General features: G+C 29.1%; 6 protein-coding genes, 1 long non-coding RNA gene and 1 other non-coding gene across 13 annotated transcripts in view; 6 read left to right on the top strand and 2 right to left on the bottom strand.

Moving 5' to 3' along the window:
• LOC119687492 (P protein) overlaps positions 1-28,713 on the top strand; it is a 150,893-nt gene extending 122,180 nt beyond the window's left edge. For 3 of the 5 annotated variants that reach the window (XM_038101828.1, XM_038101827.1, XM_038101829.1), the window contains exons 2-12: positions 16,769-16,875; positions 22,265-22,406; positions 22,889-22,946; positions 23,032-23,170; positions 23,244-23,890; positions 24,452-24,706; positions 24,945-25,274; positions 25,344-25,691; positions 26,168-26,315; positions 26,399-26,492; positions 28,437-28,521. In XM_038101828.1, coding sequence (XP_037957756.1) covers positions 16,769-16,875; positions 22,265-22,406; positions 22,889-22,946; positions 23,032-23,170; positions 23,244-23,890; positions 24,452-24,706; positions 24,945-25,274; positions 25,344-25,691; positions 26,168-26,315; positions 26,399-26,492; positions 28,437-28,521 — 2,353 coding nt within the window. Of the gene's footprint in view, positions 1-15,950; positions 16,315-16,768; positions 16,876-22,264; positions 22,407-22,888; positions 22,947-23,031; positions 23,171-23,243; positions 23,891-24,451; positions 24,707-24,944; positions 25,275-25,343; positions 25,692-26,167; positions 26,316-26,398; positions 26,493-28,436 lie in introns of those variants that run through there. The other 2 variants (XM_038101830.1, XM_038101826.1) reach the window with 2 other exon arrangements.
• Positions 28,714-43,443: 14,730 nt separating this feature from the next.
• Positions 43,444-44,516, bottom strand: LOC119661969. Its single transcript, XM_038071495.1, has 2 exons — positions 44,392-44,516; positions 43,444-44,318 (listed from the first exon to the last, which is right to left on the bottom strand). Exons 1-2 carry the CDS (start codon positions 44,430-44,432, stop codon positions 44,033-44,035), a joined length of 327 nt encoding a protein of 108 aa, XP_037927423.1. The 5' UTR covers positions 44,433-44,516; the 3' UTR covers positions 43,444-44,032.
• Positions 44,517-52,126: 7,610 nt separating this feature from the next.
• Positions 52,127-61,864, top strand: LOC119662330 (P protein-like). The gene is made up of 11 exons (XM_038071931.1): positions 52,127-52,239; positions 52,668-52,774; positions 54,915-55,069; positions 55,168-55,306; positions 55,378-56,021; positions 57,123-57,377; positions 58,156-58,485; positions 58,553-58,900; positions 60,101-60,248; positions 60,343-60,436; positions 61,693-61,864. Exons 1-11 carry the CDS (start codon positions 52,196-52,198, stop codon positions 61,775-61,777), a joined length of 2,349 nt encoding a protein of 782 aa, XP_037927859.1. The 5' UTR covers positions 52,127-52,195; the 3' UTR covers positions 61,778-61,864.
• A 13,399-nt stretch (positions 61,865-75,263) lies between these two features.
• Positions 75,264-86,165, top strand: LOC119662590. The gene is made up of 4 exons (XM_038072240.1): positions 75,264-75,294; positions 78,574-78,939; positions 85,161-85,247; positions 85,312-86,165. Exons 2-4 carry the CDS (start codon positions 78,873-78,875, stop codon positions 86,010-86,012), a joined length of 855 nt encoding a protein of 284 aa, XP_037928168.1. The 5' UTR covers positions 75,264-75,294; positions 78,574-78,872; the 3' UTR covers positions 86,013-86,165.
• Positions 86,166-93,111: 6,946 nt separating this feature from the next.
• On the top strand, positions 93,112-210,333 carry LOC119687032. The gene is made up of 2 exons (XR_005253083.1): positions 93,112-93,314; positions 210,262-210,333. It is a non-coding gene; the product is annotated as an uncharacterized LOC119687032 (long non-coding RNA).
• Positions 141,216-160,581, top strand: LOC119687029. Of its 2 annotated transcripts, none has more exons than XM_038101170.1 (19): positions 141,216-141,392; positions 154,179-154,577; positions 154,637-154,678; positions 154,743-154,940; positions 155,025-155,186; positions 155,247-156,551; positions 156,621-156,761; positions 156,824-157,093; positions 157,480-157,569; positions 157,633-157,863; positions 157,935-158,138; positions 158,206-158,436; positions 158,531-158,737; positions 158,822-158,998; positions 159,090-159,230; positions 159,298-159,512; positions 159,589-160,308; positions 160,384-160,443; positions 160,503-160,581. In XM_038101170.1, the coding sequence occupies exons 1-17, from the start codon at positions 141,372-141,374 to the stop codon at positions 160,301-160,303; spliced, it is 4,749 nt and encodes a 1,582-aa protein (XP_037957098.1). In that variant the 5' UTR covers positions 141,216-141,371; the 3' UTR covers positions 160,304-160,308; positions 160,384-160,443; positions 160,503-160,581. The 2 variants fall into 2 exon arrangements, with proteins under 2 accessions (XP_037957098.1, XP_037957097.1); XM_038101169.1 differs by having other exon boundaries at positions 154,737-154,940.
• LOC119687031 (2-oxoglutarate dehydrogenase, mitochondrial-like) lies at positions 143,896-148,465 on the top strand. Its single transcript, XM_038101171.1, has 2 exons — positions 143,896-144,101; positions 145,344-148,465. The coding sequence occupies exon 2, from the start codon at positions 145,471-145,473 to the stop codon at positions 148,426-148,428; it is 2,958 nt and encodes a 985-aa protein (XP_037957099.1). The 5' UTR covers positions 143,896-144,101; positions 145,344-145,470; the 3' UTR covers positions 148,429-148,465.
• An 11,201-nt stretch (positions 210,334-221,534) lies between the features above and the next one.
• On the bottom strand, positions 221,535-221,638 carry LOC119662825. Its single transcript, XR_005250920.1, has one exon. It is a non-coding gene; the product is annotated as a U6 spliceosomal RNA (small nuclear RNA).
• Positions 221,639-288,358: the final 66,720 nt, after the last annotated feature.

Below are 288,358 nucleotides of genomic sequence, written 5' to 3'. Positions count from 1 at the left end.
GCACCACGATGGGTTCTTATTAGGGACCTTAAACACCTTTATCTTAATAAATTGTTCTTGGAACGATTTTTAACAAAAACTGTCATTATAAATGAAATGCTATAGCGATAATCGGCAAAAAGAATCCTCCCACTGCAGAAATGTTACGTGAAGTTATGACTCAAATAAAACGAAATCCGGAAAGCAGTGGAAGACAAATGAGTTCTCTGTTAAATATATCTACAACACGTATGCAACGAATACTCAAAAATGGGCTAAAACTGAAACTATTATTCTATAGAATATAACTTTTCTAAATAGTTATATTATTTATTTATATTATATTATAATTATGTTACGTTTGTAAGTACATTTCATGGATGGTAAAAAAAAACGTTACATAAAAAAATATACAGATATACAGTCAAATACATATGATCAATTGTCGTTTTCGGTCTTTTCTGATATCCCAAATATCCAAAATGAGCAATTCGAGAATTTATAAACTTATCGAGTTTACTTAACTGGGAGGTGCAAGGAAAATTTAGATATTCAACTTGCAATAAGGCAAGCACTACTGATATAAACTAAATCCCGTCGCAGTTAGATTATTTAATAGGTGTTTCGTCTTTACCGATGAATAGTTGGACAAGCTATCAAAAGTACTTCCCTTAAAATCTATTTCTTCTGGATGATAAGCCGGTTATTTACAGAGAAAATGTTTAATGGTTTCTCTTTTCTGCAAGTTTCCACAACTGCTGCAATGAGAATTTTAAAGAATGAGTAATTTCTCTGCGTGGGCGCCTATGAACCAATGATCACAGAGAACTGCAGTAAGCCTTGCAGTATTCACACGATTCTTCTTGTTAAGTTCTCTATATCTAGTTTTATTGTAAGTGGGAGATGGAATTTACACATGATCTTAATGTCTTGTTGCCTGCATTTGGCATAATTGGCAATTGTAATTGAAAGAAAGTAAAGGTGACTGCTTCTAATAATGGTCTGCAGGGTGACTTCCACCGGTACCCTTAGGATACATCTGAGTAAGTACCATGGAGGCTAAACTATCTGCCTTTTTATATTCTTTAATGTTTCTATATGTTATCCAGTAAACCAGATAAGAGTGATGTCAACTTGGTTTTGCACGTCTTGGTTCATTGTCTATTTACATTCTTAAACAAAAACTTCTGTAGTCTAAGTCTCAAATTCTAGAAAATATGAACGACTTACATTAAGACTGAAAAGTTTTCGGAAATTCTCATTTAAAATTCGCGCGCTGTATATTTTTCGATATTTTAAGTTTATGTAGTTTGGCAGCACTGTCCTTAATTCCTATGCCAAAAATGAGCGCGATCTGTCAGACAGTTCGTTTACGGCAGCTGTTGAAACCAGTTCACCTCAGTAGTGCGTTGCGAAATGTCTTCGACGGTCGTACGACCGTCCTGAAAGGCTTTGTACCACTCATAAACTTGAGTTTTCGATAAAACTGATTCCCCATAAGCCTTTTGTAGCATTCGCAACGATTCTGCACACGAAATTTCGTTCGAAACACAAAATTTGATGCAAACTCTTTGTTCAATATTTTTTTCCATTGTTTTTTTCGCAACGCACTACTGAGGTGAACTGGTTTCAACAGCTGCCGTAAACGAACTGTCTGACAGATCGCGCTCATTTTTGGCATAGTAATTAAGGACAGTGCTGCCAAACTACATAAACTTAAAATATCGAAAAATATACAGCGCGCGAATTTTAAATGAGAATTTCCGAAAACTTTTCGGTCTTAATGTATAGCATTTGATGTGTTTAATGCGATTTTATAAAATTTTTTAAGTATATTGATCAAAAAATTCTACGACTAAAAGTGAACTTAATTTAAAAAGAATCTACTTGCAATGTATTTTGTTTTTTATTTATAAATCTTGCTAAATTATTTAATTTACACCAATATTTTTCACCTTTTAAACATCAAAACAACTTCAAATGACGCAACCGAAAATGAGATACCCATAGAGTTTAGTAATACTTTCTTAACTAAAATATAGATATAATTTAGTCACTTTATATTCGCACGTGAGAAAGTAATTTCGTCTTCGACATTCCAACTCCATTTAACGTGATACTTTCATCAATAAAACATATTAATTAAGAAGTTCGGAGAATTTCCTGATTTGTTGGTCCATCAAAAACAATAAACAATAATTGGAGTGACTAATGAAATAGATTTTATATTTTTATATGATCAAGTAAATAACAATTTTTTTGTTTTTATCAAATTCTAATACTTACGTCATGAACCCGGATTTTTTTCTCCATCGTCTATACAGCGAAAATTTAAAAACGTATAGCATATGTTCAGTTATTTAAATTCTCACTAATACTTCATTCATTGTATGAATTCTCATCAAAGGTAGAAGATTGGTAGGTTTTACATCAGCTTCATTTCAATTAAATTCCTATTAATATCAATTAAAAGTTGTTTTCTTGTAGATTGCTGAGTTTTATCACCTCATTTGACGTTTATGTGACGTTTAAAAACACCGAAATAGATGTGTACACGTGTATATCGTTATAATGTTTAGCACTTTGTTGACTGGATCACATGAATCCGATATATTTTATTAGAGAATACAAACAAGAGCTTTCCGAAAATACATATATTTAAATAAAAAATTTTAATGGTTTAATCTATCACTTTTTTTGGCTTTTAAATCAATTGCCTACAGCTTAACTAGTGGTTGACTTAGCTCTCATATAGTAATATAGTGAGTCAAAAGGAATTGTTCCGAATCAACAGTTTGGATTCAGAAAAAAATATTCAACGATTGAGCAAATTCATAGCATTGTTGAAAATACAGACCACTTTCGAGCAAAAAGAATATTTCTCAGTAACGTTTTTGGACATATCTTAAGCATTTGATCGTATATGGGGCATCAAGGAATTCTTTTCAAAACTAAAAAGCTTCTGCTATTAAACTAGTATACGTTCTTATGAACTTATCGTGTATACTGAAAAGACTCTTTTATGTCAACAACGAAAATGAAATGTCTTCTATATATAAATATCTTTTGTATGATATTAAAGCTGGAGTACCACAAGGCAGTGTACTCGGTCTTATTCTTTATGTGTTTTCATATACGATTTACCTGAAATTCTAACTGGTACATTTGCAGATGTACTTGCCAGCTATCCTGGCGAGTACAAGCGATCCCTTTATAGCCTCTTTTAAACAACTAACTGGTCTTGATCATATATCAGAATAGTTGATATCTATTCATGTCACATTCACAATGAGAAGAGATACCTTATAATATAATAATTCCAAATTAAACACATTTGGGCTTACATTTTAATAGCGATTTTTCGTCAATAGATGGAAAACATATATTTTTAACAAAATAAAATCGCTTGGGATTCAATACCGAAAAATGTTTTGGCTACTCAATAAAAAATCTTCAGTAATTCTCAAAAATAAATTTATTCCATACAAAAGGGTGCTAAAACCAGTATGAACCTTTGACATTCAACAATGGTGGACAGTCTCAACATCCAACACTGAAATTTTCTTCAAAGATTTCAGTCTAAAACTCTACGAGAAATGGTGAACGCTTCATAGCATATAACTAACATCAAAATTTATCGGAACCTTAGAATAGTTCCGGTAAAATATGAAGTAAGAAAGGTAGTATGAAAATGTCATGAACGAATATAAATTCACAGCATCGAATATGCTTGCTTCGAATATGAAGTCCCATTCCAAACTTTTTACAAGGCTGAAAAGGAAAACGCCGCTTGAGATTTTATAATAAAATCTTAATTTAAAAATAAGATAAGCTCTCCATATGGAGAACTACTTAAATTGTGAATTATCATGACTTAAATCTTATTTAATCTTATTGTAAAATGTCACAACATTATTGGACAGAATACCTATTAAATTTAAATTAAAAAAAATAAAAATCTACACTTTTTGAATGTCTGGTGGTGTTTACCTATAAGGTGAGGTTCTGCTATTAGACCTGTCATGTACGTTTGGGTTTAAAGCTTTGACATTGATGTTAAGTAAATGTTATGTTCAAATAAGAATCTTGTAATTAATTGTTATGTTAGGTAGTATATATGTGTTGGAGTATATATATGTAGGAGCTGAGTGTTCCCCCAATTATTACATGTTCGTAATAATTCTTTATAGTTCCCATATTCTCTAGAGTGACCAATTACTTATACTTATGTTAAGTAGCATATATTAATGAAAGTCAAATATATTTCCAATTACTATTTGTTCATAATTATTATTTTTTGATTTCAGTTTCCATATCTAATATAAGGTCATTATAAATTAGACTTTAGTCCTTTAGTCATATTGCAAATTATAAGTAATTCAAAAGAGCCTATTTATAAACAAGGCTGTGCATTTCATCTAAACTTGATAATGTTTTTTTTGCAACTAGAGATAGAAGTGGATAAAATCTCCCGGTGTACCAGAATTCATTCCTCTAAAAAGATTTTATTTGATAGTTCTTAAAAGCAATTTCAAATGTCTTTCGTATGATGTGACTTGATGTACTCTGAATTAGAATATTAATTCTAAAAAAAGCGATTTGTCATAGCGATCACAGCACTTATATAGTAGTATAATTTATCATTATTTATAAATATACTAGCAAACAGATAAATCAACAGTAAGTCTTCAATTATGAAAACTTATAGACTCGAAACAATCAGTTCCTCTGTTAAATGAATAGAGAGACCGCCGTTTCGCGTGTTAATCCATACAATTTTTCCACTTGTTGAGTCTCAAAGATTTCGCTGAAATCTTATTCCAAAAATCGTTACCTATTCCACTGGCGGCTATTTGAATGACGGCTCGTTTTTGATTTTTATTTACGAGTATTCATTTGGTTTTTTTTATTTTTTTTTTTTTGTTTTTGATAAAAATTTAGTTTACATAAGCAACTGTTTTATAAACTCAAATAATTTAAAATGAATTATGATTTGTTTCATCTGTGAAATTTTGCTCGTTCGTGGAATGTAATTTAGTTGCGCTGCACAAATGCGAGCATTTCCCATATTTCCTTCATGTCTCTCTGAAGGCTGTTGCAATGGGATGGGGTTCAAGCTTTGAGATTCATTTATATAATTTGACTTTTAGAAATTTTAAATTGAGTGGTTAGTACACTTATCGTGCTTATGACAGTTGTTGATGTTATTAGAAGTTTGCGTACTCTACATCTCTTGATCCATTGTCATCGTTTATCTAAATTAAGATTAGTGGCTTTTGATTAAGTTACTCGGTAAGATCTAGCGGCACTTGTACTTACTTACTTACTTAGAGCATCGCATTGCATGTGATTTGTTCGGCATTTGCGGAAATATGTGACCGAGACCTCAGTTCCAATTTATTGTAGTTTCACTTCGACACTACGTATATGTATACGTATATGTGTATGAGTATCTAAACTGCAAAATCTAAGCCATACAATTCACATTCAAATAAATTTATATTTAACATGGGAAAATATGCACGTGATGTGAGCTCTATTTTTAATATCAGTCATGACTAATGCCTAATTATTGCCTTTAAAAAATTAAAACGTTTTAAAATAGATTTAATAAATTAGTTTTAATTAATATTTCATTAGATGTTACGAGTACTAACTTAAGTTACACACAATGTATTTATATATTTTTTCAAATATTTTTGTATTTAAAATACGAAAAACTGAAAGCGGTTAAATTAAAATAAAGGAATATATACATTAGAATTGTATTAAATTTAACAACAGTTAATGCCATACATCATATAATTTAATAATAAAGAAATTAAAGAACGTGAAGAACAAATTTACCTTTTAAAATAGCTTCTTTATATCTAAAACATTATGAAGTGATCGATACATACCATAATTAAGTACTTCCCTAAATATTATATTATATTATTATAATAAATACTATATATATTTCATTTTATTTATCACATAAAATTATACAAAATTATATTTATTAATTTGTTTTAAATATTAATTAATTTAATTAAAAAGAGCTTCGAACAGTATTAAAGATATAACAACAAAAATTTGATTATTTTATTGAAATTTGGCTGACCATACAACGCTGTTTGGAGTGTTGCCACTTGGTACTCATAATCAGTGATCTTAGGAAATATTTCAATTTCTTTTTATTAGTTTGGACTGCAAGTACTAGGCTTGCAATTATATATTAATTCTTATAAAAAATGTTTATATTGCAAATATTTCGGTCTACTTCGTAAATATAATATAAATATTATATTATAATATTTGATGTTAAATATCAAATATTAAATATAAATTGATAAGAATACTTTGATAAAATATATTTTATATATAGTAAATATTGTATATATAGAAATACATATTTCTATTAAATCGATATAAAACATATTTAATTATATTATGATCGACATGCTTTTGCAAGTACTCGAACTATTTATAAAAGCATTTTTTCTCCATTCCCTCTTCAAGAGATCTCTATAACATGCTTTTTGAAGACGTCAACTGTCTTGTTTAACACATGGAAATTAATGCCCATGTAGTTTCTTTTTAATGTCTAAAGGTCAAAAAACGTACTACACGGCGGATGATCTATTAATACGATGTTTTGAGTATTAAAAAATTACTGATTTGAGCTAAATTTTACATCTGCTATAATTGAATTCCTCTTAGATGTATTATATAGTTTGGAATATCGCTAATTTTCCAGAAAAAATAAGTGAACATTTTTTTTTAAATGTTTCGAACGTACAACTTATATTCCATTAAACTCATCCTAACTCCAATACAGAGTCCATAGTTTTTTAACATGATTAACTCACACGAAGACTGAATAACATAGTGTTTTCAAAACATGTATTAGTATAAAGCAACGATGAATGGCCCCATTAAAATTCCAAGGAATTTCACCGCCTGTAATTAAAGCTATACGCTTTGATATACAGTCGAACTTCCATAACTCGAACTTTTATAAATCGAATTTTCTATAACACGAATACTTTTAATAGAAAAGAATTTTTTCTAAATGTCAGCTATTATTTGAGAGTAATAAAAAGGTTAAAAAAAAATGCTGAACAGACATCTTTAACCATTATCATTTTTAATATATTAATATATTGCAGTCCAAAAAAGTTGTATACGGACTATAAACTAATTAATAGGCTGGAATATTTCCTAAAATAAATTAACTACATTTTTAGTTGTTGTCTTTTCATTTCTATTCGAACCCTTCTAACTTTTAAATAGTTTATTTTCGTCATAACACATTTTCGACGATATAATTAATATTACATATTTTTTTATTAATAATTCGACAAATTGCCTTATAAATATCTGATGTCATAAAATGGTTTTCGAAATTTGGTTTGCTACGTCTTCAAAAAAGATAATACATAGGTATTTCAAAATAATAAATATTGATAAGTCTTAAAGAATGTGGCTTAAGAGGCTTAAGTGGTGTCGTAGATAACTATCATTATGACAAGTAGTTTTAGATATCTATCATCTGCTAATTAATAAAAATTTTCCATTATAATGATTTATTGAAAAATTATTCAAAACATATTTATTTTGAAGTTAGTTTTGTGACGTCCAATTATATTATTAGACTCTACTTAAAAAAAATTTGATATTAACTGTTATTAACTGATATTAACTGCATTTAAAACAAAAACAAAGTCTTCCATTATTGATAAATTTATTGTTGAGAGACGATCCATGTGTTGAAATTTTGTGAGTTGATTCATTAACAAAGACATCCAGTAGTAGAAGAATCTGATTATAAATGTTAAACAGTTTTTTTTTATCAAAAGTTTTCTCTATAAATATTTATGCACCCTGTAATTTACTACAGCTTATCTTGGCAACAATCATCCGTTATGAATTCAATTTTTAAAAGTAACAGATTTCATATATATATTATACTATATATAACACATCTTAAGTTGATCAAGTTATCGTAACGCCATGATGGATAGTTCGGAGATGTGCTTGTGTTATGTCTTCATTGAGATCCACCGATAACGAAGTGTAATGAGCTCAGCTAATGTTTTCTTTCTTGTGGATGCGCATAGGTGACATGCGCCTGCTAAGTGCCTACTAAGTGACTGTCATCGATGCACCCTTAAATCCATAGGTAACAGGTGTAAATAAGGGGTTTTCTATTGAAAATCATTATTGTCATTGCTATGTTATTTGTTTAGAACCTAGCCTTGTTTACTAAATTCTTCGATACTTCTTTTATTCTATACATCTTCTTTTGACTTTTCTCTCCAGTGATTAAGGTTCAACTCCCTGCGATCTTGCTGCAAACAATCAGTCCATCCTTTGATGGTCATCCTCATTTTCTTATACTTCTAAATTCTTATAATGTGCTCCATCTATTTCAAGCGTTGTTTTTATGGTATATGTCTTAGATGTATGGGTAAAATTTTTATCGATGGCTTTTACGAAGAAGAAGTACTAAACTTTTAATGAATAATTTATATAAAAAATTAATTTTATTTTATTTTAAATTGAACCATACTAACTCTCTGCTGTTCTTTATCATGATGTTGAATGTTTTTTTTTATTTAGATATATAATACATTAATATCCACTTATCTGTCTCTACCATATTAGTTAGATATCTTGATAGTTTGGTCTTTACCTGATATCACTTGTTTCTTGAAACTAGTATGTTCGACAGTTTATGAGGTTATCTATTTCACCTAAAGTAGAATTTTTATACAATAGTAGAAACTAAATTCTAACAATGATTTATATATTTGTTTGTTGGTGTTAAAATTCATATAAAACAACTACTATAATTTTTGATAGAATTGTTTTATCTATCATAATCTGCAGTAAAGCATGTTATCAAAATTTTTATTAGGAATTGGTTTTTGTTTGTTAACATTTATTGTGAGTTTATTATACTATTTTGTCATCAATAAAAACAATAAACTATGTTTGCAAATTTTAAAAACGTTTTTATTAGAGCAATCCAGACATTAAGTATATTTTGCCAATTTTATTACCGAAACATTTACCCAGTACAAAAATAGTAGACTAATTGACAAACAAAACACATTAATAGAATAAATAATAGAATAGTCCAAATAATAGATGAAATATTAGAAAATAAAATAAATATTAAAAAAAATGGAATATATAATAGAATAAATAATAGAACAGATTATATAACTTAATGCAAGAAATCAGGAAAAAAGAGAGTAGTACCATAAGTATATTTAATAATCAGGAAAAAAGAGAGTAGTTCCATAAGTATATTTAATAATATAATTACTAAAAGTGTTCGGGCCCTAATTAAAATGAAGTATGCTTTAATATGTTTCATTAGGTTTAAAATTATCTCATGCGATCGGCAGAGAGATACATTAAATTGTTCGGTTTCAACGTAATACTTATAGACCTTTGGGTGTTTACCGTTTATTGTTAACACCAATATACACGTAATTTAGTTGTAGTCATATTATGTAGTATTAGGCACTACGGGCTCGGCCTGTGGTTGGATCCTTTAGCTGTGAATACAGTTTCGTAGTCTATTTGTCTTACCACTATTAGAAGACTATTTTGGTTAGTAAAAAAAAAAATTTTCCACGCTTGCAAATGAAAGAATTTTAACAAGCTCTATGCCTTGACATAGATCAAACTAAAGCCTTGACTATACTAGGTGGCAGTTTCTGTAATTTTTGTTTGAGCCCGAAAAAGAGTTGGTGGGAAAGCTAGCAGAAAATTGATGATTACGATTTGGAGGAAGGAAAGAGACTTTCGTTACCTTACAAGTGATAGACCTTTATGATCTGCTTCTTTGTATTTTTTGGAGGATGTACCAGATCATTAATATATATTAATATATAATATAATATATATGCATGTTTGACAGTCATGTTGATATCAATGTGATTGTTCAGTAGTAATTGTGTGTCAAGCTTAGCGAGCACGTCAGTATCTTACTTCGTTTTATGACACTATCAGGTACTCATCAATGTTACTCATTGATTAAATGGTTTTCTTGTAAAGTACCAATTACTTTTAGTGAGAAATATTCAAAGTTCAAGAGAAGATAATTAAAGTTCTTATTCACATATAAAAAGTGATAATAAAATAAAAATTTTCAATAATCAAATACTTTATTTTAAATAAAAAACTACTACAAATTTTAATTGCAATGAGACATTGCAATACTGATATATATGACAGTTTCGTTAAACATTGAAACTAATTTGTTTTGATATATATCATAATAATAGATTATTTGTGTTGCCAATAATTTATTTACGTTATTAAAAATCAATTTATTATTATCGAAAAGTTAGTTTGACATAACGCCGCGTATCTTGGAAAGTAATTGATCAATTACCTCACAAAATACATTCCGCAATTTACCACTGAGCCATTGTTTATTAATTCAATTAAATTTCCATTATTGAAGTGATGTGATTTAACCGTCCGATGCCAATTGGACTATTGCATTGCACAGCAAAAATAAAGTTTCTTATCATTAAAATATAGCCTGAGTTTTATGAGAGTCTCGTGAGTAATCAAATCTATATCATACGTACTTTAAAAGAATCCAATAACAACTATTTTAATAATATTCCAAACCAAATCTGCGATATCATATATGCCTTGCACTGTTGATTAGAACCAACTAAACAGGAAAAATATCATTATTTCAAGAAACTGTGTATAAGGTTTTGTAAATAATAAAGTTGGAATAAGCCACTCTATTAGTAACGGATTAATCACCCTTAATTCGGGTGTTCCAAAAGACCTGATCAAAAGTTTATATTATAATTTCTTATAAATCAGATATGATAATACTGTTCTATTTTGTGGACATGTATAAAAACACTTGAAGATAAGGTTTTAATATATATCTTTACATAAGTTTTATTGAAATATTTTCCAAAACTATTAATACTAATATATATTACAGTTATAAATTTAGAACACTTTTAATAATAAAATTTCAAATCTATTACTATATCTTACTCTTATTCTTACTATCAGACTGTTAATTCCTGCGATATCTCACTTGTTTGTGTGATCTTAGAACTGTCAATCAGTCTTCACAAAATATGTTCCCATAAGAATAGAAGCAAGATTGTGTTTAATATAGGTATATATAAATTTTCTGAAGTTCTGGTTTTGTTAAAATATAACGGCTTGAAGCTCCAAATGAAGTCTCAAAAAATTAGTTACATTGTTTAAGTAGCATTGTAGACAACCCAATCAGTAATATGTAAGTAGTGCTTTCAATATTCATATGTAAAAGGAACTTGAGTGCCCTAGATGACGGTGTTAAAATTTATTCAAAAGCGCTTGATCTCAACTGCTTTAATAAGTAGAAAACAGTTAAGAAAAAAAAGCCATGAGAACAGAAATGTAGTACCGATGCTATATTTTCTTATAAGAAGAGTAAGAAGATAGAATTTAATCATTCTTAGAAAAGAACGACCACATATGATCTTATCGGATCTTATCCCAGCTATCGGATTATAAAGATTTTCTACTCAGATCGTATCGCAAGGTGTGCAATACAGAAAACTTATTATTTAAATGAACAAATTTATTGAAGCTGATTTAAATCTACTAAAAGCACATTTGAGGAATATGTTGAGAAGATTCCAACTATCGAATTATAAAAACTTTCAGAATTCCAGTATTCACGGTATGACACATAGACAGGCTAATATACTTTCACATTTATTGAGGCTGACTTCTCTTCTTGTTTGACTTAAATCTACTAAAAGCACATTTGAGGAATATATTGAGAAGATTCCAACTATCGAATTATAAAAACTTTCAGAATTCCAGTATTCATGACACATAGACATGCTAATATACTTCCAGATTTATTGAGGCTGACTTTTCTTCTTGTTTGATTTTATTTCTTCTGATTTAGTAGTTTGATTTCTTCGTTTAAATAGCAGTGCTCGGTATATTCCTCAATATTTTTTTATCTTATTTCTGATTAGTAAATAAATTAGTACTCACGCGATAATTATAATATTTGTGTTTCGCGTACGAGTTAGAACAGAAATTAAGAGAGTTCTGGGCTCCTAGTGGATCAGAGCACTACGACCATAGTAGACCTTTTATACTGAAGTTTTAGTCTAGTAATCCTTTGTGAAATTCTTTTCATTCTATTTTAACAATTTTTACCATTTTTTTTTTACTTTCTTTACAAATATAATTGCTCAAATAAATATACTAGAGTATCGTAAAGCATTTAATAGGTCTTATATCTCATCTGTAAAGTATGTATAATTTATTTTTTCACATCTTTTCAAATTAGATCATACCGTCTTCTTCAACGTAAATGTGCCAAACTTTTGTTATTTACTTTCTTGATTTCAAGCAATTCGTCAGCTAGAATGTCTAGAATGTCTACTGTTATAATTTGCTATGTGCTGATAACAATGGCATTTTGTCATTCGTTAAATAATTAAATCGTTAAGTTAAGATTCGTCAAATTGTGACGTTTGCCATATAATATATTATTATTTATATTTATTAGATATTTTATCTCTATGGAGTATATTTCGTTATTTACAACTTTTTATGGTTTGAATTACTTGTCGCTCTGATATTAAGTTCCAAATCAGGCACAAGCTATTAATTTTCATTAATTATGCTTGAATTAATTAATTATTATTATAATTAAATAATGATTATTTTTATTATTCTCAATTTTGCGTTCATTTCAAAATACGATTAATTTCGTTTAAATCAATATAATCGTTTGCTGAATTTTCCAATCAGATCAAATGAACCCAGCAATCATTTGCTTGTTTGTTAACTTGACTTTTTATAGACTTTTTACGGTACCTAGATTACGTCTTCTTGATTATGTCTTGAGTGCTCATAATGCAATAACAATATCTTCGTACATACTTATTTATAATTTTTATTAATGAAATTACTTTACTTCCACGTAAAACCTGATAAAAGTTTCTCTTCATATAAAATGAGAAATTATGAGTAAACACGAAGTGACGTACAATTCTGTGCCCACACAGGGACGTAGTTAAAGAAATATTTCCGAAAAACTTCTCATTCAACTGGAATAGAATTTATGGCTATTTTTTTTTATAAGAAAAAATTTAATAAAAATTAATAGTTGACAAAAAATTCCTACTTATCAAAATAGTTAGGACTTGCAATATTTTTTAAGCGTTTTTCGTATTAAGTCCATTTAAAGGACATTGAATATTCAAAAAGTTTATAGGTAAAAGAAGAAAAATCAATTAATTATTCATTCAATGTTATACCAATAATACTATTACCAACCACCAACAATACTTAGAAGTCAAATATTTCTACAATGGTTGTTTGTGTTAACAGTAACTCGATACATATCCTCCCTAGTGTCCTGATCAAATTTTTACTTCTTCTTAGACTGCACTTCTAAAAGTCTTGAGCCTAATTAAGGTTCAGAATTTTACCAAATCCATGGAGTTTATCATTATTTTAACATATCAGAAATATTTTTTTATGTTTTTTTTCGCGCTTTACGCCCCCTTACATATCATGTAACATAATTGAGACATGATTATCAACATCTTTATCATATATACTTCTATATCTCCAATCAATAAGAAACAATTTCTTCCAGCTGGTAATTTTAGTTTGACTAACAAATAAAAATGGATACATAGAGCCAGGTCATGTTAGTGTTGTTCTTTGTCAATCACAGAACGATGTTTTCGTGCCACCGCAGAACACTCAAAAGTATAATTGTGAAACCTATTGATATAAGCAGATCAAGTAAAACAGATCAAGCACGAATTTTGCATTATAATACAATTCAATACTATTAACACACAGTAAAAAATGTTTGTAGCGATATACATATATATATATATTACAAAAGAATGGCTTTATGCAATCGCAGAACACTCAAAAGTATAATTGTATAAACTATTCATAGAAACAGATCAAGTAAAACAGATCGCTTTCGAATTTTGCATTATATAGTGTACAATTTTGCTAACAACACATAGAGAAAGAGGTTTATAGTGAGATACGTATATACAATTATTTACCTATAATTCATTAAATTGGGGAAAAAATTAAAAAATAACATATATTTCTGTTAAAAGAAACTGTATTCATAAAATTAATATTTATTTCTTTTCCATTTTCGACTATTGCAGCTCCTGTTTTTTTCAATTTATATTGAATATATCAATTTATATTGAACTCTATCTTGAGAATAAGAAACGATGTGGTTTCATGTGTAATTTGCATTCTTCAATTCGCATTTCAATCTTGTTCTCCAAATCATAGAATATTGCGGGTTCAATCTTAGTGCCTGTCGAGCAATATTGCTATTAAGTTTTCCAGAAGTACATACTCTTCAGCTCTACTTGCGTTTCTGAATTCTTTCTGTTACTTTGGTTTAATCTATCTGAGTCTAAAGATGGATATTGATTTATATAACTCTATATTTTGAAATGGATTGTATTAGTACTTTTATATGTTTCATATTCATAAGATAGTACTACATATCGGTTTGGAATATACGATATAGGATAAGTTGAATAAAAGCATACCTATTTATCCTTTGTGTTGTCCAAGTATGACAGTGAGTAAATAACAACTACACTAAATGGAAACAATTAGCTATTACTATTATTGATATAGTTTTCGACTGGTGTAGTGGCTGTTGTTATTTCTATCTTTTTATTGTTGTTGTAATATATGAGTGCAATTTATGAAAGTAGGTAAATGACTACTCACTGTTTTTGTTGCTGTCATTATTATTTTCTTAGTTGTGATTGTTATATATATATTTTTATAGGCGCAAAGAGGTATTAAGTTATCTTAAATGTAAATCTAGTCATTTCATTTCATTTAAATAATATTCAAACAAAAAAAAACAACAAAGACGCAACTTTGCTTTGTAGTGCTAAACTAATTAATTATTACTTAGTTCAGCTAAATATTTGATATGTTTGGTTAATTAAGTTGAAGGAATTTTAGAATCTTACCTAATCACTGTTTTTACTGCTTGACAACCGTTGTTCTCTTTGGCTGCTACTCTCTGGTACAAAGAGTGTCTAGTGTCTTCCTTATAATTTGTTTTAACTGATATTGAGAATCCTTACTTCTAGATTGTTACTCTCCTGAATTGCTACAAAGATATGACTTACTTAAGCATTTTACTATTATGTTGGTGACTTAAATATTTTTGTAAATGAGATTGAGAATATTTTCTCTAAGGTTGATACACTCTGGTACAAGGAGTTGACTTACTCTGGTACAAGGAGTAAATTAGAATAATTTATTCTATTTTACTCATATGTTAGTATCTTTCTTAACTTTTGTTTTAACTGTTATTGAGAATTTTTGCTCCTAGACTGCAACTCTCTCATACAAAGAGATGACTTAACATACCTAAGTATAATATTTGAGGTTGTATTCTTTTGTTGGTCTCTTAATTGTTGTTGTAAATGATATTTAGAATATGTTCTCTAAAGAGGTATCAGCTCTGGTACTAAGAGATGAGTTACTTAAGAATAATATGTTAGATTTTATCTTTGTGTTAGTGTCTTCTTTAATTGTGTTGTAAATTACATTCAGGATCTTTGGCCCTTGGATGCTACTCTCTTGTACAAGGTACGTAAGACGAATAAGTTTAGAACAATATGTTATATTTTACCCAAGTAAATCAGTACCTACGCCTCTGTGCTGTCGGCTTATTTGCCAAAATTTGTTCCAAGCGTATTAAATAGCTATCAGTAATGTCATTTGACGTCTTCTTACACTTTTTTTTTATAAACGAACGAGCATGTAATCGTATTAAGACAAATGAGTACGAATATAACTCATTTAGCCTTAGCCAATGTGGATGGTTAAACCTAAATGTATTTTGCTATATCTTAATTTTTTGACACGAACCTTGATTTGCCACTCAGCCAGCAGTAGAACAACGATTATAACGGACCCGAAGCAACGAATAATTTGATTATTTTGATGTTGATAATTGTCATTTAAACCGATTTATTATCAGATAAATATTTGTATCATAATGTCTGCATGTTAATTAATGAATGAATGAATAATGAACGGGTATTTCGGTTCACACCTAATCAGCATTTTGGACGCAAAAATCTCTAACAATACAACAAAATGAAACGTTTCTGCCAACTCTATTTGTATTCCATTGTTCTGCCTCAAGTAGGCAACATAAAGGGTGCTACGTTATTCTAAAAAAAAGAGTCTATTTATTTAGAATTAATTTATTGAAATGTACAGTGCTTATAAGAAAATCGCAACTCGAAAAATTAACGAGTATGTGACAATTTTAATAGTTTTCCATTAATTGACGAAATTTTTAATTCGAAGTTTTGTTTAAATTAATAATTATAAAATATACAAAATTTATTTTAAATGAGACACAAATAAAATATACAAAATTATATTTGAAAAAAATTTTAAAAAATTATTGAAGACATACATAATTAAATAAATAATTGAAAATATTAAATTATTTTTAAAGTGTGAAGTGAAATTGAAATACTTTTAACAGTGCTTATTATAAAATAAAATAAAATAAATTCAATTGAAATTTTTTTAGTATTATTAAAAAAAAAGACCTTTAATTGCAATTATTATTAAAAAGATTAAAAATTTCCGATACTCTTAAATATCATTAAAACAAAAAAAAAATTAAATAAAATAATGCTTATAATAATTAACGTAAAAATAATAATAACAAAAATTTTTTTTTTTATTTAATTTGCAGTGAAGTGACAGAAGGTGCCCTACAAGTATGGCGTGCCCTGCCGGAACGCATACGACAGGACCCGAGCTTAGCGTCATTTCGCCAAGAGCACGAACGTCTTCATGGAGGTAAGTACACGTACTACTAAAATTGTGAAAAATCATTTAAATGAAATTTGTGCCTAAAAAAATGTAAGACAGTGAAAATTTTGCACCATTTTATGCAACCAAATTTTTTTTACCATTTTTTGGTACAACTTGAAACTTTTTAGTTGTTGTTGTGGTGGCCCACAGAGATTAGCTTATGAAATTCTTTTAAGTTAAGGTGGTGAACGGTATTTGCACATCGTAGTTGATGAATGACTGCAGGACATAGACCTAACCTTTCTTAAAACCTTTTTGAAACTTTTTAGTCGAGCATTGCACTGGTAACAACAAAAATTGGTTAAAAATTGATATGAAATATCTGCTCAGGAGAGTTTTAATTGCATATAGTATGATTATGTCAACCACAATAAGATTTTTGTTTTGACTATAAATATCCATTAGGACTTAGAATAAGGCTTGTCGTCAAATTTCGTTTTAAGTATTTTAATCAGCTTGATTTGAAAATAATAAAAAAAAACCCGGTCTTCGTAGAAGGGGTCTTCGAAATGGACATAAATAGTAATTCGCTGCGTCAGTTTTGGATTTGTAGATCCATTTCTATTTACCCTTTTTCATTTGAACTTCTACACATTATTATTATTGGTAAGGGATGTGGCAATGCGATCGTCGGGTCTATTGTGCCCCTTGCAACTTCTAACTTTTTATAAAAACTGTTGTTAATATTATGCCTATTTTGTGTTCATAATCATAATTCTCTTTTGCAGGTGATATATTAAATTTATATTTTAAAAGCCAATAGAATTTTATAGCTCGATTCTTTATTCTTTAAATAAAATTTTTATCAAATTGCAATTTTATGTTATTTTTATAGGGTAGGACACTAAAAAATTTAGATAATAATTTATTTTCTTCATAATTTAAATTTTAGTTGTGCTTTTCGTTTCTTTTATGATTGATATTAATAAAATTTTATTTCGGATTACGTCCCAAATATTTCTAACAAAATACACTAGATTTATTTATATCAATATATTAATACATAATATATTAATACTTTTTAAAAAGTTTAAGTGTTATAATGGTGAATAAAAATTTACAACATTTTTAGAACTTAGTTCGAAAATACTATCTAAAGTGCTCAACGCTTTAGAATAGAACTGAAGTCAGTCAGCACATTCTATTTGAAAGTTAAAAAATATAAAATATGTCGAATTGTTTTTGACTTGATGTGGATTACTTTCACATTGACCTCATAGAAAGTCAGACTCCATATGTCTAATAAAGGGGACTTGAATCGATTAAGATTTTTCGCTCTTAAATGACATTTACTATACATACGTTTTTTGCTGTGCAGTAATAAATTAATAATATATTACTCACAAAAATATAAATTACTTTCAATAATGTTTTTCGAAAATCTTGGGTCTTCTAGATTATGGACTATATTTACAAAAATTGTGAATAATAAGTAAAATTCTGAATAGGTTTTGAAATTGATATTGTAGCTATTATATAGCACAGTTAGATGCTTCGTTGTGTAAAAGCCTGCTTGGTTGGTCTTCTGTACAAATAGTTGGAATTAGAATTAGAGTTGTGATCAGCATCTGACCATCGATAACAAGTATATGTAGTTATTTTTGCCACTCAAACGAGTATATTATTTATTGATCACGACATCTGCGTAAGAAAAGAGTCTTTAGTGATTTTATAAACTATATACAATTATTCAACTAAGCAAAATAAAGCCCATTTAATATAGTTTGTTTATCTATTTCTAAAATAATTAACTTCTATACAAAGAGGAAATCTTATTAGCTAAGTAAACGAAACGCGAATCATATGGTATCAATCGGCTTTATTTAACACTAATTACTATTTTAGGTAAGTGATTAAAAGCTATCTCGCACAGATCTGGGATTATCTTCGTAACATATCTTGGAACAACTGAAATTGGTCGACCTCTCGTGTATCGTACAAGAGTTTTTGTCTTTCCAGTACTTTCAGTGTATTAATAATTTAAGATATAGACATCTTAATATCTTTCAAAGCCACTATTTTAGATTTTTTGGAACCACGCAACTTTTTTTCGCACCCTACATTTTTCACTCCCTTAATAGTTTTTTATTTAAAACTTTATGGGTTTCTACCATATATGGTTTTGAAATTCAACTCTTGTGATTCTAGAAATATCTTATTCATATATCTTAAAATAACCGAAATTGATTAAAAACATTGTACGCGGATCTTTATTTCTTGGAACTGTCATAATAATAATAATCTAAGATAGAGACACCTTTCAAAACGACTACTTAGAGTTTTTTGGACGAGGCTACATTTTTTGGACACTACATTTTTCCCTCCCTTAATAGTAATTCATTTAAAACTTAATGAATTTGTATATGGTTTTAAAATTTTTTCATATCGTTCTAGATATATTTTCTTTACATTGCTCGAAATAATCGAAGTTGATTAAAAATATCGTACATGCGTTTTATTTATTTTAGGATTGCCATAATAGTAATAATAATTTAATGTAGAATTATCTAAATACCTTTTATGTCACTCTCCAGATTTTTATTATACGACAAAATCCTGTTATAAAATTTAGCTATGAATTTATTTTTGATGAGAGGTCCCTCCAGTTCTAAAGTACTTCTTCAATTATTTGACGAAGATTAATTAGTTCATCAGTTAAAGAATGTTGAATGTCAAACAATAATTTTGAAATCGATAGATAATATAAACTTGATGGCATTTTGAAGAAACTGATTAGTCAACAATACATACATATCTTATTTAGATATATCATATATATTGATCATACATTATATATTACTTGTATCTCCAAGATTTTTTTCTGCTTGTTAGATATTAAATTATTTTTAATATCAACATATCAAATAAATCTATTTTAGTATTGTTAATTTTTTTTTGCTATTTTAAAGTTAGAAGTATCCGAATAGCAAAGAAAAGACAAGAACAAAAATTTAGTTAATTTATTATAGCAAAATTTCAATAAATTAATTAAATTTTTGTTCTTGTCTTTTCTTTGCTATTCGACTCTTTCTATATTTTATTATTATTATTAATTTAAAATAAAAAGTACATGTACAACTTTCTAATATACTTTCAAAAAAAACCCGAAATGATAGATTGTTTTTTATTGAAGTGTAACTGTTAAATCGTATGTATGGCGTGTCAAATTCTTTAAATTTCACAACGATTATATTCTTTATAAATATAATATACTCAGATATTGGCTGATAGGAGCTCTTCAAGTCGAACACTCCAAATGTTGCGCTCAATATCTGGTACGACATCAGAGTTGAGTGCTCAAAACAAAGTGCAATAAATGGCAAATCAATAAAACAAACATTTGCACACCTCCAATTAGGAGCGATAAGTCGGTGACATATCGTGCGATAAAGTCAATTCTGAACATTTTATAAGATTAATGAAATTAATTAGATTCGCATTAATAATGATTTAATATACGTACGAAATGATTTGATGTGTATTATTTACAATTTAAATAACATTTAAAAATTATAGTTATTACGTATTTTGGTAAATGAGATAAATTCCACTGCGGTTTGATATGATATCAATTTTTTTTAAAGTAGTGATTGTCCAACAAAATAATATTAGTTTTAAGTTTTTATTCTTGATTATAATAACATCTATACAAAGTATAATGACGTGGATAGAACTATAGATATAGAAACATTAAAAATTTTTAATATACATATTTTTTTCTATTCTTTTGTTTTTTGTGCAGAACTCTGAACTCCTTTCCATCCCTTTTTTTAGAATATATAGATAGACTTTAAAAATAGTTTAATGGGGTTTTATATTGGGGCTGTCAATCACATAAATTTCGGATGTTGTTCAGTACAGCGGTTTTTTTCAGTGGTTCTTAACAGTGGTTATTTACAGTAGTTCAGTACAGTGTTTTAGTACAGTGGTTCAGTATAGTGGTTCAGTATAGTGGTTCAGTACAGTAGTTCAGTACAGTAGTTCAGTATTCAGTACAGTGGTTCAGTACAGTGGTTCAGTACAGTAGTTCAGTACAGTGGTTCAGTATAGTATAAACCATTCCAACCATAACCGAGATTGTTTCCATTTTTAGCAGAAAATATATTCCAAAAATTTTTTAAATCTATTTTATTTAAACTTTTTCTTAACTTTAGAACTATTCCATCACGTTATGTGAAAAAAAAATTCACTTAAGAAATTGGATGAAAAAAATGGATGGAGCTAGAACAGTTTTGATCAGACGTCTAAAAGTACACTATTTTGGATTCATTAATCAATATTTTTTCATGAAACTAAAATATAATTATTACAATGTTTTCTCTTAAAATCTGCAAAGGCCTCCTTAAATGAAACGGCAAGTCTGAGCCTTTTAAATAAGACTCGGTGAAAACTTCATTTTTCTAGACAATGCTATTTCTTCTGACCATTCTTTTAACGACTGCAAGTTAATAAAAATTCGTGGCTGTCAGATGTGAAACATTTTTTGGGTGAGACAAAAATTGGAAGTGCATTTCTTGTATAGTTTACTAGTTATTTGTTTTCAGTGGAATGTCAGTGTAATCATTTTACATTATTCAGTCTTTGGACTTGGCACCTATCTTTAAATTAACCCAATGTAAAATAATTTTATCCATTTTTCAATTTAAGACTAAGTATGTCAGTGTCATTTTCTAGTACTTCTAGTACTAATATCCAATATTAATAATTTACTAACATAAATTTATCACTTTTAATCTTAATGATGATCTATACTCCGAAGAGAATTCTTTATATCTTCTTCTACTATTTATATATATTATTTTATTTACTAAATCATATTTATTCAGTTTGACTGTGATCTCAATAATTTCATTTCCCATGCAATATAGTCTATAGTTGTATTTACACAATTTCTATAATATATATCTGTTGATATAGTTTTTTTATACTTCTAAACAAAAATCATAATATATGTATATATATATGGTTTTATAAACTGATGTTTGTAGTACATTTGCTTCCTTCTCGTATAATTAAATCCATTTTTGCAGTTATATTTTTTTGTAGACATTCTATCACCATATCTTCAAGTACCGATATGATCAAACTTTAATCACGATTCAATCCATCCTTAAATCTCTTTGTACTAAGTATCCCAAAATGAAATAGTTAATCTACATTAATAAATTAGAAATTAATTTAGTTTAAAGAATGATACCTATATTGTCCTTAAAGCTGTTATCAATAAATCAGTATGTTCTACTAGTTTTGTTTAATATCTTGTCCTAAAAATAATTACTATGAACATTTTTATATAATTTATCTGTTCATTTATCCTTCAGATCCTAAAATATAGCAAGAATTATATTAATAATTATACGTATTATTTTTATAGGTTACGAACCACCAGATGTGGATCCACTACCCTCAGAAGATGTTGATGAGAATGAAGAAAAGGGAAAGAACTCAAACGTATTTTCACAAATTGGCATAAATGTAACCAACGAAATGGGGCAAGTACGAATATTGAATGGAAGGTAAGCAAAGCTCCAGAACAAATGAATACTTAATATATAATATTACATAATAGTATTAAAAAAATAATGTTCTATTTTAAAATTATTAATATTAAATATTTAATTATTTAAAAATAATTTTATTAAATATTATACTATTATATTTAATGATGAATTAAATATAAAATTAATAGTTCATTATCAAACTAAATATTTTATCATAAACTTATTAAATATTATAATTATTAATTAATTAATAAATAGTAATAAAATTATTCAATTATTTATTATTTATAATAACTTTCTTAAATATTACTGATATAATACTTATTAATTGTATAATAAATAATAATAAAATTATTCACTTATGTATGTATAATAAACTTATTAAATATTGTAGATATCATATATATTTATTGAATAATATATAACAATAAAATTATTAACTTATATATATAAATGTACTGTTAATTTTATACTTACTAATGTGCCATTTTTTATAGAGATGTGGAGAACAATGCCGAAGATCAACCTGATGATACGGATGGCCATTCAAGCAAGGTAAACATTAACTTCCTTATTATATCAATTGTTTTTATAAAATCTTTTCTATATATAATATTTTATTAATGTGTTTTATTTAAAGGCAAAAAATTATTTAAAATGGCTTAAGATATCAATTCTATTAGTGGTCTGGTGCGTATTTACTGCATTCCTAATGTCAACCAACGAGCATGTCGACGAATTAAAGCTTATAACTGTACCCAAAAAAGGATCTGATAAAGGTACGTACAAAAATATATACAAGATAATATTCTATTTATTTAAATATTTTATATTTTATTCATATTTACATAGTTTTTCCCATCACAACATCAACATTAAATCGCCTTGGTTTAAAGCTGAAAGGATCATTTCGTTTGCAGGAAGTTGATACGGCCATTGATAAGTTAAACCCACCACAACTACGAGTACATATTGAACGTAGCTACTTCAATGCTAGTGGCTATGAGATACATCGTGAAAATGTCTCCAGCCTTTGGAAACTAGATATAGTGTATCCGAATGAACTTGATAGTACAAAAGAGACAAGTAAAGGTTTTATATATGAAATATTTCCGATAAATGAAGATTGGGCACAACAAAGCAATTTTTCGGAGCTTAATTTACACTTTATAACAACCATAGATTCCGAATTTCCATTGCAAATATCTCTAGATGAATCACCGATATATAAGAAGGAAGGTGTTATCTATGCAGCTTTGGTATTGTGTGGATTGTATGTTATGATCATTTGGGAAATTGTTAATCGTACATTTGCTGCAATAATTGCTTCAACACTGTCTGTGGGTATTTTGGCAGCACTGAATTCTAGACCATCTATGGCTACAATTATGGGTTGGATAGATGTGGAGACGTTGTTATTATTATTTGGAATGATGATTTTAGTTGCGATATTATCGGAAACCGGTATATTTGATTATTTGGCTGTGTATGCTTATAAGGTAATTATAATTTTAAAATAATATTCATTGAATAAGTTCTTGTGTCATTATTTTTATAATATATATAATTTCATCTACCTAAGTTTTGAAAAGAAAAAAAGGCTATGATAAGTTAGTTTAGTTAACAAAACTGACTTGGTCCTGGACGTAGAAACGTAACAGTATCCTAAGCAGTTTGTGTGAAACAGCTTATCTATATGAATAATTATACATTTATACATCTCTTTTAAATTGTTCTACTTTATATTTATACAGTTGTAGTTATTAAAATAATCTTTTAAACTATTAGTTTCTTAAATGTGTTTTTGATTTGTAATTATTTCGAGAGAGAGATTGCTACTATATCTTAATTTCAACTTAAGACTGCTAAGTACGTCATAACTTAGTTTGATAATCATAAATGGACATTATCAGTTCTTTAATCGTTCTGATAATTGGTTGATAATTTATAAATAAATTCAATTTGTTAAAATTTTTGATCAATCAGTCAAATTATTTTTCCGTTAATAAGTGCTATGACTTTTTTAATTACTTTAACATTATTTTTGTTGTTTTTTTTAGATAACGACTGGTCACGTTTGGCCACTTATAAACTGCTTATGTTTGTTTACTGCTATATTATCGTCTTTCTTGGATAATGTGACGACCGTACTACTTATGACGCCAGTAACTATACGCTTATGTGAAGTGATGTCACTGAATCCGGTACCGATATTAATGTGCATGGTCATCTATTCAAATATCGGTGGTGCTTTAACTCCGGTCGGTGATCCACCAAATGTTATAATTGCTTCAAATAACTATGTAAATAAAAATGTAAGTAAAAACAAGATAAACATATAATTTCACAGAATCTTTAAAACTCTTTGAAAAGATCGTAATCTATCTATATAATAGATAGATGGATTCATGTCGCAGTGCTTTTTGGTCTGTCATAATAATATCATCTATAAATTTAATTTATTTATTTCATGTGGACGTTACATGTTAGAGTCCAACTTATTTTACTTATAAAAAATTTAATTGATCTTATCATTCTCTTCCCAACTGATAGGGTGTCAATTTTGCCGTCTTCACACTACACATGTTGCCCGCCATCATATTGGTTATGTTGCAGAGTTATTTGCAATTACGTTTCAAATTTCGTCATATCAGCGATCTACAATTTAAGGACTCACCCGAAGTAGAAGAACTGCGACATGAGATACATGTATGGAAACGTGCTGCTGCTAGCTTATCTGCCTACTCGAAGGACGAGGACTTGGTGCGCGAGACATTAATGAAGAAAGTCAATCGTCTAAAGCGCAGTTTGAAGAAGCGCATGGCTGCCGCTATAGAACCTACCTCAAATTATGAACAAACTTTACAGAATCTTCAAGCAAAAGTAATTATTCCTTAAAAATGAAATTAAATTAAAAATAAATAATAATACTATAATAATTTTTTATTTCAGTATCCAATACGTAATAAGTCATTGTTAATAAAGTGCAGTGCTGCTTTGATTTTTGTTATCGGTTTGTTCTTTTTGCATTCCGTGCCAGAGTTACAACGTCTTTCATTGGGCTGGACCGCATTGTTAGGTGCCATATTTTTGATTATATTGGCTGATATTGAAGATATGGAAGCTATATTGGCACGTGTTGAATGGTCAACATTATTGTTCTTTGCTGCATTATTTATACTTATGGAAGCTCTATCAGAATTGGGTTTGATTGAATGGATTGGTAATATGACCGAAAATGTAATATTGGGCGTTAGTGAGGAATCACGTTTGATGGTTGCCATTTTAATTATATTATGGGTATGTGAAAATGAAGTTTATTATTAATATTAACATATATATGTTATTATTGTTATTATTTTTATTATTAAGAACCATTCCGATAGAAGTCTTAAATGACTAATAGGGACCCTACCTCGAAATAATGCTTACGTAGTCCAGAGGTAGGATAAGGTCTCTAGGAATGAGGAGGTGTTAATTATTATCATATAATTAATAAATAATATTAATTTCAATAGAAATTTGGATAAAATTATGTATTATATGAATTACTGTTTTTGATCTGATATATAAATGACGTGTCTTATAAAAATCTATATCTCCAATTCGAAGTAATAATTATCATACGAAATATCATAAAATATTATAGTAATTTCTGTGAAGATTTAAATGTTATATTATGTTATATTGATACAAACAATTTATTAAATATAATATATATAATTGTATATATAATAATATATTTATATATATGAACATGTTTTATTTTTTTATAGGTTTCAGCAATTGCTTCAGCTTTTGTAGACAATATACCTTTAACTACAATGATGGTAAAAATTACCATTTCTTTGGCTCAAAATAGCACATTGAATTTGCCTTTACAACCACTGGTATGGGCTTTAGCACTCGGTGCTTGCCTTGGCGGTATGATGATTTATATTTTTTTTATATTTTATTTAATTATTGAATATAATTTTATTAAATATAATTATTATTTTTATTTTCAGGCAATGGTACACTTATTGGCGCCTCTGCAAATGTAGTTTGTGCAGGTGTTGCTGAGCAACATGGTTACAAATTTACTTTCCTAGAATTTTTCAAGTAAGTTTACAGAACCTACAGACTTTCTGGTATTACCAATCATAAATTTTTATTGACAAACGTAACTATTTTCTAATCAAAGTGTTAATATATAATAAATATGTGCCATTTGAAGATATATCACCGACCATATTGACAATTTCATAGTTTTTTTTCTTCAAACAACGACAAATAGATTGTTGTTTGAGATTAAAATGTACAATATAGAATATAGAGTATATTTTTAATTTTATTTTTCAATTAGTCATTAAATTGTTTTCTTGCTCATAAGTTTGAAGGCCCGTTTCATTTATTTCACTTCAGCAAAAACACAATGAACTACACATTTTTTTCGAAAGATTTGTGATATCTAATCGATGCACTAAAATATGTTGTTTATTTAATTTAGTGATATGGATTAGATTAGTTTCTTGTGAATAAAAATATTCTATGAGAATTAAAGATTTGTTGGCTTTTTTTAAATATATAAAATGTAAAAAGACTTGTATATAGTCTTCAATAGTGTTAAAAAAATTCTGTATAGTTTTATGATAGAGTCTTCTTCGATATCACTAATTTATATACTGAATTTATGTGACATGTTTCCTTCTAATCTTTTAATTCAATTTATTTTTAACCATGTCATTTTGTTGTTGTAATGTGTTTTTAAAAGGAAGAATGATACTTCGCCATCTCAGAAGACGATATAACCTCATTCGCCGTCAAGACTGCATTCTCGTTTTAACGAGAATTTAAGAATTGTAGCACATATCGTTTTTCGAAACGATCAATGGGTGGTTTTTCGAAATCAACCTTTGCTGACTACTATGTGGTTCTAATTTCCCGAATATTCTTAAGCCTTAAGCTATTAAAATAAATATAAATAAATATTAAAAATATTTTAAAATTCTAATTGTTACTTCATTAAAATCTATATATCTTCAATGATGATTACTATATCATGCAAACACATACCTGCTTGTCGAGTCTCATTAGGGGATGTTGAACGATTCTTGGTCGTCGTTGACGGGCTCCGGGCTCCGAGACGTAGACCCGACCGTTCGTGGAACCCTTCTCCTTCATTACCCACTTAACTTTTATCCTATTTCCCTACGCATGTAATCGTCTTGCGTTTCCTTTCATGTTTATCTGCTTACAGGTCCCGGCGGGTTACAACAACAACAACAACGACTATATCCTTTAAAACATCAATTTATACTCTCATTGGTATAACCTTACATGTGTATTTTTCTAATGTTTTTATTTGAATATTTTGCATATTAAAATTATCTTATAACAAAGTAGTAATAACAAGATTAAAATGTATGTTTTAGTCGGCAGTTAAGATTAATGGGAAGTTCACTTTATTGTGACGTTGCCTCATCATGCAATCCTAGTAAAACCATTATTTCCCACAAAACCATCTCAAAAGTCTATCTATTTTGATACTCTATGTATTTTAAAAACAGATACCCCAAATATTTTTGTCTAACTCGAAAAAAAAAGAATTGTAGAGTGACAAAATATATATCCACAACTGTCCCCATCTCTAAGCTAATAAAAAATTCTAGACATTTCAAAGTATTCAGCTTCTAGTCTGACAACATATCTACCAATTAGTAAGGATTGTATTAAAAATTTAATTCAGTATAGTTAATAGATATAGACAGATAAAGAGAAGTAGTAGATTATAAATATATCGCTACTACAATGTTTTATAATGGTTTTAATATTCCTTTAATTTTACTTGGGTCATATATCTTGCGATCATATACACTTAGCAGAAAAAGTCTACGTTCACCTATAAAATTTTTTTTGAAATTTCGCATAACTTATTTAATTTTTACTCAAATTAGAAGAAGTTAAGGTGCCGATTTTTTTAACTACATAATATTATATATAAATAATAATAAAACATTTTTAGTATTTTTAATATTAATAAACTATTATTCTTTTTAATTACAGAGTTGGTTTTCCTGTCATGATTGGCAGCATCTTTGTATCAACAGCATATCTTATAATTTCTCATGTGGTCTTTTCGTGGCATTGATAAAAGTCCGAAGAATTGGTGTTCTCATTATAGGATGTTCAACCAATTCTTCACTGCACACAGATACCTCGTATACCGCAAAGGGAAGTTACTATGCACGAGCTTGCACACATCCAGAGACACATATATATATATATATTTTAATATAATTCGAATAGTATAAAATTAAATTAATTTATTATAATAAAATAATTAAATTATTTATAAAAACTAAGAAAACAAAGGAAATTAAAAAACAAATTATGTTTTTAATAAACTCTGGAACCAAATTGCAACTAAAACGAAGAATTTCATCAATAGGGAATTACTTAAATCTAGTTGAAATTAGTTTGAATTAAATAAAAATGTGAAGAAGTTATACATATTATAGAGAAAGAGGATATTTTTACACAAGTACTTTAGTCTGATTTGTGCGCAAAATTGAAATTGTGTATAATTGAATAAGGAGAAAATATTTATAAAATGTCTATTAGCAAAAAAAAAAAATCAAAATTTATTCAATTAAAATTGAGTAACAAAATTTAAAAAAAACTATTTATAAAATATTAAAAAATTTTATTAAAAATAAAAAAATAAACTCATGTAATCGTTTTAGTTATAATTTCGGTCTTTCATACATGTGAATTTTTTTTTATATTAAATAAGACAGCCATATATTATTTAAAAACCTGAAAAATATTAAATAAATAAATAAATTTGTACTAGAATTGTTATTATTATTATTATTTGTTATAGCAAAATATTAAGAGATGAGGTGTATGTAAAATAAAGAAATTTTTACTATATAAAAATAAAAACAAAATTATTGAAAAGTAACTAAATTATTATTATAAATGACAAAACAAAGAACACATTAAATCTGATTGATTCAATTATATTTACTTTAGTTTATTACTTTTGTTATAAAATTATTTTTAGGTAAAATGTCTATAGATTATTATATAAATATTATGTTATTTACACATATAATAAAACAAAATAAAAAATTCAAAAAAATATATATATTGTGCTTTGTCAGAACGAATTTTTTAAAAATGAAAAGGCCTATCTTATAGATATAATTAAACAGACTAACAATACTGTATGTAGTGTTGGAGAAAATAAAAATTAAGAAATACGTTTTCCACTCTGCTATAGCAAATGGTCTGCTATACTACCAAACACTCTATTCAGATGCTATATTAGATGCACTATCAGATACTATATCAGATGCTATATCAGATACATCACTGATATATCAGTTGGATCATAGACGTTTAATACATCTGCTATATCAGAAAGTTTTAAATATTATTTAAAAGCTAAGTTACTCAAATTCTATTAGGAACATAAGCTTCTTATACACCACCTTACTATGTTCAATATACGGATTTGCTAAACCACTATCGCTCTACTATCCAAACCCATATAAAAAAACCGAAAAGATACAAACAAATAAAAAGAATGGAAATATAATTATATTTTTTAACAACAATTTCCTTTATCAAATCTAAAATCAATGTTAATAAAATTTATTTACCCATTAAGGGTAAATATTTTTTCGGCTGAGGTCCAGACTATTTTCAGTTTTGTCGCCCTAGGTCTTATCTTTCATGATATTCTTGACTATTAGTTATTGACTATTATAACATACTATAGGTATACGAATGTACTACAAACTCATATACTCAACCGTTTACATTGATTCTATAAAATATTCTAGAGGTTCATGTGCACTTTATTAAGTTATGTCTATTTTGAAACATAAACTATTAATGGGCACTGAAGTCGACATATTTATAGACAAAAATGTTACAACAGTGAACAAAAATGATAACAGTAGTAATCGCAAATATTTATGTCATTTACAGTAAGTCTTTTGAAGCGGGAATAGAAATCAGCATCAAAAAACTAAAGTTATGGTCGGTGACTACCGTACCAACCCTACACCGAGTATTCCTTTAAATTTGAACCAACTGAACATCGAATATGTTAGCATCTTCAACTAACTTGGTATAATGATCACTACTAAGGATGCAGCTGATGAAAACATCTCGACTCACATAAATAAAGGTAAGGCTTCATTTCGCATGCTACGCTGTATCTGGAAATCTCGATATATCTCTGTAGAAACCAAACTACGCATCTATAACGTGAAACGTGGAAACCGTCATCGACACCGTCGTCGTAGATTCTCAACATCTTGTGGTCTAATCGTATTAGCAGTGCTGATCTTTGGGGTGTCATCAACTAAATGCCAACCACTGAAGAAGTATGTATGAGCAAATGGCGTTGTTTTCGTCATACCTTTCGCAGACCATTGCTGTCGATGATCGAGTGTCGTTCGACATCTCCTTATTAGTTTATAATAATTAATAAAAATAATAATTAATAAAAATAATAATTAATAAAAATAATATTTAATAAAAATAATAATTAATAAGAAAATATGTTTGACAGACTATTCAAAGTAGAGGTCTAGCCTAAACATATGGAACGGATTCATTATGTCATTTTCAGCTTTCAGGTTTTTTGAATTTTGAAAAATATGCTATGAAAAATATTAATTTTTTATATTTAACTTGAATTTATCAATCTATAGATTCGTTAAATAAATAAATAATAATAATAAAAATAATATGATATAGAAATGAGGATAAATAATAAACAAAAATCATATATGTATATTTTAAAAATTTCTGTTTTTAAAAATTAATAATTAATATTAGTTCTAATATATAAACAATTTTGACTGTATATTTTTTAAAAAATATTTAATCTATTGTCTTTACAAAGCACAAAGCTTTAAGTCTTTATCTTCCATAGAGCTTGAGATATGGCCATTTAAAAATATAATATATTCAAAAACCAGAAACTTATATCTCAAAGCAATTTTTAATTTAAAAGTTGAGTTCTTATTATTAAAAAGAAAAAAAAATAAATCTTTTATGAAAAATATACAGCTAAAAGAAAAAGTTATATATATCATATATAAACTTTTCGGATAGGTTCAAATTTATTAGGTTCCTTGGTCACTACCGTGTGGTTCAGAAACCAATTATTGAAATTATTGAATTTTTACTACATTGAAATTTCCCGAATGTTTAAGAAACTGCAACAAAACCGTTGAGCTGATAAAAAATACGACTGCCAATAAAAAAAGCTGATATTGAAGAAGCTTTTGTTGGATCGACCAGAGTTGCCAAGTCGACGGTTCTATTAATAGCAAGCACTTATGCGCATAAATGTATGCAATAAATGTTGCTAACAAACGTTTCTGTAGTCAACAAAAGAATACCGCTTCACAAACTCCATGCAGAACTATTTAAAAAAAAAACCATCTGTGAAACCTGAAACCTTTCTCTAGAAACAAATAATGAAAGAACAGCCCAGTCATTGAACAACTAAGATGCATTTGTTAGGAACTCCATTTCAGTAAATAAAGAAAAATTCGTGAGGTCAATAAATGCAGCACAACAATTTAAGTTTACCTAACCCAGAAAGAAAGGACAAAGATCGGGGTTCATGACGTAAGTATTAGAATTTGATAAAAACAAAAAAATTGTTATTTACTTGATCATATAAAAATATAAAATCTATTTCATTAGTCACTCCAATTATTGTTTATTGTTTTTGATGGACCAACAAATCAGGAAATTCTCCGAACTTCTTAATTAATACCTTTATTGAGGAAAGTATCACGTTAAATGGAGTTGGAATGTCGAAGACGAAATTACTTTCTCACGTGCGAATACAAACTGACTAAATTATATCTATATTTTAGTTAAGAAAGTATTACTAAACTCTATGGGTATTTCATTTTCGGTTGCGTCATTTGAAGTTGTTTTGATGTTTGAAAGGTGAAAAATATTGGTGTAAATTAAATAATTTAGCAAGATTTATAAATAAAGAACAAAATATATTACGAGTAGAGTCTTTTCGAAATGGATTTACCTTAAGTCGTAGAGATTTTTTTGAGAAAATTTTATAAAATCGCATTAAACACGTCAAATAATATAAGTCGTTCATATATTCTACAATTTGTGATGCAGGTATGGATCTTAAAAACAGATAACTACACAAATAATTTGCAATAAAAAATTTATTTCGTTTTTTGACGATATAGTATATAGTATAACGTATATACTATTGTTTGTTTGAAATTAAACAATTAAAAATAAAAATATAAATAATTAATTTCATTACTGTACAACTGGTTTATGATTTCGTTCTACTATAAACACAGCAAGTGAATTTGTTAATAAAACTTTCACAGCAAATTAAGAAAACTCCAGAAAAATGTGCGAACATAAAAGTCAAGTACGGCTTTGAGTCAGTTGGTTAAGGAGCGCTGACTTTGAGCTTCAAATTTATCAGGGCACGAGTTTGATTCCTTGCACTTGTAGTCTCAAAAAATTATTTACGAATAATTAAATACAAGAATTAATATATTTACCAGACCACTAACGATGCGTATATGGCCATACTCGAAACAGTTGTTTGATCAGCCAAAAATTAATTAATTAAAATAATATAAAATAAATTTTTGTTGTTGTAGTTTACTACTGTTCGTAAAAAAACAGCAGTAAAAAAGAAAAGAAAATCATGATTTTCAACGTAGTTAACCTATTAGATACCATTTTATAACTTCCAAATAAACTGGCAGACTCTGTATCTCTTTTTTTCTTTAAAACCCGTGTACGATAAGAGTCTATACATCTGCCCCTACTTTTTATTAGTTTTTACTTAATCACGTTTTAAAATTTTTTTTAATTATTAACATGATATTCAACTGCTCTCCATTTTATGTGTTATTTTAAAGAGACGTTTGATTATATACCATGACTTATAAGATCGCTGATAAACAATATTCATCGGTTCTAGTGGTCAGATTTTGTGTCAGTTTTAGATAATAAAAATCTGTAATCTTATATATTTTAAGTTCTTAAAGTAGTACATATTTTAAAAGTCGTTTATAGTTACTGGCACTGAGTCTTTTTTTGCCGACCTTTTTAATAAAAGATGCAAAGCCCCAACGATATGCAGGTATTTATAAGCAATTAAGCCATGCACCAATAAAAGAAAATCAAACTCTCTCATTGAAATGCCGCGTAAAGATATTAGTCTTTTAGTATATTTAACTACAGGTCCTTGTATTTAAGGTAGCCATGCTTGGAAACTAAATCTCGCTTTCAATTATACCTGCCACAGTTGTAGAGAGGGCGATGAAAGTGCCTTCCATCTAATTTCTTTCTGTTCAGCATATGTGCGACGTCGCCCTACGGGCTTTCCTTTTTAAAAATATTTATGAACTGCACGACCTTCCCTGAATAGATTTATAAGCTCTGCTAAAGGTTCTAAGTGGTTCTAATGCTTGAGTTTTTATTTATACTGTAACACAATGGGCCTATAGAACTAAGTGAATCCTTTAAGATTGCCGGTATAACTTACCAATCTACCTACAGTCGTCACCTGGGTACCAGATTTATAATTTTAGATGAACATTTAAAATCAGAATTTCTTCAATCGTTTTTATTATCCTGAGCACACCGATTTGACAACGGATTTTAGTGAAGTTAAATATTTTTAGCATTCTTTTCGATATTTTAAGGTTTAAAGTCGTACAATTTTGACATTAATGGCATTAATAAAAATTTCTCACTAGACTAGTGGTCAACTTGTTTTTAATGGTTTTTATTTAAAAATATTCAACTTTAAAGTCCACATCTTAAAAACGTAAGAATTGTTTAAAAATGGCGTTTCTCGTAAAATCGGAATCATGTCCTTTACCATAATTAGTTTATATTGCTTTCAGGCTAGTTTAAGATGGATTTAATGTTATAGAATCTATAAGAATCTATAAAAATGCAGATGTTTCTTGTATAAAAATCCGATTTCAAATTATAGTTTTGTAAGAGACAAGAAGTTAGTTTTCAAGGATTAATCAACCGCATAAACTCACTACTTGTAGCTTTGTTGGATTTAATCAGGAAGTTCGAAGACTTACGAGACTACACATTTTAGATCCCTTAATCAAAAATTAATTTATTTAGTTATAATAAATTATAACTGCATTTGTTGTAAGTAGATAATAATTATAATTAATAAAGCTAACAATTAAAAACTATAGTCAATGTGAAAACATATTAAGCGGACTTAATAGAGCAAGTTTACTTCAGTTGAGTTAACATTTTATAAAATTTACTTATACTATATTCTTTATGTACAATAGATTGTATACAAAATGTTATTTAAAAAGACATTATTAATTACTTTCTTTAATTAACACTCAGATAAAGTCAAAGTCAAAAAAATTTCATAACAGAGGTCCATAGTTTAATTAATCATAAGTAATTTAATTATTTTCAAAACGTGTGAATTTTTAAAATGACTTTATTTCTTATTTAGTTTCTATTCATTGTAACTGGATTTTTTTGGTGTGAACTGGATTATCTCACGTTTGCTGAAGTGGTGTCTTCAGAGCAATGGTACTATCTGCATATTGCTTGAAGCAAACTAGATTATATCGGATATGTCGTATTTAAAAGATATTAATTAAATCCGCTTGTGCTATTTTATTCACATGCAAAAAAAATAAACTGCATTATAAAACTTTAAGAAAGCACATATACAATAGGATTTAAAACTGATGTATATGTGTGTACTAGAACTACTGATAGTATTTTTTTGGAAATTATTAGGAGCTCTAGAAAATTAAGTTAATATTTAAGGAAAATATATCTATTACCCGTAATTTTTTAAAAGTCAATTTAAGCAATAGAGTCTATTAAAGTACTAAAACGATTTTTTAATGGTGGATTACAGCAACAAAATTATATTATATACGTCCATGGTTAAAAAAAACAAGTAAAAATACGGTGATAATAAAAAAATAAAATTTATGTGATTTATAAAATCAAATATATATAGCAAAAGAAAATTTGTGTAATTGTGGTTAATTAGAAATATATCGTGACCCGAACATAATAATTTAAGGGGCTTCGGACAGCCCCTTCTTAGAAGATAACAACCAAATCAGTCGATGTGATATGGTATGGTGTTATTGTATCCCACATATATGTTCCTAATGCTGCTTAACTGTAGTTATTATTTCAGCAATGTAAATGATTATACCAGAGAACTGCTAAGAGTCATAATTTCAATACTTACTAACTTACTTATTTATTTGACCATAACATCCTGTTACCAAGTTTCGGCCTGACGCAGCATGTCTCTCCAGGCGCCTCTGCTGCGTGCGTCATAATTCGACTTAGAGAATAATTAGATGATTATAATACTTTCTTATGCTGCTATTCATATGCACTCATACTCACTATACAGGTGATTTATATTATGTATAAGTAAGTATAAGTACTTTCAGTTTAATGCTTGAGTCAGGTAGAGTTGACTAAACGAAAAAAATAAAATCAGAGCGAGTATAAATTAAATGCAGCCAATACACGATTATGACTTGAATATTAAATACTCGATTATGACTCGAGTATTGAGTACTAAATTATGACTAGAGTATTAAATATTCGATTACGACTCGAGTATTGAATAATCAATTATGACTCGAGTATTGAATATTCATTGTAGTACTCTGTTTTATACTGAAAATGCTACCCCATATACTATACGTGTAATTGTTCTATATTTGAAATCTAGAATACAGTAAAATTTTTACCAATCATACACTTTGCTAAGTTTATTAAGTCTAGAAGTTAGACCACCGCAATACTAAGGGCGTGTACGAGTTCGTTTAAACTGAGGTAAAGTAAATAGAAATTTATTTATTTATTGCACGCATTTATTATTTTTGGTCAAATTTATTTATTTATTTATTAAATATCTTATAAAATTTTCACAATGGTAACACCTAATTTACCTAATTTTGATCTAATTTATCCTACTCGAAATTCTGAAAAATACCACAATTCGCTGCCATATCGACATAATTTAATATTTCTCTCAATTTACCATCAATTTACTCGAACTCGCACACGGCCTTAATAGCAAAATTCTTAATATTTGTATTTATTTATTATTTAACTCTTATAATATATACATATTATTTGTTTAAATAAAACATAATTAAAAATCACTTAAGTGACAGATGTTTTATCACTTTATCAACAATGCTAATAACCTTACAATAATAAAATCCAAAACAGCCTTCTAATACCAATTACCATCCCTAAGTTATCAACTCATCTGTTTTGGATCTACTTAAACGTGTTCTATCTATTATGTATAGTCTATACGACCAAAATATATTGGAACATTTCACATATTTTTAACATCTGTCCAAACAAATATTTTAGCGTTTTGCATGGTTCATCTAATTTAATGAAGTTAAAATTAAATTATAAGAGATATTTGTGTATCTTTAAAATTAATGAGTAGTATCGGTTGAGATAGAACGAGTTACTGTAATTGAAGCCGCGTTAAAAGTATAAAGAAAAAGAAATAATTTTTAATTAGACGTTAAGTTAAAATTACTTAAATTATTAAATAATTAAAATCGAATTATTAGATTAATCTGTTTCAAATTAAATAAAAGGAAATAAAAACATAATAATAAATTTTAATAATATTATAAATTTATTAGATCTGAAATTTAATCAAATCAGATCAAAAAATTAAGGAACTAAAAAATAAATAAAACAAGATATTGTTTATTATTAAAACATAATAATATAATTGAAATTAAATATTATCAGAATACTGTAAAAGTGTGTTATAATTATTTTTGTTTTTTTTTTGTGCGACAAGGAGGAGTGGAATGCCTACTCACTGACCACAATCCGGCACCCCGACCCGAGTGCCCGACTCGCACGGATTAAGCCACACCCCCTGATTCATAGAGACTCTGTCCTATCCCGGGATTACGTTGGTATTACTTCGAGATAGGATCTCTATTAGACATCAATCGGTGTGATCTGTGTCTAGACATCGCTACTGCTTCAGGTGATAAACTTTCTTACTCCAGCTGTCTTCTGTCAAGATCTACATTTTTAGTCTCGAAATCTTTTCAGCAAACATTTTTACAAAATGTTTTATAGTAACAGCTAATAATTTAAAATAATAAATATGAAATATGATACAATCGTTCAAGATAAAATAATGATAAGCTAATTGATTAAGCAGATTTTAAAAATAATTGGTTAAAAGGTTTTTCGAACAGTAGTCAATCACAACAACAAAAATTTATTTTACACTCATTGTTGAAAAATTGCTTTCTTTCTGGACATTTTAGGTCTGCCCCTGCGTTGAATTCCTTAAGGGTTCCAGGTTAATGTAGTCTCGTAATGTCAGAATAGGGTTTTCGCTTTCGTATTTCATGGTTTATATTTATTTGGACTGTGAACCTCCATAACTTTTCGTTTGTTATCGTTCTGGCCCATACAATTCGAAGCATATTTCGCAAAAAAGGGTTTATAAACGTTTGTAGCTTGGTTTTTGTTTTAACAATCACGAGTTAGGTCTCAGAACCATATCTTTCCACTTAATGAAAAGTTAACATGTTATACTTAAAACAGATATTCTTTTAGATCCTTATGAAGGATTACAAAGATTGGAAAACAAAGTCTAATACTTTAAAACCCGAATTACAAATTTTATTCACATATAGATCCAAATCAATAAAAGTAGATGAAAATAAGTGGGTTAAAATTAAAAAAATCCATTTCCAATAGTTTTTCAGACGAATGGCTGACGCTTGCAATCGAAATATATATGACAAAATACCTTTGAAGGCAAATAAAAGAAACACATTTAAAATTACTAGAAATAAAAATTCTCCAGAACCAGTAAGAATAAGAATAAAGAATAAGTCAGGTGTAGGCGTATTGGATACCAAAGACCTTGAACCTTTTTCCCTATCCATTAAGTTGGAACAAAATTTAATTAAAAAACTTCATTAATGTAAATGTAATTATGTAATTGTAATTATTTTTTATAATAATTTAATATAAATGTATAATTAAATTACTACAATATTTTGGTTTCAATCAATTAGCGCAAATGACGTCACCTAAAAATTCAACATTAATCGTTCTTAAAAATTACAAATAAAATGTCGGTGGGTTTATTTAATTTCTTCGTATATATCGTATTCGTCTGACCGTCCTAAGGTTGGATTATTTCAGACCATTTAATATAATGTATATAAATAGATTAAAATACTATATAATCAAAATAAAGTTAGAAGTCATTAATTTGTATTAATTAATGGACAATGCATTATATATGAGCAGTTCGAATAATATATCTTTATAGATTTCGTGAGGAAATTAAATAATCATCAGTTATTCTATTCTATACTAAACTATATCAGGTTATTAAAATAGTGAATAAAGTGAGACGATAAATACCTGTACAGAACAAACTTGAAAGAACTTTTGCAAAAAAATAGAGAAATGGAAAAGCTTAAAATGATTGATCGACGAATGCCTGACTGCATCGACCACACTTAAAAACATCCAATAGAATGCTATAGTGCTGAGTATGAGTGAAATTAATTGTTGCAGCCAAATATCAGCAAAGAAGCAATCCTAGAAAGGTGTCTCCAACGCAATATCCTTGACCTTGGGTCAACGAAGATACAATAAGCAGTTATGTAAGGATGTAAGTGAAATGAAATTTACAATCATGTCGCATGGGATTATTAAGTCATTTATAATATAGGCAGAAGGCAGACATATACCTCCATTACATTATTGACAGCATTGTATTTTTCTACAATGAAAGACTAATTTTTTCACGCTTAAATAGATGAGAATATATTTAGACATTAACTTTATTGAATTTATCTAGTACGAGTTATATTCTATAGTATGGTCTAGTTCATGAGTTCTCGTGAGATCCTTTTAGAGGTGATCAATTTGCTATGCGTTATTAAAATCCTAAACATTTTTTGGTTGCCAACATATGTTAATATTCTAAATTGCCTTCCTCCAGATTTACGTTTTATTGGAATCAAAAGGTTTAGATTAGCTTAGATTAGATTTTGAAAGGGTTGGGAACTATGTCAGCACATCACTGTATTCTTTGAGGATTGTTGTGACAAACGCCCTTTAGTGCCGTGGGCGCGTAGCAGTTAAAAATGAGAGAAGTGGAGAGAAGTGGCCAAATTCCGTTATTAGCAGTTAGGCATTTTATAAGTACTGAAGTCTGAGTCTGGCGAGACTCTCATATTAGACTAAACGACTCACTATCATCTTTTAGTTGCTTGCTGACTTATTTGGCCATAACAACCCGTTACCGAATTTTGGCCTTACGCTGCATGTCTATCCCGGCGCCTCTGCTGCGTCCGCACCTTCTCCAGTCTCGTACGTCAAGTCCGGTTAGTGCTCCCTTAACTTGATCACTCCATCGAAGACACTGTCTAACTCTATGCCATCTTCCTCCAAATATTGCTTCAAATACCTTTTTCGCTGGAGTATCTTCATCCCTTCTCACGACATAATCAAGCCCGGCACAACTAATTCAGGAAAAACACATGTTTGTTGCCATAAAATTTGAGTGGACTAAACGATAACAAATTTTTATGGCATAAGAAAACATTTTTTTAAGTGCAAAATCACATTAAATTAATCGTCATTTTTCCCTATAAAAATTAAGGCAATGCACATTTAATTTACACAAGAGAGAGAGGCAAACCAAATGTAGAGCAATAGGTGCCATACCAGCTGAATGTCAAGCTTTAAGCCTAAAGCAATACATATTGCAAAAACAAAAGCCTTACGTACGTTAAACACCGAACTAAGCTAATATTTTAGCTTCACAGTCCAAACCAACGGAGAATGAGAGATAGAGAGAGAGAGCTTTGCATTCAATTATGTTTTTGCATCAACGTTAAGCCAAAGCCCACCATAAACTGTAAACTGTGCATGCGCAACGTCATTACGTGATACTCTGACGTTTGTTATTGCTTTTGCTTTTAATATAGTTGTTGCTTTTATATTATTAAATATAGGATTTATATGCACACACACTGATACACTGATACACTGAAACATACAACATACAATATAAAAAAACCAAAATAAAAACAAAATTGAATCATAAAAACGAAGGCGTTTGGGTTTAATGCTGTTAATGCTTTTGTTGTTGCTATTGTTTTTGTTGTAATATTTTGGCTCAAAAATACATTTCTTGCATTCCTACTTCAGTTAACAAAAAGAGGCGAAACGAACAGGTTGTCGGTGCAATACAGGTGCGCGCACTACTGAAAGTAATCAATAATAATAAAAACAAATAAGTCTACTAATTACTAACATTTTGTTTATTAATTAAACAAATACAATATTTTATTGACATTTTAAACATTCGAACATTCCAACATTGTACGGCAAAAGTAAAAACGTTCGTTTTTTTCACTTTGCCGCTTGTTTACATATTTACTTCAATGTGTATTTTTTTTTTTTTATTTTCGTTTTTTTTCTGTGATTGACAATAAATTTTGGCAAAAACAGTGAGTGGCATTTCTATGCAAATGTAAGAATTCGAAATATGTAAAAAGTAAAAATATAAAACGAATTTATTTTTTTAATAAATAAAAATTAAAAATGTGGTGTTAAAATTTTAGCAAAAGCCATGCCCAAAAAAATAAACAAAATTTGCCAATAAAAATTCCAAAAGAAAGAAAAAACGTCAACTTCATACGAAAAAGTGCTATAAACGTTGTGCACTGGACACGCAAAAGAGCTTGAACGATGCGGTGCGGCATGGCGCAAGCAGCGCAGCGCAGCGCAACGCAGCATTACAATAAAAACCAAGCCAAAATCAAACCAAACTTAACTTAACGCAAGAAACCAAAACCGAACGTAAAAATCACAACAACAACGGCAACAGCAACAACAACAACAACAACAAAAATATTAAAATGAAATTATTATTCAGTCACAAAAGTGAGAGTGATTTCAAAATGTTGTAACTTAAAGTTTTTGCTTAATTCAACAAACAGTTTATTTGTTTGTATTTGTTTAATATTTATATGCGTAAATTAGTGTGTATGTGGCTGTGTGCTTATGCGCAAGAGTGTGTATTTCGTTTTTTCCATTTTGTATTTACTGTTTTTATTAAATAAAGCCAACAACAGTTATTCGATGCAGAAGAGCAAAGAGTGTAATTGCGTGATTCATTTAACTGAAATTGTGCGTCTAGTTCAAGAGCAGCGCAGTTGACGTAATTGTCAACGTCAAGTTGTTTGTATGGTTAGAAGAGACCTCAAGCTAAAACCGCAACTGACCAGCCTCACTTCAAAATGTTAGCGCCACTTTTTATTGTTTTGCTTACAATGTGGGTGTGTGTGTGTTTTATGTGTAAAATATTTTTGTGTGAAAAAAGTTCAATGAAATAAAAATCCAAAAATTTCTCCATTAAAAATAAGCCGTGAGCAAAACTTTACGTGGGAGTTTTTTTGAAATTTTGGCTTACAATTTTTGCAGAATGTTTAAGGCTGAATAAATGGGCATAAACGTAGCAAACGTTTATGTAAACTACAGAATGCCAAACAGTCAAAAACTTATGACAAAGTACACACAAAGGAAACCAGCATAAAAATACAAACAACACAAATTTGATACGATCACTAAATACTTCGTACACAATTAAATGCAATGCAATTGCTTAATGTTTGTATCAGCTAATTTAAGATTTTGCTTACGTTCTCGTCGCAAACCATAATTCAATTCGGTTTTTAATTTGGAATGAATAATCAAATGCATTGTTTTTCATAAGTTAGAATGGGTCAGCTGATTTATCACAGCACAACAAATTCATCCCACAGTTTTTTCCATACATAGTTATTTAGTAATAACAGAAATATTGGATATAAATTATCTACTGCTAGAATTTGCAACACAGTCTGCATTTACAAGTGTGAATTCAATTGGCCAATGTTTTTCACCGATAAACCACATAAGTTCTACACCGATGAAAATATGATGCTACACGAAAAATGACAAAGAACATAGTTAAGATTATATAATTCGGTCTATAAAGCACATAATATTGCTTTAGTTAATAGGTTATAGGCGCAGCCAGTCAAAAACGAAATAAGTAGTAAACATTAAATAAATTGAGATATATCTTCTTAATGAAGTAGAGGGATAAGTATATATCCCATCAGAAGTCATGAGCAGCAGTTGAAGTAATGTCCTGCTAAAGATATAAAACCAAGAATTTTAAGCATAGTTAAAAAGATTTTTGATAGAAATTTCTAAAAGATTTTTGAAAGTAAAGTTATATTCATGTTCACCATAATGTAACGAAGTCCACATATTCATATTAATGTTAATATTAATATTCAGTTAAAGTTAAGCTGTTAATGAATCTCTGGAATCAGGCAAAAAGAAACTTGAGTTACCTATAGAACACCAAGCAATAAAATTCTTCCACAAGCATTGGGTTACAGTTAACAATAGTTAAGTACACCAGAAAATATTTGGAGGAGACAGTAGAATGCGAATTAAAAGATATAGATTTTTAACGAAATAATTACTATTTCTATAACAGAGTTAGATTTAAGCTGAGGTTCTAGGCAGACAGAATCATATAATAACAGCATGAAAGATTATATAATTATATATCGAAGATATGGTTATATTATTGAACACCTCTTCCTCAACATATTTTAGACCAAAAATAACTAAGTGACCATATTGACTTCAAGTAACTATATTTTTCACATTAAAATTACTCACTGCTTATAATTTCCAGTATTCTATTTTTATTTTCTTCAGTTATATGATCCTTTATATAAATGTTTAAATTACTTTTTTGTGTAAAAAATAAAAAACAAAAATTTTTATATTAAAGTAAAGGTCGTATGTTAATACCATATTACTATAATACGATAATATGGTATATTTCATTTACTAAATATCATAAAAGTTGCATTAAAATATAATGATTAGATTTTATTGTAGTGTTGAATTGAAATTTACTTTATTCTACAATTTTTATCCGCATGCTAAAATAACCAATGTATTGTATTGTATATTATTGAAGTGTATATTGTCAAATTGTTAGCCTATCATTTAACATCCATCATTTTAGTATATTTACAATTTTATCATCTCTACAAGATATCTTCCGCTTAATTCTAGATCTCACGCATACTTCCAGTCCCTCATAACATTATAAATACAAATACCTGTATGTTGAAAAGAAGCAAAGTTCATCGTCCACAATGTATTGTATTGTATATTGTCAAATTGTCAGCCTATTACTTAACATCCATCATTTTAGTATATTTACAATTTTATCACCTCCACAAGTTATCTTTAAACCATATATTTATGATATATGTCACTTAATTTCAGATCGCGTACACACTTCCAGTCCCTCATAACATTATAAATATAAACACCTGTACATACCATCCACAATGTATGTTCGCCGCCATTCTGTTGTCCAAATTTATAAGATTGTTTTTGCATCAAAAAAAAAAAAAACATTTAACAAAATAAAACATTTTAAGAATAATTAAAAAAATGTCCAACTAATTAAATTGTTCAACGTATTAATATCTCCAACAAATATATACATCAACTTGGCCCATATAGAACCAAACATACAGTCCATTAAATTCTACTTGGTTTTCAAGATGGCTGCCTACTAGAACTCCCCAATCTAAGTCGAACACATTTGTTAGGCTCTCCAAGATACGCATTTCCAACTCATCCGTTTCAAAGATTGCAGCTACTTTACTTACAACGTTGAATAAGAATTCTGTAAGTTGCGGAAGCATATTCGTCTTAATGATGGCACAAATATTGCCTCCTGTGGATGGTGGATTAACCAGTTTGCTAAATATATATTAACATATATATCGATTAAAAGTATAGACGTCTACATTGCATTTTTAATATTTTGACTTACTTTAAGCGTTGCTTTGTAATTTCGTTATTTGGAGACGGCATGTTCAAGATTTTTTTGCTTATTAGATGGAATCCGGTTCAAAGTTTTGTAGACCCAAGTCTATTGATTTATTTAGTTTATGGAAAGAACAGTTTTGAACTATTTTTAAAAATTATGAAATTTTGATAAATTTTAATTTCATATTGCAACTAGATCAAAATGTCATAATTTATTTGAAGCAATTTCTGTATATAGTATTATTATTTACTCTCTATTAACAGCGAGGTTTCTTCATAATCCCTCTCTACGCCTTGACTGGATTATTGTTTTTCACTTCATCATATTAAGCAATAATTGACTTCAGATTTGCATACCTCCCCGAGGAGCCTGTAACCATTCTGAAATTCGATAACACGGTATTGGTAAGCCTGTCAGTTTTGGTAAATAATTTCAGGGCTCTATTCTTTATAGATATTTCCTTTCCTTTCCTTTATATCCTTTCACCGAAAGATTTTATTAGTTGAATCACTACTCCGATATTGTTTGGAATATATGGTATATGGGAGTAAGTTCCACCTGCGGCACCCGACTGGTGGTGTAAGCCTAGTATGAAATTGTCAGGGCACACAGCTTTAGCTGTTCTAAACAATTAAAATTGACCTCATTAATGAGAGTTTTAAGGTGGCTGTGCCTAACGCCGAATGTTACGCTAATAGAATAACTGTATTGATTACCTTCATTTCACAAGAAGTTGTGTTTTTCAACCAACCATGGTGTTCTAAAGAATAACAGTGGTGTTATGTAGGCCTTGTTTCCCCTTAAGGAGAAAACTGTATCTTAACGTAGAGCTATAATTGGTACCGGCAGAGTTCCTTGGAATTCTAATGGAGACGTTTATCGTTACATTATACTGATATATACGTTAACAGCATATTCTTGTTAAGCCCCAAATGGAAGGTAATGACTTTAAAAAAACTTTTTGTAACATGTCACATTATTAATTGTTAGGTATCTAGGAAACTGAACTGTCTTATTCACAAACTTTAAGTTAAAGTAGTGCAAAATTAATTCTTTCAACTTCAAACTAATATTATTAAACTTATAAATTATTGTTTTTTAATTCTGATTGTTTTATTCTTACAAATAGGAAATTTCAAATCATTTTTGAAGAAATCTGAAGTTGCCATGAGTTGTGGGTTGACACATCAAAAATCCAAAATGTCCAACAAATCTAAAAAAAAAAACAAGGAAAACTTGCTGACTATAATTACAAATAACAGCTTTCATAAGACTATATCTATTCGGAATTTTGTGGTTAAAACAGCTTTATATAGTTATAAATGGCGCAAACCACTACAACAACAGAATTACAACAAAGGACAACAACAAAACTGCGGATAAGCAAACAAAAAAAAAAAATTTGGTCACTTTTAAAGTTGTGTTTTAGCTACTATTAAGCTTTTGTGGTGAGTATCCCAAAAACAATTTAAAAAAAATTATATTGATACAGTTTATTAATAAATATTATTCATATCTTACCACATATACCATAGCTTATTAACCACTTTCGGAAAGTGTGAAGTAACTATGGTTAGTATAGCGCTATGCAAATGACAGCTCAGTGTAATCTCACCTCATTCTTACTCTTTCACCAGTAAAACACAATTTCTTTTATAGAGAATAGGTTTTTTATTACATATGGTATTTATTAAATTTTTACTTATCCCACTTTGAAATTGGAAAAAGTTTGGGGACCGCTTTTTGGTGCACTTTTTTGTGGACATGTCTAATTTGTGCTATAAAATTATTTATTTGATTTTTTTGTATGTTTTTTGTTTTTCCTCTGTTTGAGTTTCATGTACGTTTAAGATGCGTTGTTAGCTTGAATAACGAGTAACCGGCTCTGTGTCAAGGTCATCTTGCCTTACTTTTTCATATTGCTTTCAGTCTCAGACAACTGATTTTAACATTCGTATATCTTATATTTTTACAATGATAATTTTATTTATTATTTGTTTCGCCGAAAGTTATATTCACTTTTTCATATGCAAATCTGCTAAGGCAAATAAATTAATTATAATAAAAATAAGTGATAGAAAGAGATAAGCAACTATCACTGTGTTGAAGTAATTGCTTAATACATTTATTCACATGCCAAGGCAACTGACTTTTGTTCAATAATATTTATTTATTCTATATTTTAAAATGTCTTTTATTCTTAACTAAAGTGGTTGTTGGTATAATTATTCACCATGGGATGAAGATGTCTTTTCGAATGTGTAACAGTTTCAATACCACAATTGCTTGCGGGGATATAAATATGAAAAAAAATTGTTATGACAGTGATTTGCTTCGCACATTGCATTTAATAGTTTCGTTTTTATAGAAGATGTTTATACGAATAGAAATACGAAGTATAGACGAATAGGTGATTATGAGAAAGGAATTACAGTTACAGAAGATATTTATATGAATAGAAATACGAAGTATAGCCGAATAGGTGATTATGGGAGAGGAATTACTGTTACAGAAGATGTTTATATGAATAGAAATACGAAGTGCAGCCGAATAAGTAATTGTGAGAGAAATTACAGTTACAGAAGATGTTTATATGAATAGAAATACGAAGTATACCCGAATAGGTGATTATGGGAGAGGAATTACAGTTACAGAAGATGTTTATATGAATAGAAATACGAAGTATAGCCGAATAAGTAATTGTGAGAGAGAAATTACAGTTACAGAAGATGTTTATATGATTAGAAATACGAATTTCACCCGAATAGGTAATTATGAGAGAGGAATTATAGTTACAAAAGATGTTTATCTGATTAGAAATACGAATTTCACCCGAATAGGAAATTATGCGAGAGAAATCACAAATCCTGTCGCATAACAGAAAGAGGAAGAGAATATAAATCTCTACAATTCTCTATCAGCATAACAAAATCAATACGAATTATATGAGAGTATAGTTCATATGATGTATATAAAGATTTTCCTTAAGTTTAGCGGGTGCTTTCTTGTAGCGGAGAACAACCCAAATAGAGCAACAATGTAATTGCAAAAACTATGTACAAAAAAAAAAATAAACAGCAAATTTTAATCAACAACGATATCGACTTACTTGTATGTACACAATTCCTTTAATTAGATAGAAAACTATCCGTAAATTATTAAATATCACAATTTTGTAGAATAATAATTGATTGGCAGTACAACTGTTTTTGTATAACTGTTTTTGCATATCAACAAGAAAATTAATTAAATTAATAACAAAAACGTTGTAAATACTTAATTCCATTATTTCATTAAATGGCTTGAAATGAATATCTTATTTCAGGGTGTACCTGAATTTTCTACTCGTAGTTCACAATTCATATTATATTGGTAACATTAAGCAATTTACTCAGTTGTGCTGACAAGAGAACTTAAATATTATTACAGAAATACTTTAAAAATAAATAAATCTCATTCTGATGTGTCATCGCAAAATTTCACAAACTGTATTAATAATCGTGGCATAGCAAACGTGATGTTATAGCAGTCTTTGTTGCTATCGAAAAGGAATCTACAAGATTGGTCTTAGAAGTGAATGGGGGTAAAACGAAGTATGCCGAGCTAATAGTTGGCGACTATACTTTTGAAACTATCAAAGATTTCATCTACCTTGGCACCGCCGTGACAAACAACAAGTGTGTTGTTTTAGAGAAATGTTCTTCGTAGGACCTTTAGTACTCTACGAATTGGCAATGACTACCGCATACGAATGAATCACGAGCTATATTAGCTTTATCACGACATTAATATAATTCAACAAATTAACATCCAGTGACTTTGCTGGGTTGGTTTCTAAACAGGTCCAAGATTGTAATAAACATTTTCCAGACAAAGCCCTACCATGAGTACACAAATAAAAATGATAATTAGTGAAAAAAACTGGAGACTTTTTAATACAAAAAAAAACATTTAAAATATGTTTAAAAAAATTATAAGGAAGCTAACAATTTTCCTTGATTTTTTTTAGATCTATTTTTTTTTAAAGAGTCGTCAAAGTCATTCACAAATCCAAATACATCGCCACTAAAACTTTCTAAGTAAACAGAGTAAAATCAATTAAATAAATATAAGTGAAAAAAGGTATGAAATAATAATAAAGCATAGCTTAGTACATAATATATTATTTGTTTCGGTTTTCATACTTAAACTGAAGTGAAAGAAATAAGCGAGGCTTTAATTGCTAAGTCAGAGCTGAACAAATCCAACGCGACACGCTTTGGCCATAAAAACATGCCAATTTTTTACAAATGCGAAACTCAGAAATACATGTTTCAATCGCCGACGTCTCTTGACCATGTATGACCGTACGTCAGTAATAATAATCACAACGACAATAACAAACACAGCAGTAACAAAACAACAACACAATAAATAACTAAACAATATACAGTCAAGATGTTAAGATAAAGTCAAAATAGTGGTTAGTATATTCAACTTAGCCCTTTCCCGACCCTGTCGTATTGACTCTTATTCGCGAATTACACAATACAATTATAAACAAAATGTTAACATAAAAGTGCTTTAATGTAGCAATTAAGAGTCGGACGAACTCAACCGGACAGAAGGCTATTAAGAAAAAAAAATTAATTAAATTAAGAAAAAGTATTAAAACGATTAAAAAGCCTACATCTATAAAAATGGAAAAATAAAATTTACCTCTTCAAAAATTCTGGGAACGTTATTTCCTTTAAAAATAAAGGAACAAAGATATATAATAGAGATATATTATTAAAATATTGAAATACAATTGATTAAAATTTGCGAACGATAAGTTTTAATAAAACAAGCAAAAAATATGAATATTTATAAGCCTTCCGTTATATAGAAATCTTTCCCAACTTTTTTAGGTATAACATTTAATGAAACCACTACATATATTTTTATTTATTATCTCCTTTTTTTCTTACCTATTACTTAGTGCTCTACCTTATTTCACACCATCAATTTCTGACTATAACGCAAAAGGCAGTTTAATAGATCATAATCTTTTTGTTGACTTGGTAGTTCCATCACAGATTTCTTTATGGATCTTTTTAATCTGTGTTCTTTAGTAAAACATAAATTGCTGTCGTTGATTGGTTGTAAGAGCTAATCAATAGACACCTTTTCGCCTCTTCGCATTTCTTGTAAAAAATCATGTACATAAACTAGATTCATTTAGTTGAGTTTATGTAGTTCAGCAGTTATGTTTTTTACTGATAAGTAGTTTGGCAGACTGTCACGAAAGTACTTTCCTTAAATTTATTTGTTAACCTAGGCTCGGTTTAGTTTACGGAAAAAGTGCATTAATGTCGTTTCATCATCTTAATTTCCACAAGTTCTTCAATTAATATTGAACGAAAGGAGCAAGTACTCTCCATGGTATTTTATACAATAGAGATTTAAAATATCTACAATGAGGTTCTGTTCCTGAACCTGGTCTTATTATATAAAGGCCAGAACGATCGAATTGTGTTTCTCTTTTATAAAGATTTTGGCTAGTAAATCTTGGCAAGTTTATATACTAACATTATTGCAGGCCTTTCTAATATCGTGGAAGTTTTCAATGAAAATTATTTAAAATATATTTTTCTAAAGCATGGAATAAACTATTTCAAAATTTTTTTTTTAATGTGTTGCATTCAGAAATGTGTGCGAAGTATTGAATTGGTTTCGGAAGTCTATGTTACCCGGGTACAGTAATGTACAGTAATGTTATTTAATGCCAAATATTTTTCCACTTGCTTCGGTGGTACACTTCAAGTTTCTTCCATTTCTATGTATATATCATTCTTAAAATAAAAATGATTTGTTTCATTAAGCGGAATAACAGATTTTTGCCATAATTTTAAAGCACTTTTCTTCCACATATCACGATATCGAACTGCTCTTTACTAGGAACAACAAGAGCACGTAGAAAATGATATTGAAATATGATAAATATAACATATGGGTCATTCTTTCACAAATCGGAAAGATTTTGACAAAAAATAAACTCATCACCTCCGATTTGGCTGAAATTGGATTTGTAAGCTCGTTTCATAAAATAAGTAGACTCTTATCTCAAGAAAAAATTTTGAAATTTTTTTTCCTAGGAGATATTGCCTATGCAGTTTGGTAATTAAAAGTTATAATCATGATAAACTATGCCAAAGGTTCTAAGTGGTATTAACCCTTGAGTTTTTAATTATACAGTAACACAACCAATCGCTGATATAACTCAACTTAATCGATTTCATAGCATATACTTACTACCTTCATAAAATGAGAATCTATTCCGCTATAAAAACTAATTTCTCAAAAAAAACGGCTTCAACATTATTCAAACATACTTGCAAAACCCCTACTCTTCGGAGAAAGTATCTACCACGTGCTTTCTATTAACTTTACGAAGCACTAATCTCAATAAAATTTTAAACTGTCAATAATCTACACTTAATAATATATCGTCTGTCAAACAAGTATTACCAGACATTGTTTATTATTTTAAAATTATCAGACTTCAAAGTCAAGCTAACAGAAAAACGCCGAATACTTTTCTACACAAGTCTAGGTTCCAAATTATCAACAACACCTTAAATACATAAAAAACATCTGTTATTTGCATTAGAGTAAGATTTTAAAACTTATTTTTAGATTTTTAAAAATAAATTTAATAACTAATTAGATGTGATAATAATAAAATATACTATACTTTTTTTACTTTTAGTTCTTCACACATTTTTTTGTGTCTACCGTTCCAGTGTTTTTTTTTTCTCTCTACTCTGTACGTTTCTAAGCATTAAAAACCTTGCATAGAAAGTTTTCTATAGAAAATAATTATTATTTCTTATAATTTTATTTCTTTTCTTTTTCTTTTTTCTCTCAATATTGCTTCCTACTGCTATTTCCTTACCAGTGCTGTTGCAGTTGCAGTTGTTATTATTATTATTATCATTGTTATTTTAATTTATGTATGTGTGCATGCGCCAGTAATAATGTAGGTAAATACCAAGTTCGCTAAGAACTTAATTATATAGGAATTTTAATTTTTATTTTATCGTTTAAGAATTTAAAAAAGTAGTAATAAAAAAATTACTAAAATATCTGACGCAAAATCTTATCCTTAAAATTAATTAATTATTTTTAAATTTAGTATAAATTTAGTATAAATAAAAAGTTTTTTTTTTTGTTTTTTTTTCATAAACTTGAATCTATTTTCAATGTCTAATTTAATTAATTTAGTAAACTAAATTGGGAATTTTTCCTTACTCACTGTCTCTGTTCCTGTCCCTGTCTTGCTCGTACTAGTTAACTTTAGAAGCATAAAGTCTGTTAGGTTAAGTGGTTATTATTAATGTCATGTGACGTCTGCTTATAAATGATCGATTCTGTACCCGTTTTAAGACAAATGAGCATGCATATAACTCATTTACCCCATCTGGATGGCTAAATATATTTTGCTGTACGAGTAGCTTGGCCCTAAAACAATGAATATAACGAAGTCGAAGTAACAAATAATTTGATTATATTAACGTTGATAATTGTCATTTGAGCCGATTTATTACCAGATAAATATTTGTATCATAACATCTGCGTGTTAATTAATGAGTGAATAAATAACGAACGGGTATTTTAGTTCACACCTAATCAACGTTTTGGGCGTACAATCTGTTACAGTATAACAAAATGAAACGTTTCTGCCAACTCTATTTGTATTCCATTGTTCTGCCTCAAGTAGGCAACATAAAGGGTGCTACGTTATTCTAAAACAAATAGTTTATTTTTTTTAGAATTAATTTTTGAAATGTATAGTGCATATAAGAAACTCACAACTCGGAAACCTAACGAGTATGTGACATTTTAAATATATTTCCATACATTTTGGAAACTTTTATTTTCATTATTTAAGTGCAAAATAAATTAAATTTAATTTTAAATAAAACATATGGAAAAAATGTTAAAAGTAATAAGTAATTGAGCAAATAATTGAAAATCTGGAATAATTTTTAGAGTGTGAAGGCAATGTTTCGATGTGAAGAGTTCGAACATTTTTAACAGTGTTTATTGTGAAATTAAATAAAATAAAATTCCAAACGAATTTTAAATGAATGTTGTAATAATGCAATATATTCTTTAGTTATCATTAATATGAAATACTAAAAAATACCAAAGATGTTGATACTTAAATAACATCAAACGAAAAAAATTTATAATAATTATAATTCACGTGAAAATCTTAATTACGTTTATTTTTTTTTTTTTGATTAAATTTGCAGTGAAGTGACAGAAGGTGCCTTAGAAATATGGCGTACATTACCGGAACGTATACGTCAGGACTCGAGTTTAGCGTTATTTCGTCAAGAACACGAACGTCTTCATGGCGGTAAGTGAATAATTCGTGGTTTGAAAATTGTGAAAACACAAGTTATAGTTTGTGACTGAAAACTGTAATACAGTGAAAACCTTTTTTAAGCGCGTATTACACATCAGATTTGGTCGTACAACTTGTCCGTTGAAATGCGAAATTTGTGTCAAATCTGTTGGATGGAAATCAAAATATTTTTATTTTCCGTTAAAATTGCTCGTGTTTTTTCGTATACAATCGGATTTTCGTCGGCTTACACGCAAAATTTCATTCTATTTTAAGAGATGGAAGCGAAAACATCGCTTAAATGCAAGCACGATTTTATTTTGTAGTATATTTGTTGTTGTACGACCAAATCTGATATTTAATACGCGCTTAACACTCTACTCTCTTGAGTAGATAATTTTTCTACAACCTGTATACATTTTTTAACAATCTCATTTTAAAGAACGTCATAGCCCGTTTACACTAGCGCATTTAACTCGGCTAATTTGCAGCAATAAGTGTCATTTTTCATAAGAAATTCATGCAAAATCCATAAAAAAATGTGCTAATAAAGCTCGATAATTTTAAATGTAAATATAGTATTAGATTAATAATATTAATTTCTTACGAAATAATGACAAAAGATGTTGCTTCTTCTTAAGTCACATATCTGTAACAGACCTTACGAATAATTTTTCTAACTAAAGACTAAATAAATAAACCATTGTTGAAAAGTGAATTATACAGGAGTTTTATATATCTTTATGTAACGTAACGTATGTAATGTAGCCATGCTTTAAACTTGTAGCAGCCTGTATCATTTCGCTGTCCTTGGGTAAACTAATTTAGACGATCTTCTTCCCAATGTTTTATCGCCAGCAGTTAGACTGAATTAACAAACTGATTCAGTATGTAAAAACACAGTTTCTAAAACTGGATGGTGGGTTGTAGTGTGAGATCCTATACGATTAGGTTAGAATGGTGTTCACATCAACACATTTCTTTCTTTCGAACAAGTAGAGATTCGAAAGAGCAAGAAATTCGAAGAACACACCACTTTTGTTTGTTTTAGAGGTATCCATATCATCCATAACTTATTTTGAAGAATGCAGAAAATGTTAATTTTCTAAGTGGTGAAATATTGTTACTCCATCTTGCGTCATGTCAGTATAGTAAACACACTATTTAATAAATAGACAGTGTAATTCGTTGCCAAATCGGTAAAAACTTTTTTACACTTTTCTGTTTATATCAGTTATTTTTGAGGATTGAAAATGGTTTACTTATTAAGAAGTATCCTACCAATCTGTTCACGTTAAGCACAACCAAATTATTATACTATAAATAATCCACAAAAGTAGATAGTAGGTGACTGAAATAGTCTCTTTATGAATTCAAAAAGATTAAATCCATGTTACTTGCATATATTAAACGTCAGTATCTAAGGAAAAAACTATTAAAGGATTTTTACATTTAAGAACAGAACTGGAAAAATTAGTAAAGTATTGGAATAATTGTATTAACATACAATAGCAGAAGAATAGTAGTATAGATTGATACATAAAATCAAAATTCTGGCACCTTTTATATATCCTTCTTAGGAGTAGTTTTGAAGTACACTCTGCACATGATTTCTTGTTAATATTACGCTTATCAAGTTGAATACTGTATTTACAATAATGATTTTTCGCCGCCTTGTATATGGGTCCAAGATGCTTCAATTAGTGAATATTTGTTTCTTCTAGGAACAGAAAACATTACCTACTTTAAAGTTGCTGGATAAGAGTTCTACTAATTAAAGTTCTAATATGAATATCTTTTTGATCAAATCTTTCTGATCTCAACAGTATTGGTATTCCTTTATATGTATCTCCAAATAGAACTATAGTTTCAGTACAATCTCTATGTAATTCATCTTACACTTTGGAATATAAATATATAATAGTTGTCTTTTAACATAGACTATATATTTACATATACATTGATGTAAATGATTTATTCTAGCCTAGGCCAGGTCACCTTTAATGTCATCACCAATTTATAAAGTGACCTATTGAGCTTATTCCCAGCTAAGAACTATCTGTTGTTATATTAAATATTTTATTCTTAACACGTTAAAGCATGTATGAATTAGTATAAAAATCAATCAGTAATGTATATCTTAATATTATAGGTTATGAACTAGCAGATGTGGATCCAATACCAACGGAAGATATCGATATAGTTAAAGAAAATAGAAAGAACTCAAATGTCTTTTCACAAATTTATAGAGATGTGGAAAACACAGTCGAAGATCAACCTGATGATGGTGACGCAAACGCAAGCAAGGTATAAAATTTCCTATCAAATGTACAGTTTTTGGTTAACTCATTTTATTTATGTACCGACTAATCCCTTTTTTATGTCTCTTTTTTATTTTGTTATAGTCTAAAGATTACTTGCAATGGCTAAAAATATCAATTTTAATGGTGGTCTGGTGCCTATTCACTGTATTCCTAATGTCAACCCATGATCATGTTGACGAACTAAAACTTATAAATGTACCCAAAAACGGATCTGAAAAAGGTACTTACAAAAATAAATTTGAGAAGAATGAAATTACCCTTTATTCCAAATTTTTTATTATTTTCTTACAGTTTTTCCTATATCACCATCATCTTTAAATCGCCTGAATATACAGTTGAAAGGACCATTCGATTTGGATGTTGATACTGTCAATAATCAGTCAAACTCTCCTCAACTACGAGTACATATTAAACGTAGTTACTTTAATGCTAGTGGGCATGAGATGTATCGTGAAAATGTCTCCAGTCTTTGGAACGTGGTTATAGTGCATCCCAATGAATTTCATACAACAAAAGAGACAAAGAAAGATTTTACATATGAAATCTCTCCAATAAATGCAGAGTGGGCACAACGAAGCAATTCTTCGGAACTAAATTTACACTTTATAACAACCATAGACGCCGATTTGCCTTTAGAAATGTCTCTGGATAAATCACCGATATATAAAAAAGAAGGTATTATCTATGCCACTTTGGTATTGTGTGGACTGTATGTTTTGATAGTTTGGGAAATTGTCAATCGTACATTTGCTGCAATAATTGCTTCGACAATGTCTGTGGGTATTTTGGCTGCACTTAATGCGAAACCATCCACAGTTACAATTATGACTTGGATAGATGTGGAACCATTATTGTTGCTATTCGGAATGATGATTTTAGTAGCGATATTATCGGAAACCGGTATATTTGATTATATGGCTGTTTATGCTTATAAGGTAATTAAAATAGCATTTTTAAAGAAAATGTTTTATAACTTTTTATGATAGTATGTATTAATAATTTGTGTTGTTTATTGTACTTAATATTTGTGAAGTATAATTAAATTACTGTTGAAATCTAGTTGTTAGCCATAGTTTATATTGTAATAATGTTAGAAATGCTGATTCATCACCATTCTTGGAGAAGGACTCAGATTCTTCGAACGGAAATGGTAAAAGACACTTGATTATTGTTATTGATAGATTGTTCTGGGACATACCGTACTTCTGTCTACTTTCACAATCTCAGCTGTTGTATAGAATATTACACCCATATAAACAGTGATAAACAATAAATATACACTGTGTACTTAATTTTGAAATACTAGGACTGTACATGGGCTTATAGCATAAAATTTAGATATCTGTTTCGAGCTTAAAGGCATAAATACAGATGGTTATAAATTTTTGAGATCTCGACATTTTTATTTTATTAAATTGCTTCAAATGCTTTTGCGGAGTGTGAATTCTTTAGGGACAAATTTCGATAACTTATCGGTAGATACCTAGCAACAACTCTGTCATAACCTGGTGGAAATTAATTTTGAAGACATTAACAGTTTAACGTTCATTCGCATAAATTAAATCTTTTCCGTAACATTACAAAAAAAGTCCAGTGTTGATGAACATATAGACTTGGTGGCCAACTCACTTCACCAAAACGTGAAATAATACGTCCATGAACGTTTTTGGGGAATAAAGCCAAATTGGAATGAAACGTATTATGTGGTTTCTAGAACCGTTCTTCTAAGACTACATATATGTCACATCCCTATATTCAATTTTACACTAAAATTGACTTTTTGTATCACACCTTCGTCATATCTAGAATAAATGTCACAACAAATAGAGCAATGGTCTTTTGTTAGCAACTTATTGAAATGAGTTATAGTTAATTGATAGTTACTTTTCACGCGAAAAATGAGAGAATTCATTTCTAAAGGAAATTCTGTACGAAAAATCATCATTCTCTTAGTTTCACTATTCCTGTTAATTTTTTAATGACTTTTTTTGACTTACTATTCATTAAATTGGTTACTTTGTTTTTTTTTTTTGCAGATAACGAATGGTCACCTTTGGCCACTTATAAAGTGCTTATGTTTCTTCACTGCTGTAGTGTCATCTATATTGGATAATGTCACAACTGTATTACTTATGACGCCAGTAACTATACGCTTATGTGAAGTGATGTCACTGAATCCGGTACCGATATTAATGTGCATGGTTATCTATTCAAATATCGGTGGTGCTGCAACTCCTGTTGGTGATCCTCCAAATGTTATAATTGCTTCGAATAATTTCGTGAGCAAGAATGTAAGTTAAAACAGCTTTATTTGAAAAAAAATAAGCTTTGGCTTTGCGTATATATCAAAACTGTTCCCAAAAAACTCTATACAGAATTTCGTTCAAATTTGTAACACAAAACACCTACAGTAGTCACAGTTATCAGTCGCACCGATGACTGATCAGTCACTGTATAATAGGAAGACATACTATCTTATCGATCTGATTGAGTTGTCACCTTGCAAAATTAGGGACTTAGCCAAGTATATAAAATTATCAGATTGGGTCATGTTTATCTAATGGAGGAATCGTACCCCTCGGCGTTGCTGGCCTCTAGTCTATGTATGAGTGGTAATCCTGTGGTACTGTAACATATCTGTAACACAAAAAGCTAGTTGGGTTGGGTTCTAGTCTTAGTTGTTTAATAATTATCTACTTTTAAGTTATCTGATAGACAGCCAGATGGATTTGGCTAAATTAATATGTCCCAACATGCTGATTGGGTGTATAACACCATGTTCGTCTTATGGTTCGCAAAATACACAATAGTATATGAAAATATACTATTTTATATAGTATATTTCCTTCTCCTTTTTACAGAATTAAATGAGATTTTACAAGATTTATAACAAACAAATCTTTCATACCTTTCAAAATTTTGAAGTACAAACTTTCAATATTCTATTTATACAAAAAGTTATATACAGTCCTTAAAATTTTTTATATCACTTAAAAGAATTTTTGCATCTAAATACAAGGTTTCATATGTAGTTAATATACTCGTCTTAACTTCATTCTATCCTCACAGGGAGTCAATTTTGCCGTCTTCACATTGCACATGGCCCCCGCCATTATATTGATTATGTTGCAGAGTTATTTGCAATTACGTTTCAAATATCGTCATATCAGCGATCTACAGTTTAAGGACTCACCCGAAGTAGAAGAACTACGACGTGAGATACATGTATGGAAACGTGCTGCTGCTAGCTTATCTGCCTACTCGAAGGATGAGGACTTGGTGCGCGAGACATTATTGAAGAAAGTCAATCGTCTAAAGCGCAGTTTGAAGAAGCGTATGGCTGCTCCTATTGAACAGACCTTAAATTATGAGCAAACTTTGCAAGACCTTCAAGCAAAAGTAAGGTTATTTTAAATAAAATATTTTCTCAAAAAGAATAATATATTTATATTTATATTTATTTCAGTATGTGATACGTAATAAGCCATTGCTAATAAAATGCTCCGCAGCTTTAGTTTTCGTCATAACATTATTCTTTTTGCATTCCGTGCCAGAATTACAACCTCTTTCGATGGGCTGGACAGCACTCTTAGGTGCCATATTCTTGATTATATTGGCTGATATTGAAGATATGGAAGCTATATTGGCACGTGTTGAATGGTCAACATTATTGTTCTTTGCTGCATTATTTGTTCTCATGGAAGCACTGACGGAATTGGGTTTGATTGAATGCATTGGCAGTATGACAGAAGATGTGATATTGAGCGTTAGTGAGGGATTTCGTTTAATGGTTGCCATTTTAATTATATTATGGGTTAGTGAAATTTCTATATTGAATTAGTTTAATTAATATAATGAATTAATTACATTTTATATGATATGTTTATATAGTTCATTATTTTTCCCTTCAATGAGAGATAGTTTATTGGTGCTGGGTATAAAAAATACCATATCAGAGTACGGGTCAGTTGTTAATACAACCCGAAGCCCAGGATATCAAAAGAAAATGCATCTGCAAAAAAATCTTCAGTAGAAAACTTTCATTATTTTAAATGTTACTAATCTATAATTCAATTATAATGCTTGAATTCTAATAATAATTTATTGTTCTGTATGTATGGACATCAATTTATTTATAGGGCATCAATTTACATATTTATGGTAATTTTGATAAGTTTTTCAGGAAATCTTTTTTAACTGAGTTACTTCATAATTAACATACCTGTTATTTTTATTCTTGCAACATTGTTCAAAGTATGTACTGTATTCCTACAAAAAACAAGTAGAGTTGGTCATAATATTTGGATCAGTTTTCTTTCAATGTACTATATTTCTCTAAAAACCAGATAGGTATGACCAGTCAATACATTTGGATCAGTTTTCTTTCATATTAGTACCATATTTCTCTGAAAAACTGATTCGGATGGTCGGTCATTATATTTGGATCAGTTTTCTTTTATATTAACATTATATTTCTACATAAAAGGGATAGATGTGGTCAATCATAATGTTTGGATCAATTTTCCCTGAAAGTACTGTAATTCTCTTGAAAATGGACAGAAATAGCCAACTATAGTATTCAAATTAGGTTTAAGGCAGTCCAATCGAATGTAATCCATTCTCGCTACGTACCTGTCTTTATTCAATGCGATTATTGCTACGATTTTGAACTTCGAAATATTATAGACAAAATCAGATAAATCACTGACTTTGTCGTATATTTGAAGACTAATTAATGTTAACCAAAATGCTGTTCCAATTTTTTTTAAAACTTTCGACACGAGTTGAAGAATATATATAATAATATATATATATAGTAATCTGGCTGTATTTATAAATATTTATATATTATGCTATAAAATTTTTTAATTTACCTATTAAATTAATATGCAAATTAATTAAATAATTAAATTAAAACACATATACCATATATTCCAAAATTATATATATATCTGTATTTGTAATATCTGTATTGGTAAATATACTTACATGTAACTTATTGGATTTATTCTAGGTTTCAGCAATGGCTTCAGCTTTTGTAGACAATATACCTTTAACCACAATGATGATAAAAATTATTATATCTTTATCCCAGAATAGCGAATTGGATTTACCTTTACAACCACTGGTATGGGCTTTAACACTTGGCGCTGGGTGTGGCAGTAAGTCTTTAATTTTTTCATTTAATTTAATTATTATTTTTTTTTTATTTTTTTATTAATTATTCATTTTATTTAATATAACTTTCTTTCAAAGGTAATGGTACTCTAATTGCTGCCTGTGCAAATGTGGTGTGTGCAGGTGTTGCTGAACAACATGGCTATAAATTCACTTTCCGGGAGTTTTTCAAGTAAGTCTACAGCACTTATTCATTTTTAAAAATGGTTGATTGGTTCAAATGGTGATTCCATCTGTCAATCATATATATATATATCAGACACACTTTCAGAACTGCACGTGATCGAAAATCACTTTTTTTAATAATAAACAAAATATCTAAATGTAAATATAGAAGTTCCACAGAAAAATATATATTTGAATGACTTGAAGAAGTTAAACACAACGATTTGTAATAGTTGAAACGGTTATCGTGAGATTCCATAGTAAGGATCGACTATACTTTTCTTGATCATGCAGTTATGTCATGATGCATTAACAACAAATAGATATATTAAATATATAGCCCCTCAAAAAAAGTTGGGAGCTGCATATCTATCAATGGTTGCACTTCGTTATTGTTTTTAAACTATTGTGTCAAGATTAAATTGTGAATTGCACCGAAAAAGTTTTGGAAGGTTGTATGAAACCGCGGTCAACATCACGCAGAGAATACGTCAATAATATTGAAAGAAAACTTTCTCAATGCAATAACAGCCAAAAAATAGAAGTAATCAAAAAAAACACACTCTACTTCTCGGTATGAGACATCTTGCAAGCTAAAACCGGTACTGAATATTAAAGTGCTTTATATAAGTGAAGCCTTCTTCGTCGTTTACTATTTTTCATCGTCAATTATCATACTAGTTTCTTACATGAGCCTTAGGTCTACTTCGGCTAATCATTTAATTCAGTGGGGTCACTTGATGGGCGGTGTACTCTCCCAACGCCTAATAATATATACATACGCCTTTAAAAACATATTTTCTGGTGTAGTTGGGTCGTCGTGATTTACGACTGACTCCGGAACGTAGGCCGCCATCAATTTTTAGTTTAATGGATTTTTCTATACCGGCTTGTGATTTCCATACGAATTAAAGTTCTCAACAAATCGTTGCTTAACAAAGATATTGAAATTTTCCAAAGATACTGGAAAGATTGTATTGAAGTTGAACAGAATATACGGATTCTATACGATTTAAAGGTCTCCATAAATCGTTGCTTAACAATTATATAGAAATGTTTATGAGATACTGGAAATACTGTTTTGGTCCGAAAGAATATGTAAATGAAGAGAATCAAACCTTTCAAGGGTTTTCAAAGTGTTTCCCTACCTTTAAGAGCTCTAATAGTTCAATAATGCTAAGCTATTATAACCATATCTTAATGATATATATTTTTAATTATTATACTCGTTTTAATGATCCATTATTATTTTTTTAATTTCAGAGTTGGTTTTCCTGTAATGATTGGAAGCATAGTTGTATCAACAGCATATCTGATAGTTTGCCATGTCTTTTTCACGTGGCATTGATGAAAACCTGAAGAATTGATGCTCTATTTCAGGATGTTCAATCAATTATTCACAACCTACCAACTTACAAACATCCAGAGATGCACGCATATTAATACAAATGAAATATTATAAAATAAAATAAATTTGTAATAATAAAATAATTAAATTATTTAAAAAAACTAATTAAACAAATATAAGAACAAAATAATAATATATTTGAAAAACTCTGGAACTAAATTGTTATTAAAACGTCGAATTAAATTGGTAGAGATTTTCTTAAATTTAAATTTGTCAAATCAGAGGATGTTATATATATTATAGAAGGTGGATATTTTTATTATTCATCGCCATGTTGTGCTCTCCTAACGAATATGCTTTGGCGATTTTAAATTCATTAAATATTAGAAGGGTTTGAATAGAGATGAAAAGATAACAACAAAAATTTTAGTTAATTTATTTTTATTAATTTAGTGATTATTATTTAATTTGATATTTAATATTTTTGGCATATAAATGCATTCGAAAATTATAATAATTGGAAGGATTTCTTTAAAAGGATCGAATAAAAGAAAGGATTCTTTAAGAAACCGGTAAAGAAAGAAACAATTGTTTTATTAATGTTTTATTATTATTTATTAATATTTTATTTTTAATTTAACAATAACTAAAAATCCTATGAATTTTTTTTGCAAAGAATTTTTGTATTTATCAGAAACTGACTATCACCTGATTTGATATGTCACCTGGCTGCTCTATATCTGGATTTTCCTTATCATAAACTTTATTCAGATTCATTAAGTCTCATTAACTTTAATTTGGCAATATCCAACTCGTTCCAGAAATTTAAAATGGTTTAACAATATTATAAGAAGTTTGCGCATTGCAATTCTATTAGCGAAGATTGCAATCCAAGGATTCATATCAATAATGATAAATGAATCTTATTTCATTATTCATAAAAGTTATTCATAGAAGAACAATATATAAAATTATATGATTGTAACATCCCTTGCTCAACCATACCGTCCTAATAAAAAATTAAAAAAATTTCGAAGTCCTGGGAACATGATATAGAAATGGATTATAGCCTCAGAAAGAAAGATTATAATGACTATTATTATAGAAAAGGGATAGTACACTGCGACCTAAAAGATCTATTGTGTCTAGGCACTTGTACTTGTACTTGTAATAAAAACAGGTTGACATGAAACTTTATCTGGCATATATAAAATATTACTTTCGACAAATTTTGGCTTTATATATCACAATACACCCCATAAAATTTTTTAAACAATATTTTGAAATTAAAATACCTGCGGAATTAGTTACTATTACTAGGTTTTTAGGTCTAATACCTTTCAATCAAATGTTAGATAGAATACAACAAATAAATTTGTGGGGAAAATAAAGGTTACGATACTTACATGTCTCGTCTATTTAGAAACTTAAAAGATCCATTTTTAAAAGTGTGCATTCTTTAAAAATAAAGGTTACGATACTTACATGTCTCGTCTATTTAGAAACTTAAAAGATCCATTTTTAAAAGTGTGCATTCTTTAAAAATTAAATTCTTTAAAAATTAAGAATGAACTATATTTTCAAATACATAATTTGAGTTATTATTAGCTTATTTATCGATGTATTCTCGCTTACCTCTAATACAATCACACCATTGACTTTTAATTTTACTCGTAAGTCCACATCTTTCTTATAGATATATTTGTTAGGTCTTACTAAAAAGATTTCTATTTCACTGATAATTTTTTATTGAATTTATTATAGTAATATGTGGTGACCTATTTTTCTGAAATATAAATTAAGTATAAAACTTATCTAACCTATTTCTTAGTTTAAACATGAGAAAGACCTCGCTTTACTACACTTACTTACTTTATGCTGTCCTTCTCTCCTAGTGGATCATAAAGCCTCGATGATTCCTCTAAACATTACTCTGTTCCCTGTTTCTCTTATAATTTGGTTCCAGGAGTACTGTGCGTCTTTGAGCTTCTGGTTCACAGTTCTTCGATATGTCTTAGCTGGGGCTCCAGGCCGGTGGCTACCTTATGGATTCCAGTGTATTTATAAGACTCTGTTAGTCAATGACATTTTTTTTTTTTTAAATAAATCATTTTTAATCATCATAAGAAGATCTTCTAATCATTGTTTGAAATATTAAAAGTTGTTTCACAAAAATTACTATTGGAATATCAACAAACTATGGAGTTGATTTGCAATATTAGAAAAAATTCTTTAAGAAAGGCTTAATAGATATAAAAGAACTTAAACCATTCTCTCCACCAATCAAGGTTATTTAATTTTTTAAACATTATTAAATGTCATATATTTATTTTATATATTAATTTAATATAGATAAATTGGAATATAAATATTAAAATTTTGTTTTAAATTAATTAGCACTAGTGACGTCATCATTAAAATTAAACGATCATAAAAAGCATAAAAATAAAATGTCGGTTGGCTTATATAATATCTTCACATATATTATATTTGTCTGACCGTCCTAAGGTTGGAATATTTCTGAGTAGAGTATTTAATATATTATATACTAATTGATTAAAATATTTTATAATCAAATTAAAATTTTCTTGAAAAAATGAATAGCTAATGAACTATGCATTACATATGAGCATTTCGAAGAATATATCTCTTACAAATGCGACTTTCGTGAAAGCATTAAATAATCATCTGTTATTCTATTAAATACTAAACTAGTTCGATTTAGTGAAATAGTGAATAAAGTGAGCCGATGAATTTCGGAAAAATGGAAAAACTATTACAATAAGTTCAACACTTCACAGAACTATTTTTAAAGAATTTGGAAGTCAAAGAATTGGAAATGCTTAAGGAAATCAATTAACGAATGCCTGACTGCATTGAAAAACACCTACTAGTAGTAGTATTTTCTTTATTAATAATTTTAAAAAATAAACAAAATTTATACCTATATTATGTATTATTTACTTAATGCTACTAATACATATACCATATATTTCCAGTGAAATATTTCCGGTGTGACCAGAATCCAGTTAGGATTCGAAGAATCCACTTAGGCCTATTGGCTCATTGTGTTAACATATAATCTATGGCAAAGCTTAAAATACTATTTAATGGGAGATCTTGCATTGATCAAGATCCTTAACAAAGGAAGACTTTAGAGTAATAAGGCGGTGGCGCGAGTATGCTGGGCAGAATCCATGATATTGTGTATTATGTTGTATGATCTTAAAAATTAAATTGCGCGAGATAGCAGATAGCTAAGATGCCAAACATATCACATAAACCTGTATCGCATATTTTATATAAATCTTTGTGTATGAAAAACTTTCGGGAAGATGGGTTTTGCGTTTGGTCAGAATTGCTCAAAATGGACCAAAAATGACAACGACTTTGTCATTCAAAGCATTGTATCGGAATATTTATGCACAATGTAGCTGACTGTGAACGTCAATTGTCGAGTAGTGACAATTAATAAAACATGGGTCCATCACTTCATACTTGAGGGACAACAATAAGCCCGAGAATGAGTACAGCCTTTCTCGGATCCATCACTTCATACTTGAGGGAAAACAATAAGCCCGAGAATGAGTACAGCCTGGGGGTAGTGCTCCCAAACGACTATGAACTCAACAATCGGATGGAAAAGTTTTGCATTGCGTATTTTGAGATTCAAGTCGAATTATTTTAATAAACTATTTGGAAAAAAGTTAAACAATAACTTCAGACTGTTATTGCATATTCGAGTTAATCGAGTGAATGAGGAAATCAAGAAAAAAACAATCATATTTGTCGAAGAAAAAGATTTTGTTTTTGCAAGTTAACGCATTCGCTCATACATCAATGAAAACGAATTTTTTCCTCGTCGACTATATTCTCCAGATTTGGCTCTCAGTGACTATTACTTGTTTTCAAACTTGAAAAGATGGCTTCAGGTAAAGAGATTAGCATCAAATGATAAATTGATGAATGGAAAACTGAGGTATATTTTGGAGAATTTGTTAAATTTTGTAATTTAAAAGGTATCCAAATGTTGAAAGATTGTTGGACTCAGTGTGTCGAGCTAAAAGGGGACTATATTGAAGCATAAAGTATAAGGTTATAAAAAAATGCCTTTTTATTACTTAGACCGGCTATTTATCAGTCCACATAGTATAAAGCTTTATTCCATTGACAAGATTTTCCTATGTTAGCAAGCCAAGCTTTCCATCAAATCGTTTATATATTTTGGTCTACTTTTCATTTTAAGAAGCCGGGTATTTCCCGTAACTACAGATAAAATTCTTTGGCTACTGGTCTATCACAGTGTCTTAGTGATTGGAAGTTACTGTAGTTGTTTGAACTATATTCTTTAAATGCATAAGAAGAATACTGAAAATATGGTGGCCGATGTGCATATCCAATACTGATCTCTGGAAAAGCACGAAACAAATATAAGCTGTCACTGAAATCAAAAGAAGAAAGTGGCTGTGAATTGGCCACATGCTGAGGAAAACAGCATCTTGCATAACAAAGCAAGTCCTACGCTAGAATCCACAAAGTAGCTGTCTAGAGTCCTACGCTAGAATCCACAAAGTAGCTGTCTAGAGTCCCAGCTTAAACAATGCGAAAAACCGTGGACCAAAAGCCTTAAGGACGCACAGTACTCCTGTAACAAAGTTACAAGAGAAAGAGGCAACAGAGTAAGATGTAGAGGTATCGTTGAGGTATGTGCACCACTAGGAGAGAAGGACAGCAGTAAGTAAGTAAGTAGTTGTTTTAACTACAGACAATAACATTGTTACTGGACATTATAGTTCTTCACTGAATTAGCTTAGTTTCTCCTTGTTAGTTAGCTAAGCACTTCGTCAAACCGTTCTAACGTGTAATACCACCTCAATTACTTTTCGTTAATGGAAACTAATTAGTCCTTCCAACTCCAAACAAACTACTTTAGCTACTGGGCTATCATAGAGCCTAATTGCATTACTTGAGCTTCGTTTTTAATGTAATAATCCGTATGGATCTTTTGTTTGATTTACTGCCGTTTGATGAGTTGCATTCACTAAAATTATTATTTGGTGAAATACTTAAACTTTGTTATTTTTTTTTCACTTTTTAGGTTCATAAAAATCTAAATATGTTTTTAATGAAGTTAAAAACAGCCAACTATTTATTTATTATTTTTTTGAATGGTTGAGCCATTCAAGCGAAACTGTTGGCAAAATGCAATTTTATGAGCAAAGCAAATATGAAGCTTAAGAGTTTGTTGTACAAACTTTAAGACAAGTCTTGACAAAGTACTAATTAGCGTTGTCTTAGGATGAAAGCTGTTAAAGTATCGAATTGAATCATTTGAAATAAAGTTTCTGCAATTAGCTGACTACAATATCTTTGCAAACATATGTACATCATCGAACGCTAGACAACTTAATTTCATTCGAAATTAAGTTTGCGCTACAAAGATACTTCAAATCACTTAAAAACAATCTTTTATCTAAACAAGCTAAAAATTGTTACGAGGTGAACCATAAAATCATTGCAAAACTCTATCAACAACTTTTCATTTGTTTCTTGTTTTGCCAGTGCTTCGATTTTAGTTACTTTTAATATAATATGTAGATTATTTAATTATATTGCCGATAATAATTAAAAAATATCTTCAGAGTTAGTTTTTACATCTGAGGCTATTCGTCATCTCTGACTGCTGATCTTAGACAAGCGCTCGGTGGTGCAATATTTGGACTGCTGTTACGATTGAATGGGTGAGACGCACTTTCGTGACGGTGCTAATTGTCGTTGCTATTTAGTACTGTGGGTGGAACTCAACTCTATAAAAATTTCTTTAAATTTCTATTGAAAATAAGTTATAAAATTTACATAACTTAAACTTTGGGACATGGTACTTGCAGTCTCAAAAAATTATTTACTAATAATTATATATAGGAGAAAATTCCAAGACCACTAATGCTGGGCATTTAGCAATACTCGAAACAACTGTATGATCAGCCAAATATTGAATTAATTAAAAATAAATAAAAATGTTTGTTGTTGCAATTCACTACTGTTCGAAACTTCTCTATTAAATACAATAGTTTCTATTAAGTTAAATAGACACTGCCGTCTGTCTCATTGATTATGAAATCAAGATAATTAAATTGAGATAATTAAATTAAGAGAAGATATTAAACTTAATATCATGATTTGTAATAATAATATAAGTAAAATAAATTTAAGTTTAATGAGTCTACGAGTCTATTTTGTATATAATTATAATTTAAAAAAAAATTTTTTCAGTATCTTTAAAACAGATAATTATATTACATATCAATTATACACGAATTACTTACTTAATTATTTTCAGTAATTGTAATAAATTTTTTTAGTTTTTTAATAAAAACTTCAAAGTATCCACATATATACCATATCTCTAAGCTTATTTACGCCAGTTATTGTGTATTAGTGCAACTTAATATATTGAACTAATTACATTTGACTCGCTTAAGTTCACAATAAGTGCAAAGTTTCGTGTAATTAACTCCAAACTGTCAGATTGATTTGAAGGTAAACGCACTAACCAACAGATCAAGAGACAGATAGATACACATATACTAAGATAGATACACAGAAAGGCAAATAGATAAATACGCAAAAATGTGATCATGTAGATTTGCAGACAGACAGAGAGTGATTAATAATATCGTAGTGATAAATGCTTCTAATAATAAATATTTGCACGATATGTAGAGACATCAAACTTCCCCTATACTCGATAAAGTTTATATATAAGAGTTTTCCATTATCTCTTATTATGTTTTGATGTTCTGGAGATCACAAATACCGCTTATTGAAAGTTATACTACCAATCAACCATTCGTTTTTAGGTATTTATTCTAAGTAATTCAAGAGCTATTTTATCGCTTATTGCTTGGAAAATTACAATGTTATACCAAGTTAGCAATAGATTAGGTTAGATTGAAATCTCCCGGCCTTGTACCCAAAACCTACTTGAGCTCAAATAATGGCCCGCTGTAATATCAAAGGATTAGTACAAAGATAAAATTCTGACATCTAATCTGCGTATCTTTCTACTAGCTTGACAAAAAGACACGACTCCTCCATTGGATAGAAATGACCCACCCTAACAATTCTATAAACTTGGCTAAGTCCCTAATTTTGCAGTATGATAGATCGGTCAGATCAGTAAAAAAAAAAATCTTGAACATTTTGAATCTTCTCATAGCTAATAATAAACACTGATGCTTGAGGTGAAGTACAAATTTCGCCTCATCCGCAGAGCCATAACTTTGACAAAAGCCATTATAGGGTTGATCCAGTTTTATACCATAATGCTGAGCACATTGCGCATTAGTTAAAGTAGGTGATTGATTTTTTGTTCAGTTTAGACCAGGTCAATCAAGAGAACTAAAAGCTACCAATGAGATTATCTGGCATATTATATTATGTCAGCTTATCACTCACTGTACGCAAGGTTTAAAGTTAGATAAATAATATTAGTATTATATTTGCTATATAATATGTTATTGTCTATTAAACCTGATGAATATTTAGACTCTTGCCTCTTCATTCTATTCTATGTTTACAATCGACTTTAAAATTTTTCCTATATATTGGAACCCAAATATTTTTGTTATTGGTAATTGATTCAGCTTTAAGCTCCGGATTTGATGTTGTGTTTATTCCCATTTCGTTTTGTTTTGAAAATATTTATTACGAGCAAAACTTTAAACGATTTATTTAGTTAATATTAGTTCTCTTAACTTACTTATATGTACTTTTATAACCAAGTTCGCATTTACTAACTCATTATCGAGTGACTCAAACATCTATATGTAGAGTTCCCATGATCCCCTTTAGTTTATTTCTCATTATGTACCTCTATTCTACATTAATCTATGGATTAAAGAAAAATTAGACAGTTGGCAAGCTTGTTTTACTTCAAACAAAAACAGCAGAAAAATTCGACAAGATTTTCTTTTGGAGTATAGAATATATGAAACTATCATTTAAACAATAGGGGCACAATAGACCCGATAGTCGCAATGCCACATCCCTTAACCATAATAATCATTTAAAGATTAAAGCAATGACAAACAAAGAAATCAAGAATGACCTCTCTGTTTCATTCTATTTTACATAATTATACTATATAATAATAATTCTAATTCTTCGAACTCCATCAGAACTTTCAAATCGAAATGTATGTTTTCATTGCTGATATACCATGATGCACCAGTTATTATTCTAAGAATCTTAACTTGAGCTCTTTGCAGTGTTTCTACGTTTGACGCACAGCCATTGCCATACAGCTGTAAGCTGAACATCCAGATTGACTTGATGATTTTATATTCTAAACATACTGATACTCTGATACTCGACTAACCAGTCCGGTTTTGACTATCAAACGCTTCCCCAACTACGTCTTTGCTCCATTCTCTTATTGACTTTCTCTTTCTCTATACTCCAATTTCATTCTGCATTAAATCGTACAATAATATATCAATCCATCTTTCTTGCGCATCATCTTTTTCTCTACTAGGCACACAAAAGCAACGTTGTCAGACGGGGCCTAACCACGTTATGCGCTGAGATTTAATTTTATCTTATGATGTACTAGATCTTCATTGGTCTCCTCAACACCACCTCAACGTTTTTTTATATATTCTTAAATGATATAAGTCTCTAAACAGCTTTTGGGCATTTGGTTAGATATTTTCATAACCATTCATTGCCTTAAAACCACAGAAATAAATAATATTTTTCATATTTTATGATAAACATTAAATTTGAAATTTCAATTTAAGCTAATTAGTAATTTTTTCTTGCTTAATTATATTTAATAATTAAATATTTTTTATACGAATATTTAATAACATTTGTCCAGTGGCGTAACTATATTTTTTAGGCCTGTAAGCAAACTCTAACTAAGGGGCCCCTACCAACATACTAAGGGGCCCCCCTTTTTATACTCTTTACACGAAAAAATGTAAAAAGGGTATATAAGGTTTGTCAAGATTTTCGTAACGCATTAAAGGAAACTTCGGAAATACCATTAAGTTATATATCAGTATACTTTTACAGTTCAAACTACTCTCTCAGCTTTGAACTCTTCGAATAAAACTTATACACATACTTTCGGGAGGCGCACCCTGTTCACCATTTGATTTGATTGAAATTGGACATCTATTTCTTGTAGCTGTGATATAAACTTAACAATCGGATATGAGGTTTCTCCGTTTTTAATAAAGGTATTCAAATGGAATATGGTGTATACAGTACTGATATTTGCAAAAGACAACGTACAAAATTATTTTCAAATGGGTTTAAATTTAGATATAGCTTCCATATAAACTCTCGATCAAGACACATATTTTTCTTAGAAAAACTTTTTTATTTCATAAATAGGTTTAATATTTTATTTGAAGTACATACATATTATGTACTTTAAATTTAAAATTTACGTATCTTTTATAAAATGCAATATGATGTTATTCCAACAAAAAACGTTTCGTCCCACTTTTGAGAATTTATTAAAAAGAAATACAATGAATACAAAAATTTATAGTGGGGCCCCCTAAATTCGGGGGCCCGAAAGCGTTGCTTCCAGTTGCTTCCCTGTAGTTACGCCACTGCATTTGTCCTTCATTGCGCACTAAATTCTTAAGAGGCAATTATGAATTCATTTCAAACATATTAGACGGCTTCAAATATTTAAGTGTAAATTGAGATATATCACGTTACTTTTCGAATTACCGTCCATTACAGAAAAAAAAATCTATTAAATGAAAAAAACAAAAAAATTAAAAAAAATAATTTTATGAACACATTAAACATATTATCTCTTAACTCACAAATAATTGTAAAAAATTTTAAAAAATTAATTAATAAGAAACGTACAAAATATTAATCAGTTTTAGTAAAAAAATTGATATACACTGAAAAAAACTAATATATAATATGAAGAATACACTTGAAAAAAAATCAGTAGTGAAGGAAACCCCGTATTTGAAATTTGAAAGAAGAGATAAGTCAACTTAATAAAGAGGTGAGGAGATTGTTTTATAATATTGTGTGGTGACGACCATGCTGGCGTTTATAATGGAGAGGGATATGATGCGGATGCTTGTAAGCTACTACCAGAAGAAAAGATGCCATTTCAAGTATTATTAAGATTTATGTCGCATAACTTCAAAGATATTACACGAAGAGAGTGAAAAAAATGGCTTTGCTTCCGCCGGATGTGAATAGTTTATAAAAAACAATGCCGCTCTGGTCCCATCAGAAACAAAACATGGACTTCTTGCCAAAGCAATTCAGCTTTAATCATAAAAAATCGGCTGTTACAGATAAAAACGTCGATTTGTTCCACTTCGGGTTGTCAAAATAAATCTCCGTCACTCGTTACAATACGCCATATAAAAAATAAACAAATAAAACTATTTTCTTTCACAAGAGACTGCGATTTTTCATTTGAGGTTCATTCAAACCATATGGAAACCATTTACCAAGTTTATCGATATGTTATTTTAATATATGTTATATCATTCATTAGGCATGAAATGTATATATAATGAATGTAGCTAGAAAGCCGGAGAGTAGATGGGTGTTGAGCGTGGTGGACCAAAAATTTTAATTTTTTAACACTGATTGTCGCATAAAACCGTCTATACATACACATGACTATGGCTGGTTGATTTATGTAAGAATTCAATTTTATATACTATTATATATAAAACATCTCCTGACCTACCACTACAGCCAATCAATAGCTTTTTCGCACTATGCTACATACTCGTTATCAACTGTTTAATTATTCGGTTGTGTTTACAGCACATGGCCATAATACCACCATCGAGCTATTACATTTAAGGGTCATGGTTTTTTTTTATATTGTGGATATTAATTTAGCTCTTATGCTCCGTCGCCCTATGTTTTCATTTTTAATAATAGTCATAATTACTAAAAGTAGGGTAATAATAATTTTTATGCAAATCTATAGTAACCATATCTTTATAGTCAAAGTAAAAGTTGAAGGTAGACCTAAACTTCTTCTTTGCTTTTCATTGAACTAAAATATTTGTTCAGACGATCACCTATTGGTATTGATTGGGTTTACATAAATACGTTATATTTTACCGGTGATTATAGCATTTTTAGTTCTTCTTTTGGCTATTAGATAGATAGTTCTTAAAAAGTTCTATGACTTATCAGCTTCATGTGTGCGTTTCATATAAAATCACTTTTAGGAATTTTAATTTGAAAAGAATATTTTTTCAGAAATAGTGCTTGACTTATAGTATATTTATGCTACGCAATGCATCAAAATAAGTTTAATATTTAAACCATATAAATGCTATATGTTTGAGTTAGATTTCGAAGAATACATTTGTTTAATATAAAACTTTATATACAGTCAGCATTTTTTTTTCTTTATTTGTACTTCATTTTGAGTTGCTTATTTGATACAACTTATATTGTATTTATTATCGTTATCTGAGCATTATTTTGTGAAATACAAATTAACAAGAATAAAATATAAAACACAATGATCGTTCAACAAATGCTAATGTTCTGAACATGGAAATTAATGTCAGAAATATGTAGACCTTATAGTTGATATGTAAAGAAAATATTTACTAACATCTTATATAACAACCTCAACCTAAAGAGATGGCGACAAAATTAAAAGCACAAAGCTATGTCACTAGATAGACCATTTTAATACAATAAGTATGATGTTCCTTAATTAGGTTTTCGTAAATCAGATCCGTTTTAGAAAAAGAATTGTTTTCTTTTTTCGTAAAATAAATGATTTTTATTTCATTTAGTTTCACAATTTTTATTTTTTTTAAGACTATATAGATTATAATAAATTTCTGAGAAAACATATATTACTGTATACTTGTAAAAAATTGTTTTGCACATAGACTTTATGTCTATGTCTATATAATTATATAATATAATGTCTATATAATTAAATATGAACGTAGGTTAAAACATGAATTTTTCTAATACAGTATGGAGTAATTTATATTTTAATTTAGGCTATCATTTTTCGGATTACTATGGCCAAATAAAATTTCAAATAAATGTATAAATTTAAAAAAAAATCTCTAACATTATTCACACAAGGCACTAAATCAGATATTAAATATGTTTTGTTTTTAAGTGGACTTAATTTCTGTTTACTATACTTTTCACACAAATAATAATGTTGCTAACCAATAATCAACTTAATATAATTAAATTTTCAGTCATTTATTATTAATGGATAGCTTATTTTATCTCAATATCTTGGTTAATTCATTTTATTATAAATACCATATACCAAAGAGAACTCCTATAGTTGAGAAGACAACATCATTATTGTTGTAAATTTGTAGCTTTCGTACATTATTTTTGCATTTGCATGAGATAATGAGCTTGTGCTGTTGTACTAAATCTCACAAATTACTCGAGAATATAAAAGCACAAAAGAGTATGAAGAGAATAAATCAGGCAATTACTACAATTACAACGTGAGCAAAGCAAAAATATGTGAGGAACTGAAGTCCTCTTATTTTCATAAATTTTAAAAGAAAATCTGTTAAAGGAATTGTTTTATAGTTTCATTTTTTAAGTCAAGCGAACTGATCGTCATGGTTAGAAAGCTTTCTACTGTCCATCAATGGAATTCGAAATATTTCGCTCGTTACTCAATTGACAGCGACTGATGACAAAACATTAAAAAATGCTTTAAATAAATGCTTCCGATATAGGAATTATGTGACGTACATATATCATCTGCCATAAATGGAGGGAAACAGTTTTTTTGTCATAAAGTATGAGTGGACTAAACGATAACAAATTTTTATGGCATAATAAAACATTTTTTTAAGTGCAAAATCACATTAAATTAATCGTCATTTTTCCCTATAAAAATTAAGGCAATGCATATTTAATTTACACAAGAGAGAGAGGCAAACCAAATGTAGAGCAATAGGTGCCATACCAGCTGAATGTCAAGCTTTAAGCCTAAAGCAATACATATTGCAAAAACAAAAGCCTTACGTACCTTAAACACCGAACTAAGCTAAAATTTAGCTTTACAGTCAAAACCAACGGAGAATGAGAGAGAGAGAGAGAGAGCTTTGCATTCAATTATGTTTTTGCATCAACGTTAAGCCAAAGACCACCATAAACTGTAAACTGTGCATGCGCAACGTCATTACGTGATACTCTGACGTTTGTTATTGCTTTTGCTTTTAATATAGTTGTTGCTTTTATATTATTAAATATAGGATTTATATGCACACACACTGATACACTGATACACTGAAACATACAACATACAATATAAAAAAACCAAAATAAAAACAAAATTGAATCATAAAAACGAAGGCGTTTGGGTTTAATGCTGTTAATGCTTTTGTTGTTGCTATTGTTTTTGTTGTAATATTTTGGCTCAAAAATACATTTCTTGCATTCCTACTTCAGTTAACAAAAAGAGGCGAAACGAACAGGTTGTCGGTGCAATACAGGTGCGCGCACTACTGAAAGTAATCAATAATAATAAAAACAAATAAGTCTACTAATTACTAACATTTTGTTTATTAATTAAACAAATACAATATTTTATTGACATTTTAAACATTCGAACATTCCAACATTGTACGGCAAAAGTAAAAACGTTCGTTTTTTTCACTTTGCCGCTTGTTTACATATTTACTTCAATGTGTATTTTTTTTTTTTTATTTTCGTTTTTTTTCTGTGATTGACAATAAATTTTGGCAAAAACAGTGAGTGGCATTTCTATGCAAATGTAAGAATTCGAAATATGTAAAAAGTAAAAATATAAAACGAATTTATTTTTTTAATAAATAAAAATTAAAAATGTGGTGTTAAAATTTTAGCAAAAGCCATGCCCAAAAAAATAAACAAAATTTGCCAATAAAAATTCCAAAAGAAAGAAAAAACGTCAACTTCATACGAAAAAGTGCTATAAACGTTGTGCACTGGACACGCAAAAGAGCTTGAACGATGCGGTGCGGCATGGCGCAAGCAGCGCAGCGCACCGCAACGCAGCATTACAATAAAAACCAAGCCAAAATCAAACCAAACTTAACTTAACGCAAGAAAACAAAACCGAACGTAAAAATCACAACAACAACAACAACGGCAACAGCAACAACAACAACAACAACAAAAATATTAAAATGAAATTATTATTCAGTCACAAAAGTGAGAGTGATTTCAAAATGTTGTAACTTAAAGTTTTTACTTAATTCAACAAACAGTTTATTTGTTTGTATTTGTTTAATATTTATATGCGTAGATTACTGTGTGTGTGTGTGTGCTTATGCGAATGAGTGTGTAATTCGTTTTTTCCATTTTATATTTACTGTTTTTATTAAATAAACCAACAACAGTTATTCGATGCAGAAGAGCAAGAGTGTGATTGCGTGATTCATTTAACTGAAATTGTGCGTCTAGTTCAAGAGCAGCGCAGTTGACGTAATTGTCAACGTCAAGTTGTTTGTATGGTTAGAAGAGACCTCAAGCTAAAACCGCAACTGACCAGCCTCACTTCAAAATGTTAGCGCCACTTTTTATTGTTTTGCTTACAATATTGTTTCCCGTAGGCATATGTATGAGGGTGTGTGTGTGTGTGTGTGTGTGTTATGTGTGAAGAGTTAAATGAGATAAAAACTTACAAATTTCTCCATTAAAGTTAAGCCGGGCGATATGTTGTAAGAGAGAGAGTTTCCTAAAAATTGGCATAGCATTTTTATGCACTACTGCCTATAATAATAATAATTGCACTGCCTACTAAAAAGCTTGCGACTCACTTAGACCAGGAACTAACTGACCTAACTTCTACCCGAGATGTGCATTTAATTCCAACAATGGATTTAGGTCACCTAAAAGTGTTTCATATAGTCAAATATAAGTGTTTTATATATTACGTAAAAATCTGTTTAAATAAGATTGGGAAAACTTTTGCAAATACTAGAATTTGCGACTTGAGATCTTGTATATATAAAACATCTGATTGTCAGCTACATACATAAAAAATATCCCAACATAATTAGATCGATTCTATTTTCTATATATTATATATATATACCAGTTCTTACATATATGTCTATATCACCAGGAGCACAGCCAGATGTGATATGAAGGGATAGACCAATGTTTGCTTACATGGAGTATGTAGAACGCACCTATTGGGTTAGCCAGTTGTGGATTAAAATGACAGAGCAACGTTTACTAACATCTTATGGAAGGGTGATTTAATGCTTTTGGAAGCAAGTCGATAAAAGACTTATAACAATATAAGCACATACTTTCCTAACAGTAATATTTACGCCATTAGTTCCTAACTACAATTGCAAAATAAAAAATAACTTCTATAAAACAGCAGAGGTCTGTCATTTTAAGTCGTATTTTCGTTAGATAGACTAGAAAACTAGATAAACTGTTAGGCAAAGGTTTCAACGAAAATAGTTGGGAAAGACAATCAATTAAAGTGAAGAACTGTTAGAAGTTCCTAAATATTTTATACACATTCTCTGAATAATGAAATATGATAATTCTACTATTATTCTTGAGTTACTTATTCACTTACTTAAAGCAGCATAACACTCCTCTTTTGCGCACAATCTTTAGTCTAACACATCAAGTGCGGTTAGTGCTGTCATCCAAGCGAATATTTATCAATTCACAAAGGTGGGATCTTATCTCCTTTGTCGACCAGATTAACAACTTTCCCAGTGTTCTCTCAATTCAAAAAAAATCTATTTCAAATGAGTACTTTCCAGGATTTCTTTCATTGATTCAATAAAAACCTATTTTATATGTGTACTTTCCACGTTTTCTTTCATTGATTCATAACAATCTATTTCAAATGAGTTCTTTCCAGGATTTCTTTCATTGACTCAATAAAAATTTATTTCAAATTAGTAAATGTAGTGCGATAAAATTTGACAATTTAGTTGGGCTAGGTTGTATTATACGTCTATGTACCAAGTTCTGCTTACAATTATGGTCATACCAAATATTGTTTTCTATGTAAATTGAAAATTTGACACTAAAAGTAAGAAAGCAATTCGAGTAAAATTGTGTCAAGTTGATGAGGGTTTCAGGACCTCAATACGTTAGTCAAAACAGCATTGTTAACTATTAAATATCAAAATTTGGGTCTTTTTGGAGCAAATATGTATATTTTTGTATGGATATGTAAGTATGTCCACACAAAAAATACTATCATTTAAGTTTTAGTTTCATTTAAGTGATAATATAAAATTGATAATTGAGATTTGACTGTCGACATGACATATGTCGTGGTTATGTGAGCATATCTACATTAAAAACATTGTTGTTAAGATTTAAACACAACTAAAAATAAGGAAAGAGTTGTAATAGCATAAAATTGACTACTGAGATTTGTTCGACGAGACGACATACCTTCATAGTCATGACCAGAACAAAAGTAAATCTGGCATAACCATTCTCTATAACATCTGTCTGCATAACATCGTTCTTATAAGAAATCATGTTTATATATTCAATGCTATATTGCCGTCATTATCTAACGATCTTTGCAAAGTATCCAAACTATAATCTTATGATAATGATATTATATTAATAAAATAGCGTATTATTTGATTTGATTACTTGGTCAATATTGTAACACTACATAATGTGCATAGAATATATAATGTAATAAATATTTAAAAATTTTTAACTTGCTCAATAGTCCATTCAAAAGTTGCGTGTTAAAACTAAAGCAATGCAAAATTTTTTTTTTTAAATTTTAGGCTAATATTTCGTTAGTCTAATTGATTGGTATTATTTTGTGGATACAAGATCTTTAAGCATTTTTGCATATATGTGAAGGTGCTGCAAGTTGTGAGTTGCGACATCAATAATACAATATATAGAAAAAAAAAAAAGAAAGAGATAGATAGAAATAAGTGCAAACTACAATCACTTGACAACTTTTTAAAAGACCACACCTATTCCGATTTTTTTTTTCTAAACGGCTTTAAATTGCTATAAATGCCGCAAACCAACTACAACAACAACAACAACACCAGAACTAAGGACAACAACAAAAATGCTGATTTGCAGAAAAAATTTGGTCACTTTTAAAATTTTGTTGCTGCTACTGCTAAGCATTTGTGGTGAGTATCTCTAAAACTGTGCAAAAAAAAAAAAAATAATAATAATGTTATAGTTCATGTAATATTTATCACACAATAGATACTTCCTACTATTTCAGTGAATTCATTTAATTTTTTTTTTTTTGGTGTATGATTAAGCAAATTTAATTTAAAAAAAATTGTATTTCTTTTTATCTATATTATCACATACGCCATATTTTATTAAACACAGTCGAAAAGTCTGAAGTAATTGTGGTTATAGTGCAGCGTTACACAAATGACAGCTAACTATAATCCCACCTCATTCTTACTCTTTAATTATCAAAGTACAATTTTTTTATTGAGAATGGGCTCTTTATTATATTTATTAAATTTTTAATAAAGAGGTTTCGAACAGTACTGAATTGCAACAACAAACATTTTTACTCACTTTCAAATAATTTTATATTTGGCTGATCGTACAGCTGTTTCGAATGTTGCCAAATACCAAGTGATTTTGGAATTATTTCTTATATTTATTTATTTGTGAATAATTTTTAGAGACTGTAAATACCAAGTGTTGGACTCATGCCCTGCCAAATTTGAGGCACAGAGTCAGCGTTCATTAGTCAACTGTCTGGAGTTTTGTGAAAATTCATTATTAAACTCACTTGCTGTGTTATATTACAAGGAAATCATAAACTAGCTGTAGAATAATTGAATTAATTAATTATAGTAATTTTTAATTGTTAAATTTCCATAAAATGCAATGCCACTCTGAAGTTGTAAAAAGTTTGGGAACCGCTTCTTGGTGTACTTTTTGCGCTTACGTCTAATATTTTTATTGTTAATATTTTTTGTTTTTTGTTTTTTGTTTTTGATCTTTGTTTGGTTCAAAGTCTCATGTGCGCTCAAGATGTGTTGTTAGCTCAGATCGGTAGTAGCCGGCTTTGTGTCAAGGTCGTCTTGGCATACATTTTTATTATGCTTTCTGTCCATCTCAGACAAACCAAAGATTAGACTTTTGCGCTGGTCTTGACTTCCCTCGTATGTCTTATGTTTTTACAATTTTTTTTTATTGTTTGTTTTGTCGCTTGATATAATTTTTTAATATGCAAAACTGGCAATGTAAATAATTTAATTATAATAAACAGAAGCGATGGAAAGAGATAAACGACTATTATTGTGTTAAAGCAATTGCTTAATTCATTTATAGGCATGCCAAGGCAACTGAACTTTGTATATTAGTATTTTGTTTTATATATAATTCCTATCCAAATCATTCTTTACTTAATTGAATTGAGTATTGTTATAACTGCCTGTCACGTATATTGTGGTGACCTTAAAGTATATGGTAAGGTCCGTAATCCATTCTAAGCAATCAGTATTTCTTGTCTAAACAATAGCTTAGATTTTATATAACATAATCAAATAAGTGCTATATAATTTTGAAAGTCAGAATCGCCATTTTATTCTCTAACTCCTACCGAGATTGAGATTTATTTCCAAATATATTTGATACAATATATTAATGGAAATTTACAGCAATGTTGTTAAAACTAATTACAAAAATAATGATTGCATATCTCCAACAACCAGCAGAACAAGGGTTAGTATGGTTGAATCGGTTATACTATACATAAGTCCTATGCTGGTATTCCGCATGTAGGATTGACTAGGGATCGGAAATGGTGCAAGTAACTATGTTAGATGACTAACTCCTAAAAACGTGGAGTAGGATAATCATATAATAGCAAAATCCTTTAACGAGCTGTGATTGATAACACGCACGATGGAGAACTGTTAAAAGAATGTTATTGTTCATAGAAATACATTTAACATATGTGATGAATATGGTTCATAGAAATATTGATTGTTATATTTTTATATTCCTAAAGGAAGTAATCCTTCTTTACTACCGAATATGTAATGCGTGCTTTTACTCCTTATTATTATTATTAAAAGAGTAGACGTGAAAATTGCCCAACAGCCGGTACTGCGACCAGAAGAGACCTATTGTACCAGTCTAATAATAATACTCCTTATTACTCAACAATTATTTTGTAACAAGAATAAATTAGAAATCTTTTGCAGAATCTTCTCATACACCTACTCTCTTATCTTAGAGTAATTAAGATGTTCAATCAAGAACATTCTCAATTATCTAATAACAATTCTATGGTTTCCTATGGTTATTATCTCATTGAAAATTAGTGTTTATTAAAACACTTAAAATACCATGACGAAATGTATATAAACCAAACAATAGACTAAACAAATCAGTAGCTTACAACCACTCAATTTTTATAATATCTTTATATACAGAATCCTTATGCTTCTTTCAAAGAAGTATGGAAATATCACTAATAATTCTTGTCAAGATCTTTTAATTTTTGCTATGATGCACAAAGCACGATTCATCTTGTTCAATTAAGGCAATTATAAGATATTTTTTTATTACTAACTTAAACTGTATAATAATCGGTGATACTAAAAACTTGAACCAATCATTTGGCGAAGTGAAAGTAAAAGAGGCTCCACTTAAACTCCACTTAGGAACATAGAATCAAAAGAAGTTGTTAGTATTTTTATTAGCACCCAAACGGAACTGCCACTCAAGTAAATATCTTAAGCATACCTAGCCGTTTGTATTTTTCTCTGTATGATTAGGTTTCATATAAATTTTAATACTGTTTTGGATTAGTTATGTCTGAGTTTATATGGAGATATACGAACTAACATGAGCTAGATCTCCGCTTTGACTGATTAGTACACAATGGACTAATAGCTTTTGTTTAACACTACTATAACAGCAGAATTATAAATGAATAGTACTCTAGAACAGAGTTTCTTAACCCTAAACGTACTGCGGAAAAAGCATACAATATGTTTTATAAGGATAAAATATCTATCCAACTAATATCTACTAATAGCACAAATCGACTGTTAACAAACCCTACATTAAAAAACGATCAACTTATATTTTTAATAACTTTTTTCGGGGATTGTACATCATGTCCTTATTTTCTTCTTATAGTTGGTAATTTTTTACCAATAAAGATTTGATAATGTAAATAAAATAATTTCTACTAACGACAAACTTATATAAGGCTTAAGACAGCATTATGAACCACAATTTTCAAGTATTATAGATCCAAAATTTTTGATTTCCAAAAAGTAGTACATACTTATCCAAATTTTTTTGCAGCAGATACGGGCTTTGAGCTAACTGGTACTTGTTAAATCTGTTTGCTTAATAATCAAGTACTGGACACGATTATATAGTTCAGATCAGATTACTTGATTATTTCGGGACAAGTAATATACAAATATTTCATATTTTATAGCTTATTTCTGTTTTAGTTTAAACTTTTACGATCATTTCCGATAATTTTTTCAGGTAGATGGGCACTAATCATATTATATGTTCTTAATACGGGAACTTATGTGCAATGCATTACTTTATAAACGAAGTATTAAATTGTTAAAGGAGTTTCAATCTCTGTAGTTTGATTTTTTAATTATGCGTTCATAATCAATTTTTCTAGGGGTTAGTGCCTTCTTCCTTTTTTAAGAAAGAATATTATTCTACAAGTAACTTAATCTTACGATTATAAAATCTCCTTAGGACTTTCGGTGTCATCGTAGAATTAATTCAGCTCAATTTTTTGCTATATGACATTTAGAAATAGTATTTACTAACGTGTTTTTTTCTAAAAATAAGTTACGCATCCTGTATATTATAACATCCTCTTGGTCCATAATATTTGTGTATAGGCAGTTCAAATATATTTCCAGCATAAGTCGAGGTCGTTGTCTTTCGAGAGAAAATATCGATTACTTATTAGTCAAAGGTTTAATTGATATTAACCAGTCAAAGCCCTCTTATGATTATACAAATAAAAATGATAATTACTATAGTTAAAAAAACTGCAGACTTTTTAATACAAAAAAAAAAAACACTTGACGTATGTTTAAAAAATTATAAGGAAACTCACAATTTTCCTTGATTTTTTTTAAAATTTTTTTTTTAAAGAGTCGTCAAAGTCATTCACAAATCCAAATACATCGCCACTAAAACTTTCTAAGTAAACAGAGTAAAATCAATTAAATAAATAGAAGTGAAAAAAGGTATGAAATAATAATAAAACATAGCTTAGTACACAATATATTATTTGTTTCGGTTTTCATACTTAAACTGAAGTGAAAGAAATAAGCGAGGCTTTAATTGCTAAGTCAGAGCTGAACAAATCCAACGCGACACGCTTTGGCCATAAAAACATGCCAATTTTTTACAAATGCGAAACTCAGAAATACATGTTTCATTCGCCGACGTCTCTTGACCATATACGACCGTACGTCAGTAATAATAATCACAACAACAACAACAAAGACAACAACAACAACAAACACAACAACACCACAACAACAACATAATAAACAAATGAACAATATACAAGTCAAGATGTTAAGGTAAAGTCAAAATAATCGTTAGTATAATCAAGTTGGCCCTTTCCCGACCCTGTCGTATTGCCTCCACAATCACAAATAAAATGTTTACTTAAAAGTGCTTTAATGTAGCAATTAAGTGTCGAACGAACTCAACCGGACAGGTGGATACAGGTTGACAAACGAAAGAAGGAGACTATTAAAAAATTAAGAAAAAGATGTCAAAATGATCAGAGCCTACACATTCATGTTGTATATTGTGAAGTAAAGTGAAGATGAAATGATTGCTTTTCTCACTTTTTAGAGACCTGTAAAAATGGAGAAATTAAATTTATTTCTTCACGAACTGTGGGAAAATTATTTCCTTTAACAGTTACTCATAATATACTTACAAAGTTTTACCGGGCGCTTAAAATGATTAATGACTACCGCAAAAAATTTTATTCAGATATATGAAGACATTAAAGTTTTATGCACAAGAGTTATGCTCTTCACATAAAATATGGGGAAGATATTTTTAGATATGTTAGACTGTAAAAAAACCAAATATTTCATAATAGCAAAAGCTGTTCAATAAACCATAAGCTTCTCGCTTTCTCGGTTGTTCAGTTTTTTATACTTCTGTATTCATTATTATCGATGTTGTTCTTTTAAACGATCTTACTCTCAGTTCTTCAAGGAATTGAAGTCATTTTCCGAATTTCAAAGAATTGATTTACTTTGTCCTGACCTAAAAACAAGTACGTAAAAGGTTGATGAGTTACTGCTCAATAAGTTGGGATGTGAAAAGTAATATAAGGTTTAGAACGAGTAAGAAAAACGGTTCAGATAGATATATTGAACTTAACCATAGTAGTATTACTTCAGAGCAGAAAGATGGTTCAGATAGATACGTTGAACTTAACCATAGTAGTATTTCTTCAGAGTTCCAACTGAACCAGGTGGCGCCATAAATTAATAGGGTTCAAATCTGTGAATGCACATGTATGCACATGGAGAAGAAAATAGATGGACGACGTCATGTGACGTAGACGTTTGCAGTTAGGGCAGATATTAGATATGGACGTATTTATGCGTGATAACCAACTATATGACACGCGGCTTTGTTTTAATGAGGAGGGAGAGCTCTATTCATTGTGGCCTAATTCCGATGTCCATCTGTATGGAAAAAAAGGAGAATTTGTTGGCTCTGAGGCTTGACAGAGAGAATAAACAATATGCGATAACAGCCGGTTGCAGTAAAAAGATTTTTTCAGTGAATCTAGTAGAGTTGTGGAGTCAATACTGATGCCGCATAGGTCGAAATATTTTGCCATATTGTTTTGTAGAGGTTCTGTGGAATTTTTTCCACATGCAAATACCCTCAGCACGTTGTTATAACTTTTCAACTGATCATAGATAGTAGCAATTTGTGTGGAACAAGTAAGTATACTGTTATACTGTTTTGTTGAATTTGAAAGGGGTGAAGTCAGGGAAAACTATTTAATCGAGCAAATAGAGAGGATTTGAAGGAGGTAAAGTCAATGACAACTCTTTAGTCCAGCAAATAAAGAGGGTGGGTTAGAGGATATGCGGAAAATTATATTCTATTTTGTAGTCTATTTTATTTTGTAGAATATTTTATTACTAATAATTTCCGTTTTTGTTTATAGTTCAACTATATCTTATGAGTCCGGCTTTTTCTCAAAGTGCTAGACATCCATTTTTTTATTTAATAAAGTGTTTTTTTTTAATTTCATATTTTTTATTAATCTTAATTAACTTTGTCCATTGCATAAATAAAAACTAATCATGCTCGTTTAATGTCGTTTCAGCTAAACTTTCAGAATCTCTTATTGTGCCACAAGAACTACCATCAATACTATCACTAGTCTATTCAAACATACCTCCAATCAAGAAAGGTAGGTAGTGTTGTCTAGGAATAACATTTCAATCTCTTCAAATTTCTTACTTTTCGGTTCCTAGGCACCGATTCACGTCTTGGATTTGGTTTTCGTCTGGGTGAGCATGCAGATTTTCAAATACTAGTCGAATTAGGACCACAAAAAGAAACACGTCCCATCGGTGAAAAAGATGGAAGTGAATCATCTTTTAATAAACGTCATGTAAGCAAAAGCGATCAGAGAAATGCTTTGCGCCAATACTACAGACAACAGCAACGGCAACAGGAATTGACATCGACAGAACGCAGTGCTGCCAATTGGTTAGAAAATTGGTCAAAAGATATGAATGCTAATAGCAAAAAGTCAACAAAAGAAAAACGCCAACAAATCATATCAGCTAAACAACAGTTCCCGAAGGTTGCTGGCCTGCCAGCAGTGCCAGTTGTACCAGAAAACTCACTAAAGCAATTGCAGATGTTATACAAAATGGCAGGAACAACAGCTACAATGACAATGACAGTTGAAACAACAACAACGCAAGCAACGACAACACAACAAACTAGCACAACTCCTGTGCCTTTTAGAGGAGGTCCTCTAAATTTAGGAGGTCCAGCAGGCTTCACATTATCACCATTATTACCCATTAAATCGCAAAACCCATTAAGACATATACCAACTCTTTTAGATCCAAGAACCAACACTTTAAAAGAATCTCAGCAAGAGAAGTCTAAAGAACAAATTACCAAGGAACTCATGGATGTCTCGCTTGAAGCTGAGGAGTGATGTGCAGACGGTTTTGTTCCAATAATAGTTGTTGTAAAATAGTTAAGGCGAATTGTGTTCTGAGTGTTGCATTTTTGAGGTTGCATTAGTTACTCGTAATTGAAGTGCTGCACAAAACTCTGGTGGTGATATATTTTATTTTTTTTTTTTGTAATGTACACTGAAAAAAACTATTTAAGTTATGTTATTTTTATATTAGTGAAAAATATAGACAAAACTTAATAAATCTGTAAATAATTAAAAATTATCTGGTTTTCTCTTACTGACCTTTGTGAACTGCAGTTATTAGGTACCTGACGTACTATTAACAAGAATTTAAAAACATTTCTAAGCGGGAAATTGTTACTGCAGAATATATATAGTACAAGAAAACAAAAAAAAAGGGATGCAGTAATAATACCATGTTTCCGCTATAACTCAAACTACTTATGGTAATGATATACAGATTTAGTTTTTTCTATTATTTCAAGCTGATTTATGCATATGAAATAGCTTGTTTGTTTACATTTTACACATAATACATGTGTACATATTTCCCACATACAGTAAGACATTTATTTTTAAAGTTTAAAGTAAAGTAAAGCATTATGTCGATATTACGCCTTAAATATGTTGATTTATTTATAATGAGCTCATTTATATGAAAGCTCTTTGTATGTTAAATTATTCTCATTAGCGACCTTAATGAGCAAAACAACCTTAATGAGTTAAGTGAAAACATGGCATAAGTTTTTTTATATTCTTCCAAGTCAAATAAGCGAAAATACTAGTTTCCTTTATAATACTCGTACTTCAGATATTAGTCTGAAGAGTTACGTACAACGATTCACTTTTCAAAGAAGCCGTTAAAGAAAAAAAGAATCAAAATTATTTATTATCATACATTAAGACTGAAAAGTTTTCGGAAATTCTCATTTAAAATTCGCGCGCTGTATATTTTTCGATATTTTAAGTTTATGTAGTTTGGCAGCACTGTCCTTAATTTCTATGCCAAAAATGAGCGCGATCTGTCAGACAGTTCGTTTACGGCAGCTGTTGAAACCAGTTCACCTCAGTAGTGCGTTGCGAAATGTCTTCGACGGTCGTACGACCGTCCTGAAAGGCTTTGTACCACTCATAAACTTGAGTTTTCGATAAAACTGATTCCCCATAAGCCTTTTGTAGCATTCGCAACGATTCTGCACACGAAATTCTCGTTCGAAACACAAAATTTGATGCAAACTCTTTGTTCAATATTTTTTTCCATTGTTTTTTTCGCAACGCACTACTGAGGTGAACTGGTTTCAACAGCTGCCGTAAACGAACTGTCTGACAGATCGCGCTCATTTTTTGCATAGTAATTTTCCTTAATTGCTGCCAAACTACATAAACTTAAAATATCGAAAAATATACAGCGCGCGAATTTTAAATGAGAATTTCCGAAAACTTTTCGGTCTTAATGTAAATTATTTTTCTCTCATTTTCAAGTATTGTCCTTATATCTGATTAGATTACTTTCTTTTATGTAAAAATTAGATAGTAAGTATAATACTTACATACTTATATATAACGGATTATGTTTTCGATCTTCAAGCAAAAAAAAATAATTTCTTAATAATTTACATCACTTAAAAGATATTTTCGCTTTTTCTCAAAAGAGAGTAGACGATATATATTAATTATTTAATTGGCCCTAATAACTTGTTTTCGGGTTTTCCCCTGACGTTGTACCACTTAGAGAGGACCGCAAGATATATTCAACTTACTATTACGTCAAATAGTATTGACAAGGTCCTTGCAAAGACCGTATAATTACAAAGACCGTATTACAAAGATGGCGTGGAAGTTCGTTATGAAGTTTCAAAAAGCTTCAAAGTTTTTGTAGAAGACCGTATATAAAAAAGCATTACATTTTGAAAGTTATAAAAAACTTTATAGCTCTCGACAAAGACCGTAACATTATCAGCAGCTTTATTATGCTCAAAAACCGTATTATTACGGACACATATGGACTTTGGTTTTGACTGCCAAAGACTGTCTTTTATAACATTATCAGCTAAAGACATATACAAAAATATCCATAATGTTATTAATATTAGTAATATTGGTATTATTACAGTCATTAATTTTACCAAACAATATAATTTAAACAGATATATTGAACTCATAACTAAATTGTATTATTTAATTTAATATAACTTAGAGTACGGAACAAGCAGGGTAAGTAAGCTTGTAATTTTTAAAAGTTTTGGGATTTAATATTGTATAAAAAGCTTATAAATAAATAATAAGCAAATTGCATATTTTTCAGTTGCATATATAAACGAATCAAAACAAAAACAAAACTATTCTTGAAAGCGTTTAATATATGCCAAAGACCGTAATATTGTATTACGGTCTTTATATAAGCAGCATATATGACCAACTTGCAAAGACCGTAATATTACGGTGTTTGGCCACAAAAGCTGTTAAGCTTTTTCAGCTTTCTAACGTATTTCAATGCCTTTAAAATAATACGGTCTATAATACGGTAAATACCAGATATAAATAGTATGGATGATATATTCCTAAATACTTCTTTAAATTCCAATGATCATTTGATTGTTAGTTTAGGGATCAGATATTCCATGAGATTATGCTTGGGGAGATTTACAGAGACACCAACAATTAATTTTGTTTACTTTTTTTAATTAAAAGAATAATTAATTAAGAATATCATCTTTACAATTAAAAATTAAACCCTAAATCTCTAGAGGATAGTAGCTTTAAATGAATACTAATTATAATGCTCACTTAATGCAATTGCCCATGGACTATTTAATCTTACAATATGTCACATTCAGAATTATAAAATCGAGTACTTTATCAATTTTATCAATTATAATATCCAACTAAAATCTATATTTCATAAAAAAGTATAAATACTATACATATTTTGTATATTTATCTACATTACTTGATCCATTCTCTAGATGCATTACACTAGTGTTTGTAATATAATAGTTGTTAGTTCATATCACTAGATATGAACTAGATTTTTGATCTAGTTCATATCATGCAGGAATTCTTATCATCACTCATTATATGTAATGCACAATGTAACCCATTTGACCAAATGGTCTTGTCTTTTATGCGAGAGCTGTGTAGATATAACCGTTAACTTTTTATAGCTGTAGGTTCACTACACACCAGTGGATAATTCCTTAGGAGTAGTTACTGAACTAGTGTTTAGTTTACATCGTGGTTATGTAGGACAGATATAATCAAGTGTAGTATGTGTTAAAAATATAGTAGAGAGTGATGGAGAATTTATTATTGTGATAAGAGAGCGATGTCATTACATTGTGAATACCTTGTTAAGAGGGATTAAAAGTTCACTGAAGAGAACTCAAAATGTAGACATAACAATCAAGGAATAGCATAAAAATTAAGATCCAAATACAACAATAAGGCTGTGAGTTTATTAAGAACTTTTAGTAAAATAACAAGTAACTGAAGTAAACTGTCAATAAATTCTTAGCATAACAATAAAAATAAGAAGATAACAATTCTTATAGTGTTCAACAATTCTTATATGGATCAATCCAATGTTTTGAAAAAGGCTATCAAATTATTACCAATTATATTGTGCGTTGAATATAATTGGATTTTAGGTGATATTTTTCCCTCACTTATATATATATATATATATATATATATATATATATATATATATATATTGAAAGCGGTTTAATGAGATTAGTTTTAAAATATGTGTAACTATTTAAATCATTTTTTATATTGTTTATACCGTAATAGAATGATTTCCACCAATGCCAGGCAGTTTCATTAGGATTCATTGAGGTTGAAAAATACCGGTTAAGTTTTTTCGTGCTTAAGAGTTCATTCAGTTGCTTTAAAAGTCTTGTTGGTTCAAAGTTTTCGAATAATAACTTTTTGAATAAAAAGAGCTTTTACTGCACAAAGTTTAGAGTTGCCAACATATTCATTTGTCGTTAAATGGCAGGAGCGGAATTTCTTGAGTTAATTTTAGTGCATGTATTTCAGCATAGAACCAAGCTATTCTGTGATGTGAATGCACCTGGGATATGGCACTTTAATTTTATTTTATTCCGCTATATATTTAACTTTATATTACTTTATATAATTTCGATTTTTGGTTTGGATAATTTTAATTCAATTTTATTTTAAATTTGATAGTTTTATTTTATTTAAATAATTACTTAAATAATTTCATTCCTTTTAGATAATTGTAATATATACTCGTTTTGATAATTTTATTGTATTTGAATAATTTATTTTTATTGTTCAAATAAGTACTTCCCTAAAAAAATAATTACCATGAAGACTAGAGCCTAGCATTTACAGAGAAAATGCTAAATGGTTTCTTTTTCCTGTATATATTAAGTACTTCCAATAAATGTTAAAAGGAATGCGTAGTTTCTCTGTATGAGTTCCTATACATCAGTGACTAGAGAGCACTGCAGTAAGTCTTGCAGCATACACGTGGTTCATTCTAACGAGTTCTTAAGATCTAGTCTCGTTATAAGAGGACAATGTTCCACATGACCTAAGTGTATTCCATTTATTATTGACAAAAAAAAAATAGAGACAAGTACTCATCTTATTGGAATAATTCTCGTCATTACCAATTAAACCCATTTCGAGAACGGTGATATGACATGTCATATTTTAGATAGAGAACAGATTATTTGTATAATGACTCTCATTTGTGGAAGCTGAAAAATATATAATTAATGTATCAAAATGAAGTAATTCGTTTTAATATCAATATTAAGTATTATTTTCAATATATATTAAATATGTAGATATTATTTTGTTTGTTGTTTTTTCTATGTACGCATATATTAATAAAAATTTTTTTTTAAAATGTTTTAAATATAACTTTATATATGAAGTACATTACAGTAAATGCAAATACAATAAATGCGATAAATCTGCGGTAATCCGCATCGGCAATTCGGTTTCTAATAATCCTACCCTGTCAGACCTAAACACTGGCACCTACATTACACAGAGACATATGAGGTTACTAATTTTAATGGATTTTGATTATAGGAGCATTATTTTATTAGAAAAAATCGTTAAGTTGCGCTCTCGTATTCTCATACAAATATTTTTATAAAAAAATTTTTCTTAACCTGTCAGAACCGAACACTGGCACCTATATTACACAGAGACATATGAGATTTTCCTCATATTTTCAATATGACTCTCGCAATCCAAATGTCTCAGTACTTCGGATTGTTCCTATTTTTAATGGACTTAGATGATTGGAGTTTTATTTTATTGGAAAAAAATCGTTAAGTTGCCCTCTCGTATTCTCATTTATATATTATTAAGAAAATTTCTTTTCTAATCTGTTAGAACCGAACACTGGCACCTACATTACACAGAGACATATGAGGTTTTCCTCATATTTTCAATATGACTCTCGCAATCCAAATGTTTTAGTAATTCGGATTGTTCCTAATTTTAAGGGATTAAGATATTTCGAGTCTAATTTTATTGGAAAAAAATTGTTAAGTTGCGCTCTCGTATTCTCATACATATATTTTTATAAAAAAATTTTTCTTAACCTGTCAGAACCGAGCACTGGCACCTACATTACACAGACAAAGCACAAGAAAAGTTCAATATTTGAAAAGATTGCACGCAACGCACATGAAAACAACCACCAACAGTTTTCATGACTGCCACATAAAGTTGTTGAATTTTAAACAGAAGCAAACGAAGAAGAAGTTTGCTAATGCTCTTTAGCTCAACAATTGCTGTTTTCAGTATGTTTACAAGTTACCACAGTTGTGGACGTGTGTTGTGTATATGTGTAATTGCTACGGTCTCAGCACGTCGGTGCTGCAAACAAAAAACGAGTAGTTTTTTAGCTGCCTTGTCGGTTGAACATTGCGTCGAATAACGGGTGAATAAAGAATGCCGCCGCAAAACTAACAACAAAATAAATATTTTAATAGTACCGCTATATGTTGAAAATTAAATAATAAATAAAATTATTACTATTTATTATATTAATAAATAAAGAAATTAGTAATAAAATTCTTTAAATGTTTTCTGTTTGTGAAAAATAATAAATTGAAACGTGCAACTAAATAGAGCAGTGTTAAAACGCTGGGAAACGTATACGAACGAGTAAGCAAAAAGTAAATGCAAAAATTTTGTTATAAAAGTCAAATAAGAGAAGCAAATAAGAAGCTGCGCTGCCGGCGTTGTAAATAAACCTTGCTCGTATTATTTCTTTTTTTTTTTTTGTTTTGTTAGTGCTTATTTTGTTGTTAGTGTCTACTGCTACTATACTGAGTATTTTTGACCAGTTTTATTGTTGGTCGTTAGGTACGCTGCGTCCTTGCAACGTACGTTATTTGTTTGTTTCTGGCTGTTTGTCGCAAAAATGTCTGCAAGAATGTTTCTTTGTATTTTTAAAAAATTGTTTCTATAAAAATATTAACACTAAATTATGTTACTAATTAGAAAATGAAGCAAAATTAAATATGAATGAATAATGTTTAAAAATATATAAAAATAATAATTCATTTATCAAGATAAGATAACACCAATACAAAAAAAAAGAAAAAAAAAAACCTTACAATTAAATATTTTACCGTATTTGTTAAAAAATTTAATAACAAATAAGAAAAAGCAATAAATATATCGCCAAAAATTTTAACTATTTTAGAAGAAAATGTTTTTAGTTAATTAAATTTAAACAACCAAAATTCTTTGGTATATTTGTCTTTAAGTCTAACATTAAACAACAAATCTACAATCAACAAAAAACAAACAATTTAAAAATCTGCAAAACAAGGCACCAACTTCATGTTCCCAATAAAAGCAGCAGCAGCAGCAGCAACAACAACAACAACAACAACAACAACAACAAATAAAAAAGTCAGAATGTGCTTTGTACTGTACAATGTACACAATTCAAAGCCGGACTTTATTTTGCATGTTCAACGTATGAAAATATAAAAATAAAATTTATTTAAAATTAAAAATTAAAAATTATTCTAAACAAACAAAAGAGCAATTAATAAAAAAATCAAAAAAAGTTATTGTGTGAAATTGTTATTAAGAAATACATATTTGCAAGTTTTAAGAAAAATTAGAAAAAATTTATAAGTTAATAAATAAATTTTAAAAAAATATAGTGTTTTGTGCTGTGTTGTTGTTCATAATTTAATGATTGTGTCCGTCCGCTTTACTTTTCATCAAAGCACTAAACATTGCACGTACGTGAATGTGAATGAGGAAAGGCCGCCTAGCATTTAAGAAATATTTACGCTTAAGGTGAGTGAGTACTTTGACACACTTTTTAACAATTTGCACCCTTCATCCTTTTATCTACTCCTTTGCCTACAGTCTGTTCACATTTCTATAAGTACATATTTTTGTTTTTGTTTTTGTTTTTGTTTTTGTTTTTGTATTTTCATTGAAAATTTGTTTAATGCTTAGGGAATATTGTTACCACATTTTTTTTTTATTTCCTTTTTTAGTTAAATCTTTTAAAATTTATCTTTTTTTTTTTGTTGATTTCGTTTTCTTTATTTTGTTTTGCCGCGCTCTCTCCCATTGTTAAAGGTTGTTTCTCTTTTGGGGTGGCAAACAGAGTTCTCTGTTAATTCGGCGGTTAGGTCAAATGAATGGAATAAATTCCTACACTTCCACAGATGCTGTAAAGCCTATTTTCTACGGTTTTCTACGGTTTTCTACTGTTTTCTGTAGCATCAGCGCCACAACGTGGTTGATGCGGCATTTCTGAATGACCTAGGGTGGTGGTGGTGGGTGTTGTTGGTACACATTGTATTGATGATTGTGCTGTGCACTTGTGAAGGACGAAATCGTCATTATGGCTTCATGCCCTCTTATTAATACAACTGATTTATAAATGAATTATTATTTTCCCTTTTATTAATCATAAATAAATGTAAAGAAATATTAAATCATGTCAACATAAGATTTTCTATCTCTAAAATAATTTTTCTTTGTCATTTGCCAATTACAAAAAATCTTAATAAATGCAAAAAATAAATGGTACAATAATCCCCACGGACTTATTCAACAGAAACTAATGACAATTATGTTTTTTTTTTATAAATATTATTTAATAAATTATCTTTAATAATTTTAATAATACAACATACAGGGTGAACCAGTTGAGCTGCAAGTTTTCAAAGTGCTAGTTTTTCCTCGATTTGAAAATAAGTTTGATTAGAGCTCCAAATATAATTCGAAATATTCGAAAATTTATTTGACATCTACACTCGCAAGAATTACTAGGATAATATACCAGAATTAACACAATCCATATCACTTATTGGTACCTATAACAATAAGAAATACTAAAATTGTATGAACTTGTCAAAAGAAAAACTTAGAATCATCACAGGAATCCTAACAGGGCACTGTAAACTACGAATGCAAAATGTAGATTCTATGAAGAGAACGAGTAGTCGGCCACACATGTATTATTAGAATGCCCTGCGCTAATACACATACGGAATAGGCTCCTGGGAATGTGTAGAGGCAATAAAGTTGGTTCTATACTACTTTTTAATGACACAACAGGACAATAAACCCGACGTTCGCAGTGCCACATCCGCTAACAATAATAATAATAATACACTCCCAAGACCATAGTAAGATTTATATGTTCGGATTCAAATTTGTATTATTCACGAACAAAAATTGTGTGTGATTGTAAAAATCTGAAAGGGGATACAAAAATTTTAAAAAAGCCTAGCCAGTGTAGAGTCTACACTGTAGACGTAGTATAAAAGTGTTCAATTTAAATGTTTGAATTCAAGTAACATTTGTTGACAATACTGATTTTTCGTTGAATATCTAGGCTGACGTCATATTTGGTGTTTACACTGGCTCCCAAATAAACAAATTATTTTAAAACTTTGAACTTATAATTTGTCAACAGTGACGTGGGTTCCTAGATGCTTAGGAAATTTATCTATTGACAGGAAATATTTTGTTTTTCGTTATAAACCATAATACAACTTTGCTGGGTTTGTTGTTTTTTTTGGATTTGGAAAAAGCCACACTGAGGGCTCAGGTATTTAAGTCAACAAAATCTATATCGTCAGCATATGTAAGCAGCATCATGCTTCTGTAAAATTTTATGCAAGTATGTTTGCAATCTGCTGCTGGGATTATAGTTTCCAACAGTCATCACTGGGTTTTTTATGTGCGATTACGCAAAGGATCTTGTTTATTCGAACATTGTTCAAACAAAAAACGAATATCCTTCGTTTTGAATGCGTTATTGTCAGCCTGTACGGATTAGTCATCCAAGATCACCTCTAAAGAAGATGATTCGTTGGTTAGTTGTAAAGACAGGTCAGCAGATATTCTTTCACTGTCTATAATTAAAGGTTTTTTATGGTCTTATTATCACATTCTTTACAATAAACCTGAAGAGATAAAGAAAACAAAAACTAAATCCATTTCGTTAAATTTATATCATTTAGGAGATATTTTGTTTATGACCTATGAACAGTCTGAGAAATTGTCAGTAAAGTAATTTTCTAAAAAACTGTATCTTTTAGAAGTCCAAGCTGGACAGCCATGTGGAAAATGATTAATAGCTTCTACAGGAATTAGAGTTGAAAATCGGGTGGACATTCAAATCAGAAAGGTAATACAGAAAATATTTAATATTTTATGAAATCATTTTAATATCGAAGCTTAAACAGTAGATAAATTATAATGTATCTATCTGGCAATATATCGAGTGGTTCTTTTATTGCAATTATCTTCAAAACATATTCTTTTACTCTTTTTATTTTATTTTCTTTCGCTTTAAGTATACATATAAAAGTTTTTTAAAATTTGTACTCGTGTTCTGGATTCAATTTTTCACTAGAAATTGAAGACAATGACTGTTCTCTCAGTTTTAAGTCCGACTTATAGTATCAGTAAAATGATAACTACGAAATTGAGACTTTAGACTTGAACCCATTAAAACCACCTCTTAGGAATCAATGGAGAAGATCTCCACAGAATTGAGGAAACTCATTCCAGTAATTAAGGGAGAGATGTGAACATACTTATAGGCGTAAGGCACTATTCTTTTAAATAAATATGAATATAAATGTAGTAAATGATAAACATATGTAAATTTTTTTATTTTTTTTGTTAAAATTTTTGTGCTCTACCATCTGAGATTGACTTATTGACAAAGTCCTACTGATAAAAAAAAAGTATTTCTAAATAAATAAAGCAATAAATAAATTAACAGTATTCTTTTAGAAATAAAATTAATTTCTGTGTTAATGCTAATGAAAGCTTTGTTAATAATAAATTATTAATAAATTTTTATGGTTTTATTTGTTTTTTCTATGAAACAGATTGAAATGTAATATTTTAATGCTAAAATATTTCATTTTCTTTGTGGCAAGCACAGAGGGAGGTAAAATACTTTAAGAGCGGTATTTATCGATTCATTTCGATAGCAAGCAACCACTGATACGACTACTGCCACCACCGATACTTTTACATCCATCGCCACGGCTGACATCATCAGCGTAATTGACTTATCTAATAAGTTTCCACCGGTAACCTACGAGTATTGCCAATTCTACAAGCTGTTCGTTCACCCCCACTGATTACAGCACCTTTGATGACATTTCTACCATAAAAAATGAAAACAAACAAAAAATTATTGAACAAAACACAAAATGCTACCAATAATTTTCCAATGAGTTTCGATTTGTTATGAAGACGGCACGGTTTTTTTATTTATTTATAAATACATAAATCCTTTAATTTAATAAATGTGCCACGAAACTATTTCCATTTTGTTAATATATTGTATTTAGTGTAAACTTTAGTGTAAAGTTGTTTAGTTGCTTTTTTAGATTATTAAATGGAATTAACATTTAAATTTTGATTAAGTTAAAATGTTACATATAGTCTTTTAAAAAAAGTATCGGGAATTAGTAAATAATATAAACAATTTTTTTTTAATTTATTCACATATTTTCTGTCGCCTCCAATTAGAAATACCGTTTTTAATAATCCTTAAATTATCATCTAGTACAGTCTTTAATACCATGATTTCTTCCCTTACTTAGTAAGTTACTTAAGTAACTTTAAGATTTTTTAAGATCGTTTTTGTTCAAGTCATCTAGGTCTCCGGTATTACTTTGTTAAGATTCAAGTATTAAATGTTTATTTTAGTTAATTTTGTTTAGTTAATAATTTTATTTAGTTTTAAGAGAAACGAATTTTTTGTCATCAGGAAAATTGTACAAGAATATAATAAATAGTTATTTATGTCTTAAATATCCTTCTACATATTCCTCAATTTTCCTGTCAAAAATTGTGATTTTGAACTATTTCTTGAAACATTTTTTTGTTTTTATAGGATAATCTCTTTTCTTTTGAAAAAAGATAAGGAAATGTATGCTAGGATATTTAAGATAAAAATGTTTATCCATTCATTGAAACAAATTTACAAAAACAAAAATTTATTAACACTTAAAAATGTCAAAGTTCGAAGCTTAACCCACAAGTTCCAGCAAATCATATGTCTAAGAGAACAATAGGTCTCAGCAACACTAAACGTAAGACGAAACTTAACGTAAAACCATCGAAAAAAAAGACAGGGAAAGACTCCATTTTTGTAGGAAAGTATAACAGTTTTTTCAGGGAGCTGTACCATAAGCTGTCCTATTAAATTATGTTTCTTTTAAAGACTATTCGGCTTAATAGATCATAGATTAATTAAAATGATAAATAAATAGATTATGTTTCTTGAATTTTGCTTTACTAAAAAATTATTCTTTGTACATACATTTGAAGTAGTTCCAGTTAAGTTTCATTGTAATATGTTCGTGATAGTAATCGGAGCATATTTCGGAACACACTTATCTTTGCTACATAACTTTTTCATTATCAATGTTTATTGGTATTGCTTTCGAATTGAGAGCAGTACCCCATTGGCCCCATTGTTCTTCCTTTCGCTTACGTAATTAGTTGAACTTAACTATAGTTATTAGTATAATAAAGGAGCTTAGCTAATCCAATCATCGCACTTAACCTCAATTTGTATATTTTGCATCAGGTTCTAGCATGTTTCCATCCCTTTTGTCTACACCTATGTGTCTGTGAGTGTTAAATATTCACAAGAATATGTTTCGGATTTACTTTTGTGACTTCCTGATATATTATATACTTGATACTGTACATTTAATATTAATGAATTTCAGTTAATTTATTGGATGCATCTCTCCATATATTACACATTAACGAAATAGTTTGAGGAATGTAAGTTCTATCTAAACGCCGTTTACTTCTCGTTAGTAACATTTCCAAGCAAAGAATACGAACCTGCCTAAATAGTTTTCACACTTATTTCTTCGTTTTATGCTCCACTGTCCATTCGTTTGATTTCTTTATTTCCATGTGAACACGATCAGATGACGGCTTAGCTACCTCAGCGTCACAAGCTTCTCAACTGACGTTCAGTCAGAAAGCAAAGTCAGCATTAACTCATATAAAGCTACATATAAAATATTGTATAAAATACAACTCCAACAACAACGTACGCACACAGCAAGTGACAAGAAGAAAACACAATACCCCCCTAAACAGAGCAAAAAAAGAAAGAAAGCAAAGAAAAAAAAAACAAACCAACCTTCTGCTTAGAATGACAGGTGGATTGTATATTTTTACTTTTTTCCTTTTGTGCTTTTGTTTCTGTTTTATTTTTTTCAGTGATGTTTGCCTTTGTGAGTGTTTTCTGCCAGTCTTGTTGTTTTTGTTTTTATTGTAATACCTTTGTATTTTTTTTATTTTTTATTTTTTGTTATATTTTTTTTTTGTTCTTTAGTTTTTGTAAATTCAGTTTGCGTTTATCATTTCCTTTTATTGTGTCTGTTATTCATGTTTATAATCTTTTTAGAATTTCGCTTTGGTCATTCTTTTCTGTTTTGTTTGTTTGGGTTTTGTTCATTTTCCATGTTTAGCGACACTCAGAAAATTTTTCTTCTATTTATGTTGGATTTTATCGCCGGCATAGTTTTTAACTTAATTCAATATTTGCTCTCTTCTTTTTTTGAATTTTGTTGAAATAATTTTTTTTCTTAATGCATTTTTTTTAATTATAAAATTATGACTTGTTCCCAGGCTTATCTTCAGAAACGTAATATTGGTCATTAAATTACTGGTGTTAGCAGTAATAGTAAAAAAAAGAATGCAAGGTCTTCAAAAGTTAAACCAGGTGCTTCCCAAATAAATGGCATAGATGCAGTTTACTGGTTTACTAGTTCAAGAAGTGAAAAATACTGTATAAGACATAGGGCTAATGTTCACTGAGATTATGGATGTTAAATAAAAATCTATAAGAAGAAGATTCTTAATATTTCAAAAGTGAATTATACTAGTAGGTTTATTACTTTCAATATAAGAGTACACAAACAACTTGTCTAAAATTTATTATATACCTTACTTCCTTATGTGGCCATAATAACCCGTTACCGAGTTTCGGCCTGACGCAGCATTTTTCTCCAGACGCCTCTGCTGCGTGCGCGTCTTGTCCAGTCTCGTACATCAAGTTTGGTTAGTGCTCCCTCAACTTAATCACTCCACCGGAGACACATCTTCCTTTAACTACCGCTTCAAATAACTTTACCGCTATTGCATCTTCATCATGACCAAATAATTAAAGCCAATGGATGTTAATACGCTGAATTATATCAATGTCGTCATAAAGCTCGTACAAGTCGTGGTTCAATCGTATTCGGTTGGCGGTATTCGCCGCCAACTCATAGAGGATTAAAGGTCTTACAAAAAACTTTTCTTTCGAGCGCTTCCAGTGCTGCTTCATCATTTTGTGATAACGTCCATATTTCTTCGCTATACAGAATCACAGGAGGGCCGAGCGACCTATAAAGCGTAACTTGTGTTTGTCAAGAAAGAACTCAAAGGTGCCCAAAGTAGCACCTATTAGCAATGGTATTTCTTCGTCTGATTTCCAGGCAGATATTTTTTTGTTTGTCATGACGGTGCCAATGTAGGTGACATCTTTGACAGATTCAAAAGTATAGTCGTCAACCACTAGGTCGGCATCTGAGCCGACATATACTTCGTTTTGCTCTCATTCACCACCAAGCCCATTCTTGCAGATTTCTATTCGATAGCAACAAAGGCAGCTATGACATCACGTATTTATCAAATACCATCATTCTTTTTTTTTATTAAGTTCGATTTAAATGGTGTAATGATCTTATCTTGAGCGCAGGCATTAGCGATATTGGAATACTTATCGCCACCTGTTAATTATTGTTTAAGCTTAGTGTTGTTCAGAAAACTACACCTAAACACAAGACCTGTTGGGTAAATAGGTACACTTGTGTTAGATTAAGAATAATATAATCGACACTTGATAGAAAAAAAATAATGGGACTTACTAAAAGGTGATATCTTTAAGGTCGCGTCGCTTCCATGATAAATCATAGGTCATATTAGAATCATACTCTTAGACTGAAACTTCTCCCATATGAAATTTGTAACATTTAGAACAATATGATTAATAAGAATAATATGATTGATAAGACACTTGATAAGAAAATAATAAAGGTACTTAACAAGAGGTGATATCATTAAGATCGTGGCTTACATAACCGGTTACTACAATATCATCGAAACTATAAGAGAGACGTCATAAAAGGTCTTGGCATTTTATTAGGTGTAGTGAGAATTTTTTTTTTAAGGTTTATTGTTTCGAAGAATTTTGTACGAAAATATTGTGTTCAATATGAATGAACAAATCTTCGCCTACCACCTCATTGTTCTTTGGTGGATTTATAAAAACACGCTAAATGGTGGAGTTTCAACACCATTACTCCAATTAGCGACTCCGAAAACATTTCTTCATAAGCGGAATAGGTGTTTTCATCGCCAGATAATAGTGTGCGGAAATGTTTGGTCTATATTATCAGTGCACGCTGTGGATCTGTGACCAAATTACCATTTTCGTACTTACAGTTTGATGTTCCAGACTTAAATTCTTTAGTCAGATCGTTGACTTTTTGGTTAAACTTACAGGGATCATTTGTGTTTCTACACACCTCGATTTCCGCTCAGTTGAGCATTTAGAGTATATCAAAAAAGATAGCAAGAGTTTTAAGAGTCATTTTAAGAGTCGGGTTACCACTATTATTTTAAATCAAAAAATGAGATTAAGAACTGGTCCAAACCTTACTGTTTGGTGTTGTTTAGATTTTTTAACTTATTAACAATAATTTAGCGCTAGCTAAATAAATAGCGATAAAAGTGCTCTAAGATTTATTTATTCCTAAAATTTTTTTATGCTTAGAAAATTGCACTTCTTTTGTTGAAGTAAATTTATCAGTAAATGTTACGAGTTTGTCCTTAAATTTTATACTCGAATTTGTGTTGTGGATATTTTTCAGGCTATATTTCATTGTCATTGATAATCCAATTTAGTGGAGAAAAATGTCAATAATGCACATAAAGTAAAGATATGCCGGATATTTATACTTGTACTTGAATCCGTATATACATTTGAGTAGAGAAGGAAATATATATTTTGATACTAACTAATTTGGAACTCGTATATCGTATATTGTATATCGTTTATGTATATTTCTTAAATATGATGCATGCATGCATGGTTCGTTGGGCATAGAAGGCGGCTTCATTTGTCAGTATATACACGTACCTTGCATCTTATACTTATGGACTAAAAAATTTCGTTTTCATTTGGCATCTGAACATTTCGTATTTGGTATTCGGTATTTGGCCTTTGCATTCACGTATTTCATTAAATCCCACAAGCACACAACTTCTTATTTGAATGCAAGAAATGAAAAATAAAAATAATAAAAATTTGGTTACCGAGGTGCATCGCAGTACTGTAGTCTCGGTCCGATTCAATCAATGATATGGCATCTTTTATTCATGTCTTCAACATTAAAAATTATATTATTTGATTTTTATTTTCCAGTGAATTCTTGGATGCATTGTTGACATCGCTGATATGAGAGTCATTTGTTTTTTTTATGCATTCCCGACCATATGACGCACCTTTTTACAGGTAAAATATTCTTCGTTCCCCATAAACAATATAAAAGGATAAAACGAAGTCAGTTAGTTTTTATTTGCTACGTGGTATGTGTTGTAAAAATGATTTCTTTTTGATTGTTTTTCAATAGGATGCCGCGGAAGGAATGCTGCTTGCATTACTTAACCCTAGTACTGCTGGCAAAATTTGTTTTTAAAGCATTCAATGGTATTATTGTTTATTAAATTATATGTTATTATTCTCTCTTAAACATAAATATCGAAATACTTAACGTTTTTAATATTATTTCATATCTTTATTTCATTGTGTGTATCTGAATCTGACTCTATTCTTAATATGGCATTAATACCATTCTATACTTAAGTCACACTTACTAAGTAAGCAATGGAAACATACTATAAGTTTTCAATTTAACATTGTGTGAATATCCGCAGATCTTCTAGTATCAATATAGGTTATTTTCACCAAAGAGAGATAAGTGTTTGATTGTGAGTCTATGATCTTGCGTAAGTTTGTCAAATCAAAGGACCAAGGTGCTTTTACGATCCTATGAAGCGCTTCGAATTCGCATGATTGAATGCTTGTTAGTTTAGAACGTTTTTAGTTTAGAGCGTTGGCATAAACCACATAGCTATAGAACAAGACTGAGTAAAGTTAGTTTATTTATATGTGAACAGTTTATTTTTGACAGTTCATTAAGCTTATGACTATTCATAAACTGACCGGCCTTAGTATTTGTTTATAGTTGCATGGTGCTTGGAATTTGCATAACTTAAGCTGTTCGAATTTAGTTCTGTGTACATTTCTATAAGTTAGACAACCCCAGAACAAAGACTGTTCACTGTATACAGCATTATTTAATGTAAAAACTTATGACTGTCGTCACTTTTTAGTTAAAAATGAACCTTGCTTGGAATTAACAAAACTAAAACCTTTCCAACATAGTTTTGGAAGCGTCATGAGCTACACGGGGTACACTATTTGTATATAAATAGAATGTTCCTAGAATTTAACCTGTCTTAGAACATATAAATAAACGGACGTTTTTGTTTAGTGTTTCGCTTTTGAATAATGTTTATAAGTGGAGCGTTTAGTTTTTTAACTTTTGTGATTATTTTTAAACGAGCGGATATGCTAAGTCTCTAATTAGCCATTTAATTTAAAGATTTATTTTTTAAAACTATTACATATTCATGAGGGCTTTATTAAAAATTGTGCATTCGTGTTCTCAAATAAAAAAAAATTGAATCTGATTGATTTTTTAAATTTAAATTCATTCCAAAAAGTGAAACTAAAACAAACAAACAGGTAGTGCTAGGGTTAAGAGCAAACTTTAACAACTTTAGTACATACACTCACAGTTAAAATCTATAAAAAGTTATTATTCAGTAAAACACACTTACTCTGATTTTTATTACAACTTTTATATCTCTTTGAAATACACAAAAAATAAAGATAAATATATCAAATGTAAATCAATCAATTTAATAGTTTTGTTCTCAGTAAAATCCTATAAAGGTTTATATCATTACGTCTTCCATTAAAATTTTTCTGTATTCCGAATATAACAGCAAATTTATATCAATAATAAGAAACACAGTATTTATTTTACAAAAAGAATTTAATAAGAATTATGATTCAATACATATAAAAGCAAATCAATATGATGAGTTAGAACACCAACATATCTAAGGGGATTACAGTGACTCTATTAATTAATTAAGGCTTAATAGCAGCCCATTGTGTTGCTTATACGACAAAGGTTTAAACTCAAAAGGATGAAAACTAATTTCAGTTGTTAATGGATCTTGAAATACTTTCTGAAGACAGGGTTTGCAACTGACTATAAGACTTTGTAAAATCTAAACCCAGTGTTCATCCGAAAATGGACTAAGAAAAGAAACACACTCAAAAAAAACAAAAATGTAATACAGACCATAGTGTTATTTATTACTTCTGTATTGTTTTTATCGGTTAAAGAGATCGAATTTAATTTAGATCGAATTGTGATATATTTTTAAAGACAATTTCAAAAAATTGGTTAATGGATGATGCTTTCAGTTGGCACAATAGTTAGGTACATTATAATTACTTGACGCAAGATTTTTGTAATATAATTATTGTAACCCGAGAAGATTTGCTGGTATAGGCTCTTTTGTGAGTGATGTGCAGCACTTGGTCTTTATAGTTGACAACTGCCGTCAGGATGTAGACCTGGGTGCTCTCGAAGCCTTGTAATATTTATCATTATTATTATTAAAGAGTAGATGCGAAAATTGCCCAACAGCCTGTACTGCGGCCAGAAGAGACCTATTGTACCAGTTTCACTATTGATTAAACAAAGCCCCTTAAAGCTTTGTGAATAAAGTCTAGAACTAAATCTAGAGAAGAGTTCTTAATCTGTTCTGGTGACAGAAATTCTTCTGTTTCTTCTGTGCGTTATTAAAGCTGGACAGTTACAAAGAATATGCATGGTCGTTTCCTCATCTTCGAGGCATAATCTGCATTCCGAGTTAACAGATAATTGTAGTTTATGAAGGTGATATTTCAGACCATAATGACCTGTAATGAAACCCGTTATCAACCTTAAATTACATTTTGAGAATTTAAGAATTTCTTTGTAGGAGTACGGTGTTATCAGTGCTAAGGCTTGTAATATAGTTTGCGAGTTGTACTTTTTTACGAATTAGAAGTTTTAGTTACTAAGCTGTTAATTATCCAAGAGTAATTCTATCGAAAGCATCCAATATAGTGAAAGTGTTCTTTAAAGGAAAGTATCGTATCCTATATAGCAGAAAAGAAAGGTATGTCTTAAAAAGAAAAGATGTGTTTATTTAATGATTACCAAAATACTTAAAGACTAAATATAATTTTTGTAGTACAGGAGTAGCTCATAAAAACTATAAAGTAAAAATTATCATACCAAACAGTGAATAAAAATACTGTCTTGAAGAATTTTTTCTAAATTTTTTCATCGACTTCTTTATGAGTATTTATTCTTCAGATTTTCACCGACATGGAATGTTTGTGAGTTCATGTTGCTTCTATTGACAAATCAGTCAATTATTTATTTCTCTGCTGTGTCTACACATTAAACAATCAAACAAAACCATTTTTAATATTCCGAGAAAGGAAATGCTTTATATTTCAATACAAGTTCACTGGAGTATGTTGATATTGGGAATCTTCTTCAACATTATTTACTTTTTCCATTATTTTATTTGGCAAGTACCATAATATTCAACATTCCCAAAGCTGCCAGCCATGGCGTCTGGTGGCATTGTTGTTTTTGTTTTTTTGGCTCAATTTGTGAGTATTGCAAGGAGGCGCTGTTGTGTCTTCTGTTTTCATAAAATATTTCAGTTCCAAATGGCAAATGCAGCCAGTGCATTTTTTGCAGTAGTACGTTTAGTTTTTATATAGAATTTTGGGTAGAAAAAAGTGTGAGAGTGGCAAATGCGATTACTTCGTGTTGTGCTCAGCTCTTCAGGTGTGCGTCTGTTGAACACCGTTCCAGCAACTGTTGCTACAAAACTTTCAGTGCTTATTTGTATGTCCATTGACATGCACATTGGCTGGAGAGTTCAGTTTATGAGGTATCTGCACTTTCTTGTTGAAACTCAAGTGCGACGAAGGATCCACTTGTGCTTCTTCAGCAGCTGCCACCGCTATTTTCATCTCCTTTCATCCGCGACTATTACATTACATTTCCAAGCAGTTTATAGTTTGTTTTTTTTTTTTTTTTTTGCCTTTTAATTATTTTGATGCTTCTAGTTTTATGTTTGTGTATTTATCTCTGCTTAAGTTTGTATTTAATGGAATCCACGTTTGTAGTTTCAGTTCAAGTTTTAAGTAAAGTTTTTAATGTCTTCGCATGAAAAATAAGAAGAAAAGAAACCGATTTTAGATTCTCGATTCCCGGCGGCTGGTTGCTGGTTGCTGGTGCAGTGTTGTAGGTTTACAGACGATGAGACAATATCAATTTTAATTTGCTTTAGCTTCGTTGGTTAATGGATTTGCATTGCACTTGGCTGGCATGCAGTTTTCAAGGATTTGTGGTAGTGTCTGTTGGTCCAATGTTGTTCTTTGTTTTAGATTAAACTTTTTGATTAAACCGAAATAATGTGATCATAAAATTAATTACACTTAGTATAATATTAAACTGAAAATAGGCAATTAATTGCTGTTGCTTTTTCATCGATTTCACATGTGAAACAAGGTTCTAGAGATTTCATTGAGAGATTTGAAGTATGAAACTAAATATTACAAAAATAAAAAAAAATGCATTAAATTAGTTTTTTCAGTGTAAATAGTGATCGCTTTTTAAAATAGAAGAACATGTTCCATTTATTATTAATATGTGAACTAATTTTTCAAATAATACATAAATAAGGTATGTCTATTTTAAGTGTACAGATATATCTTGCATTAATAAGAAAATAAAATTTAGCAGGGCACGAGTTCAATCCCTAGTACTTGCAGTTTTAAAAAAATTATTTACGAATAATAATATATAGTAAATAATTCCAAGACCACTGGAATACTTGAAACAGTTGTATGTCAGCCAAAAATTCATTTATTATTTGTTATTTGATTATTTTTATAATATGAAATTAATTTTTGTTGTTGTAGCTCACTATTTTCCGAAACCTCTGTATTAAGTACTGTTGCACTGTTGTTTCTATTAAAGTAAAAATAGTCACTACTGTTATATTGACGTCAAAATCAAAATTTAATTTATAAACGGAGGTGGAAGGTGAGACCCATCTTATATATTTTTCCCAAATAAAAAATATTAAACAAAACGTCAAATACTTGATTCGATAATAACAAATATCTGAGAAACGTATTGTACGTTTAAGTCATACAATAAATTATTCTCCATTAAACACATTTTACCTTGTGGCCTTACATGTCTCTGTATTTCAATGGGTTTGAAAATGACATTAGTTCCAGTAAAGTAGAATCAAATTTCTTCGAGCCGCTTGATATCATTTGAAACACCAGAAAAGTTTATCCCTTTTACTGTGATACCAGTAATTTGTCATCTTAGCGACTATACACATGATATGTTGTACTCATTATGATTACACAGTGTCGTCCATGGTCATTCATGAATGCATATTTGCTTCATTTCTCAGTTAGGTAGAGACATTTTAAAGTTCAATATAAAAATATAACAGAGTGCTGATGTGCTCCAAAAAGCCTCTTTTCGCGAATGTGCGAAGACCTAAGACCATTGTTTGATAGTCATTGGATGTATTTTACGAAGATGCATCCAGATATTCAACCAATTACAAAAGTTGATTATTTTATTGAACATCAAATCAGTTATTTCTCAGATTTAATGAAATGTTAAGTCCTCGTATTCTAGTTCAGTGTTAACGTATATTGAAGATTGCACTTCGAAAAATAAGTATCATACATCCTATTGTTCATAATTCCATCTGGTATTATCAACTTTTGAATAGATAACATTCTGATCTTCATTTTACAGGGTATATGTCTTCCATGCGTATAGGGTAGCACAAGACTCTTAAAATGGTTAAGACGCCTGTTCTATTGGTCGTCTTTATTTCTGTTTATTTTATAATTTATTTATATAAAAATCAATATACCTAAAATGCATTTATTAAGATTGTATCTTATCTGTTTTGAATTTTTTTTTTTTTTTGCTAACAAATTTTATTTTGTTGTTATGTGAGAAACCAAAGTTAATTTTTCAACTGGTAAAATCTAAATATAAATAAGTACCAACATTAATGTTGGAATACAGTAGCTCTAAACTGACTTTTTATAATAGCAGTAAATATAAAAATAATTTTTATAGCAACAATTCGTACTGTTCGCATGTACCGCCGTACAAATATTTCTGCACGAATGTGTAGTAAAGTAAGTAGGTAAAGTCATTAGCTGCCGCTGAGCATCTTACAACTTTAATTTGTGAAATTTTTATAGCATTTGCTCATATCTACTAATACTGCAAACTATTTATGGCATTTCATCTCGGTTGGTTGCAGTATTGTTTCCATGGCGAATGCGTCGTGCCACTAATGCTAATGCTCACCATTCACCCACTACTTTAAACCTTTGCTCATGCCTTCCAGTTAGTACAGCCGTACAACGTGCTAGTTCCTTCCTGTTTTGTACATGTCGATAAGACATGCTCTTTGCACTATGCTCCATTGTTTTTTTCGCAATTAGTTGCCGCCATCGCTGTCGCCGTCGCCATCTCATCATCTTCATCAGCATTTCTTCTAAAATGCTTGGCATATATGTGTGATGCGCTTCTGTACATATTTAGTGCATATAGTTAATATTTAAGTGAGAGATTCCCATGCTATGGAGCACATGTTTCTATTGCTTTCACAACTTTTTTTATTTTTTTTTTATTTTTTTTTTTATTTTTGTGACTTGCCACGTCTTTCATTGTCATTAATGCCACTGCATTTTTTGAACTCCTCGTCTGATGACGATGAGATGATGCTGGTGTTGCCCATATGGTTGATGTTAGTTGGTTTCAAAGCTTTCGTTCCCATTGGCACGACTACGTTAGGTATTTACTATAACTGCTTTTAGTAACAATATGTTGTATATACCATATTATGTCTTGCAGGTACTAAAGTCGTTGTGCTACTGTTCTCTTTCTAGGATAATAATTCTTTACTTGGCATCATTGTTTGTTTCCTCTTTTTTCACACTTTGAGGTCGTTTGTAATTGCTCTTCTTATTTAACTATTTTTTATCTTTGTTAAATAAACTTTTTATACTTGTTATATTAATTAGAATTTCTGTTATTATTTGTTTCTCTGCTAATTTATGTGGGAGCATTTTAATTAATTTCTTTCATTATTTAATTTAACTACCACAAAATTACTATTTTATTTAAAACTTAATGCCAGGTTAGGTGAATTGCATTTTACTGTAGATATAATCATATATATATAAACATATTATATGTCACTGCAGAAATCCGTCACTAAATTTTATTGCTATCCATAATAAATTAGTATTTACTAAGTAAGAAATCAGTGTGAAAATATGTTACTAGAGCTTTAATTTATTCTTTATTTAAAAGAGCAACAATTGCTCTTTAGGCTTTCGTGGTATTGTTTGGCTATATGGCACCTTGTCTCTCCGTCCATACACATCTATAATGAGATCTACACATCTTGAAATCGACTTAAAAAAATATTTAAAGTGGTTTTAATCTATAATTGAAATATTAAATATTATTTATTCCCAAATTTTAATACTTATTTTAAGACATTTTTATTAAGAACAAATTAGATTAGAAATTACTTACAACGACACCTGAGATAATGATCAATCTCGGTTGGTTATAACAACCGTATTCTAAAGTTAAATTTGGTTTGCTATGTACGCACATACAATATGGAATCTTATACAGTCACATCTATATGACCACATATCAGTTATCAGTTATTTACGGCTTACAGTCGTAACAGGCAATGTCTGTTCGTAAAATGTAGAAATCATGCAAAGAGCTCCAGCAAATATTCTAAGAATAATAACTGGTACACCCTTATATATCAGAAATGAAAACATACATTTCGATTTGGAATTTCCGATGCTTAAAGACGAGTTGGAGAGAATAAGACAGAAACATGTTTTAAATCTTGAAAATCATGTAAATCCGCTGATTAAACAGATCTCTTGCTAATATGATAAATTCCTCTAGCCCGAAACGGAATGATGGACCTGCTATCGTGTTTAATTCAACTTATACGCCGTGATATTTGTTGTATAATTCCTGGCTATCTAATCAGAAGCCCCTTAAAATAATTTACAATTGATTTTATAATTCATTGTAGTATGTATATATAAAATAATTTGTAATGTAATGTAACTAGTTTTTAAGATTCTAAAATTTATTGTTAGCCTTTAAGTAAAAGCGATTCAATGCAGATAAAAAAAACTCTTCTCTTTGGAGCATTTAATTATTGTCTAAATCAATTACTCGTCCTTCGATAGAAGGGTAAATGCGGAGTATACAAAATAAGTAATAATAATGAAATACAATATTTAAGTAATCTTTCCAATTGAAGTTTCTGTCGTACCTCATATCCTGCAATAGCTAATATCTATAGTATTATGAATTAATAATATATATTTGCGTTGTCAGTTGGCTAATGAGTACTGACTCTGAGCTACAAATGTGCCAGGTACAATTTGAACCCTTGGTTCAAATAATAATAAAAAAAATATTAAAAAAAAAGAATCCAAAAATATAACATTAATGGGTATTTTGCAATATTTAAAATAGCTATATGGTTAGCTAAAAATTTAATTAAATAAAAAAACTAAAATTTTGAGATCTGTTATTGGACTACGTGATTTTATCTCGTAATCGGTCTTGGATACCAAAGAAATACATTGTTGCGTATTAAATACATATGAATAGTAAATATTTATTTAATTTACTAAAATTCAGTTTATTAAAAGATAAAAGATAAAAGAATTCAATAATTGTTTAAGCAGCGTATCGATCTGTCCGCAGCCTGAATTTGTGTCTGGATTGTTCTTTCAATTAATAAATACTATATTAGTATGATATTATACATAACACTAGGGATTTAGTGTATTAAAGTAATAAATATCGGAAAGAATGACAAGTTGTGAGTAGCAAAAAGTAAAAGGTATGGTAGGATTGCATGTGACGTACACTAAGTTTGGGGAATATTGCTACCAATAATTATATCTGATTCATGATTATTGTTACAGTTACAGTGCGTACTAAAAGTAATATTTTTATTCTCTAAAAGTATTGTTAATATGGTAGATAATGTACTCTCAGTATGTAATCTCTAGCAACAGACTGACAGCAGTGAAGGTTTTTCGCTACTAGCGTGCACCGGGTCTTGTTGTTGCTATGTAAATATATTTTCGAATTCCTTTGTATTAGATAGGAAACGCAATGCTCTACTGTATATCTGATAATCTATTTTAAGTTCTAGACTGAAAATAACAATAAAAAATGGCTAGAATTATAGCGAAAGGATCGTTTGTTAAAAAATTTATTATACAAGATGGTATTTTTTACAATAGAGAGAACAAATTTTTTCATATGCCAATACCGATTTTGTTCTCGATTTAAAAGTATTTTCTTGAAACCACATTTTTAGTTATTTAAAGCTATACATTTTCATGATTATTTTAAATAGCTTTCAATTGTTCAAGACGATTTTTATATGAACCTCTCTTCTATCATCAGTTTTTTTTTTGTTTTGAAAATATTGAATATACAAATGTGATGGTACCATTTTCTCTTTTTTCATTTTTTATATAATTTTTTATCTTTAATTTAATCATTTAATAATGAAATTAATATTAAATGTTAATAATTATAATTTTTCTTTTTCGTTCCAGGTAAGCTTCACTGGCATCACTGAAATGCAAAATAAATGCAAGTTCCCGATCGAATAAAGAGAAAATTAAATATAAAAATATTCGCTTATGTATACCAATGTGCACCTCTAACTATTGTATAAATTACTTTTATTTAATAATAAAAAAATTAATTACTCGTATATTATACTATTTATGTATTTATGTATATATTTATATATTTATGTATTGAACCAAAAGTGATGGTATAAATGTTTGTAATGTTTTTATTATTATAAGATTTATGAATGTATGCCGCGGTATATTATTGATATTAAATTGTGAATAATAATAAGCAAAAAAAAAAAACAAAAATTTAAATAAAATAATATTGGCTTATTAATTCAATATTTGTAAACAAAATGATTAAATCAAAATAATTTTCTCGACATAAAAAATTTTTTAATTTTTTTAATTTGAAATGAAATCTTACTAACTTTAAACAACTTCAAACCTTTTTCGCTGTTTTATAATCTAGGATAGCATCTAGAATCTAGAACAAGATATTCAGGGCTTGCGGATACAAGTAGAAGAGTACAAAAAAAAAATAGCCAATGCCTTTTCAACGATACTAAAAACAATCATTAAACGAGGGAATTATCTTACTGAATTAGTCTTTCATTTTAAGAAACGTGGATTTTGAGTTTCGTGGTTTTGGAAAAGATATTTGTTTTAACCTCTAGAGAAAAACGAGGAGTAATATTTTATATATATTTTTTAGATAGTATTATTACTTAAAAATCCAAAGATTAATGGGCTCCAAAATTAATTTTATGAGTAATTTGGAAGTAAATTCTACAATTTCAGTTCATTATTATATGTTACTGTAAAATTTAAATGAAATAAAACCCCAGCCTTCTTTTTAATTAATAATGATCCAAACCTTTAAACGTATATGCCCATCTTAATATCGTTGACATCAGTAGTAATGATTTTGTTATCGCAAAATATAGTTTTGTCAACTCAAGTAAGCGGTCAAGGTGTACTATCAGATATACTAGAATACGCTCGAATCTGAACATTTAAACCAAACATTCCAAATGATACATATAAAGATTTATGAACTTTTCAAATTTTTTATTTTTAATTTTATTTTCGTTTTGTTGTACGTAAATTCGTAGAACAGCAAACTCTCAAACACATTATAGTATTCGAACATATTCGTTTGAAGATAAAAGTGGACTAAATCTGCAACAGCTCGAATAATATTTGTAGCACCTATTTTTAAGCTCATGCGAATATATTGACTTTGTGCGGCCCGCTACATGTTTCTAATCTACCACAAATGTTTCTTTGATATATTTTAGCAACATTGCTTGGTACATCAGTCTTAAAAATATTTATAACGAATAATTAAATATAAGAAATAATTCCAGGACCGCTGATGATGGGTATTTAGCAATACTCGAAACAGTTGCATTGTCAGCCAAAAATTCAAATAATTAAAATAATATAAGAATAATTTTTGTTGTTGTAGTTTTATTTTTCTCTGCGGTTCTCTAACCTATTGAGTGATTTGTATAGCCCTGCTGTACATCTATATCTATTTAAAGTTTTAATCTGTACTTTGACTTGAAATTGTCGACAATATTTTAACGATTAGTCTCATTTTCTTGGCTACAATTATTTTTCTACTTATTTTTAAATTAATTTAATCAATAATCTGATTTCCAATTTGTAAAAAATTTCTTTAGACGAATTCAACAGAAACAATATTTATGGCGAAGATGGAAGACAAGGAAAAACTTTCCTTAAAAAGAGCAAGTATTTTTGTTAATTCTTTGCAGCAACATCACAAGTAGCCCCTTTGATGTGTTTAATGAGATTTCTGTCAATCTTGTTAGTACCTCAAACGTGTCCCTTCCAAATGAGATGCTCTCACTTAAAATTTCCAATCTTTTTTCTTCGATTGCATATCTTTTCAAAGTTCATCTGCTTGGTATCTGCTTGGTTTTTTTGCTGTTCGATAAAAACTGTTGATAATAAGATTTGCTTGAAGTGCGGCGAGGTTTTTGGTTTTTGGTTTTTGATTTTTGTATCTTTCCTTAAAATATTTTGAACTTTTGCCAAATTTAATTTTTTCTTTTGCACTTCAGTTTTTTTTTTCACCTAAAAACTTCATGTTCTCGTCGCTGGTATTTTTATTTGTTTTAGTCTTGCTTTGTCATATTTTGCCACAATTTAAACACAAAAACTGCAACAATTTGTGGAGTGTGCTGCAGTTCTATCTGCAAACTTTCTCAAATTCACTTCAATTGCATTTTTTCATTTTGTCATTTGGTTATTTGATTAAAGCAGCAACAGCACCAAGAAAACGTACAACCAATTGAGTTTCTATTCCCAAATTAAATTTTATGTTTAATTCGAGTTACAGTTCCACTTTGCTTAAAAAATTGCTTATGGAGATCAAATATACGTGAAAACATCTTTTTTTAATTTAACCTTTTAAGGTGAAAAAAATATTCTATTTGTAGTTAAAAAATTGTCTGTATTTTACTGTAATATGAAATATTATTTTTTTTTAATTAAAAATATTAATACCATAATATGTATATCATCATCATCGTCATCATCATGATCAGCGTTACAGCACGGGGTGAGCTTTGGCTGTATCAACCAGTTTTCTCCATTCTGCTCTGCATATTGTTTTGGACCTCAAATTTTGGATACTCATTTTTCTGCTGTCGTCGGTCACGTTGTCGAGCCATCTTATACGTGTCATACCTCTGCTGCGGTTGTTATGAATTGCCTGATTAAAGGATTACTTTGATAGAGTAAATCATGTGGTTTACCATATTCATTCATTTAATTATATTTAATAGAATTAAACTATTCCTAAAACAATCAAAATCTTTTGTGCTTCTTACATTAAAATATATTTAACAAAACTAATAAAAAGATAAGCTAATTAAGCTAATGGGTTCATATCCCATTTATAAAGGTTATAATCCTTTTTTTTTAATTTTTTTTCAATTCATCCAAAAACTTATTTTTTTTCGCTATGAAATGAAGTATTCGCTTTTTTGTTCTATTATCCTGCATAATAGATCGGACACGTTATCTCATAACGTGTCCAATCCATCTTACACGCTGCGACTTTGCGAACTTTACAGAATCTTCAATGTTATAAAGTTGCTGTAGCTCTGCTACTCGTCGACGAAATTGTTCGTGGTTTAGGCGGATGGGACCATAAATCTTTAACAACATCCTTCCGTTTGAAAGCTGGAATAATATGAATATATTTTATAAAAAATTAATAACTTTTCGAGACCCTGAACAGGGTTGTCGTTTTCAATCTGTTTGTACACAATATTTAACTATATTTTTGTACTTCAGCACTCCAACACTCAGATTTTTAACTTTAATACTAAATAATTAATACTACAAACTATGTTTTGTATTCCCTGCTAAGTAAAAATTTAGATCACTATCAGCATTTAATTGTGGTTCTTTTTATAAATTTGTTGCTTATAAATAAAAAAATATTATTAATAAAGTACGTTTATCATATATTTTCGCAAGTTTTTCTTATCTATATGGTATTAATACTAATTTTAAAATGATCTTAAGCAACATGTTCAGTAATAAGTAATGGAATCTCATTTTAGATATACTCTAGAGATGGCTGTGCAATTCCGTATCTAACTCACATACTGTATAAAAATCGCCTTTAAATAGTGTCTTTCAACTTGTGCGTCGTGATAACTGGTAAATTAGCCTTTGCTACTTACTCAGAGGCCCCTTAAAATAACTTGCGATTCATTTTATATTTCCTTGTAGTATTTATATACCTTCTGCTCAAAAAGTATCCTTAAGTAATAGATCTTTTTCAAAAAATTGTTTAATATTATGCCTTTCTTGACATATGGTACAAATTTGAGCGCCATCTGTCAATTAGTTTGTTTACAGCAGCTGTTAAGGTGGGACTACCTCAAGTGCATTTAGCGATTTTTACAATGGAGAATTCTTGTTGTACGCGATTTTTTGACCAAACACGGCACCACTGTCGTCGCTCAGCCACCATATTCGCCAGATCTGGGTCCGTGCGACTTTTTCCTGTTCCCGAAACTCAAATTGCTCCTTCGTGGTAAGCGTTTTGAGTCAATTGAATCGGTAAAAGCGAATTCACGGAAGGAACTAAAAGCCATACCTTCACGGGCCTACGAAAAGTGTGTTAAGCGTTGGCATATGTGTATCGCTTCAGAAGGAACATATTTTGAAGGAGATAAAATAAATTTGGAATAAAATTTAAATTTGTGTGTTTTATTTACAAAATCCCGGTACTTTTTGAGCTGAAGGTATAAAATAATTTGTGATGTAATGTTATTAGTTTTTAAGATTCTAAAACTTATTGTTAGGCTTCAAATAAACACGATTCAATAAAAATATATTGTTAAATAAAACAACAGAAAAAAAAAACAAATTAATCAGAGATAAATCGCTGTATGCTATGTTTAAATAGTAGAGTGATTATAGTGTCTTTTTTTAATTTAACAGAGGAGCGTTGCATTATGATATGTCTAAAAATTTAGTTGGTTTCACTATAAGAGTAATATTATGCTTTACCAAGTACTGCTGAAGAACAAAGTGAAAGCGAAACAAATTGCTTTGTTTCATGGCTTAAATATTTGTATAATATTAGCCGAATGATATTCCTATTTCTCCAGCACTCTCTTTCATGGTAATATCTCCATTGGCAAGCATAAACTGTGTATTTAGAACTCACAGAACTCGTATCACTTTCAACAACTTTTTGATATTTTTTCTATGTGTTTGTACTATTCATAAACTCTGGGCTGTGACATAGTAACATAGTATATAGTTTCTCTCATATATGGATATAATTGCTCCTACAATTCTGAGCTATTTTTTTCGAATAAAAAGCGACTCGTCTAATTCAGAGGTCTATTAAAGAATAATGATTTCTATTAGATTTAAAGTTCTTTCGTAAATAATAATTATTTAAATAATAAATAATAATGTGAGAAGATATTGATGTTCGTATAGGTAAAATATTTTTATTTTAATTATGAAATAAATAAGGTTTTCTGAAAAGTTTAGCGAATATATTTCATATAAACTTTTAGGTTTAACTTATTAGACAACAAATCAAATAATACTTAGGGCCATGTTATGTAGAGTCTCATGGGCTCGTGATAATCAAAATTGCTGTTGTTTTCAATGCAAATTATAAAACTCAGAGTGAGAGAAAAAACAATATATGCCGATTTAAATTTGATCATGCGAGCCGAGGCGATCTGGGCCTCGTTACTTAGGCAAAACAGTGTTGTTTAGTATTAAATGTTAACATTTGTGTCTTCTAGTAGCAAATTATTACAATTTCTGTGGCATACTGCATTTCATGCATTTTTGTCATAGCTCAAAAGAGCCAATTTTGAGGAGCCTATGACACTCTACATAACATGGCCTTTGTTAAATATTAAATATTTTACAGGACTTATGTTATTTGATGGCTTCTACGCCTACGATTTCTTTTTCATTTGGTCTTGAGCTAAAAAATTATTTTTGGGATTTATTTCGTTCAAATCAAAAATACTCCGAGCAACTGTTTTAAGATTAAATTTATAGAGTTAACCTTTAGTTTTCTTATAACAAAAATTTAAATTTTTTGTCCCGCATGTTTGTACATGAAAGTGCCAAAATTATTGCCTGCAAAGCAGCAATAAAATTCGTCTTATGTGAACATTTATATAAGACTTAATGTTGTGTCCTGCTGGTTTCAAGGACTCATTTCTAAAACAGTCACCAACTTTGTATTAACTTTTGTTTGTCAAGAGATAAAAATTATATCGTTTTTCTTTAGTGAACTTTGCTTTCATTCCACTTCTGACTAAGTATCATCTTAACAAGTTCATTAGTTTATCTGCAGGACTGAAACTAATATTTTATAGGATTTTTCCTTCAATTACATGCTTTATCTTTTTGAAAACAATTCCGAAGTATAAATTTTACTTTCCTCTATGCTGTTACGCTGTTGGATATCTGTGAGATTGAAAAGAGTATAAATATTATTGTTGAAATTTATTGCTTGCAATAATAAAACTGTACTTACACTGGGAAAAAAGCAAAAAGATACAATTCATATATTGTACGGAATAAATACTTTTATCCTAGGAAGCTTATGTATAGCACTTTTCGAGTTGTGGTAAAATGCTACCCACTGCATATAAATCTATCTATTAGAAATTTTTAAATAAACTAAAAATACATGACGTTGTATTTGATTTACAGTATCTGAAATAGTTTAATTTATTAGTTTTAAAATTTGACGATGGGTACTTTGTGGGTGCAAGAGTCTTTTTAGTGTTACTTCTCTATTAACTCTGCTAACTATTGCATGCGCTTGGAAAAGCATTTAAAAGTTTTAAAACAATATAGGATATAATCTAAAACTTATCGTCTTTAGAGCAATCAAATGACAAAGATGATAGCAGAAGAAAACATTTTCAGAGGCCAATGATTTGCCAACACGAATAAGATTAGTTAAGTCTTATAGTGCATTTAAAACATAATATACCTGGTGTAGATAATGTTCCTCTGGTACTTTTTAAACATAGTAGCGTTTCATAACCACTAGGTCATAAACGCTCTAAAAAAGCACAAAGTTCAGGAAGCCCAATTAGTGCTCAATATATAGAAAATCAATGGTCTATATCTAAGTCTCCAGAAGGTTAATCCATAGCTGCGCTGTAATTATAAAGGTATATTATTTTTATGCATCGCGTTTGAACATTTTATTTATATGTTGAAAAGAAAGACTGCAATCTGACACAGCAGAAGTATATTTCCAACACTTTTGGTATAAAAAGCTAGACAAGAAAAAAATTTTGTAAGAGTTGCTCAAATAAAATATTTGTTATCTATAAATAAAGGATAGAACCCCGAAATTATTTACGAAAACTGACAGACTTACCAACACCGCGTTATCAAATATCAAAATGGTTACAGGCTCCTCGCTGAGGTATGCAGATCTGAAGTCAATTATTGTTTAGTGTGATGAAGTGATAAACAATATTCTACCCAAGGTCTAAAGAGGGGTTTTAAAAATATCTCGAGTTAAAAAAGAGTATAAATGCTTAAGTGCACTAGCTCAAAACAGTTTCAACATAATAATATAAATACTAACAATATTATTGAAAGGATTGAAGTAAATTCTAAGCTAACGTAACAAAAAGATTTTATTTTCTTATATATTTCTTATATAATATATTTTCTTATTTCTTATATAAAGATACTTATTATTTTATGACCAAGCGCTATGTATCGTTTTGCAGTTTGATCAGGAATGAAAGGAAGCGATAAACTCTATGAATTCAATGCATAACTATAACTCCATTTTCTTATAACTTAAACCGTTTAATCAATAAAATTCCACTTATAGCTTAAATTAATACTTATTAAAAGCTTCATATAATATTGTCAAAAATACTGTAATGCTTTCTAACATCAGATCCTAAAGTGAGACCCCAAGAAATAAAGTCGTGTTGATGATGAGAAAGGGTGACGTCTAAGTCTTTTGGTTTTGTGCGCTATTGAAGAAGAAAACAAATTTTTTTTGAGTAAAGTCAATTTTTATAATCAGTATCGTTAATATATAGTTAGCAAGTACACTTCTCTGATACTCTTTCTAGTTCCTCCTCTATGTCACAAAATATGTTTTTGTCGTGGTACGTTTTAAGAAAGAATCTCTTTTCCATTAGGTATAGTTTACAAATTTTTCTCTCCTTTATGGTTTTTTCTTGCTAAAAGCTTGGTCTGTTTTTAATATATTACAAATATTCGTGTATCCTTATATATGAGCAAAACCCTTTAGAGCCCAATTACTTTTTTCTATTAATAGTAAAAATTAAGCGCGTATCTAAAAAATTATGAACTATTAGAAACGCATCATATACAATTTCAATAAAGTTATACTGAAATGGGAGTTTAGAAAATTTTAAAAATAATAAAAAAAGGTTAAATTGTGTAATTTAACCTTTTCTATTATAGTCTATTATAATCTATTACATATTTTTCAATATTTAATAGACGAGGGTCATTTTTATGCCTGTTGACCATGAGTAGTTTTTCACAAAATGTCAAAGTCAATAAATAAATGAATGTTTAAAATTGTTAGTGTAAGTAAAAGATAATGAACCTGCTTGCTTTGTCAGTAATTAGCTGATAAGATAAATAAGTAATATAATTAATTCGAAAATTGTTTATTTTGAAAATTTTTTATCAAATTATAATTTTAAAAATAAAATAAGCACTACAAAGGTCGTTGACTAAACAGCGGAATAATAACATTTTATTAAACTTAAAGTACATATGGGACAAACGCAATAATTCCATTTAAAAAAGTGAACTAATGGCTATATAGTATTTTTAGAATATTATATCTATAACAAAATTTCGAGTTAAAAAAATTTAACATATCTCTTAAAAACAGATAAATGACTTAGAATTAAGTTTAAAATTTTTAGTTAAATAATGACCTTAAATACTTATTAGTACTATATATTTGATTAGCAGATGTGTTTAAATAAATCCATTGTATCTGTCAAGAAAGATTGTAAGACACATTAGTAAGTATCATGCGAATAAACTATCAACAAAATTAACTTAAATTTTAAATATCCAATTAAATCTTGATACATCATACAAATGGATAAAAAAAGTAATAATAAAAAAAGTTAATTAAAAATAATGAATGTCCAGAACAATCATATTAGGAATAAAAATAAAGATATATGCATTGAACCCTTTTTATTATGTTGGAGCTAGTTGAGTCAATGCAATTGAGCACTTTTACTCTTTACTAACTACAAGGTTTCTTCATAACCTACGCCTTGACTGGATTATTGTTTATCATTTCATCAGACTAAGAAATAACTGACGTCAGATCTACATATCTCCCTGAGTATCCCGTAACCATTTTGAGGTTCGATAACGCTATGTTGGTAAACAGTCAACCTTTCCTCAGCACTGAAAGATATTTATGAAATCAAGAAAAAATCTTAGGTCTCCCACTTAAAAAAAAACTATGAAATTTGAAAAAATGCACGAATCCAATAAGTTTTTCAAAATCTTTAAATAACTCTTACTTGCATTCAAACTTTACTTGCAAATAATTACTGAAGACCAAGCACAACAGAATGGTTTCAAAGAGCATTACATTGGTCTCTTTAAAAACGACCATAACAATCCAACCAATGTAAATTACAAATATTATATGTGGTGACCAACACATTAACATCAAAAATGAAGAAATCAATTTGATAATATTACTAAAAACTTGGAAAGTGATAAGAATTGATAGATTATATACAAAAATAATGAAACAAATTATATTAAATATATTCTGAATTAATTTGGTAATAATAGGTACAATTAAATTTGATACACACCAAGATAATCAAACGAGTGATTTTTATTAAACCGTTTACAATCTAAGATTTTGAACTAAGAGAACTATGAGAGAAGTTTAAGAGAACTTCTTTAAATATGTCATAATGGAACTCATATGTCGCAATTTCTACTAGTTATAATAATAATAATAATAATAATAATAATAAAATTGTAATAATAAGTAAAACAGTCATAGAAAATTTGACTGAAAGTCTCGTCTGCATCACAATCTATTTCTTCGAACAGACTCATTTTGTTAAGGTAATCACGCAGTCCGTGGCAGTCCGTTAAATATCCCACCAGTAACCTGAACTCTGTTCTGATGAGGAAAGGTTACCTTACCGTAACTGTAGGGAGGAACCAGCTCTTTAGCCTGACGGAAAACCATTTTAAAATCAGAGACCTAATTGTAGACCAATTTAATCCACAATATGGCTCTGGTCGGGCTGAATGGCAGATCCTGTTCCCGTAAGATTGTCCGCAGACTCATTGGGTGTGACTAAGTACCCAGCAAAGCAACACTTTGTTTTTACTTGCCAGCTGCTGTAACGAATAAACATATAATATATGTTAATAATATAAATTATATTATTAGATATGTACTATAATATAAAATTACTATCAATTAAACATATATAATAGATAGTTTAACGTCTTTGTTTAACTTTGTTTTGTCGATTTATACTATATTCAAGTCAAATAGCAAAATGGGTATCTATTTGAAAAAAATTGGATCTGTAAAGTATAAATTCCGCACATTCGGCAAATAATAGAAAAAACGACAAATTTAAAGGTTACAGTCGACTTATATCTTGTTAATTATATCTTGTTAGGTAGATACTTTTACGAACATTTTTGAAAGAGTTCAGGGAGTCAAATTATGTTTTTTTTGTACGCTTTATTACTGTAATTGTGTATTAAAGAACAATAAATAATAAATTACTATTATTATATTTATAAATAGTCATGGTGACGTATGAAATCTTTCGTGCTATATCTGGAGAGAGCCTTCTACGCTAAGCTGGACATTTTAGGCTATTGACAAACTCAACAATATCTCTTGGTTTTAGTTCACAGACCAGAATTAGTTTAATAAAAACTGAATAAAGTTATTAGACTCTTTTTTTGGAAACTCGTGAGGATTGACCTGTGGAGATTAGCGGAAGTTTTACTCAACCTTTCGCAGAAACTGTAGATTTTGGTGTTCTTAAATCTTATCTTTGGTAGGTTTTAGTCAACAGAAGTATGGTTATTTAAGTAACTAGTGATTATTGTAAGTTCAGGTTTATTTGTCTTAGAAATTTGTGATTTTACTTTTTGACTCAAATGCTTTAGATTGTTCTCGACATTTAGAATGAGCCCAACCAATTGATCAGGGCAAAAGCTTAAATGATGTATACAATAATAAAAATAAAAATATAAAAAAAATAAATTTTTGTCAATTGCTTTTACTTTTAGATTATTTCTAAAATAATCACAAGCTCGTATCCTTTAAAGAAAGTTAATCAACCTCATATTCCATAGAGAAATCAAACTAGCTCTTCTTGCAATTTAAGGTCATTCTATACATTTGTACTGCAAATGCCAATTAGTATCGAAATAAAAGCAAATAAAAATTTCTATAGCAAATATCTAGGCAATTTCGACTTTTTTTTTAATTATCTACAAAAACACAAATGAGTACCTCAAATAAATGTTTACTTGTGGTTTCTGGTTTGTTTGACTTTATAAATGTTTTATGAAACCGAAAACCGGGTTTCTTCAACTTAAATTACAATGAGTTTTTTTATTTCAAAAATTAAATTATTAATGCAAGGCTCAAGTTCAATGTCAAAAGTTGTACATTATTTTTAATGTTAATATATTTTTTGCTACTTTAAATTTTAGCTTGAAAAATGTTTCATAATCATTGGTGCATGAAACTCTGTTTACACTCATAATAATGTAAATATCAGTTCATAAGTCCCCATATACTCGTACATACATATATGCATTTTTTTTTTCTAAATAAACTTTTAATTACTTTCTGGAACTTAATTTACATTGGTTCGTAAGAATAAATCAACAAACGGTTTTTATCTTAAATAAATAAAATCTCATTAAAATATTATAACAAATTTTTATTACAAAATTTATAAACTTCTTTCGCTATAAATAATATATTCTATAGAGCTGAGCTGAGCGAGAAAATACAAAGCTCTTAAAATGTGATTATTTCTTCTTCATAAAAATCAATAAAATAATAAATAGAAAATAAATTTATACATTTGTCAATATACAGTACATATATACTACTTAATACTTTTAATTTCAAGATAAAAAAAAAGAAAAGAAAATTATCTTCAATATGACGGAATGGCCTAATATTATAATGGGCGAAAACCATTCTGCAGTCTTTCATAGAGTTTTTTCAAACTTAAAATAAATGAATGGCTGGAAAAAACAGCTCAGACTGATAATGTAATTGTCTGCACAGAACTCATGCCAAACCGATCAAAAGTCAGAACTAAGTACTACTAATGCTGAACAGAAAAGGTATCCAACTTGTCACAGGGTTTCTCAGTGAACATTGCGGAATCAACAAACATCTATCGCACCTAGATATTATAAGAGACAAGATAGTTGCAGACTTTGTCACGAAGAAGAACAAACAGCAGAACACATTCTGTGTCACTGTGATAGTCTTGATAGACTCAGACTTCGATACTTATCAACTGCTTTTTCACTTATAACGGAAATAGGCAATATATCTTCAATATCTTCAATATATCTTCAAAGAGCATGATGGTATTTTTAACTGCTACGCGCCTATGGAACTAAAATGGATTTGTTATAATAATCCTGAAAGGATCCAGTGACATAATTTCAAACCTTTCAATATCTATCTAGCTATTTATCTATAGCTTATTAAAACCGGTAATGATTTGTTAGTTGCCGACCTGGTCACACTGGACTTGCTGATGATTAAATTGAGATTAGAGTCACAATAATCAATTTTGATGATCTATGCTTTATTTTTACTAATTGGTTTGCAAATAATAATCAGATTATATCTATCTCCGTAGGACAGCGCAGATATTGTCAGTTGGTTAGAGAACCGCTTCCGGTTCAACAAGTTAGCGCTCCACTGAGGGGAATAATACTTTTAGCTATATTCAATGTAATTGCTTAAATGATACTAAAGTGATCAGATTATATCTATCTCCGTAGGACAGCGCAGATATTGTCTGTTCGTTAGAGAACCGTTTCCGGTTCAACAAGTTAGCGCTCCGCTGAGGGGAATAATACTTTGAACTATATTCAATGTAATTGCTTAAATGATACTAAAGTGCAATTCTGTTTTTATTGTTTATATACACATTTTACAAAAAGATATTCTAGTTTTTATTTCAAAAAGTAATTCATTTAAATCAAATTTATTTATTATTGAAATTAAGTTTTTTATTTTGATGCAAAATTCACCTCTTATGTATGCTTTTTAATAAACATATTTTAGTATTTTATATTACTACAGTTTCTATTATATATTTACTGTCTCAACATTATTACCTCGTATGAAACGGTCTACGTGACGTCGTTATTAAAATATATTATGTTTCGATTGCAGAAACATTGCAGCCAAGTGTGAGTACAGAATTCCTATATAAATATGCGCTGTTAGCATTTTAAATCCATATTAGTATATATATATAAATATATACATACTACATGCACACCTTCTGCTTGGTTAGAGTCTGTTATTGAAGTGTTACCAACTACACACAGGTATATCTGTGCAACTGATATTGCCAACTACGTGAAATCCATATAATTGACAGCTATTTATGATATTGTTTACAAGCTACCACAAGCATTTACGTCTAAGTTTAATAGAACAAAAGTTATTCAAAATGTCTAGAAACTTACAACCAACTATTGTTCATAAGCTTCATAATAATAACTTTTATTTCGAACGTTTATTTTTTTTTGTATATTTCTATAAGTATTTCGATAAATTCACTTTTGGCTTCTTCATGAGAGTTCCTAATATTAGGAAATAGAAATGTACAAGAAATTAACGTTCGAAATAAAAGTTAATCGGTAGCTAATTGATTGCGTTTGGGTCTTTCTGCAATAATGGCAGAAACATAATTTCTTCATTTTTCAGGAGATACGATTCAATCATGCCACTAGTCAATATGGGAGCAGATATAGTGCATTTTTTAGGACGCATCGATAGCTGATTGATAGCGTTAAGTTCTTTCTTCCAATAATGGTAGAAACCCAATGTCTCAATGTCTTAGACATTAGTCAATAGGAAACAGATATAGCGCATTTTTTAGTGCATATCGGTAGCTGATTGATTGCGTTTGGGTCTTTCTTCCAATAATGGTAGAAACCCAATGTCTCAATGTCTTAGACATTAGTCAATAGGAAGCAGATATAGTGCATTTTTTTTTGGGCATATCGGTAGTTGATGGATTGCGTTTTTAAATCATGCCACTAAATTATAAGGAGCAGATATAGTGCATTTTTTAGTGCATATCGGTAGCTGATTGATTGCGTTTGGGTCTTTCTTCCAATAATGACAGAAACATAATTTCTTCATTTTTCTGATAGTACGATTTAATCATGTCACTTATTGATTAGTGATAAGCATATATAGTGCATTTTTGAGGGCACATCTGTAAATGATGGATTGCATTTGACTATTTGTTTTAGAGAAAAAATTACTGGGACAAAAGTCATATAGCCTAACATATAGTACTTATTAAATATTTTTTATTAAACAAGTATTTTGTTTATAAATATTCCTGCATAATTAACTTATAAACATTGCTTAGAAATAAATGTTTATATAAATATTTTCCAAAAATTGTTTAATCAAACGATAGTGTTAGTTAAGAGAATAATTATTAACAGTTCAAGTGATGTTATGATATATTGAAAATTGCACTATCTTAAAGAAGACATTGTACATTAATTTGAATAAATCGTTTTATTTGCTATTTGCTTGATCTCAATAGATTTTTGAGATCTTTTGTCAAAATTAAAGAATCTTTTCCATTTCTTCCAATTTAGTTTTTACTTTTTTAAATAAATTATTTATCAGGAATTATTATTAGCCATGATAATGAGTCATTGTTTTTTAAACGTAAAACGTTCTGTTTGAATTTTTTTTTTTTAATAAGCAGCAATCCCATTTCGACCACTTGTACCGCGTATCTTTATCTGTAAACACTAAACACTTAAAGATATTGATAAAAATAACGTGAAATTAGATTGGAAAAGGTAAATATAAATAAAAATAAAAATAAATAAATAAAACAAAAACATTTAAATAGAAATAAAATTGGAACTGTAAATAACAATTAGCACAGCTTGTAGTGAACCGCAAGTAAATAGAGCAGAATAACCAAATGCCAAGTCGGTCTGCTGCTGGCAAATTTTGAACCATTTGCTCGAATTTTTTTTCACAGACGTTTCCAGCAAACTACCCACAACACAGTCAAAGTTTTCAGAAACTGTTCAAATAAAAACAAGAAATATTGATATGTACACTACGAGAACTACCAGAACTACCAGAATTACCAGAACTAGCAGAAAAATAATTTAGAAATATTTTTCTTTTATATTTCGGGTTTTGAAACGTTTCACTGAACAGCATTTGGGAGTGGTCGCAATTAATGAGCACTATGACCATAGTAAGGGCATTAACTGCCAAAGGGTGGCTCTACGACATGCACGTTTCCCTGTCAATGCAATATATTTTCCCTTTAAAACTATTGTATAATATTTTTACTTCAATAAATTTACTATACTTCATTAAAGCTAACTATTTAAAATTCATTATAATTGAAGGGTTACGCTGTGCACGTAAATGATCTGTAACGTTCAAGATATTTTTCAATATTTATTTTGATTATATTTTCACCTTATCATTTCTCTTAGAACAATAAATATATTTTATAGTAAAAATTTTTTATTTAAAAAAAAAAAATTTTTTTTTTTAAAAAAATCTGATGATGACTTAGTATGTCGCAGTATATAAACCACGTACTGTTGTTACGTTTACTCCATCAAAACACCGAACGCTTCGCTCAGTCCTATTGCAGTCTGAGAAATCACTGTGCTATTCCGCACCACAATCGAAAAACTGAGGCAATTGTAGTAATGGATTATTACGTTGCCATCGCGTATATAGTTTTGGCAATGACAGTTCAGTTTTTCTTTTCTATACATGCTACGTATATAATCATATTGAAATAAAAAAATTTTTTTTTAATTTTTTTTTTAATTTTTTATGCCTTGTTAGTACTATGGCGCATCAATTTGAGATATTTTTTACGCTATAATGAAGGTTACTGAACTACTAAATTATTTTTGCCCTCATTAAAAGTTGTAATAATTCATTTGTTGCGGTCGCGCTGCTAAAAGAGTAATCAAGGCCTCGTCTCTGTTGTTCTTTTCACCAATTTTTAATTTGGCTTAAATTATATTTCTACCCATATTTATCTATTTTTATCTTTATTCTTTACATTTTAGTTTTTTTTTTTTCTTTATTCAAATATTATTTTATGCTAATTTGTTTGGTTTTCATATTTAGACTTTATCTATACATTACACATCAATTTTGAAAACTTTAGAATATTTATATATATATAGTATATATATTTTATGCAAGATAGAGATAGAGATCGGAACTTTTATACATTTTGGAAATGTTAAAAATTTTATTAGTTTTATTTCTAATCATATTTTGTTACCAAAACTTCTTTTTGAAAACAACTTGTTTATTTTTAATGGTTGTCATAGTAGTCAACTAGATGGATTGATAAATATCCGGTCTTAGTAAAAAAAACGATTTTTTCTCTTTGGAAATTATACGATCTTTAAAAATTTGAATATCTTTTAAATAATACGATTTAACAAATTCTCCAAAATATACCTCAATTTCCCCTTCCACTTCATTATTTGATGCAAATCTCTTTCCCTGGCGTCACCTTTTCAAGTTTGAAAACAAGTAAAAGTCACTGGGAGCCAATCCGTAGAATATGGTAGATGACGAGGCAATTCGTACCGTAATTTATTTAATTTTGCTATGGCTTTCATAAATGTGTGAGCGGCGGGTGCGTTATAAATTATTTTCTTTGACAAATGTAATTATTTTTTCTTGATTTCCTCATTCAATCGATCTAATTAGTAGACTGATGTTATTGTCTTTTTTTTTCCAAATAGACTATTAAAATTATTACACTTTAATCCCAAAATACGGAAGCTAAAACTGTTTCAGTCGATTGTTGAGTTCGCTGTCGTTTGGGAACACTACACCCGCACTCTACCCATTCTTTCTAATCCGAGCAGCTTGTTGTTTTCCCTCAGGTATTAGGTAATGGATTCATATTTCATCAATTGTCACTATTCGACTCTACTCGCTTAAAGTCAGCTAGATTTTACATACACATTTCCAAGCAATGTTTTGAATGACGAAGTCGTTGTTGTTTTTGATCAATTGTGAGCAAACAAGGCACCCATCTTGCCGAAAGCTTTATATGAAAACTCTGCTATAACAAGTAATTTAATTTTTGGATCATCTACCAAAATTTTATTAATTTTTTCAATATTTTTTTTCAGTTATGATCTCTTTTAGACAACCCGGACGCTTTTCATCACAAATACTCGTATGACCACGTTTAAGTTTTTTATTACTGAACGATGTTTAATTATTTCCATTTTATAAAAAATCATCAAAGAGCATTATTTCAATTATTAAATGATTTTGTTCTGACGTTGCCACCTGTTATGAAGTCAGGTAATTATCAATCCACCTACTACACTTTGGTTGTGTGATAAAATAATTCTTTAACAACTTCGTAACTATCTTAAATTAAAACAGTTTGTTCAGTCGTATTTTTGAATGCCTAACCGGCATTTTCAACAAAGTTTGATATAGCTGTTTAACTGCGAAAACTATCTTCCTAGCTGAGTATTACGACATGAATTCTTCCAATTTATCTGTTCAAGTTAAACATGGGGATATCTATACTAATTTTCAAACAATTTAAAAATTAAAATTTAAAAAAAATTTAAATAATAAAAATACAAGTCGTAGTCGTACAATCTCTCCTCTTCTTCTTGTTATACATATATGATTTCCCAAAGACATCAAGAACTCTTTTGGCGACATTCTCTGATGATACAAATGTCCTTGCGACAAATGATTGCACTAGCAGCCAATTATATACTTGTTGATATTATATCTGAACTGCTTAGATATGGAAGTGGCAAATTAAGCATTAAAAATATGTCTCTATGTTGGTGAAAATCAAATCCGTTTCGCAAACATATACCATACTTAATCTTACATATAATCAAATTACTTAAGTATAAAACTAGATATATAATAAATAAGATACATTTCAAAAAGAACAAACCAAACTGAAATTAAAGTAAAAATCGACAAAAATCCTGATAATCGACCGTCGAACCTATAGCTACTAATAAACTTGTGATAAACAGATGAGTGTTACAGCTAATCAAGATAGATATCAAATATGGTAACCTCTTATACAGCACCACTATTAGTAACTTATTTGGATCAGTTCCTAATGATTCAGTGCGGCCAACTAATTTCGGATTATTAATCATTTTCAATAGTGTCTTCAACAACTAAACAATTCATATTTTGCTTTATAGAGTATATTTTCGAATTTTGAAATTTATATTGATCATATTTATATACAGTTAAGCATCCATAACTCTATGTACCATTTTGCAAAGAAAAGGTTCGACTAATGGACACTTTGAATAAGAGAACTTGTTTGTAATTGTACGTAATTTGCTCTCTAAACTCTGTTGCACTCTATTTAGTTCGAGTTATAGAAGTTTGAGTTATGGACTGTATATCCGAGCTGTTTCGGATATCGCCAAATATCCATCATTAGTGATCTTTCAAAATATTTATATTATTTCTCTCTTTTATTCGGAATAGGTTTCCTGTTAGAGGACATAAACTATTTAATTGAAAATAATTATTTTATTTCCACATAAAATTCAAGTTATACCTCCATCGATATGTCTTTATATTAACTTTACACAAGAGCATGTTAAAAAAAAAAAATTTGAAAAAAAATGAAAGTTTTATTATTGAAAACAAATATTTTATTAAATGCATATATTAACATAGGTATTAATTGGTAACCCATTCGGTAGATAGGGTACCGCTAACCAATTTTCAAATTATTAATATTTTTAAATAATGTCAACTAAATAATTTACTAGTTTGCTTTATATAGTAAGTGATAGAATTTTTAAAATTATAGTAAATGAGAATTATAATTATTTTATATGTATGAAATAATTTGTAAAACACTATTTAAAACTTGATAGCATTATTATTTATACAATCCATTCATTTAATAACATAGGTCTTTAAGTCAATATTGTTTCTGTTCTTAAGAGTTTTTGAAAAATATTGCACCCTATATATCAAGAAAAATTTTAAATTCCTTGTAGTTTTCCCAACTTCTTCAACCTCTCTGAATCGTGTTTTTAATAAGGTCTTCAAAGCATTCACCTCTTCATTTGATGAAATTTTCGTTCTTTTAGCTTGGGATTTTTTTTTATTACTTAAGAAACCCTACTGGGGAGTAGCTGTTACTGAAAATATATTTTTAATAAATTATGGTCTATATTTATCTCTCTACTATAAAAAATTTTTCAACTATTTAAATAAATTATATATAAAATAAAAAATTTTTCTTATAATTTTTATTATTTTTCTTTTCAGGTAAGACTTATCAGCTTATTACCAGACTTACCAGGTTATTTTCTTCATGAAAAGTACTATAAAATTTTGGTTACTAATGGTTTCGAGTGATTAAGGTTAAAATAAAGTATCTATATATATTCTAAGTTATATATTTAACAAAATTTATTAAATTATTAAATTTAATATACAGAGCAACTTAAAGCATAGGAGATTTGAAGATATGCGAAACCAGCATTTTAGAAAAAATTTCATTGATTTATTGTAAACACTTATTGTTTTGTATTTTTAATATTTACTATAATATATATAATAACTATAAATATAACTATGAGTATATCATGTTTTTTTTTTGAATTATTGATGAGATGTAACCTTATATTAGCCATAATTTTTTCTATCAGAGTTGTAAAAAAACAGCATTAAATATGGTCGAAACGAATTGGCATCACTTTTAAAATGTGTTAAATGTTTATTTTTAACATATGTTTTTTTGCATTTTTATCTTATACTATATATTTAAATTAATTTATTTATTTTAGTATTTGAATTTATAAGTAAAAAAATGCTCACATGATTTTAATGGATGAATGGAATTTTGCAACATAATTCCAGTGAACATTCACGGTGAACTGATTTTTGAAATTGGCTGTACTGCAACTTAAAACTTACTATTTTTTGCGAGTAAAGCCTAACTCTGAAGATTTTAAGAGTATTGTTGTTGCATTACTTGTTTTCTTTCGTAAGTTATGAATATTTTTTTGCTACTCTGAAAGAGAAAATTACCGCTTTTGTAACCTTAAATTTTTACATACTATATATGAGTATATTAATTTTATTAATATAGTAAAAATTTCATTGCTGTGGTTCTCCGAAGTTACTTTAGAATATATTTTTACAAATAATTGATTTACAAGTATTATATAAAGACATTTTTTTTTAGTTAAAAAAATGATAAATAAAAGGTGAAAATTTATAAACATTTTTTAATTTGATTAATAAGCTTTTGTAGTGATTACACAGCAAAAAGCGGTAGGTTCGTAGATGGCAGGGTTCCTGATATCAGAGGTGGGCATAAACTCCCGCTACAAAATTATCTTTCTGGAACAGAACACTACTATAAATTTACAAATATTTATTGTTCCCTGTGAAAGGAATGTTAGTGTTAAGTTACAGGTTTAATTGTATACACTGTTTAATGATAATAGAAGTTATTCACAATATAATACTCATGTTGTTGTTGTTGATCTTCTTCTGGTTGTTCTCCTTCTTTTTCTTCGTTTAGTTGTTCTTCATCTTCATGTTCTTCTTCTTCTTGTTCTTGTTCTTTTTGTTGTTCTTCTTGTTATTGTTCTTCTTGTTATTGTTCTTCTTGTTGTTGTTCTTCTTCTTGTTCTTGTTCTTGTTGTTCTTCTTCCTGTTGTTCTTCTTCTTTTTGTTCTTCTTCTTGTTGTTCTTCTTCTTGTTGTTCTTCTTGTTGTTCTTCTTCTTGTTGTTCTTCTTGTTCTTGTTCTTCTTCTTGTTGTTCTTCTTCTTGTTGTTCTTCTTCTTGTTGTTCTTCTTCTTGTTGTTCTTCTTCTTATTGTTCTTCTTCTTGTTGTTCTTCTTCTTGTTGTTCTTCTTCTTGTTCTTTTTCTTCTGGTTCTTCTTCTTCTTGTTCTTCTTCTTCTTGTTCTTGTTCTTCTTCTTCTTGTTCTTCTTGTTGTTGTTCTACTTCTTTTTCTTGTTGTTCTTCTTGGTGTTCTTCTTCTTGTTGTTGTTGTTCTTATTCTTGTTGTTCTTCCTCTTTTTCTTGTTGTTCTCATTCTTGTTCTTCTTGTTACTATTCATTTCCTTCTTGTTTTTCTTCTTCTTGTTCTTGTTCTTCTTGTTGTTGTTCTACTTCTTTTTCTTGTTGTTCTTCTTGGTGTTGTTCTTCTTCTTGTTCTTCTTTTTACTATTCTTTGCCTTCTTGTTCTTGTTCTTCCTTTTCTTATTGTTGTTGTTCTTCTTCTTCTTGTTGTGATTGTGGTACTTTGCAAGGATCTCTAAAACAGATAATATGAAAGGAATGATACGTCGAATACATGGGTTAGTATGTGGATGCGTGATGATTGAGTGAAAGTGGAGGAGATGACATTAGGAGGTGGAGAGGAGGTGGATTGGAAATTAGTGAAATTTATATTGATATTAATCTTGGTGAAGACGGAGAAACCATAATACTCAACATTTGTGTAAGCAAACCAAATGTGTTTCTTCGTATAACAATTTGCAACATAGTTACTAAGCTTAGATTAACTTTTATTTACGTGATTTAATTTGTCATCCTATTACTGCAATAACTGCTTCAATCAAACCATAAAATCTCATCAAATTTTTACTGCAATAGTTGTAAAATACGAGTATTATGCAGCAATTGTTTCGGATGGAAACTGTTGTCCATATAATTTGATTTGATGGGTACTTAAAAGACATCCTTCATTCGGTTTTCCTATTAACATTGAATTTTTAAAATCGTATTAAATATTTATTGCTACAAATGATTGAATTGGTTTGCCATATCGGAATTACTTTTCACTTTCATTGACTATAATAATTGATTGATTCATGGGTTCTTCAGACATTTTTTAGCACAATAAAAATCTCTGCAGATATTTGGAGAATTTACTGTGTATGTAAATTTATTTGATACTTATGAAATAAAAACTCTTGAGATACTTCATTGTATTTTCATAGAAATGTGTGATTTTTTTTTTTTTGAATCTTCATGGGCTTGTCGGCCTGTAAAACAATGAAATAAAAGTTATGAAAATGGAAAATTTTTATCATTTATTTTCTTTGTTTGTCTTGGCTTGTGTGCACTGGTAGTCCCAAGAAATACTAAGAAATAATCATAAATTCAAATAGTCCAACAAAAATAGTTGGAAAATCGTTCTGCAGATATACGCGTAAATACGAAATATCAACAAAACGAGTGCTCATAAAATGTGTAAATTTCCGTTTAAATGTTGAGTTTTATGAGCGTTCATTCATTCCAATTTGGGTTGTAATTTGCTGAAGTAGTTTTCGTTTGCTTTTCTGATCTGCGAGTTGCGGGTTATTATGCAACCCAATTATACGTTATGGCATTGTATAATCTCTCCCAGCCACAATTAAATGAACTCATAAATTAAGTAATTGATTGTTGATGCCTTATTTTTGTTTGCTTCGCTTTAAGATTTATTTGCTTACTTCTGTTTATTTAAGATAAATTTCTATGCCCATTTAAAAATTTTGAAAACAGTTTTTTCTCTCTTTGTATTGGTTTCAGTTTATTTTTCAAATAGTTAATAAATATTTGCAAAATATTCAATAACTAATAGCATAGCAAGTTTTAAACTAAAACAAAAAATTTAATTTACAAATATTTAATAAGTCAGTGTAAGTCAACTCAAATTGTATGTCGTCAATTAAACTATAATTGACGACATAATATTGACTTAGTCTGTAACTAGATAAAACTATATGTATTTTAAACATTACGCAGAAAAAGTTTAAAAACTACTTGCAGACTGTATTGATATTAGCTTAATGCCTTATTTACTGGCGCCTTTCTGTCTCTAAACGATGCAATTAATTTCTTTTTTCATCTACAAAAAAAATGTAACTTTTTATCTATGTAACTTATTTAAGTCGTTACTTCTAAATGTTACATACATATTACATATTTACATATATTTGTGCGGACGGATGGTTTGATATAAGGAACTCCTCGACGTTGGGTTGCAGAATCCAAGTTTTTATGCCGCTGAGAAAACGTCATTTTTAGTTTATTACGTTGGCGTTTCAAAGACAAATTAAAAAAAAATTTTTATCTTTTAATTCAAAAGAAAATTAGCTTTATACAACCCAAATTATTATTAATTAAGAATTTGTTAAGAATGCAATAGTCTGAAAGTCATTATTATAAATTATTTATTAACACCAATAGTAATATTTTGCGTTTTATTTGGCCCCAACTGCATACTTGCGACAAAAAAAAACGCGCGTTTTTTTTTTTATACAATATGATCTAAGGTAAATAAGCGCTGGCTACTTATGCAGAAACCCTTAAAATAATTTACGATTCATTTTATAATTCAATGTAATATTTATATATAAAATAATTTGTAATGTTTTTAAGATCCTAAAAAACTCATTGTTCGACTTTAAATAAAAGCGATTCAATAAAGACATATTGTTAAATAAAATTTAAATAAAGAAATATAATCTAAAATAACGATTGTAGTGATTGTAAGAGACATAGAACACACTAGCTTGCGTGAGCGCTCATAATCATAAGATATCATAAGATCGCATTAGCTCATATTGAATATAGCGTGCACGTACTTATTTACAAGTGTGTACCAGGCGTTAAACTAACCAATTATGCCGCATGGACATAACACAAATCTTTTTAACTTGAGAACCTGAATTTGATTTGTAGCTACGAGTAGTTCCAAAATAATAAAGTATGGGAATGTAGGAATTGAGATTTCTAAAATCAAGATTCTAAAAAGTACTATCGAAAAAATTTTTTGTACCAAGTTTTGTGATATGACTCTATACGCCACATCTTATAACTATAAGCGCTTTAATCTTATTTCCATCAAGTTGTCACTTGATATTTACTTGAAATCTGAATAATTTCGTAATTATACTTCTTGTTTTTACTTTACTTCTTGGTATAAGACTGTTACAGATCCTATGCTCTAGGTATTAACATTAACCCATATCTGAAATCTTGTAATGTTGAGCTTGAGTTCTTCTATTGTAGAAGGAAGTACATACTTTCACAATATATCGCGCTGTGACCTATAATTAAATTAAATAAATTTAGTGTAACTTTTAATCAAGTCATCGTTAAATGTGACTCAATGAGTCAATATTATTTTTGTCAATCAATCCATTTAAACCTTAAATCCTTACATAAGGATATGTGTAAATTATTCCTCTTGTCAGATTATCAATACTTGAAGTGGTTCTGTATCCATTATTAAGACATTAGAAATTAATTTTTAAATAGTATCTTAAAAATGCACATACTTTTAACTTTAGATTAGTTAATAAGTGAATTAGAAATATTTCTTATATGTAAATATATACGAGTACTGTACAAATTGCTTTTAGAAATAAAACGGGCAAATATGAATTTCCTCACCATCTATCTGACCGTAAAGTAAAGATCTGAGCTATGCGATAAAAAAAACCTCGCATGCCATTACAAAATATAAGGGCAAGCAAAACTTACTGACCAACCCAATAAAAAATACCCATGAGCTTTGGAGTCACAAGTTTTTGTTCTTATTCTCGTTAACTGTTAGCCGGCAAAAGTAGTCGTTTGGGAAATGCAAATGCAAAGAAAAGTTATTCTCTCATAAAAATGAAAAAGCGCTTTGGGATTATTTCACAAAATATTCCATATTTTATTCTGTTTTACTTATTTTTTTTTTGTTTTTTTTTATTCGTTTATGTACCCTTCATATAGATAGAGAGATTAGTATATGTGTTAAGTTTGTAAGTAAGTTTATAATGTAGTGCTGAGATAAACTATATAAGGACACAACTGAGAAACTATATTAAGAGCATAATTAGTTTGATATAGTAAAACTTGTGAGTAGCAAATAAATAAATATATTTCGAATAAGTGAATGCTTGCATCATTGAAAATCGCAAACAAGGAAATATGCTCTAAAAGTTGTCTGATGAAAAATATTCACTCGACTTAAAAAAAATATATATAACTCAATATATGTTCCATACTTTTTTTCTTTTTTTGAATGTTTTAAGTTTTATAAATTTATTATAATAATTATTCAAAAAGTTTTCTTCGTTCTTGATTTTCACTACTACTTCATTAAAACTAACTTTAACATTCAGTCTTCATTCAGTAATAATTTAACTTTTGATTTTCTTTATTTCGTAGTAAGTTTCCATTTAAATTGAATGGAGAAAAATTTGATATTTTTGTTGTTGTTTTTGTATTCTTCACATATTTTAAATCTATCTTAAGTTATGTTTTACCATCTCAACGTGTGGCCTGTGAAAACTGGTTGGAGTTTATACCTTGTACTTGCATTTTTATGATCTTGAACTGTAAACTGCTAGTACGTGACTTATTATTTTAATGTGGATTTTATGTTTAACTGATAAATTCTTCCAAACAATGGGTGTTTCAGTTAGAAGTGATATTTTATTATATACTTCTGTTAAGATCTGGTCAGTTTAACATTGCGAAAGTCAATAAAATTATGTGTAAATAATTAAGTTTAATAATTAATTTCATAATTAATTAATAAGTTATTTTTTTTTGTTTATAAAGCCGCAATCCATCAGGAACATAAACTATTAACATAGAATCGCCAGGTACTTCTGTTTAATGCTAAATGTCTCAATTCGTTAAATGATTTATTAGTTTCCTGTCGGATTGTTCTTCCCCATGTATTGCGAGGCCTGCCGGGTATTCTATTGCCTTGTGGATTTCATTGTAAAATCTCTATTCCCATTCCATTTCATCTCACTGATTCTAATGATTGAGACATTGAGGCGTTTAGCTTCAGCGGCAAGTTGGGTAAGTTTACCCACTTGGAAGAGAGAATTAACATTCCATGCGGCAAATCGTATCCGTGGGCATGCAGGTGTCATCAACAAAAGATCAGTCCGGTTAACATTTTTGTTAAAACTGTTAATATTTTGAATATACGGCTGCATTAGGTGATTGGCCTAAAATAGCTTAGGTTGGTGACAGGGCTGCTGTCTTAAGCATTGAGATTGAAATTTTTTTGGATCGCGAAATAGGCCTTCAACCTAGCCCTTTGCTGCTCAGTTGCTTTAAACATTTTGTATTAGAGAAAGATGATAAAAACGGTTATTCCGTCGTATACTCGGACGCCAGAGCCTCGTCTGTGAAAACAGGAGGTGTTACGAAAAGGTGAGGTTGACATTTGAGCCAAAAAAGCTTTGTATTTCGCTGCTTCGACCCCTTACCGACCCCCAATAAGTAATTAAGGCACAATAATATTAAGTATAACAAGTAATTATTGATCTGGATGAAGATTATTAGAACTATTATTAAAAAAATGAATTGTTCTATTTCTGTGCGAGTAGTGCATATATGTTATATTTCTATCGCGCACTCAGATATGAGAATCTAAATTATGAAAACAAACTGTACAGTTTAAAAAGCAATTTTTTTTGAAAATTATATATATTTAGGTAGAGCATACATTGTGACCGAAAAGCTTCCGGAAATTTTAAATAAAACGCAAAATTCTTAATCTTCATCAATATTTATTTTATCTCCTTCAAAATATGCTCCATTAGAAGCGATACACAAATGCCAACGTTTCTTCCAATCATCAAAACATTTTATAGGCGCTTTCCGGTATGGCTTTGAGTTCCCTCTGCGAATTCTGTTTTACGTCTTCTATGGATTCAAAACGCGTTCCTCTGAGTGGTAATTTGAGGTTGGGAAACAGGAAAAAGTCACACGGTGCAAGATCAGGTGAATACGGTGGCTGTTCGATGGTATTTATTGAATGTTTGGCCTTAAAATCGTTGATAATGTTGAACAAATTGAGGTGAATCGGAACAAGCCGGGCGTTGACACGTCGCATACACAAATTGTCCACCAAAATCAAACGAGCCATCTCACGACCGATGCCTAGCTCTCGTGCTATCTCTCTAACACTCACATGAGGATTTTTGAACACGATTTCCTTTGCCTTTTCAATGTTTTCGTCGGTGGTAGAGGTCGAAGGTCGTCCAGAACGCGGCATGTCTTCGACGGTCGTACGACAGTCCTGAAAGGCTTTGTACCACTCATAAACTTGAGTTTTCGATAAAACTGATTCCCCATAAGCCTTTTGTAGCATTCGCAACGATTCTGCACACGAAATTTCGTTCGAAAAACAAAATTTGATGCAAACTCTTTGTTCAATATTTTTTTCCATTGTTTTTTTCGCAACGCACTACTGAGGTGAACTGGTTTCAACAGCTGCCGTAAACGAACTGTTGACAGATCGCGCTCATTTTTGGCATAGTAATTAAGGGACAGTGCTGCCAAACTACATAAACTTAAAATATCGAAAAATATACAGCGCGCGAATTTTAAATGAGAACCTCCGAAAACTTTTCGGTCACAATGTATATTGTCTCCGTATTATAACGTTGTAGTTACTGTTGTGGTTACAAGACTTTAAATAATTTTTTAATTTAACAAACCTAAATTATAACAGCTTAATATATTTATATATTATTTATATATTATTATTGCTAAGGGATCTGGTACTGCGATCGTCGGGTCCATTGTGCTCTCTTCTGGGGTTGCATCAATGAAAATTAATATAGAACCTATTTTACAGAGTCTTATTGCCTTTATATTGATGTAATATATATTCGCTTAAATAAACTTTTTTTTTCTACGTATATATAAATTATATTTTAAATAGATCAACGTAAACAGATAAAGTTTTAAAAATTTAGACTCGATATTACTATTTACTATATATAATAGTGTAGATACTTTCCAGATTTTTTACAGTAATATTTAAATATCAACCGAATCACTCTGTATATCTTATTAGTTTTACAATTTTACATTTTAAGTTCAAATATTACTAATAAAATATTTTTATTATAATCATACATAACGTTAAAATAATTTTATTATATATTCGTGATATTTTAGAAACTTAAAAAATTTAATTATTTTTTTACGTGAAAAACTTAGCATCACAGCTTAGTTTTAAAAACTTTTTCGAAAATAGTTTTATATACCTTTATTCTAAGTGTATTTTACTAAATTTGCATATCAGATTTATGATAATAGTGATACGTATATTTTCATATTTACGAATTACGTGTATTCGACATAATTTGATAAGCTAAAATATGCTGTCATGAATAAAATCTACAAAATTATTTTTTTTTTTGGGAAAAATAAATTTTAAACACATATTGTATATAAAAAAATATGAAAACAAAATGAAAAAATAATAAAATATTGTGTTGTTATATCTGCACATTTTTTCTAGTTTTGAAATTTGCATTAATCGTGATTTAACACGATTCACACTTTAGTTCCTTTGTTACTTCAAACGGCTTCTTAGTTAATTTTCTCATTGTTAAGTATATTCCCTTGGTTTAATGGCTACACATGAAATTGTAAAAATTCTATAACTATAAGTTCTTACTTCTAATAAGTCTGTTCCTTAATTAAACCCTGTTCCTTTCAGCAAAATCTTTGAGAAGATAAAGGCCACACTAGTTTTGAAGTCACTCGAGATGAGCTTAGTGCGAGGAGTGCTTATTTGCTGTCAGAGACAATATATATGTTTTTCCCCGTGGTGGGTTTCTCTTTATATTTCCTTAGACATATTTAAATTGCGTGTACTTGCGCTTCAAAAACCAAGTTTTCTGAACTCACACTCGCAAATATTTCCTCTTATAATTTAACTCCATGGGCGCCGCCCCCACTCATTCCATCATTTTGGAGCCTTTCGTATACCACAGATGGTAATATCCAACGGATCAAGATATGTGCAGTTTCCAGTCATTTTTGTCTGGTATTAGTATACGGAACTATTATGTTCACCAATTTTTTTTTAGGGTAGGTCGAAAGCATCACATTCTACAGTGTGAGACTTGTAGTCTTCAATTCTTAGTGAAAACTACCTCTTCGGAATGAGTTGAGAAGATCTCAACTCTTTTTTTTTGAGTTTTTTTTTTTTTTTGTGTTTATTTTAAATATTATTTTTATCCAAATGTTGCCATTTCTGCTTGTGTTTGCAATTGAGTATTTAATTCGATTATTTTGTTCCAATACATTTTTTTTTTAATAAAAGACAGTGATCTCACAATGTTTGGATTTTTAATTAAGATTGTAAATGTGGTTTGAGATTTCAATTAAGAAATATATGCTTCACTTTCTACTGACACTTCAATTAAGACACTTAAAAGCTTAATTGAAAGTGAGCTTAATGCATTATTAAATTTTTATTTCATTAAGATTTATTACAAATAGATATTTCCACAACAAATTTAATTAAGAAGTATTTATTTGCAAGCTGATATATACTTTTAAGATACAAAATCATTAAATTAATTATGTAGCAAATAGTGACAAATAACTACAGATGCAACATAAACGAGTACGTATTCATATATATTATTTTATATATATTTACTAGTTAAAAGATTAGATTGTTCGTTTGTAAATATTAATTTACTTAATTTAAACATAATTAAATAATTTAAGACTCAGCATAAAATATCTGTGGATCACCATTGCATTTTGTATTTGAAGTCAGTCTTCTGGGTGTTACTGGGTGTTAACACTGTCAAAGCTTTGACAATAATTATTTTCAAATTTTGGCTGCCAATAAAAATTTTTATACGTAAGTTTAAAGTTCTTAAAACAATCTTTCCAAAGTATAGCCAGTGTAAACACTGGGTTAAGAAAAGTGTAAGCAAGGTATGCTATGACATTTGTTTTCACTTTTAAAGAAAGGTATGATATATTGACGTGTGTAATGTCAAAAAAATAATTAGTTTGATTTTTCTTGGCTTTGATATTTTTCCAGTTTTTGTGTTCGTGATTATTTCAGAAACATTTACGTAAAATATATAATTATTTTGTGAAAATCACATATATTTTTATTTTTAATAATCCCTTTCGAATTATAAATATTTGAAAAACCAACTTTAGATAAATATCTACAAGATGTCATTTTCGGAAAAAAATGTAAGTATTAACTATATGAAATATATTCTGTTCAAAAGTCTAATAAAATTTTAATATATTATATCACATAGATCAATAAGTAATAAGCTTTGTAATTATTTATACATCTAAGTATATATACTCTTCCGGATTGATTGTTTGGGAAGATTGTATGGTTAGGTTACGGTTACGATACACTGAAAGACAGTGGTACATTGGTTGCTCCGCGGTATTTTGCTACTGCGTTTAGCATTCTACGCTCATTATACTTATGATGTGATATCTGACCTCAGTCAACTTTTTTGTATGAAGTTTATTTAGTACAATACATAATATGCTCAACTTATAAGTGGTTTTCTTATTGCTTGATAATACCATTTTTACGTTTCATATGACTTTTAAATCTTACTCCTCGACCTAACCTATTGGCAAAAGTGCAATTGTGCAGTGCATTTGAACCAAATCGAAAATTATGGTGGTCTATAAATATTGTATTTCTTTTAAACAGTTGTTTGCTCTAAAAGTTCGTTTAGTATCAGAAAGTTTAGTGCGGTTTTACACAATTTCAACGAACCTAAGGCTATGTTATGCAAACAGTCATGATTGTATCAAATGTGAAATTTGTTGTGATGTTCAATATACCTAAAATATTAAAATTGAGTTGTAGTATTACTATGTCTCGCAACACAAGTCTAAACAGTGTTCATTATCATCATCAATTACTGTATATCTCATTGGAGCATAGGGCCTCAATATTCCACTTTCAACTGGTTGTATTTTTCTCCAATATCTTTAGCTCGTTACACGTTTTTCCGGACTCTATGATTTTCTTTTGTAATGTTCTCCATATGTTTTATAGACGTCCTCTCTTACGGTTGTCTTGAGGGGTTTATCAATATATTTTTTTTCTATTCAAGTAAAGTATGCCGTGGTTTTTTTTTTAATTTAAAGCAAGTTATGCTTATGATATGATATAAGCATAACATGACTTCAAGATGTCACGACTGGAAAAGGCTGTAAGTATGAGTTATATCCTTTATGCTTTAATGAAAACCAGGAAATTTCTATACAAAAAATTTTATAGATATATTTTAATTCTGCAAAATAGGTTTTTCGTTTTTGTATTAACGATATTTAAATAGTTTGAAAGTAGTTCTGTGAATAATAGAATAAAGAAAATAATCATTGTAGTGTTATATTGTAGTGTCCGGTACTAATTAATCGGAGTGGGAGAATATAATGCTGTCTTGTTAACATTATAAGCTAAGTCACCCACCTAGTCGATACGAGGTTTTATTATAAATCTTGAAAGAAACTATTTTTTAGTGCCAATTATTTTAAAGATTATTTACTTGAGCATATCTTTTTTATCAATCATATTCGCCATATTACTGTACAAAACGAAGGTTGCCATATCTTTGAAAATATGAAGTATTTCAAAACTTTGTTTCCTAAAAAATCATGCCCATGGTTTTATGAAACTATACTCCCTTAATTTCGTTATTTAGATGACAGTTTTTTGTTTTGGAAAACAAACTATCATGAGCGTATCGCATGTTAACATCGTATACCGGTTTATGAACTTCTTATATTATATACATCGTATACCGGTTTATGAATTTCTTATATTTAAAGATTTCATTTTCAAGGCGTTTAACTATCTTACATATTTGTGATGTACTTTTCTGGAGGAAAATTAAAGTTTCTTTTTTTTTCTCTTCCAAAATAATATGTTTTGACCATATAGTGTTATTGACACATTTTAGTAAAAACAAGTGGTAATCATTGATAAATGTTTACTTTAACGAAAGGCAATCTATGCCAATTTTATGGTCTAAATATGAAAAAATTGTTATCGCCAACTTTGTGGTGGATTTTGCAGTGTTCGCCCTCTTTAGACCTAGTTTTATCTATTCAAATCTATGTTTATACTTCTATTGTACTAATCAATTGATATAGAAACGTAGTTCTGTACACAGTTCTATTTATAGCTGACATTGAAGACACATTACGCTTATTTGTTGATAACTTTTCTATAGTCCATTTTGTATGTAAATTGTGATAGGTATATGATATACTTAGGACTTCAACTAGCATCTACACTTTTACTCGTTGATTAGTTAATACAACTATTACCTGATAAGAAAGTATTGTGATATAATAACGCAATTCCCCTTTCGGGATTTTGTTTTGTGAAAATTTATTGCCCTTATATAAGATATGGCTCCGTAGAATACAATCAGAAATATATATTGGGTGTTCAACATAGCTGTTCGAATTTCTAAGACACAGGGCATAACTTTTTACTAAACATTCTCTCTTCTTTTTTACTAAAGAAATTACTCAAAAACATTTAATAAGGAAATAATTCTGGAAATGTTAATATCTGAATTCTGTCTTCAGAAAAAAAAATAGGGTGGCATTTCTTTATTAAAACTCAAGTGCAGTATGCTTTGATTTTTATTTTTGAAAATTAATCGAAATATATTTCGGTCTAAAAAATATTTGACAGATATCATTTAGTTTTTTTTTATTGTATGTGTTGTTGCCCAGTTTTGTGTGCTCGTAAAGGTTCTCCGAAATATATTTTAAGATAATTTTTTCTTTAAAATATATTCGCGAGTGATTAATTTTAATACATCACACATATTTTTGGCTTAAATTTAATTACAATAAATAATTTGTCTATCATTTTCTGAGAACGAGTACCGTAAGATGTCAGGAAAAGAAGTAAGTACAGACTTATATGTAATATAATAGTTTCCAATTTTTTTCCAATATTTCTTGAACTCTTGATAGTTAGTATATCTATTTCTCGTGTGTTATTAGTCTTAATTATTTTACATTCAAATCTAGAATTCTGTCTTGCTGCATATTTTGATAATGATAATATTAAACGCTTTACAATATTTAATAAGAATTATCTAACTATTTGTTCATTCGTTTTGGTTGTCTGAAGAAAATAAGTTCCTTTGCTATTCTGTAGGTTATCTTCTTGAGCCTATCGATTTTGACAAATTTTTCCAAATGTACATTTACATTTATATTGTTGTATGAGTGAGCACTCATACCAGTGCAATATTACACTTTATCTTTATTAAAATTTTTCTTTAATTGAGTAAATAAAAAATTCCAATTCAAGCTTGCGATAGATATAGATCCATACGCATTTTCATACAGAAAAACCCACACACATATCAGGTATAGAAAATAATTAAGAATTTTGAAATACTGCTTTTATATACGGGTTGTCCAAAGAGTTTCAAGAACGTCCAAAAAACATAAATCGCATAGCAGCGTGCTCCGGTTTTAATAAATACCGAAATGAAGGGTGTCAAACAAAACTTAACTCGAAAAAAGCAATTAGTTGTAACATTTGCCGTTTTTTAATAATTGATTTTCGAAATACCTTATGTCCAATTTATTATCTACTACCTTTATTTAATAAAGTGGGTTCAGAAGTTAACGCGGTTTAATATTAAAATAGAGAGTTTATTTCCCTGCTAACTTTTTTTCTCAAAAATTTTCAACATACTAATTCTAGTCCTTACATTCGCGCGCTTAAACTTTATATAAAACTCCAAATAAGTTTAATGTGGAACAATGTCCAAAAGTTTCACACAATTTGGGCATTGTAGAAAATTTTTTCATAGAGTTTTATACCAATTTTTGGTGCGCAATAGATGTTAGTACTAAGCACTCTTTACTTGCCATCGCTTGCTTATCGAAAAAAAGAAACAAAAAGAAAAACAATAGGTAAAATAATATCGTATATCCGGTTACTCATAACAGTGTGCTATAGCCAGTACCAGCACTAACATAAATAAACAGTTTTCTGAATCCGTAATCTTGATATGAATCGCCGTACCTGTAGACCTCTTTGCAAAATTATAAAACAATTGAAATAACTTCACAAAATCAATATGTCTGTAGACTGGTGCTCTACCGAATGATTTTTTTCTCTCACTACAGGTATGAAAAGGATAAGAAAGTCAATTTTAACATTTATTGTCACTGTTAGTGCTTGGTTTACGTTCTCAGTGAGTTTCTAATCAAAATATTTTTATCGTCGCTGTTCATTTGAAATTATAAAACCAATATGTATCGAGCAAACGGTACCATCAATATGACTTTAAAATGGATAAGAAATTGCAGCAAGAGAAATTTTATTCGAAATTTAGGATCTGCTATTTATGTTCGTAAATATAGTACAGATGCAACTGAACAATTTGCAAATGGCGCAACTGCTGCCTATATTGAGGAAATGTACAAGTCTTGGTTGAATGATCCAAAATCAGTACATGAGTCTTGGGATGCCTACTTTCGTTCCAATTCATATACAGCGGTAAATAAAAACTTAAAGCCATTGTCAGCAATACTTCATCGTAGAGAACCTGATGAAAAAACAATTGACGATAATTTGGCAGTGCAGGCAATTATCAGAAGTTATCAAATTCGGGGACATAACATTGCTCGCGTCGATCCACTTGAAATTAATGATACTGATGTTCCTGATAAAAGAACCACAAAAGCTATTTATGCTAGTTTCAATTTTGATGAAAGTGACATGGAACGTGAATTTAAATTGCCTAGTACAACGTTTATTGGCGGTGATCAGTCCTCCCTATCATTGAAGGATATTTTAAGTCGCTTAGAGAATGTGTACTGCAATAAAATTGGTGTGGAGTTTATGTACATAAATTCATTGGAACAACGTAACTGGATCAAAAAACGCTTCGAGTACCCAGGTGTGATTGATTTTACACCTGTGAAGAAGCGTTTAATTTTATCGCGCTTGATACGTGCTACTGGATTTGAAGATTTTCTAGCAAAAAAATACTCTTCGGAAAAACGTTTTGGTTTAGAAGGTTGCGAAATAATGATTGCTGCATTAAAAGAGATTATTGATGTTTCAACTGATTTAGGTGTGGAATCTATTATAATGGGTATGCCACATCGTGGTCGTTTAAATACTTTAGCTAATGTCTGCAGAAAACCATTAGAAAAAATATTTAATCAATTTGCTGGCTTAGAAGCTGCTGATGATAGTTCCGGTGATGTGAAATACCATTTGGGCACATATATTAATCGTTTAAATCGTGTTACGAATAAAAATATACGTTTGGCAGTTGTTGCTAATCCATCTCATTTAGAAGCTGTAGATCCTATTGTACAAGGCAAAACACGCGCTGAGCAATTCTATTGTGGTGATCAGGAAGGCAAAAAAGTGATGTCAATACTTTTGCATGGTGATGCAGCCTTTTGTGGTCAAGGTGTAGTTTACGAAACAATGCACTTGTCTGATTTGCCAGATTACTCAACGCATGGTACCATACACTTAGTTGTGAATAATCAAGTTGGTTTCACCACCGATGCAAGTTCCGCTCGCTCTTCGCCATCTTGTACTGATGTCGCACGTATTGTCAATGCACCTATTTTTCATGTCAACGCAAATGAACCAGAAGCAGTTATGCATGTCTCCAAAGTTGCTGCTGAATGGCGCGCTGCATTCCACAAAGATGTTGTCATAGATCTGGTTTGTTATCGTCGTAATGGACACAATGAAATTGATGAACCAATGTTTACTCAACCATATATGTACCGGAAGATCGAAAAAATGAAGAATTGCTTAGATTTGTATGCTGAAAAACTTATCGGTGAAGATGTTGTCACACCTGACGAGGTTAATACTATTTCTGCTGAATACCAAAAAATTTGCGAAGAAGCTTTCGAAAATGCAAAAAAGGAAACATACATTAAATATAAAGACTGGCTTGATTCGCCTTGGTCTGGCTTCTTCGAAGGTAAAGATCCATTGTTAGTTTTACCAACTGGCGTCAAAGAAGAAACGTTGGTATACATTGGTAATAGATTTTCTCAAATACCGGCTGATTTCGTTATTCATAAAGGTTTATTCCGTATATTGACTGCACGCAAAGCAATGGTTGATGAAAAAGAAGTTGATTGGGCGCTTGGTGAAGCAATGGCTTTTGGTTCTTTACTTAAAGAGGGCATACATGTCCGCTTATCTGGTCAAGATGTAGAACGTGGAACATTTTCACATCGGCATCATGTGCTGCATCATCAGCTTATTGATAAAGTTACTTATAACAGCTTACAGCACTTGTATCCCAATCAAGCACCTTACTCAATAACAAACAGCTCTCTGTCAGAATATGCTGTATTAGGTTTTGAACATGGCTACTCAATGACAAATCCAAATGCTTTAGTTCTCTGGGAGAGTCAATTTGGTGATTTTGCGAATACCGCGCAGTGTATTATTGATCAGTTTATATCTAGTGGGCAAGCCAAATGGGCTCGTCAGTCTGGTTTAGTTATGCTGTTACCTCATGGTATGGAGGGTATGGGCCCAGAACATTCATCGGGCCGCATCGAACGTTTCTTGCAAATGTCATCTGATGATCCCGATTATTTCCCACATCCAAGTGATGAATTTTCTATACGTCAATTACACGATATTAACTGGATTGTAGCTAATTGTACAACACCTGCAAACTATTTTCATATATTACGACGTCAGATTGCTTTACCTTTTCGCAAACCTTTAATCTTAATGACACCAAAATCGTTGCTAAGAAATCCAGAAGCAAAAAGTTCATTTAGTGAGATGATTGATGGCACTAAATTTCAACGTGTTATTCCAGATAGAAAATTACCTGTTCAAAATCCCGATTTAATTAAAAAAATTGTTTTTTGTTCGGGTAAGATATATTATGATTTAACACGAGCACGTGCTGAAAGAAAACTTGAAATGGAAATAGCGCTCGTTCGTGTGGAACAGATTTCACCATTTCCGTTCGATTTAATTAAAGAACAAGGATATATCTATAAATTTGCTAACCTTATTTGGGCTCAAGAAGAACATAAAAATCAAGGTCCTTGGAATTATGTGAAACAACGCTTTTTAACAACATTCAAACACTTAAGAGATATCCAGTATGTTGGTCGCCCTTGTAGTGCTTCAACAGCAACTGGTTCCAAAGTTCAACATGTTCGTGAATTAAATGATTTATTGAATGATGCCTTATCCATTTAAGTCATCAAATACCACAAATAAATAAAAACATTTTAAAGATTTTTACTATTATTTAATGTATTAAATAACTAAGTAGTTCACAAATTCTTTTTTTTTAATTACTGGAAAGAGGATTGCCTTTTTTTTATATCAAACTGCTCCACTTAGTCTCTATAACTGTACTTATATCTATACTTTTTTGGCGATGGATTTTTTTTTGAAATAACATATCTTTCATAACTTATGTGGAAAAAAAATAGATCTGTATGTAATTGATTATCAATAAAAATCTGCTAAAACGAAGCGTGTGGTTAAGACGCCTATCGCTGCCAGAAGATGGTCTCACTAAAAGCAGATATTCTTCAGCTCTTTAAATTAATATATGTAATTTGTATATAATGGCATACATCATAGGGGTATTCACTCTCTCTTGCAAACTCATTGCAAGGTGCACGAAATGCACAGATTGTACGAGAATGCAAATAACAACAAAATACACGCACAAAATTTCGTGCAATTGCGTGCAATCTTCCAATGCTGAAACCTATGTATATTTGCTTGCAACAAACCAGAAATGGCGGAAATCAGTTGTTTTGTCATTTGTTGCTTCTCATTTTTAAATTTGAATTGACTGTTAGTAAAATTTCGAGATATGTTAATCTATGGCTATGCTATATACATGTGTTTCGTTCAATAATTTAAATCGATGTGACCATTAATTAAGTTTTCACAAATATAATATTATATACATATACATTTGTGAATTAATTTATCTATTTATCAATTTCAGCGAAACTTACGAAAATTTGTTCACATTTTGAACTATTGAATGAAGTGTTTGGACGCATGTCTAATTTTGTACGGAAACATTGCCATAGCCACCAACTAGTTCTGCGCTAGGCAACGAAGTTTTTTTTATTGAATCGTCTGCAGACAACACATCATCCAGCTCTGCACCGAAAGTCGTGCGTTCTGCTGTGCAAAGCCCCACTACCCCCCTCGATAAAAAATATAACAAATAACAATAATAAATTGAGAATTAGTTATATTTTTATTATAACAATTATTTTTATATTATATTATTATTACATATATCTCCAACAACAAATAATGTAGCGACTTTACGAATAGCCGCATTTTCGCCTGATGAACCCAAACGATATAAAACAATAGCAATCCTTAATAGTTTATTAGTGAGACTATTAAGGAAAATACGTTCCAATTTACTCTAAGCATCTGACAAAAACGGCCTTCATCAAATTCTTGAAGAATGGTAGATCTCCATTGAATAGATTTTGGTACGGGTTGGTGATTTCTGTGATGGTTTACTAAAGTAAACAAAAGGTCTTCATTTAATTGCTCCATCACTTCCCAGTAATTTGCATCATCTAACAAATAGAAACTATATAGTAGTGAAAACTACATTAACAACATGTTAATACCTTCAATCAGAATATTAAAAGCACTATTTTCAATAAAAAAATCTATACATTTTTGTATTTCACTTGTTCGCGGCATTGTTATACTTTTATTTTTCTTTGCTCAATTTGATACGGCTGCAAAACAGCTGATTCATTTTGATGATGCAATTCTGCAACAGAGGTGTTCTCGCAGTCTTGCAGTTTTTGTATAGCATTCTTGCATTTCGTGCTCCTTGCAATGAGTTTACAAGAGAGAGTGAATACCCCTCATGTTTTATAATTTTGTTTGCACTTTTGTTTTTTCACTTTAAACGGTTAGCATCTTATCTTGAATATATCGCCTTCACTATTTTTTACCAGCGGTGAACATATAATGACTTGATTCACTTGCTTGTAGAGTCTGTTATTCGATATCTGTTAAAAACTCACTACCTAAACGATTGTAAGTTATATTAGATCTTGTTGGGTAGTGTAACATGTAAGCGCATTACTCATCGACAAGCACTAAGTAAACTACATAAACAATGTACTATTTGATTAATTTAATTAATTTTTCGTGTTGATAAATTTCATTTTGATGAATTGGATTTACGTGTGATTATGTGTTTGTTGTTGATACTTTGCTTTTTTAATAAATTTTTGTGCCCATCACTGATTTATAATATAGAAACTTTGATAATTTTGTTTTAAATTTTTTGAGTTGTTGCGTCGAATATAAAAGTTCAAGTTCAGAAAAAACAAAACCGACTTTAGAAAAGACTAGTCGTAGAGTAGTGCTTAAAAACACAATGTTTTAATTTACCATTAATTCACACAAATTTCACAATCGATTAATTTTGAAGTTATCTTCAATTTATTTAATTTCTATTAAGTTTCATGATATCTTGACCAATAATTAATACAAAACTACTTCATGGTGGTGTTAATTATGGCAATGCTGCTCCATTCACCATTAGAAAACTTTAAACTTATCAGAATATTGACATTTGTACCTAATGTATTATATAATATGATTATTAGCATTGATTACTAGTATTGGGGCTTTCTTGGTAAACAAGGCCGCCACTCCAACCTACCTACCTACCTAGTATTGGCAGCACACCTATAAGTGTACAGATATGTATACTGAAAGCTCCATGCTACATCAGTAATGAAGATATATACAAAGGCTTGAGAGTTGAGAGTGTGCAAAAGTATTATATATTATATATGAAAGATAATTGTATTAATGTTTACACTAACTCGGAATTGCACTTTTTTTAAATCGTATGCACAGAGCTAAGCTCTGAGAAAACTTTTCGAGGTACTATGGTACATTAAAACGAATGACATCCTCAAGGACCTCAACATTGATCCGATCAAAAAATACATAAAGGATAGAGCCCTGAAATTATTTACGAAAACTGTCAGGCTTACCAACAGCGCGTTATCAAATCTCAGAATGGTTACAGGCTCTTTGGGGAGATCAATTATTACTTACTTTCATGAAATGATAAACAATAATCCAATTAAGGCGTAGAGAGGGGTTATTAGGAAACCTCGCAGTTAATAGAGAGTAAAAGTGCTCAAGTACACTGACTTAACTAGCCTCAACATAATATTATATATCTTTAGGGAGATATGCTGTATTTTGAATTGTATTTCTCTAAATTTATTTGAATAACTCATCAGAATTCAACGAAGTTCATGTTAAGTGGATCATCCAAGTGCCAAAAAAAAAAAATGAAAAATCTTAAGCGGTAGTTTCCTCTATTGACGAGTTTTTAATTACTGATAATGTGGCTAAAAGATATATATCTGCGCACAATTTAGTGTGAAGTGAATTGCAGTCTATTGTATATATTGTATATATATTTGGAATTGTGTAAGAAAGCATAAAGTTTTGTAATGCCATGCCTATACAATCATGCCATTCGGAAGTTATTTAACCAACTAACCAACCGCACTATAAAATTAAATTAAAACTTACGAAAAATACTGACTAAATTGGTTAGTTGGCCTTTCTTTTCAAACCATCCTCTATCGTGTACGAATAATAAATTAAAATTTGCTAAAAATAAAATTAAAAATAAATTTGTTTTAAGAAATGTTCAACATCAAAGTGCATTCAGCGCCGCGCCAACTGCACATAGGTGTCAAAAGTACTATATATTGCCAATCCTTATGCGGTCGTGCGGTTTATATTAACGAAAGAATTCGGTGGAACACACCTCGAGAAGGAATAGGAGACGTACTTTTCGTTTGTGAAAAACTTCCAAATGACATGCAAAGTTCAAGTAGCGCCGTTTGCACGCTAACACAAAATCGCTACTTTGTTGCCACTACCTGAGTCCCGCATTTGTCTTGTCGTACAAGTGTGTGGAACGCCTTGGAGCAGTACATCGAGTAGACACACTTCCACCAAATCTAATAACTCTAATAGCAAATCTTTTAATTGTCTTCGATTTGAGTTAATTAAGCTGTGCTCCGTGTGCGAATCTCCTTTTTTTTCTCTTCTTTTTTCTTCGTTGGAGTTTTAGCTAATTGCTTTTAGACAATTTTTTCTGATATCATAAATTTTTATTTAATTTTATTGAATTTATCTTTCCAACCAATTATTGATAATTAACCTAAATTGTTTTGCAATTCTCTAAACAGCCAGACTTAAATGTTTTGCTTACGTTTGCATTTTTTTGTATTTGCCGTATTTTTCAGATACTTTTTTTAACTATGTTAGTAAGAGTTTTGCTTGCTGTTGCCTTTGTTGGCATACTTTAAGTCCGCAAATATAGGTAAGCCAGTAACTTTAACGATGCAAACTTTGTATCTAGCCATTATAGTTCAGACTCGACTAAAAAACTTCAACGTATTTTTAATTTTTCATTAAAAGCCTATAAAATAAAAAGAAATCCATTAAGTTCCGTATTTCAGTGGAAAGTCTCGGCCCGACGTCACATATTTTTTTCAGCCAACATAAATATTTCAATTTGTTTATAATTTTTCTTTTTTTTTAAAAATTTTTTAATATTTTTTCTGTTTATTTTTATTGTTTTTTAAATTTTAATTTGTTTAATTTTGTGTAAAAGAATTTTTTAAATAAAAACTTATGTCAACTGAAGTACTGAATTAATACCGTGGCACTTGATATGAATTTAATATTTTAATGAAATTAATGTAAATATGCAAATAATGATTTATATCTAGATCTCCTTTTACTTATGTTATTTATTACATAGAGAGGTTTCGAGATAGTAAGAAATCTACAACAACAAAAATTGATTTGTTTCGAGTAGTGCCAAATACCCATCATCAATGTTCTTGGAATTGCTTCCCATATTTAATTATTTACAAATAATTTTTTGAAATTGCAAGTACCACGAATTGCACTCGTGCCCTGCCAAATTTGAAGCTAAGAGTCAGCATTCATTAGCCAACGGACTTGTATGTATGCACTTTTTTTCTGGAGTTTTGTTAATTCGCTGCTGTTTGTTTATTAACAAATTCACTTGCTGTTTCATTTTAGTACGAAATCCTAAACCAGCAGTAGAATAATTGAATTAATTAATTATATTTATTTTTAATTGTTAAATTTCAATACTGTTCTAATATACGTTATTTATTGTATATCAACATGATATATTATTATCATAATATATGTTCTATCATATCTGTTATTAAAGAAAGATAGAGGAAGTTGAACATAAAGAAAGATATAGACCATTTTTATGTGGAACAATTATGTGAACCTTTTTTAATATCGAATACATGAAATTTTTCCTATTACTCCACATTATATATCTATGTTGAATTCAAACGTACCATATATCCCTCAATATATTTTGGACATTCATCGAATTAATTGTGTAATTCAGGACTGTTCAAAACATGAGCCGCAGGTTTCATACGACCCGCGGTTAATATTTGTGCTAATATATTTCTAATCCACCACAATTTGGCAAAATTTTTTTTGAAGGACTACTAAGCTTAAGTTGACATTTAACAAACAATACTCGTTATTTTTTGTTTTCTTTGTACATAGATTTTGCATATATATTGTTGCTCTTTCTACTCTTGCATTTGAGCCCGTTAAAAATATATAGTGATGTGTACGTTATGTTCAATAAAATCATTATAAAGATTATATTTAATTCAGATATGTTGATATATTTTTTTTATATAAAATCAGCTACTTTTACTATTCACTGATATAATATGTATTGTTTTGTATCTGATTTTGTCATAGATATGTTTATCTTCTAAAAATAAAGTTCTACAAAATTCAAATGCTGAATTATTTATTTATGATAAAATATAATTTAATTAAAAATGTTAAACATACTATTACTTTTAATTAAACAAAATAATTTTAAGCAATCTGATAAGGATTATGTTTCACCACGTGATGAGAACAACTGTGATAATGATACCACTAACCATGCTTCTAACTACTTCTCGTGCAATACAAATAATATATCCGACGATTCTGAATCAGAGTACTATTCCACTGAACCACAAACGGAAAATGAGCAATTTTCTTCCACGTATGACTCTAAGAAATCAAAAAATAGTGGTTTATATGATTCAGATATGGATTATAACTCAGCTGAATCACAATCTGAATTTGAATCGTCTGAAACGGAGTGTGATTCAGCTGAATTCTCTTTCCATTCAGCTGAAGAACTGACCGAATATGAAATTATTCCATCTAATTCCTGCTATGAGATTGCCAGCCTACACCCATCTCCAAGTGGTATGGAGTGTGGAGATGCTGTAAATATTTTCTTGTTTCTATAAACTTGATATTTTATTTTTCTTTAAAAACTTTTCAGTTCAGTAAAGTATGCTGTGATGATCTTTTTATGCAAGCTAATGTAAGTAAAAAAATTAATAGTGCTTAACCAAAGTAATTGCTCTAAATCTCAATTAAAGCTGCAGACCGGCTTCGAAGTTGTATTTGGAGATATATGGGTTAGTTGGGCAACTAATGGTCTGTTTAATGTAGTTGCAAAAGTTATGATGGGCACCTGGGAGGAGGACAATCAGTTTAGTTATTCAATGTATGAGTTTTACGAGAACGGTTTCTTTGCTGAGGAATTTGTGGCACAAATTATTCATTATAGGATTGCAATTTTTGTGAGTACAAAAATATTGTTTGAAAAATTGTTAAAAGGATACGTAAGAAATGGCATCACTTATAATTTTTCGTTTTGTGTTTAGATTACTCCTTTCTCTTATTCTGAATATGTGTACACAGAATATTATCCTGATGACGACATTTATATGACTTCCGTCGGAAATTCAATAAGTGTTAGCATTAAACGTAGGATAGGCACAACTCAATCAAATCCTCGTATATGCAGTTCAATGAGTGACATGAGTGTAAGTAATATGATAATACAATTGATAAAAAATTGGAAAAAAAATTATTTTTTGATTTAGAAATTCGAATATTCTTCATATGTAAATCTTGACTGTGATGCACATGCCACAAATGATATTGCTTTTGAAGTATTGGGGAATTTTCAGAATAGTACGCTATGTACTGATGTTGTAATGGAAGAAGTGGACGTGGAAGAAACTACACTATCTGATATCCACATTCAAACAGTTTCTGATATAGATGCAGAGACACATGATAACGCACGAACAGACTTTATTGATTTAGAAAGTGGTGGTAACGTAGAACCTACAGCAATGACAGAGGTCACAGACGCGACAAAATCTTGCGTTAGATTAGCGTCTTATGTTAATCTAAGCACAAATGTTAAGTTTACTGAAGATAATGCTAGTAATAATGATAATATTCTTTATGATTCTGAAATACAAAATGGCATAGAGTTCCCAGAAGAGATTGAAGTAGTTCCATCAGTAAAATTTAATATTACCAACTATCAACCACATAAAGAACTTGAAGAACGTATTGTCTTGCAGTCAATTGAGAAATTAGAGCCAAGACACTCACACACATGTATTGAAAACACTGATATGTTTAATGATTTTGGTAAACAAAATGTCCCAGAGTTGATTGAAAATCTCGCCATCAATCATCGTGATAAATATCGTGTGGACCCATCTATACATAAAGAATTTGCCGATAAAATTGCCTTCGAGACAGGTAGAAATCTCGAAATGAAACCAAGTGTCAGTAAATATTATATTGATCCATCTATACCTAAAGAATTTGTTGATCAAATTGCCTTCGAGCCAGATAGAAATCTCGAAATGAAACCTCCAAGTGTCAATAAATATTATATTGACCCATATATACCTAAAAAATTTGCTGATCAAATTGCCTTCGAGCCAGATAGAAATCTCGAAATGAAACCTCCAAGTGTCAGTAAATATTATATTGATCCCTCTATACCTAAAGAATTTGCTGATCAAATTGCCTTCGAGCCAGATAGAAATCTCGATACGAAACCTTCAAGTGTCAATAAATATCATATTGACAAGCAAGGTGTACCTAAAGAATTTGCCGATCAAATTGCCTTGGAGGCCGGTAGAAATCTCGAGATGAAACCTCCAGATGACTGTAGTTTTCACAACAAGCATATTCGATTGGAGAAAACTTCTACTGATGTATATAGTGTTAATGGAAATCATACAAGTGATGAATGTGAGGGACAAAATGTTCTTAAAGCATATGGACGGCTCGATCCAACCGTTACAGATAATAATAATTTTGATCAGAACGACTTGAGCAACAAATGTAAAAATCAAGATATCTTAATATCAAAACCACAGGTAAATAGATTTAAATATTTTTATTTATGCAATTTTAATTTTAAAACGCAACCTATCAATAATACATAGACTGCACCTAATACACCCCGTCCATTTGTAAAGAGCAAAGCGATTTGGCCCCAAAAATGTCTTTATATTTATAAAGATGATAATGAATTAGGTAATGAAAATTTTGAAAAGGTTGAGAATAAAAAGTTTATGCATGAACAGGTAAGCAAAATATATATTATTTGTGTATTGAGTACTTTTTCTATTTCATATAAAACTTATAGAATTGCTGGGAAGAAGTTAATAATATACAATATAATAAAAACGATGTAAGGCTTAACTCTCAATCCTTTAAAGACCAGGATATATCATCAAATTTTGAACGTATGGAAATGTGCTCCGAAAGAGCCTGTCCCGTAAATTCATATCAGTTTAATAAAATGAATAGATATGTAAACTCTGTAGATCCAACTAATTTTCAATATCAAGCATATCCAATAACAACAGAGACACATTACAAAGATTGCAAAAGTGCTGTTTCTAATTGTACTAAGGTGATTATTAACTAAAAATGAATTTTAAATAAACATTTTTTGGTTTATTCGATGTATATATCGGTTGAAAATTTATTCAGTGCACCCATTATAAAATATGCTATTGTATCTCGTAAGATATTTAATGCTACTTTTAAATAAAATGAATTCTCATGATCAAACTGAAAGTATAGTATACACGGTACTCAGAAACCTATTTGACCGCATTGCCTGATCAGAACACAATTTTTAATACGATTATCCGAATACTATCCGGATATTGTATACTGAATAAATTTCCAATCGGTGTTTTTTTGTGATCATCACATCACTTACATTGTAGTGGATTTCAATTTAAATGGTTTTTTTTACCAATATATTGTAACTGTTGTATTTGTTTGAATTAGTTACATGATAGGAGTAAAGTACCAGAAGAACAAAGTGATCTTCCATACGAAGAAAAACCATATTGGCATTCTCCACGCTATAATTATAAGGTATAGAATATATTGTACATTAAAAGCATTTAAGGTGATATTAAAAAATTTTCCAATTTAAAGAGTATTTCACAGTGTCAGCTATATTCAGCGGACTCAGAAACAATGTATATATTACCTGGCATATACGATCCTAGTATAGAAAAAGAGGACTTACCATTGCTATATCCACATTACGACGAAATAGAAAATGCATACGCAGATCAAACATTTACTGCTGCTGAAAATGATTACTATTATTCTCAGAATGACAAGGTGACCGCACATAATCGATTTACTGATAGGAATAATGAGGTAACTAAAAAAAAATAATAAAATAATAATACTGTCTGTACTCATATACCATGTATTTTTGAAATACTAAGCAATATTTACAACCAAGTCCTCAACGTAATAATCGTCTACAAAACGAAAATTTTACACGAAACCTAAATGATACAAAGAGTATATGCACTATATATAGAAGGAAGGAAGAAGAACATAATGATTATGATACACAAGTACTTCCCACAGTTCAGCAGACTGACTGTATAGATGAAAACAAAAATAATGAATGTTATAGTAAACCGGTAGTTATTAAATATATAAGAAGTTATGTATTCTTTTTAAGGTATAAAGAAATAATAATCTCCATAGGGTACAGGTCATGCAAATAATGTGCATTCTACTGCATGTGTTGAACGCCAAGCATCTCATAAGTCATATGCAGCCTCATTAGAGCAAAGGGAATATTCACAGAAACATATATCTGCCACGTTACCTTCAGACCAAAGAACTGCTTGTAAAAATCTGTCGCAGCCATCGTTTTCCACTGAAAAAAGATGCCCCAAATCGTATAAATCCTATAAATCAATAAATAATAACAGTGTTAGTATTTTAGTCTAAAAACTATATTTTTTTATATATAAAAAGTAGTCGTTTTAATATTAAAAATTTTTAATATTAAATAACTTAATCACAGCCACCAATGGATAAACATCCAAATTATGGACAGTGCCCTGTCAATGTACAGTCAAAGTCACATGCTTGTGGTTATAATAAATCTGATATCTTCCCCTCATCTGAGAAATTGAAGTGTGCTACTAATCATACCTCGAGCATATTGCCATCCTATAAACAGATTGAGTGTGTGTATGAGGAACAGGACTTAAATGTGCAGCAGAAAATGGTGGGTAGATATAAGTACAACATATTAAAGAATTAAAAATATAATTCATACAATTATAAACATAATTCACCTTGTCGTATGCAGTCTTTTGTAAAACAATCAGAATCCAAATGTGAAGACAATGTAGCTCAGAATAGTCTCTTTAAAGTTTTGTCAGATTCAAGACATTTGCAAAATGATAGTTTCTCGGCTACCAGTTCATTGGAAGAAGACACGGATTCTGAGTGTGAGCAATCGTCCGAAAGCAATCATAAAAAAAAGGTGACTACAAAAAAAAAGAAAAATACATATATACTCATATATATAAAAAATAAATATATAATATATTAATAATAAACATTAAAATATCAAGCGTCAAGCAAAGAAGCGCACTCGCTATAATAAAAAGTTTAGCAAGAGGATGAAAGCAAAATTTGATAAGAATAAGCATATGGATCAGCAATCCACTTCTGGAATGGAATCTCCAATTTCAGATTTACTACGGAATTTAAATGTACTGTTTTGTTAATGTCTTTGTATCTAATAACTTCTAATAGATATATTGTTTCAAAAATATTTAGTTATCAGAATGTGATGATTCAAAAGATGAAAGCAATGAAAAGAACCTGAAAAATAAGGAATATTATAATCAGTATCGAGAAGAATCATGCTCTAAACTTGTTAGCGGTATGCCATGTGTTAACCCATCCTTTGCGCGCATCATAACTCCCTGGATAAATAAATCAAATCAAGTTAGGACGAATATAGAACATTCTGACAAAAAAGCCCTAAAAAGGTCACATTTATATATATATCTAAAATCATATACATATATGTTAACATATGTATGTTTTTATATTATTTATTTTTAGCAAGCAAGAAAAACGTAAAAGTAATAAACCACCTCCGAAGAATAAAGAGAAGAAACCGAAAATGAGCCCCCAATTAATTATTTGTACTGTAAATGAATGTAGAGAAAAATTGACTGATAATATGTTCTTATCGCATTGCATTGAGGATCATATTTGGGAGAATCGAAAATTCCTTAAAGAGGTTTTCCTTGATGAAGAAAGTCATTTTAAATTAAACATGTCTAAGATGTGTTTTGGTGCGCAAAAAACTATTCGAATTTTATTGTATGGTGGACGTGCTGGTGAAGAAAATACTTTACCAGGAAAGCGTTCGTGCTCCATACCAAATTTAGGATTAAAGGATCAATATTGCTGCTTTAAATATCATCTACCTATAGTGTTGACAGTCGCTGTTACTTCTAGAAACAAACTGTTAAGTGAACTTTGCTTTGTGGGAGCTAGGGGACCAATATATGTTACAGATCAATTGGTAGCTATTTGGCTCGCAAGCGCTCCAACTGCCATACCTCTGCGTTACACCCTGACTATATATGATAAATACGATGCTGTAAGGTATGAAAAGTTTTTGGCTGTACAATCAATTGTAGAAGGGTTCGACGTAAATCGACATATACAACGTGTTTCTTCAATTGATCGTCAAGAGTTTAACAAATTAATCGGTAAATCCAATGGTGTGAAAATTGGAATTACTATTCATGAACAAATTCATGAATAACATTTGTAAGCAAAACTTTTTTTTTTTTCATTTTTTTATAATTTGTAATAATTTTGAGTAATTTTGAATATTATTTTTAGTTCACCTCAAAATTTCTACGCTAAAAATCAAATGTACAAAATTATTAAGTTTTTGTTTATGTATGTATTTATTAACTCTTAATTTAAATTAGTTTAAATTATTTTTTTTTTTAATTTAGCAAGCAATTCAGAGCACTCTTCTCGTGGGGCAAACATCCAAAGCATTTATAATCCTTTTAATTAATTCAAAATTATATATAAAAATTTCGAAATATAAATTTATTTTTTATATATTTAGAGTTCTATAAAAAAAAATTTTGGTGATTATTTTTATAGAAACTCATCAATTTTAATAAAAAAAAATCGTTTGGCACAAAATAAATATTTTTTCCATTCTTATCATATGCATGAAGACTATAACTTCAAAAACAATCAAATACATGTATATACATAAATTATATATATATATATATATATATATATATCCCTTAACGTGATCACTCCACTCCACTAAAAACCGCAATATTTTATTATTTAGTTCAATATTTACCTACATAAGCCAATGTGTTTTAAGGACGTCCCCATTTGCGACTGAATTGGGGTTTCCAAACTAGAGCTTGTCGACAAATTTCTGTGGCGTTCTTTTGTAATGTGTGACATAGCCAACGCCATTTTCGTAGTTTTATATATTTGGCCATTGATTCCAATTTACATTACATTTCATATAACCCGGAATTACTAATGATATGTGACCACCACACCTTGAGAATAAATCGAAGACATCTATTGATGAAACTTTGAATTTTTTTCTGTACAAAATTCATTACAAGCCAAATCTCACATCCATAGAGCAATACTGAGATGATGTTTGACTTATTTAAGTTTTGTGACGTAACTACGAGTATGCGCCCGTTGCCTTGGTAATTCTGGTTAGGATATCCTTACTTGCGCTATCGTCTGCGGATGTTATACTACCCTAGGTAGTTAGGACCTGCTCGTTGCTCAGCTCAAATATGAATGCACGTAAATATAAAATTTTTTGGGATCTAAAAGAAACTACTATTTCTAGTGAGATGCTACTAACACTTTTTTGTTGTTGTTGTAATGTATGCATAAGTGCTTGTGGTAATATGAAATGAAATAAATATTAAGTGCGTTAGGAAATAACTTTATTTTTAAAGGAGTTTTTTTTTCTTATAACTTAAAAGACAACAACAAAGTGCAGTATCAAAGTGCAGGAATTTTTACACTTTATTTTTTTTTTTTAATTTATATTAGCTTTTGTGAAATTTGATTTTTATTATAGGTAAATAATAAATAAATTTATTATAATAAATAAACTTATTATAATAAATAGTAAAAACAGATTGTCTACAACGTATTTATTTTATACATAAAATTCTAGATTTTATCTAGATATCTAGATATAATCAATGAAGTATACGTTAATTAATTAATTAATTTTTTATGCACTTTTTTTTTGTTATTTTATTCATTGCACTTATTAGACCAAACATTTATGGTTCTATAAATTCAACAAACGCCTAAATGGTTGGACATTTTATAAATTCTAATTTACGCTTTTTATAATAATTAATAATAATTATCCAAAAACAAAAAAGTTGAAAGTGTTAAAATAACGACAACGCATATAATGTTGGTTTATGCTTTTATTTATTTATTTTTAATTTTTGAAAAATGTTAATTTTTTTACAAAGTTAAAACAATGAATAAGTAAAAACCTAAAACCTTTTTGGGTCACCGAACCTTAATGAACACATTTCTTTAACAGTTTTACTGTCTCTGCGAAAAATGTTCATACGAAAAACTCTGGTTCAGTCAACAGTAAATGCTTTCAGTACGCGCATTTTGCATAATTTTGTGCAATTATTTGTCTACATTTGCAATTTAAAATTTTTCACAGATTATTTGTGCGCTATAATTTGCATTTTAGTTTTACATACCCAGATACACGTAAAAAGTATCTATTAGGCAACTGATTGGTACACTACCATTAACGTTTTAGTATATTACTGCTTCCATATTCTGTATATCATATGTGTCTTGACTTTTTGTCAGGTTGAACTGATTGACTTTACTTAGAATTAATTCTTGTAGATCACAAAGGCTTTGACACCTAATGTCCTTCCCTATATAGAAGATCCCTCTCTATATAGATTGTTAATTACTAGCTTAAACAGAGGGAGTTAGTTTCTTGTTTCGAAAAATGAAGAAAATCGTGTGGCATAAGTTTATTTTTCAGATTAACTAGATATCACAGCGCATAAGTTGAATTAAACACGATAATCCGTTCCAGGCTAGAAGAATTTATTATATTAGCAAGAGGTCTAACCAGTGGATTCACATGGTTTTCAAGTTTTGAAACATGTTTCTGCCTTATGCTCTCGAATTCGATTTTAATCATCGGAGCTTCCAAATAGAAGAAATTTTAAATGAATAAAATAAATTCCGAAACCAAAGGAAAAATAAATAATAAAAATAGAGTGGATCTTATATTGTCTGCAACATTTACTTGAACACTGGAGAGCACAAACAGGCATGCGACAGTCAAAAAGATTCATTGACCTTATCACATCAAAGTTGATGCTATCCTTGGCTTTAGCAGAAACGATATTTCAGGACACTGTGGACTTAATTACCACATGAAGATTATAAGTGTGGTAGAAACTGACTCCTGTCGACTCTGTCATGAGGAGTAGGAAACATCAGAACATGTTCTATGCAACTGCCCAGCGGTGGCAAAACGTAGACTCGATTATCTTGAATGCGGGATCTTAGTCCCAAATCAAATAGGTAAAATTAAGCCCACAGCAATTATAAGATTTATTAATAGTCTAAAATTGTCCTAGTTAGGCTTTTAGGCGCACAATAGATCTTTTAGGTCGGGGTGCTTTAATAGCCTATTACTTAAATAATAATATATTGTCTGCATAGATATACCATTTATATATATTATAGGTATGTATGTTTAAAATTAATATTGAAACTACTAGATCAATCACTGAATAATCGTGAAGCTTATACGCAATACATAAATTAGTCAATGAAATGGGTGGGACCCTGTAGTACCCCAGCTATTAAAGAGTAAAAGTGCCCAGTTGCGCTGACTCGAAAAAAGGATTAACATACATACTAGATGAAAAAATGTTAACTTTATAGAGTCTGTGTATTAAATGTCTATAAAGTTCTCATAATATGTTTTAATATTTTTAACTTAATTGATTTACTTAATTTACTTAACTTAATTTACATAAATTTACTTAATTGACGAAGACTTTAGTATGTATTTCTTTGTACAACATAATTTTAACATTAAATTAAAAAAAAAATATTTTTGGTATGGCAACAATTATAATTTATTAATATTATAATGTTAATAATACTGACAGTGATAAAATTGTGAAAAAAATTAATGAAGAATTAATAAAACTGAATTCATTACTGTCGCCCTTGTAGTATAATCGAAAATTATTTTACAAAGGAGAATAGCAGTATTTATATTTAATAAGATACTCTTTGATGTGAATATACCATATATACCATATATGGTATATCTTTATAGTTATTCTTTTTTATGTAGTATTACATATTCTGATTTTACAATAAACTTGTTCAGTATGGCTGCTGTAATTTGCATACGTTCATTTGATAATGGATTTTAGCCAAGCCTAATGTTTTGAGCAACTTTTTCGACTGGGCTATCTATATATTAATATATATAAGTCAGTTTTCGAGATATCCTACTTTAAAATTATAAATTTTTACATAAATATCGTTTGTGACGTGAATGCTAAATGTCGAATATAGTATTTAATAGTGTGATCAATGTAAAAAATTTATAATTGTAAACATTGATATCTTGAAAAGTGTTCTATATCGTCATACACCGTAAAGGGAGAGGTTGCTCAAAATGGCTGACTCTACTAAAACCCAATGTGTTCGAGAAATCGGAATCGGAATGGTGTATAAGTTTTATAGCTAAAATTATCATAAATTGTAATCAAAAAATCAGTAGAGGTAAACATATATTTACAGACGTTAATAGAGCTTGTTAATTCAAGTTAACATATTATAAAATTTGCTTATTATTTATACTAACATACTGTAAATCAAATATCAAAACAATGTTTTATTTAAACGCTGGGATATTTACATTTTTTGTTACTTTCAGGCCATCTTAATTATAATACCATAACCGATCGCTTTTCAACCATCTTGAGTGGTTTAAATGGTAAAAATCATTTTCTTTTTATTTTTTCAATAAGTTTTCAATAAGTTTGTTTATCACTCAACATCAAGAACAATATTCTATATTTTATATTATTATATTATAATATTATTTAATTGCTCGAAGGTGTTTTCTCTTGAAAGCTAAAGAATCAGGTCTTCTACTTTTTTTTGTGCAGTAGGTGAAAAGCATCAACAGATATTGTGATACTTTAACCAACGGTTCATTCCTCTTAGGAATGATAGTGGAAGATAGTGGATGTTCAGCGACTGCAACCTCATTCCAGTAATCAGGGAAAGACGGCAATAGGGGCTTTGTATTTGTGTTCACAAATTCATCTAAGCTAGGAGTGAGGATGCATTAGAGCTGATGGGTAATTGCCTAGAAAAATACCTAGGAGAGGAGACTACTAACGATATACTTTATGGTGAGGGTTAAGTTATCCGCGATTGTACAGTGGGATGAAGTGGGGGGTGCGAGCCATTTCGTGGAAGTAGAATCAGGTCTTCTGTGTAGTAAAGTTCAGACAACATTAAGCTTAGAACACATTTTTATTTGACATGTGGACTTACATTAACTTGGATATATTATATACGTCCGGCAGTTCAGTTATATTGTTATCATATATAAAACTCCGAATCATATACATGTACTATCTTCGTTGACATTCTATAATTAATAAGCTTGTAGATAAGAGTAATTTAATGTATTGTATCACTAATTATGTATATATATATAAACATATAAGATTTGTTTTTTTAAATAATATTTTAATATATATTACTTGAAAATTATATATACTCCAAATCATATAAAGTATCTTCGTCGACGTCTACAATTGCTAGATTTGCAGAAGTGAGAGCCTCATTGTATCGTATCCCTACATTTTTTATATGTATATAAAAAGTGTATTTATATATAATAAATTAATATATAATATTTATAGATGTTAAAAGCTTTTGTGTGGTTTGAACAGCAACTTAAGTATGGATGTGTGTACTACCAGATAGATTTCTTATGTTAAAATAATTAAAAAATTTATACTGTGTTTTGCCTCTGCCTCCGTCACAGTGTCATTGGGCGCATTTTTCAATGTGTGGGCTTAGGGAAACTGTGTGAATAAATGCGGCCCTGCATTGAAACTATTTTTTTATTCTTGCAGCTGCTTTTAATATCCATAAATTGCAAGAAAATTATCATTTATGCGATGAGAAAATGCATTTTTTATTTTTCCACTATTTTAAGTCCAATGGCACTAACGGAAATATAATCTTTTTTATATTCTGTTATTTTTTTTTTGGATGTGCAATGTCTTATTTTTGTACAATTAAAAGGTTTTTTGTTTTACTTTTTGAAGAACACACTACGTGCATTGTTTTCAGTTTTACAAATTTTACACATAATAATTTTAAATTTTTTGTACTTCATTGTACTATGAAAATGTAATCTCTTTTTATTACAAATTATAAATATTTAATGGCTTATGAAGCAGCATTCACCTTTGTAGGAGTGATGTGAGTACATAGCGTACTTATGTATATCTTTTGAAACATGTATAAGGGAAAAATACGTACCGGAAAGTAAGTACTCAAGGAAGCGATATACTACTCGTATAAAGAATATACAGAATATGAAAGTTGTGTTATGTACAAGAAAAGGAAAAGTGTTGGTAAATTCGTACTATACTTATAGCTGCGAAAAGGTCTTTTTTTCACTATTTAAAAAATTTCATGCAGTTGATTAAAATTTGTAGATATCTATAACAAATTTAAGGCATCGAAACTTATATATTGTATGTATATAAATTATAATCATAATAGCATCACTAACTTACTTATTTATTGGGCCATTACAGTCGTCAATCGTTCTTGGCAACGTCGAATAGCCCCTGCCAGTCAGCCCGGTCAGTTGGTCGTTAGCGACGATTAAGTGCCGTTCAACACCTCCCAAAGGGACTTCACAAGCAGGTCCTAGCGTATTACAACAACAACAACATTAGTTGCTTTCTGTCGATAGTTGGTAGTACTGAGTACCCATAAATAATTTATTTACCTGTTCTTCCACCGAAGCTACTGACGTTCTATATCACGTTTTCATCTAAGATTACCAAATCAAACACCTTTAAAGCCGGAGCACTTTCTTCGATTCGCACGACGTGACTAAGCCAACGAAGCGGCTGAATTTTTATGCGCTTAACTATGTTATTGTCGCCGTGTAGCTCATATAGCTTATCGTTCTATCTAATTCAATACTCTTTTCCAACGTGTCAGCGAGTATAGAACTTCCCAATAAGGTTTTGGGTATTCTATGAATTTTTTGTAGTTGATAGTTCATGTTTCTATGTTTTCTATGGATGCTATCAAACATATATGGTATATTTTTATTTTATTCGTAGTATTGTGCAAAAATTTGCTACATACTTAAGTATTGTTGGATTGTAGACCATTACATTCTGAAGCTATATAGATGATCTTTGAATATTGATCATATAAAACATGATGTATGCCTATATGTATATCTAATGATTAAGTAAATAACAGTGCAGTTTAACCATTAAACCTATTTTAGCACAAATAATGCAATAAAATTTCATTATAAAATGAAATTTTTTTTTTTCCTTTACTATATAATCCACTTTAAGAAATTAGTAGAGTTCTGGGCTTTTAGTGGAGCGAAGTACTGCGATCATAGTAGATCTTTAGCGGTATTCTATTATTATAACTTAGTTTAAGTTTCCCAAAATGTTTGTTTTAACCAAAAAAATAAAATAAATAAATAATTAAGAAACGCACCTTCTGTTTTATATAATTTTTACCTAATTATTTTATTACTTAATTGTGTTATATTACGTATAATTATTTTTATTGCTATCATGTGGCTGCTATATTTTGCAAATTTTTAACAACAACAGTGAGTATCTTTTTTATTTCGAAATCTGTCCCAATGGAAATAAAAAATTAAAATTAACGATGTCTCTTTTATACTCGTATATTTACTTAACGATTTTGGTTGATTGCCAATTAAAATTTTATCAAATCTCCACAAAACCGACACTTTAAACCACGATAAACTCAAAAAATCAAAAGTTTTTATCATTTTAGTATAAAAATTATACAGAAACCAGTGCCAATACAGTAAAAGAGAGTATTTATTATAGGCTTGAGGGTATTTTGAACTTTCGGATGTGTTTTAAGTTACTTTTAATTTGATATTTATATGCATTGATGACATCGAAAACGCTGTTACTGCTCTAGGCAAAAATATAGAAAAAATTACCTATTTATCTATCTATAAGTTAAGTCTGGTATACTCTATTAAAATATATTTTATAGCCTATTGTTATATGTTTTCTATTTGCACTTTTCTCTACTATTATTACTATCATTATTTGTGTAAGTTATTATCGATACGATATATATTTATATATGCTTGACAAGAAATAAAAATAATAAAATAATTTTACTTTCATTTTTCAGGTATGTTTTTCGATTTCAAATGGCAATTTCCCAACATTAATGAGTAAGTTTACGCGCGACTCTTTCCCTCATTCATTCATTCATTTTAAATTGGCACTTATGTACATTTCATCATTCAAATTTAAAAAAATAAACAAATCAAATATATTATATTTATACACAATATGTTATTTTTTTTCTTTTATATAAATTTTTATTTATTTAATGTGGTCTTATGCCAACACTATTTTGTTAAACCTTATATGTCAAAAAACAGAATTGAATTAAAAAACCAAAAAAAAGTATATATATATATATATATATATATAACTAAAAAAGAAAACTTAAAAAATAGACTTTACTCTCTTAGAAATATTAGATAACCAAAGGTTACGTTAGATCCAAGCATGAATCTACGATCAACTCCACTAGAATGTACACGAGTAAACGTCCTATTAAAGAATGTCCCCGTCTTAGTACAGAGTGTATATTTCTGTGTATGGAGAATGCATATAAATATTGTAGGGATACCCGTATCATTTTAACCAACTTATTTCATTACAGAATTTCGTTAGTCTTAAGATGTGTGTATCCATTTCTAATAGTTCTTTGAGATCTATAAATACAAATTATCCAAAAATTATAGTCGTACTCTTTGCTATGGCTGTGCAACTATGCAAGAGGGGATAGGTTGACAATTCACTCTCTTCCACTTGGAGTTGCTGTTAAAATGACTACTTGATAATTCAAGTCACTAAGCGTAGTCATCTATTAGAGACTGATTGACTACAAAGGAGATATTTCGAACTTAATCCAAGTCAATCATTCTCTAGACGGTTATAAACCTGAATATTAATGTTAGTTGCCTACTTTTACAGTGATCCTGTTATTTAAAAAAAAAATGATGTACAGTACATCCAAGATTTACTGACATTATTATTACAATAGACAATTATTTACCTCAATCTTTTAAATCTAGAGTGTGTCTTTACGCTAAACAAGATAAATTGAAGTTATTGATAACTCAACAATGGTATCTATTGGTTTCAGATCCCAGATCTCATTTCATGCAATGAAAATCGAATCAAAATACTCGGCTTATTTTTCAAGTGTGAAGAAGATGGGCGGAAGTAATATTGAAATATAGTAGTTTATGGCAGCTATGCTGCATACTAGTTATTAACATTAATTTAATGTTATGTATAAAATTTATTTTCAATATTATTATCCCAAATTCCATTCCTAATGATCGTAAATGTAGATTGCAATTTTTTTACAAATAAGTTATATTTGCCTGAAAAGTTTTTTTGTCGAACTGATAGCTGAAGAGAAAACAGCGATTCGTATACATGGGAATGTGTCTCCGTCACTTTTGACAATAAGGTGTTTAACTCGATTTTTCAAGATGTTGAAATTGATTCCCGTTTTATTCAAAGAAAATTGTTAACTCGTAAAAAGAAAACTTGAAGATTTTCGATCTAAGGTATATTTTTTTTCGTTTAAATTTTTCTTGTTAAAGAGGTTCTCGGCATATACTTATCATATCGGATACCAAACGAACTCAAAATCTCGGCTAACGTACTGAGTACTTAATAACATATGCTAATAATATCCTAATAACATAGTAATAAATAGTAATGCGAAAAAAAATATTTTGAGTAAATATATTTACCGCTTAGCACTGTTACTATGGAATTTGGTTACAGAGCTCGTTACTCAATACCATGTATACCGTTCGGTAAATCAACAGCTAACTTTTTTTAATAGTAGTTTTAAAGTAAACAATAAAAAAATCAATTTTTAGAACAAAAAGAAATTGATTCAATGCATTTAGAATTTTGTCATTTGCTCAAAAATCGGAGTAGTAAGTGTAGTCTAAAAACCTCTTTAGTTTAAATCGAACTGCTTGCGATGTTAACTCCTTAAATAATTGAACCCCGTAACCTCTTAAAGTATTCAAAAAATTAAATAAAAAATATTTTATCAATTAAAACTATTTAAAGAAACTAAAAAAAGTTATTTATACTCTTTATATTTCTAATAAACATATAACCAATGATCCACAGAATCATAGAACTACATAAACCAAAATGAACTAAAGCAACTAAGATAAACCACTCCAATCAAAATGATATTAAGTTCTATTGAATTTTATTTGTTTTCCAATGCTTGGAAGCATTTTTAATATGGAAAATAATGTTTTTATTTTAAATGGCATATATTGACCATAAACTCTGTTTATCTAAGCAACTAAATTTTATTATCGTAAATGGTAAAGCGTTATACTTTCAAATTACTTTTTTAGTTTCCATCTATTGTATAAACCAGGCATTTCGCATTTCAGTGTAGCAAATATGAGATCAATAAAAGGAGAAACCACACCTACTCACCCTGCGTTTTATTATTATAATTAATATCAAATAAAACATCAATAAAAATGTGAGCAGAAATCTAAATAACTGAATTATTCTCGGATGTGTTGAGTAGAGTATCTCAAACTAACACCAAAGAAGAACTGTATAGGTGGGCGCACCTTACGGGCATCCATGTACGTGTTTACTAATAGTTTGTTTATCTACCGTTCTGAGTATAATCTTTTCCTCCTGTTGGCTGTTAGCTGTTGGCAGTTGGTTGTCACACAGTTTCGAGCACAATAACGCATTCTAATCCATTTACCACTTGCAGTTTCATACTCTTTTGTCACATTTGCAGGCACACGACTTTTTCTTTTTACCATACACCCACTTGGACCCGTTCGATGGTGGTATAAGCTGCATTTTTTGAATTACATACACCACAAGTGCAGATACTCACGTATACGAGTATAGTGTTAAGATATACTTATTGTAGCATATAATAGTTGTTATTTAGAGAACTGGAGAAGTGGAGAAGTGAAGAAGTGGAGAGGTGGAGAGGTTGCGGTAAATATATATTTAAATTTCTGTTCATGCATTGCATTTCGAGCAACTAAAATCTCTTTCCTCTTTCCCCTTTACCCTTTAGCATTGTCAAGACCGCGACTGTTTTGCTACATTTTGTAACGCGTAAACACAGTACCATGCCGACGTACTTGTAGAAGTACATCATGTGCATATTAGTATATACAATATTTACATGTGCAAGTATTTCAGCAATAAATTTCAACCTCCACCAACTTTATAAATTCCAAAATTATAAAGGCAATTTTTTTTAATATTTTCCTCTTTACCACATAAGAGTAAAATGCATTTGTTCAAGCCGAGTTGAGCATTAAAAATTTAGTTCAGTTTGTCTGCATAAAATCGCAGACGGAAATTTTGTATTTGGCGTTGTTGAATGGCTCGACTCGACTCGACTGTCTGCTAGTTTTGCCATTGCAGTAGTCATTGTTGTGGTTTTCTTTTTCAATTACATATTTCGCTTTTAGCCACTCTATTACCCACTATCACCATGGGTATTATAAACATTTTCACACACTACCAGCCGGCATTATTATTAATGAAGTCTTTGATGGCGAGCAATATTTTGATTTCAGTGTCTGAAGTGTGATAATGGATATAGCACGTTCTTGGCACATACTAAAAATGTTTGAGACTTCACATTAGCTTCAAATATTCTAAAATTAGTATATATTTGGTCTGTGGAACAATATTATTAGTTACCGAAATATTTCAAATTATTTATTTTATTTTCACAACATAAAAATATTTTATTTTACTTAAGAACCTCAGACATTTTTATAATTTTCTTTAAAAATATGAATATAATTTGAAATGCTCGTTTCTGGATATCATAGAGTCTTGTGCCAGGCAGAAAATATATAAAATTTAGTGGAATAAACATTTTAATTTTCTTCAGGACCTCGAACTTTTTCACAATTTTCATTAAAAAAAAAAACGTATATAATTTGAAATGCTTGAAATATATCTTAATATATATTTTGTCTTGCAGCATAAAAGATCAATCATGGTCGCAGTGCTCCGCTCCGTTGGGAGCTAGTACCCCGTTTATTCCTATTCCTATATGTTTTAACTACTTCCAGTCTTAATATATAAAATCTTATCGAAATTAACACATAAATACAATACAATACAATCGTCATAATATATATTATATATTTTATAGAGACATAATTAAGCAATAAAATCGAGAAGCTACTATTCAATTGAAGATTTCATATGTTTACATTCTATTACTGACATTTCGTTTAGTTCAAATCAAACCACAAAAAAATTTTTCAAATGAAAGAGATTATCCTATAGATTATTTATGAAGTAAAGAAGAATTCTTTGGTGAGATCTTCAAAATTTATGAAATAATTTATTAATTTAAGAAACGAAATATCAGACAGAAAACTATCAAAAAATCAGTTTATAAAATTTTCATTTTTTTAAAAATAGTTTATCCAAATAGTCTGAATCGTTCACTAATTTTTGGTTCATCAAATTATTTGATAATTCTTCTTTAAGTGTTCTTTGCTCTACAAATATATACAACAACAATTAGAGCAATTTGGATAATGTATCTTTAGCCTTTCTGTTTTCTTAACTCCACTACTCCATAAACAACAACAAATAGTGCTTTTTGCAGAGTACACCTTTAATTGAGGCATCTTCTTGGATCTTCTTTACTGCATTAATCCACAAACGTTGATAATCAGTGCAATTATGAGGATGCACCGTTAAATGAATGGATCATCTTTGGATCTGCTTTTTTTCTATAATTTATTGAGCACTGTATTTTGAAAGATACATATTTGGTTAATCAATCGCCTTTCCGTTTTTGGGTTTCCACTAGTCTATAAGTAGCAAGAAATAATATGTTTCTATGCTTGCACATTTAGTTGATGGATCACATTTATTTATTTTTTTTTTTGTATAAAAATCCAATTTGATAGTCTATTTTTTAAACAAAACTAATAAGACAAAAGTGAACTTTATAGCCTAATGATATAGTACTGTGTCCTTTTTATTTTTTATATACGCACAATATGTAGACACGGCTTGGACGATAATTTGGACGATAAAAATGGATGTGTCTGTGCATTTATGTAGTGCAAATACCTTAAGAAATGTGTACCAATCAGTGCTATTTTTCAAACAATATCCATATAAAATCCATACAAAAATTAGTTAATAAAGTACAATAATTTACAGTGTAAACACAGTATTAGTTGACTAAATGTATATATTGAAAAAGTTTTAATAATTTTAATAATATTAAATAATAATATTAATTATTTTGTTTTTGAAACGTCCTAATTGATTAATTCTTAATTAACACACTTTATTTTAAAAAATTAGTTTTTAAAAAAATTTTACCCCAAACTTCGATTATGTTCTATAGTCATCTTCAGGGTATAAGTGCTACATAAAAAAGACCCTGTATATATTAGCATTACATTTTAATTAAACTTTCTTCTTATGATAACTTATATGTCGGTTGGATAATAATTTCTTTAATTTTAGTAAGTGAAATGCATTTATGCTGTTCGGCATAATCACACACCTTAGCATTCCTTCGGGTATTATCCCAACTCCAATCTAATTTTTATAAACTTTTATTAATGTATTTAACAGTTGAAAGTGTTAAACGGCGCCTTATTAAATATCATAAATAATCTAGCCACTGAACCACCCCAAAGCAATATCTGCCTTTGGTAAAAATTAAGAGCTCATGAGAGATATTGGTATGCGTAGAAAGTGTTTTAGGGCGCGTTCTAAGTAAGCTACTTCTTCCTTGTCAAAGCAAAAAATAAAAATTAAATACATAAATGCAATTAATATATGCACGCTCAACTTATGCTCATGTTTATATCCTTAATAGTAAAACTGTTTTTTATAATATTTATTCTTTTATTTATATCTGTAATATACTCCCAGTGTTTTTTTTTGATGGTATGGCTATGATAGTAACTGTCTTGCATGCATCCACTCCTTGTTGGAGCACAAACGTACATACATACTCTGGCATGTACAAGAGTGTTTAGGAAAAAAAGCACCAACGCCTGACTAGCGCTGTATCTCATGGGTATATTTTGCTTTTGTATGATTTACGATCTCCAAGTAATATAACTGGTAAGTGCTCTGTGCATGGACTATCCTTCATTAATTGCATGCATGTTGGCTGGCACGACAATTTCAAAACAATAACAAATAACAAAACAAAACTTTCCATTGAAGTGGATAAAGTTGTGCGGTTGCCTTGTAACCGTGAAATATGCAGTTCGCTTTGAAGAGGCACGTGAAATTACCGGTGAAATGGGCAAAGTGGGCAAAGTGGGCAGAGTGGGCAAACCAGGCAAAGTAGGAGTTGTTTGCTTACATTGCATTTTATGAATGAATTTTTCACGTCACAAAGAGCATTGGCATTACTATACACACATACGATATTTTGGTTTGGTTTCGTTACTGTTATTTATACAATATATATATATATATTTCAAACTTCCTTTATTTTTCTCTTTTTCCCTGCAAAAGTTTTTCTGTGGTTTGATAATTTGTTTGCCCATTTCCGCCTCCTTTTGTTGCTCTATTACCGAGACATGCTTTAAATGCAAACAAATAATATAGATACTGTTGTTCATGCTTCAAGGTGGATGAACTCTTCGATGAATTATTGCAAGTAATTATAAATCACACAAACTCTATTTTTGTCAACATATCGAATGGTAAATCTGCTTTTCGCAATATATTATTGACTTACATTTTGGTTATTAAATAAAAATAAATTTTAATAATTTATCTTTACTTTCTGTCAACTAATAAATAACTTTTAATTAGACACTATGGGTTTAAGATACTAACATATTTAGTAAAAATTAATCAGAATAACAGATATTTAAAGTTCATAAAAAATTTCCTCAAGAAAAGATACTGGTCTTAGTATTTATTTAAGATATATTCTGCTTATTAAACAGGAATGAATGGAAAGAATATGTGAAAACAATTTTGTTAATGAACTAAGTTTGTGATGCACTCTATATGTTATAATAATAATAGTAATATATTGCGCTTATAAAAACTTTAGCTTTATTAAGATTGTTACGAACACAGGTCTGACGACACTGTAACTTTGAAAAGACAGGTGAGAATGACTAATGACAGTAAAAGTTTGAAATGTTAATCTTAAAAAATTTTTGCTATGGAACAGTACACAACAGTAGAACGCGCTGAATTACCCCTGAAGAATTTTAGGGTAACTATCTTTATGAGTGATAATGACAAACGAAATTGTGAGTTCTATATCATAGAAAACCCTCAAAAAAGCACCTCCACACAGTCAAAAAATGACAGTGTGGTGCAGAATTTTTGCTGACATGTTCATCGGACTATACCTTTTCAAAGACGTTAGTGCTAAAGCAAGAATAGTCAATCAAGTGCATCACAAAGATATCAAACTGATTTTTTGATGCGAAGTTCTTGATAATAAAAAGCAGTACTTCTGGTTTCAATAAAATGGCGCACCACCATACATTCTTGTTTTGAAACCATTTTTCCTATGTATATTTGGAAGTTTTTTTTATTAGGATATGAATCTATAATAGACCTGGGTTACGTAATGGTACGAAATCGCTAAAAAGTTGTATCGATGAATGTCTAAGATACTGTCTAAGATATCTATTTATAGTTATTTAATAATTTAATGGAATAATTGCGAACTGTGTAGAGATTTGGAAAAACTTGTTACCTTTATGTACGAAAATAATATTTTATATATATATTTAAATTTTTTATATTTTATTTAAATCAATGAAATCAATCAGGGACGAAATTAACAGTTACTTCAAAACTTTTTAAGAAAAAATGCAGCAACAAAAAGTTGTCTTAACTCTAATTTAAGTATATAGTTAACATTCTGACAATTATATATACCTAAATATGAGTTTTAAAATACAACTCAAAAAAAAAAATTAAATTTGTTTTATATAATATTTATCGAAAATAATTATTATTATGTGCCTTTTATCTTTTCACGCAAAAATAACACTTATACTCTGCTGTTTTATTCTTTCACGCACAAATAACTGACATTTTTTCTTAAAAATATTAAAATCAGGAATAACTTTTATTTTTGAAAACAAAATATAACTCACACGGTATTTTGTGGGTTTTTTGGGTACTACCTGGTTTAATGATCTTCACTACCTTTGTTTGGGGTGCACTGAAATGTACGATACTTTGTATCTTAAATACTTATATTAAGCATTTCTGTGCTTTTACAATTTTGTTGATGTTAAGCAATTTCACTTCAGATCGATTATCATGTTAAATTATACAAAGTACCTCCATTTTTGAAGGCCCGGTTTTTAAACAGAAATAAATAAACAAACAAATAAATATAAATAAGAAATAAATAAACAAATATAACATATATATAAATGTAATCCTTCGATTCTTTGGGAGTGTTACGTACCTGATATCAGGTTGAGGTTATGATGTGTTTAGACCCCCAATTATAAGTTAGTTAGTTGCAAGACTCTACAGTATCTTGTGCAAGTAGCTATAGCTTCTATAAATTTAAGTTAGATGTAATTTATAATTACATTTTAACTTTGTTAATAAATAAATATTTTTTTATATAATATGTAATATATCCAATATAATATACCATTGGATATATCAAATAATATATATATACATATATATATTATATATATATATATATATATATATATTATATAATATATATATATATATTATACATATATAATATATATATATTATATATATTATATAATATATATATATTATATATATCATATATATATATATATTATATATATTATATGATGTATATATTATTATATATCAATGGTAGTGTATATATATTAGATATATATATATATATATATATATATATACCAATATAATATACCATATGTCACACATGCGGAAAGGCTGGGGAGAGTTGAAGCTATTGGCCACCAATCGTACCGAGTTGAAGTTATTTGTTACGGCCCTATGCTCCTCCTAGGAGTTAAAGGTTTAAATATATATATATAATATACCATATAAGTATCACATTGTTACTTATATATATTCTTAAGTGAGGCTTGATTACTAGTAATTCCGTAAAGATTAAACGTTTATATATTCTATGAAGGTTTTTTTTTTTTAATTATTTTTGGTTTTTATATTTTTTGCCCTTATTGTACTATTACATTAAAATGTCGTTTATTTAAATAATTATTTTTTTATCTTTGCATTTCAATTTTCTCTTCTTTAGTTACGGCTTGATTATTTTTGATAGTGCTCATATAGTTAACGTATAAAATAGCTAATAAAAGTTTTTATTTAAAATTTTACTTGTACTTACCTGTTTGTTACGTATTTAAATGAATCTTGATAAAAACATGATATCTATAAAGAAATGTTGCCCCTGGTTTCTATGGTCTATTGCGTCAGTAATGAGAACACTTTTAAGTGTACTTTCATTAGAAATTATATGATTTTGAATGGTATGAAGTAGTTTTTGCTTTTATAGTACATAGAAAATTCAATTACAAATTTTTTTTATTTCACATAAGCAAAATACGTGAATATTAAATTAAAATGTAAATTTTTTATATAGAAAATATGAAGTTGTATAATTTCAAATTTTAATTACATATATGCCTTCTCATATAAAAAAGAAAATAAAATCTTAATTGTTCTTAAGAGCAAAGTATCCAGGCCATTAATAAATTATTTTTTGTTATTTTATTTAATTTCTTATAATAAGCATTTAAAGTAAAATAAATTAAAAATATGTGATTAAACAAAATCATAGTTTAACATTTTTACATTTTCTATACCATCGCTAAGTTTGTTGAAATTTCATTTAGTATACAATAAATAAAACTTATTTGTCTTATGTCTTAACTAACACATCTAAAAAAGAATCAATCAATTAAAATTTATTTTTTGTGAACCCCATCGAGCGCTGGACCCAATCCTCTACATATTATTCGTATACTCTGATCGAAGTATAGCCTTCAACCCACCAGTAGCAATTGGTTTTAAATATCTTTTTCGAAGTGGTGACTTTCGTTTCAGGAATATTTTCAAGTTAGGAAAATATTGAAGGTAGTTTCTAACCTCATAGGTATATGTATTTTAATTATGTTTAAATCAGTTCAACACAAAATTAATCACTTCACGTAAAAATGCATATTTTTTTTTTAAATTTATAATTGCGTTAATTAGGTAAATTAAGTTCAGTTATTTATGCTCTTCACTAAGGTCTGTTGATTTACTGAGTTACAGCTTCAAACCCGAATTATGCAAGATAATTTTAAGCCTTAATAAACTTTAAGATCTCTGTAGAAAATAAGTTCCTGGCGTATTTAATTTACGTTGCCCATTAACTGAAAACGGCCAAACGTAATGTGTAGAAGATCCTTTAGATCTGAACTGTCCAGACCAGATAAGTTCGCGGGCCAATACAAAACACTAAATAGGTTGGAGAAGCGCAGAAACAAATAATTTTTCATAATTTTTCCGGAGAAAAATAAAAATACAGCGATAATGACAAATTTAGTTTAGTTAAATCTTTATTAATTAACTTTTACAATTCTAACACTATCAGTATTAATAATACTAAAGTCTTTGTCAATTAGGCAAATTAACGTGATGTTTAATAAATTAGCACTAGATATGAAAAGACAACAACAAAAATATTAGTTAATTTATTGAAGTTTTCCTGACCATACAACGCTGTTTAGAGTGTTGCCAAGTTGTTGACTTTTCATTTATATTCGAACCCTTCTGACTTTAAAATAGTTTCTTTTCATCATTAGACACATCACTTTCGACGAAAAAAACATTAACAACAATTTTTTATGATTTATTTAATAAAATAATAACAAACAGTATGTATTTAGTAAAATTAAAATATTTAATATAAATTATATTCATTTCTTTTTCATTTTGAACCGGGCTTAGATCGTTTATTTAACACATAAAAATGATAAAAGAATTGCAATTATTAATTTTAATTAATTTTTTGTTAATATCTATAACTATACAGATATGTCCTATATGTTATTAAAAACACTACTGTTAAATATATGTATACAAAAAATTATTAGAAAATTTTAATCACAATAATTGATGCCATTTAATATCTATTAGAATATATTAATATGAGATTTTTTGTAATTTTTGGTCATAATAATTAAGTTACCATAGCAATTTATTTCTCTAGGTTTGAAATAATTGTGAATTCATTGCAAAAATTCTTAATATAATTCTCTCATTTTTAAGTATCTAGATATTTTTCGGTATTTTACTTATAATTTTACTTCAACCATATTTATGAAATTAGTTCAATAGTTCAAAATTTTTCAAATTTCATTAAAATTGTAAATTTTCTTCAATGATTTATACAACCGCAAATTTTGATTTCTTTTTTCATATATTATTAAGCGAATTTCCTCAAATTATTAACATTGAAAATCCATTTTTAGCATATTTAACATTTGTTTGCTACAACACGCAATACAATTAATCATTCAAGCGTCTAAACAATTAAATTGCTATTACAATAAATTTTCTGCTTTTTTTAAGTGCCCTACACTAACGTGATTGGCATATCTGAAATGATTATCACTTCAAGAACACGAAGATACGAAAATACTTCGAAGTATTTGGACAGAACATCACAATTCCACACCGAAATTGAAACGAGAGAAATATTCAAAATTCCTATGTCGCTACAACTTAAGATCCAAAACTTAAACCCTACATGCTATTATGGGTTTTTTTTTTGATTGAATTTAAAATTTTTAATTATTAATATTAATAAAAAAAAATTTTAATTAACTATATATTTGCTTGATGCTAAAAATAAAAAACATTTACTATAGTTATATTTCGATAAATAAAAATTTCCCTTTTTGAGACTCTATGTTATGTTGAAATAAAGACTGATAGATAAGTTTAGAACTTAATAACTAAACTAAAAATTTTTTAATATAATCCGATAACAGATTTCGGGTTTTTTGTTCTTGAGTTTCATTGAAGAGCGACTGAAGTTTGTACTGAAGATATTTTGTGCTACTAACTCTCAGACGTCAATCGATAGCGTAGAAATTAAACTTAAGAAGTGTTTTTAAAAGTACAGACAGTATTATATTCACTGATGATAAGGCTTTTTTAGCTTTTGTAAACATTTAGACCCATAAAAAGTTCAAAACAATGAAATCATATAGTAGACAACTGAGTAACCAATTTTTATTTGCATAATAATAGTTCTGATATTATTTATTCAAAACTATTTATTAATAATTAATATGATAATAAAATTAAACATATAAAATGTTAAACCATGTTTCCACTGCTTACTTAGTAAGATACTTAAGTAACTTAAAGATTTTGTCGTTTTCATTGACATAAGTTACTTATTGCAGAGCTTTTAGGTACAAAAAAGTTCTTTGATAGTTCTAAGAGAGTTACTATTTGTTTTAAAAAATTTAATTTGAAAATATATCACACAAAAAACTAAATACATAATTGATATATTAAATCATTTATATAAATTTACATAAATCATTTATATATTTTTTTTAATGTATTACATATTCAATAAATAAAAGCAAAGATTTCATTAAATAATTTCTCCGTGCGTTTGTTTACAACTCATCTACTGTTTGTTTATATTTTATATATAAAACATAAGATAAATATTTCAAGTTTTTGTAATTTCCCTTTTTGGAAAATTTATTTTTAAGGGTTGCATTCGACATTTTCGCTCTAATTTTCCTTGCTTTATTTTTAAGTATGGTAAGTTAAAAAGTCTGGAAGCTGTTTTTATGGTTAATGCAATTTACTTAATAAATTAAGCTTACTAAGTATGCAGTAGAAACATACAGAATATTAAATTAAAATAATAATTAATAATTTTCTATTTTGAAAAATAAAAGATTAGGATCTAACACAATTTTTATACATATATGATTTCTTTCTGAAATATTTAAAGTATGTTGATAAAACAGTACTAGATGTTGCTAATAAACACTTTCGAGGCAACAAAATATATCAGATAATAGAATGACATTATCCGTAATATTTTAAATTGTAGTGTAGATTTGTAATATTAATGGTAATAAAAGTTTTAGAGATATCAGTTGATTGCAGTGGTAAGTCGAGAGTTACTTTTCTACTTTTCATAATACTCGTTCATTCGCCATTTTACTAAAACATATTTCACAAGAAACATAAAAATAATAAAACTAGAATTATTGCTTTAAATTGAGGTGATTTAACTGATCTTTCATGCTTACCGATAAATAGTCCTACAAACTATTCTACATTATAGGAATTTTGAGGTCTAAAGTTGGAAATTGTTATACGCAAACTATCATCTGTCTTATGGTCAGTATAATCAATGTTAGAATTATGAAGATTAGCTAGCGCTAGATGGAATATGTAGTTTTTGTTAGTATAATCAATTACTATTCTAAATGTGGCAGATTTTAAAAAAAGAATCAGGAGATTTACTCAACCTACTAAATTCGGACGTTTCGTATAAAAATATCGTATAAAAGATCACTGAAGCATTAACTATTTGGTTATTGAGCTCTCAGACTCTGAGTTTTCTTTCATGAATATTATGAAATCGTTAAGATGAACAGGAGTAAGAATTAGTAGAATTTTTGGTTAGCTATAGCCAGAAGCAAAATTAGATAGAGCCTGTAGTTTTTGTTAAATAATCAATATAAAAAGTTTACATCTTTGAGTCTTGATATCTAGAATAGTTGGTTATGTACACATATAGCTTAGTTGAGCATAATAGCTAATTCTACCACAATCTGTTGTAAAACAGATATGTCCTACTTGTTGGGACGTATGTCTATAAGTATTAAGAAATGAATTTGAAAAAAGCTTTTAGTTATAGTCACTTTAGGAAACGATTACATATAAAATGTAATCGTATATGTACGATATACGAAAAATGTGTAAAAACAAAAATTTGTCAAACTAGAAAAATGAGATTTTCTACAAATCATCAAAAGTTTTTCCAAAAAACCTATTTTATTAGTAATACCTTTTCGGTATCATATTAAAAGGCAATAGATACTATTGTCTCATTGCTGAAGGCTTTCTTCTAATATCGTTGCCTTGATACCATCAATCATCTCAATCTCAATAAATATTGAAAGTGATCCGACATAACATCAAATTTGTTCTACAAAATATATTTTTCTGGCCATTGTTGACCGACTATAGCGTGTAACTTTACTATCTGCGGTTTATTTACTGTTGCTTTGTTGCATTCTCCATTATTTTCAGATACATTTTCGCACAACTTCATTACTTTATATTTGTATGAACACAATTTTTTTTTCAAAGTCGTTTTTTATTTTTGGTGAGTTGTTCTTTTTTCTATTTAACTTTTTTTTTGCAGTAAAAACACAAACCAAGTGTTTTTTTTTTGTTTTTTTATTTTTGTTATTAATGATATAATTTTTTATTTTGTACACATTTTATAGTCATTCATTAAAGATTCGTAAATACAATTTTATTTATCTCTACACAGCCAAACAACGAAATAAAATTGAAGATAAATGTTAACACACTCGTATGAGCCAGAAGACACCTAAAATGCTGCATTGAGCGAATTGTGTTTAGTCATATGGCACATGATGACACAAAATGTGCGTGCGTGATAAATCATGTTGATAACTGTGAGAATTAATAAATCAATTAAGAATCGGTTTAACGTCTGAAACGAAAATATACGTAATCCTAGAAGAATTAGTTACATAAACTCAAAAAAAAAATAATTATAAAGTCTTTGTACTTAATCTGGTCGTAGTACTCGGGGATCGTAGGGTTGCCAAAACTTCTTTGTTGAAAATACTGAATAAGTAATTCTTTTCAATCTTATACTATCTTTTCACCTAGACTTATCGAAGTCTATAAAATTGTATATATATAAATATATATATACGTATATGAAAAATGAGACACTTTACTGCATATTTGTCGAGTTAAGTACAAAATAGTCTAGGGCAGGGATGTCCAAAGCATGGCCCACGAGTCTCATGTGAGCCGCGACATGTTTTTAATCTACTACAATTACACATATTTTCTCTTGATGTACTGGTAAAACTATATTATTTTTTTATAGTATACCAAATAAATTAATTTAAATTAATAAATTAATAACAATAAAATTAACTTTAAAATCGTATTTTTATTTTGCTCCAAAACAACTAATGTATGTTTGCATTTGTTTCTGCGACCCTTCAATTTGTACAGTGAGTTTTAATGGCCCGCGATCGCATCTAGTCTGGACAACCCTGGTCTTGAGTTAACAGAGCAGGCACGCTCTATTCAAAATTACTATAAATGTATTTGCGGATAGTTAAGCGATTCTAATCAGTGGAATCGGTTGTGTAAAGATCGAAACTTGCTCGAAGTTGCCTTTCAGGTTTGTTGTTAGCGCAATTTTTAGGGTATGCCTAATTTGGATTTCAATGAAAAACAATATTGAGGGTATTTGTTGAGATGATGAATTAATTAGATGGAGTACTAAAATTCCCTAAGTTTAAATAGATAAATTTCTTTTGTGAATTATATGTCATTGTAAGTTAAAATCTTTCCAGAAACTAATTGGCGCATTTTTTTCAAATAATCAAATGTTCTACTTGTCGTTTTTAAGGACTTTGGTTGTATAAATAATCACTTGATCACTGGTTATGTAGTTTATACGCCTTCAGCCTGTGAATTCTATTTCATGAATATTATAGAAATTGTGAAGATTGCTCTCAGGTGGGTCTTTAAGTGAATTCCTATTCTTGTTAGCGGGAATGATATACTATAACTTATCCCTGTCATGTCAGTAGAGCATATACCGAGAGCTGCTACATTTTTTCGATGAAATCTTCACTTTTTAGAATTTGTAAGGCCTCAACTTAAAGCATTTTAGTTATGTTTAGCTTGGTATAGTGAATTTCCTCTTGTAGGTATTTTAATTTTCAAACGTGTCTCAGTTTCAAATAGAGTTAATTTTGGAACAGTTTCCTTATACTAAAAATTAAATCAAATTAAGGTGTTCAAAACTTGTAACAATTAATAAAATCTTTTCCGTGTTTAGAACTTCTTAGACTCTATGAGGCTCTATGCTCCACTAGCAGCAAGTAAGTAAGTAAGACTTTGGCTCAAATATGTTTTCGAATATTTGTTTCATGGTATATAGGTATGTATGTTTTGATATGTTTAACTAGGTAGACATATCTTTTTCGATTTAGTGTGAGATTCTTTTAATACAAGCCTTAATTTTCCGGTTCAACAGTTTCTAATGCAATTCGTTTCCGAACATTATCACAGCACTTTACAACACTGTTTCATTTTCTTTGGGACACCAAAGACTAATTCGTACTGAAGTGTTTCGGGACTGTAATAATGGTCACTTCTAAGTTTCCGCAGAGGATCTAATAACACTTTTGCCATTAAATTCCATAATGGGGAATATATTTTATAAAAACTGTAAAGCAAATACTTTTGGTAGGTTGTGAAGTATAAAATCAGTTGCGGTGATGTATGTAGGCAGCGTTTTTTGTTCCAGTTCGAAACTTATATCAGCTTGAAGTTGGCTGCAGTACAGTTGGGCAACCCTGTTCATGGAAGACATTTTTATAGAAATGTCGTCCATGGAAATGTTTACAAGAATAGCTCAACGGTACATTTTTGAACGTTACTAACAGCTTTTGTTTGCTGGTTTTTTTCGCGTTTTGGGTAATGATGCATTCAAAAATGTTCACAGCCAATTATTGTTGGCGTTGCAATGTTTCTATTTTTTTTTTTTTTTGTTTTGTTGCTGGTTTTATCGAAGCACGTAGGCAACAATATTACTACTTCACAGTATTCACTACTAGTTATGATAATTTGTAAACAAAATATTTTACATTTATGTCTGAACTTAACGCGAACTAATTTAACGCCACAATAAAAACTTAAACAGCAAATTATTTCAGAAATTTGCATGAAGGTGATAATTTACTACTGAACTGCGATTTCCTGTTGCAAGTTTATATGGCTTATTTGGTAGTTTGTGTTACAAATGTTATCTAGAGTTAACTACTTCAAAATAGAATTGTTTTCCACTTGAATATTTACATAAAATAACATTTTAAAAAGTTTTAATTGTCTTTCAATTATAAATATATTCAAAAACTATAATAAACATAATCAAATGATCTCTTTCTTTTTGCTAATAAAAATCATCTTATTGCTGAATTATATACTCACATTGCTTAGGTTAGAAAAATTAATTAAATTACAAAACATAATAACATGCTTCCAATGATTAAATGTCTGCAAAAAGAAAAAGTTATGCATTAATTTTTTTTCAGTATAAAATATTTCATTATTTTCTTATGTCGCCTTATCACACATTGAACCTTTCTCTTTTCGTAGTGCTATCTGCTCATTTGCATGTACTTAGTCATTAGGACGGTTTTCATGATATGCCCACAGAGTTTGCCTGCACTTCTATTGGATACCATATTAAATTACGATTTTTTGACATATGCAAATGAGTCTCATGTGTGAATAAATTACCATTTTGTGATAGAACCTAAGGGACAACCATCTTTTGCAAATAGAATACAACTACCTTAGACTTTTATCAATTCTTAGTTTAGTTGTAAAGTGGTAAAAGTGTCTCTATAAGCTACTTAAAAAGAATCATGAAGTCTGTCGTATTATGGTAGCATATAAAACGTTTATTAAGAATTTCATATATTTTTCATAGGGATCTAATACTGGTTTAAATGATAGGTTTAAATTTTAGCTCTACAACTTCACTTCCACTTCAATCGTATAGATCTTCAAACACTTAAAAATCTTTCTTAATATTTTTTTTAAGAAGTGACAATCTATAGATCAAGAGCTAAATACCAGTGGCAAAGATAAGCCACACCTAGATTAGTTGAACTCCATTTTGATATCAAAAACATTACAATAGCACCTTAAATAAATTCTCAAAAATGAAAGAAATTTATTTGTTAGAAAACATAATATAATCCACTTAATCTGGAGAATAAAACTAACTTATTGGTCTAATAACCCAGGCAATGTTGCTAAACTTTTAAGAAAATACATCTACAGAAGTACTATCTTTTGTCGGAAACTAGGCGGTGATAGAATGTCACTGATATTTCGCTTTTCCGCTCTGACCCACAATATCAACGGTTATTATAAGACGAAACTTTTGACATATCCATTGCTTTTAATAAAGCTACTTTCTTACACAAAATAACAATTAAATATTCCTTAAAACCATGTAATGAAGTAATTTATCGAGAACTTGAAAATGTCTTCTTACTTTTAAATATACTTTACACATATTGTGTAGAAATGCTGCGACTGAATCAGAGACCATATCTTTGGAACCCATATATGATACATTTATGTTAAGTCATACAATAAGAATTGCATTATCAATGTCTGACTGTCTATTCGTCTTTATCTTTGTTCTTAAGCTTATCGTATAAAAAGTTATACAAGGAAATTTAGTAAATTCAGGCAGATAACGTCCATATCGGAATAAAACTGTTTTGTTGCTTGTGGTCGCACCCATATTAAATTATTACTAAAAATATGCAAATACACAATTTGTCGTAGATCTAACTCAACTAGTCTCAAAATTTTTTATTATTTTAATTTTTTATTCTTGAATTTTCTTGTATTTTTTTTAAATAATCCTCTTCCGAGTCAACCTATCAACTTTTAATGAGTTATTTGAAATCTTTTTATACATTTTGACCAGAATTGCCACTGGAATGTCGTTGAGAGTTTTTTAATTAATCGGACTAGTATCAAAACGTCTTCTTTTTCAAAATTAATTTCAGTTTGTGGAATAACCAAAACCTGTCAGGTGTACCTGTTGTGAATGATCTCTTAAAATTATGCCTGTTTTGGTCAAGAATTCACATACCATCATGACTTTGAGCAAAGGTGCATTATTTTTCAACAAAAATCAATCGCATAGCTTTCTATATCAAGTCGAACCCATCAAATTATTGCAGAGCTCCTAAACAATTTTCTATATTCACCATGTGACCTTTTGGGATGAGTTGTGAATTAGAGAGTTTGCGGTACGGAGCGAGCAACTAACCATTCGTGTGCCCAAATTTCTGATTAAATACCCTGAGCATAGTATTTCTGTTCGATGTGTTTCTCATATCGCATCAAAGCATTTTTCTTTTCACAGTACGAACGATAAAGTTTGTGAGGCACAATACAAAACATAGACAGATCTTCCTTTTGTCCAAATCTTTTGTCTAAAATTGAAAGGCTGAGTTTTTCCGTATTCTAGTTTCTCTTCGATGATTTTCGTAGATTTCAATGTTTTCTCATTTTCTTTTCTATTTTGAAAAGAAAATACTCGATTTTTTGCAAAAAATACTCGATTATCGGTTTTAAAGTCCTCACGACCGTTATGGAAACGGTCAAATCAACAGTAAACCTATGTACAGGGGTTTACATATTTATTCCTGTACATATTTGTTGACATTTCGTTAGCTCCTACGCCGTGTTCAATCAATTTAAAGCAGAATTTAATATTCGTTCTTAGTTCCATGTTGGTGACATTAAATAAAATATCAAGTCAGAGTGATATTTTGACAGTAAGTAGATAAGTTGTACACGATCTATCATAGGAGCTGGTATAGACTATTTAGTTATTCATTATATTGTTGGGCTCACTAAGTATTTAACTAGTTTTATAAATTCATAGAATATATTTAAATAAATAAAGAAAAATAAATGCATTTCAAGTTGTTATATTATTCACACGTTTGCACTTAAAGTATAAATATTTGTGGTTTTCATAGCAACAAACTGCTGATCACTTCCAACCAGAATGTTGAGATAAATTGAAATTCTATCGCTGAACTGAGGCTCAACTTACCGTTATGGCTTAATGCAAATAAATCATTTCTCAGAAGTTCTGCTCGTTTGTCATTCATTCCTTCACATTACTTTAAAATGTATCTTTCTCTATTAAATCTTTTTGTTTAATTTTTTACGTATTATTTTACACAAAACAACAATAATTACGTGTTAATAAAAAAATTCTAAAACAGCTGATTTTGTTCTATGAAGTTGGCAATTACATTGAAACAGAAATGAAATGTTCATTTTTTATATAAGCTTCTATAGAAAAGGCAAACTCCGTATCAGCACGTCATTCAGTGAAATATAATGAAAAGAAATAAATGCAATAAAAAGATACGTTCAAGTCTCATTGATGTCTTTGAAACGTGAATGTAATATTTTTATAGGGAAAAAGTGCGACTGGCGTCAGAAGTTTGTTGTGTCATTATTACTTCAGCTTTTACACACTTCACTTGTTCCAGACTCCAGACTCCAGTCAAGGTTTTGCCACACATTTTTATTTCAAATTTACTATTGTTAAAATGTGGACTTATCATTAAAGGCTTTTATTATAAAAATTATCTTTCTTAACTCAAAACTAATAAACAAAATTAAGTCTACAAAAACTGTAATTCCGTTGCCTCTAACATTTCTTTTAGAAAAAAAGATATTTAATAGAGAGGTTTCGAACAGTATTGAATTGCAACAACAAAAATTTTTTATCATTTTTATTTAATTGAATTTTTGACTGACCATACAGCTGTTTCCAGTATTGCCAAATACTTATTAACAGTGGTCTTGGTATTATTTCTTATATTAAATTATTTGTAATTTATTTTATTTTAAGTATAGTAACAAATTTAGAAATCAAGTCCTCTTTCGACAAAAAAATTACTTTTCTCAAACTCTCTTAACATACCTGTTTTACTATATAAAGCAAATAGATGGACTAATGCAAAAACGTTTGAGAGAGAAACTCTTTGAAAGACCTATGATTAGATATGTGTTGGTAATAAATATCAACTTAGGTGGAACGAATAAGCCGAATATTGTTAAACTAACATTGTTAGAGGTAAAAAAACCATCCGTTTTTTGTATGTTTTGGTTATATGTGGTTATATAGTGTGAATATTTGAAAATGTTTATGAAGGAAAGCTGTTTCATTAATCGCACGAAAAAGCGCGATAAATAATGGTCAAGTTAGTTGTGGTGGAGAGAGGACGAATCCTCCTCAAATAGCTAAGGATGAAAGCCGTTTTGAATCCACAAAAACCTTGTAATAATGGGTAGTAGATAGAGGGTCAAACTAGAACCAACCAGAGGCATCAACAAATGCAAGAATCTGGCTAATGCTGATACTGGAGATATCGCTTAGTGAGTTGAAGAAAGGGGCCCCTAGAAACTTAAACAATGGTCATAGCAGAAGTAAATTGTTTGAGTTTTAATGGCTATCAAGTAATTATTTTAGCTACTGGTTCAGATGGCAAACCTATAGCCCTATAGGACCTGCGAAAACTGAAATTGAAATTGAGTGACCGCAATATAAAAAACAATCATCTCAAATTACTAAGGAGCAAAGAACTGGTAATGCAGTAGAATGTCCGTCTGAATTACTATTTATACACGGTGGTCATATTGTAGAAAAAACAAATTTTTCTAAGAGTCCAAATAAATCATGGATTATTTGCTCGGTATCAGAAAAAACCTTAACCCTTTAGGATCTGCGAAATTTAAAATTAAAACTACATTTCTTTGAACATAAACACAAAGGAATGATCTCTGAAATTGAGTGGTTGCATTATAAAAAAACAATCATAGCTTTATATGACACTGATCGACGTCTTCATGTTCAGGACTTTATCTCAAATTTCTAAAGAACAAAAATTTAGGATGCAGAAGATCGTTCATCTGAATTATTATTTATAGACGGTGGCCACACTCCAAAAAAAGAGACCATGGATTATTTGCTCGGTATCAGAAAATAATATCGTTGCAAGGATCAAGCGATGAATGACATACCGGCACCAAATCGCCGATCAAAGTTGTTGGTGGAGTTATGGCAAGCAACTATAAGGGAAAGCTATTTACTTAATTTAGATGTTGTGATGTTTATTGATTTTTCTTATTATTATTGTGTGTGAACATGCAAAATTAACAATAATAATACTTTTTTAAGTGAGTTATCTATAAAATATAATGGAAACCAAAATCTTTGTGATCGTAAATTATTAGTGTTATTGGAAATTAATGGTTCTGTATTTTATATAAATCAACGATTGTAGTAGTCGCACTTGTGAGAGCTGATAAAATCTCCGTTTTAATTGTGAAGTTTCGAAAATGTATATTTATTTCTGTTGTCTGTTATAATCTAATCAAAATTTCTTAAAAAATAATTACAAAGATAACTTAACTTACATAGATTGGAAGAACGCAATAATCACGTAGTCTGTAGTGTTTTGCCCTTTGGTTTAGTGATGTCCATTGAATATCATAATAATTAAATACTATTATTATAAATGAGCAAAGAGTTTTAACTATTATATTATATTCTTTATGATCAAACACTGTTTAAAAGGAAATTTACAGTTCTCTTTCTTTTTTTTTCTCTCAGGACCCCACAATAGAACCCTTTATTTCATGCGTGCTGATATGTTTCTACCTTTTATTTTGCTTATATTTTCCAGAAATATAATTCATTGTCTCCGTCTTTTTTTCTTTTATTTTCTTTCTTTTGAGAACAGCTTTTAAATTTCTTTTATTTTATTATTTTATTTTTCTTTGACTAAAGACTTTTGTGTATAAAAAATGACATAAAGGAAAGAAATTGAGTCATTCTTTTTTATAAGTTTTGCTCTTACGATTTCATAATTTTTTGAGTAAAGTATCTTTGAGGTTGTCGTACGTTTATATTTTATTTATTTTTTTTTTTTGTTTTTTTTTTGTTTTTAGCAAAATTTTTCTCTTATGGAGTTCATTGACGTGTGGGAAATATGCTGCATTAGTCTTAAATAATCACATTTTCATTTTTAACTTTGTTTATTTTAAAACTACATACTAAATTCTGTGTCTTCATTATGCCATTAGTAAATTTTTGGGGTAGAACCGCTAAAACAAGTTGTCAAATATTTACTTCCACACTCGTACATACTTAGTAACTTTATTAAATTTTGTAATACCGTACCTTTTCTTATTTGTCGATGATATACGTTAATGAAATGCTTTATATAATATTAGATATATATATATATATATATATATATAATATATATATATATATATATATATATATATATGTATAACAACAATTTTGTTTGCAAATACTTTCAAGAAGTACACCCTTAATTTTATTCTTTGATGAAATGCAAGTACTTAAGCAAACTTTCTTAATTTAAATAAAAATAGAAGGGAAGAAATTTATATATACGTTCTCGAGTACACAAGGTAACAAAACTGTGTTAAGCAAATATAACATAATATAACATCCAGAAGAGTTATTTATTTTGAGGTTTTTCAAACAGTAGTGAACTACAACAACAAAAATTAATTTTAATATTATTTTAATTAATTGAATTTTTGGCTGACCATACAACTGTTTCGAGTATTGCCAAATACCCATCATCAGTGGTCTTAGAAATAATTCTTTTATTTAATTATTCGTAAATAATTATTTTTGAGACTGCAAGTACCAGAAATCGAACTTGTGCCCTGCCAAATTTGAAGCTCAGAGTCAGCGCTCCCAAACCAACTGATCCAAAGCCGTACCTGACTTTTATGTTCACACTTTTTTTTGGAGTTTTATTAATTTGCTGTTAAAGATTTATTAACAAATTCACTTGCTGTGTTTATATTGGCACGAAATCATAAACCAGCTGTAGTATAATTAAATTTATTAATTATATTTTTATTTTTAATTGTTAAATTTCAATACTATTCTGTTATATATTTTGATTGATAAAAAAAACAATGTATTTAGGGCATTCTAAACATAAGTATAAAAAACAAAAGCAATCCTGGCTTAATTGTGTATTGTGTTTATATTATCATATTAATTTTTTTTTAATAACCATAATTTTATTTTCTTTCTTAATTTGTGATCAACAGATTTTATACCCAGCGCTCTAGGTTTAACTAAGCCAGAAAGCATAGACATGACGCAGGTTGAGGAAGAATAGGAAGAGGGAGCGGTGTTATTGTGCAATCGTGAAGGGTTAGTTAGTGGTACACTCTGTGAGCATGGTTATGAGAGCTACGGTTGTAGAGTGGGAAAATGTAGGTGTCGGAATGCCTCTCATCGAAGTATAGCATTAGGTGTTGAGAGGTTTGAAACGCATGACTTGCAAGGGGTCAACCTAATCTTAAAGAAATTTATGTACCTTGTTTGGTAAAGAAAACCTTGTTTGGTTCGAAAAATGCTTTCTCAAACTATTTATAAAACTTTGTGTTATGTTGAAGCTATTTGAATCAGTGCACTTGAGCACTTTTACTCTTTCTTAACTGGAGGTATATTCAAAACTCCTCTTTACGCCTTGACTGGATTATTGTTTATCACTTCATCAGACTAAGAAATAATTGATCTCAGATCTGCATACCTCACCGTGGAGTCTGTAACCATTCTAAGATTTGATAATGCGGTCTTGATGAATCTGTCAGTTTTCGAAAAAAATTTTAGGGCTCTATCCTTTAATAATTTTGTTTTTCAATTTTATGTTCCATTATTTAATTTAAGGATTTTTCTTAAACGATTACTACTACAATCCCAATGATGAATGAGTATTTAATTTTCATAAATTTTCGTAAAAAGTTTGTACACAAATCGGATTTTTTCTTCATCTCCAGCGATTGTTAGTGCAAGTATCTCACTTTGTAAAAATGAAGTTGAAAATCTTGAAAAAAATCCACAAAATGCACAATAAAAAATCTTACAAAGTTTTTAAATGAAGCAGTAAATATTTTTTGACGGTTACGCTTTTGCAACTTCCCCAGAGTTTTGGTATGTGTAGGTATGTAAGAAATTTTCCCTCCACTGGGATGTATATCCAAGACTCATGCCATCTACTGCATCTAGTGTTGAGCTATGCAAATCCAATGAAACTTGCTTGGCTTCGCGATGCTAACGTTGTTGATGCTTAGGACGGATCGTATCCAGCATATCATGTGTTTAGATTGCATGTCGCCGGAATTAGCAGTCAGCAGTCAGTCAGTAATCAGCAGACTCGAGTGTATCTGTGTTTGGATTTCTGAACTTAAATAAAAGTGATTATCTATTGTTATGTTTGCTGATTATGTGTTTTCCACATTTTTAGCTTCTGTTTTTTTCCGCTTTGTTTTCGGCTGAACATTGAAGATATCTGAATGATGTGTGAATGCAGGCTAAGTGCGTGGTGTGGTGTGAAAATTTTGTTGCTTAACAACATTTCACCGGTTGATTATGTTGTTGCTGCTGCTGGTATTGCTGTTGCTGTTGCTGTTGCTGTTGCTGTTGCTGGTTGCACAACATAAAAACATTTTTTTTTTGTATTTTATTTAACTTCACTGTGTGTTTACCAAATCTTGGTCTGTTTGTTGGTGGCTTCTTCTTCACATTGTGAAATGTCAATTTTGTGTACTGGAACATGTGTTCAGCACTACAGCTACCGCAGCCAATTTAACTGTGAAAAATATTTTCCATGCCTGAGGGCAAAATTTCATGCAAATTTTCTTTGTTGCTACTGTCGACTTTGTTGCTTACATTCTTCTTCTTGTTGTTGTTTTAGCAGCAATTTTAGTTGTAACAAAATCGCAACAATTGCTGCAATAAATATGTTTTAAATGAAAAGTTGATAATAAAATTTCTTTTCTTTAAATTTATGCTTTTTGTAAATATTTTCACCAATTAATATTGCCGTAGTCCGTAAATAGCTAATTTGCATTCTTATTAACGCAGGCGTGGCTCAACAAGCACTACTCCAAGATCAATTACTGATAAATAGTGCAGTGTAATGCATCTGTCCAAATGCATGTTTAGCAAGTTTACATCAACATTGATTAACTTTTATTTTCACTTTTTTTTGTTTTTGTTTTTTACTTATATATTCACTTTACTACTTGTTTTATTACCGATCAAAATATTTTATTTGATTTATGAATTTATTATTAATATGCCTCATAAATCTTTGAAAACAATTTGTTAATTAATAATATGAATTTAATGTTACTCGTAATGTATGTGCCTCAGAAATAAAAAATATCTGTAACAGAGAAAGTTTACTATACTCGCAATAGATAAATGTTGTATATATCAAAAACTAATAAACCAGTAATTTCAATATATTGTAATCCTTTGAAATTGTTTTTCATCAACTAGATCATGAAAAGGTTTCGAATAGAACCGGATTGCAATAACCTTACCTTTAGCTGACCTTATAGTTGTTTTGAGTATTGTCAAATACCTATCATCTGAACTTAAAATTATTTCTTATATATCCTTACTTCTCAATCTTTTGCTCTTGACAAAGTGTGTTGGCGTATTATAAATGCACATTTTTTGTTTCGGAGCGCCATGTTGTTCGATCTTGCGCAGTGTATATCACTTCACTTATCATTTTTCCAAAAAGCGGTTGCAATTAATATACTTAACGTGTAAGCGACCGTACTTGTCGTCTGCTACCGCTTGGAACCAGTTGTTCCAGAGGCCCTGATTGCCTCACTACGTTGGAAAACATTTTCATAAGCCTAGTCTTTACATTCAATTATTCGAGTACAGAGACGTTGGTTCGGTGTGCGGTCCATGACCCACAGTTCGAAGACTGCAATCTTCTGTCTGTTTAATTTTTTTACGTTTCAAGTTTCGACTGCATTAGTAGCTACAGAAAACACCAAGGCGTTTACAAAACAAAACTTTGTAGATTTTCCTATAGTTCTTCAAAAAATCACTCGAAACAAATAAATAATCTGGACATATCATTGACATCATGCAAACTGATATGGAGTTCAGAAGTTTTTATAAAAACTGAGGAGACTCAACGATATGTAAATCTAAATCTAATAGTCTCATTGAAATACCCCGTAGAGATATCAGTCTTTTGGTAGATATACTCATAGGTCATTGAAAATCAAATAACCATGTTAGAAATTGAATCTCCCTTTTAATTATAAATGTCATAGTTTTGAGGAGGACAATATCTGCTTTGTTCTAATCCAGCACATCTGCAGTGCCGTTTTATCACTTTAGAGCCTTTGTTTTTTGTGGATCTTGATTAACTGTAAGATCTCCCTTTAAGTAGCATTATAAGCTTTTCCAAAGGTTCAAGGTGGTTTTTTGAGGTTCTTCTGAAGTTTTTTTTTGTACGATAACACAATGACTCAATAGACCTCATTGGATCGCCAGTACAACCTAACCTAACCTAAAGGCGGTTTAAAAACATGCATACTCGTAATATTTGAGTTTTTAAAATTATTTTAGAAAGATCAAAAAAGTCGATAAGTTTTGGGTTAATTTGATTAAAAAAAAATGTTAATTAATTATTAAAATATTTATTATAAAAATTTGTTTTTTAATAGTATATTACTTGATATCTCGAATGAGTTATAAAGTAACAGTAGCAAAAATTATTCCTTCAAAATAAAAATTTTGTTAGATAGTACTTATAATTCACAACAATATCCTCCATTCAATCTATTAATTTTAATGATATTTGTCATTAAGTAGCTTACAATATATATATTTAAATTTTTTTATTAATTTAACATTTACTTTTTTAGTCATATGAAATAATTTGGTTGGATTTTTTATCCACTCGTTATGGAATATTATTTTTTCTCCTTTTTTGTTAATTATTTTTTCTTTAAGTCGACAGAATTGGAAATGGTGATTTATTGCTGTGTACTGTCACATACTGTCACAGATATATGTACTTCGATTTTACTAAACTTTACGTTCTGCAACATTTGTTTTAAATGAGTTTTTTTGCATATCGCACCCAGTTTTCATCCGATTCATTTGTTCTCCTCCATCAGATGCTGTTCTTGGCGTTCTTAAGCTTCAATGATTTTATGCATTTTAGTGATTCAATCTTAGTGCCTCCTGGTTTCGTTGGAAACATATGCTATTAAGAATTTCTCCGATTTATTGTTCAATGCCTTTTTCGAAATTATTATGAATCAGCAATTTCCTCCAAATCAACACAAGAACGTTAAACTTACAATTAACTGAATTATCGCTAATTAAATCATTTATGTCAATCAATCAAGTGTGTAAATTGGCTGCAATTTGAAAATAATATTAAGAATATAATTGTTGCAATTTTATACTTAATTGACTAAAATATTAAAATAATAGCTTTATGACTATATATTCATGTCTATCTTTTTTCTGCTTTATAATTAAAAATTAAAATTTTTATTTTAATATACCATAAAATAATTATTAAAATTAATAAAATGATATTAATATTAATTACATGAAATTAATATTAATTTAATGATATTAATATTAATTAAATAGTATTAATCTCATCATAAAAATATACTTTAATATACATAAATATACCCATTAGACTTATAATTTACCAGACTAAAAACATATTTTATATTATTCGACCAGAATTTTTTGTAGTATGTTGGCCGAATTTTCCAGACTTTCTGAAGTCACATTGAGGCAATTTCCATTCATCGTAAGGAGCTAAATCAATTGAAATCTGTGAATAATCGATTGAAGACATCATCCTTATTGTCTTTGTTAGTCATGATGCATTACCATGAAATGAAAACCATTTGTCTAGCTAGCTCTATATTCCGATCAAAACTTGTCGAATTCTGATCTATAAACGTTGTAAAGCTACCATACACAATTTTGCGTGCATTATCTGAAATAATAATCTAGGATAAATTCAGAACTATCTGCTAGCAATTCCCTTTAAATAAACTGGAAACACTACGTTTCATCATTAGACACATAACAGATATATAAGTAATGATACATATCTAGATAGAAATACAGCTTATAGACCTATATGCAACTAGATTCCTTTAGGACATTTTTGACGTATTTTTGCCTTATTGAGCTATTCAGCCTTTTTGTTTGTCCATTAGAATGTTTGGCTCGAAAAATGCACAGACTTTCTCTTTACCTATAATCTTCAATCAAAATCAGAATAAATGCATATTCATTCCGATTTTTCAATGTCTTCTTCGATGAGCATCGGTTTCCCCAAGAGATCTCTGTGACTTGAGCAACTTAATTGACCTAATTGACATTCTTGCAAAAAATGCTGTTCTTCATTGCAGGTCGTTTTTAATAACAATGCTTGATCATCTTCTGCTAGATCCGTATAGCTCTCGTAATAAACGGAGAAGCTGTGCAGGGGCTGGGCATCCTTTTCCATACACAATTTTCGGCATTTTGTACGTTTCTATGCCTTTATTATTCAATTTTAAACACAGTTTAATATTCGATTTATGTTTTATATTATATTTTTAAACTACGTATACAAAGCATTATCAAATACATGAAGTCACAGTGAAATATCATTCTTAAATTGAATTCTTTTAATTTTCCTTAACATCTACACCATTCACCTATCTGGGATCTGGGACTTAGTGCATTTTATATATAATTATTAAGAATATGAATTGAATAATGTTATAATATTTTATATTTCTTATGCCTATATGATATATATGATCATTATTAATAAATTTCAATTTCTTTTCTTTTAGGTAAACTAATATTAATATCGCTATTAAGCATTTGAGGTACCAATTGTTAAGGTATTTATAACATTCTGTAAATGTGAATGTTTTCACCAAATAAACAAACTTAAACTCATGACTGATTATCTTCGGAATCGACTTAATAAAAATGTAAATAAAACTCCTTAATATTTAAAATCATATGTTTTTTTTTAATTGCATTAATAATTTATATACATTATTTTATTAAAGTCAAAACATCATTTTGAATACATTTTTGTACTGAAGGAACCAAGTATTCTCAGTGAGCGGGCATACTAACATTATGCCCTATCAGTTTTCTTCTAATATTCCAATGATATGTGATGGCACTTTTCTTAAAAAAGTTAAATCATTTTTAAAGACGACTAACATTTTAAAACTAAAAATTCACTTCCGTTATTTTTGGCGTCAATTTTAAATATACTCGGACATATACATTCCTCCTACTTAATGAAGGGAATGTCTATTTAAATCTATATATTTAAAATGTAGATGCTTATACATGGCTTAAAGAATCATCTTCAACGTTAAAATTATGAAAAAATGGTTTAATAATCGTATTAAATATACTTAGTTGTTCAAAAATGGAACCTCAAACTATAAATTATCGATGCTAAGTTGAGTACTAACTACGTGCTTAAGTGATTTAAAGGGGTTTATTTCGTGATTGATATGAATTAATTATTAATCGAAATAGAAATCACTTATTTGTATCTATAACAATAAGAGATACCAGGATTGTATGAACCTATCAAAAGAAAAACTTAGAATCATCATAGGAATCCTAACAGGGCACTGTAAACTAGAATACTGCCTTACAAGACTGAGTATACTTACGGATGTAAACTGTCGGTTCTGTGAAGAAAATGACGAGTCGACCACACATGTACTGTTAGAATACCCTGCGCTAATGCACATACGGAATAGACTCCCGGAAGGGGCACTCTGTAAAGTAGGTTCTATACTACTTTTTATGGACGCAACATGGCTAAGAGACCTACTCTAAACCCAGAAGGGGGCACAATAGACCCGACGGTCGCAGTGCCACATCCCCTAATAAAAATAATAAATGACGTTGAGGGTTTTATTATAATTTTGTTTTTATTCTATAGTGCTATTTTTGTTAAATTAAATATTTTTTGTTTTTTAAAAAAAAAAATATGTTATTTTCCCCATAATTGATTTAAGTTAAAATTTCCTTTAATAATTATTCAATTTCAACATACAGTATACTTTATTATTTATAATTTTGTCTAGTGGGTTTATAGTGGGATCTAGCTAAAAAAAAACATTTTAATGTCATACATAACTTTTTCTTATTTTAATATTTTATTTTCTACAGGTCATTGCAGTGTGAATGCACAAATTGATTAAATTCACATTACAACCCACTCAACTCCTTTGTATTTGTGGCCTTTGCCACATGTGCCACAAATGCCAGAATATCGTCATGGCAACTCTGGTCAGTAGAATTATTCAACGGTGTTGCAATGCAAGGCTTTTCAAAAATATTTATGTTCGCATTTAATTCCTTTTTAAATATAATAAATGTGATTTGTAATTTAATAATCTAAACGATGTCGAGTATGAGTACATTTATGACTTCAATAAATATATATTCTATAGAGAATAGCAGCAATTGCTAGTACATAAGCAACAGCTGCTGCAGTTTAGTCTGAATGTCGTTTAATGTGAATTAATTAATTGCTTAGTGAACTCGCTTTGTTGTTGGCTGCTTGCTGCTGAGTGCATTGTGGAATTATTAGCTTGATTTTACGTAATTCTCTTTCCGGAATTATTAATGCAATGAACATGTCTTAAAAGGAATAAAATATTCTGTTTTTTATTATAATACTTAATAGAATCAAAAATGGGTGTTTCAAAACTTAAGTTGTATAACTTAGGTAAATAGATAGGTGAACATGGCCATCGACTTCCCAAGTAAGTAGTCGACAAACACACTTAGATCAAATTCAGTCTAAGTGATTTTGATATCATATGTGAATAAAACCCCTAAACCATTCAACCCTCAATAAACCACAGATAAATAAAATAATAAATAAATAAATAAAAATGAAAATGAATAATATTAAATAAATGAAAATGGACTTCTTCAGGATAGCTTTCAAATTTTACAAATAAAGATCTATTAATTTTTACTAGTCCAACAAGAATGTGTGCATGATCTTACATTGTTATGTTAAAATAAAATATGGGTTCTTCAGCCACAATTTCTGCTAACAATAGATTTTATAGATAATACGCTCTCAATCTTAGAATATATATTTTTTTAAAAAATATCAATTCGTTAGAGAAACTTGAGTCGTTGGTTCGATTACTATTACTGGTCAAGCTTTGAATTATGTTAAAACCAAACAGAAATGTCCACAAATCAATACAACGTGAACTCAATCAATATAAGAAAGTTGTATATATTACTTACTTACTTATGTGGCCATAACAACCCGTTACCGAGTTTCGGCCTGACGCAGCATGTCTCCCCAGGCGCCTCTGCTGCGTGCGCGCCTTCTCCAGTCTCGTATATCAAGTCCAGTTAGTGCTAGTTGTATATATAGAAATATAAATAATTATTTTAATTTAAATATTTTTGTATGAATTTAACTTTAACTGTAATTGATCAAGAATAAGATTTTTACGAATTAGTTGTATAAAAGTGCTATCTCCAAGCATTTAAAATAACAAAAACTTCTACATTCATTTATAAATAGATAAAAAAGGTCAATTGACAGGAGTGAGACTATTTCATTGCTTTGAAATTGTTTTAATATATATTATTAAAGTTATGTTGATGATAAAAGCTACATCTTCACAAAAATATTATACAATTATTGCAAATCTAATGTGATACTGTGAATGAAGTGATTAAAATATCATTTTGAAAAATTTATATGTGAACTCTTACTAACCATTGAAATCACATGTTTCAATACATCCTATATGTTTTACCAAATACGACAAAATTTTAGTAATGCACAACACTCGAAAAACAATACAATACAATATTATCAGAATTTTTAATCCAAAAAAATATGATTGTCCTTTAGATTGCTACATCCGTTAAAAATTGCTTAAAAATGATCTACATAAAACTTAAATCAAGAGATGTTAAATTAACTTTTTTTACCTTAAACTGGTAGATTCTAACACACTAACTAGAAGAATTTTAGACCAATCAACCCAGAGGTTTTACTCTTAGTAATAGTGCAAGATCTGGTGGGTGTACGTATATAATAAGAAAAAAAAATACCTACGAATAAAATTTGCTTAGAGAAAGGACAAATCTAGAAAGTCAATGTTACACCTGTTCGTTGAGCTCGTTGAGCAGTCTTTAGGAACGTGAATAGCTCTTATATCAAAATCTCTAATAATACGACTAGTGCGACTAAAAACACGACTTAATATACTTCAAAAATGTTTGATTGGGTTACAAAATCCGAAAGATCGAGAGTAAATCTAGATTGGATACAGTTTTACCAACTGAAAACGCCATTAGAGTCTCATCACTTTTCAAATAGAGTCATAGTTCCGTCAAATAAAACTATTCCACCTTATTGAGAAGATATCAGACGCTCGGTTGTCTATTAGGTAACTCGTCAACAATTCTAGTTCTGTTTTGTACCGAAAATGTGTTTCTTTATGTTTTTAAAGAATTGATGACATCATTGGCATCTTCAAATTAAAAATTTTATTGTTAGAATTGTGGAATCATTGTTCAATCAAATTTATATTAACCCAAAACTATACTATAACTCTCTCTCATTTGTTATAAGATAATTCTTTTCTTAATTGAAACTTTAAGTATTTAATTAAAAATGTATATCACGTCGCAATGCTGGCTCAAAGTCTAAAATATATTAAAAAAAGAAGAAGAAAACCAAACGATTGAATGTTGTAACGCGTAACTGACGTAGTGACAAATTGGTAAATTTGTGAGACGTCGCATTGTGCATAGCAATTAAATGCACCCGGCGTTCACTGGGTTCTAATGACAGTAGGATAGAATGCGCCGGAGACCAGGTTAATTGCCAAATAAGCAGGTTTTGGTGGCAGAGAAGTGAGAAGTAAGAAGAATAAGAGCTGCCTAAATGACTATTTCACATGCAATATCTTTTTTTTTTTTCGTTGACTTTACTTCAGAAACTTCAACCGTTTTATAAGTTTCTGTTTTTAAGTTTTATTCAGGTAAAGAAAATTTTAAGAGAAAAGGATTATGTATAGATAAAAATATAAATATGCATTCAAACTTACATGTATGGATGTAGTTACTTACATGCATACTACTGTATACATGCATACGTGAAAAATATAAAATAAAACTTCTAAAGTCAAGGGTTGAATTTTAATTAAAAGGTAAGGCAGTTACATTTTCTCTTCATATTATATATATACAATTTTTTTTATTTTTTGTTTATTTTTGTAATTTTAATACGCTTTGTATGCAATTTATTGAGTGAACACTACACCTGAGTTGGCCAACACTGAAGCTCATGCAAGTTTTTAACACTTGAACTTGCAATTTGCAAATCGACTGCCGCCGAATTGCATGTGGCAATAAAAAAAAAATAAAATTGCATATTCAAGAAGGAAATAAAAATTGGTATCAGCAAGTCCACATGGGACGACGACGACTGAGTTCGAGTACAACTAGCCGTAGTTACTCACTAGTGAACGAACTTACTCACACGTTGGATGCAGTGCCGTAGTTTAGTATTTTGCCGCAGGTATAAATAGCTTTGTTGGTTGTTGCAATCCATGGAGTTCTTATTAAAAATTTTAAAATATTTTTTTTTTTATTTCTTGTTTTTTTTTTGGTTAATTTTGCTTGTCAGAGTTGAATTTTTTTACACTTTTCACAGTTTTCCCTCCTCTAGAGACTGCATTTTTCACACAACAATGTCTGCCAGTTTGAGTGGAAAATAGTTTTCTGCAGGCTAAATTATTGCAGTGAAAACTTTTCTAGTGGCAATCTCATGTATATAAACAATGTCAAGTATTTTGCTAAGTGTTTTACAATTGGAAAACAGAAGTACTAGACCAAGAAAAGGTTATAAAAAAATCAAAAAAAAAGTATCTGAAAACTATCACAAAACAGAAAACTTTGTGCACGTGAAGTCTTAACTGCTAGTTAAGTCCTGCTAGTTGGGAACAGTAGTAAACTATCTGAAGCTGCTAGCTGCTAGTCAGAACCAGTGGCTTTATTGGCACGTAATTTATGGCAAAGCAACAATTTTGAAATCATGATGAAGACAAACTAATGCCTCTGTTATTTGGCATTGAAGAGAATTTGCTTAAGTAGCAAATGAGCTATGCTAATTAGAATTGCTTTTTGCTTTAGTTTCTTTAAAATTAAAAGTAATTAAAAAACAAAAAAAAAAGAGAAAAGAACGCTTGTACAGAGACGTTGTCTGAAGACAGTTTAACGAGTTTCATAGAAAAGAAAAAACCACACACCGACTAAACAAGTTGCTTGCTTACCTAGTAACTAACAGTGCGCGTATTTTCCATTAGTCAAATTATGAATAGCCTTCATTTAGTGACCTTAAAACCGAAGTTTAAAATTATGCCAAAGTTTAAAATTGCTTAGAAATTGTTTAGATAGTTTTCCTTGTACGTTACTCTAGACTTCAGCGTTGGTTGCATGCTCCAAGTAACATGCTACATGCCTCAAAAAATACAAAAAAAAAAAATACACTACAATGCCTCCACTCAGAATACAAAGCAAAAGTTGCGGAAGAAATAAGTTTTTTGCATATACAATTGAGTAATTGTGAAAAATTTCACAATTCTTCACTAAACAAAGAAGAAGAAAAATAAAAGTTGAAATATACCACAAAAAATTAAAAAAAAAAATCTACACATTTGCTGCAGACTCTTAACTGCAGCAATTTAGCAAGTACAGATACTGACAAAAAAAAAACCCATTCACAGGCTGAAATTCTTAGAAGTGAGTCAGTAATTCAAAAATTTGTAAGCATCTTTAACTTATTTATGAAAAATTATATATTCTCACAGCATCTCTTCAAAATTGAAGATTTGCCTTTAATGAGGTCACTCTACAAATGTTTGCTGTAGAGAAACAAACTGTAAAACTGAACAGACAACAGACAACAAGTTTTATTGGATGTTAAGTTAATACAAATAAACATATTAAGTTGATATTACAAACTGAAGAAGAATAAAATACTAAAGTACTTGCTACACGATCTTCTGCGTCATACATTTACAATAGGATATAAAGTCACGCTCCCAATATAGCCTAAAGTATACTGTTACCCCCATAGATCTTTGTACACTGCCGGTCCTAAATAACATACGCCTGAAATGTATTTCGATCTTCATAGGTCATAGGTTTGTATGTAGTGGACTATAACTAACGTAACTATACAGTGCACTCAGTTCATCGTAAATCCTTGTATACTGCCGATCCTAATTAACGTTAGCCAGAAATGTATTTTGACCTTCATAGATCTTTGTGTACATTAGACTATAACTAGTGTAAGCCTAAAGTGCGCTCAGTTCATTGTAGATTCTTGTATACTGCCGATCCTGATTAACGCAAGCCTTTGACCTTCATAGGTCTTTGTATACAGTGAACTATAACTAACGTAAGCCTGTAGTGTACTCAGAGCATTGTAAATCGTTGTATACTTATAATCTTATAATCTTTGATAATCGCTTTAATTTTTTAAAGAAAGCTTTAAATCTTCCTTAAAAATTTTATTTTTACTTTAATACAACAAATACAGTATCTAACCAACCAATATTGTTGAAATGATGTCAAGCTTCATCCAAACCACATAAACAGGCTTTTTGATTTCTTGAGTCTTCTATATAATTTCAAGAACACTTTAGATAGTAAAAAATTCAAGACCATAGCTGTAGCACTAGATAACGTGGCTAACAACATCACAAATACAAATACAAATAATGGGTCAGAGTACCCATTAATTGCATTAGAATAAAAAAAAATACAGGAAACTTTATTTGGCCTATACTATAGCCGAAATTAAATTCCCAATAGCTTTCTCTTGTAAAGAAAAACGATACTAAGATTTTAATTAGAATTAAACTTAAAGCTTAGGCGAAAAAATATGCTTTGATTACGGATGTAAGAATAGATGTAAAATTTGTATTAAAATTGAAATGATATTTAACATAACACTATATCATATATATTGTGAAACAAGTTTAAAGTAAATGAAAATTATAAATATTTTACACATAGAATTTAGTATATGTACGGAAGCAATTAGGTTTAAAGTACATGAGAATTATAAATTAATAAGACCAATGTACATACGAAAACATATTGGAAAATTGTAAACACCTTGAGCTAAACCCAAAACTATTTTACACATACCGAAGAAGTGAAAGGGGAAGGATACCAATTTTCGTTTGAAAATCAGAAAACACCTCTGCTTACTGTTACTGTATTCAGTTATCAGGAAGTGATCAGGAAGTAATAAATAATAATTATTAATTTTCAATAAAATCATAATTTCGAGCAATTCAGTGTCAGTGCATGCAAAATTGTTTAATATCTAAAATAAAATAGTGTTTGTGGATAGCATTTAAATAATATAAAATAATGTCAACATAACATTAAATGACTTACAGGTTCTCATTTTTACAATCCATTTGTTTTGAATTTATTTCACATCTAATGTGGCCATGTGTACTGCTTTTATGGAATACTTGATCTGACTAATTGTAAAATATAGAATTATTTATAATTTTCTAACCTTAAGAGTTATAAAAAAAAAACAATTAAAGTTGAAGTAAAATTTATTAAATTAATAATCTTCCTTATCAGGCTATAATTTTTATATTTATCGTATAATATTATTAGAATTTTAGAGTTAGAAATTGTTGAGGTAAGTGAACCCATTGTTAGGTATTAGTGGTTCCAAAAACTTTTTAACTTTTTTTAACATTTTCTAACAAAAATTTCTATAGCAAGTTTAAAGCCTAACGAGGTTTTTTTTACCTTACATCTTATTTACTTCTCTATTTTTATTTGTCTACTGCATAGCACATATAGAATAGAGTGCATTATTCTATTTGATGCTATTTTCACCTTTGGCGACCACAAACTAAACGAGGCTTACAAGTACTGAATCGCATGTTTACATATAAATTTGTAACTGCACAACTGTGTATGAGTTCAGAGTTGATTCAATAATGGCTCGTTAACATTCCACCACACCTCGAATTCTGTATAGGATTCACTGACTCACTGACTCGATAGCATAGAGGTTAGATGTCATATGAAACCTTGATTTGTCCGTACATTAGCACTTCCTTTTTGTCTTTCCTTGATGTTAGTAACATTGAGTGGGCATTTCATCTGATATTGACTGTTTGGCAAGCTTAAATCACTTACTATTACAAATTGATCGGACAGTAGTGGCTTCCCTTCCTTCCTGATGTAATTTCAAGTGTATCGACAACTGTAGCAAATTTTCATTGAAATATCGTTTCCAAAAACAATTTTTGAAATTTCACAAAGTTTTCTATTGTGTATACAAGCATACATACGAGTATATTTTTTTCATATTTCCATTTTTCGTGCCATTTGAGTTGAATAAAAAAATCCGAATTGAAAATAGTGTAGATTTAGTGGTTTTCAGTAAAACATTGTTGAATGTATTTTTAGTCAACTGACTGGTAATAATCTCTACTTCTATCAATTCAATAGAGAAATTTTCTGTGCGTGGTGTCGTTTTCTTTGATACTCGACTAGATGTCTACTAGATGGCCCAACGTTTATTAACTAACGAATTAGTTTAGTAGTTAAAGATAGACTTTATATTAAATTGGTATATTATACCTAATCGATTTACATCTTAATTTAGGAACCTTTTGGGAATCTTAAACTTCAATTCTACTGTTATGAAGTTTGTACTGTGGTAGCTGCATTGAAGGTCTATCAACTACGATTGATGAAATCTTTTATGTTTAAAATATAAACTAATATGTTGTTGCAACTGTCGCAGCTTCTGGATGTGCTTATAGCTCGTGATATAAGACATAAGGCACTTCTCATGACAGTTTTGAACTGTAATTGCAAATAAGTCACAATAATTTATATTGGTACTTGTGTGTGTGTGTAATTAGTTAAACATTAACTATTAGATACCCAAATAAAACTTGACACATTAAGCACACAGCTGTTTTTAACTCATGATGTCGTACACTAAATGGACACTTATTTTGAACTAAATTTAGTAAGTAAGAAATTAGAATATAGTATACAATATCACTATTTATCACTAATTATGCTATTGCTGATTGTTTCGATGATAATGAGTTATAAGCGGTAGAGCAATGTTAGATAGTAGAATCTCCAGATATTATTCACAGTCAGACAATCAATGGAGTATATAAATGTTTTCATTAATGCGCAATATTCTATGATGTTCCATTATTATGTTACCTAAATAAATTGGTTAACCTAAAGGATACTTCGTAGGTTGCTGAAGGTAGTTATAACTGTAAATTACGTTAGAATTTATCTTCATCAATTTGTCTTCATGTAGCTATTAAAAAATTTAGTATTAGTTATAGATTTCTTTGAAGAATTAGTGTTATCGTTTACATCTTGAAATAGTGAACATTATAGAGTAACTTAGAGGTACAACAAAGCAAGTGAAAGAACTCGAAAAGAAGAAAATTGATAGGTCAGAGTGATTGAATATCTTGCGAAGATATTTTTTAGATTGTTAAAGAGTTTTGTAGGCATATCTTACCTTCTATAATATCGGACAAGTTTTTGATAATGAAGAAAGAAAAAACTAAAATAAAACTTGTTAAGTAATAAAGTTTAATAAATAATTTCGATTAAATTTTAACATGACAATGTATCAATTTTGCGAATTTCTTACTTTAACTGACTGCATAATGCTACTCTCAATTTAAATCTCGGTTTACTAAATTAATTACTTTCAGTTTATTTTTTATTTTAACTAAAAGCATTTAAAAGCAAACTGTGGTTTGAGATATTTTTGATCAAATCGCGAACAAGAAAAACATTTGTTTTTCCTTTCCGCGTATTTTCATGTTGTTTCCGTCTTTCACCGCAAACCAATTTCCATTTCATTCTTTATGCCAAAAACAGCATTGAAATGCTTTTAATTACAAAACCTTGAATTTTTAATTTCCTTCGTCTTCATAATTCATCCTTTGCCGAATTTGTACAATTCCAAAATTGTAACTTCCATCCGTATCTGAAAATAGTGCTGAACCGCATAAATACAACACCACAACCAAGAGAGGAGGAACGAAGCATTCAAATATTCAACAACATTTAATGAAATTTTTATGTTTTTAGGGATTTTATCGTCCCTCACATTTTCTTATTGGTTTTTGCAATTTGAAATAGTGCAGACTATATTAATCGCACTTAAATCTAAATATATATATATATATATATAAATAATAAAAACATCTAAGGTCCGATCCTTTTTATGATTTTCATTTCAATTTATAAATTCTATTTGTATAAAATGATATAAGTTGACTAGTTTGAATTCATTCATTTTTTCAATTAAATTTTATGTGCCTAAATACACACTAATTTATAATAAGCTGATAACCATAACAAGACATTTGTTGCGGCATATGTGTCTAAATAAGCACTAATTTACCATTTACCATTAAGTAACCATAAGGAAACATTTGTTGCGGTTTATCTCCCTAAATAAATAACGTAAGGTTATTAAGTATATTCCTGTTTGAACATATTAATTACACTAAAATAAATTAGTGGGTGCATGTTCATACTTAAACACTACTAGATCCAAGATGTGAAATAACTGGAAAAACAAACCCTATTTTATTATCTTTCTTATCTGTATCGAATATTCTAAATAAAAATTTTATATACCATATTATATATTCAATTCACTAGATAGATATGCAATTTCTTGAAGTCATTAACGTGTATAACCTAAAAAAGATGCACATTTCTAGATCATTAAATAAATGTTAGAAATTTAACAGATTTTTTTTTGTCCTGTTAGAAGGATAGAAAGTTAGCAGATCTCGTTTTCTCCTGTTATAACGCAAAAATTAACTAAAAAGTATATTTCAACTGCGTATTCGGTTCTAATATTTTGTATTTTACTGTACAGCCAGTGCATGAATGTGTAAGAGAATTCTTCCACATAATGTCTGCGTTTCGTATTTGCGTATGGGAGACAACACCCATTTTGCCTTAGATAATGGAAGAGAAAAGAGTGAACATAGTGTGAAGCACAAAGAATCATATCGAGAGTATTTTTCAGGTGTTAACCTACCATTTTATAAAAGCAAATTTCGATTTAAGTAAAAAGGAGTTTATTTACTGCAGATTACACTCTAGAGCATCTGCTGTGTAATTGCCCGGCTCTATCGAGAACTCGACAAAAATATTTGGGAGCTGACTGGAAATATTTTTCCGGACTGGAGCACATACCTAAGGTTTCTATTGAAATCCTAAAAAAATTCGCTAATAAAATGCGGATACTAAGTGATGCACACATTCGCTAAAATATGACTCTGATCTGGTATCGTTATGGACCTTAATGGTCTACGCGTGGGCTTTTTGGTCTGTCAGCATAGTCTAATCTAATCTACTGCAGATCACAAGAAATCATATTGGGAGTAGTTTTTTTTTTTGGCTACTCAAAAAAATGAAAAAAAATCTTAAGGAAGAGATAATGTAAGGTAAAGCTAGAAGATAATAGCCAATAGCACAATAATTTCGGTGGAAAACAACTTCTAGAAATTAGTAATATCTATATTTTTGTGATATTTAAACTCATTTATTATTGACTCTGCTTCATATGTTATAACTATGTTCTCCAAACAATTGAAAAAATAGATAATAGGGATTTCTGTTTTTAGTGAAGCAGATTCCTGTGATCTTCAACCATATTATTATATATTAATAGATTAATTTTCAAACTGTTTTGGAAACACAACTTGATATGTTATGTCAAAGATGAGATTAGATTTTAAAACCAACCAATTTATTCCAAATTTACTAAAACGTTTTCTGCTATAGCTTTTTAGTTCCAGTTTAAGAGCTACTGGATCTAGTATTATATGGCTACTAGAAGAGTAGAGTTTCACTCTTCTGATATTACTGTAGTACTGTAGCAAATACCATTATCTTATCGTTCTAATATTCCTAAGTTCATATCTTCTACGTTTACACTTTTAAATATTTTCCGCTTCACAATACAGGGTGAGGCGAATAAAGTGTTACCAACTAAACACAAGTATATCTATCAAACTGTATATGTCAGCGACCTGAATTGGATTCTATTTCAGGTGCGATTTATATATGGTTCTGTTACTTGGTAATGTCGTGCCTTCTTCTGTTTCTCTGATTTAGGAGACACCGTGACTCTACAATTTTAACGAATATTTTCGTAAGCTCAAATTGTAAACAGATAGGCATTTTTATTGACTTCCCGACTTGACGAAAGCTTTTGAATGGATAAAGTCTTATAATGTTGCCATAAACAAATTTCAACTACTAAGGCTTGTAATTTTTTTCGATTATTTTAATTAAGAAATACTATATAATTAAAAGCCTGAATTAAGTTAATGAAATATAAATTAATAATTTATAATATCACATCTAATTTATTTTTGTTTATCTTTACAGATTCTTGTTCCAATTATTGCTTCCAAATAAAAAAAAATAATCAATACCACTTCATTTGCGTATAATCAAAAAAAAAAAAAAAAATATAAAATTTAAAAAATTTGTCGATCAACTGCCAAATAATTAAAATTAATGAGCAATTGCAACGAAATTATTTAATAATTAATTATACTAATTAAATGCTAATATTAAATTAAAAAAAGCTAAAGCAAAAAAGAAAAAAAGTATATATCGATACACATAATCCACACTTACGTTCCATTCAGCGCCTTTCTACTCGCTTACCTCATGAGGATCGTTTGGTTATGACATAAACTCAACGAACACAAGAGTCTACACAAATGTTTTGCTTCGTTCAGCAGTGACACAAACCGTATACGTTATTGCAATTCTACACGCTTATGTCTTTGATAAATTTGTGGAGTGAAGAATTGGATTTGGTTGTGTGTGTGTGTGGATAAAAAATTACAAGATTATGGATGCTACCGATGGCAGAATTCTACGCGCTCCAACGCGTCGAAGACGAAATGACGAACAATTATGTGATCGGGTAAGTTATCTATAATCTATGGTGAATAATATATATTTATTTATGGTTAAATAAGATTTTTATTATTATATTATTATAAGACCAAACTTTATCGCAAAGACTAGAATCGACTTCGGTTCTCAATAGCACTAATCTGAATGCTAATTACAAGATTAATAAGGCTACCCAGCAACTTTACATGTATTTATACCTTTTTTTAGTGACTTAACTATGTTCAAGCTATGTGATATCTTGAAGAAACTTCTTTTTTGAGTCTTATTTGTGTATACATAGTTTTTTCACTGCTAGTATTCTTTTCGAACTTACATTTATTAACGAAAAGAGTGACCATGCGATAATAGCCCTTTTCTAATTATAATGGAACCCAGAGCGAAGGTGTATCTTTATGTGTCTATTCAGACATTTTTATGTAGCAGTAAAAAATGATTGATCCTCAAGTAATATATCATAATAAACGGAGCATATAGATAATTTTTTTAATTTCACATCTCCTCAACCACAATGAGGAGATGAAATTCTTTATGCATCGTCAAACCTACCGTCGATAGAATGGTATGGTTACTCCTACTGTTTACTATACGAATAAAACACCTCCTCATCCTTATCTATATGACTACCGCCGGAATCATTTTCGCATTACTTCTGCGAGAATTTCTTACTCTTCGGTTATCCGTGTCGTATGCTATTTATAGAACCTGCATCGAAGCCCTCACTTCTGTTCTTATTGGGTAGATTTCCAAATTACTCTTTGCTTTAGCTTACGACCAGGTCTATCTTCTTTTCCAGTAGCACGTTTTTGATGAATTTTGTGATTACTCCGTCGAGCGCTCATTTTTCACATTTTTCATATAGGTTATATTGATGTGGCATGTATTCTCTTCAAGTAAGTTTATTTTGTCATGGACTCACTCCATTTTCAGCCATAGATAATAATCCTAATGATCGTATTTTGTAACACAAACATCCTTTGTTATTTTAAAAAAGTTTGAACTTTTAAATGATAGCATAGAAATTAATACTGATAGAAGATTAATAGAAATCATTATCAGTTCCTGTATCTCCCACTGGAGCATAGTACTTCAGTAAAGCAGTTCCATCTGATTTTGTTTTTCGCCAAAATCTTCAACTCGTTCCACTTTTTTTCAGACTCCTCGATTTCCTTTTGCAAACTTCTTTTCTTTGTGTTTTAACGACGTCCCCTGTTACGGCTGCCTTTGGGGTTTCAATAATAGAAGAAGTAACGCACTTTTTTGTGTGTTCTGCTATATTTACATATGTATGTATATAAAAGAATTTAAAACAATAACTTTCAATTACAAAAATTGTTCCTTGGCCGTCCTTCTTCATCCTTTTCCTGCTTCATGCAGTTTTGAATTTTTGAAATGTGAATATAATTACTTATAGCCTTAAATATATCTCCAACATAAATATATTGAAAAGATGTTGTGAAATTATTGTTATCATTCTTTTTTTATTTATTTATTGTGCTGTTTGTTTTTTGTATCCAATAAAATTTTCTATTGCGAACCAGCCAACCACATAGACAGACGGACAAAATGTTTATATATTGATCAAAAAGTGATCGTATCGTACATAATGAGCAGTAACTCATACGCACTAAAAACTTTTATTTTATGACTGAATAATTTAGAAAATACTAGGTTTTAGTATAGTATAGTCAATAACAATAACAGTTTTAAAATGTTTATTTTCTTCATATTAATATACATAATGTAGACTGAGTACATTAAGTTATATCATCGTCTTAAAGCATATCATCGCTGGGTAAAGATTTTATAGTCTATATACTTAAATATACTACGTTGTTAGCACATGTATTTGCTTTTTAATACATAAACAATATACATATTTATATATATATTTTTTTGTATATATATATACACTTCTACTAGTTATTATTATATATTCAATATATCCATATATATTTATATATATATATATATATTTTATATATATATAATATATATTATTATATATTATATATATATAATATATATATATTTATATATATATATATTATATATATATATATGTAAAGTAAATAAAGTAGTCTCTAAATTTATGGACTAATTGTAAGGGTTTTTCCATAGAGGATTTATGTTAGTCCAAACAAATCCGGTCTACAAATGTATGCAATTAGTTGTCTTTCAAATGTAATATCTATAAATCCTAACTGCCGAAAATGCGCTTATGTTTTTATATAAACGGGGTGTTCCAACCTATATGATTTCAAGATAATGATTGAGAGAAATATTAATCAAGATGATCAAACAAAAATATAATAAAAATCAAAATATAAGATCCTTATTCGAAAAACTTTGAATATCTCAAGAGCAGTTAATCTGAGTTACTCAAGTCATGTACCAATTTTTCTCCTTAAACGTTCTTTTTTTTATAATACCTAAGAGTTCCTGATCGTATTTAAGTTTTTATACTTAAATGGGAACGAGAATTGTTCAAATTAAATTTTTTTTTTTTACAATATGAGATTTTTTCAAAAAATTACGGGTTGCAGATATTCTTGTTTTTTTTTTATAGAAATCAATCTTAAACTATAAACGAACCAAAGAATTTTTAATTATGCTCTCTTTGAGTTATTGTATTAAGTTGTACTTATCAGGTTGGCGCCATTCTATTTGAATTGGGAGAAATGATGGCTTCACAAAGTAATGCTGTTCGCGCTTTAGATATTTGGAAATTCTACCTTTAAGATGGTTTTATAGGTTTAATGTAGGTATAGGCTTTCATACGTGGTATTACAAAAGGCTAAAAATTTACTTACAAAAGTTACTATTTGTGCTTAAGTGAGTTTTGGTGCACAAGGCTGTCACTTCAACCTAACCTAACCTGATTTTGATTTATGAATTTCACATAAAATTTAAAATTGCTTAAAAGAATCTATCAAATCTGAATTATATTTAATTAGAATCAACTTTGGTATTATGCTTAGACATAAGTTAATACTTTGTAGCGGCTCTATCTATAACACCTTTTATTTAAGCGGACGAAAACATGAATTCTATTAAGACTGGATTGAGATTTCGTTATATTACAGATAATATGTTTTTTCGATAATCAGATCAAAATTACGCATTGTAGGCATGTTCTTTTTATCTGTATTTCGTTATATAACAGTGGCTGAACTGGAATGAATATAAATCTATCACCAAAAGTCCATATATATTTTTTGAAAAATCAACAATTTGATATATAACAATTGAAAATTGTTTGTGTGGACTTTTAACACTCAACACTCTAACTCTAACAAGACACAGAGTGATGTTAAATAATAAAAACATCTTCCGCTGAAAAATACTCTTCGATTGCATTATTTGAAATTTTTATTTAGTTCTACCGAACAGTCCCATTAAATAATGGTAGATTTCCAATTCTGTGATTGATAATGCAACTCCATTCAGCAGTCTATGTCTGACAATTCCTTTAATACTATTCTGTTTGTCCGCCCTTGGTCTATTTCCGCACATGTGCGTATTTTCTTCCGAACCAACTACTCTGAATTTAGACTTATATTAAGTAATCAGTTACTATTCGGATTGTTGAAACCACTTCAGACATTTGTAATGCATTTTTGTAGCGAAAAGTGGTTTCTTAACAGGTCGAAAACCACGTAAGTTACCTTTGTGACTTAAAGATCACATGGTAATAAGGGTTAAAGTCTTGTTTCATTGGATAGAGATGATACCATTTTCAATTCCAATGTTTTCCATTCCACTGTCTACCACAAATTTGAATGCGCTTAAGTTGATAATCTTAGGGGGAGTAACTTTTCTGACTGGTCAAGCTCTATTTTTTCTATGAATTGAGCCAGTGATAGAATTAGTAGCGTTGCAAAATATCATAAACAGATGATTTGCTAAATAGAATAATAATAATTTATTTAAATTAAATCCATTACCAACTGTGTATTATTTTAAAATTGTTAAACAATTTAGTACGAATTTAGTGTAGCTTCGTCTTTATTGGCTGTAGAGTGTAATGAGAAATTAGATCATAATCAGAAATGTATAGTGGGTGTGCATTTTTTAAACGTCATGAATATTTTAAACGATATTAGTAAATGTAACACACTAACTAGCCAACTTAGTGAAGAAAAAAGCCGCCACACCAGATAGATTGTACTTTCAATGTAACTTTTATCTCTTAATTTAGACTTCACCTGGTGGGCGTTAAACATTTCACACAAGAGTAAACTTTCGTTTGCTATGGAATAACAATGAAGGCATGCGGCAGACAGGCAGAGAACCCAATAATATGAATTGCTTGTTTAAAGAAAATGCAGTCCAAATAAAAAGTATAGAAAAAAAAAAAAGAAAAATAATAAAAAAAAATCTTTAACTATTGCACGCAAATCTGCGAAACGCTTTTAACACACTACGGCTGCCCATTCCAATGGCAAAACTGGCAACCAAACCACGTCACACTACACAAGAGTAGTGAGCATTTTGTTATCCAAATGAAATGATTTTTATGAGATTTTCACTTTTCATCAAAGTCAACAATAGAAAGCAACTACTTCAGGACGAATCCAACCCGTTGAGTTGCACTGCCGTTAAACTGCAAAAGTAGTAAATGTGTCACGATCGCTTTGAAATGTTAACGCCAACTCAATAACCTTGGATTTATGGTTCAAGTACTGCACTAGTTCAACAAGAAAGATACCATACAAACATTTATTTTAACGACAAGAAAGTAAATAAATCAATGTGAAGGATGTTAGTTGAGTGGTGGACTCTTGTCGGTACTTTTACTTCCACTCGAAACAACATTTATTATTTCACTTAATTGGAAAATAGACATTAATATAAAATCAAACCGCAGTTAAAACTGCTAATGGTTATTATATATATATAACTATAAATATATATACATATATGTATAACTTGCAAGTTAATCCCTTCTGGGTATCTTCCGTAAGTTAATCCTATATGTACCCCTATATAATTAATCGCTATAATACGATCTTATATCTATAAGTTGCAAGTTAATCCCTTATCTGTACCCTTTAGGTTAGGAAAGGTTTGAATAATAAAATTTGTATACACCACTCTATCTTGCGCCATATAAGTTCCCCAATTGTTCTTAGACCAGTCTTTTCAAAGATATTTTTACCCTTGCTTACGTCGTATATTGCGTCGTTTTTGTTCTAATCTGCCTTGTAGTTTCGGTTGTAATAACTTATATTTAGTATTTACATATATTTTAATATCCGTGAAATGTCTTTGTCGCTATTGTATACGATTGTATACGAATGTTAAGTGGGGTGACTTCTATGGGGATTTCGAAAGGTGCCGTCAGACAAGTTCGCATGGCATCCGTAATACAAATGTCAATCTTTGTATCGCGTTATGCGTGGTTTTATTGTTGTTGTTGTAATCCGTAGAGATCTAGCAAGCTAATAACAGCTAAATAAGTCACAAAGGCTTAAACATGGGTTTGGATGTGGTTTGGCTGTTGGTAGTGTGAGAGAGAAAGGGTAAGAAAGAGAGTAAGAAATATGGGCGAATGGGTAAGAAGTTGTATGTGTTGATAACATTTCTTGCTATTTATACTAGACTAACATACTGTTTCTTAAGTAACTATGGATGTGACATTTGCTGACACCACAGTAATTTTAATGAATAACAATAAGAATTTCACTAAAACTTTAAAAGAAGATAATATATATCGAATAATAAAAAGGATAATCAGATAAATAAAAGAACTCTAACACTAATGTATACCGACTCTGAGCTTCAAATTTGGTAGGGTACGAGCTCAACCCTTGGTACTTGCAGTTTAAAAAAAAAAATTATTTACGAAAAATTAAATATAAAAAATAATTTGAAAAAGACTATTGATGTTGGGTATTTGGCAAAATTCGAAATAGCTGTATGGTCAGCTAAAAATTCAATTAGTTGAAAATAATAAAATTTTGCTGTAGTCTTTCACTACTGTTCAAAATACTTCTTTATTAAAATAATAGTTTCTATTAAGAAACATTATTTCTGTCGTCATAATTGAGTTTGAAAATCAAATTTAATAAAGAGAATAGTTTAATAAATGAATCCAAAATCCTAAATCAGTTAGACAACTAAACACTCAATATCAAATAACGTTTCGAAAGGTTTTCCAATATAATCGGGAATCAGCCGATTATATTTCAACCTCTTTCGAAAATATCAAAAAACACACAATATAAAATAACGTTTCAAAAGGTCTTCCAATATAACCAGAGGTCAGATGAGGTTATATAGGTATGGTACTAGCTCTCACTATTTACAAGTTCTTTTAGAAGTTATCAAAACAGGTCTTTTACTCGTACTGAATAGAAATTAGTATCAATTTGAGTAGGCGAATAAAACAACCACATGCAATGTGCGAAGAAATGCTTATCGATAAGCACGAAGAAATTGCACAAACAACTTTTGTTTAAATTTTGGCAAAAAATCAAGATTAGTTTAAGCATTAATAGCAAATGTTAGTTTCTTTTTTGTTGATCTTGTTGATCTCAATCTGCTTACTTTAAGAATTTAAAGAAGAATATCTAAAACTCTTTTAATATAAAAAAAAAATTGACTTCTTTAATGAGCATTACTTGTCCTATTACTCTTCATATACTCGTGTAAGTATAATAGTCTAGGCTCAAACCTCAATAGCGGTTTTAAGTGGTAAGCAAATCAAATTTCAAATCTTAACCACCAACTGATGAACTTGATTTAATCTAGTATGAGTATTGAAATCCATATAACACCAAAACTTAACATGCACCTATGACAAAAGCAAAAGTAAAAGACACGGCTTTGTTGTCAGAAGTAAAACTTCTACCCATTTTCCTCGTCTGTCATTTTAAATTAGAAACAAACACTGCCTATTAATACAAAAATTTATGTTGTTCCATTTTAGCAGTTGTACATTCGAACAGAATCTTTTCAACTTGCACTCAATTTATCTTACAGATACATAGATTGCATTTTCAAGTATTTTATTGTTCACGTCTCCACACTCTGCTATGCTAGAAAGACACTTTTAGACACACTAGACACTGTAGACCGCATCTCTGCTCGGCTAATAAGCCGATTCGTTATGAAAAAGACTGCATTAAGCGGTTTTCATATGGAAAATTATAGCATTGGAAATGAACTAACCGCAAGAGAGTGTTACAGATATGATACTTACTTACTGCAGATACTTACTTGGTAGCATTGGTGGATACAGACAGTCCAAACGATATATGCGAGGCAGCAAAATTTATTGTCGAAAGAAAGCATTTGCGGTTTGCTCGCTAATATCTTTTGCAATAACACAATATATTTTCCGATTGGAAATGTTTATTGTCTACAAAATGCTTGGATTGTTTTCTTTTAATGATCCAAAAGAAAATATCTGCTTTTCATAACCCAGTTTCGAGATTGCAATTGCAATCCGTCGCAGAATTGCAGCAGCGTATCTTTGCAATTATTGGCTGGCTGTGCTTTTGCTTTTGTTATCTAGCGGGTAAAGAGTATCTCGTTTTATCATAAATTCTCTTTGTATCTTTTTGTTTTTTTGCTTCGTATAATTTAAGAGAAAATCTAGCAAAAGTTTCAAAACAGTTTTTATTATTTCCTGCTCGAAAGCTGCAATAAAAAAAGAAATTAAATCGTTTGTGTATCTTTTTGTATACGTGTAGATACTTTTTTCTTTTACACAATTGCTTAATTGTGACATAATTTTTTTAATAAACCATAAAATATTTAATAACATTTGAAATACTTAATTTTATAATTCCTAGTCTAGTTTTCATTTAAACACAAAATAGGTAACTGTGCCAACAATTAAAAAATTGTTTCCAATTCCAGATGATTTCATAAAGCATTTAATTTTAGATAAAAACTAATCAGTTTTATTTAGTTTTATGTACGTTGTCATTTATATCTATATAGTATGAAATATATACATATATATTCATTTTCATATAACACATATTAAACCAGGACTACTCTATGGCAGTATAGCGTTTTGCCAAGCGCCAAGCTCAACTTTAAAAACTCTTCAAAAAGGGCAAAATATTGCCTTAAGAAAACTGGTTAACGCCCCATGGTATGTAAGAGGAGCCGATATCCACAGAGATCTGAGAGTGGATTCAGTTGAAAAATACATTAAAGATCGTGTTCTGAAACTGTTCAATACAATTGACAGTCACAATAATCCAACACTCAGTATCCTAAAAATACAGCGAAATTTAATAAACACAGGCAGATACAAAGACATTAGATCCATCATATTATAAAGCCCCGTAAAGCCCCGTATTTAGTGTGACTTAAAACTGTCCACAGATAAAATAGGGTAAAGGTGCTGATTCACCAACTCAGACATCTGAATATCAATCATAAATTCTATATATATAATTCCTTAGTTAGCCATTACAGACGTGGGTCGACTTGACCGCGTCGAGTTGCCTCCGCCAGCCACCCTGATAAGTGGATTGCTGTCGTTAATTGGATAGTACTGAGCGCTTTTATATTGTTAGTCATCTGTTCCTTCCCCCGAAGATGTGGACATCCTGTACCGCGTTTTCCACCTGCGGGTACCGCATAAAACACCTTTCTAGTCGAAGCACTTTCTTCCATTCGCACGACATGACCAAGCCAGCGAGACTGCTAAATTTCATGCGGCTTTTTTTTTATTTTTTATTCCATGTATATTCCGGACTACCTAGCTTTTACTTTATATATATTACTATATAGACCACTTCATAGAAAGAGTGACGGGCACTGATCCTACATGATAACATATAATACTACTTCCGATTATAAAAACTAACTAGAAGTGAGTTTTATAATTAAATGACGAAATTTCTTTATACCGTAGACTATTTATACTGTGTCTAATATATTCGAGTTAAACTTAGACCATAAGCAATATATGTACTCATAAATATTTATTTTATTTATTTTATTAACAAAGTTATAACATAATTAAAAGAAATTATATCTAACTTAAATTTGCAGAAGCTATAGCTACTTGGCCTTAAGCTTGCTTGTTTTATTAGTTGACTTTTTTTTATATGATGGGTATAACGGGGTTTGTGGATAGGAGAGGGTATAGTATTAAGACTAAATTACCTATATTTTTTTTTTTATGTACCTATATTTCTTACATATATTTCTTTTTTTTTTAAATTTGGGTATATAAGCCCACAGATTGGAGGTACTTGATTGTAAGCAGAATGTTAGATTTAGTAGGGTCACCTAATAAGGTGATTGGGTTTGTGTTACCAAATATGGAGTTGGAATATGGAAATATGGAATACTCATAAATATAACTGAAAACATCTAAGGAAAATGCGCTTTGAAATCTTCTGGGCCATACAAAAAATACAAATAGATGACAGCAGTATAGTCAACAAATAGAAAGATTGCATACACTCTCCTACACATGAAGAACCGAAAAATAATATTCAATCAATCTTAGTAAGATTCCTGATTAAAACTGATGTAATCTATTATCCGAAACGCAACATGTTTGGAGACCGAAACAGAAATCGTCCAAAACTAAGATAAAGTAGGAATAGAGAGCTGCAGAAATATTAGAAGACCGAAAATTGAGATCTTATTAAATGGCGACGAAAACTGCAGCTGTTAAGATCCATACAGGTTGTCGCTTCAATGATGATTATGCATAATCGATAAAAAAAGAACACGTAAAATTAACGAATTTGAATTTTCATTTGTTTCTTAGTTGTATCTATTATCTATTAAATTTACAAGGTTGTAGTTCATTGTACTTTCACACTTTAATTTTATTTACAATACAAAAGATGAGTAGCTCTTCTATTGTTTTATATATTACATGTGTGAAATACTTTCGCTATTTATTCAAAGGTAAAAGTACTTTTTTATTAAAATGCAGTAGATGATTTTCTATTGCAAATATATTTTACAATGTAACAAAATTAATTAGCAGATACAATGGCACAGTAATAAAGTTTTGGAAATCAACCTATGCAAATGCGACGTTCATTGGCGTTCATTACAGTTAGCGAAGATTTATTTTAAAATATAATTCAATCATCTGTATTAATCTGGATTATGTAGTTCACTAAGGTAGTTCATTGAAATGAATTAAACTGTACAATTATGATATGAAATTGTGAGATCTATAGCTCGATCATTCATAAACCCAAAAGTTTTCCATTTTATAGAAAAATTTCAAATGGGGTAGTTTTTAAATATTTACCGGACTCAATTCATATTACACAATACCCTTGTCAAGTTTTCATCAAGCTCACTTTAAGGTCTTCAATCAGTAATCCTTCCAGATACAGTTTTTTTGATCCATAATTTGGTATGTCTTTCATCTTTAGAGTGTAGTAATAAATTCATATTTAAACAATTCACGAAAACACGTAGAAAATACACTCGATTTTGCTTAGATTATTCTAATGCAATGTTAGAAATGTTTTATATTTTGAATACCTTATTTTAGTCAGCGAGATATTTATTTTTCTTCACTTTTCCAGACATTTCATTTAAGTCGGTCGATGAAAAAAATTATTAAAAATATTTTTGATAGTGATATAAACTGATATTTTTTGCATTAATTTTTAAAGAATTTTATATATTATTATTATTTATTGATTTAAAGAAATTCGTACAGCACTTACAAAAAATTATAGAATTTTACTTAAAATCTAAATTGATAATTACATACATATGTACATATTTGTTGTGTATCGGTCTTGACTTTATGTGTCATCCTTGCGCAGGGGCCATGCCAATCTGCTCTTCATCGTTTCAATTTTAGTATATCTGTGTTCTGCCAAAGCAGTAAAGTATTATAAATTATAAATATTATAAATTGAAAAAAAAATTCACACTGAGACACACTGCTACATATATATGCCATAAACTTTCGGAATACCCTACGTAAACTGAATTCCTTATTTTAACTAATTATTCTTTCATTTTTCTTTCCTTTTTAAAAAAAAAAAAGAAAATCTCCAACAAAAAAAAATATGTGCAATTTCCTTTACACTCAAGTTTTATTAAATTAATTAATTTATAAGAATTTTTTTTTATTATTAAATTAAACTTTCGGAATACCCTACGTAAACTGAACTCCTTATTTTTATTAATCATTCTTCATACAATTTTCTTTCCTTTTTTTTAGAAAAAGAAAATCTCTTACAAAAAAATACAATTTCCTTTACACGCAGGTTTTGTTAAATTAATTAATTTATAATAATTTTTTTTTTATTATAAAATTAATAGAAACATAATATGTCATGTAATAAACTATATAGCTATGTATTAGACTAAAAAAAAAATGTGTTATTTCCATTTACTATTAAATGCCTAATGTTGTTGTTGGTGCTTTAATTACTTTTAATTCTGAAAAGCATTTAAAGAGAAAGAATAAAAGCAATAAGGCTTTTAAAGAGTGTTCAACACTTTGACACCATTCGACTCGACCATAAGCAACAACAACAACAGCAACAACAGGAAAAAATTTTAATGCGAAATGGTAACAAGTTTTCATACACAATTATATCACATACATACATATGTATATGTATATGTATATTTATATATACTCAGCACAGCTGATTGCAATAACTTTCATAATAAATGCTGTCACCAACACTTTACCGCTATTTTATAAACTAGCTATCCCCCCGTTTCATAGAAAAATGAAAAGACAAAAACATAAACATTAAAAGAGCATCATAAAAAGAAGTAAAAATAAAAAAACTATTGTTTAGTTCATTGTTTTATGTTCTCAGCTGTTTGTGCTGTAAGAGCAAAGAAAGTTTTTGTTGGTTTAGTTTAGTGTAGTTTTTAGTTAGTTAGTTAAAAATTTTTTTTTTTTTCTAATTGGAGTTTAAAATTCTCTGCTGTATATAATATGGAAATGATCGAACTCATATTAAACAGCCAGAAAGGCAGACAATTAGCCCCACGTTTTACTTGCTCTCACAATTTTTCCGCATACATTTGCTGCTGCTGCTGTTGCTGCTGCTGCTGCTGTTGTTGTGTAGTGGTTGTAGTTGTTGTGTTTAGTTTGCTTGTTGTTTGGTTTGATTTTTGTTTATAGCGCATTCTATAATATCGTTTTAAACCCTCCTTATTGTTTTTAAACTTATACTTTTAGTATTGCTGTTATTGCCATTATTGTTGTTGCTGTTCTTGTTCACGTTGTTGTTATTGTTGGTATTTTAAAAGAGATGTTAAACTTTTTGCGCATATGAAAAGCTTATGAAAAATGTGCGCCCGTATAAGGTCTTTTTTTTTGTATTTGTGTTTGTTGCTGTTTTCTAGTCGTTTTGTTTTTGTGACTATTTTGTGTGTTTGTTGTATTTCTTCACGTTTAAAGCATTGTATTTTGCTTTTTGAGCACAATATGTTTTACGCTCTTTTATAGAAAAGAAAAAGTGTTTTTTTTGTTTTTCTGTGTTTTGGTTTTGTTTGTTTTGTCATTATGTTGTTTTTGCTTGTTTTGTTATTTAAAAATTTTCAATTTCCATCATTTGCAACAGGCGCTGTTGGATTAGTTGTGCCGCTTGGTCGCTGCTGTTAGTTTGATGAGTTCCAAATGCCGCTTAGTAGTTTATTTTGTACGTCAGTCAGTTCGGTTTGGTTAGTTTTTCGTTATCAATTTTCGTTTTTATTGAAATTTTTTTACGAATTTTTTTTGTTATAATTTTAAATGTTGCTAATATTTTGCATTCGATTTTGTTTTTGTTTTTAACGTTTTACCAATTTTAATTTGGCGGTTGCGTCGCGAAATATTTTGTGTTTTCCTAACTGTGTTTCTCAACAAATGAAAATTTTGCAAATTTATTATTTTTTACCAAATAAAGTTTAGAAATGTGCTAAATAAGAAAAAAATTGCATTAAAAATTTTTAAATAAAAATATATACCAATAAAAATGTTAAAATAAAAAAAAAAATTGTAATTTCTGTTGCCAGTTTTAGTTCTTTTTTTTTTTTTAATCACCAGAAAAGTAAAGTATTAATTAAAATAACGAAAAAGAAATTGATTTATTTTTAAGCAGCCAAAAACAAAAAAATTCTAATCAGAAAAGTGTTTACATATTGTCTGTTATATCACTGCAAATTTTTATCAATTAAATTTGTTTTTATTCTAACAGGAATTTATTTTCTTTATTTTTTTAAATTATTTTTTTTATATTATTATTTTGATTTTGTTATTTTCTCGTTTCGTTTTTTTTTTCTTTTTTGTTTTTTATACTTTGTTTTGTTTTTTGTATTTTGTTTTGTTTTTTATATTCTGAGTTGATCAAAGTTGTCACTGCATTTGATTTTTCGCAAATTTTTTTATATTTGCTTATAAAGGGTGTTTCAGTTTACTGTGTCGTAGTGCCATATGTGTGACTGCTTAGTTCAAAAAATGAAAAAACCGTATGCAAGGGGTGTTTAAAAAGTTCTATCTATGTCGATATAAATGATACCAAAGAAAATTCATTAACAAAAAAAATTTTTTTTTGTTGTAAATAAGTATTGATTATAGTCAATAGTATACTCTTTGCACAAATAAAACTAAAAAAATTCTGAGGTGAATGAGTATATAAAAAATTTTTCATTTTAATACTTTAGAAACATAAAGATTCAAGACTAGGAAAGATAGGCCCGTTACTGTCGTTTATTAAAGAAATCGGACTTGGAGAAACACTCTAATCCGACTAATAGGCAGAGTAGATCTTTTAGGTCACAGTACACTATCCCTTATTCCATAATAATAATAATATTTTAGGTCATATATTAAAAATTTATTTTAGTAACTCTATACTATTTAATATATAATATATTTTTGCATTTAAATATTTATCAAAATTCCAATTTTAATGATTTTCTAAAATTTTTCATTTATTTAGAAAACCTCAAATATTTATAGGTTCACCAATTTTAACAATTTTCAACAAACCCTACTTATCCTCAAATATTTATAGATTCCTTATCTTTTTTTTCGTATCTTACAACACTAAGAATTTATTTTAATTAAATTTGAAGAGAATGAAATCTCAAGAAACATGCTGAGAATTTTCTTTCCCGGAAGTCGATACAGTTTGATCTGCAATTAATTCTTAAAATAAGATATCCACTGGTCTTTTCATTAAAAAAGTTTCTTTAATTTCATAGTCTAAATAATTATTTCCAGATAGTATAATGCTTAAATATCAAACACTTTGCTTAAGAGTGATATTTGTTTAACTTTTAAATGGTTTAAAATTAAATTATGTAAGAAATGTGAATGTTTGTGTTCAGCAAAGACATTTCTGCAACATTAGCTTGTTTGATACCTATATCTACACTCCCCAATAAAAGCGATAGAAAAGCCCTCACGCCTCCAAACAGGTACACTATAAGATACATTATTTTTATAGAGTACAATAACTGCAAAAATAATTTACTTACGTATTTAACCGCATCGACAAGCCGTAAAACTTTTTTTTTCATTATTCTTATTGTTATTGTTGTTATTGTTCTTATTGTTTATTGTAAAAGGAATTTTACCGACCTATAGATCTATTGCGCTTCCTTCATTAATTCGTAAAATATTTCCTCAAGTTCGATTTCTTCGATAAATTGGTGTCTTGAAAATACTTTACCAAGTATTACCAGTATTATTTTGTACTGATATCTATAGATCTATTGTGCTGTTTTCATGTATTCAAAATATTTCCTCAAGTTCAATTTCCTTAATAAACTGTAGTATTGAATCTACTTTACCCAGACTTGTTTCTGCCAATATAAGTTTTCCATCTATGTATTTCTTTCATTGGTGCGGCAGTTTTGGGAAAATTTCCAATACAACTTTTAAGGTTTCATTCTCTGCCCTGTCAGAATTTTTATTTTTATTGGCCGGTTGAGTTTTAGGGTTGACTCATAACCAACGGGGTTAGCTTTTCTCACAGTTTAGTGCACTATGCACATATGATTGTAACTATCCAAAGAAGGTCAACAACTTAAAGGCTATGTTTCAATTTAGTGTAGGCACTCAATATCAATATAAATGAATTAAAACAACATGGCAATACCAAATAAGACTGATCTGTACACAATAATCATCTTCTACGTGTATAACAAATCAAATCTGAACAAAGTTTATTGAAGAAAGCAATGAATAAAAATCATTTTTTGTACTGGACACGAAGTTTAACAGAAAAATAGCAGTACTTAAAGTTTATTATAGTAATATGAGATTCTACGACTAACCTATCATAAAAAAAAAATATTTTTTTATTATAAATTGCACATGAAGCAAAAACTGTAAGACTTACGGACTCCTGTGCTCGCCCTTTTTACAATACTCGAACAGTAAAACTAATATATCTAATTTGTAGAGTATTTAATGTCTACTATACTGCATCACAAAAATCTTAACCAAAAAAAATATGAGTTTTATTTATAGTAAGTAGTGTTGTGGATTTAAAGACATGTTCAAAAATATTGAACAGAAGTTAGCTTTGACTTTACGCGAGTTCTGACACCTTTTATATAGACATTTTATGTTATTTTACTGATATGACCTTCCATAATAAATAAAGTCTACATATAAAGTCCAAACACCCGCTGTGATATATCACTTCCTCAACATAATCTAGTTTCAATAATAAAATTTATGGGTCTTATTCAGTCGGTCATGTGCCAATCTGTTTCAATTTCACAGTAGAACATATCCAAGGAGTTAACTATTTGTATAAAGTGATTAAAATAATAACATAATATATGTTTAATTCATTTTTTTTAAAATTCTTATTTAATAAATTTTTGCAGAATTATCTGCCGGGATAATTTATCAAACATTGGCCTATAGAGACGAATACAAGCAGATTAACATTTAAGAAAGCTTATATATTTTTCTTTCTAAAAATATAGCAGATAATAATAACATGGAACATAATATATATCAACTTGTACTGTTCTAGTTACCACTTACGGTATGCCTTTGCAGTTGCTCTATGTTTGATAAACTTTTTTAGGGAATGAAGTGTAAGGCGGTGTATAGCTAGCTCAACAGCTATAGAATCTTTCATGTTATTAATATGACCTTGAACCCAAATTGAAAGAAAATTTCATGTGCTTCAATTTTCTGATTCAAGACGTGTGTCACAAGTGTACAGCAAATCTTGATCTTGTCTTAAGATTTGTTAGGGATTTGGCTTAATTTTTTAAACTGTAGGCTTCAGTTTTTTCCTGAATTCATCACAATATATGGAAATGTTCAAACACCATCTAATGTTCGAAAATTTTTCCGAAGCACGTTGCTCGAGAGCTCCAGAGTATAATTAATTAATATAATTGTTATCATACCCTTCTTTTTGGCTGCTATTCTTTGTAAATTCATCAGAAAATAAGAAAATGTTTTCCGAAATACGTTACTTTCGAGCATTTCGCTCAAGCATACTCGAGCAGCAATCTTCCCGAAATTCTGAATATTCCAAATACTGTTTGAAGCACTTCTATACACCTTCTAAGTGTTCTATTTAAAATTGTGTGGTGTACTTGACCATTATTGACTTGACAGAAGAGAGGTGGCAAGGTTTTTTCATCACAACCCCGTTTGGTTTTAATATCGCACTCACACTACAACTCTCTGATCTCCCTATCACTCTAATGTATAACATATCTTGTATTACTATGCTAAATTGTTATAATATAATTCATCTATATGGGTTGCAAGATTACAACAACTAAAGCGTAATGACTTGCCGTATAGATCTGTAAATCTGTGAGTCAAGTTTATTGTAAAAATTATACCTCCTAGTAATTCTCAAGACCTGATTAACTGTAGTTTGCATCTACATATATTATAGTCCATGAAGAGCTCAACCTTCATAACAAAAAAATTTTTTTTTCTTTCTTTTATTAAATTTTTTAACGAAAGTAAAAGTGAACTGAACGCGTAGCTTTGTTGCTTTGGCATTGGAAATATTGTTTGTTTATTGGAAAGTAATTATTTTGGGAAAGGTCGAAGACCGACCGACCCATTCACAATAATACAAAGTCTATTTGTGTGTGTGTCGAGCTACGTAATTTCGTTTCGTTTATTGACTCTCAAGATCAAAGTTAGTGCAAAAAAATAACCTTCACTTATGCTATCTTCAGTTCTTTTGTTTTTTTTTATCTAAATTATAGAAAAGTAATAAATTAAAAAAGACTAAAATTATAAACTTTATGCGTGTGCTTATCAGTTAAAAAAAAAATGACTGATAAAATATAAAAAAATTTTTTTTTTTTTGTGACTAGTAAAAAACGACATTTCTATAGACAAAAAAAAAATGTTAGTAATAGTTCTTTAAATAAATTAGAAATGCATTAGTATCTGCTCTTAATTTGTTATTGCCGTTAAGTACCCTGTAAATCTCTAAAACGTGCCCTAAAGGAATGTATGTAAATGCATATGTAGGTACATATATGTAAATGTAATTATATGTATTGTTCTATTAGTGAAATGAAACCACACGTCCAATGTAAAACACATACATACATGTATGGAATACGTATGTATAATTCAATTATAGGTTTTAAAATTTTCTGATAAGAATTTTTTCCAATTGGACACTGTCAAGTTCGCTTTCTCACAGCTGTGCACTTTTCGTTTATTTACATTTTATCTCCGCTGTAATTTACCTTTCCTATTTAAATATTAATTTGCTTATTCATTTATTACAATAGTAATAATTTACAAATGCATTTAAATTACAAAAAAGAAAAATGAACAAAACAACAAAAAAACAAACGAAATTTTAAATTTAGACTGCAACATTTCCGATCATTTCACTGTCATCATCGCCATTATTACACGTATTTACCTATTAAGAATAATTCACCACTACAATTACAATGATCGCACCGCTACTCGTTTCACCGCTACTGTTGTTGATTGTCATTAATGGTTTTGTTTTGTTTTTGTTTTTGTTTTTTTGTTTCTCATTTTGTTTTTTTAATTCTATTGACTTTGTCGTTGTTGACACACTAATAACAATAAAAGCAATAGCAGCAGCAACAGCAGCAACAACACCAACAGCAGTAGAGCAGTAACGATCGGTATCATTATCGTTGTTTTTGCAAATTTACTAACTAAACTTATTGTTTTACCTTTATAAGCATTTGAGTTTAATTATACAGGGTACGTTTCTATTCTACTTAAGTTTAGTTTATTTAAGAAACTGAAAATATTATTTTATAAGACAAATATAAAAAATATATTTATTATAAAAATAAATAAATTCTTTAATAATATCATAATATTATTAAAGAAAAAAATAAATTCTTTAATAATATCATGTAATATTTAAATGTTATATAAAAATAAAATATAGATATATATGTGTATATATATTTATTTATTTAATATAAAATAATATATTAATATTAGTATTAATATTAATGTTAATAATATTATTAATATAAAAATAAATATTAAAGTAAAAATAAATATAAAAAATATATTTATTATAAAAATAAATATAACAAATTATTTAATTATATTATATGATATTTAAATATTATATAAAAATAAAATGCAGATGTATATCTACATACATTTATTTTATTTAAAATAAAATATTATATTAATATTAATATTAATTATATATTTGTTTATATATATAAAATAAAGATGATCAGTTTAATATAAATTTGCTAAATATTACTAAAACTAATTAAAAAAATAATTTTCTTATTAAAAAAACATGTTTGCAAAGTTTCATTGGATTGGCTCTTATATTATTTTATTATTGAAAAGAAGGGATAGTGTACTGCGACCTAATCTTCCGATCTTCGTCGGATTAGAGTGTTTCGACAAGTAAGATTTCTTTAATGAAAAACAGCATAGAGCCTATCGGTCCTAGTCTTGAATCCTTATGATCCATGAAATACGCTCCTAGGTGTTTCTTCCGCTTGTGCATCAGTGCCGGTATGCAGTTTCTCTCTCTCCTCTACAGTATCTGCAATCTGAGTTGGATTGAGTTTCTAACTTCGTTAGGTGATTATTCAATTTACAGTGACCGGTTAATAATCCCGCATTATTAGCTTTATTATTTGATCAATTTATTAAATTTTATTAATAAAAAAAAGCATAAATTTTCTTAATGAGAAAACATTTATGCAAAATTTCATTCCATTTGTTAGATAATGATTAAATTATCGCTCTCCAAGCAAATAAACTTTAAAGTTGGTTATAGAAACTAGTAGACAGACATGAGTAAATTAATTCCGTGAGGTACGTTATTCTCCAGCATTTCACTCAAGCATGATTCAATATCAAATTTTCTTATGTTCGGAGTATTATATATACCTTTTATGTGTTCTATTTAAAATAGTGTAAAGAATTTAACACGAATTGACTTGTCAGATTAGAGATGGTAAGGCGTTTCCGTCTTGACCCAGGTTGGTTTCAATAACGCATCCACACTCCTGCTCTCTGATTTCTCTAACACTCTAATAAATCTCTAATTTTTTCTTTCTTTTCTTATTATGCCAAGAGTTTGTTATATAATCCATTAATAGTTCTGCATTCGGAACATATATGTGGGTTGCACATATATGTTTCTTCTTAAGAAAATATATTTGGAAATTTTTATTTAATTTGTTAGATAAGTTACCTCCTAAGCAAATGAATTTTAAATAATCTATATCTCTCTCTATGCACAGACATTAGTAAATCGATCCAGCCATCTCTTTATCGTCTATAACATTTTGTTCGACAATTCATTTTCTGCTTTGCAAACATTTGAATAAATATTATATTGTCGAAAGTCAATGGCGTTAATAGCGAAATCGGGATCTAGATTAAGTCGGAATTCATATGATATTTTTACTGGCTTAGACTTAAGTGTGACATCATAACTCTAGATAACTCGAAATAAAAAGCACATATTTTCATATGTTTGTTCTTATAAATTCTTACAAGAAATTTCAAAAGTGCTTCTTTTTCGTGTCGTGTCAGACCACAATCCGGTAAGATATTATTAAGTAAGTTAGTTAGCCTTATTGTGAGCATAAAACATAAGAAAAGGAAATATTAAAATTAAACCATTATTTAGAAAAACAAAATGAAACTATTGCTTTGGAAGCTTTTATGCTTAATGAAAAGCAACTTAACATACTATCTTCTCTCATTTGGCACTGCATTTTAGAATAACATAAAGTAAGATAGGGAATGTATTTGTCCAACTTTTATAGATTCTGCTCATCTATTTCGGAAAAGCGACACAGAAACACAACTGTTCGATGCGATGGTCCAAGCTTATCTACATGTACATTGAAAAATCTTAGCATTCACTTCACAATATCACCTATTTATTGATATACCCAACTAGTACCCAAGAGACTTACAATCTATCTTATTCAAACGAAGGCAGTAGCTGAGTGTATTAAGCATTAAAACATGCAATCTCAGTGAACTTTTTAAAAACTATCGCAGTTATTCTCTTGCTTGCTTAAAAAAGCAAAGATCTTGACTATTATACATTATATGTTTGCACCCTGTATATAATTAAACCGTATATTTTATTGTATTTTTTACTTAAAAATAAATGAAAAAAAAATTATGATGAGATATTCTAATGTTATTTATACTGACATTACCTCACAATACACCGGTTGCGGTAAATTTGTTTATATATATTTTTATATTATTGTTGTCTACAAACAAAATCATAAAGTATACTTCTTTACTTTTTACTCTATTATTAATAATTTTTTTTTAACAAATAGTATTTTTTAAACGGTGGCAATTCAACCGCTTCAAAAGTTTAGGTGAAATTATCTACAGCTGTGAGACACATCATGTATAATTTGACATTTGTTTTAAAATTTACATTATTTTAAAAATTAAAATATATTATTCTATTAATAATATGAAGTTTTTTTTTTTATTTGATAAAAGTTTTAATAAATGTACCCATAGTCCAAGTACATCTTCTTAATTTGTATTTTCATTAAGGTTCATTTATTTGCTTACATTCAATTTATTGTTACTGTCTTTGGTATATTTTTGTTTATATTTTATTTTTGTGAAAATAAAAAATTAACATTGATTGATTGCAGTGTAAAAATTTAATTGATTTTTTTTTTTGAGTGTGGCAACTCACAGTATACAAAATTACTTAAGCCACAGAAAGCAAATTCAAGTAATCGCGAATGAATGCATAAAAAAGTTATGCTGAATGTTTTTAAGAAAATATAAATTTAATAAATAAATTTAAAAATACACATGGAAATAATTAACACGAGAAGTGCATCATACATTGTGGCCCATGCATATGAATATAATATGGCACCACCGCCACTAACACCCACCACACCGTTAACACCAATTTCACCATTCTTCTCGTTTGGCTCACCAAAATTCCCAGCAAATTATGTCAGAAGCGAAAAAGTAAGTTGCTATTGTTATTGTTGTTTTTGTTAATCAATTATTAATTATTATTTCTATATTTTTTTTTTGTGCTTAGTTTTAGTTGTCTTATATGATAATTAATTTTTGAGTAATTGTTTATTAATTTTTTTTATTCAATTGAAGAAATTTTTTAAACCTCAATTTTTTATGAGTTATTTCTCTTCGCTTGAGTGGGTAGTTGGATTCAAGTTGGTCCGTCTTTTATAGTTGTATTATTTTTTTTTTAATTACATATTCATTTTAAATTAAGAAGAGATTTAAAAATTTATTTTGAATACAATAGGTTACCAGGAGCTAGATATTTGTGGACATGTTTATATGTATGAGAAAATAGTTAAGTTTTCAAATAAATAAAATAAATATTTATTTTTCGAATTTTTAATCTTTATAATAATTATTTATTATTGTTATAATATTGTATTAGTTAAGTAATTTGATTAATAATTTTTTAAGTTTTACTCATTCAAAAACAATCATGAGCTTCAACGCATTGCATAAAAATAAAAATGGTGCTGGGATATAGCATATCACACCCAAATAAATCACTTTTTATATAAACGTTGCGGTTTGAAACATTAAAATTGAAATTAGTTTAATAAAAATGGTTCAATTAATAATATAAGTTTCTATTTTAGTTTCTGTATTGTTTAGTTTAATATTGCAAATAATGTGATCATCTCGAAGAGCGATAGTCGCTCCGTAGGTCATGTTTTATTGTCATATGCTTTGTAAATACTTTTTAAGGATTCTTTTATTTACAAATCATTTTTCTTGATAATTAAATGTAAATTCTTTAATATTTTTTTATTTTGTTTCAGGTAAGTTTGGCACATTTTATCACATAAACAAATGGTGTAAGTTTTTGAACTTTATTCAAATGAATTAATTGTGCTTTTTGAAGACACTAATAACTATAATATGACTTACACTTGTCAAAATTGACTGCTGTAAAGGTTTTGGTATTCTGTGACATAAATAAAAAGCTCTTTTCCTTGTTAGTTGTCAATACTACAAATGCTGTTGACAACTATAAAATAATGCTCTTTTTAAGCATTTTTTATTTTTTGCATGCATGACAAATATTCTTAACTAAAATATACGGTCTTTACAAGCATATTTTTTATTGTTATTTGAATGCATGAAAAATGCTTTTGGCAACTTAAAATATGTGCTCTTTACAAGCATTTTTTACGAACAGTTACGAACAGTCACGAACAATTACGAATAGTTTTCTATACAAAACACTTTACACCATAGTGTGGTAAGAAGCACTAAGTACTTGAGCTTTGAAATTTGTCAAGATGTGTCCAGAATACCAAAAAGCTTTCTGTTTTATAAAAATCAAAAATTTTATTAAAGAATTTAACAAATCTGTCAAGTGCACAGAATAGCTCCGTTAGACTATGTTAGAAGTCTATGTATATCAGAGTAAATATGATTTCTTTAAAAATGATTTTTTTACTGAATCCTTTTATTGGCTTGTCAATAACATATATATGAGGATTCTTTACTAACGCAACTTCGAAATTGTATGACATTTGAGCTTAAAGTTTATGTACTTAAGCGTCTGAAAGTACAGTTCTTTAGAATGCAAATACAACCTTTTAAGCGATTTCTATATTACCAAACCCCTATCTTTTCATCAGCAAATATATTGGAAGTGAAGTATTTATTATATATAACGCATGAAATTGTCAATAGATGACCTCACAACAAATACCTATTTTTAGGTCTTATTTACTATATACTTACGATAAGATATAGTGTCGTAATTTTTAAAATTTTTGTGTAAAGATCGGTAAAAATAATAAACAAAAGGTGCTGATCTGGAGCATAAAATAAGTCTAGAAGTATTTAATAACCAAGCTGTAAAGACTTTTGGTGAGATACCAAACCAGAACAGGTTCTTCGACGTATTAGTAGAACACTACGTCCTTTATATTGACCAATACTAGTCTTTTCTATTAAAGTATATTATTTAAAATTAAAAAGGGTTCGAATAGAATTGAAAACACAACAATGAAAATTGTAGTTAATTTATTGAAATTTGGCTGACCATACAACGCTGTTTTGAATATTGCCAAGTACTCATCATCAGTGGTCTTAGAAAATATTAAAATGTTTTTGTTTCTAATTAATTTATAGTCCGTATAGAACTTGTTTGGACTGTAAGTACCAGGTTTAGAACTTAGAAGAGCATTTTTTACTACCGAAAAGTTAAAAGTTCCGTTGAAGCAACAGAAAGATTATAGGATGTGTATGGAGAAGTTGTGTTGACAGAAGATCAGGAATCACCTATTAGGAATGAGGAATCACCTATTTATATTTATTTATAATTATATCTGTCTTACAGAAAATGGCAATAAGTAATTAGAAGAATATTAGTATATAAGGATTATACGTAATATTTAGTCAGTATTTAACAAATACAATTTTTTCAATGAGTAAGTCAAGAACATATGTAAACATTTTCACATTAGAATATAATATTTAGTAAGTCTGTTGGAAATGAGCGTTTGAGTCTTCTGGTGTGAGCTGATTCTTTCATCGGTAATATCTGGAGTTCCAAGTTTTCATGAGTAAGTAGTCGAGTAATATGCTTTGCACTAGCCGCATTTATCACTTCGGTTAGTGTGGTGATCATACTATTAATCAGGGGGAAAAGATAAAAGAAGCATAGTATTTGTGTTTAAAGATTTCTTGTTCTTGTTGTTTAGAGAAAATTATTATATACCCTTCAATATTCGAAGCTATCAGTAGTTTTATCAGTGTTTGATGCATTTTGTACTTGCATCATCCACTTTCCATTTCAATTGCCGAAAAAGTCGTCGTTGTTTGATTTGTGAGTACTTGAACTTTCTCATGGGATATGCTTTTTGGTAGGCTCTATCAATTTAACTATCTAAACATTTAAGTCGTTATTTATACAGTTGTGGTTCACATCAGCTTTAAAGTCTCTTTTTTTTTTTAATAAACTCCGCAATTCATATGTGCATTATCTTTATCGTTGTGTATGATTGTACGTGAGTTATATGGTTGGTACAAAAGTATATGTATCTGGAAGTACGGGTATATAAAGTGTTGGATTTACGCATTTCTCTCCGCCTCACCTAATGGACTTAAATAAATTGCTTCGGGTATCACAAAGTTTGCTGTGGTTGTGGTTGTAGTTGTAGTTGTAGTCATTAAAACTTTACATTGAGGCTCTTGGTACACGGCAAAAATGAATTAATCAAGTCGTTAAAAACTAACAAAACTAACTTGGCTGTTGGCTGTTGGTTGTTGGTTGTTGGCTTCGTGCTTTCGTAGCTGCTCGTAACTGTCTTCATACACTCGCACCAACAAACCGAAATGTCAAAGTATCTGCCAATCAATTTGGTTGGGTTAAAAACCGAGTAATTTCCCACAAATTTGCTTTTTCGTTTGTTTAAGTAAATTTTGTTTGTTTGTTTGTTGTTTTTGTTGTTTTTGTTGTAAGAAAACATTTTCAAAAACTATTAATCAACACAATTGCGTTTGTTTACCATTTTAAAATTGTTTTTTTTTTTTTTCTATTATTTCTTTTTATTTTTCTGTTTTTGTTTTTACTTTTGTTTTTATAACTTCTTCAGACGTAAAAGTTCAAGGTAAAATCGTTAAATTAAAACTGCATTTTCACACGCAATTTTCATAATTTTCCATTAACAATTGCCGGTCGAGACGCGGCGTGCAAAATAAAACGCCGCGTGCACTTGCAATAATTGCAGTGCAGAGGCAGCTCAAAAAGTCAACTTGCAGCGAGCAACTTTTTTTTTTTTGATTTTTTTTTAATTTTTTTTTTTTACCAAAATTTACAAAATATCTTAGAAGAAAGTTTTAATTATTTTGGTTTTGAATAAAATTCTTTTTAATATATTTCTGTTGAATAATTTTTAATCTAATGATCATCGAAATTTTTCCTGGATTTCATTTTTCAAAGTAAAAACCGCAAAATGAAGTATTTCACGAGAAATAATTAAAAAAAAATTAATATATTTTAAACATTATACTATGATTCAAAAAAAGATTTTAAAAAATATCATAAAAAAAATTTAACCAAAAAATATTCTTTAAACATTTTTCTTATAATAAAATATATTCTAAACCAGGGCTGTCTAAAACACGGGCCAAGGGTCTCATGCGACTCGCGGCTAATATTTGTGCGGCCCGCGGCTAAATTTGTGCGGCCGGCGAAATTTTTCTAATCTACCACAATTAGGCAAATTTTTCTTCCTTAAAAAAAATTATATTCAAATAATTAAATATAAGGATTATTTCCAAAACCACTAATGATAAAATTAAAATAATATATAAATTATTTTTGTTGTTGTAATACATAACTTTTCGAAACCTCTCTATTAGTAACATTGCATTATTTTGTTGTTATGGTATCCCAAATAAATTAATTGAAATCTTTTAAATAATTTATTACACTTCATGTTAATTTACTTAATTGACAAAAACTTAAGTATATATTTCTTTGTACAACATTATTTCAACATCATATTAAAAATAAAATACTTTTCGTATAGCAACAACTAATATTAATAATAATTAATTAAAATTTAATAACGCTAATAGTAATAGAATTGTAAAAGAAAAATTTAATGAAGAATTAATAAAATTAAATTTATCATTATCGCCGTATTTTTTTTTCTCCGACCTTTTCTTTTTTCTCCGGTCCTTCAAACTTGTTTTTCTCTGCAGTTCTATAACCTATTCAGTGACTTGTATTGTCCTACAATCTTATATTGTCTCAACAGTCCTGTTCTAAATCATTAGAATGTTAAAATAATTAAAAAAGTTCTGTTATTTTAATAATCAATATATTATATTAAACAAATTTCCAGACTATGACCATCGAAGGTAATTGATATATTTATTGAACGAGGTACAAAAATGAATAAATTATATTTATATTTCATTTATATTATATTTATATAAATTCATATTAATTTTGAATTAAAAAGAGATTTAAAATATAACTTCGTATACAATAGTTACTAATTTTGCATACAGATACATAGATATGAGAAAGTAGTCAAGTTTTCATATAAATAATATAAACTGTTTTTTTTTCGAATTTTTAACCTTTATAATAATTATTTATTATTGTTATAATTTTATATTAGTTTCGGAATTCGATTAATAATGTTTTAAGTTTTACTCATTTAAAAATAATCATGTGCTGCAACGTATTGCATAAAAATAAAAATAGTGCTTGAATATATCACAATAATGCTACATATCACACCAAAATAAATTACTTACTATATAAACTGCTGTTTGAAACATCATGATTGATATTAGTTTAATAAAGATGGTTCATTTAATAATATAAGTTTTAGTTAAAATATTTCTGTCTTGGAATATTTATAAGTTTAGTTTAATATTGCAAATAGTGCGATTATGACGTAGAGCGATAATCGGTTCTTATGTTTTAAAACAATACGTTTTGTAAATGGTTTTTAAGGATTCTTTAGTTTACAATTTTTTTTTTTCGTTTTTTTTTGTTTTTTTTATTTTTTTTTGTTTTTTTTTCCTGTTTTTTTTTCGTTTTTTTGTTTTTTTTTTTTTTTTTTTTTTTTTTTTTTTTGTTTTTCTTTGCTTTTTTTTGTTTTTTTTGTTTTTTTTTTGTTTTGTTTTTTGTTTTGAAAAATAAAAATGAAAAATGATTTTTCTGTAGTAAATAAATATATTATTGAACTATATATATTGTCAATTGAAATCCGCTAACTTCTGACATCTTTCTGACCGTAGCATGAATCCACCATTATAAAACTGTTCTTCATCATCATCAGTAATATTTGTACTTTATATTTATATTTTTTAAATTTAATTTGTCATGTATAATACTGTAGGTAGCAAGAATTTAACTCAAATCCTTCCAAATTTCAAGTACAGACACATGCTTTGGACTTATAGACCAATGCCGGGCTTAACTTGTGTTGTTCGAACTTTTACTTTTGTCAATTTATTATTGTTTTTTCATTGATAATTTAATTTCCTATGTTGACGCAAAAACCATTAAAACATATGAGTCCAAATTACTATTATAGTTGCTAATAGTCTTAAAAACTATTTGGTTTATTAGAATAATATTGATTTTAAAGACGGCAGTAAATAAAACTTCATATGAATTGCAGACACGTTTATTTTATTCACACAAATAATATTAAATAATGTATTATCCTTTTTAATTAAATATCCTTTATCATATTTTTAGCACTACAATGGTTCCACACTTATAAAACTATTGTTTCACTATAATGCTGTTGTGAAATACAAAGAAATATTATTTTTTAATTCTTCTACTTTCGTTACCATTTCACCCAGCTTATAAAGTCTATTGCCATAATAGGCTTTATAAATTCAAATTTTCAGCTGGGTTTGTTTTTCTCAGTTTTTCATCAGTCGTTTTCTTCTAATACTGACTTTCATGAATACTTAAGGTATTGCAAGACGTGAGGACATGACGGCCATACTATCCCAGGTACAATATTATTGCCCTATAAAGTCACTGAAAGAAACATGAGCCTCACCACTATTTCGTAGTCAGTACTCACTATTGTCATATGTTCTCCGTTTGTTAAAGGATCCATTTTTTTAAAATGGCAAAACTCTTAAAAAGTATGTGATACTTGGGATGACAGTTAAAACACACGAAATGGAGTAAAATTTTTGCTGGACACATTGGCATATAGTCCTAAACGCATTTATATATATATATATAAGTTAATATATATTTCGGAAAAAGTGTCTTGAAGTGTATAATCCTCTATACTTGTACAAATATACTTTGTTTTTGTCATATTAATTTCATTGACTGAAATTCATAACTAAGCTTAATGCAATTGAAAGTTGTCGATAAAAATTTTGTTATTTGTATATAATGTCCTCAAATAATGTAAACTTTTTCCGTTTAAATATCATGTCTTCCTCAAAGGATAGTTGAACAAAGTCAGCATTTTATATCCATACATCGGAAACTTAATATTTTGACTTTTGCAATTATTCTCAATGGTTGATTTCTACTGCTTGTCTTGTCGGTCTGTCTGTCCGTCTTTATATTCAGTTGTCTGCATATCTCTCTGCTTGTTCGTCGGGTTGTCTATTTAACTGTCTACTACCTGTCCTTCAAGCGAAATGGTGAGCTTTGAAGTAAATATATTATTACTTTTTTAATAACAATTTGTTTGGTGCCACTTGTTACTCAAGTGTTTTAATATATAAGTTTTTGCTTTTAAGAGCGAAAACTTTAAGGAAAAGACAACGATGCGTTTGATATTTATTTCGTTTTTTTTTCGTATTAAATTTTTTATTAATTTTACTACACAAAAATTTAAAAAGTGCAATTACTCTGTTTCCATTTCACTTCCAAGTGAAAGATGTATCTTTCATTTTCAAATTTTCATGAACGAAAACTGCTAGGAAGAAAGGCAAACCTACCAAATTGCAAAACCAGCCGCGTTCAAGTATTTTTGCATAAATTTCGCTACCGTTGTTGCTTGAGCTTTATGCTAATATAAAATTCATTATAGTATCTTGATTAAAGATTTAAATTAATTTTATTAATCTAATTTTATAAAATTGTGTAATTAAATTAAATTAAAACTGTGGCTACTGCACACTTCAGTTGCTGACAGTTTTCCATTCCGTATTTGAACACGTAAATCTCGTTATTTCTTGCAATTAATGTGAAAACTAACTCATTGATGCAATTGCACAGTTTATCCAATTTGGAGTGGTAACTATAAAATATTATTTCAAATACATATATATTTTTTTTTCCAATTTAATTGTTGTTTTCTATTCAAATTGCTTAATTGTTACTCGTGTTTAGATAACGTTGACATCATGTAATATAATTTGGGTAATGCCACTTCACTCTGTAAATGTAGTGACACTCATAAATTCACATGAACGTTCAACTACTACCTATTCACTCTTCAACACTTCACAATCCTACATATCTGCTTTGTTTTGTACAATACGATCTATGAGATCTATGAGATCTATGAGATCTATTTGATCACTTTCAGTTTTCCCAATAGTTTTCACTGCATTATGTTAAAGCTCAAACCGATAAATCTCAAGCGACGACCAGAGTCAACAGACATTCACTTTTTCGTTTAACGTTTAACGTTTACTCGTCTCAACGTTTCAACGTTTCTTATTTTATTGATTTATTTGTTAATAATTTTTGTTTTGTTTTTGTTTTCAGTAATTAAAGTTTTTAAATATTTAGTTTTGTAATAAACAGTTTTCATTTATTTTATGCAAATTACATTATTGTAAATAATGTTGTAATGCCCACAAAGTTATTTCCATTTTTGTTAACTATTAAAAATTATTACTTTTTATTTAATAATTCGTCTTTGAATTTTTAACACTAACTCGTCACTATAGATTTTAATAAAATAACATCTCTAAATCAATATTTATATACATATTTTACATATTACGTCATTTTTAAACTTGTTAGTTCCAAAAAACAATATCTGATATTTATTGTTACTATATATTCGTTATCCTCTTACCTTTGCACTTTTTTCATCATCATTTCATTTGGAATACCCACAGCAAATGGTTGAAAAAAAGTAACGTATTACTTATGCCATGTTCCCACTACAGCTTAATTAATTTATGTTAATCAAATTAAGATTTGTACGTTTCTATTGCCATTAGTTGATTTATGCATGTGAAAGAGCTTTTATATATAAGAAAGTTCTGTGAAAGTTCTATGAGTGCTTAAGTTTGTGTAAATTTCAGTTAATATTCAATGTATAATGATATCAAATATATATTAGACACATAAACTTATTTATATATTTTTAAAAATTATTTATATATTTTTTAATTTTTAAAAAACAAATAATTTTTAAAAATTCATTTTATCTCATGCGTTAAGTATGTCAAATATCGATCATTAAGTATATCATATATACTTAACTAAGTTTAAAAGCACGAAAGCTACTCGTATTTATAAGGTTAATCAAACTCATTAACGATTTAAATCAAGTAACTGCTTTAACGAATGCAGTGTAAACATATTTTTATATTACTAAGCATCTAAACTTATTAAAATACTGATTAATCTCCGTAAGAAACCTCAATAGCTTCGTACATTATATTTTATCACAATATATATTGAAATCCAGTAATAGGGATGTGCACCCCGAAATCAACCATTCAAATCATCCAAAATTTTTAAATAAAAATTCTAAGAAATGTAATCAACGCGCCGTGGTTCGTTAGAAATATTGACCTCCATCAGGACTTGAAGATCGAATCTGTAAATGCAGTAATATAAAAGTTTGCAGTGAAGCAACAAAAACGGTTACAACAACACCCAAACGAGACAGACCATTATCTGTCTAATACCTCTGGCCTGCTGAAGAGACTTAAACGAATTAGGTCTTCAGTTCTACTCCCGAATTAGTAGTTCGGATAGAATTAGTAATAGTAGTTAACATAATAATAATTAAGACTACGACTAAATTAGCACTAAGTTTTTGACAACATGACAATTGTAAAACGTATTGTAAAATATAGCAAAACTGCTTGATAGTTCTCTGCACTTGAACTAGTCGTAGTTCAATTTTTTTTTTTGTTATATATATGGTATATTATATATATTATATTATATATTATATTATATATTATATTATATATTATATTATATATTATATTATATATTATATTATATATTATATTATATATTTATTATATGTTATATTATATATAAAAAAAACTTAATATATACACAGTGCATTTCATTTTAAATTGCTTTCACTGTAGATCCAAAAAACAGAAAAAATCTAAAGAAAAAAATAGAAGTTAATTTTTCTATTCCCATACTTATCCTCAATAGCCTCAATAGCATTTCATGAAATGTCTAAAACATTTCATTATACTAGGTTTCTAAACAAACTGAAATTTCATATAAATTAGTTATTCAAGTAAAAGAAATATTTGCATTATATGTAGTTATTAGTAAGATAATATACCAGGATTTATACAATTCAAATAACTTATTGGTACCTATAACAATTGAAGATACTAGGATTGTATAGACCTATCAAAAGAAAAATCTAAAATATCTCAGGAAACCTAACAGAGCACTGTAAACTAAAATACCATTTTACGAGACTGAATATATATACGAATGCAAAGTGTAGATTCTGCGAAGAGAGTGGGGAGTCAGCCACATAAGTGCTGTTAGTATGTGCTAATGCATATATCGAGACAAAATAGGTTCTATACTACTTTTTATTGACACAACAGGGCTTAGAGATCTACTCTAAACCCAGAAGGGGGCACAATAGACCCAATGTTCGCAGTGCAACATTCCATATCAATAATAATATATGTAGTTATTGTGCACTAATAAAATGCAAATAAATTACTTTAGTTTTAATTCATTTAAGTGAACATTAATCGTCACTGATTTTTTGTTTATTCAATAGAGTTGTCCGGTCACAAAAGGGTGAAGTTGTTCCAAGTAATGATAAAAAATATTTGGTTTAAATTGTTCATCCAAGTGGAGTTATCCGGTTAAAAGAATTGAAGTAGTTCTAAATAATGATAAGATATATTTGGTTTAAAAAAAATTCTATCATTTTTAAGATAGAGTTTTCACTGTGATATCTTTGTTGTATCTACCATATTATATTTTTAAAATTATAATATAAAAAAAAATAGTCATTTTATGTATCCATTTTTAACATGGGCGTTCCTTTGCAGAGTTTTCACTGTAATGTTAATTGAAGAAAAAAAGCTTAAAAAACATTCAGTATAAATGAGCTTTAACATCTTATAGCACATTTTAATCCTTTTAAATGGTGCGATTAAAATAATAAACGCTTCGCTACTAAAACTAATGTGCAAAGATTAAATGGAAGTATTAAAAAATAAAAATAAATAGGTTTGAAAAAGAAGAAAAACAAAAATAATAAATGAAAACCATTCAACTTAAATTCACTCAATTTCATTACAAATGAAAAAGTGTTTGTGCATCTGTCGTTGGCACTTTCTTCTTCGTCGTTATCTGTTCGCAGCACTTCAAAATGAATGGCGGCGGCGGCGGCATCAATGCCTGCAATATACTCTCCATGTTGCAAGCAAGAGTTGTCCATTAAATGGTTTACATTGTACACTGTAAAGTCAAAAACAACAGCAACAGCAACAAGCAACTACAACAGAAGTTGCTATAGAAATAACAACATCACTACTCACTACATACTATCTTTTCATCATCATAGGCTTCGCCTCATCATCATCGTCAACGGCAACTGCTATGTCTACGTCATCATCATCATCATCATCATCATCATCGACAACATCGACGTCATTATGATAAACGCCATACCATCACCATCACCATCACCACCGAAAGAGACTCTTATAAGTTTTATTTTGTATCTTTCAGTATGGAAAAGTGTCGCGAGCTAAGATTTGAAAGGAAGTTTTACGCCATGCACCGCTGTGCGCTCTTAAGTGCTTCGAAAGGAAACTAGCAACTTTCATTTATCCGATGTTTTTACTAGAAATATATAGACGAAACTATAAAAATGTTATAGAAAAATCAAACAAATTAAAAAAAAGTTGCAAAAAAAAAAATCTACTTCACACTGAGAAAATCTGTGATTGCATTGAAACAAATTCAAAGAAAAAATAAATAAATAAAATAAATATTTTACCCAATTGACAATAAATCTGTTTAGTATCTCCAATTTACCGATAATAGGAAGGAAGAGTGCGAAAAAGACTCAGAAAAACTAAAGAAAAACTATTTTGTAATTTAATAGTTGGATTTGTAAATACTAAATTAGATACTTATTGTCAGTGATAATATATCACTTGAATTGCAAGTCAAGTTAATTGCCGTGAAAACAGACGATTTGTTGTACAATCCGTTATCAGTTTTAATTGAAACACTTGAGTGAGTATTAATTAATAAATTACGATTCCTGTTCACTGATAAGCAGTTACACAACTGATGGGGATTATCTTTGTCTATAAGACGTGCTTAATGGAGCGTAGTCTTCACTTCCATACCCAAGTTTTTTTTTTTTGCCTAATGAGAATGTTTTGTTGATGATAATTGCTATGCGACTTTCTGGAATGATGTTAAACATGAGATCATAAGATTGTTCATAAATTATTATTTTTATGATGAATATTTTGTCAAAGGCATGTGACAATACTTTGTTAAAGTATTTTATGTTTAATATTTTTTTTTTTTGTAACCAGTAAAAAACGAACAATAAACATTAACATAAGGTGAAGTCAAAAATAAACAAATTTAAAAAAAAGAAAAACATTTTTTTGAAGTGAGACTATCTATTGACGATCACATATGCCGCTGAGATTGATCGTTCACTGAATTGTTATATCTAATGTCAGAGTCCTTCACATTGTCAGTAGAAGCAATATAACAATATTTTTTGTAACCGGTAAATATAATGACAATAAACATAAATTTAAGGTGAAGTCAAATAAATAAATAAACAAAATTTTTTCAAAAAAATATTTGTAGTGAGGCCATCTATTGACAATTATATTTAAAGCTAAGATTGATACTTGATTGATGTACTAATAAAATTTCATATTTGCCCAAACAGTTGTGGAGTTATTGCGTCTGAGGTTACAGTCCTTCACACAGTCGATAGTAACCATTTTTTTTTTGTTCACAGACTGTGGGTTACCTACGCTTTACTCTATTAGAGCAATTGTTGGTCATCTGTGATTGAGATTTTGAAACGATATAAATATACATATATACACTATCGGAACTATTTTGCGCACTTGACAGATTTGTCAAATTCTTTAATAAAATTTTTGATTTTTATAAAGCAGAAAGCTTTTTGGTATTCTGGACACATCTTGACAAATTTCAAAGCTCAAGTACTTAGTGCTTCTTACCACACTATGGTGTAAACTGTTTTGTATAGAAAACTATTCGTAATTGTTCGTGACTGTTCGTAACTGTTCGTAAAAAATGCTTGTAAAGAGCACATATGTTAAGTTGCCAAAAGCATTTTTCATGCATTCAAATAACAATAAAAAATATGCTTCTAAAGAGCGTATATTTTAGTTAAAAATATTTGTCATGCATGCAAAAAATAAAAAATGCTTAAAAAGAGCATATTTTTATAGTTGTCAACAGCATTTGTAGTATTGACAACTAACAAGAAAAAGAGCTTTTTATTTATGTCACAGAATACCAAAACCTTTACAGCAGTCAATTTTGACAAGTGTCAATGTTTGACAAGTTTATAAATTGCACAGAATAGGTTCGTATATATAGTTTACTATATATTATATGCACTTTTTCTTTGAGCTTGCAACAAGTACAGTTCTATTCTAATCACTCAAACGAAATTATAACATACGCTGGCTGACTTGTTCGAAGTTGAATTGCTGAGACTTTCCACTTTCTGAAAACTAGTCCTTTCATTTTTTTTTTACCCTTCTGAAATTTTAACAGTTTCCTAATCCTGTTTTCATATATATGTAGTATTTCATTGATAATGATTTATATTAGATCATTATCAATGATATGCTCACGAGTCAGATCACTGATTAACTGAGAGCAATTAAGTAGATAGTTTACACATTTTACTTACAATTGTAAGAATTATTTCACATTAACCTGGTTTTCTCAAAAAGTTATAAATGCAATAGTTGACGTTTAGATTGCATTGCTTTATCGCTATGAAAATTACATATGTGTAACTCAATAAATGTGAATCAATATAAGAGACTAAAGAGTGGCACTAACCTAACTATTAAGCTCAAAATCAGTTTCATCTAAAAATTTTTCACAGTTTAACAATGCAACAAAAATGCATTTAAATGCAACTTCGAATGTATCTTACAAAAGTTCAACGTGCATTAGAGATTTTTTTTGTTACAGCCCTTATGATACTAAGTCTCTAACAATAACATTTTGGAATGCAACTTTGTCAGTAATATTTGGATCATTTAAAATATGACAAAACATATACTATACATTGTTTCATTATTACGGGAGATACTTAGGTGTGTCTCCTTGATTCTGAGTCAACACAAGAGACTAACCTAGTGGTATTAACTTAATTATTAGGCGTAGAATCAGGTTAATGCAAAAACTGGTCAAAAAGGTGTAAAAGTTTGTTTTTTAAGTTACGTTTAGAACTTTTTTTGATGATTAAGATATAAACTGGTAAAAAAAAGTTAACTCAAATTGTGGCTATTTTTTGGATCATATAAATTCAATATTTAAAAAAATAATCGTGGTCTACACAAAAAATCTTAGTTTATCAAGACAAAGTTCAAGACCAGTTCACACAGCGTAAATAATAAATCTGAAAAACAAAGTACGAACAGTTACAGCAATTACTTGGAAAGGTTTTTCTTCAATTTATCAGGTAATATTTGTTATCAGGTAATACCATATCTCTCTGCCAGAGAGATGGGATCCAAAAATTGCAGCATCGCTAAAATAACTACTTTGATGAAGTTATGTGGCATTATACTTAAAAATTAATTAAATTAATTAATAATCATATCTACATACTTTAATATTGTTCGTCTATATATTTTTGGGTTCTCTTACTAAACCCTGTTAAAATTTTAAACTTCAGTTTAGCTTAAAATTTGCTATAATAAAATTTAAATTTTTTTTTCAGAATTTTTGATTTGTTTTTTATGTAAATTTGTTTTTTTTGTTTGGCAAAAAATCAAAAATAAATTTAATAATATTTTTGCTTACCGTAAATTTCAACAAATAAATGAATGCCAACGAGCCTCAACGAGAATCAACTACTTACCTGCCACAAATAAAAGTGGGTAGAAATCTAAAAGTTGATATGAAAAACTTTTATCTACTTTCGTTTCACTATCACAGGAAAGTTTTACAATAATCTGAAGATAATGGTTAAGCCTTAAATTGGCAACAAAAATTGTCAGCACCGCCGTGGAAAGCCAAAATGGCAAACTTTAATAAATTTCCGTGGCTGCTGTGGGCATAATTCATCATTTCATAAAATCATTCACACAGAAATTTATTACAGTTCAACTGGAAAGTGCAAAAAGTTATCGTATTTTCCTGAGAGCGCTACGTACGAGTACTCACAGCGGATATCTGAAGCACTCGTACATGAATATGCATTTAGCTGGCAGTGTACTACGGGCACATGGACATGCATGCATGCGTATCTGCTTGCATATATCATGCGCATATCATGTGCATATCGTACACTTCAATATCACATCACATCATATCACATCACATCGGTTTTACATTAAAACGTGGCGTCAACGAATTCAAATTGAAAGCTTCAGAAGTTAGTATGAAATTAAAATATGAAGCGGTACCACAAAAAAATGAGAGTCAACAAAAACCGAATAAAAATTATTTATGAAATATCGAAAACAGCAAATAAAAACGTGCATCGTACTTAGGCCTTTGGCATTTATAAGCAATATTTCAGTTGATTTTTCCCTCTATTTCGGATTTGTTGCTCTTTTTTTTTTATAAATTACTAGTATTTTCTTTAATTTTCGATGTCAGCAACAGATTTGCAGTTTGTTGTTTGATTCGTTGACTTATTGAAATATTGGGTTAAAACAGCTACACACAAATGCTAGGAAAATTAAATTCTCAATCACCCTCTGTCACCTTTAACGACAGCATTAATTTATGGGTTCAAGTCGTGATGTTGTTTTAGTTCACATTTTCTACAAAAAAAAACAAAAAAACAAAAATAGATAAAAAATTATATTTAAAATAGTGACAAAATGACTGCCAAACCCATACACATAGTTCATGTCCAACAAGCGACGGGGTAGCTTTCATAAGTTTCTTATAAAAAAAAACTGCGTATTGTGCGAGCGTTATGGCATTACCAAAAACATAGAAACATCGAATATTTCTATGTTTTTGGACATTACCTTGCATTAGATGGATAGTATGATTTCTCTTACTCTTCGATACTACTAAACAATTTAGCCAGAAAGAAAGAAGAAATAGTCATTTCCACAACTAAAGTATATTTAAAATAGTATATTTGTATAAGTATATTTGTTTAAACAATTTCATAAAAGTTCAATCAATTATCTTTGAAACGCTGTAAATTTCAAGTTTCTACCTTTTATAGAATTTAAGATATAGCCATTTGAAAATGTGTCTACTAAGCGAATTCTCAAAACCCCATGGGTCCATATCTCCTAGGAAAAAAATCACAAAATTTTTTCCTGAGATAAGGGTCTTCTTATTTTATGAAAGGAGCTCATAAAAAAATTTCAGCCAAATCGGAGATCATGAGGTGTCCGAGTTGTAAAAGAATGACCCATATGCACAATACTGCTCACTCACATTTTTTGTTCTTAATAAGAATTTAGGACCGATGCACACTTACGATAATATTACGGTAACACTATTCAATATGATCTAATGTAGTCCTATGATATGATCAAATGTATTCTACAACAGCTGTGTGTGTACACGAATTTAACAAACCTGATGGTACCAACTTTGCCCTACACATCTTAATACATACATTAAGACCGAAAAGTTTTCGGAAATTCTCATTTAAAATTCGCGCGCTGTATATTTTTCGATACTTTAAGTTTATGTAGTTTGGCAGCACTGTCCTTAATTACTATGCCAAAAATGAGCGCGATCTGTCAGACAGTTCGTTTACGGCAGCTGTTGAAACCAGTTCACCTCAGTAGTGCGTTGCGAAAAAAACAATGGAAAAAAATATTGAACAAAGAGTTTGCATCAAATTTTGTGTTTCGAACGAAATTTCGTGTGCAGAATCGTTGCGAATGCTACAAAAGGCTTATGGGGAATCAGTTTTATCGAAAACTCAAGTTTATGAGTGGTACAAAGCCTTTCAGGACGGTCGTACGACCGTCGAAGACATTTCGCAACGCACTACTGAGGTGAACTGGTTTCAACAGCTGCCGTAAACGAACTGTCTGACAGATCGCGCTCATTTTTGGCATAGTAATTAAGGACAGGGCTGCCAAACTACATAAACTTAAAATATCGAAAAATATACAGCGCGCGAATTTTAAATGAGAATTTCCGAAAACTTTTCAGTCTTAATGTATCTTTCTTTAATAATATACAATTTTCATAGTGAGTGGAAAAATAATTCATTCTTACCACCTTTTTTTTTTAGTATTATATTTAATAAATATGTAAAAGAGAGATTGAATGTATTGCTGTTATTATTAATTTCAACATAGGTTTTGCTACACTCGAATGTCGTTGTTCTTTCGGAACAATATCAGGCGAAAACTTACTGGTTACTATATATAAGAGATATTTAAGAATGTACTGTATCCATTAAAAGGCGAATATGTATGTTCTTATAAGAATCTTGATTATACAGGTTTAAGCTTTAAGACTAGGCACAGTAGATAAATTCAGATTGTGGTGGATTGCTAGCCTCTAATAATAATAATATTAATTTCATGCAGAATATTATGCAACGCAACACAGTTAGTGAGGTTATTATAGTAACCTTAGTTGTGTGAAACAGGTCTTAGGCTTTTAAAAAATATGTCCATTTCCATCGCTTTATGTAGATTGATAAACTTATCTTAAAAATGAAAATTTCTACTCAGTTTAAGACATTCATAGAGGATATGTTTAGACGTTTCAACACTCGTCTTACAAAAGTAGTAAATATTGTTCTTTGAGACAGATTGTACCTCAGCCTGCAGTGTTCTGTTAAAAACCAATTGAAAATTTTAATATGCTCTCTGCTCATTGCAGAAAAACTGTTTGAGGCTATTTCAAATAGATTTATAAGTCTTATTCAGTATCTCTGAATTTTGCAACAACGTACCAATTGACATATATTATATTATTATTATTTTAACTAATATACTATATATATGTATACTATTGTAATTATTTTTATTATTATGTTATATATGCATTATTATTCTTTTAATTATTATTTAAATATGTTATTACTTATGCGCTTTAGCAAATTTGTGTGTCTTTATCAAAGAAAAGTACCAGACAGTTCGCTTATAAAAAATCGGTTATAGAAAACCGGTGCATTAATCTATTTTAATAAATTGTTTGAAAATATTGTTTCTGTATTAAAATTGAAAAACTTAAGTAACTACCCTCGCTTGTACTGATTTCTGCTTTTAACTGTTAACTCATTTACATTGCTTGGTCGCTTGGTTCAAAACCATATAACACACACTTAATTTAAATTGAAACAAAATCAGGTCAAAGTGTAAGCTAGATTAATACTGCTGATTCATGCACGATATATGCAGCATGATAAAAATAAAATTAGTAAAACATTTTTAATTTTTTAATTTTGTATAAAATTGCAGTCTATTCGAATAAAAAAAAAAATACTTTACAAATTTAAATAAACATATACAATTATATTTTTAATAGAATTTAATAAACATAATGCAATAAATTATAAGTATCTTTAGGTTCTACTGAAACTACTTTATATGCGAATTTTAAACCGAAGTCATATATATATATCTATGTGTACTTACATATTCTTATATGTATGTCTAAATCGCAAATAACTTTCCTTATTTATTATACAAACTATAAACGTTTTCAGTAGTTTATAATATTTTTATTTTATTACTACCCGCCTTGAACACTTATTTTTCTTAACAACCTTCTTCTTCTATGACACTACACTCCATTATTCACCTTGGTTTCTTTCATGATTTGCGTTAATATTGTTGGATCTGTTTAGATCTGTTCAAGATTAGATGTCCTTTCAAACAATATCTTTTCATTTTTTTTTGATATCTTTCGATCTCACTAATTTCTAATAATAACTAATAAATAAAAAATGTTAAAACTTCTTTCCGGTTTAATTCTTAAAATATTAGCTGCCCATTGAAATCTCTGTTTTGACCTGTGCTGTGTATAACAGTACAAACATTTTACTTACTAACTTACTCACCATTACCCAGTAGCCTTCGCCAGCTAACTACTAATCGGTAGAACTGGGCGCCCACATATCGTTGGTCTTTCCACCGAAGATGTGGACACCCTATACCGCGTATTTCACATGCGGGTGCCAAATCAAGCACCTTTCTACCCGAAGCATTTTGTTCTATTTGTTTGACCAAGCCATCGAAGTCGCCGTATTTTTATGCGATTAATTATGTCAATGTCGCCGTATAGTTCATATAGCTTATCATTCCATTTTATTCGATACTCGTTGTCAACGCTTAAAGAACCATAGATTTTCCGGAAAATTTTTCACTTGAATACTTCTAACGTCTTCTCATTACTGTTGGTAATGATTTTATGACTTTTATTTGTCGAGAAAGGGCTTTATTTCTAAATTGACTACTAAGCCCGAAGTAACATCTATTGGCAATATTGATTCTTATTGATTGTCTAGGCTGGTATTTAATATTAATTAATTTGTTTCTATTTGTTTAGATCTGGTAGGGTCTTTGAACAGTAAACTTCATACTAATTGTTTTACATTTTGTTGTTTAAAAAAGTACTTGCGAAATTTTTTCCTTGGTCTAAGGTCTAAAATGTGGAACAATCTTTGGATAAATTTCTGGGTGTTAATTGATTTTTGGTCCGCTACTTCTTGCCATAATTGCAAGATTATCTTTATATGCTCAGATCTGAAATTTAGTAGAATCTTTAGATAATAATGTTGATATTAATTGATTTATATTTCTCTGCTTTCTGTCATAATTACAAGTTGATTTCAATCTGTATTATAATATATCATACTTTATAGCTAAAATAAACAGAAGAAGTTGGAACTACTCAAAATAAAAATGCTATTCCTAAACTTCTCTGACTTTGTGCCATGACTACAAAATAACTTCGATCTGTAGATATTATACTACAGATTGTGCTTTATATCTAGAAAGAATTAGCGAAACCGGAACTGCTAAGAATGAAAATGCTACTGCAAATCATCTTTATAGAAGATTTTTTCCTGTTAAATTATTAAAAACTTATAGGAAATAACTTATAGGAGATCATCGGCAATGTAAACGCTTTAAGAATTTTCGACCCCTTGAGGGTTTCAAATGCTTGTTTGTTGAAGTCCATAAAGAGTATATGTAGCGTGATATCAAGAAATAACTTATTTTTTTTATATATATATAGCAAAATAAAAAATTGTTGATCTATAATAGTTCTATAGATTTTAAAGTAGCTTTGGTATTTATCGATAAATTCAATTGAAGTAGTTGATTTTATAATGTTGAAAATTGAAAATATCTGAATAGTTTCTTGATTACTTTTTAATTTTAAAGTTAACTAAAAATAAGGAAGTGGACTACTAAGTTCTTCGGCCCAGCTTTCAAATTATTTTAGATTTCATTATATATATAATTTACTTTAAGTCACTCGAAATGCCAACTAACCATCGAAGTATATAGCTATCTCTTTATTCTTTCCTCTCATTTATTGTTTTTATTCTGTATGTCTATAAACTTTTAATTACTTGTGTTCAAACTAATGGCATTGAATGGAGAATTACTGGAGCATTTTTTTATCCACAACATTTATAACCTATAAATCCTCATATCAATTGAGTTCATTTTCTGCACATAAATAAAATCTGCAGTTTTTATCTGAATTTTTCAATTAAATTGTACTTTCCGTTGTGTGTGTTTACCTTAGGAGAAAAATAGTCCACAAAACAATTTAAGCTACTTTAAACTGCTACCGTCTCAAGTATTGGTGGCCGGCCGTCGGTCTTTTGAAAAGTTAAGTTAAGTAGAGTCAATTCACTTCATGCAAAATCTATTTTCGCTTGGGAAAGTTGTCGGTATCTGCATCTGTGTGTCTGTGTCTGTGGCCGTGCTCGTGTCTGCAAAAGGTATTTTTCCTTTTACTTTCAGCTTTTCAATGGGTTGTCTTATATTTTGTGCTATTAAATTCAACATTTTGCATACGCTGCGCCCACGACGCCTGCACAACTGAAGAACAGCAACACGCTACCGCTACCTTACCAAGTCGGAAAAATTTTAAAAAATTTAAAAAAAAAAAAAAAAATAAAAATAGTTTATATGAAAATTAAGTTTAAAACAAAAACAAAAAAAAATGTTATGCTTTTTTTGTTTTTGCCGCATACCAAATTTGCATTTTACGCTCATTCGTGCATTTCGAGATATTTTACATTTTGTTAGTGTAGTTGCAGATACTTCATATTTTTGTCGGTTAGATCGGGCCATTAGATAAACTCTTATCGCAAAAAGAACGCTAAAAGCTAATAAATGACTCTCCATAATAATAATTTCTAATATATTCCCAACATAGACTCAAGTCTGTGGTCAAACCCAGGCAGAAATCTACATAGATGATGTAGATGACGTCCAGGTATTCATATAAAAAATTTTAAGTATTTTAGTTTGTACCGCATCTCATGCTGGCGCATAACATTTTTGTATCTAAAACTGCATAAATTATTTTTAAGTTTTTTTTTTTTCTTTTCTTTTATGTCTGTGCTAAAAAAATCTAAATTGTTGTAGCTTTTCATATTTTTTTGTAGTCGCGACTGCAATTGTTGAATACAATTTGTCTTCTATGCTTTCAGAAAATTTGTGGCAATAATTTTCACTATTTTCCATGCCTGCTTCTCAGTCAGCAGTTTCCAGTTAAAAACTCTTCATGCTACTACCCATTTGCCGTGCTCTTGTTTTTGTCAATTTTCCTTAATTTTCCACTTTTAACTGCTAATTGGAAAATAAAACTTCAAGTGCTTAGAGTTTATGCATCTAATTTTATTGCCATTATAAAAATATTGGTTAATTATGACAATGAAAACTGTTTTGCGGCCTTTCAGCCAACATTTTACGGATTTAGTTAATTAAAAATATCTTTATATTTAATTTCTTTTGTTTTTTATTAGTTTCTAACACAAAAAAAAAACAAAAAAAAACATAGATCAAGAATATTTATATTTAGATAAATGTGTTTTACGGAAGAATACCCAAAGGACCTAACAATTATCTAAACACTTTTTTGAATTAATTCTATATTAATTAGAATTTTTCAATTTAATAGTTTCTGTAATACGAAGATATACATAGTTAGGAAATTTACTGAAGTATCTGAGGTAATTTATTAAATAAGCTAAACACTATTTTTTGTTATGCAGTAGTAGTAAAAAATCCAACCGCACCTTCCTTCGAATTTTTGTACAGACTTAATTATTCTAATTGTTGAAGTAGGAAGTCAGCATACGTAATCATTATTATTATAATAAATTTCAACGTTATAAGTACCTTCTTCTTTGCAGCTAAAACAAGATATCAAACCAATTGCAAATCTCAAAAATTAGGTGATATTAGGTTTTAAATTTAAAATTAATTTTTAATAAATTATACACGTCCACTTTAAAGTATTAATTAAACCCAAGTTCTAGCAACTTAACTAAAATTTTAGTGTTTAGTTATATATCTATATATATATAATATGTATTATATATATACATAATAATAATAATAACAATAATAATAATAATAATATATATATATATATTGTGGGATAGCGTACCGGTCTCTCAAGTGGCCACACTGAAATGAAGGACTAGCCGAAGTGGATCACAATCCACTGGATTCCTTATTCGTTCTTTGATTCTCGGGTGTGTCGTTATTGAGTTAAAACTAAAGTGACTTCCGTTCGCATAACTACATCGCTTGTTAATGCAAGCAGCTCATTTAGCTTGAAGTTCGCTGCCAAGGCATCACCAACCAAATGGTATTCCACGACAGTCATCCACTGAACATTAGCACAATATATGCACCGCTGTCTCCTTTTCTTTTAAACGGAGTCTGCAAGTGTCTTTCTCAATAAGGTCAGTTATCTTTTTGAGATGATACTTAAAGTTTCAATGTCCAGTAACCAATAAGGTCAGCCAACTTAGGGTGTTTCGCTGATAGCTAAACACTTTTATCGCTTCACTGGTCAACAGTTAGTTAATTAAAACTAAAATTTTACCTAACTAAAATTTAACTAAAAATAATATAAATAACATTATAATAAAATTTAATAATAATAAAAATAACTAAAGAGTTGACTCATGCCGGCATAAGTCAAGTAGGTTTAGCAGTTTTTGGTCTGACTGCAAAGAAGTAGCCATTTCAAAATTTCAGAACACGTAGCAAATTTTTTAAGGTAATATGTAAAAATAAAAAAGTTTCATAGATTTATTGAACATTGGTTTTAGGTAATGCTTTTTGACTTTCATATTATTCTGAAGAATTCGTTCCATAAAAATCAGTCTTTATTTATTATTAAATAAAATTCAAATGCTAATATATTGTAGACATACCGATAACACCTAGCGTTCGGGTATTCCAGTTGAGACTATAACTTTGGATATAATATTTTCAAATTTCAGACCAAGATACGGTTTTCAAAGTTATTAAGTCTATATCTTGCTGCCGTTTGGCTGTAGCATATGATGTTTCGTTCTCCTCATGACGGAGTCCACAAAGAACCACTTTCTACTGCGTTTATATTTTTCATTTGGTAATTGAGTCTGCAGTGTGGTGTAAGTAGTTCAGTTCGTTTATCCCGTTTATATATTAAAATATTTATAAAGGTATTTGTAACCCCACAGAAAGGCTCTGAACTAATGAAAGAAGTACATGCACCATTTTTTACTAGGGAGTCTGCCATTTTATTGCCATTTTATTACTAAGTAACCAACATAAGAGTTACTTAGTTCCCCGGAAGCACTTCTAGACCAACTTTGATTGTAATGAACAGTTTGCTAAGGATTTAAGAGTTGTTTGAGTGTCCGAAGTGTTCATGGTCTAGTGATGAGTCTAATAATACTATACTACGATACTTAAAGGTTATTTATAGCAACTGAAAAGATTTGTTTTAATATAGTTACCAACAGATTATATGACTTTAATTGGGTTTGTTCCTGATAAATTTAAAGCATGTATTTAAATAAAAATAAACGGGGTACTAGCTCCCAACGGATAGAAGACATTCCGCTTTTCGAATGAAAGCCAGAATGTTGTCCGTTGCGGACCTCCCAATGTCAGAAGGAAAGAGCAAGTCTCCTCCCAGTGACCTCCTCCTTCCCCAGATCAAGTCTGGGCAGTCACAGAGAATGTGACTGGTATTTTCGTCTGCTTCTAAGCAGAGTCGACACTCAGTCTCCTCGGACAGGCCCATTTTATTAAGGTGATAACACAGTCCATGGTGACCCGTTAAATATCCCACCAGCAAACTCAAGTCTGATCTGCTAAGGAGGGATGCCTTGCCATAACTATATGGCTGAACCAGCTGTTTAGCCTGACGGTTATCTCGATTATCGCGCCAGTAACGACCTCTCTCGGCCAATTTATGAGGCATTTTGATTCCTACTTTTATATATCAAATTTAGCCATGAAACCCTGATTTGAACATATTTTGCTATGCGCTGTGAAGCGTTGCTTTTCCATAAATCATGAATAATTCAGTTCAGCACTTTTTTCATCAATTTTTCGCATTCTCTTCTTTTTTGAAATAAACTTCAAAGGCAATAATTAAGAAACTATTACTACAGCACTTAACTACAATTTGTCACATTAGCGAAAATGAAAAAAATTAAATAAGAATTTTGACTTTTTGTGCATATGGCAGACATAGTTATGTCTAACTAAGTATCTATATAGATACTTATCTGGTTTATTTGTAATGAAATAACAATGTAAACTGAAATCAACTTAAGTCTGACATTTGGCTCAGCCCGTTGCGTGAATGAAAACACCAAATAAACGTGTACAAAACACTTTGCGACTGCGCAATGGTGTGATGAATTGTGGCTGTGACCCTCATTAAATGACAATTGTTGCTTGTTGCCATTGCTGGTTGCTCATTGCTCGTTGCAGTTGACAACAAAACAGTATATTTTTTATACTTCACCGCTTTACTACTTTACCGTATTTATTAACACGGGTAGGTAAGTAATGCTGGTTCCCATACGCAATCTACAAATTCATTCGTTTGGTCGTGTTCTTCATAAAAATGTTAAAAAAACAATACAAACAGTTAGATCAGGCCGCACACCGCCAATAAAAAATAAATAAACTGGAAAAATTCCAACAACGAAAAAAAAAAAAATGTTTATAATAAAATAAAAATAACCATTAAACTTACTAACTTTAAAGAAGTCATTGAACCCCAGTACTTTTTGGTATGGAAGCACATATTTTTGGTGGTTTGATAATTTATTTATTATGTTCAGTTTTTCATATTATTTCTTTATATGGATTACAATGAGTCAAATGTTGAACTTTTCAATAAATTTCAATTTCAACTTTTCAATTTGTAAGTTTATATATTTAAAAATTAATATTAAAAGAAATATATACAATATATTTCCAATATATATATATACATATATATATTAAAAAACAAAAAAAAAAATGAGGGTTGAGTTTGCCAAAGTTTCAACACCCTACATAGACATAGTTTTGGTACAAATTAGCTCATTCAAAGAGTTATAGCTTTTTTTTTTATAATACACGTACACAAGTTTTTCTCCTATACGCCAATTCCATATAATTTCCAACACTCGTCGGCTCTAGACAATCTTCTACATATTAATCCACTTTCTTTCTAATCTATCTTTTTTCTTTTGACAGCTTAAATCTCTATTTTGCAGAATTTCGTACTGAGATATCATCAACTACATTGTGACCGAAAGGTTTTCGGAGGTTCTCATTTAAAATTCGCGCGCTGTATATTTTTCGATATTTTAAGTTTATGTAGTTTGGCAGCACTGTCCTTAATTACTATGCCAAAAATGAGCGCGATCTGTCGGACAGTTCGTTTACGGCAGCTGTTGAAACCAGTTCACCTCAGTAGTGCGTTGCGAAAAAAACAATGGAAAAAAATATTGAACAAAGAGTTTGCATCAAATTTTGTTTTTCGAACGAAATTTCGTGTGCAGAATCGTTGCGAATGCTACAAAAGGCTTATGGGGAATCAGTTTTATCGAAAACTCAAGTTTATGAGTGGTACAAAGCCTTTCAGGACTGTCGTACGACCGTCGAAGACATGCCGCGTTCTGGACGACCTTCGACCTCTACCACCGACGAAAACATTGAAAAGGCAAAGGAAATCGTGTTCAAAAATCCTCATGTGAGTGTTAGAGAGATAGCACGAGAGCTAGGCATCGGTCGTGAGATGGCTCGTTTGATTTTGGTGGACAATTTGTGTATGCGACGTGTCAACGCCCGGCTTGTTCCGATTCACCTCAATTTGTTCAACATTATCAACGATTTTAAGGCCAAACATTCAATAAATACCATCGAACAGCCACCGTATTCACCTGATCTTGCACCGTGTGACTTTTTCCTGTTTCCCAACCTCAAATTACCACTCAGAGGAACGCGTTTTGAATCCATAGAAGACGTAAAACAGAATTCGCAGAGGGAACTCAAAGCCATACCGGAAAGCGCCTATAAAAAATGTTTTGATGATTGGAAGAAACGTTTGCATTTGTGTATCGCTTCTAATGGAGCATATTTTGAAGGAGATAAAATAAATATTGATGAAGATTAAGAATTTTGCGTTTTATTTATTTATGACCGGAAACTTTTCGGTCACAATGTATATGTTTCAAACAATTTATTTTCTAAGATTTTATTAAAATGTTATTTTTTTCTTAATTTCCTCATTCAATCGATCTAATAATATGCAATAATAATCTGATATTATTGTTTTTACAAAATGTCTATGAAAATTATTCCACTTGAATCTCAAAATATATAAGCCAAAACTTTTCTAGCCAATGGTTAAGTTAGTGGTTGTTGGGAACACTATCTCAGCGCTCTACCTATTCTCTGGCTTATTGTTTTCCTCTGGTGTGAAGTAATCCATATATCCATGTTTAATCAATTGTCACTACCCGACAATTGACGCTTGCAGTCAGCTAGGTTGTTAGATTGTGCATAAAGATTGCACATCTTGCCATAGCTTTTCCGTACCCAAATATTTATGTAAAATATTCGATACACGTTCACATGATATGTTTGTCATCTCTGATGTCTGCTACTCAATCAATTTAATTTTTGGATCAAGCATCCAATACAATGTCGTAGATTTTTTAATTTCTTTTCAGTTATGACGTTTTTTGGACGACCCGGACCCGTTCTTCATCAAAAACACTTATGAGACCACGTTTAAATTTAGCTTTCCAATATTTTATTGTTGTTAACAATGGTGCAAGGTTGTCATAAACAGAATCCATTTCCAATTTGATTGCATCATTGTTCATTCCTTTCAAATGGAGGAATTTTATTACTGAACAATATTCAATATTTTCCATTTTATAAAAAATCACCAAGGTGCACTATTTTAATTATTGGGAAAAAACGAATCAAATATCTGATGAAGTCGAAACTTTTATAGCTGTCGTTTGAACTCCCCAGATATACAAAATATAATTGATTTTGTTCTGGCGTTTGCCGCTGTTGTGAAGTCAGGTAATTATCAATCCAGCTATCATAATTGAGAATTTGCTATAAGACTTAACCTATTCAGATTAACCATTTTTAAGATAAAGTGATTAATATGGCTATATATATAAATATTATATATATAAAATATATTATATATATACATATTATATATAGAGTTTTATATACGACTTAAGTTATTCAGATAACCATTTTCGAGATATAGTGATTTATGTAGCTGTGTATATAAATATTATATATATAACTATTGTATATATTATATTATATATTATATATATACATATTATATATGAAGTTAAATATTCGACTCAAGCTATACAGATAACCATTATATATATAAACATTATATATATGTATTATGAACTATATATTTGCATATTATATATGCAATTTGATATACGACATATGCTATTCAGATAACAGTTTTTGAGATATAGGGACATATATTGCTCCATATTTTTTTAGATAGAGTATCCTTCGAAATTCTTTATTTCTTTGAACATTTAGAATGGACCTCGAAGTGTTGAAAATAGTCAATATGTCAATATAGTGTTCAAACTTCTACTTGACACGCTTCTTCTGTTTCTTCTGACGATGACATTTCATGATATCTCCTTTCATCGAGCCTGAAGCAACGTGTTCTCTAATTTCAAACCAAAATTATAGACAACTCAATTTTTAACGCTAATTTTTTGACTAAAAACGTAATTACCGGAAAAACGTGACAAATTTTAAATAACAAATTTATCAATTCTATTTTTTCTTATTTTTACATCTTTTTCGTAAATTTTGGGTAAGCGGTTTATATTTAAAGGCTTGCCTTTGCCTGGCTGCTAGCCTGCTTAGCTGACGGTTTGCCAAAAATCTGCCATGAAGGCCAAAATTAGTGTTTGACAAGTATTTTGCTTAAATAATGCTAATGTGCATTTAATTAAGCACTTAAAATTTAAATTCGTTTGCTTTAAGCTCTTTGGGCTTATTTATCTTCGGCTTTAACATAAATGTGTATCGTTTTAATAAATAAATAAAAATATAATTAGTTTCATTTTGGAACAAGATTCGAACTCAGTTCACTTAAAAGTTTACTAGAGTACACATCTACTGAGGGTCATACTCGTATTTGCTAGACTTGAGTGTGTCTCATAGTGTTTTGTTTGTTATTTCTGAAGCTAGACTATGTGATTGGCTTTCATGCAAATTTGTCATTTTTAATTGCCAAATTGCGTAGACCATAAACGACTTTGTAAAAAATTTGAATAAAGTCTTACGTAGTTATAAGTTTTGTATTCTATAACAGTAGATAAATATTGTTGTACTAATTAAATGATTAATTTTTGAATAATAACGTCGTTCTATGAGTTTATCATATTGATTTATAATGTTGTACCTGAGTTCCAGTTAGCCTTATTTATGCGCCTTTCATGCGTGAAGCTGTTAGGAAGTGACGCAAAGAGTTTTCGAGCAGTTCTTATACTTCTCTAAATTTGTCAAAATGAAACATAGCACGCTTTGGGTGGTTTAGTTAACCCGACGGACTGTAAACCACTCATATAACTATTGAATCTTTGTGGTATCAGATGACGTTAGGCTTCATGTGTGTTGCCATCGATTTCAACAGATCAAAAAAATACGTACTACTTATTTTCTTTTCCTCTTTTAACTTCTATTTCTATATACATTCTATATATACATTGTATACACATACTCTGCTTATACTCATGCTTCCTTCTATAACCTAATTATTGCAACAATACTGTATCCATTAGCTATATCTAAAGGCTTTAGAAGACTTTAGAAGTAGAATTCCGATTTAAGACTAACTATAATGACCGTATTTCATATTTATGAATACTAAAATAGAAAAGTATTGAATTTTTCTAATTTTCTAAAAAAACACTGGAACTTAAGAAAATTGTTGTGTATAATAAAATTAAAAAATGTTTTTAATAAAATTACCCTCACTTATAATAAAGCAAATTCAGAAAGATTTAATATGGTATATTAGTAACTCGGATTATATCAGTTGTTCGTTTGCTATTGCTCTATCATAATTCTTTTAACCTCTTAATACTTTTTAAGTTTATTTCTCTTTGTTTTTTTAGTATCTTATTTAGTATCGTATTCACACTGCAAGCTTAAGCTTTCTTACTAAAGGTGTAAAAAACTTGTACATTGTGTTCCCTTATACGTATCCTTTATATGGTAACGCAATGAGCCAATAGGCCTAAGTGGATCCACGGTACAACCTAAGTTAGGTTATAATTCTATGGAAGGAGTATAAAGTGTGCAAGCAGATTCTATTTTTATTCTCAGAGCAGCTGATTACAGTTCATTTTAGCTAAACCACGAAAATAATGAAAGATATATCAATAATTTCTACTATAAGGCGAACATTTCTACAATAATTCAGCTATAATACAGTACAAGTGAGCAGAAAGAAAAGAAACGAAAACTTTTTATATAAAAACATTATAGCCCTTTTTCTTACTCTCTTTTAAAGGATACCTGGAATAGACTAATTTTAGAATTTGGCTGCACTGAAAATTAAGATTTTTTTTTGCGAATTAAACCTAACTCTGAAGATTTGAAGGGCATTGTTTTTGTTTCACATATTTTTTTTCGTAAGTTACGAGTATTTTTTTTTTTGCTAGTCTGAAAGAAAAAATTAAGGCTATTATCTCTATTTATACCTTTTACCTATGGTTACCATTTCTAACTGTTTTGTCCCTCCTCATCTCTGTATGTGTTGGTGTACATATATTAAATCAACCATTCTTTTCGTTTTCTGCATTACCACTTACCTTTTCATAATACTTGCAATACTTCTTGAAACGGCGGCTTTATTTTTTCTCTTAAAGTCTACCTACTCGTCATAATATAATCTACATTAATTACTAATCTGAATTCAGTGATTGCAATTGTCTATATGCTTATTGCATTCGAACCGATTTTTAAAAGTAGGTTTCAGAAAATGATTAGACAGTACTTTTAAAATTTCTTAAGCAGTTGGTGCTCTGATATCAATTTGTTACTATAATATTATGTGCTTTTTGTTTTTAAATTACAGATTACCGATTTTAATCAACAAAAAAATCATGAAAATGCTTATTTGATATATAACCTGAGACCGTGATACTTGTTATTAGTATTAATGAATTGTTTATATGAACAAAAAACTTGCATATATATATGTATATTAATTTTTATATATATTTTTTTTAAGTACTGACTATCTTAGTCACTTAAAAGCTCTAAAACTCGTCATATTTAAAGCATATCATCGCATTGCGTTGAAAATATATTTCCAACCACTTCAAATGTTAACATTTTAGAGTCTCAAAAAAATATTATGTAGGCTCTAATCCCTCATTATTTTTCTTAACTTTTCATCACTTTAACTAATACTGGTTTTCATTGCAACATCATCAAAATCTTCTTAAACTGTCACGACTAGGCGGAGTCGTTGCATTTAATCTGTCATAAATTCCACAAGAGCTTATAATGTATTAAGTGGATTGCGTAAAATATTTTTAAAAAATATTGCTTAAAATTTTTTACTTTTTATTGGTACAAATTGCTTTAAATATTTCTAATATTGTATAATTATTGAACTTAATGGATATAATTGTATTTTTGAAATTTCACAAATCGTTTTCACTCAAAAGTAATTTAAGTGATTTTTTATCGTGGATTTATTTTAATTTTACTTGGTTTATCTTACAAATTTATTACCTGATGACTTCTTATACTTTCGTGTTGATTTAAGGTTCACTTTTGATATGAATGACATGACATATTGTTTCTGTTTATGCACCTTTAATACTGTTAAGAGCTTTGACTCTAAAAGCCATTCTTTAACTCTTCGATAAAATTAATCTCAATGAATTCATTTTCTTAAAAAATTTGTGGAGTTTTTTTGTGAAGTATGTGGGCGTTATTCACTTTTTATGTTAAAATAGTAGATATTTTGTCCAGATTGTCACAGTAATTTAAAGTGATATATTATATTACCATAGAGCATCTCCTATAAGTTTACATATGATTTACACATTACTATGTTTACACCCTCACCACAGCGACTTCATTATGTATCAATTGTTCCTCTTAAAGCTGGCAGTTCCTTAAAGTTTTTGGGAATCATACATTTTAAAATCACTTTCTCTTAAAATGTTAAATTTTAAATTAAATAAAAATTAAATAAAATATATATATATAATATTACTTTATTAATAATTAAAATTAAATAAATTAATAATTATTTAAAAATAATAAATAATAAAGTAATATTAATAATATTACTTTATTATTAATTAATAAATAAATTAATACTCTCTGTACTTACTGTGTAATCGGTACATCTTTCTTTTAGTATATTTTTTATTGCTTACTTACAACACAGGTAAACATAGGGATTCAAGAGAGACAGGAAAGACAGGCTCTAATATATACTGTCATTCATTAAAACAACCGGACTTGGGAAACACTCTAATCCGACTAAGGAGCATAATAGATTTTTTTTAGGTCGCAGTATACTAACCCTATCATAATAATAATACAACGCAGCTAATTTTAATTCACTAATGTTATTATTACATTTAAATATTATTATTATAATATTTCACTAATGTGAAAAAAAAACATTAGTTTGAGATTACCGGATTATTATATGTTTTTAAGCATGGGTCATTCGCCATACAGTCCCAACTTGACATCCAATGACTTCTTCTTATTTCCAAAAATTAGGAAAGAAAATACGTGATGAATGTTTTTCTACGCCCGAACAGGACATTAAAACACTCAAAAGTCTGGTTTTTGAGATAACAACTTCAGAGTGACAAAATTGTTTCGATAATTGCTTCAATCGAATGCCCAAATATATTAATTTATTATCATGGAGAATACTTTGACGAACAATGAAACCATTTACACTGATTAATCACTGTGTTTTCATTATTAAGCACAAGACTCAAAAGGCAGTTCTCGTACTAATGCAAATAATGTTAATACGAATGACCTTAAAATAGATCCGATCAAAAAATACATAAGGAACAGACCCCTGAAGTTATATGCGAAAACGGACAGGCTATTCTAATTAGCAATATCTAATCTTAGAGTAATCACTCTCCGCACGGGTAGGTACGCAGATCTTAGATCAATCACTGAATAATCATGAAGCTTATAAAAAATATATTAATTAGTCAATGAGATGGGTGGGACCCTGTAGTACCCCCAGTTATTAAAGAGTAAAAGTGCCCAGTTGCGCTGACTCGAAAAAAGAATCAACATACATACATATGAATGATATGTTTCGATTTTGATGGCTTATTAATACAAATCTGACGGAAGAAGTAGGTAGCAATTATATTCCATGAATATTATGCATTTTTTAAATCACGTTTTAATATTTTACACCAAGTCATAGCTAGTCTACTAAGACTCAGAGTACCTTATGATGTCTACATATCAATATTATGTTGCGATATTTTTAATCCAGTCGCATTTGTATCTTCGTGCATATTTGTAGTACTAATATGACTAGTACGACCCCATAGTTGAATACTGGATATATTTCAAGATCTTTGGATGTGTAATATATGGCTTAAACACTGGCAATTAAATTTTGTATTATTGATTTGATTGAAGTAGTGGTTTTCTACATTTCACTTTTGTGAAATGAAGATTGTTCTTATATTATTGTTGAATAAAGAATAATATGACTGGGTTAGATAATACACGATATAAGAATTCCTTCATTAATTAAGAAACTATTTATAATATTAAATCCTATGCAAATATGTATAGTTAAAGGTTCATGTTCTTGTCCATATCAACATTGCCAAATGTTTGCCGTGCGTATGAGTAACAATTTGTATGTACAATAAATTCCAAAAAAAAAAAAAAAAAAAAATGAATATCATAACAGTTGCACAAGGTAATAAAAATGAAGCATTAATTATTAATAGTATTTACCTTATTTCGTAACCATATTTTCATTTTAAATATTAGTACAGCATTTTCATTAAAAGTCAACCCTAAGCTCAGTTTGTTTAATGAAGTCATTCTGTTTAAAAGTTTCAGGCACAAAATATACCATAATCATAATCCTTAATAGCCTATGAATTATCCATATAAGCCTTAGGACTAACAAGGTTAATATAAATATTATGAAATAATTTGCAACATGTGTCTTTTCAACCTTACAGCCTTAACCCTCCTATTTTCAGTTAGGAGATTGCGAGGAGATTGCGTACATATTGTCAAGTGAACTAAACACAACCTTTTTATTGTTCTTAATTAACTTCAAATTTATTCTAATGTAAACACATAATTTAGTATTAATAATCTCTTGACTAATTAAGTTTGTTTTGGTTGGTGAATTTTCAAGAGTAAAGTACAAAGCCTTCCAACAGGTTTATAGCTTTTATTATGTGATATTTTAAAAAATTACGCATAAAATTTAAAAAGATGTTGAGCAGAAAAGATATAAGCATTTTTAAATATTTCATAAATATTTTTGTGTATTTCAAAACAAGTTCTACTGCCTTATTTCGCATATTTGTATCTTTTTCTAATTTGTGTTGTACATAAATTTTAGCCATACTTCAAATACTTAAATACTTTTGGAATCATGTCAATAGAACCCACATGCATTGTTTTCGTTTCGTGTTAACTGGTCTATAACATATTCTACGAGTATATGGTCTATAGTATCGAGTAGCGAGTATCGAGTATCTAGTATCTAGTCTCTGGTAACGTGTATCTGTTATTTGTTTTGGGTTTTGTTCTTGCTTTTGTTGTTGTTATGTTAAATACCGTCACCAGCTGGCATATGGCGGCTTTTTATACTTTTAAGTTGTCAAATATTTGGCAGCTGGGTTTATTGTTTGTTTGGCTTATTACATTTTTTATGCCATATATGTTTAATTTACTCGTATTTTCATATAAGAACTGCATTTCAGTGGTAAATTTTTGGCAATCAAAATGTTTTATGAATTATGCTGCAGTGTGATTTTAGTTTATTGCTATTTGCTTTCAAATAATTTTTATAAGCTTAACCTAATAATCATAACAATTATTAATTAAGAGCAATTTTAAATGTGATTTAATACCATATATCCATAAAGTATAAATTTATATTTTTGCATTGCCAAGAAATTCATTCAAATTAAATAATTATAAAAATGTATTTGGTTGCTTATATTTAATTTTATATTATAAACTTTTCATTTACTATTATTATTAGAAGGAATAATGATAAACTGCGAAATAAGAATCTTACTGTACTGTCTCTGAAGAGAGTCTTCTAAGTAAATCAGTTAAACTAATGAATATTCATCATATATATTCATTTCAATCCCTAAACCATATGATATATATTCATTTCAAATAAATTAATTTAATTTAAGAACTCATTTTATAGGAAAAATTTTCACAACACATTGAATATAAACTGCTGATATCAGTGTCCTTTAGATCTGTCCTTGAACAGTGCTAGTTATGAAAGCTTGTCCAGTTACTCAGCCAGTGATTAAACCAAATTCTGATTTAATTGAATTAAGAAAATTGTAAATGACTCTAATGAGCTTTTTGGGTTACCTCAGGGTGCAAAGATACATATATATTCCAATATTCTAAGACTGCATCAAGGAAATGTTTGGATACTATAAACAGAATTGAAGAGAGTTTTAAAAAAACTGCTGATTAATAAATTATCTTGACGTCACTCGTTCTGACACTTAATCCTATTTCATAATTATTATTTTTTAATTATTTTTTTTTTTAATTTTTAATTGCCATTTTTTGATATTTGCAATATATAATTATTTTCTAAATTCATAATACAAAATTTTTTATTTAATATTTTGCTTATTTTTTTCTTGTTTTATAATTTTTTTGCTTTATTATTTAATAATCTGTTAATTGTTATTAATTGTGTATATAATAAATAAGGGTTTTTTCCTTTAACGAATTTAAAAAAAAAAAAGTAAATATAAATAAATAGCTCTCTTTGCAAACTGGTCAATTGTTTCGTTATCTTTAAGTCTCTTTTAATCAGATATCCAAACAAGTCCATACTTCATTACGTAGAAGTCAACGCAGGTATGACATTCTTAGAGTTACAGAGTAATCTGAATTTGGTAATGCAATATTAGAAAATTTTAAAATTGGCTGATTATTCGAATATATGATAGTACCATCGTTTTTGTAACGTCTTTTAAGAGACCCAATAACACAAATTTTAATCTGCTATTTTAGAAAGATATCCAGTACCACAAAGATATATATCATGTTTCCAAAACTGATTTTAGTATGACACAAAGATATATATCATGTTTCCAAAACTGATTTTAGTATGACTTTACACAGTAGAATTTTCTTTTCTCAATCTTTTCTAAACTCAATTAGAGTATGTTACTAGTATATCATCCTCTTAGCTCACATTATAACGGTTTGATTTTTATATGAATTCTGCTGATAAAGCTGGGGATTGAATATATCGTCAACTATTTTCAATACTCATATTGCCAAATAACGGTATTGCGATGAAACTATTGACAGTTTTCTCTTTTGAGAGTAAAAATAACTTTCACAATTGTCGGACCATTAAGTTTTATCTTCCATTATAACAGTTATTCGCTATTTAACAGCTATTGAGTTCAGTTATATTTGCAGTTATTAAGATGTTTAAACTCGACCTACACCTGGTACATATATTATCCGAATACATTGCAAAGTTTACATCATTCAATACATATATGTCTGCAGTGAATATCAGTGCTTGCCTCTGGATTGGAATAATACTACTTTGTCTTCTACATCTATCTTGTCGAATAGAATATGGAAATTTTAGATGTGCTTAACGATTTTTTTTTCTTGTTTAAATATTGTTGGTTTAAATATTGTTGGTTTAAATGTTGTTGGTTTAAATGTTGTTGGTTTAAATGCTGTTGGTTTAGCTGTTGTTGGTTAAAATGTTTTATTTATTCAAGAACTGCAGTAGAAATACAAAATAATTAATGCATTTACGTCTGGTAGCTGTCAAATGCAATGCTTGTTTGCCAATAAAATAAATGCTTGGGAGTGCTTTGCACGCACATTTACAATAAATTTTCAATTTGTTTACTTCGAGATTTTGTCTTTTTTTCTTTATTTTTAATATTTTTAAATTATTTTTTCCAACTCTTATGGGAGTTACTTAACGAATTTGTACACTCCATTGTCTTGTTTGCAATCTTTTTGCACTTTTGCACAGCAATTACATATGTTGGCGTGTTCATTGTAGAACAAATGGACAAACTTGTTAAAATTCTAAGTATCATCCATTTCGTTTGAGCAAAGCAAAGTTGTCAATTTTCATAACTGATTGATCGATGATTTTCAAATTCCTTGCACACTTCAATTGCAATAACACAGAATATTATATATCACATTATATACACATATATATGGACTGGTATATGTTTGAAATCACATTTAGATGCATTTAAACATTAGCGATTATGTTTTTTTTTTAATAAATAATTTATTATATAGTATATAGAGTAGTTCATTAAAAGTTTTGATAGTGTACATTTTTATAGATATAAAATAGTGCCATGGAAAATTGTCTGGGTCTCTTAAAATAACGCGTGGTTTACTTGTCTTTTACTTTTATTTACATCACAGTTGGAATTTAATAAAATTAAAATAATTTATTATGCATAATTACTATTTTCTATAAAGAAGGTTTTACAAAATTATACAGACTATTTAAATGAAGAAATATTTTTCAAAAACCACTGACAATATTATGCGACAAGGTTTTTGTACAAAGTTGAACTTGATTCGTTGATGAGAGTTGATTACATTTGCTGATTAGAGATTCCCCTTTGGTATAATACATAATTAGCGATTATAAGCCACGTTCCTTGTAACAAATACAATAAATCCTCTTAAGATACAATGACTTCATTCTGTTGAATTTATGTAATATTACAGAAATTTAGTTCTTCTAATAAGCAGTCCAAAAGGCTGTCAAGAAAGTGTTTTCCTAAAAGTCCTTTCCTTCTGCTAACCACAGCTAAGCCAGCCCACAATTTCTTTAATACATTTTAAAGGAAATACATAGTTCCTTTGCGAAATTCTTACACATCACTAGCTGGAATAAACTGTGATGAGCCTAGCATTTATTGAGTCGATTTCTGTTATCAAGTTTTCAGGATCTGCTGAAGGTCAAGTCGACTAGAATGTAGCACATATTTTAATTTACTTTCAATTATTATTAATTCTTCAAAAAAAAATGAAGACAGAAACTTCTTCTAAAGCCAACTTCTCTAAAGAGACATCTTTAACAGCAATAAAGCAGACTAAGCGGTCTCCTGTTTCTACAGGAAATGTTTCTTCAAAAATCACTTAAAATGTTTGAAATTATTTTTAAATAGGGAATACCAAAATGTTATGGATTGAAACAACTGAAATTTTTATATTTAATTAATTAAATTTTCTACGAATGGTTGATATTTTTGTGTTGTAAAGATTTTCTTAACTAATCACATATATACGGATCCTTTATAACTTAATTTATTATATATAATTATTCAAATTTATATTCATATATATTTTTTCTTTTTTCATTGAATTATAAAATTTTAATCATTAAATTTATTTTTTTCTCTTCTCAGGTATGTTTCTAAGTATTTATTTAACATTCATGCTATAATATTCGTAAGTCCTAAAAACCTCTCCATATCTAACGTATATTATTCTATTTTATTTATTTTTATATATATCCTCTTAAGACAGTTATATTCTTTACTTCACCAAAACTGAGATTTTGATTTATATATTTTTACTTTAAATGTGCAAATATATAAACTCTTCATCTTCTTTAACTTAAAAATTAACGAATCTTGAAATATAGAACACTTATTAAAAAACAAACAATAAAATGTACAATATTTTGTACCGATTCATGAAATGTTTAATGAAATTTTTACAAAACAAAGTGTTAAGAAAAAAAGTCAAAGCCCCATGATAATGCAGAAACAAAGACAATTTTTAAGACCCACGAAAAGAATTGAAAAAGATCTGAAAATAGACCAATATCCAATCACTTAAAAATGATATAAAAAATATCGCAACATAATAACGAATTTTTCATAACTGTAAAAGAAATATACGAGTGTTCACATATAGAGGAAAGAGTATAGACTCGAAGGAATACTCTAACCCCAAACCCTCTATTCATTTAATATTATTTATAGAACATTACAAAGCAATATAAAATATAAAAATTTGAAAATCTGAAAATTCGTACTGAAAATCACTTGTACAAATAGTAAAACGTTGCAGCACTTAAATTGATTAATTTCTACTGTTAATAACATCTGCATTTAACATTAGCTGCACGTTTAATGCTAATGACTATGTTAATTAATTGAACAGGCTTTTATTGAGGCCGTTGGCATTTTTCATTATGCCAGTATCTATCAAAATGTTATCTCTTTAGTGCTTAATTGTAGTAAAAGTTAATAACAAAATATCTAACATTTAATATGTGACATACTAAACGACATATGTTTCTATTGAACATAATGACTATAATTTCATAAAATTAAAATATATTTTCGTTTTGGTAGCATAGACAAGTAAAATTATGAAAACCCGTAATTATTCAATTAAAAAAAATGTATGCTAATAAATTGAATTTAAGAATGAATATGATTATAAGCTTTCAAGTAAATGTGTTCATTGAATATAAAATTTTCTGGAAATTAATTTTAATGTTACTTTGCTTTATCAGTATGAGTTAAGACAACACAGTTTTTCAAGCCGAAATACACGCAGTTGAAGTATGTCTAAAGGAATGTAAAGGGAAAACATATAAATTTTTCTAAACTAGTATGAGAATTTCTTCAACTTCTCAAAGATCTTACTGAAAGTAATAGGGTGCATTTAATATGGCGGATACAGCGGATTTGAGAGAAACTGGAACATCGATAAACTAGCCAGAGATAAGGGAAAACATATAAATTTTTCTAAACTAGTATGAGAATTTCTTCAACTTCTCAAAGATCTTACTGAAAGTAATAGGGTGCATTTAATATGGCGTATACAGCGGATTTGAGGAAACTGGAACATCGATAAACTAGCCAGAAAGGGGTTGGACTCATATTATATTGAGCCAAAATCATTCTCCGGTCCTTCATGGAGCTTTTTTTAACTTTAAATTAATGAATGGCTGGAAAAAGTAGTTCAGACTGACTGCGAAAATTATATTATAGATTATATTGCACTCTACTGCGCTGAATGAATCAAAATTAACTTTGTTTGGGTGATAAATTTTTGTATGTATTTAGTAATTCCGGATACTTTGTGCACTAGATTTTAACAGCAATTTACATTGCGTCACAGTCGGAAACTTCGAACTAATTCCTAAAAATAAAATACCTCAAAAGAATATAACACTGTTTCTCCAGTTAGTACCTAGAAAAGTCTTATATATAGTAGAGCTGTTTTCTTCAAGACTATATACATTTTAAAGAAAGCAGAAGTGAACCAACATTTTAAAACTCCAAAATATCATTCTGGCATTTTTAAATAATATTATGAATTGAATAAATATTAATAAAAAAAAAACAAAAAATAAAAAAAAGGATATGAAGCTATTAATGTATCAAAACTAGTGCAGAAATCATGGAGCGAAGTTGATATTTCAATTCTATATATTATTTATCAACAAAATGAAGACACTTGTTCATTATCATTGTATTATATTTATAGGATATTAGAAGTTCTGTTTGCATAGTAGTAATAATGGATATAATTATGCTACATTCAAATACTATTTTTATGAAATTTTAAAATATTGACCATTGTCCAACTTAACATTGATTTCTTTCGGAATTGGATGTTTTTGATAAAGAACATCCGGGCCATCCAAAAAATGTCATAACTGAAAAAAAATTGAAAAAATCTACGACATTGTATTGGGTGATTGATCCAAAAATCAAATTGCTTGAGATAGCAGATAACAGAGATGACAAACATATCATCGAATACTTTATATGAAAATTTTGGTATGAAAAAGTTTTCGGCAAGATTAGTGCCGCGTTTGCTCACAAATAAACAAAAACAATACCGACTTCGTCATACCAAACATTGTTTGGACTAGCACCTCTTCTCACCTGAGGGAAAATAAGAAGTCAGAGAATGGGTAAAGCCCTGGGGTAGTGCTCCCTAACGACCACAAACTCAACAATCAACTTTAAATTGATTGTTGAATCCACTTCAGATTCAAGTGGAATAATTTTGATAGACTATTTAAAGAAAGATAAAATAGTAACATCAGACTACTATTGCATATTATAACTACTATTGCAGAATAACGCACCCACATACATCATGGCGGATCAATTAAAACCATGGCAAAATTACGATACGAAGTTCTTTCTCACTTATCATATTCTCCAGATCTGGCTCCCATTGACTCCCATTTGCATCAAATAATGATGTGAAATGGGAAACTGAACTGTATTTTGGTCATTGGACTCGATGTGTCGAACTAAAAAGGGACTACATCGAAGCATAAAATAAATTTTTCCAAAAAAATGCATTTTTATTACTTAGACATATGTACTGAGAGTTTGTAAGACACTGATACATAAACAATATAATTGCCTAGATAAACATCTCTTATTGGATGTAGATATGAAACTCTGAAATATAGATTCAATACTACAATAGAGAAAATTGAACTTAAAGCATTTCTTTAAGACCATAAAATGGCACATAGACAATATTATTACAAATTAAAAATTTACAAATATAAAACCCTGTAATGTACAATACTTAAATAGATAAAGTTAGACTTAGATTATTTCTTTATTTTGTTTTTATTTTTTTTTTATTTTTTTTCCTTTATTTTTTTTATTTTTTTTTAATTTTTTTTTAATTTTTTTTTGTTTTATTTTTGTTTTATTTTTTATTATATTTTATTATAGTATTTTTATAGCGTAAAAAAAAACTGGTTTAGAAAAGATTTTAATTTCAAAAGTGGTTTGTATTAAATTGAATAAAAATGAGTAAAATATATCGATATGTACTTATCGTTATCAAATTGTTATCGTAATTTTTTAATCTATAAATCAGTTAATTAATACACATAAAAAGGTTTTAAAAATTACGACTCTTAAAAGGTGTTAAAAAATGTCTCTAGTATAAAAATATTAGAAATTTTTAAATTAATTATTTAGTCAATTATAATTTTATATTAAGAATAAGTTTTTTAAGTATATTTAAAAAGAAAACCATCCAAATTTTGACACTATATGTAAATAAATTTTTTGAATCCCTGAAGTTTTTTTGTCTTTTGTCTTGAGTCTTGGGTAATTACACAGTGCAAAATATCTTACAATACTAATAACGAGGTTTTGTGTGTAATATGCTATCTTAATATATTTTATATAATAAATGTATATACATATATAAATATATATGTACATCTATTGAAATTTTGATTGTATTTAAAAGTTTGAATTGTTGTCTGCAGAACAATTCAAGGGAAAAGTTCGCAGCAACTGTCGAGCGAAGCCAAAAGTTTTCTCCATAAACTAACTTAGTAAATAAGAATTTTGTATTTCATAAATAATTTATTGTTTATATTAAAAGTTTTTCAATTGACTTAAAAGAATAAAAACAATAAATTAGAATGTGTTAAAATTGTGTTTCTACTATAGTTGGCAATATTTTAGCTTCGACAATAAAATAAGCCAAAATCATAGTTTACTTAAATAATTTTCATAAAAGAGGATAAAGTTTGAAGTGTCAGATGTAAATTGGAAGGATTTGTGTTTTCATGAAAGAAATACTTTTAAATATTATATGTAAAATAATATAAAGTTGAGGGTTGTAGAGATTTTTTTTGAAAATAAAATGAACCATAACTTCTGTAGCAATTTATTTTTAAAGTTTTCAAGTTTTAAATTGAGAATAAAGTACCGAACCTAATTTAATTTTTTAAAAATTTTAACTTAAAAGTTTTTCTTTCTGAGCTACCTTTAAATCGGTGATACATAAGTTTATAGCATTGCAAAGAACTGTAAAAATTCTTAAACTTATGTATGTTTTTCTATATACAATGAAATATACACATTTGCAAAAAATTTTATTTAAAATATAACTTTATTTCAGTTATTAATTTTATAAATTATTATCTTTAAATAGAAGTCTTCTTTTTTTGATGTCTATTTTCATTATGTGTATATCATCATATATAAAAATCTTATTCTAGAAAACTCACACAGTATAAATCTGAATAAATGTCTAAAGATATGTTACTCAAAACGATTCGTCCTGCGGACAGGAAAAATATTAACCCTGTTTTAAAAAATCAGTACCAATACTTATATATAATATAAGTAGAAATACAAAATTTTATAGACCGATATTGCTAATAACCGGTAGCAGTTTGCAGACTTACATTTTAGAAATTCTATACTCTAGACCCTTCCATTTAATTATATTCCATACAACATTCACAAAGACTGGTATTATAGCACAAAATTAATTTCGAGAATCATAACTTGAAACGAATTATTATTTTAGTTAACTATACAGGATTAGACGATTTAAGTATTACCTGAACAAGCGACCATAATTACAAAAATTTGTGGAAACAATTAAAATTTCAGAAGCCAGTCACTCTATATGACTCGATGTGGCCACCTTTTCCCTTGACTATGGCCTTCAAACGGTTAAAAACTCAGTTACATGCTTAACGAGTATGATCCTTCGTTATTTTGATCCATTCTTGAACAATGGCTTCCTTCAGCGCATCATGTTCAGCGCAGGCATGTTTTTTAGTCCTCACCTTGCTCTTCAAAATGGCGCAGATAAAATTGATGTATCGGATTTGACCTGAGCTTTCACGTCAGGTATCCACGTTTGAGGTGTTAGATAACCAGAGATGTTACATAGGCCTCGCTCTTCAACAAAGAACAAGTTATGCCCAAACACATAACTTAAACAGGCACCAGGGTAATTCCGCGAAATTTTATTGAGATGTTCATCGGCGCAATATACCGATACATGTGTGAAAAATACCGTGGTGTTGAGTCTTCACGGTAGATATCCACGTTAAATTCTAGACCTTCATGTCTAGAATCAGACTTATCTGGTCTAGACCTTACTCTTCAACACATTCGGCAGTATTTCCAGCGTTAGTATTTCCAGCTTTTTAATTAATTGAAGAGGACTCATTCCTTACTCAACTTGACCTGACTTAGCCTTGCCAAGTATTGCAAGATTGTATACCGAGAATATTCCTAGTTTATATAATGTTAGAAGCCATGCCTATTAGATATGCAGTTTTTAATCCTACACTCTGATCATCATAGAGAGGACTAAGGACATAATACTGTTTTAAATATCTATTGATATTTTATTTAGTTTGACATAACATGTCTTCTCCTGACATAAATAGACGCGGACGATGGATACTTTATTTATTTATTCATTTATTTGTTTATTTATATAGTTATTTATATAGTTAATTATTTATTTATTTTTTTAAATTGTTTTAGTCATTTTATTTTATTTATTTATTTTATTTAGCTATATTTACATTAATTGAGTCAGGTTATTGCATGTTGGTAGAAGTGTATCTACGGTGCTGATTTCCAGTGGCTAACCACGTTTTTTGGTCAGGTATTGTCATTTAACAATAAACTGAGGGCATAGCTTTGTAACCATGATATGATTATGAGGCCGTGACAGTGACAAAGCTCCAGAAGCTGGAATTTGGAGCACAAAGAAAAAAGTATGCAGACGTTCATGTACATCGTGTACTTCTCATCGTTTGAATTTCAACAGTGTGGTCCATTCTGGAACTGACACATTTAACTGTTAAATATAAAATAGGTATTTTTTAGTATTTCCCAGATCCGGGTTTTGATCCTCAAGAATTCTGAATGACAACTCAGCTACTGAAACAGAGACCTTTACAAATTTGCAGTATGTACTTTGTGGTTGTTGTTGAATAAAGTAAAGCCTACATATGTTAACTACAAAACTTATTTCATAAAACAAAAAAAAACTACTACCCAAATAAATATAAACTAGTGAATAATAAGTGAATAATAAATTATCGCATGCGATAAAAAATATTTACATAAATGGGTCATAAATCAAAAACTAAATATGCTGAAAACAACTTAAATCCAACAACCAGAAATTATTCTAATTCATTTATTTTTTAATTTAGAAAAATATTTATTTGTTTATTTGTTTTTATGAAAAAAATAAATCTTTTTTTTTTTTGTTAATTTTTATTAAGAAAATCAAACGAAATTATTTAATATGGGAAACGTGGGCGACAAAAGTTTCACATTTGAGCCGCCGCGACTAATTAAAACGAGTCAAATTGAGTTTGAGAGTTTGCTATTCTGCGGTATTGCGGTACTGCGGTATTGCAAACTACGGAGGAATGTACACAACCGCGAAATATAAAATGATAATTAAATAATTAAATATTTCTAGAAGGGTTCTTGGCAAGTTATTTGAGTAATTTGCTAATTGAATAATGTCAGATACTCGTATAGTCGTACTTGCAGATGATAGTGATGTAATAGGAAATTTGTTATTTAAATTTTTGATCAGTTGGCATTTTTGCAATTCAAAATATTCAATGCATAATACATTTTCTAACTATATTTTTAAGCAGAAATCAGGTAATTAAATCAAATTTTTAAATTAAAAAATTTTAATTGAAATGATGTGAGGCGAAATTAATTTTGGTATAATTACTTGTAACTTTGAAACACGATTTATCAAAAAGGGTGTAAGTATACGAGTATGGACAGCAGTAATAGTTATTAGGTTGGGCAATACATAAATTCTATGATATCATTGGCTCTTAATAGGAGTTGCTGAGAAGCAACTTAAACTTAAAATTAAATAAGAATCTTCTAATTTGAAGCATTACATACATGCTTAGAGATGAGCTTGTGAAGGTGAAGCCATCACCGAACTCAACCAATGAACCAGGGTTCATTATATACGTTCATATAATCTATGACATTAATAAGTTATGATAGGAGTTGCTGAAAAAGCAAGTTAAACTTAAAATTAAATAAGAATATTTTAATTTGAAGCATGCATGTAACTTAGAGATGAGCTTGAGAGGATGAAGCCAACACCGAACTCCATCAATAAACCAAGATATATGTAAACAAATTCATTAATAATAAAATTTTATTGAAATCAAAACGAGAGTTTAAAAGTTTTTAAGGTTTTGTGTTGGATTTTATTTTCCAACAATAAAGTATCTGCTTGTGATGTTGGATATATTCCTAAGCACAGCACCGAGCGTCCACAAATCTGTCACGAAAAATACTAACATTCCCATTAGATCCAATGATAATTGAATATATCTCAATTGTTCTAGGTGTTGCTAATAAGTAATATCTTAGTCTAGTGCTTAATAATAAGCAACAAGCTGGTTAAGCTTGTCTAGATATCTGCTTTGTAGTTAGCAGTATTACTTATGCGAAAAGAACTCTTGAAAACTTCACATTGCGATGACATATCATAAGGAGATTTATAATAAAGATTTATAATAATTTAGCATTATTAATAGTAATATTTATGATAATTGGATTGAGTTTCAAAGTTTTAGAACTAACCAAATAACCGACTCATAATAATATTAAATTCATACAAGCTTGAGTATAGTTATTAATGTTTCGTATATATATTATTAGGCGTACTCCGTCAGAAGCATAGACTGCTTACATAGAATCTGCAAGGATTTCTCTTTCAAGCAATATAACGTAATTCTTTTAAAGATTTGTCAGTTTCATTTGTTATCCATTTTCTCCAGGTGTTACATGATCATCCTCTGTGTCTGTTATCTTGGGGGTTGTATTGAAGTATTGCATGGCACATAGCATCGTACGGCTTTCGAAGAGTGTGGACAAGCCAATATAATTCTGACGCTTGACTTGTTTGTTGCTTGAAAAAATTAAATGTTTGAAATTCTACGTGGCAACCGAATTCTTAAAATATTACGCAGGCATCTGTTGGTAAAGCTTCCAAGTTTTCTTTGTATTTCACTATATATATTGACCAACCAAGTTCTGTGTACTGATCCATACAATAAATCGGGTTTTGTAAACATAGATTTTTGTTTGAGGAGATATTTTATATAAATTTCCATATACTACGAAGATTACTGAATGTTATTCTGGCTTTTAATTTTCTGCTATGCACATCTATTGCTGCACCTCCATTACTTATCCAGCTATTAACGTAGCTTCTCAAATAGCAGAACTCATCGATGTAAACGATAGATATACCCTCTATTGTGAAAGGAGTTGTTAATACATTCTTGACGGTGCATGTTTTATTTTTAGCAAAATTAACACGTAGTTCATCTCTAGTCATCTTTTTACTAGACCGTTGATTTTTGCTTGTTGAGTACTGTTTTCGAAGAGACGAGCAATATGTAGTCAGCATAGTCCAGATCTTCAATGTGTTGGTTAACTTTCCAAACTATTTCTCTTTTTTCATACGTCACTTTTTCAAAAACAGTATTAAGAGTAATTGGAAATATCAACGGCAAAAGTAGGCACCAGTGAGCTTGAAGAAACTGTCACTTACGTTGCTATTGTGTAGGACCCGAGCACTGACCTTATTGTATTCTTGTCGCCCTCTTTTTGGAATCATAATTATGAGGCTTTGATTTCACTTTTGAGGTACTTTTTGTATATTTAGCATATATTGATTTAGTTCAACTAACTAAAATATTAGCTTAAAGGGCATACTAAGAAACTTTATATAAGCAATTGCACTAGGTATAAGTATTGATTTTACCTCTGATTCTTCGGTTTCGAAAAACGTTTCCGAAATAAATTTTATGAGTTTTTTAAGTCGGAATAAATCAATGATTACAGACGTAAAAGGCAATAAATATTTGGTGGTCATCGTATAAAAATTTTTATTATTTTTTTCGTGCCTTTTTTGTAAACATTATCTAAAAAAGAGATAAAAACTAACACAAAAATTTAAGAGTTTTAGCAATGAATTTTTTATGTTATTAGAAACGGAAATGAACTCAAATCAATATTTTAACAAAATTAGATAAAATATTAAAAAAATAAAATATATATGAGTCAATTATGTTGTTCCTCAAATTTTAAATATTTTGATTGGTTTTTAAACTTTTTCAATTAAATTTTATTATGTGAAAAGCAATACTAATAAAAAAATATTAATAAATAAAAATGTATATTAAATAATAAATATTACTAAAAAAAGAAAGTATTGGCTATAAAACTTAACTGTATTTTTATATACATAAAATATATTTGTACATTTTTATTGTTTAAGTAACAATTTTTATTTTCGCACAATTTCATTGGAATGTAATTTCAATAAAATTTGGAACTTACATCTAATGATTAGCTTCCTCTAATGGACTGACTTCCGCAATCTGCAACTTACATCGAATATATCATGAAATATTATGAATTTCACCAATTTTTAATGGGTAATTTTACTACTTAACTTCATTTGCATATACCATATATATTTGTATATACATGTAAATATATATATGAAACCTATATCTAATATAAACTTATATATATTAAATATAATACATGGTGTACATGTAAATATATATATGAAACCTATATCTAATATAATCTTATATATATTAAATGTAATACATGATGTAGTCTGAGTCTAACATGACTTGAAAATGTACGAAATAACTCCCTTCTCACTCACTTCCTTCTCAAATGTAACACAATTCCGGAATTTCTGAACTTTTTTGGAATGGTTTTGTTTGTTCAGTTGACCATTACAGACGTGAGTCATCATTGGCCGCGGCAAGTAGTCACCACCAGCCAGGTCGATCAGTGGCTTGCTATCGCCAGTTGGTAGGACTGAGCACTCCCAAATCATTGATTACCTGGTCCTTCCACCGAAGATGTGCACAGCCTTTACCGCACTTTTTAGCCGTAGTACTTTTTTTCATTTGCAACAGACAACCATGCCAGCAAGGCCGCTGAATTTTTATAGTGGTCTTGAAATAAATTCTTGTATTCAATTATTTGCAAAAAAATTTTTCAGACTGTAAGTACTAAGAATTTTAGTCGTGCCCTGCCAAATTTGAGACTTGGAATCAGCGCTCTTTAACCAAATGACCCAATGCCGTACTTGACCTAAATGTTTGCACTTTTTTCTAAAATTTTATTAATTTGCTGTGAAAGTTTTATTTACAAATTCACTTGCTGTGTTTATACCTTCTGCTCAAAAAGTACTCGGATTTTGTAAATAAAACACACAAATTTAAATTTTATTCCAAATTTATTTTATCTCCATGAAAATATGCTCCTTCTGAAGCGATACACATATGCCAACGCTTAACCCAATCTTCCATATAGTTTTCGTAGGCCCGTGAAGAAATGGCTTTTAGTTCCTTCAAAGAATTCTCTATTACCGATTCAATCGACTCAAAACGCTTACCACAAAGGGGCAATGTGAGTTTCGGGAACAGGAAAAAGTCGCACGGACCCAGATCTGGCGAATATGGTGCCTGAGCGTACAACAAGAATTTTCCATAATAAAAATCGCTAAATGCACTTGAGGTAGTCTCACATTAACAGCTGCTGTAAACAAACTAATTGACAGATGGCGCTCAAATTTGTACCATATGTCAAGAAAGGGTGTACCAACTCTTTTTAAAAAAAAGTCTCTTACTTAAGGAGAAGTTAACAAACAACAAAATTCGAATACTTTTTGAGCGGAAGGTATTAGAACGAAATCATAAACTAGCCGTAGTATAATTGAATTAATTAATTATTTTTATTTTTAATTATATAAAGAGGTTTTCGAACAGAAGTGAAACAACAACAAAAATTTATTTTTTTTTAAATTATTTTAATTAATTGAATTTTTGGCTGACCATACAGCTGTTTCGAGTATTGCCAAATACCCTTCATCAGTGGTCTTGGAAATAATTCTTATATATTTATATTCGTAATATTATTGTTGAGACTGCATTGTATCTAGATCGAACTCGCGTCCTTGCATATGAGCTCAGAATTCGAGCGCACCTACCAACTGATTCCAAAGTCACTTGACTTTTTATGTACATTATTTTGCATACTATTAAATAAATTAATAACGTATACCGCATATGTATATTGGATATCGATTTACTTAGTTGAATATTTTTAACTTAAAAGGTTTTCATATTATCGATGCATTATTAAAAATAATAATCAGAATAATTTTTAATATTATATATCATAAACTTTTCAAACCCAATTTTTAGAAAATTATTAATATACGTGTTTCTGAATATGCTTCATATTTATTTAGTATTGCAACATTTATAGAAATTCGTGATAATTAAAATCGCACCAATAATTTACAAATGTATAGTAATTAATTAATACAGGAGTTTCATATAATTTTAGTAGAAAATTTCAAACTGCAATTTCTTAACTTTTCGCCCAACAATTATTTCATAAATTTCGTTTTCAAAAGACATCATTCACAAACCATAATTCGTATGCAGCACTCCCTACTTTCAAACCTCAAACTCAGATGCATTGAATGGTTTAAATCAGTTGAGTATCAATAATGTAAGTAATCATTCTCACGTTTGCAATGAGATATCAACACTGAATACATCTTACCATTGAAGTCAATTAAATTTTCCAGCTTATGAAAAACCATCAATTTCGCTAACGAAAATCTGCATATATGCACTTGCATATTAATTATTTTCCTCAAAATTGTATTGTAAATAGGCAAATTGCAGTTAAATCATTTTGATTCGTATTTCGTGTGGCTTTGTAAAGAATTTCTTAACTTTTGGCATTACGTAATGTTTGTAATTGTATATGCATTGGATAGATGGATAGATGCATGCTTGAATTATATCTGCCCCAAGTATATATGAGTAAGTATATATGAGCACAAATATTTTTGTGCTTTTGTGTGTACATTTGGTTAATAATAGAGATCGAAAGTGTTCGCGCCAAAAGTGCATACCAAAAAATTATTAAACTGATCAGAAAATCGCCAGAATTTGTGCAATAATTACAATAATTTTACAAAATTGGACAGCAAAGAGCTGAGTTCAGTTTTGTAATAAATCAACAAAAATAACAAAAGAAAAAAACAAAAAACAAAAAAGTGACTAAGAGTGTATTCAGCATTCTGAAGTAATATTTATTAAAAATATACTCATGAGCACAATACAAGTACTTAAGTTAACTTATATTTGTAGTTATAAATGTATATACGCATACAGATACATATATACAGATAATTTAAAAATAATAAAAATCATATAAGAAAATTATAAATATACATCGCGGCCAACTGACTTCAGACCAACGACATTTGCTAACTTACGTTGATTTTAACTGACAGATGAACGTGAAAATGTATGAATGAATGAATGTGTATGGAAAATCTACAAAAAAAAATCATCAAAAGATGCATGAAAATAGTTAGACATGTACTAGTTTATCAAAAATTATCTGTGGTTTGTATACTAATTTGTAGTCAATTATTACAAACCGCTGTATAAGAGGCGTTTACCTAATATTTTTTTTCTAATCAGCGATATTTTTTTCTTTAAACTTTTTGCAAATTTTATTACAAAAATTTTATAAAAATTTTAAACTTGGAAATTTTAAGGAATAATATATTTTTGCGTCATATCAGCTAATTATTTTTAGATTCATAAATATTACAACATTAGTTTTTATTCAATTTTAAAGTGGAAAACTTTTAAGTAATTCTCCAATGAATATTCGCACTCAAATAAAAATCGTGCAAATCTGAGTTTTTTAATTGAGTAGTTAAATATCTTTAATATATTTGTATTTTAATACTTCCATTATAATATATAATTTGTTTAATATGATTCGTAAAAGCAGTTATTTCATTTAACCGCAATCAGTGTAAATACTAAGCCACAGCAAAAAAAAATTTTTTGTAATGCTTATTGGAAATTTTTTTGGAATGAAATGAAATTAATATTCTAAGTTTACCATACGCGGAAAAGTACTCCGTAAATTTCACAGAAATATTGATTTGTTCATAAACAAAACTATAATAATAAATACAGTTCATTAAATCATTTAAAGATTAAATTATCTATTAAATTAATAACGGAACAAAAATCACATTTTTATGTTTTCGATTTATGATTTTAGTGACGCTTAAGTCTTCTCTTCTGTTCAAGTAGGGTATAGGTGAACATTTTTTTGTTTTGTACTATAATATAATTGATGTTTAACAGATCACTAGATACCAGAACAAATCAATAGATATCATTAATTTTAAGTGCATTAATATTAAGTGAAGGGAGTTTTTGTAACAACATGGTCTTACCAGTTCAGAAAAATAATGGTTTTGATATTTCCGTTTGATGTATTTATAAGTTTGCTGTTGTGATTGTTCTTTGGTCTCTGGAATATAGTCATGGGTCAGAATTATGTTAATGATTACGAGTTGGTTTAAAAACTTCGGACTATTTTGTTTAGACTGTTCTAATAGTGTCTCTAAAACGATTAAACGATATCATATTTAGTCACGACACTCACTGCACAGAAGTTTTCATGCCAAAATCATCCTTCAATATATCTCAGATGCTAGAAAGCCTTCCATGTTTTAATTGTTCCCTCTTCAATATATTTCATACAATTTTTCAATGTTTACTTTGGAGATGTCACTTTTTGGGTGTTCAGTCGTCATTATGTATAGTGTTAAGTCCACGTTATAAGACAGTCAGCTACCTTTTTACTTTTATATTGGCGTGTAATAAATTGTATTAAATTTAAAAAGGATAAAAAATTATTGAAGATTTGAAATAGAAAAATTCAATCCTTATGAGATACTGCTTTTTTGTTGTAAAATTTTGTTCTTTTTTGAAAACAGAATTACAAATATTACTAATATTTAACCAAAACTATTCCAAAAGACTTTATTAGGTGTCAAATTAAAAGAAATTGAATAGACTAAAACTTAGTTTGAGAGTTGAGCTGCTTGAATAAACTGTTTTTAAAGGTATTAAAGATATATTGATTGTATGATTTTTTTCGGGTAGAATTCACTGAATAGTCGAATAGAGACTAAAAATGTTCAATTCTTATATTAAAAAATTAATTTTAGCATCTTTGCCGATTAAGTTTGAAACAGTTAGTACATAGATATGATTCGTAATTTTAGTATACCTACGTATGCAATGTGATTATATAAATATATATGAAAAACTTTTTTTGTAATGTAACAATAAAAAAGTTTTTGTTTTTGTAATGTAGTAATTAAAAATAAAAAACTTATTTATATATTCACATTGTTTATAATAAAATTACGAACGTTTTTTAAAGATTAAAAATAGATAATATAAATGTAAATTTTAAATCATTAAAAAAAATTGAAATTATCTGCAATATTATTTCAAGTGTATTCTAATATAAAAATATTGATATATGATTTTATTGGCATTGCGTTTAATTGATGCTTTGTAATAATAAGGAAATGTTTATTAATTTTGATACATATTTCACTAAAATATACCAAGTAGATATGGAGGGAGGTGTTTGTGTAGGGTGCGACAAGGAAATGCACGGGACTGTAGAGTTTAGCCAATGTAATATATTCTTATAGTAAAGTTACGTATTTGTGTTATTAAGTATTTGTATTACATAAATATTTTACTAAGAGAAAAGTTTTAAAAATATTAGATATTCTTTTAATAGTTTTATATATTATTAAATCAAAGCAATTTGTATGAAATATGAATTTTTAATAAAAAAAATTGTAAAACGCGCTTGAAGTGTTTATTAAATTTTCTAGTCGAATGCTTGATTAATAGCCATAATTATTCTTACTTAACCCTCAATTCATTAACAATAATGGATGAAATCAACAAATAACTATTTGTTTAATTTATATATTTAAATCGTGTATTGTATGGTTAATAAAAATGAATAAAAAAAGAAATGAAAGTTTATATAAAACTATGGTTTATAATTGGAAATGTAACGAAAATCAATATTTTTCATAGTAAGAAATTTAAGTAAAACTTAATATTTAATTTTAAAATTAAATAAATACACTAAAATCAATTTTGCATTTATATGAATGCCATCTTACATTCAATTTCATTAAAATTAATATTTATTGAGTCTTGCCCGCACACCGAACCTGGTTTTGTAACAATCCTGATAACATTTTGCTGCAGTTGCCTTGAAAACGATAACAAGCCGAAAATTGAAAATTGAAAAACAACTCAGCATAGAAATTAAATTTAAAAATACTAAAGATACTTTGAGAAACTGGTATTTAAGCTGTACTGAACACAGTAGATAAATTGCAATATACAATTAAGTGATTGGTGGTATTATGGATCAAGGCTGAGTGAAGAGGTGAAGAAATGCAATAAGCACGTGCAACAAAATTGGCATTGAATACTTTAGAGTGTATCGAAATAAAAACAAAAAAGATTTATTGGAATTTATGTCGATATTTTGCAGCCGGTTCTCTTAATTGTTCTCAAGTCTTTCGCAACATCCTCAACAGCTTCTGTTTTCGTCGGATGGCAAACTTAGTTATCTTGTAATTATTTATCATGCACGATTTGGAATGCATTAACAAATATTGATCATAACAATCTGTCATCTTTAACTATAATTTTTAAAATTTTTCCAATATTAATTTTGATATGTTTATCCGGTATTCTTAGTTGAATTTTATTGTATACTTTATTTACTTTCGAAAATTTCTTTTATCATGTAAGTGCTAATATATTCTTAATAATTTCAAGTTTAACTTTAATTCGCATTTCGCATTTACAGGGTTTAGTTAATTCTATATAAACAATGATATAGCTAATTGTTTTTTATCAAACACAATTTTTGCTACCCCATAGGACTAGTGCTAGTTTTAATCTTTTCATTCTATATTATTTACGTGTCTGGAAAAATAGTGAAAATGGTGATATCATTTTTAACATTGACACACTGTCTATAGAAACTTTTTTTATAAACTATTTTTATTCTTTGTTTTTAGTGCTATTAGAAATCATACACATGCTCTGCACCTATTTTTCACATATTGAGGAAAAAAGAGTCATATATCTTTTTATGTTGTGATATTATAAAACATATTTTTGAGTACCCTTTTAAGGTATGTGATTCCTTAAAAGAGTTTCCATATAAATCAATTCCATATCTGCAAACATGAAAGCATTCCTTTTATTAGAAAGTGCTTCTCAAAAACCATAATAGATAGAGAACTTAAATTTTTTAATAAAACTGATAACCGATAAGTCTTATTTCGATTTGCTAGGTGACTTCAGATTATTCGGAAGTTTTGTTCCGATTTTGTTCAATTTTAATATTCAAAGCCAATTTTTTTCGAAGCCGCTTAAGTCTTAAGTCTTCGAACTCGATAAGTCTTATTTCGATTTGCTAGGTGACTTCAGATTTTTCGGTAGTTTTGATTTAACAACACAATTTGTTCAATTTTAATATTCAAAGCCAATTTTTTTAGAAGCTGCTTTATACTAATATGCCTTGCTTCTTGAGATATCTAGCTTAAAGTTGTAAACTGTTTACATTTATACTGTTTAACATCAATAGTATACCAGTTTAGAGTTTCCACTATGTTTTATAATACCAAACATTCCCAACTATATTAGGTGTGTATATATAAATATATTAAATATCAGGTCTCTACACGTAGTGAACTATTGTAAAAAAGCACAAATGCTTTGATGAAGGCATTTGTAATGCCAGAGTAGTTAATTGGCAAAAAAATTTGTACTGAATAAAACACATTAAGTAAGTAAATAGATAACACAAATAGGTTGACTATATCTATATCTATAAAACACCCGTACAAAAAACTGAAAAAAGTTAGCTCATATATTGAAACATACATACAATTTGTGTTATTACAAATTAAAATATAAACTTTAGTACATACATTAAATGATATATGTTAACGATATGTATAATGATAAGAAATAATGATATGTTTATATATTTGCGTAATAAGTATTTCAGATTAGTTGAAACCAAATCCATTTTTTTTATTTTTTTGTATTTTTATATTATCTGGAACATCACATTTTCACCATCCTTACATATTTTCATTATTATTAATGTTTTTTTATTCTTTAATGTTATATATATGAGCTTATAATAATTATTTATATTCTAATTTATAATATGAACTATATTTATTTATAAATATATACTTTTTTTTCACTCTCCTTACATAATTTTATCACTTAATCTTTTATATTAACTATATATATTTTACCTCTTAAAAAAAATACAATATATATTCTTATTATATTTATTTAAATTTTATTAAAGAATCAATTATATTTAAGTATATTTTTCAACCGATCAAAATATTTCTCAATTATAAATAAAACAAAAATTTCTATTTCTTACAGGAATACATTACATCATTTTATGAAGGATGGCGGGACCTTATGGATAACAAATCAGATCCGCGAACGAGAAATTGGCCCTTAATGAGTTCGCCCTTCCCCACCATAGCAATTAGTTTAACATACGCTTATTTTGTAAAAGTGAGTATAATTAA

Source organism: Teleopsis dalmanni, chromosome X (assembly GCF_002237135.1).
Source record: "Teleopsis dalmanni isolate 2A chromosome X, ASM223713v2, whole genome shotgun sequence".
NCBI lineage: Eukaryota > Metazoa > Arthropoda > Insecta > Diptera > Diopsidae > Teleopsis > Teleopsis dalmanni.
The sequence above is the reverse complement of the archived record's forward strand: the minus strand, read 5'-3'. Positions and strand labels throughout refer to the sequence as shown.

What these genes read in the sequence shown, in the direction of transcription:
- LOC119661969 (XM_038071495.1), bottom strand. Translation starts at nt 44,432, where the DNA reads ATGCCGTCTCCAAATAACGAAATTACAAAGCAACGCTTAAA. An exon ending in ATTACAAAGCAACGCTTAAA is followed by an intron (nt 44,319 to 44,391) that starts GTAAGTCAAAAT and finishes ATATATATTTAG; the next exon opens with CAAACTGGTTAATCCACCAT.
- LOC119662590 (XM_038072240.1), top strand. Translation starts at nt 78,873, where the DNA reads ATGCTGATTTGCAGAAAAAATTTGGTCACTTTTAAAATTTTGTTGCTG. An exon ending in GCTACTGCTAAGCATTTGTG is followed by an intron (nt 78,940 to 85,160) that starts GTGAGTATCTCT and finishes ATGTCGTTTCAG; the next exon opens with CTAAACTTTCAGAATCTCTT. An exon ending in CATACCTCCAATCAAGAAAG is followed by an intron (nt 85,248 to 85,311) that starts GTAGGTAGTGTT and finishes TTCGGTTCCTAG; the next exon opens with GCACCGATTCACGTCTTGGA.
- LOC119687031 (XM_038101171.1), top strand. Translation starts at nt 145,471, where the DNA reads ATGTATCGAGCAAACGGTACCATCAATATGACTTTAAAATGGATAAGA.
- LOC119662330 (XM_038071931.1), top strand. Translation starts at nt 52,196, where the DNA reads ATGTATAGTGCATATAAGAAACTCACAACTCGGAAACCTAACGA. An exon ending in ACAACTCGGAAACCTAACGA is followed by an intron (nt 52,240 to 52,667) that starts GTATGTGACATT and finishes TTAAATTTGCAG; the next exon opens with TGAAGTGACAGAAGGTGCCT. An exon ending in ACACGAACGTCTTCATGGCG is followed by an intron (nt 52,775 to 54,914) that starts GTAAGTGAATAA and finishes TTAATATTATAG; the next exon opens with GTTATGAACTAGCAGATGTG.
- LOC119687029 (XM_038101169.1), top strand. Translation starts at nt 141,372, where the DNA reads ATGTCATTTTCGGAAAAAAAT. An exon ending in TCTTAATATCAAAACCACAG is followed by an intron (nt 156,552 to 156,620) that starts GTAAATAGATTT and finishes AATAATACATAG; the next exon opens with ACTGCACCTAATACACCCCG. An exon ending in ATGAATGTTATAGTAAACCG is followed by an intron (nt 158,139 to 158,205) that starts GTAGTTATTAAA and finishes TAATCTCCATAG; the next exon opens with GGTACAGGTCATGCAAATAA.